This window comes from Melanostigma gelatinosum (assembly GCF_949748355.1).
Source record: "Melanostigma gelatinosum genome assembly, chromosome: 5".
Taxonomy (NCBI): domain Eukaryota; kingdom Metazoa; phylum Chordata; class Actinopteri; order Perciformes; family Zoarcidae; genus Melanostigma; species Melanostigma gelatinosum.
In genome coordinates this window covers 22,085,602-22,373,959 of record NC_136638.1, presented here as the reverse complement: position 1 = coordinate 22,373,959, position 288,358 = coordinate 22,085,602, and the positions used below count along the sequence as shown (strand labels likewise).

At 41.8% G+C, this 288,358-nt stretch overlaps 12 protein-coding genes across 20 annotated transcripts; 9 read left to right on the top strand and 3 right to left on the bottom strand.

Moving 5' to 3' along the window:
* The first annotated feature begins 48,748 nt into the window (after nt 1-48,748).
* Nucleotides 48,749-51,347, top strand: hs3st1 (heparan sulfate (glucosamine) 3-O-sulfotransferase 1). Its single transcript, XM_079269112.1, has 2 exons — nt 48,749-48,971; nt 49,708-51,347. The coding sequence occupies exon 2, from the start codon at nt 49,845-49,847 to the stop codon at nt 50,757-50,759; it is 915 nt and encodes a 304-aa protein (XP_079125238.1). The 5' UTR covers nt 48,749-48,971; nt 49,708-49,844; the 3' UTR covers nt 50,760-51,347.
* A 24,333-nt stretch (nt 51,348-75,680) lies between these two features.
* Nucleotides 75,681-85,774, top strand: clnk (cytokine dependent hematopoietic cell linker). The gene is made up of 15 exons (XM_079269213.1): nt 75,681-75,799; nt 78,201-78,254; nt 80,344-80,497; nt 81,395-81,447; nt 81,541-81,583; nt 82,896-82,930; nt 83,048-83,058; nt 83,497-83,518; nt 83,713-83,737; nt 83,821-83,905; nt 83,985-84,001; nt 84,078-84,172; nt 84,540-84,617; nt 85,094-85,249; nt 85,329-85,774. The coding sequence occupies exons 2-15, from the start codon at nt 78,252-78,254 to the stop codon at nt 85,479-85,481; spliced, it is 930 nt and encodes a 309-aa protein (XP_079125339.1). The 5' UTR covers nt 75,681-75,799; nt 78,201-78,251; the 3' UTR covers nt 85,482-85,774.
* Nucleotides 85,775-86,642: 868 nt separating this feature from the next.
* On the bottom strand, nt 86,643-93,050 carry LOC306777410 (uncharacterized protein). 2 transcript variants are annotated; one of them, XM_079268501.1, is made up of 3 exons: nt 92,930-93,050; nt 90,533-92,581; nt 86,643-86,736 (listed from the first exon to the last, which is right to left on the bottom strand). In XM_079268501.1, the coding sequence occupies exons 2-3, from the start codon at nt 92,505-92,507 to the stop codon at nt 86,726-86,728; spliced, it is 1,986 nt and encodes a 661-aa protein (XP_079124627.1). In that variant the 5' UTR covers nt 92,508-92,581; nt 92,930-93,050; the 3' UTR covers nt 86,643-86,725. The 2 variants fall into 2 exon arrangements, with proteins under 2 accessions (XP_079124627.1, XP_079124626.1); XM_079268500.1 differs by lacking the exon at nt 86,643-86,736 and having other exon boundaries at nt 87,745-92,581.
* Nucleotides 93,051-96,119: 3,069 nt separating this feature from the next.
* On the top strand, nt 96,120-103,971 carry gsr (glutathione reductase). Of its 3 annotated transcripts, none has more exons than XR_013771993.1 (14): nt 96,120-96,433; nt 96,794-96,956; nt 97,676-97,702; nt 97,809-97,897; nt 99,001-99,070; nt 99,945-100,092; nt 100,642-100,696; nt 100,781-100,880; nt 100,987-101,241; nt 101,823-101,934; nt 102,520-102,651; nt 102,784-102,917; nt 103,358-103,793; nt 103,830-103,971. XR_013771993.1 is itself a non-coding variant. In XM_079268633.1 (14 exons), exons 3-14 carry the CDS (start codon nt 96,819-96,821, stop codon nt 103,505-103,507), a joined length of 1,410 nt encoding a protein of 469 aa, XP_079124759.1. In that variant the 5' UTR covers nt 96,188-96,236; nt 96,401-96,433; nt 96,794-96,818; the 3' UTR covers nt 103,508-103,971. The 3 variants fall into 3 exon arrangements, 2 of the variants coding, with proteins under 2 accessions (XP_079124758.1, XP_079124759.1); XM_079268633.1 differs by having other exon boundaries at nt 96,188-96,236; nt 96,401-96,433; nt 103,358-103,971; XM_079268632.1 differs by having other exon boundaries at nt 103,358-103,971.
* An 864-nt stretch (nt 103,972-104,835) lies between these two features.
* Nucleotides 104,836-113,846, top strand: slc30a9 (solute carrier family 30 member 9). Its single transcript, XM_079268634.1, has 18 exons — nt 104,836-104,910; nt 105,179-105,309; nt 105,414-105,611; nt 105,819-105,866; nt 106,004-106,103; nt 106,339-106,431; nt 106,534-106,616; nt 107,218-107,276; nt 107,626-107,693; nt 108,333-108,491; nt 108,623-108,758; nt 108,889-108,928; nt 109,024-109,095; nt 109,570-109,677; nt 109,813-109,978; nt 111,883-112,012; nt 112,111-112,224; nt 112,381-113,846. Exons 2-18 carry the CDS (start codon nt 105,201-105,203, stop codon nt 112,423-112,425), a joined length of 1,728 nt encoding a protein of 575 aa, XP_079124760.1. The 5' UTR covers nt 104,836-104,910; nt 105,179-105,200; the 3' UTR covers nt 112,426-113,846.
* A 2,768-nt stretch (nt 113,847-116,614) lies between these two features.
* grxcr1a (glutaredoxin and cysteine rich domain containing 1 a) lies at nt 116,615-119,957 on the bottom strand (the record flags this gene model as incomplete). The annotated part of the gene is made up of 4 exons (XM_079268506.1): nt 116,615-116,794; nt 118,287-118,352; nt 118,448-118,687; nt 119,556-119,957. The coding sequence occupies 4 exons, from the start codon at nt 119,955-119,957 to the stop codon at nt 116,615-116,617; spliced, it is 888 nt and encodes a 295-aa protein (XP_079124632.1).
* A 7,096-nt stretch (nt 119,958-127,053) lies between these two features.
* Nucleotides 127,054-221,343, top strand: atp8a1 (ATPase phospholipid transporting 8A1). 6 transcript variants are annotated; one of them, XR_013771966.1, is made up of 38 exons: nt 127,054-127,278; nt 141,553-141,667; nt 147,488-147,587; nt 148,903-149,001; nt 152,898-152,943; nt 153,172-153,212; nt 155,138-155,211; nt 156,572-156,641; nt 156,770-156,897; nt 157,767-157,878; nt 158,126-158,297; nt 161,333-161,460; nt 162,217-162,294; nt 162,403-162,491; nt 165,393-165,437; nt 168,046-168,118; nt 172,124-172,229; nt 173,882-173,964; nt 175,296-175,345; nt 175,688-175,757; nt 176,709-176,793; nt 177,562-177,701; nt 179,606-179,744; nt 182,023-182,087; nt 185,748-185,920; nt 187,865-188,048; nt 190,151-190,261; nt 195,960-196,034; nt 197,449-197,571; nt 201,401-201,479; nt 202,725-202,786; nt 203,023-203,079; nt 203,418-203,525; nt 214,255-214,343; nt 214,687-214,779; nt 216,397-216,488; nt 218,651-220,436; nt 220,537-221,343. XR_013771966.1 is itself a non-coding variant. In XM_079268222.1 (37 exons), exons 1-37 carry the CDS (start codon nt 127,230-127,232, stop codon nt 218,746-218,748), a joined length of 3,495 nt encoding a protein of 1,164 aa, XP_079124348.1. In that variant the 5' UTR covers nt 127,054-127,229; the 3' UTR covers nt 218,749-221,343. The 6 variants fall into 6 exon arrangements, 4 of the variants coding, with proteins under 4 accessions (XP_079124348.1, XP_079124347.1, XP_079124349.1 ...); XR_013771967.1 differs by having other exon boundaries at nt 218,651-220,440; XM_079268222.1 differs by having other exon boundaries at nt 158,126-158,291; nt 218,651-221,343.
* Nucleotides 221,344-223,157: 1,814 nt separating this feature from the next.
* On the bottom strand, nt 223,158-225,677 carry shisa3 (shisa family member 3; the record flags this gene model as incomplete). The annotated part of the gene is made up of 2 exons (XM_079268692.1): nt 225,359-225,677; nt 223,158-223,723 (listed from the first exon to the last, which is right to left on the bottom strand). Exons 1-2 carry the CDS (start codon nt 225,627-225,629, stop codon nt 223,158-223,160), a joined length of 837 nt encoding a protein of 278 aa, XP_079124818.1. The 5' UTR covers nt 225,630-225,677.
* A 1,830-nt stretch (nt 225,678-227,507) lies between these two features.
* Nucleotides 227,508-236,333, top strand: bend4 (BEN domain containing 4; the record flags this gene model as incomplete). Its single annotated transcript, XM_079268219.1, has 6 exons — nt 227,508-227,970; nt 230,658-231,236; nt 232,356-232,447; nt 232,631-232,657; nt 232,956-233,196; nt 234,369-236,333. 6 exons carry the CDS (start codon nt 227,508-227,510, stop codon nt 234,599-234,601), a joined length of 1,635 nt encoding a protein of 544 aa, XP_079124345.1. The 3' UTR covers nt 234,602-236,333.
* A 2,072-nt stretch (nt 236,334-238,405) lies between these two features.
* Nucleotides 238,406-250,043, top strand: rab11fip5b (RAB11 family interacting protein 5b (class I); the record flags this gene model as incomplete). The annotated part of the gene is made up of 6 exons (XM_079268116.1): nt 238,406-238,785; nt 240,821-241,353; nt 242,329-242,920; nt 243,556-245,910; nt 247,156-247,291; nt 248,899-250,043. 6 exons carry the CDS (start codon nt 238,406-238,408, stop codon nt 249,157-249,159), a joined length of 4,257 nt encoding a protein of 1,418 aa, XP_079124242.1. The 3' UTR covers nt 249,160-250,043.
* A 1,428-nt stretch (nt 250,044-251,471) lies between these two features.
* sfxn5b (sideroflexin 5b) lies at nt 251,472-260,635 on the top strand. The gene is made up of 14 exons (XM_079269146.1): nt 251,472-251,600; nt 254,504-254,572; nt 255,055-255,132; nt 255,279-255,305; nt 255,416-255,470; nt 255,583-255,608; nt 255,750-255,803; nt 256,114-256,170; nt 256,409-256,474; nt 256,878-256,968; nt 257,277-257,392; nt 257,619-257,704; nt 258,979-259,096; nt 259,239-260,635. The coding sequence occupies exons 1-14, from the start codon at nt 251,544-251,546 to the stop codon at nt 259,314-259,316; spliced, it is 978 nt and encodes a 325-aa protein (XP_079125272.1). The 5' UTR covers nt 251,472-251,543; the 3' UTR covers nt 259,317-260,635.
* An 807-nt stretch (nt 260,636-261,442) lies between these two features.
* On the top strand, nt 261,443-270,559 carry smyd5 (SMYD family member 5). Its single transcript, XM_079269154.1, has 13 exons — nt 261,443-261,557; nt 262,330-262,438; nt 262,800-262,939; nt 264,058-264,179; nt 264,275-264,344; nt 265,264-265,368; nt 266,658-266,720; nt 267,264-267,334; nt 267,542-267,648; nt 267,812-267,868; nt 267,976-268,070; nt 268,431-268,501; nt 269,043-270,559. Exons 1-13 carry the CDS (start codon nt 261,465-261,467, stop codon nt 269,179-269,181), a joined length of 1,242 nt encoding a protein of 413 aa, XP_079125280.1. The 5' UTR covers nt 261,443-261,464; the 3' UTR covers nt 269,182-270,559.
* The last annotated feature ends 17,799 nt before the right edge of the window (nt 270,560-288,358 follow it).

Sequence of the window (288,358 nt, the reverse complement as noted above, 5' to 3'; positions counted from 1 at the left end):
TGGTGATTGTACACACTTGAGTCCCCTCAAGTAATTATATTCACACAAACCTGTTATACTCAGAGCGGTGCCTTTAAAACCTACATGTGTGTGAGATTCTTCACCTATTTTAATTAACCCTAAAGTAGTAGTAGTAGTAGTTTGAGTAGTAGCCCAATTATTTAGAAAAAGTAACTTGAACATGAAGGTTTTAGTCATAATTTAAGGTTTTTGTACCCAAAAGCCTTACAGGGCTCGTAATCCGTACAGTGTTTTCTGATGAATTATGTGTTGCTTTCTACAAAAATGCACACACAGCATATCCGTATGAACTTCATGAGCGCCCATTTTACCATGTCAGAGAGCCATAAGTTTCAGTGTCAGAGTTAAATCCCTGCAGTGAAAGTTAATTATTGCCAGAAGGACGGAGCTCGGTGCACACCCAGCATTTGTTCCGCCTCTTCATCTCTGTCCAAAGAGAGCTGTGTGCCTCATGTCCTCACCGTGCAGATTGATGTGACTAGGAAGCAGCAATTTACTTAAAGGTAATGTCATGCTGCAGCCTCAACGCAGTGGCATATTCTTAGCGTGCGACCACAGTCCAACTAATATTAAATTTGCTTTGAGTCAGAAAGAAAACAAGGGCATCAATATGTGATAATCAGTTTTAAATGCATTTGAACTAAGTCTTAGTAAATTTAAGTTGCCTTACATCGGCCCAAAAGTTTTCTGCTGCAAGTTCTGCTGATGGCTGTAGTTTTAAGTAAATGATCTTACAATGATCTTCTGGTAATAGAAAGCAAAGAGGGCAGGGAGAAGAAAAACACAAATGAGCTGGTGATTATACACACTTGAGTCCCCTCAAGTAATTATATTCACACAAACCTGTTATACTCAGAGCGGTGCCTTTAAAACCTACATGTGTGTGAGATTCTTCACCTATTTTAATTAACCCTAAATATATGAAACACAAGCTCAGGGAAATTGTTTGAGTTCAGCTATCTGCACTAAAAACACAAATTACCTCGAAGCAGAAACGAAATTAAAATGGAAAACATGTTCCTCTGGTGCTGCGAGATTCTTGACAGTATTTATCAATCTACTGTCTTCTGCAGACTGAACAATGTCTGTACCAGCAGCTGTGAGAAACCCTGGAGGCAAAACTCCATCATGACTGACTTACAGCACCTGTTCTGTTTGAGACGGACATTATTTATCGAGAGAGCAAGTTTACACTCCGCCCACTCCTTCATGCCATCACCAGTCCAAAACTGACACAACACTCCGGTCAGAGTAATCCGAGGCGCAACGAACTTCTCCCCACAAGCATGAGTCTTTGCATGAGCTCATTCGGTTTCTCATTTATTCAAGCTGCCATCTGGTAAAACAGCCACCACTTGGCCGGTGGAGAGATCACGACCTTCATCCAAGAATCCCAACTGAATTCCGCGTGCACCAAACATACAGTGTGGCTCGTCTTTGTGACCTGCTGTGGATGGATGGCATGAAGAGAGGAGTGCTCTTCGCCTCATTATAGGAATTAATTTAAATAACCTGAGAGCAGATGCTAAGGGAAGCTGATTAAATGATGGCTGATATCCTCAGCCAATGTGCCTCTCTCCAATGAGAAGGCAGCTGTGCCACTCAGAGCAATGCAAAGCAAAGCTTGTGTTTAATCCTTACTGGTTCAGTCGTCTGCGTGAGTGTGGGTCAGTTTTAGGAGCTACGCTGGAGGAATGATGCATCTTTAAGCTTCACGGTGTACTTGGATGTTGTTTTCAGGGATAGTTTTAATTAAGGTTTCTGACACTTCTTTCTTATGGTCCTTTTCAGACCAAATGTGAATACGTAATTCCGATAAAAACAAGCCAGCCAAAATAAAGACTTTTGGTCACTTTTCGATCAATAGATTTTCTCGGACTTCAGGATCGTGATCCTTTTCATAACATCAAACAACAAAAGACATTTTGATTAAATTGCTCAATTTGGTCTCGCAAAATAATCCTCTTTCACAAACACAACAGAGATTATAAAGAGAACAAACATCAAGACAACATCTGGGGAAGTGGATCAGTTGAACTTGCTTGTGATGGCGAGGTAGCCGACAAAACACACTTTGTTACGTAAAGAGAACCATACATTTCCATTAGTGTATTACTATGGACAGTGTCACGAATAACAAGTCTGTCTTCAAATAATGACTGAAAAGTTCCCATTTTCGTGTAAAATGCCCATCCATTGTAAATACATGATACTAACGACGTTCTCAGTCGAACTCTGCGTTTAGTGTCAGAACAGTGCCATAGTAGCATGCTAACAAGCTAAACTAAGATGACGAAGATTTTAAACATCATTCGGCCGGCAAACTCAAAACAGAAGCACTGATGAATACATTATTTCAATGAAAACACAAAAAATGGTTTGACTAATAAACTAATATTTCTAATTAACCCTTTCATTCTGTAAAGTGGTAAAAACAATTACTGTATATTCGGTGTCAGCAAATTGTACATATTTTACTTCCCCTAATTTAAATACATGTGGTATCTTTGGAAATTAAAACAATGTGCTAATAATGTGGGTTTGAACAGCGTTTGGATTCACAGCATTAGTGGTTGGAGGTTAAAGATAACATTGTGAAATTTAAAAAAGCGTGTAGCTGAATTAATTGTTTTAGAGCATCAACACAGCTCAGTTAGAGGCGTCTCAGTATGTGTGTAGTGTTTGGGAAAGTTATATTATTTGGAGTGAAAACTATGAAATATTCACTTACTGTTGCAAAACTATTAAACATTTAGATTTCCTGTGTGGGGAAAAAAGTATCAAAATCACTTGAGAAAAGTGTGAATCCAGTGGTTTAGCATGCATATGCAGGATGATGAGCTTCACTCCAAAGAGACACATTAATAACAAAACTACACATTGGGAATGTAAGATCTTAAAAACTTTGTGACACAAAGTGCTGTAGGAGTCACATCACAGGCGTTAACACTCGGCTTCAGTGATTAAAAAGCTGTTCCGTCGGTGCATCTCCCCAGCAACAGAACTTTCTCATGAAGGAGAATCTCATTATTGCTGCCATTATGCGACACCAAAGCAGATGCTTCTTTGAGGAAATTATTGCCATTTAGAAATCTGGTTTTAATGGACAGACTGTCATCACATCAGAGCAACTCTTCAGAGCACGAGGGGAATGAGGCGGAGTGACAAATTCAATTAATCACACTCTGGCTTGTTCACCGCAGGCTCAAGATGGTGGTTTTGTACCTGGATGCTCATTATACTGTAGCTCGCTGTGGCACACTAAATGTTTTGGGCTTTTGTTTAAGGCTCATAGGTTCAGCCATTCATCATGTAAATTGTCTCTCCCCACTTTGTTGTGCTGATTTGGTATTTTTAACATCCATTTGTCATGTCATACCTGAGTCCCTTTAACAGCATCGTCACTTGGAGTTTAACAAGGCGGAGGAACATTTTTAAAAAGAAGAGTCGGTTCACCAAATCATTAGGAACAAAACAATTACTATAAGTGCGTTTGCCGCTGATGATAATGCTGTTTTCAGATGATTAATGTAAAGCGTTGCACAATAAAACAACCTTTATTATAGCAGAAGACATGCCTTAATGGCTGTATGTATGTCTCCATTTGTAGTCCATTTCTTTTCTACTTTTCTTTGTCATTTCTTTGTTCATTACAAACCAGAGCACTGCACAAGTTAAAGGATGCAGTTGAATTATAGAGCTGCAAATGATTAAAAAATGGTTTAAAACAAGGGAATGTAGCAAATGTCAACAGTTTTTTGAAAGGCATATAGTCTGATATTTTCTCATAAGAATACACTTGATGTGAAACAAATTTGATTCAAAGAACAGCAATTCCAACGAGGGAAATTAATCAAGATACAGCAGTTAAAAGGAAATTAACTTGTTTTATAATCATGTTCTTAAAGTATTTCATACTTTTCACTTTCTGGCCCCAAAAATCCTACAAATTAGACAATTAGAGAAGGAAAGTGGATATCCATAATGAGGCTGTAACCGCTGACAATATAAGTACAAATTGATATTTTTAAAGGGTCAGGTTAAAAAAAGGTTTGCAAGACACTGATTTACAAAACTGATTTTAACGGATTATTGTTTCACTCTGCATGGTTTTTGCTACCCATCAGACGTTTCTTTTTTTCAGGCTCTCTGGTGATTCTGCACCGCTGAGTTGATGTCAGAAGCAGGCTGCTTTGCTCTCTCCCATTTGCTCCCGATGCATCCAGAGAGCCGCGGTGTGGATGTGAAACCCAGGTGTGACGGGCCCACAGCGATGCGTCTGCATCTGCTGCACAGACTCAGAGGGCGAGAGGCTGCGCTCCCCAACAGACACCGACAAACATGCTGCATTAGTGTCATCTGGCAGAGAGGAGGAAGCCTCTTCCTCCGTCTCTATTAAAAATCTACACGTGATGCACTTTATTCAATATTACAACCATAGTGCTTCCTCAGCTTAAATTCAAGACTTTCCTTTAAATCAAACAATATGTATTTTAAGTCCCCCTTCCACTCAAATAACAAAAAGGAAAAACGTGTTTTGTTCATCGTTATTTCATTTGGATGTTTGACATTCACTGTGCAGACTGATGTTTTTAAATGAATCTGCAGAGGGGAGACAATTTCACTGAGTTCACCTTAAGTCTCAGTTTAAGATCTGTACGTATACGAGCAGGATTTTGTGATATCGTAATTGAAAGGTTATTTTTCTTAGACATGCGTCCAGCAGTTAAACTTTTGAAGACAAGCATATCTGCATATTCAAGGTTGGGGAGTTGATGTCATTTAGCAATTTTTGGATGAGCTAATTTAACTTTTTTTAGTGGAAAAACCATATCCAACACAAATTATTACTCAAAGCAGATTACATTAACATGGAGTTAAACTTCACATACTTGTTCCATCACATTATTGCAGCTACAGCACTGGTATATCATACCAATACTGAATGAAAAATAAAAATACATGACACTTTTGGCTGTTTTTCGCCCTACAAAGAATATTTATAATCACGTTATTTATTAAATTTGTACATTCACATTCTTCAGACAAGAGCTGTGCTCTTTCTAAATGTTTAATGGCTGCATCATTATATCACATGCAAAACTTGCATTATATGCAGATCTCGTCTCGGGGGGGGACACCAGACGTATGGCGCAAAGATAATTTGTTGTGTATCCGCTTTATCATTGTTATTGCCATTTCGACCTCTTCATACCATCTAGATATTCTACTAGACTGTAGTCAGTGTTTTTCTGTACTGTTTCGTCTCTGGAAAGTAAAACATATCTCGGACATAGAGAGTGCAGCTTAATGTGGAGATGATATGGCCCTCTGTAAACCCGAGGCGATAAACCACAGCTACTCCTCCATGCAAAACCCTGGAGATCCCTGTCGGATTGGATTTGTGCAAGACCATCAGGCTGTAACATGAGGAGTGGAGCATCTTTCATGTGCATTATGTCCACAATGGGACTCAGACGTACCTTGTTCAAGCTATGGCGTTTGCACGGATCTCTTGCTCTGGTCCTAAATAATTAAAAGCACTTAGTGTGTCGGCGTCATTGGGGAATATGTCCACACGTTTGACCTGCCTGATGGGGTCAAAAGAAGACAATGCAAGACTCTCCAGGAATCATTGAGAAATCTTTGTAAGGCACGTCTCCCAGGGCTGTGAGGGAAAATAACTACGTTAGATTTTAGATCTTTTTCTTACTGTTTTTGGCAGGAGGAATCTGCTGAGGATTTGTTCCAACAGTGCTTCACAGTCATTCCAAACATTCATGAAAGACTTGCCTTTTGACGCAATTTTTGCCAGTGATAGTCTGCTAATCCCCGACAGACTGAATCTGTGTTTGTCCTTCACCATCTACACAGGTAAATCAAAAGGTCAGCTACAGATACAGGGTAGAATGAATAGCTATCCAAGAGAGGGGACAGAGAGCTGTGCGATATTGTGATTAAGAACAAGAATATCCCCGAGTGAATGATGAGTGGCGTTCATTCATCAGAAGGAAAAGATCATTTAGGGGCTCAAACCATGTGAAGGGCCATCCACACCACCAGGGAACAGAAGTTTCCATCCATATCAGAAGTGATTTGCTTCTAGAAGTAGCCTATTTGTGGCAGTCATGTAATGCACTATAATCATGTTCTACAGATGTCAGTTTGAACTTTTGTATTTGATGAAGTGGGGAAAAAAAGTTGATTCAATATAAAAAATACATTTAACAAACTTCTTTATTTCCTTATATGTGGAGACACTGGTGGAGTCGCAGTACAAGACGGCGTTCAGGCACCCATTCATAAACGCCAGCTTGCAACAGATTAGAACATTTACAGCATGTTCCATATGACTGATCGCGGGATGTTTTGTTTTGCAGCAGTGGCAAAGCTGTTCGAGGAAACACTGTGACTGATGGTGTAATCTCATCATTCATTCAATGACAGACTTAAGCGTTTATAGGGCTGGCTTCCACTTTGCTGCAGTCCAGCCAAAAGAAGGAGTTTCTTTTCTTCCACTTTTGACAGTTACGATACAGCACTACCACATCGGTGTAATGCTGCTGCAGCTACACAACTAAGCTAGAAAAACACCAAGTGCAAAGTCTGGCATAGCCATAACGTATCTGACCAGGGTCTGACAACTCTACGGCTCTGCTGCATGAACCCTAAAGCAATCGTTTCAGAATTTAATTTTTTGTGGATTTGTAGCTCGTCATGGTTAATCATTGTGTAATAGTGATACTTGTTACCCGAAGAGGTTGGAAGAATATATACGTATATTCTAAAATGTTACGTTTCTACATGAAAACCTGTGGCGCTAACATTAGCAGAGCACATTAGCATAACATTAACGAGCGTTAGCACTTCTATGCTACACAAGCTACTGAAGGTATACTTAATGAACACACATGCTGCTTTTGCTTTTTAAAGATTGTAACGGTGAATAAAGACCGGCTTTACAGGACCAGTGTCCCTCCTTAATTTCAGCGTGGGGCGGATTAGATCTTATAACAGGTGAGGTGTGTGTGTGTGTGTGTGCGTGTATAAAAAATTTGACAAACTGACTCCGAAACAATCCTATTAAAGAATGAATCCTGGTTTTTTTGCGCTCTGCCTACAATTGCCTTGTAAATCCAGATACATTAGAGAGATTGATAGACTGCTCCCTATATACAGGGAAGGGTCAAATGCAGTCGTCAAATTTCGTGTATGTGTAAAAAATGTATACGACAATAAAAATGCTTTCTTCGTTTCTTCTTTAAAGAACGCTACCTCAGTATATTTGGTTAACAGGTTTTTAACCATCTCAACATCTCGTTGTCATGATGGGAGAAGCTCTGAAGTACTCTGTTTCCCCATCACACTGAGTGGCATGCTGATTCAGCACTATAACGCATAGATATGCAGACAGCAATCTGACCCACTCGACCTGCTCTAATGCTGGTGCCATATCGATTCACTGAGCCGTTTTCAGACAGATTCTGTGCAATTGGCCAATCAAACCAATTTATGAACCCCACCCCTCACTGCTGGTGATAAGAGGAGGTTTTGTCTTGTTTTGCCGACTGGTTGATGGGACTGAAGATTACCTTTCTCCTCGGAGTGGAGATCAAGATTTGAGTGGCCTTTGGTAGTTCATTTTGAGGCGCAGACACGGGGCTTTAACTTGTTTTGTTTCTTGCAGCTGAAGAGGACGAAGAAAACTGTTGTTTTCCAGCACAGCTTTGTTTTCCGTGAAGTACTTTGATCTCGACCGTCACTCCGCTCACCTCTCGATAGAAGTCTGAGAAGATGAGGAGTGAGAATCGAACTCAAAAGGAAGCCTTCACTGTCTGCAGCGAGACGCGACATGACCCCATGTCTGTTCCACGCAAGCCATCTTCCTTGATGCCTTGTGAAGAAGTCGGAGCAGTTAATGTGTTGCGGCAAATGACAGACAGCAGATGTGAGAGAAATTGGCGCCTGAGAATTAGTGACATGTTTTAGGGTCAAAACATCAAACATGCTGTGTTAAAGAGGCTTCAAAGCTGCAGTTTTGTCATTAAACGAGCTATTATACATCTCCTTAGGGTACGATGCATTTTTCGTCTTAAACTGTTTAACATGGATGTAAATAACAATTTCAATCCGCATGTCCACTGTGGCGTGTTCTCGTGAATCATTTGAAACTTCTTTCACTCTTTGCTGCTGGCAAATCCTTATTTGACATTGAATTCGCCACGAATTCTCTTCCCAGAGTTAAAAACCAATTTCCCCATGCTTGTAATCCCTGCAGAATAGCCACACTACATATACTATAATCCCGGAATACAAGATGAAATATACCCATCCTCTGGTCTTTTCATTCACTGGAGCGTGTCTGAAGGAGACACACTGAACAAAATCATCAAGTTGTTTTGTGTCATGAAACATTCAAGATGCATCGTTCAGGTCAAACAGGAGTTAAACTCCACAGAAAGGTCATTTAAGCATGCGAGGGTGTTTTGCTCATCAGTCACTGGGAATTTACCCGGGGATTGAAATCAGCCTTTGAGCTTTGTGTACTTCAGGTGGATTAGGACTGCTTTTGGTCCTTATTTCTATTTTTCATTTACGCTTTTCTAACTTTGTGATTCAGATAAACAGCCACAACTGGGGGATTTTCTCTTCTGGCTTTGTTTTGTTCAGATTTCTTTTGTCTGAGGTCAAACACAGCATTTTAACAAAGAATTGCCACAGACGGAGTGAAAATAGTGCATGCCACTCAGGTCCAAAGTCCCAGCATCCCACATGTACATCTGTTCACGTCCAGCTGGGTCCGCAGATTCATTCAGGCCCAACAGCAAGTTTGTTTGTAACAGAATGTCCTCTCAATGTTAATGTGCCGTGTTTTATATAAAACTCCATGCGCCTGACATAAATTATCGACCGGTATATGTAATAATTATCTGTATCAGAGCGACGGGAGGGAGTGTAGAAAAAGCCTCAGTAAAATCTTTCAACAATAGAAAAGACGACAAGAGCACAGATGCAAAGCACCTTTGTCAGCTAAAAGTGAAACGTGTAAGAGGAAGTAAAAGGAGTTAGCGTGAAACGTGTTAGAACTGAGGCCCAGGCTGCATGAATTGAAGGCAATTTTCTACCTTATAATTAGCAACCAATTTCTTTGTCATGTCTCCTCTCCTTTGATCTCAGTGTTTCTCCGTCGTTGCACAAGAGAGATGTCATTCAAACACTTGGCAGTCTGCTAACTTGTTGCTCTTGCTACCAATATCAGCTGCTCTGTTTCAACAATGTGAGAAACATACATGTCGCCTAAAATCAAACTGTGGCGTCGGGCTGTCGGGAGATGCAGTGAATTAAACCAAGTAAGCTTAGAAGAGCTAGGAGTAAGGAAAAGTCCTCTTTTGCGCTATAAACACTATCTGTTCCCAAAATGTCCGACTGCATTTATTCATGCTGAAAAGCATAACCATCAGGGCAAATTCATGTGCAACTTTTAATCTGACAGTATGTCACATAACATTGTACTTGCTGTTACAAGACTGTCAGAGAAATGTTCTGTCGGTGAGGTGAAGAGCATTTCAACACTGAGGAATTTATTCGGTCAAATCTTTGACTTGTACTTTGACTTTTTATTTGCTATTCTACTGTAAACACATCGTTGTTGCCAATTTTATCCATAACCTCTACACCATGTTTTATTACTCCTCCAGTAAGTATTTTCCATCAAAGGCACCATCCAGGGAGCCCTTTAAAAAATGTGCTAAGTGGGATTGTTTTCCAAAATTCAGGCTTTATCTCTCGAGAATGCTCATCTAAAGTTCATCTAAGGGAAACATTTAAAAATACTCATCTGAGAAAGACTTAAAAAGTTGACAGCAAGTATTATTGCCTGACACGAGCGGATTACAAGATCCCAGGAGGCTCGGATCAAAGCGCTGGCAGATAGAGATCAAGTGAGAAGCAGTCAGAGGCTTGGATCAGCCTCCGGGACGTGCCGAGTGTTCAGCGAGTACGTTTAGGAGCGCTTAAGAAAGAGGGCTGTAACAGACGAGATTACAGTCTGAGCGGCTTCAGACTCAAATATGAACCGTATCAACAATCTGTCATTTACACAAATGTATCGACTAAGAACACCCCCCACGTCGTGGCTGATGACGGAGTGATTTTGACAACATGATTGTGATGCCTGCAGCCTTCATGAACCTGCACAAACAGGATTTGGAGGCCTGCTGAAGGATTTCAATCTCTATTAGTTAGTTTACATCTTCTTTTTGTAATGTCACAATGTCACCTTTTTATATGTCGCTCAGTGCCAAAAGTCATCAAGTCCTCCAAATTAAAGCTGGGGTACGCAGTACATTTTAGGCGTCATTCGGCAAAAATTTCATAATAACTTCTTGGCTCCGTTTACAGGCTTTAGAAAAACTAGCCCACAAAGAGAAACATTGGCAAATCACAGGGATGATGTTTGAAATGAATGACTAGTATTCATACAAGGTACTGAACGAGGTGCGTGCATATGCACACGCTCTTCTGGTGGGAATTTATGCCCAATGACGCTAAAAACATACCGCCTACCTCAGCTTTAAACGACACAATAGAAGTTGTGGTTGGGTTTAGGCAAAAGAAAATTGTTATAAAATTGTTGTTTGTTACAGTTTGGGAAAGATAGTTTGTGTTATAATAGTAATGCTGCTTTGTCACTTGATGTAAACATTTGCTTACTGACACTTTTGGAAACTTAAAAAAAAAATGGTGAAAAGACATATCAGCTATCAGTGTTTATTCACTCTTTTTTCTTGTCCCTGGTTTGCGTCACCTTCTGTGTAAAGAAGCAAACAGTTACATTTTTAATTGGCCACATCTGTGCATTAACCACTCAATGCTCTGGCAATACCTTTGCTCGTCAATTCTTTTTAAATCTGATCTGGTTTAGTTCGTGGTTTAAACTTCATTGCTGCCTGAATATCTGTAAAGCAGCGTTAAGAAACAGACTCGGGACAAGAGCAGAAGACGGTAATCGGAGAACCCAAATATTTCAGGGTCTCATTGGACCCGTTTGTGCGGGTGTGTGTCCCTGATAAGGGCCGTGTTGAAAGGTCCCCGCCGATCACTCCCACCAGCCTGCACAGCACTTCAGACACACACATGCACATTCCCACAACAAATAAACACAAGCACACACACACACACACACACGCCCATACACTCCACAGCTGTTTCGACTGATATTTCTCGTCCACATTGAACATCATTCTAATTTGAAGCTGGAGCGGTTTCACAGTAAAGTGATGATCCACAGAACATTTGCACTTCTGCTTTGAAAAAAATGAAAACATAGCCGACCAATATTCTGCAGTGCTGAGTGAGAATTTATAATGAGGCGATGCATCAAGTCTTACTGGCAGGCAGAAAGATCACGCAGCATTTACAGACATCGCACGTAGATTTGAGAATGTCACACGCGCCATTAAAAACATCAAACACATTCAGTCCAAAGCCAATGCTGGTTTAACAACATCTTAAAAGCTTAAAGAGTAACTTTAAAATTTTAATAAAAAATTTTCATACCTATTTTCTCTTGTTTGTCCACGTGACTAATGGGGACACGATTTTTCAAACTGGTCCAGTATTGAGAGAGTACGCTGCAGACTGCTGTCGCCTAACAGGATCAATCTAAACATATGGAATTTACGTAGACTAAAAGTGCTTGTTTTTGCCACTGACAGGTTCAGATTGTTATTTTAAGTGCCTGACAACATTATGGAAAGAACAGAGAAATGTTAAAAAAAAAAAAAGTGCTTTACCTTTTTCTTTCCGTTTGTTAATGGGACTTATTGGAGAGGAGTGCAACGGGACACCGGTTTCTTCAGAGTTTGTTGTGTTGGAGTACAGAAAGCGTAGCTTGGTCTTATCTAAAAAAAGATCAGTTTAAGTGAAAGAAAAAGAAAAAGGTTTGATTTCTCTGTATAGGTTCCTTTCCATAATGTTGTCAGATTGTTATTATAGTTGTCCGAGTCTGTCAGCAGCAAAAATAAGCACTTTTAGGGGACGTAAGTTGGCGGTGAGGAATTGCTCCGAGTGATTACATTGCAGTCCGTTTAGCTGCCGTCTGCAGCGTTCTCCCTCAGTAGTAGAACAATTTCAAAAATTGTTGTCCCCATTAGTCACTTACACACAAAAACATGAGAAAGAGGGTCCAGGTTGTAAAATATCAAAGTTACCCATTAAATGCTGGAATATGAAAATGTGTTACATCTCTCCTCATGAAAAAAAGTAGGAGGTATTATGTGCATTTACTCAGAAGATCTGGTTGAGCTGAGTTTTTGGCAAACGTGCCCCAGTTCCTTCCTTTGCCTTCGGGGGAGGATTAGTGCAGAACAGGATCTCAAAGCTTTCGGTCCTCCTCACACACACACAACTTAAATGATCATGATTTAAGGAAACGTTTCCATAAAGCATTGCTGTCTATGTTGCACCTATAAGGCTGCAGACGATGTAAACACAGGTTTGAGCTCGTTTCTAATGGAACAACAGTTATTAAATAGATGTACTTGCCACCACATCAGTCTTCAGCCTAAAGGTCGAGTTCAGAGTGAGTTTTTAGTCTGATCAGACAAACGGGCAGCTCGAGCATATTCTCTATATTCTGCTACATCGACTCATCACTTCATGCTAAAAGCTCTTTAAATGGTCCGCCGAGTGTGAATAATACCTTTAATGTGTGACACTGCAGATTAGACAGTCTGCTTTGTAAAATATGATCATGGAGCTAAAAGGCAGCAATGTTAACATTTTACTGGAATTAGTGCTGCAACTATGAATCATTTTGTTAATTTCATTGATTATCGATTCAGTCCGAATATCAACCAGATTAAAGTGCCGTCAAATTGCTTTTGTTGATTGACAAAAACCGAGACATTTGATTTATGACATAAAACCGAAAAACATCAAATCCGCACATTCCATCAACCAAATATTTTCCTCCCAAAACATGACATGGGTGACCAAAAGTAGCATTAGCTTTTTTCCTTCGCAATGTGTAAGACTATAAGGTTTCATCAGGAAATGATCAGTAACTTGTGTTCTAAGCTTTACTTGTGTATTCTCAATTTTCTTACATGCATTGAACTGGCAAACGTAAGCCATCTGTTTTTCCAAAGACTTCCCATCTGGTCAATAGCTAGTGAGGTAGATAAGGCGAGACAGAGACTGCTGAAACAACACTATGGGAAGCCGTTAGAGAGAAAAAACCGACAATCCACCACCGCCGATCGAAAGCGCCGTCATTACTGCTCTCTTTGGGAGAAATTATTTCCCTTCGTCTGTCAGAGCTATCTTACTTGTGTTGAAACACAAATTATGATTAAAGTGTGTTGAAATCTTACAGGAAAGCAATGTGTTCACATCTACTTCCCCCCTTTAACAAAAGGAAATGTGCTGAGTGAACTCTGGCACGACCTCATCAGTGGGACTCCAGATATTGGCTTTTAAAGAGGGTGCAGAGATATTTTTTTTTTCCATCACCTTTTTCCCCCCCACAGCACTAACTGTAGACAGATCGACTTGCTTTTTTGGCCGTAGGTGTAAATAAACTAATTCAATTAGCAGCCAAACTTACCTCCACAGGCTTTAAAGTTACTGTCTAGTGAACACGAGGTGAAGCCATTAAGGACACCTTGAAAACACTCTCCCACCCCTGCGTTTGCTCTTAGTGCTCAGAGTATAAATAACACTGAGACTGTTATTTAATGGTTTACAGTCTGCCACCATGGTGATATGAGATACACTAATGTGCCAAAGGTGTTTCCATTAGTCAAGATGCATCGGTGGTGAAAGGCTTGATACACTGAGCCCACTTTACTTCGTCTGTGCAGTACCTTGACCCTGTATCGGAGGACACTGTCTGAGATATAATGTAGTCACTCAAAAATACCGCAAACAAAAAGAGAAAGCCATCACTCCCGCAGTCCGCAGATTTTCTAAAGCTCAGCCTGCAATAATGTACCTCCTCTTTTCATTTACAGAAGCTCGGTGGATGAATGGTTTTGAGCAGAACGCCATGAACAACTTGAGGACTTTTGAAAGGTTGCAGCACTCACGAAATCTTTCATTCTAAATTGTACCCGAGGAACAACTTTGTGATTGACTTGTGTGAGGAAGCCAAGCTATGCACAGGATAGGTGTTCACTTCTATAACATCCTCCGGTGGATTCGTGCCATCAGCAGCGGACAATAACACTTTCTAGGAACAATTGAAGAACTTTTGCCAACTAGTGCCGACGGTGCATAATCACAAAGAGGCTGAGCTGGAGAGCAACAAAGTCAAATGATGTCTACTGGCTGATATGAGCAGCAGGAAATGTGAGAAATGTTAAACAAAAATGACTTGTTCTTCTAAAAAGGACTAATGTTCTCCAAAGAGTTTCATGAAGATTGATCTCAATATATATCTTAATGAGTAGAAGAGGTCACGTACCACGGCAATAATTACAGCTGGTGTTTGGTCGACCCGTTTACTATAAAAAGTTCAGAGGAGGAGATGATGAATATAATGTGAGGTCACCAAGTCGTCTCCTTCAACCACAAGAGATCTCAGAGATCTTTGAAAAACAAGGTGCTGCTTCCTAAAGATCAAATAAAGACCTTTGAATTATTACAGAAAGAGGTCTTCTTCCGGAATCTATGAAATGTCTGATAAAAAAAAAGGGTGTTTTCTAGTTTGTGTGATCTTTCTTCGAATCATTAGCAGGTATAGAACAGCACTCATGAGGTGCTTCTGTTGCTTTTAAACTCAGGAGTATAGAAGCTGTCGGGTACCACTCTCGGTAATTACAGTGGATGTTGTTTGGTTGAACTGTTTACTATAAAAAGATCAGAGAGGAGATGAATCTATTGTGAGGTCTGTTTTAGATGTAAATTACCCGATTATGGATGATATAGTCAGGTATATGCATGTATATGTGTAGTTCAGTGTGGCTTTGTAGTACAAAGGCAGTAAAACTCCCTGTGCCAAAGCACACTGTATATATTCCATCGGGCTTAATCATAATCAGGTTTATCCAAAAGGTTGACGCGCTTCTCCTCACACAGCGTTGCCAACAGCGGCCTGATCGAGAATAGTGTGCTATCTATTTTTTGGAGAGATTCGCCCAGCGGTTTTCCTGAAAATCCCCAAAAACAGAGAACATTTCTCAATTCACTTGAATGGGGTTTTGGTGTGAAGAGAGCCAAAAAAAAACCACTTAACTTTGGGCACATATTGACTCGCCATACTTTAACGTAGAAACATGATTCAAAGTTTAAAATGCAGACAAAACGCTGCACTTTATTGAGCCAAATGGACATTTTGATAGCTAGCACAGTTTTCGTGAAGTCACAGATTAAGTTTCAGGAAAATTCTGAGTCCATTTCAAATTTTATAATGGGTGTGTATTGCACGGCATGTTCAGGGCTAGAGTGAGAGCATAACCGTCAGAGTGGAGCGGAGCAGGAAAATATTCTGTGATTTTTCCAAACAAATTGCTCCAGCTCCCACAATTTTTACTCTTTATACACCGTTTTGCCCAAAAGCTTGGAAATGTTGTGCTGGTCACACAGTAAAGTGTCTATGGAATCCAACAGACTTACACATTTGGCTCAAAGAGCCACATGAACTCCAACCAACGATCCATTAGACTCCATGTTAAATCTCACCACTAATTTCTCAAAGAAAGCAGACTGTACCAGTTTTGTCTATTGCTCTGGGGCTCAAATTTTTAACCACAAACATAAAAAACACATCAGTGCGTTGGGCAGAGTCTTATCTTTCTCACGGTATCCATATTTTGGCACTCAGACTTTTTGTTAAAAGGAGGAAGGGGTTTTGTTCAAAATCACTGTTTACTGTAACATTTCTTAATCAGTCTGCCTCCAACACCAGATGCGTCCTCACCATGGCAACCAGTTACACACACACGCATGCAGGCGCTCTCTCTCTCTCTCTATGCACACACATGACTTGGAGATATTCAGTCAAAGGCATTCCTGTCTGTCTCTCTCCATCATACAGTCATTCAGGTCTTGATATTTTTAGAGTTCCAGTACAGAAATGACGGGAGCAATTTGTGGACTGTCCATCACGAATACAAGATTCAATCCAAGAGTATGAATCTGGCGCCATCTCAAGTGAACCTGAACGACACGACCGGTAACATTGGCGTGTATATATATTGCGACGTCTTCGGGCAGTAGAAGCCATACTGTTAATTTCCTGCGAAATTTTCTAGTTCTTTATGCAGTTCTGCATCATTATGCATTTAATAGTATGGACATGTTTCATTGTACCGTATTATCTGGCTCAGCATTAAGCTAATTGTGTGTAGTGTCAATGTATAAATTCAACATAAGCACATATTTGTTGATCAATACCACAGGTTTCAATTAACCATGATGTACTTTCAAATAAATGCACTTCAACACAAAAGTCAAAGCATTGAAACATCACTGAATTTCAATTGAGGTCATAAGAAAAAAAGGACACACACTTCTATTTTCCAATCGTAAGCAGCAATTTAAGTCCAAACAGCTAAGCTTTTAGTTTATTTGGCATCATGGGAAGAACCTAAAATCACTCACAACTACAAAAACATCAAGACGGATACAATAAACCCAAGAGCTTCTTCCTGCAATGTTAAATGCGTTTTTAATGGGACTTATTGACTTTTTGAAGAGCAAAGATCTGCACCAAGGCTGCATTATCAAGGCGGGCAGGTTCACTGTGTCTTAGTGTACATTATTACACTAATGTACAATATCAACTGGGCCCTACATCTTTACTGTTTCTTATGTTGCTATCTTTTAAATGTCTGCTTTCTATCCCCAGAGTCAAAACTAAACATGGAGGCGTTCAGGTTTTATGCACCACGCCATCTGGAACAAACTCCCAGAAAACTGCAGGTCAGCTGCAACCTTCAATGTGTTTAAATCAAGGCTAAAGACTTTTCTGTTTGCAGCTGCCTTTTATTAAATAATGTCTTACACTGCACTGTTGTACTCTATTTCATACCCGTCTTAATATATTGTACATTGTTGTTATATTCACTTGGCACTTAAACACATTTTAATTGTATTTATATGAATGAGTTTCTTTTGCACCCTGTCATTTTTCTTTTGATGTTTTTATGTAAACATTCTTGTTGCTCAAATGTGCTCTATAAATAAAGCTGCCTTGCCTGTGTCCTATTATTTTGGATTTTATTGTGCATTTTCCTATATTAAACACCTCCACTGTACTTGAAGAGAACCTGGAGGCAAACAATTTAATCTGGCCATGGTGCACACTTAAAAAGCTCAAACAAAGTCTCCTATAAATAATGAAATACTTTATTTGGTTAAGTAGAGATATATGAATATGCATTTTCTGACGATAGCTCAGATGTATTAGTCTACACTCACACAAAAGGTGTCATGAGCAGCAAATTGTTTAAAAAGGTCACAGACTTTTGAAATGGAAGAAACAAGTGAAGCCTAATTTTAGAAATCAGAGAAAAAGCCCACATTGGTGATAAACAGAGGAGCATTTGCCTCTCTAAGTTCATGACAGCAAATGATAGCAGGCTTTTTATAGAACTGGCAGCTTGAATAATTAGCGGGTTGCAGGTAATTATTGGGATTGTATTATAGATATTAGACTCCAGCACTCTGTAACAGGGCGAAGGCTCGACAGATAGGAGTAACAGTCACACACACACACACACACACACACACACACACACACACACACACACACACACACACACACACACACACACACACACACACACACACACACACACACACACACACACACACACACACACACACACACACTAAAAGAACACACGTCTAACTTTGAAATAAAATATCGCAAATTAAAATGCCTTTTTGGTTAAGTTCCACAAAACTTACTGAGGTTGTTTGTGTCATGAGCATCACAATTACTCTATCCGCGTGTCATTTTAGATGCTTTAATTACAGGTTTATTCACTAGTTTCAGTTAGTCATGCACCTTCTGTATGACAAACATGACTATCAGCACAAACACAAAAGATAAATGGAACTTTGTCCCAGGTGCATTGAATGAGGTCAGCTGAGCACAGCGCCAACGCTTATTAAATCCATATTTGTGTGCACAGTTGGGGTTCCAAAATTGAATCCTAATAAAACTCACCTGGTGAGTCATTTCTGCAGAGGGTGACAGCTACTGGAAAAGAAAGTTCAGTGAAATTTTCCGTTTAATGTTACTTTCAAACTTTTATTTGTTTGGGTGTTTATATAAATATAAGGATACTGATTACAACATAAAGTGGCCCCAGCTGCAGTTTGTCTTCCAACAAAGAGACACAAACAGATGGCAGCGTCCCAGGCGATGCACTGCAGAAGTACTGCAGCTTGTCTGCAACCTGTTTAGTGGCGTCTCTAGACAAATGAGCATGTGTCATGCAATAGTCTTCCTGTGGAGCAGTGACACGTGTATTGTGTTTTTTTGTAGTCTGTAACACAACCTGCACATTTAAAGTTTTAAATACAATAAATGTCCCTAATTGAATTGGCTCTATTATTGCATCTATAATCCTCAGCTTTCAATTTATACTGTGTTGCAGTGCGGCCTCATGATCCACAAATAGTTACAGAAACGTACGCCTTGTTTATGTCTTGCTTGTATTTCTATAGGTCAATGCTTGTGACAAGTTCTTAAAAATAATTTGGGTGTATGTAACAGGAGAGGGAAGCAGGGAGGAAATAAGGGGAATGGGAGGGAAGGAGAGAAAAAAAGTTAATAAAAAGATTCTTCTGCTTTAAAAAAGGTGAACCAAGGTGAAGGTAGTCGCTTGTTCTGTTTTTTTCTAACGAATCAAACGGTCTTCATCATCATCAACACCAACATGAAAGCAACTTATCGTCCAGCAACCGCTGTTTCCACAGTCTGTTGGACGCTTTGAGTCTCTGTCTGTAAGTTGTCCATGTTGCCCTTCTCAGCCTGCGCTATGGTTGTGTAGACTGCTGCTCTACATTCACTGGGACTCAAGAGTTAGTTCCTTGTTGCTAACCCTGTTGCTTGCACTGTAAATGTAAGTACAGTGTAGTTTAACTCGGTTGTAATTGTCCACATCTATTCACAAAGTACGATCTTTAAAACATCAGTCAAACAACCTTTGGAAACAACCTTATGGAAACAGCGGAATTCAACAAAAGTTATTTGTTTTCTACACCACAATGAAAAGCAATCAGTTTCTTTCAGCAGTCATAATATTTTAAGAGTTGAGAGGAAATGTGTAGTTGAAAGGTTTCAAAGATTAAAAAAAAAAAACATCCAAAGCCCAAATATTTGGCTGGTGGAAAACATTTTTCCTGTTCATAGAGACATAGTCTAAACACAGAGCAGACTGAGGATCTTAAACAAACACGCAACAACCGCCAAATGAAACAAGAGCTGGGGATTTTCAGGGTTTTATGCAATTTTTTGAGGACTAGTTTCCTTTCATCTGGGATCAGAGAGGTTGTAACTCTTGAACAATTTAACACCATTTCAGAAGATTGTTCCCTCATTACGACAACACAAGTCAAATCTTTGTCTTCGTGCCCCATAGTGCATGGATCTGTGTGATATATACACCTCTCCAACAATCCTTCTACAGGTTATACAGGTAAATGCAGAGGATTAAGAAGAACGAGTCTTTTCAAGCGTCGGCAGTTCGTCAGCAACCAGCAATTATTTTGAAAATGCTCATTAATAAGAGGTCTTTGATATCCTACGAAATACACAGCGTGTCATTAACTCTTCACCGTTCACAGGTTTTCATGCGCGATGTGATTCATGTCTGGATTTTGCAGCAAACAATCACAAAGCTTTGAGCCATGACATTGTTCATTGCAGGTGTTATAGCCTGGTCCGGTTTACTCTTTACATCCCTTTGGAGAGTTGTCATATTTCTAAAAACCGGCCGGCAATTACTCCTGCGCTGTAAAAGTTTATAGTCTCTAACACATCTTTAATCACAGAGACAAGCGGTGCAGCTCGTGAAAACAGTGTGGCCTCCTGTGCATAAAAGGTGGCAGTTTTATATCAGCATCCACAATAAACGGACATATTATCACGCCTCCACAATATCCTCAAAGTCATCCCAGACATGGCCCCATGTAAACGCAGCCGACGGTCCGACACAGATCAGCTGTTGAAGACGTATTATTCACATGGTTCCAGCTGAAGCCTCTCTGCAGGAACAGCCTCCCGCTGTGAGGAAAATGACTCCCTTGTGTTTGTGTAGCCTCATAACCGCATCTATCCCAAACAAACGGATGCTCTATCATCCCTTCATCTTCCAAGTGAGGAAATGGCTACCTCTGCAGAGGAGTCTGAATTGCTCTGTAGTTATCCGTCTGCTCCCCCCCCCCCCTCTTGCTGGGTGTTTTGTGATTTCAGATGTCTTTGTTGAACAACAGAAGACACGTTGAGCACAGAAAGCAAGTCGCTCAGGGTACTTACGCTTTTCATCTTGTTCTTTCACATGCACAAATTGTTGTGATCATTTCTGTAAGCAGGCGGATGCATCTAAGTTCTAACAATGGGAACAATGGGAAAAAATGTCTGCTTTTGTCTGTAGATAGAATTAAGGTTGTTTGTGTAAAATGCCTTCAGTTTTCAGGCCACTGTTCCTGGTATCAACTTACATCTTTGTCTTGTGAAACTATTCAAGGTTTACGCTTATTTCTAGAGCTGGAGGATGTGACTGCAAAGAGGGCTGAGCGAAATGGCCAAAATCCAATACAAGATTTACATAAAAGTTTGAAGTGAATGCCATAATAAAAAAAATATGTACAGCTATACACTGACTATGTCCACATGCATGCACACAAATACAGAATAATCTGATTAAGACAACAGTTTGATCAGATTATCTGAGATATTTTAGTTAGTAGGCGCTTCATCGCTCTCATATATATATATATATATATATATATATATATATATATATATATATATATATATATATATATATATATATATATATATATATATATATATATACATATACACACACATGAAATATTGATGAAGCGCCTACTAAAATTTGACGATTTGCGAAGATTCAGTTTTTTCTGATCCACAATCCTTTGTGCATCAGAAATATGAGGATCAAAGTTCAAGGTACTGTAGGAAATTTGAGCGTAGAACTGTGTGTTTAGTAGTTATAATAAAAGTGTTTCATGATTCATATTTAAGAATTCATAATTAGTCATAATCATAAGTGTTTTGGAAAATGCATAATTAAGATAAGCATAAAGTGTTTTAGGATTAGTAGCTAACAGTAGAATTTGAGACATGAAGCTTTTGCCAAAGTTGCAAAGTCTTATCTATTATATGGAATGTTTATCATAGAGGGATTAAACAATAACTGACAGTCATTGAATGTGTTAGTGAACTCAGCGACAGAGAGACAAACAGGAGAACACGCTCCTGGAAGTTAGCCAATAGGAATTGGAATAGACGGAAGGGGAGGAGTTTCAGACGGATATGAGGGCAGGAATAGGAAGTGTTTTTCTCTGCGTCTTTTTAGCGTGTGGTTCCCAGGGACGGCTGTGTCTCATGGGACCAGAGGAGAGTTTTTTCCAAAGTGGGTTAATATTGTAATATTTAATAGAAGTAGTGTACTTCACTGTAATCGTACTGCATCGGTGAGATTAAAATCCTTTTAATTGTAAACCAGTTTTGGTAGATTTATTATCGCAGCGTGTCCACTGAACAGCAGCGGGACATGTGCTCTGGCCTACCTCGTTGTGGAACAGACTCAAACTTCCACAGTACTATGTCGTGAAAGCTGCAGTATTTATGAATAGAAATAGTATGCGATTTGGAATGCAGCTAGTGTATGTGAATGGAAACACATCAAACATGCTAACGTACATTCAACGGCATCGCCCAGATCGGCCAATCACCAGGATCATGCATGTTTAGGTGCTTTGAATGTTTAAATATAGCCAAGTCGGAACTAATTGAAACACTGCGCCGAATGCAGGTATTGTTTGACTGGATGAGTTCGATCACACTTGGTTCTGGGTTATTTTGGTTGTTCCTTCAGTGTACCGATTCCCAGTCCAAACAGATACTGAACAACAGAGTGCGACGACGTGGATCTCTCCTGGTAGCTCTGATAGCTCTTCTCTCTGGTATGGAACACTCCCCCCTGAGCAATTATGCACCAGTTAAGCTTTGGATGAGGCTGTGTCTCAAATTAGCATGCAATGTCTTGCGGTTCTCTCCTCCAGCTTGAGATAAAATGCAAGGGCAGACAAAGGTTTGTTGTAAATGGGCAGGAAAACACCCGAGGCGAGAATAGATAGCCGATTTGTAATTTCTTGGCCATTGCCCACAGAGTGCAGCACTAAGCAAAAGCACATGCCATTTTATCCCCACTGCCAAGTGATTTCACCTCTCGTCATGATAACTGCTGGTTTGGAGGCTGTAAACAGATTCCACAGGTGCAGCACATGCTGAATGGGTAGCAGCTGAAGTGCTTGCCTGGACATGCAAAACCTGCAATTTGCCCACGGCCAGCTGTTTTGTTGTTGTTTTGCTCCGGAGTGGTGCTTAGAGATCCAGAAAACCATTTTGCCTTCCTATTTTTCGGCGTGCATTTATAAATCAGAATCTCTATATACTGTGGAAATGACGCTGACGCGCCAAGTGTCATGAAAGAAAGACGGATTGAATGGTCAAAACAGGGTTAATGATTGAAGATGATGGTGATAGCGTTGACGAGGATGACAATAATAATCGTGAGGGTGACAAAAGTAATTACCGACTGTGTTGGCAGATGAGACGAAAAGCAACGGTTGACAGTTCAGAGTGAGCCGTCAGCAAAATTGAGTAAAGCTGATGTGATGCCGTGGACAAGCAGTTAGCGGGAGCATCCATCCTGAATGCCCCGGCACTGCCGCCTCGCTAAGAATAAAACGGGAGCGAGAATAAAGGAACGATAACTCAGATGAAAAAAAACTAAAACTGAGATCACAAAGACAAACAGTTTGAAAAGGAGAAAAAAATAAAAAATATGACAAACACAGGGCGGCTGAGAAACCGAGCCACTCAGCCGAACACCACTGTGAAAGCCACCATTCGGCCCAAATTCTCCCGTTTGATCCTATTCCACATTTATCATCCATCTATGAAACGATACTCGCCAGGCGTCCGACCCCCACCCTCCTTTGACACAACTTTTCACAAATCCCTGGATGCTTGGGTGAAGGCTCGCACACCCCCCTCTGTCTGAGCTGTGATTATTTGGCTGGGGCTCTGCCACATCAAACCCCGGCTAGCTAAAGATCCCCCAAAGGAAAAAGCAGAAAGAGAGATCGGCACCACCACCCACCTATGCGGGGCCAAAGATAGGAATAAACCAAACGGCACACTACAGGATGCTGCCATCTGCTAGTAGACACCCCTCAAAGACACCGTCACAGGGTTTTTTAACTATCATTTTTTCTCTAAACGCCCGAGAGTCAACCCCAAACTGAGAAAAGTGAGGGTTATTTTTTTCCCCCTCCAAGACCAATCCTGCTTCTGTAGCCTGCTCTAATCTCTCCGATGAGCTGACCGGCCTGGCCTTATAGGGGACATATATGAGCCGTTTGAAGCAGAGCAGTTGATGAGGTCTGACCAAGGTCCTGAGGATTGCAAGATCAGGAGTTTTTACAGAATCTGGTTAAGGTGTCGAGTTTCTCTCAGGTTTACCTGCCGTCTCTCATGTCTCTAAACGCCAATACACTTTGAAAATGTGAACTTTCAGGAATGCTTGTCTAGTAAAATTCCATATTTTCCCTTTATAATAGTTAGTTTAATATTAAAGTCCTCTGCTCTAATGTGACTTTGATGAAAATACATTTTATTAATCACCAGCTCTACATTCATGCAGCAGCCTCTGTTCATTGTCGTTCATTCTGTTTGGGCTTTCATACTGAGAATATCAAAAACTCCACAAACGAGTGTCTTGCTCGAAATGAACAGCAACATTATGTCATCGTCATTTTCTTCAAACAAAGAAATCATTCTAATAAGACGCACATTACGATTTGGACCGGACAACTGATTGACTTCTCCAGTCTGGGTCCTTTGGTGTTGACATTTAAAAAGATAAAAGCCCTGCACACTGTAGGATTTTAACATTTCCAATTGTTTGCCTTCTGATCCAGTTTCAGACCTTTCTTCTCGTTACAATTATTTTGCATGTTTGACACTTTGGTCTGGAGTCCAGCGGTAGAAATAACATAAAGCCGAAGCAAACTGCAAACCACATTGTGAGAGAGAGGATTTTATAATCTCAATGTTAAATCAGATTGTTTAACACTAAATGAGCAGTGAAAAACTTGTACCGGTATTTAAATTATTTTCTTGAATCATTTTGTTTATAAGAAAATGTCAGAAATTGCCACAATTTTGTACAACTTAACATATTCATTCAACCTAAAGCAAATCAATAAATATTAACATCTGAGAGGTATGATAGAAGACCAAGAAAACAAGCATTTTAGATAAAAAAATGACTTAATGATTAACCTATTACCTAAATTACTGTCGGTTAATTGACGACCGTGACTTAATTGATAGACTAATTGTTTCAGCTCTACTCAAATTTAGAAAAGATCAGATTTCCTGCGCTCGAGATCAAACGGGAGACGCAACAACTGAAAAGATGGGTTAGTTGCACTTGCTATCTTCCGATGTTATATTAGATGTTATACTAATATTAGTTTGACGCTATATTAATGCTCTGAATATCGTAGAGAGAACTTTTAACTGAGCAATAATGAAGAAATGATTTTACGCCACTGAATATTTCCATCACAGATAAAGTTATTTGCATTTCTTTTTTAATCAAGTAACACTTGGGTGAGATTTTCTGTCACTTGTTTTCTCTTTTCACCTCGCTTACACACACAAGTGCTTAAATAAGGTCTCCGTCGATATCTCATACTGCATTCACAGATTGTCACTCGTTAATAAGGACGTGGAGTAACTTGTTAATCTCAAACAAGGGGCGAGAAACACGCGTGTGAACCATGGGTTAAACAGTGTGTGATGAATTGCACTATCGCAGCCGTTACATTTTAACTTAACTTTTCTCATATCTGCCAGTACAACCGCAAGTTTCTAGAAAATGAGAATATATCTGAGCTGCAGTTAATTATCGTCTGTAAATCCTTCTATCCAGGGGCGTCACAATAAAACTGATATGTATTTTTCTCATCGCCAGACTTTATTCTGCTGAAGTCTTGTCAAATCATAGCAGCAGTGAGATTTCTGTGTCAAAGGGTTGTCCGCCAGGCACTTGTTAAAAAAAAAAAAAAAAAAAAAAAAAAAATCAATTTTGACACGGTAAAGAAAAAAGAAAGAAAAATAGCCGACGGCATTTCTGACGGATACATCAGCGACACGTTGGCAGAAGTGGGTAAGCGTTGATTCAGCCAAGAATCACAGGCACTTATCTCATTCCTGCCTGTCATTCCTGTTGTCGGAGGCGATCCACTCTGTGGTAGCAGTCTGTCTTTAACCTCACCGGGTGATCGAACGCTTCCCATTCAGAGCACTTGAAGCGGCCTCCTGGTGCAGAGGGGGATCAATACGGGGAGCATTACATCTAATCAAGCCCTGATTGCTTTCTCGACGTTGATTGCAAATGGCTAGCATGTCATTTTGTCAAGCGCGTTTGGTTTCCATAGATTTAAATGATCACCCGACAGAAGCTGACCTCTTTCGCCCGAGAGCTCAGACAAATCACATGCAATGGCACAGCCCACTGCTACTCGCTTTGTTAAAAACAACATGATTGGTGCAGGGCTTTTGTCATCTTGTGTGCTGAACAAAAACATCATTCCTTCAAGATACAGCAATGCAATTCCACCAAGAAGGATGTAACAAGCATGTAACTATTACCACCCTAGGTCAGCATGGCGACAGACTTTTGCAGCTTTGTTTACTGACTGCAGTCAAGGAGAGTTTGAGGGCATGTCAGTACATTCATCTGTGGTGCAGTAATCACAATCTCTGCAGCTCTGAATCTCTGCACAGAGGAATGTGACATAATCATGCATGCATGACCATGAAGTATTGTGTCGTAATGTATCAGCCACTAAAGAGACGACTGACACAGGAAAGGCATTTGACTCAGTAGATACACAAATATGCAACCACTGTTTCCCTAAAACAACTGTGTTTGTGTGATCATATTGGAGATATGATCACGTAAACAATGAACCTCATGTATACCGTATATATTTCTAGCTTTCAAGCTAAAACTGTGTAGTTATGAGCGGCTGTGGCTCAGGAGATGAAACGGGCCGTCCACTAATCAGACCGGTGGCAGTTTGATCCCCGATTCCTCCTGCCCACGTCACAAAGTGTCCTTGGGCAAGACACTGAACTCCTGACGGGCAGGATCGTACCTTGCATGGCAACGCTGTCATCTCAAATTGTTAGGTGCTTTTTTCTATAAAAAAAAAGGTAGAAGGTAGTAAGTGCAGTTCATTTAGCGTTGCCCAGACATTTAACATTCTTTAACACAGCCAGAGATATTAATATTTTGGTTGTGTGGTTTTATTTAATTTCTATTATATATTATGGATATTTTAAAATATTTCCACACTCTACTTCCAAATGTCTGAATATTCTGGACGTGTATTTATATTTTCCGACGACTCAAAGCGCAGTACGCTACATGCCAGCATTCACCCAGTCTTACACTGATGGCAGAGTCTACCATGCATATCATGCCCATCCTAAACTAATTCACATTCATACGAGCCATGCTGCTTATGGTCCTCGTGTGTTTTGTACAGAACTGGTCAAACTGCAAGTACGCTGCATATTATCAAACTCTTTCATCACGCGGGTTAAGATGTAAAAGGTGACGTCGGCTAATCCTTTGTTTTCCAGAGATGTAAATGATATATTAAAATCTCATTTTTGCTGTGGAGAAGAAGAAGAATACAACACTATACAATCAGCATTTTTAGGTTGAGATCCAGGTTGCTCAGCAATACAGTTCACTCAACTCAAAACAGCCACATGACTGTTACTACTAACTCACAGAGAGACTGAGGAAGTGTCATCATAAAAAGCATAACCAAGTAGTGCTCATGTAAATACTAAATTCTTGTCTTCCATTCTACACATTAAACTACAAATATGAAAAAAAACCACAGTTTGAGCTAAACATTTCCACTCCTCTTGCCTTTTTAGAGTGTTCTTTGAGCTTCCTAAATTGTTTGAATATGCCTTTCGTCCTGAATCTGCACAGACATGACACAGACACAGACATGTCTCCCGTAATGAGTCGGCAGACGTCGGCTGTGTGAGGACGTGAAGTCATCCTGAGCTGGTGTTCTGCTGCGTCCAGACTTCACATCTCTGACCATGACCGTTTGATCTGGCATGTTTGCTCAGAGCCATCACATCTCGGCTGCGGTAGCAATTTCTGTAAATGATACAATTTCAACCTGTCACTTTGATCTTACAGAGAAGTCTGTCACTTGAGATTACGCAGTTCTCCACTGTGTGCATTTCATGTGGTAAAATACTCTTTTCCGATTAGATTGCGTTTTGTTTCTTAACCATATCATGCATTTAACCCGTCTTTTGAAATGAATTTTGCTTGCAGACGTTCACTGAATATGTGAAGTATTCCTACCAATTCAACACATGCGTTTCAGCACAAGGTGTCAATTAAATATCAAGTATTTTGGGGAATAAAAAGGGTGGAGGTAAGTGGACGGGCACTTGTGAATTAACCTTGACAAAATTCAATAAAGCAAACATTGCAATAAAAACAGCAATAACCTGTGAAAAGTTTGCCGTGAGCTTTCAAATTTATTGCGGTTCTCACTCGCCTGCGGGTCAACCTGTCACAGTAACCGTTTCATCACTTTGCAGCAAATATTTGTTCCGTTGCGATAAACTCCCGGTGCCGTGCTCTGAAGTGTAGCTGTTGGCAGTGCAGAGTGTTTGTTCTCTCGGCGTCAGACGGAGCAGAATTTAAGGAAACAACTGTTTCCTGGCATGCACAGAGCCCGACTGGGTAGAGTGGTCCAATGATTTATTACCAGCTGCCCGATCACACTACGAACATTGGCAGCCTGTAGTCGCCTCCTAAACTCCCTGATAACATTCAGTGTTCGGCAGAATGAGGCCCATGTTGCTCCACAATTGCATTTATGTTGGGTGTGATTAAAAAAAACCCAGCATTTACCTCATACTCAAGTAAGCGGTTTTGATTTTAGGGTCAAACTGAAATTTAAACATTTCTATACAGGATATACTATCTATACTATCCGTTTTGAAAGTCTGGTTATTTGTCAAAACATCTGGAAACATGAAAAAGACAGCAAACACTGAGCTGCAGTCCTCAGATCACATCTGGGCTCGTCTCTGTTCCACTAGCTTCTGTGCAACCATTTATTTCATCAGTCTTTCTAAATAAATGAATTCCCCGTCACATGCATTAGGAATGACTGCAGGTTTAGTTCATCATAACGTGGTTTCATCCTTAAACATAATATCCACAAACACTCTTAAAGTCATTTTTGGAACATTTTAGTTCAAATCTCAGTCGTTTACAAACATGTTCATTCCTCTCCGTTATGACAGACATGTTTGAATTGGTCGGCTGAAGTAGTTTTAATCCGGACGCTGGTACAACCTCTTGTTCAGTATGATTGAGTCTTCAGCTGACAGTGCTGTCAGCAGCCAGGATGTTATAACTGAACTGTGACCAGGACGGACACTGTTTATTTGTTTTTTAGTTTTCATTTCAGAGATGATAAAAGAGACAAGATCGTGCATCGACCTGAAATGCAGACCGATTTCGGGCAAAGCCCTATCGCCTAGAAATATGGAGTGAACCACATAAACTGCTGAGTAAGGAAATGGTTTCATTACGACTCTATAAAAGAAAAAAAAGAGAATTTAAATTGCTCACAGCTGAGAGTCAACGCTATGTTAAAACAGGGGATAAATGTTACGCATTAACATTCCTTGTCTACACACTATGATGTGCACCAGTCAATAGTGAACCATAGAAGTTCACAGCACATCTTGAGTTGGGTCTGAAATGTCAGTCCATGGCTTGGAAGGGTGACAACCAGTTGGAAGCAGTTTCCACATACCAATATGTCCAAAGACATTTGTCTTCTTGTTTTTTCCAAAGGCAAAATATGCACAAAAGCTGTAGTTTGATTTTTTTAGGAGTCAAGTACGAGCCCCTGTGGTGGAACAATGACACGACCAGGCCGGCATTCATTAATTGGAACCACCAGATCCCCAAGCTATCCCATTACAGCAGCCAGGTTGGGGTTGCCAGGTCAGCGTATAAGAAAACTCTCATGTGTAATTTATGGCACTCTTACCTCAAATAATCCATACATATAAACTGTGAGGTTATGAAGCTGCAGACCCCCTACCCATCTGCAGCCAATTTGGCCCTTGCACAATGCTCCTTAAATCACACAAAGCTCCCAGACGTCGCTGACTGAACTGTAGAAGAGGCAGAGGAGTCCGTTTTAATTGTAATTCCCTACGCATTTTCCTTCCTGGTAGATTTAAGGGGAAAGAAACGAACCATGAGCATTAACTACCTGAACTAGTGATCCTCCTTAAAAGCACACACCCCCCGTTTTCCTTCCACAGCAGTAAATTGCGAAGGAATGTGGCCCCAGCACCAGATCAATAAAGCTTCTTTGCAATTTAACAAGAACAGATGTTAGCAATCCTACTAGGTACATGCCCTGTTACATTTTAAGTGAGATAACCATGAATGTGTGTGCGTGAGTGTCTGTGTTTCAGGAAAGCTTCTGTATCTGCCCGTTAGCTCGGGCATCAAACGTGTGATCCCCTCTATCTGTGAGATTATAATCACTGTGAAGATAAACCTTATCAGAAATCACATTCCTTCACACAGTTTAATTTATAAGGACAAACTCTGGGAGTTGGAGTAGGGAGGCTGTGAAGATAGAAACAGAGGGTTGGTACAAGTGAACACAGATGCCTGCTGGCTGTTTTCCCGCTGTTTACATCTTATCATCTGAAAATCATCTTTAAAAAAGAGGAGCACTGCTATGTTCGGGATTGTATTTTTGTCACAGATTTGCAGTGTTACCCCATGGTTGCCATTTATATAATAATTTACAATAGTTTATACGTTTACAACTACACTGGCTGTGTATTTTTGCAAGGATGTGGCTTTGCCTTGACCAAAAGGAAAGCCATTTCTTCCCTGAGACATTTGGCAACGCTAATGCTTTGCAGTATTGTAGGGACGTCCGGATGAGCCGGTTTTACCGTTACCGCAGTTATACGAGTCACAATTATGTAAGAATTGAAGAAGCTACGATATCTAGCGGTGCCCTGTGAAAACAAGCCTTGCGTGCACCACATTGAGGGCGAGTATTCCTGTATCTTTCATATCTCAAGATATATATCGCAGAAAAAAAAATATTGCAATGTCAGTTTTTTCCCCCCAATATTGTGTAGCTCTATAGAAGTGCAGAGCTAAATTGGTAGAGTACTTATTTTAATTGTAACAACTTTGTCACCGTTAGAGCTTCGTTTACCTCACAAGGAATAAAGTCTTTCAGTGGTCTGCTTTGAGGAAGTTTATATCATTTTCACATTCCCAATCTGCATCTATTTAAATAAAGTCTCCTACATTATTGAATACTAACACAGTGAATCTAAAATCATGTTAGGAAGCTTATGTATAACATGAGCGCAGCTCTAAGGTATCTGAAGAGGCTCCAAGGGGTGGATCAGTAATTCAATTAGACACAATGAAAAGCACACGGCATCCCACGCTGGATGCCTTCCATCCATTCTTCTACGCTTTATTAGATCCAGTTGTTGTAAATTAGATTATTGCTCAGTGGATTTAAAATCATACACAATGGGAATGTTGAAATTTTCTGAAAAAAAAAGGGGGTCAGCAGCCTGCCTTTCACCGGTGACCTCACTGAGGTTTTGTTGTGAGATTGGATCAGAATTGGCATGCAGTACTGCAGAGAGCATGTTGAAGTCAGTGTGTAAACACTATCAAGTGAGGTGAGACAGAGGAATGGGCTCCCCGAGCCTCGTCTGACAGCATTATCACGGCCATTGGTAACAGTGGAGGAGACTATGTAAACAGCTTCCTCTCCCAGATGCCGATAAATCCAGAGCCATTACAGGCGGGAGTGAAGCGTCGCTCTGCATGCCAACAGCAACTTTCTATAGAGAAGCTCACGCGCACACATACACTCTCGTGTATGCGCACACCATATGCACACACACACGTACTCACTCGCATTGTGTGACAGAACAAACCAAAGTAGGGCTATCTGCTTCTGTTGCTAGGATACCAGTTCTTCTGGCGCCGAAGTAAATCAGGGCGACTGGTGGCAGAGACGGCGGTGAAAAATTAACACGAGCCGGGGTAACAAAGTCAAAGTAACGGCTAACTTAATTCAAAAGGGAAAGCACTTCCATTCAGCTGGTTTTCAGGTTTAAGTTTTTCAAGTCAGGTGCTGATATGAACATTGAAGCAGGTTTTAAGACATCAGCAACCTGAGTTGGATGAATCAAGAGGGTATCCTCTGAAGTTACAAGCCTACTTTCATGGAAACATGGTACAGGTAAACAGAGAGGACATTTAGTACTAAAAAGAGTGGATTTAGGCCCCATTACTTTGATTGGAAGTGCATTAGAAGATCTCTTAATGGCTCAAAGGACAGTGCTGGAAGAAGTATTCAAATAATTTACTTAAGTAGCAATATCATAGGATAAAAATACTCCATTACAGGTGAAATATCTGCATTCAAAAGGTATACAAGTATCAGAAGTATTGATAATGGAGTATAATGTCAGCTTCATATTATTATATTGTTGGATCGTTATCATTTATGTATTAATATGTAAGCAGCAGTGTTTTAATGTTGCAGTCGGTCAAAATGGAGCCAATTGTAACTTCTTCATATACTTAAATCTGTAACAATGGAAACACTCAAGAACCACAAATTGTTTTTTAAGTACAGTACTTGAGTAAATACTTACTTTCCACTACTGGACAATAAGGAGCGATTAAAGCAAGCAGACAAGTTTCAATGTTTATTAGAGCTGCAACGATTAATCAGTTTGATTCTTTTTTTAAGAAACAAAAAAGGGCAAAATTTGCTGTGTTTTACTCGGCTTGTAAGGTACAACAATGCAAACTTCACAGAGGAAACACACTCGGTCTCTATACTGTGTCCGCTGTGACCCGCGTGACTTCTCCTCACACCTCCATATTCGTACCGTTATTGAGCAATTATGGCCATTGATTTTATTTCTCTTCTCAACACACCGCTGTATGGCAGTGTGGATTATACATAATCCACACTGCATTAAAAACTCCTCTTTTTGCGTCTTTGCCACAAAACCCAAGTTTTCTGTTGTTTTTATTAAAATCGCTGACATCTCCACTTATCCCCAAAATTTCAACCCACCTACGTCCTATCACATCAAACGACAACAAGACATAAGTTATTCAGAGTAGCTTCACCTTCAGCTGTTCGCAGGATCCTTTTCAGTTTTCAATCAAAATGCCACACCGACTTGATGTGTTGACAGTCAAAGGCTGTAATTCATCTTTGCACAGTCTGCCATGCTTTCAGAACAGCTTTTTGTTTCGCTCTAGCATTATCTTTAGAAACTGTGAGCCGAGTCAAAACACATCACACACAAAGAGTGTGTGTTGAAGCTGGTAGCCAGAAGCTTGCTTTGTCACTCATATTATGCAAACAGTAATTAGACGTCCTTTTCTGTTGTTCTGTTCTTCTCTTCGTACGCTTTCCTCCTACATCACTGCATATCGATGCATTTCAGCACAAACTGCAACACATTGAACTGTACCTCCGGCTCCGGCAGTTCCTACCAAGTGAGCTAGTCAGCAAGAACAAACAGCAAGAATACTCATTGCAATTGACAGACTGAGACTCAAGCCATTAGCACAAAGCAGTGTGAAACAGCTTGATACCATTACTATAAAGTGGAGGAGTTTTAACAAAGCAAGCAGGACCAAAATACTGCTTCTTTCATCGTGTGAATGGTAAACTTTCAGGTCAGCACTGCGTTCATTTAGGTTCTTTGTATAAGCATAATGGTCATCACATTACTCGTCACACATAATGACTTAAGTTATTTAGCAAAAATGATCTGAATGGATGAATAGATAGATGTGAGAAAGGGCTGAAATGATAGAAATTCAAAAGATCAAATAAGTGAGAAGAGAGTTGCAGAACAGCAATCCACCTGATACGCAGCAGCAGGCAAAGGCATGACCGCAGATCATTATTGCCTTACATTATTTTTTTTTTATATTCAAAAGGAATTCAGGCACACTCTTTGTCCTGTGGAATGTTATGCAGCCTTGATATGCATCAGATAACCACCAGTACATAAATAACATGGTTCTGCAGTAAACTCAGGAGTTCAGATGTAATTATCATATGAAGAGTAGAAAAGCAAGCGGTCACGTACACACGATACCTTGAGTAGAACACTTCTACAAAGCTTAGCTGTTATTTGTGTGCTGAAAACATAAACATGGCTTTATATGTGCGCCGAAACTCATGCCGAGTTTCCCATGCATAGGGCTGCTGGGTGATATGGCTGAAATAAATACCAATATTAATACAAATATCACTGATATTTGTGAGGAGAGGTGCCTGCGAAGAGCTCAACGTATATGACAATATCCATCCCAGTCATAGCCTGTTCACCATGCTGCCGTCTGGTAAGAGGTACCGAAGTCTCTGCTATCTCACCAGACTTCAGAGCAGCTTCTTTCCTCAGGCTATAATATAGATTGGTTTCTTTTTTTGTGTGTTTTACTTATGTGGCTGAATGCATTTTGTTGCACAACACTGGGTTGTACAATGACAATAAATTAAACCTTGATTAATGCACCCCTAATATATACAGTATAATAATCAATAACAATGATCCAATATATTATGTATAACACAGACTGTTATTCTGAAATTCTGAGTACATGACTTTTACTTAAAGTGAATTATTATCACACTCAATGATTTTCACCTCTTCATATTTCCCTATATACCATGAAACTATATTATACAGGAAATGGTGAATATGAGCAAGACAACAGTCATGTTTTAGGTTGCATCAGAAGTCTGCACAGTGGCTCAGTTTAAGATATTATTCAGGCCACAACACGCACACATGAGTACTTAGCTGTATTTCACCACATTGTGGATCCAAACGCAAACAGCATGAAAGCATCATTATCCACTCAACCACAACAAGAAATGTAATCACACCCCAAACCAAAACAAACGCAGTTAACAGCTGGAAACAAACAACACGCAGCCCCTTTGCGCCAAAACAATTCACAGACAGCAGCGGTGCCCGTGGCGCGCCATATTGACAAACAAAGTAGCTCAAGGCCTACCTGTATCAGGTGAAGCCGTGGTGGCCTCAAGGTCCCAGAGAACTACAGGAAAACTCCACATTGGCGGTGAAAGAGCGCAGTTTGAGGCCAATTTAGCTGAAGTGAATGTGGTTAACAGCAGCAACTACAGCAGTGATGAGTGCACTCATGATTATTTCCTCCATAAAGGCCTGCAGAGGCAACATGAAGGGACGGGTTGGCAGGTGCCAGGTGAGCTTGATTAGGTGTAGTGAAAACTGTGGGCGGGGCCTCGGTGATTTAAATATACTCAGCCGATAACGCTACAGCCGTGCGTGTTCACAACGTGTGTGGCGCTCCTGATACGCAGGTGTCTCCTCCTGTCTGATGACCGGACGCAGAGCGACAGTAACGGTGATGAACTCAGATCTTGTAAAAGTAGTTTTCTAAAGTTTCTAGTTGTCTTTTGGACATGCACAATAGTGTGGAGAAGCAGTCGTTGGCGAAGAAGACAGGCTCCCTTCAACGATGCTCATTAAATATGTATAAAAATAATATCATGCAAGTAAAAACATAATGATCTAAGACATGAAATAGTACAAATATACAGATTAAATATTATACATGTAAAACAAATATAAAATAAAATGTATGAACTGAACGTAAACATGAAGTAAATGTAAATGCATAACGAGAAGCAATCACTATATCTCTGAAACTGGTTCTGTGGGATGCTTTTGATCATTTGTACCAATTCTGATCTGCAAAATGATGTTGGTACCAGTCAACAGATGTTTATCGTCACTGCAACTGCACGTGAATTTTTGGTCAGTAATTAGAATCGGTATTACGTTTTTAAATCCAAAAAAAAACATTTAGTATATACTGCACATTTTATTTCCTTTGACAAATCTAAAATATGTCCGAATAAAAAGAGTCAAAATTCAGTGCCATGCTCACAGCATGGAGCTGTAGGTTCAACGGGCGGACAACACGTGCAAAAACATTACAGGGTGTGACTGCTGACGGACACCGAAGCCGGTTCACAACCTTTCGTTTAACTTTGTGGTTATTTGGTTGTTTGTGCAGTTATCAAGTCGCATTAGGGTCAAACACATCAGGTCACATGACAAAAAGAACATTTTGCTCCATTTCTGTGTAAAAAAAATTCAAAGTTTAACTTTGTATAACAGTTATAACAGTTAAGCTGTGAAATTTATATCGCGCGAAAATGGGGTTAGCTTTGGGCGTTACAAATGCTTCAAACTTCACATAGTACGTTTGGAGTACCTTTCTCTCATCTGCCGTGAGGGTCCATGTATTATATACATCTCTGCCTTTTTCACCGATCCACGGGAGTAGATAGCTGCACTTTTTCCCTCCTCTTTAGCGCTTAGCGGGCCGGAGAACATTAGCTCCACATGCTGGCGACACTTTCTCCATGCGTTGGGCAGGTTAGATGAACCCCAATCTACGCGTGGCGTGGGGACGCCTGTGTGTTCTCCATATTCCGTCGTCAGGTCGAAGTGAAAACGAAGCTATTCTGACACCATGTAATATTCTGTTTCTACTGACATTTAAGTGTCTAAGTAAAACGAATGATACCAGTTTGTCTCATAGGGCGCGGTGGGCGTCCATCTTTGTTTGTATTGTATTTTACACTCACTGGCGCACATCAATGATGTCATCACAACGTGACGGTTCATTGACCCGGAAGTATCCAAGGTTTCATCCTGATTGTGGTTTGATGAGCACCCAAACCCCCTCTGAAGGAATTTCACATTAGGGTGTGAATTCCCCCCCCCCCCCCCCCCATTTTTATGTACTGAGTGAGTCAGACACGTCAATGATGTCACACGTTCTAGAACTCATTCTAGTGGTTTGATGAGCACCCAAACCCCCTCTGAAGGAATTTCACATTATGGTGCGTTCACACCGGTCGCGCTGATTTTTTGACGCGCGTCGAGATTACATACAAAGTCTATGCACAGACGCGATGAGACTGGCGCGCCTCGATTTTGCGATGGCGCCGCGCGTTGGACGCGTTATTGCAGTGCGGTGGACGCGTTGGACGCCGCAAAATCGCCAACGCGCGAGTTGAAATTTTTCAACTTCAGCGACATAATCGGGTGACGCTGTGGCGCGATAGCCTATCAGCGTTGAGTTGCTGCCCCCGTCATCAGTGCCGTAGCTCCTGCCGGTGCTGAATCGTAAACAATGGAGGACAAATTAATAGTGGCGGTTTTGTGGCTTCCCCGAGCTCTACGATACGTCGTCGTATCTCTACCGCGACCGAACTAAAAAGGATATGGCATGGAGGAAAGTAGGTGAGGACGTCGGACAACCTGGTAAGTTATTATGTCTTTGTTACTTGATTCTAGCTATCGGTTGTAATTTACTAACTAGCTATATGAACCATGTTAGCATGAAAGCTAGCCCAACCACCGGCTTTCACACTAAATACGTTATGCGTTCCTTGTCAGATGAGATTTGCCGACGGAAGTGGAAGACTCTCAGGGACACGTATTTGAGAAAGAGGAGACAGAGAGAAAGAGTGGCTCAGGAGCAGGGCCATCAAAGAAATGGAAGTACTCTGCGGTTATGTCTTTCCTCAACCCCTTCGTGACTCCCAGGGAGAGTAGCGGTAACATGGGGAGGGTCGAGGGAGACAGTACCGCAGAGTACTTCACAGATGCAGGACCAGACCAGGACGACATGTCAGAGGCAGCAACAGGGCCATCTGAGATTGACAGGAGAGGTTTGTTGAAGTGAAGACACAAAAGCACACCATAGTTAAGTCATACAGAAAATATTACTACAGCTGAAGTAGTAACGACAGGCCAAATCAGTGCAAGAGGTTTGTTTTTTTCATTTGGCAAAGCCTGGTTCTGTATAGTCTTCATACTTATTAAAAAAAATGTTTCATGAGCAAAAATAAGTTATAATAAAGGAGCTTTGAACCCTGGGCTCCGGATCTTAAACCACTATACTGTCATAGCTTTGAAGGCAAATTACTATTCAATTAAAGCAGCACTTTTGAGTCATAAAATTGTTTTATTGTTCATGTTCAAAGATGAAACAGCTTGGTCATCAGAGGACGGTGAGGAAGAACCTCAAGGTGCTGCTGCTGCTGCTCCTCCTGCTCCTGCTCCACCCATGGGTATGTACATCACAAAAGTTGGATTGCATTTTTTTGTATGAATACAATTTATGCATTCATGGTATGTTTTTCACAATTACAAATATTTACTTTACAAGCTATTGTAGTGATGGGATGCAATAGTTTCACGAAATATGTTGTTTCCATGTCATACAGGAAAAAGAAGGGCCCCAAAAAGGCCAACAGGGATCGAGAAGCAGCAGGAGATAGAGAAGCGCCTTCTGCAGGCATTGGAGAGAGACACCCCTGCTCCACCAGCTCCACCACAATCTGAGGATGAACTCTTCATGAGGAGCCTGGTTCCTTCCCTGGAAAGATTGCCACGCCAGCAAAAGGAATATATAAAATTGCAATTTCACAAATTAATTTATGATGCCAGCACTGTGGTGCTGAATTTGGAACATTTGGATTAGACATCTGGGGGACAATCTTTCCAGGGAACGAACCAGGAATTAAAAAAAAACAATTAGTTTGTATTTTGTAAAAATTAGTTTGTTTTTTGTATATGTTTTTCTATACATTTTCAATAAATCAATGCACTTCATTTCATGTTACTTTGTCCATGTTCTTTATTGTAGTTTTACAAGAAAACTTAAGGATACAACTATATATATATATATATATATATATATATATATATATATATATATATATATATATATATATATATATATATATATATATATAGTGAAGGACACACTGCTACAACATATATTAAGTAACATTGCAGGAAGTTTGCTCAGTAGTAATGTGTGGGTGGCTCTTAAAAGAGCTGTTTTGGATGTGCTTGAACACGGTGTCTTGCCATGGGAAGATCTGGAATTAGCAGGGGCTTTGAGGACAACATGCTTTCCATCCAGTGCTCCACAGCAGAGAGGAAAATTCCACCGCTCCTCAAACTGCACAGCAATTGATCTCCACTCCTCTGTGGTGAGCACAGCCATGAACTCCTCCACAAGGCAGTCCCAAATAGCTGTGGCAACATCTGGGACAATACCGGAGACAGTGGAGACCCCGACATGGAAGCTGTTTGCGATGGTCCTAAAGGAGTCACCAGTAGCAAGATATCTGCAGCACAGAAGAACATTCAATTTAACAGAGTTATTGAACATACTGTAGCTGCTAATATAAGTAGTTTTTATTGATATGACTGCACAGCTGCTGTCATGAATAATAAACATCTTAAATGCTGGTGATTTTCGTAAGATTACGTTATTTTGAGTATTGTCGGACTTCGGATCCATCATGGATCCAAACTCCATTCAGAAAAACTATGTTAAAGTGGCTTCCTTGCCCTGTTGTGGACCGACAAAGCCTGAACTTATTTCATTCTTTCATTAATTCATTTTATGGAACTGCCACTCACCGGAGACAGACGGACAGGCGCTCCGCAGCTGAGATGGAACGCCTGTAGTAGGTGTCCAGTCGACAAATCCTGGGACCGACCCGAGCCAACAGGTCATCAAACTGGCTAATGGTTAGCCGCATGTAGCGCTGGAAGCGGTAGTCATCCAGACGTAGTTCCTGGAGAAGTCTGTGAAATTCACCGAGCTGTGTTCGTCTACGGATGCTGTTATGGACCCAGAGACGACTGCGTTTGGCATTCCGACGTTTGAGGGACTTCCACAACACGTACAGAGCAGCAATTGTCCTTATTCCTGTCATGGTTGACGGCGGAAAACAATGGCGGCCAGATGGAGGCTTCCAGGACGATAAACCACGCCCCCTCTCCGGCGCTACGAGATTTTGCGGCGAGCGGTGTGAACACAACCGGCGGCGCGTTGGACGCTTTTTTGCAGTGCGTTGGACGCTTTTTTGCAGTGCGTCAAAAAATCAACGCGACCGGTGTGAACGCAGCATAATGCTGCGTTCACAGCATTCAACGCAAAAATCAACGCGACCGGTGTGAACGCAGCATAATGCTGCGTTCACACCGGTCATGTTGCCGACATGATACGAAAAAGACTGACTGTACAAGCTGTGGTGAACTTTTACTATGTCAAGCAGAGCTTTAGAATTGTGATGACGTCACAGATTCCTTTATGCGTCACAGATGGAACCCAGCTGTGATGCATGTACAATAACATTCCATCCCCATGGATACATGGGTGTGAATTCCCCCCCCCCCCCCCCCCTTATGTCACACGTTCTAGAACTCATTCTAGTGGTTTGATGAGCACCCAAACCCCCTCTGAAGGAATTTCACATTAGGGTGTGAATTCCCCCCCCCCCCCCCCCCCCCATTTTTATGTACTGAGTGAGTCAGACACGTCAATGATGTCACACGTTCTAGAACTCATACGTGTCATAAAGGCAAGGGAACTGTGATGTCACAGATCAGCATAGCTCAGCACTCACCCACATTTACATTACATTACATTACATTAGTCCTTTAGCAGACGCATTTAGCCAAAGTACAGACCAGTAGCTGAAATGGACAACGCAGGAGACGGGCCTCACAACGTCAATACAGATTTAAATGATATAAGACCTGGTTACATGGTTATCGACCTCTTCAACCCCAGATTCATCTTCCCTCCTACTCCATTAGGAGATCGAAATTATTATGGAGTCGCGGGCTTGGCGGAATTTGTCCGCAATGGTGGACTATCGCATCACCCCCGCGTCACGATAGTTTTTGACAGGGATCATGTTTCGGAGGATGAAATACTTGCGATTATTAGCGTTAGGAACTGAGTGAGTCAGACAGACAGTTTTATGTACTGAGTGAGTCAGGCAGACAGACAGTTTTATGTACTGAGTGAGTCAGGCAGACAGACAGTTTTATGTCCTGAGTGAGTCACACAGACATACAGTTTTATGTCCTGAGTGAGTCAGGCACACAGACAGTTTTATGAACTGAGTGAGTCAGGCAGACAGACAGTTTTATGAACTGAGTGAGTCGGGCACACAGACAGTTTTATGAACTGAGTGAGTCAGGCACACAGACAGTTTTACGTACTGAGTGAGTCAGGAAGACAGACAGTTTTACGTACTGAGTGAGTCAGGCAGACAGACAGTTTTACGTACTGAGTGAGTCAGGCAGACAGACAGTCATAGTGTATAAAAATATGTAAACAAGTGGTTAAAAACAGTTAGTAAAAGTATACAAAGTATATGAAGGTTAAGTGAGCAATTCCACAGTGTAGAACTACTACAATTAAAAGTCATGTATTCAAATTGTATTTCAGTAAAAGTATACATTTCCCCTGAAACCTTCGTTACTCGCTACAAAATCAAATCTATATTTAGAAAAAAATGAATCCTGAGAGCAGCGTCGGGGACTGTGGTGGAACACAGACTGCACGCAAGCAGGTTTGGTGAATCAGTGGTCCTAGCAGCAAGTTAAATCATTGGTTAATCACGTTAATGCACAATTGCAAACAAGTGCTCTCAAAGCCGCGGTGTTGTGATTCCCAGTGATGCCCAGGATGCTACACGCTATAAGCTAGCGGGCGACTACATGAGTAGAATTCCACTCTACGATGACTGATTTCATGATGGAAGCAGAAATGGAAGCACCTGCTACTCCCGAAACAAACTACGGTGGTGACGAAGACCAACACCAGTGGATCGCTAGTGAGTTAGTGAGCTGAGGAAGTGTTGACAGTCGTGCAGCACTAGTTGGCTAACGTTAGCTGTAGCTATATACACGGATTGACAGGAGCCGCGAGAGCGCAGCATTCGGGGAATTCTTCGCAGCTGTGCGCAAGCTGTCTGTGACGCTGAACACACCTCTACCTGCCTCAGCGGCCTGTGAAAGGATATTTAGCATCGCAGGACTAGTCTTCAGCCCAAGAAGAGCGAGACTGAATTCTCGCAATTTTGAAAACCAACTTCTTTTGAAGATGAACAGGACATTTTTCAGTTTCAAGTGATGACTGGGTTGTTACTTTCGGTGCTGCTTTAGTATTGATCATGTTTTGATATTTGAGTCATGTTGTGGATGATCAGATGGAGTTATGATGGTAGCAGTCGCCCAATTGCAGATTCAGCTTGAGCAAAACCTTTGTCTGTTGTGTTCAAATCAGGCCCACAGGAGTTTACAAGGCAGGCGTCCTTTCTCTAAACACTGACCTGATGCATCAAGTGGATATGTTTTGCTGAACATAATATTATGCATTGGCCCTCTACATCCTCTAGTCTAATGAGCATACTTATAAACGCACTGTTACAACTCCTTCATAGTATCATATTGCTTTTCGGAGAATTATGATGATAAGTTCATAGTAGATGCAAAAGTATACTTATGTACAATGTATTATGTTGAACATTGTTGCTCCTGGGTGGATCACAGCAACCCAATTATGTTCAACACAGCTCCATGTCCTTGGTCATGGTGCCACAGCACTTAAAAGAATAAACTTCATAATTCTCAAAATTCTGACCCTTTACTTTTTTATGAACAGCATTTACTTGTACTTTTACTTCCAATGAACAGGTTATGATGTTCATTTAATGTTCAGGTTGTGATGTACATTTAATATCAGAAAATTACTTTTGATACTTAAGTACTTTTGTACTTAAGTACAATAAATATCAGATACTTTAAGACTTTTACTCAAGTAGTATTCTAAGAGGTGACTTTTTACTTTTACTTGAGTAGTTTTCCAGTAAGATATCTTTACTTTTACTCAAGTATGGCTTTTGAGTACTTTATACACCACTGGCAATTCCACAGTGTAGAACTACTACAATTAAAAGTCATGTATTCAAATTGTATTTCAGTAAAAGTATAAAGGTATTGACATCAAAATATACTGAAAGTACCAAAAGTAAAAGCAATCATTAGGCAAAATATTGTAATTGGATTATAATGACTTTAATTTTGCAGCTGGTAAAGGTGAGGCTAATTATAACTACTTAATATACTTCATCTGCAGGGTAGCTTGTGAATTTCACCTCGGAGATCGATAAGGTTTTTATCATAATCTATATATGATATTTGAAAAAATATCATATTTGTACAATTAATCTGAACATGCAAAGTAACTAAAGTCATGTCGTGCATGTAATGGAGTAAAAAAGTATAACATTGGCTTCTAAAATGTGCTAGAAGTATAAAGCATCAGAAAATGGAAATATTCAAGTCAGCTACATACCTAAAAAATGTAGGTTTTGCAAGGTTTTTGTGTGTTTTTGTGTTTTTGTGTACCGACCGTGAACCAGTGGAGGGCCGGAGAAAAAAAATACAAGGACGACGATCGGATCTGAGTCCACAGACCATCGTTGAACAGAGTCACTGACCACTTGTTATCACGTGACGTTTCACTGAAGATCACCTGATCACGCCTGAGCCAGATCCATTTCCTCCTTACAAATACAGGTCGTAACCAAAACACCTGTGCTCTCAATTCCCGAACTGTATAACATGCCCTAATATGTAGTATATCAGTCATAGTATGCCAAAAACACCAGGATGTTCTACTACTGCCAGGATACGTTTCTACCTATTCTGACCCACAATCCTTAGCGCAGCACATATAGCAAGAGGATCAAAGTTCAAGGTGCCATGTTATGAGGAGAATGTCCCAGTTGAATACATAGTTCATGCAACCACACGTACTTTGTGAAGGCAGCTTCATGGACTAAAAGTTTTTTTTTAAAGCAATTTGGAAGGCAGCTTTTGTTTCAGAGAGATAGTGTTTTATAGAATATTTCACTCCAAAAATATGCAGTTGCATCACACAACAATAAAACAAATACACAGTAAATAGAGAAGAAAATACTACACACAGGTCAATTTATTTTGATTATAAGGGTAGACGGGGTATGTCGGCTTTGGGTACTACTTCCTGAAGTCTGTGTTTGCATGCACAGCACTGAACAGAAGGTGTTATCTTTATAGTATTATCCAACACATGGGGCTTTTATCTTCCCATTAAATGAAACAAACACAGTAAATAAATCACATAGCAGTCTGTATTCAGTTTGCTCACCATGGTGCCATATTAGATTTCAAAGGGAGCCACCTTCAAGTGTGTGTGATGATTCCTCCATGCTGCTATTTTCACTGTTTTTCAGACGGTAACTGACTGTGTTGTGGCTGCTGTTGGTCGAGCCTCTCGTGAGAGAAATAAAAAGCATGCATATAATCACACAGTGTTGATGTTTTCCACATTTCTTTTCCACACAGATGGGTTTCTTACAGCCTCCTGAACATCATGACTCTTGAGTTCAGTGTCCTTCCCAACATTTATTTACTGTAAAGCCACTGACAGTTTCAGTTTGATGATTACAATTCATGGCAAAATATTTCCAATATTGTCTTGCCAAAAATAAATAGAGGTGTTATTCTATTTGGAGTTATTTTTGTTGTGTGTACCAACGTTCATCCTGATTCTTTTAATTAAGACAGCACATTCTCACGGGTCAAAGATTTTTATTTGAATGAACACATAACATGCTCAGATATGAAATAGAAAATGCTTTCACTGCTTTCACAAATGCCCAGATGCAAGACCTGCTCTTTGAATTTCCTTTTCTTGTGATTGGGGAGACTTTTCAAATGCACTCAAGTGGATTTTCCAAAACATTTTTTCACTCCAAACAGCCGCTAATCCTTCTTTTCATATATGCTTGAAAACGTACTTTTAAATAGAAGAAGCTGGCTGATTCAGACCTCTTAGTAAACCTTGGTCTGACTTTGAGAAGAGACGGGAGGCATAAATACCAGCAAAGAATGAGAAAAAACGTGAAAAAAATAGATTTGAAAAGGCGCACACACAAGCAACACTCACATTCACAAACGCGTCCAAGCATCCTTTTTTTTAGGTGTGCTGATTGCATTGTAGTGAAATATTTCAGCTCCAGCTGTGTCAGAAGTTTCTCCACTAATCTTCTGAGTTGGGCTTCTTTGAGTGGGAAACTAAATATCTGTGTCTGAGACCTGTCACACAGCGGTGCATCACAGGATGATCAAAACCCCCTTCGGCAAGCTTTCTTGTTGTCTGAGAGATGGGGCTCTTTTGAGAAACGAGGGATGGAGGGGGAGGGGGGGGGGGCTGGTGGCGGCCGTGGAGGAAGAGGAGTAAAGAGAGTTGGGAGCAGGGTTAATCCCACACTGTCATTATCCTTCCTTCTTAGCCACAGTCTGCGAGCTTCCCCCATAATGAAGGCCATTTCCAAGGATTTGCACCTGGCACGGACGCCAAATTCTGCAGTAATTACCGACACAGAGAGATTCCTCTTGCCTTTAGCCTTTACTGAGGGCTTATCAATAGTAATCCCTCGTCGTTCTGCAGAACTGTAAACCTGCAGAAAAACACAGCATCTTCAGCACTTCAGCTCCTGACAGAAAATTATGTTTACTGTTACAGAGCAACCACCTACTCTCTCCGCCTTTATGCGTAAATGTCAACAAACAGAAGATATGTGTTTCAGCTCGTTTCATGAGCTATTTGTTTAACGGTTAATGATTTGCCTGAGGAGATGAAATAATAAATAAAGTTGAAGACACTCAGGCAAAATATCTTTGCATGAAAGCTGTGATTATGTTTTGTTCAAAATACTTGTCAACGATCACAAAGTCAATCTACAGTTAATTCGATAATATTTATGTTGATCACGTCAAAAACTTCTGTTCTCTGGGAGAAGGTTTTAAAAAGAGTTCACTGCACTTTAGCTGTTCCCTGCAGTCGCCTGCATGCGTGGGAGCCCAGATGAATCATTACCAAACACTCCCGGTTCACCACTGTTGCTTTCCCATGACTTCACGTCACTGTGCATGACCGGGCACGACGATCGAGACCCAAACCTCCTCCTCCTCCTCCTCCGCTTCATCTGACAAGAAAGCTGGGTGACACACAGACTGATGCATAACGAGAGCAGGGAAATGAAGTCATTGAACGTCACACAGCACAGTGACAATTGGTTGTGCTCACTTTTCTTTTTCTTTTGTTAGTTGCATCAGTTGAGACGTCATCTCATCAGTTAGTGAGCGTGTTCTTCAGTTTGCATGCAACTGGTTTGGCAGCTTTCTGGAGAAAGACCATGTGATCTTTGTAACTTTACCCTGCAGCTGATTTATTTCATCTGTAACTCTTATTCCTGTCAACTCCTCCCAACCGGCCAGACACTATGACTGGTGCTTCAGTTGTGGAGATAGGTCTGTGTTTCCACAGTGGACACTATCAGGCCCCTGGGAATAAGGATTATGATCATATGCAACAACACAAATGCATTTTTTTTTTAAGTTCAAGTTAAGGCCAAAGTATTTTGAAGATATGTGCAAGTTGAACACAATCCAGAAATGATTCTTGATTCTTAAACGAAGAATTAAAAGACAAAACGTTTTCTGATCACAAACCCAGAATAAAAGGGATCTCAATGGGACCTCAATGTACCTGGTTAAATGAAGGCTAATTAAACAAAGACTGTAGAACAAACACTTTCTTTTTTAACATGTTTCTGTCACAGTTGAAAACATATTAAATAAATCAATTTGAGAAACTTTCTGCAACAAAGAGATTCATTTAAATTGCAGACGTTTGTTTCTGTAGCTTTCTCTGTTTCGACCTGACAGCGAGCGACGTGTCACCAGATCATTTTGAGTTATTATCATTATTTGTGTCATTTGCCATCATCTTGTATAACCACCATACACAATTGCAGTAATGATCCATACAGTGAACCCACTGGAACAAAGTAGAGGTTTGGTTAAACAGCTGAAGCTACAGTGTGACCTGCCGTGTGACACTGGTGGGTGTGCGCTGGCCGATGATTCACAGTGCATATAATTAAGCTGCGGAAACAGGCAATAGAAAATAATAGACATTGAGTGGAGGAATAACTGTTGTTCAGGTGTTTCGCATGACAAAGAAGCATAATGTATTCATGAACAAAATAAAAAAAAGAATTTAATGAGCATCACAAGAAATTCAAATTTCCGACTCAAGAATATTAATTTGGAGAATAGAAGCTAAACAATAATACCGTTTGTAGCCTGAAGGTGTAGCTACGCTTGAATAGAAAACTAATAATAACAAATGTGATGGAAAAGCAGACTATGAAGTGGAAAAGCAGCCTAATGTTACACCACTAAAGCCTGCAGAATTGTCAAAGCTTTGCCTTTGTGTCCATCAAAACAGTGATCCTTTCCTAAATGGAAATATTTGAAGTCCTCCATGCGTGGCTCTGTTTCTGTGTAATTATGTGTCAGCAATAGATTTAGCCTAAATATGATCACAGCTCGGTTTTAATTGGAGGAAGTTGGTTATGAATAAGAGATTAACAGCTGTTAAACATGCGAGTAATGGCATCAAACATCTTATTGTGTGAGTCGGTAAAACGTACACACATTTACAGGTCTTACAGTATTTTCACAAGACAGATTAGTGTCAGAGCTACGACACACACACACACACACACACACACACACACACACACACACACACACACACACACACACACACACACACACACAGCAGGCATATCGTGTATGTACCCATAACAATCTGCGAACCCATTTAGAATCTGGTAAGCCTGCCAGAGCCAGATAAAGCCTGTTTTTAATGCCATACACAGTTTGACACAAGTGTGCTCATCACTGCAAGATGTGTCTGTTTGGGTCAGACACCTGATGCGTCTGTAAAGTCATGAAAACCTATTTACAAGTGTTGAGAACGAGTTTTTAACACGTTCAAGATGAAACATGCCGTCGATGTGACCCCCATTAACGCACGGAGAAGCTTTTTTTGTTTCCGCTCCCGTTTAGAGCTGAGGGTGAGGGAAATCGCTGAGGTGGCGCTGAGGGTATTTACGGTCTGTGAATATGTACTATTGTCATGTTAATGCTGTCAGACGCTTCTGATGATCCTCAAAGCGGGGTTATGTTGTATGAGCCGGCTCCACGACTTCGCTGAATTTGCATTTCTCCAGGAGAGACGACGGCAGAATGTGAGGATTACTAAACTGCATCTAAAAACCAATGCGGGGGTGAAACGCTCGGCCGTATCAGCAGTTATACTCTGTGAAGAGAATAAGTAAAGAACACCCGTTTGCATTCTCTCTAAAGGAAAGGATGTATTTTAAGAAGTGGGGTCGACCTTTTGCTGTGGCACCAAACCTCCTGCTTCTTGTACATGTTGAGCGTTGCTTTAATGCGAGTAGCTTCACTTAAATGACCTTCACAGCAGAATAGTTTTGCGCAAACATGGGTAAAGGCAGATAGACATCCATATTCAGTGGGAAACCCTTAAGCCTGCCAGGCTTTAAGCTTAATGGCAGCATGGGAAGCAGGCTATACTTGATTCTACAGCCGATTGCAGCTATCATTTAGGATTCACGTGAACACATCATGAATATGAACACATGTTGAGCGTCACAAGCGGCACAGACTGGTATCTGACTTTAGTGATGTTGCACTTACTCATCGACTCTGTGAAGTCACTCAAACTTTCCCACGATGACTGTACATACATAATGTGATTCAGAGGAAATTGCGAGACACGACTTTTGTGTTCGACGTCAGTAAACCTGCAGTGTGGATTGGATATGCGGGTGCTTGCTGTTGCTGGAAGCATTTGAGCATCGCCACTTTGGAAAATGTAAAAAAAAAATGCAGCTCAGCGGGTGGTGAGATTGTGCAACTTGGACTCTGCGACTACCCACAGATGCGCTTGTACTGTGGACAAAGGAGGAGAAGAATGCACGGGATGAATAACTGGTCTGTCTCTTTCATTGATTTCCCCTGAAAGCAGAGCGGAGGGAGGACTCCTGGAGGCTCCGCTGAAAAGCCTTTTTCAACCCAAATCCTGAGAAGGCGCAGACTCTCTAAGGGCTACACATTTGTACAAAGAGCAAGTCAGACTGCTTGATTTGAATATATTGGGCTTCTTGGTTCAACAGTCTCTCATCTGAGCTACAGTCACAAAAAGATCTCCCTGCAAGATTGTTTTTCTGCTGCTCTACAACCCATAATCACGCCACAGTGTTGTTCTTTTCTCCACTTTCTTTGGTCACATGTCTACATCACACACCACCTCCTCCCCTCACCCCTGCCAGCAGCGTTATCGCCCTCAAATACCACAACATTGACGTGACGACGTGAGTCACAGGAGGGGGGGGCGTGGTCCTGCAGACGTGAAGTAGGCGTAGGTCTTCAACGTCTGACAACCGAGAGAGCCGTGAGGACCCGTCTTGGCTCGGACGCACAGCACAAGAGGAGGCTACTCCGGTGAAGTTGGTGCCGCCGTTTCGGGAGGCGAGTTGTGTGCGCTCGGAAGGCGCAGCGCAGAGAGCCGGATCCCCCCCCCCCCCCCCCCGCCGCCGCCGCCGCGTCGGAGGCATCGGAGCTCAGAGCTGCACGAAATGAAATCGGTGTCGAGTCGAGAGGCTTTTAGTTTAAAACAAAGGTAAGAGGTCAGCGGCACTTGGTGGATGTCTCAGTTCAACGAGAGCGCGAGGAAGAGAAGCAGATCGACTAAGACTGATATGTTCAACATATGCTGAACTGAAACATTACAGTAGCAGAAAAAAGCATGCGCGCACATAGTTTCTGTCGTGCTTTTTTACACCTGCGTCTTTCCCGTAGCCCGTGAACATCTCCGAGCTCGGATTCAGTCTTGAACACGTAGTAACTAAAGTAAATATTTACATTATTGCATCACGTTTTTTAGATTCATGGTCGTAAAGCAGTAGTTTAGAGACTAGAACCAGATCAACTCAGTTTCTGTACATTTTTATTTAATACAAAATACACCGTTTCTCAAGGTGATCTGTGTTTTTTTATGCGATAAATGCTTTGGATATATTGTTTTGTTCTCGTTAAATAAATGACACTGAAACATTTCTGTTTTTAAGGACATGAAATAAAGATTATTGCTGTACTGAAAACATTTTATTCTTGTTTAAAACGTTCGTTATTTATTGTTTTTGCCTTGCGGATATTGCTGGGTGGAGTTTAAAGTTTAATCACCTCAATATAAATTGTTATCATGCAGATGTTGCTCCTCTTGAGTCATAAGAATGTTTACGATCAGAGATTGTTTATACGTGTGGGATGGATTGTGTGTTTTCCAGAAGTGTTTTGTCCCTCTGCCAGATGTTTGCCAGGTATATCCTAATCACAGCTGTTTTCCTCTCTTGCAGTTACTGCTGCTGGCAGAGAAGAGGCAATTTTTTGCTTTTCAATTAGACCATTGTGCTCAAGCAGCTGCTCTTTCAATGTGGGATACAGTTTTGGTGCTTTCGCCAGGCTGAAATCCTCCAGGGTCAGGACCTCCCTCATGGCAGCCATGCTCCTCGGGCTGCTGCTCTTTGCAATGCAGTCTCCCACCGTCCCCTCCAGGCCCATGGCCGACGAGGGGCCACCTCCAACTCCCACCTCGTCGCCCACCGACAACGCCATCAGCCACCCAAACGGCACCCTCCAACAGCTTCCTCAGATCCTAATTATTGGCGTGAGGAAAGGGGGGACGCGGGCGCTGATAGAGATGCTCAGTCTGCACAGCGCGGTGGCGGCGGCTCAGAACGAGGTGCACTTCTTCGACTGGGAGAGCCACTTCCAGAAGGGCTTGCCTTGGTATCTCAGCCAGATGCCCTACGCCTTCCCCGACCAGCTGACCGTAGAGAAGACGCCGGCCTACTTCACCTCCAGCAAAGTCCCCAAGCGCATCCATCAGGTGAACCCTGACATCAAGCTGCTGCTCATCCTCAGAGACCCCACGGAGCGGGTGCTGTCGGACTACACCCAGGTCTTTTACAACCGCCTCCAGAAGCACAAGCGCTACCAGCCCATCGAGTCCATTCTGGTGAAGGACGGCGAGATCAACCTGGAATACAAGGCTCTCAATCGCAGCCTGTACTATGTTCACATGCAGAACTGGCTGAAGTACTTCCCACTGGAGAGCATCCACGTGGTGGACGGGGATGAGTTGATCAGGGACCCCTTCCCGGAGATGAGGAAGGTGGAGAGGTTCTTAAAGCTGGAACCCCAGATAAACGCTTCGAATTTTTACTTCAACAAAACAAAAGGATTCTACTGTTTGAGGGACCACGGGCGAGAGCGGTGTTTACATGACTCAAAGGGCAGGGCTCACCCTCACGTGGCGCCCGCCATCCTGCAGAAACTCTACCATTTCTTTCAGGAACCCAACAAGAAGTTCTTTGAGCTGGTGGGCCGAACGTTCAACTGGAAATGAACGTCCGAGTCTCTGTAGTTTGGCGTAGAGTGGCTCTGGGATCATCTGTTTTCCTCACTGACAACGTAGATGACGAGACAAAGCTAATGTCAATTTCAACCAAGTCTATTTTTGTACTAGTACGTTTGTTACAGGAGTATGATCGAGCCAAATATCAGGGCAGACTGCAGTTCATGACACGCTCCGTTGGTGCATGTTTTTTTTATTTTCATTCAACATTTTCTCTGTGTCGTGTTATAAACAATCACTGCTATTCAAAGACGTACGATGACATTCAGACTTTGGACTGTGCCAGTTAATGTGTTGCATAAAGATAAGCACCAGGCAGTTTAATATTGTCATACCCTCACGTTTCGCTTCATATAATGTGACATTATTAACGTATAACTGCATTAAGCTCTCTGAAGGACCTTTACCTGCTGCTGCTATGATTTTCTCAGTCACTTTCAGGCACGAGCCCGTTTTTCTTTTTGTCACTCAAATGTTTCTTTCTGTAAGACTAAGAAGTAAAAAAAAAATGCTCAGCGCACATCATATATTTGCCGATCGTTGCGGTGTACTGTAAATAGTTTTTTCAAGTGAAGAATTAATACCATAATAAAGATGTATTTTATTTTTAGAATGTCTGATGTGTTTTTTTTCTTCTTCTTCTTTGTTTATCTACTTTTATTCATCCCATTATGTATCCGTCTGCTGTTGCGGTTTGTCTTCAGATCTTAACGAGCAAAGAGGATGACGTGAGTCATGATTTCCGCTCAGTTAACTGGCACGAGCATGTGTCCGAGTACAGACTGCACCCATCTCTGTGGATTACTGGATCACACTGTTTTCTGAATGCATTTACATTTATTGACACGTTGTTTTGAACTCTCTTGAATTCCCTGTTTACTCCCCCCTCTGTCAGCTTGTGTCGACCACAGTGTTATACTTGAAACAAATACTTGTGCTGCTGGGAAGCTGGCTTAACTCATCCAACCATGAATACGAAGCTTTAACTGTCGGGGTTGTGTACACATATTTAGAGTAACTTTAACCGTGATAAATTAGGATAAGAGAATCGAGAGTGGGCAGATAGGTAAAGCCAGATTCAAGCACAATCCAAACCATGAGAAATCAAAAGATGAAGTTGTTTATGCCCAAGGGTGCAGTCTTCTTACTCAGTTTTTTTTTTTTTTTTTTTTAGAGAGGCAAGGGATTATTTATTCAAATCTTATTTCTACTTTGAAAACATCAGCAGTACCGTCTCAAAGACATTAAGCTCCAAAAAAAAGCTACAGTAGCTGTTTCGTATTTGAATGTGGTCTAGATTAACTCGAGGGGCTTAGTGGGACTCTGCAGACAGGATGTTAACCTCATTGACCCTTAAATGCAGACCAAAGCAATATTTCTTTCATTCCGTCTCTCTTATTCTTTGTGCCCTCAGAGAGCAGGAATGTTTTTCCCTGATCTGCCTGCAGTTAGCATGTGTTTTTAATCGTGATAGGTGTTGATAGTCTTACTCAACACTATCGGCAGAACAGGTTTGGCTGCAGGCGTCGAGAAAGGCGGATCTCTGCTGTAAGATTATCAGCGAGCTGCTTGCATCATTTGGCATGTGCGGCGATAACGCACAACTGGCATGTTGTGCTTTTAGTGTAGCTTTGAAGGTGCCGGGTCTCCCGATTAGAGCCGTCACATCTGGAGGAACTCGCAGTAATGCAGTTTTCCTCACTTCAAATCAAGAATACAGCGGGCAGGGCGAGGTCTGGGTCGAATAAGGGCTGATGCAATTTCCAGATAAACCTGTTTTAACCTCAACACCACAAACTGCAACGTCACTTATTGACGAACAAGAGGAGGAAAAATACTTTGGAATAATGTTACGCTTTAGCACTAATGCTGGAAAGTACCTTCGTACATTTTCTTGAGTGCAGTTTTGAGGTATTTGTACTTTACATTCTGCTTCTATATTACATTACCTACCGAAACCAATTAGTAGTCGGGGCCCCTTATGTTTAAGCTTTCTATTGTCGATGAGTTGTTCGCAGATCCACCATTTACTTTTGATACTTTAAGTACATACTGCTACTACTTCACATTAAGTAGGATTTTGAAGGCACATTTACTTGTAATGAGGTATTTTTACACATATGTATTGGTGCTTTTACTTGAGTAAAGGACCCGAATACTTCTTCCACCTCTGCCAGCAAGTCACCAGCTTTTGTTTGTGTACAGTTTGTGCCGGGGCTGGACAGGTCGTGTACCGTCCGGTTTTAGAGCTTTTTTGTTTGAAATTGCTGCGAGCTGCGGGTGGAAACAACACGGATGTATGAAACAGAAACAATGCCATAAACCCAAAGAACAGGTAAGTTGAAAGAAGCTAAAAAGCTCAGAGTGGAACTGCAGAGTCGGGTTGGTTCGTTTGATCCATTGTTAATAGAAAAATGTTGATTATATATAGCTTTAAACAAAGGGGGAAAAATATGTACTTGGAAATAACATAAAGCTTAAGCTCAAGCTTGTGCAGGTTTTCCAAGATGAAGCAATAAATACTTTCTGCTGAATTTACTCTGCTCGCTCTGTTTCGGATGATGTGATCCGATGGAGCACAGCCACTTCTGCAGTCACCAGGGCTGCAGCTCGCTTTAATTGGAATAGATTGTTTGTCCACTCAATGTGTGAAGCCCGGCAGAAATAACACATGCGCCCACTCTTATTGAATTGAATTTAACTCTCTTTCTTTTGCATGCAAACACAGAAATAGGATTGCATGCATGCACACATGCAGTATTTCCTTGTTAGCCTAGCTTTTACATTTGAGTCACAGAGGTAGGCATCCATATTTCCTAAAGATATACATGCTGCTATATTTTAATGACCCCCACAGTTACTGCTGTTCTGAGGGTATTTCCAAAGTCCATCAGTTGCACGAAAAAAGACGAATTTCAACTTGCAATTTAATTACTTTTTCATGGTACGGTGAAGAAATTTCTATGTCCTTACATGTTTCCAATCAAGTGTGTCTGGTCGGCATCTGGATTATCACACCACCAATGCACTGAATGCCACTCCAGGTGTCACCCACAGCTATAAAAGACGACACAGACGAGAGAAACAGATTCACACCATTATACTGCATTTTGCAGGAAGCTTTTTATTCAGTGTTGACATGCACTCCAACCCAGAGATAACGCTGCTGCTTTACGATGCAGGTAACCTTGAAACGAAGACATACCAGGTAAATAAAAGATTCTCGGCAGCCCTGAAAGCATCTTTGATTAAACCAGACAAAGGTGAATCTATCATTTAATCAAAATGCTAGTTTCCGTCATTAAAAGGTAAACTGACCTTTTTTTGAGTCGCGGCTGGTTGAGAGTAGCTTTGGTCTCGGCTGCTTCTCGACACTAAGAGGTCTTTTCATGACAACATCTCAAGGTTTTGAATCTGAATAAAGGTATGTCTGATGATGAACAGCTGTCCAACCATTCCAACACAAAACTGGTATGATCAAGAGTCACTATGGTCCCCATACCGTGTGGGCTAAACAGATTCAAAAAGTTAGTTGTACGTTCATTTAATCATTTTACAGAGCCAAAGATAACTGTCCCCATAGTGTTTGTGTCAATGCTCTTTTTATATGAGCCGTGTAGCGGCTACAAGTAACGTCCAGCTAACTGACCGTTAGCTAGGCGTTGGTTGCTACGGCTGTCAAGTCCACCACTTGAATTCTTATTCTTTTTACACAATTGGTCCTTGATGTCAGACAGATATTGGCAGGTAAAAGTATGGTTCTCATTTATGGCCAGCGACTTGGAACTTTTGCCTGCTGAAATGGCAATTGTTGCTGCTGTCATCAGCTGTAGTTAGCTTAGCTCGTTAAGCTAACATTATAGTTTCATGAGTTGGTTAAAAAAGGTGAAGCCAGCTGACTTGTGTTATTGTATGCTATATTTTTTATATTTTCCTAATCATGTTATTATGGTGTGTTCTGTTTACATAGGAGACCTTGCTGCTATGAACCACAACATGTCCCTCTACCTCGTAACTTTGTACTTGCTCTTGTATAGTTCATATTTTTACTTCTATTTGTATGCTAGTTGGATAGCCTGAACCTATTTTATTTATTCTTTTTTTAAATTTATTTATCTGTTTATCTGTAGACTACTTATGTCCTTACGCTGCTGTATCACCTGAAGTGAATCAATTAAGGCGTATCTTATCTTATCTTTGACTTGAAAAAGAGAAGCAAGAAAGGATCTTCGAAGGCATTTTGTCCGCCATCCATACGGTCCATTCTCGTGAATGTGATATCTCAGGAACGCCTTAAGGGAATTTCTTGAAATTTGGTGCAAATGTCCACCTGGACTCAAAATTTAATTTATTGGAATTTGGTGGTCAAAAGTCACTGTGACCTCATAAAAATATGTTTTTGGCCAAAGAATTCATAACTATGACAATTTCACACAAATGTCTAATAGGATAAAATACTATGAACACACAGTTAATTCCATTCCTTACATTTCTGTTTGTGTATTTCTTGAGTTAGAAAGGCTAACAACAAAAACACACAACTCTCCAAACTCTAATACTATTTTTCACATTGCCTTCACTCAAGGTATTTCACAAATTGAATCCATGATCTGCGGCCTCTGGTTGATGCAGGTTTTAAATGACTTACTGAAAATATCTAGAGTCCTTGTTCTTGAGTATCATCTGCTAAATTAACCTCATGAGCAATTCCGATGAAAAACAAAAAAAAAAGTCAAACCTGGTCCTTCAGCTGTCAAGAAATGTGAAGGATTTCGAGACCCTGACCATTTCCCCTGCACAAACAGAAAGCGATTTTGGTAGTAGATGACAACATCACAGTGAATAAATTGGATCACCGAAATTAAACACCACAGCATATGACTCAAAGTTATGGTTCTTTCTTGGGAGAACACACAAATCATCAATTTCCCTCCATGCTTATTATATCAATGAGCCTTTTCATTTTGCAGGTTGACGTTGCAACAAATAATGTTCAAGATATTAGATCAGAAAAAATGTGGTTTTACCTCTGAGTGAGCTGCTTCCTCAATCCTGTTTACCCTTTCAGAGCTAATGGAACGTAAATGCATGTCATTAGGCGGGAGGGCCCGCGCTGTACTGTATGATGTATGCCCACATATTTCACATCATTCCTCCATCTCTGCCCAGGTCTACATGTACTGGAGCTGTGCAAGCTGTGCTCTGTTATCAGTCATTTCCTGGCATGGTCTCCCCTGGCAGAGGAGTAAGCCTCCATTGCCAATGATAACTCCCACTGCTAACAGACACCTCTGCATGGGTGAAGCATGACTGGGCCCACAGATAGCCCTCACTCCCTCTGTGAGTGTGTATGCAAACCTGTGTGTGTGTGGGGGGTTCATGACTTGCTTTGTGCTTGTGTGTGTGTGCGTGTGTGTGTGTCTGTGTGTGTGCACATGCGGAATTCTGCGTGTGTCCATGCAAGCACATGCATGTGTGTAGGATTATGTATTTCCACAGGCAGCATATGGATTTTGATACAGAGCAGGATTTTCAAAACCAGACCCAGACCCAGGATGTTTTTCTGTTTTCCCCCCAAACAGTCCCATTTGACGTCACTGATGAGCTTATTGGGTTGCTTCTAACACTCGAGTTATGTTGTAGTGTTACTCTGCTTGTAAGAGAACATTGTCTCTTTTGTCAAAAAGACATAAAAACATTGGTTCTCCAGACACGCAACAAATGTTCTTTGTGTACAATCTGCGTATGGTTCAAATGAAAGCTAAACGTCATGAGATCACTCGAGTATCACATTACAACATAACGGAATCTTGTGTGTGTTGTTTTGATTGAACCGATTAGAGCTGCAGCATATTGAAACCATGTGTTGGCCCCTCTGCTGGTATAGTGGTGTCATGCTGCTGAACACTCTTGTTCCAAGTCAATGGAAAACACATATTAATGATATTAAGTGGTGGGTCCTTCTTAAGGGATCATGACAAAGGAAGGCTGGGACCAGGGATGGGAAAGGCCCTCCCCCCCTGGTGCACCCCCCTAACCATTGTAACAATATGTGATATAATATTTGGCTTGTTGGTATCAGAGCCTCTGTATGAGATCACTGTTAGCATTTCTTGTTGGAAAGCCGATCACAGAGAGAAAAATCAACCACATAGTGATGCAAAACAATCACAAAATGACACAAACAACTACAAAGACACACATAATTACCACAATGTATAGCAAAAAGAATACAAAAGGACCACAAAGAGACGCAAAACATCCACAAAGAGACAAAAGACTAAACTAAATGCCAGACTGAGGGTCTTGCTCTTACAGTAGTTGGGGGGACTTTAGGCTGTAGGCTATTTAGAGTTACAAATATCAGCTATTTATTGCGAGGATTTCATATTAGGATATTTAAAGGTGTTTATTTGGCATTCATTTATTGCTCTGAACAAATATTGTAATTAGCAATATTGTGTCGCTTATTATTGCCAAGCCAGGGCTTGAAATGTGAGTCTTATTGTGTGAATCTCATGTTGTAAATGTGCCCCTCACTCAAACCCTGGATGGAATTTCAGTGCTTACAGAAACACAGTCGAATGCATTGAAGAAAAGGCTTTTTTGATTTGACATTCAATCTCCTCACATTCCAGCAACAGTTATCACAGGAGACGCACTCCTCCAAGTCAAACCACATTGTTTTCTACACTGTTTGTTTGCATTTCTTGAAGCATTTCACAAACATGTTTCATATCCCCAAATGTCAACCCAAAGAAAATGGAAAACAGGTGGTGAGCTTGCTGCATAAAGACAGAATTTCATTGAATCAGTGTGCCCAGAGAGGGAAATTTCCCTCTGCCTTTTGCCAAGTGCTGCAAATAAAGAGAGGAAAATCAATCGGCTGTTCCATGATTGACCAAATCCCCTCACCCGTGAGTCTTAAAGTCCAATGACCTGCACGACTGATATATTGCTTCTCACCTGGAGAATGATAATACGATCTTTCCACTCATTGAAACATGGCCATTTAAAGTCCCTTCTCATTCTCTATTGTTCTCTTGTGTTTTGTTAACAGCTAAGAAGTCACAGCCACGAATTCATATCATGTTGTTTTAGTTTTTCTGACGTGTTGTTGGTTTTATACTGAAGAGGCAAACACAACTGTATTTTCTTTCCCGGGAAATAAATGTGAAGCTCGTAAACTTGAGCTCTTCAGTCATTGTCAGCATGGATCTGCTTGCATATTCCTGGTTAGAAAGTAAAATATATTCAAGGGAACATTCAAAGTATTTCTCTTTTTTTAATGGAGCTGAAATATTTCTGCAACTATTGAATGAATTGCTATGAACATTTGCACAGCCATGTAGGATCCCCAGAGGATGAACCTTAATGACTTTCGTGATCCCCCAGGTCAAAATTTCAACTTGTCCAATTGTTTTGTTCATGACAAAATACCTGCAAAATAAATCACCTTTCTACCTCAGCTGTAGTCAGCACATCAACACCTTATAACTAAGATTTAAAAGAGCACAGATACATTTCACATCCTCACAGAGCCGCTAGCGGGGCTGTAGACTCTCAGTCTTGTTTTAGGACAAGACTGCAGACTGTGCACATCTAAAAAAAAAAACCTTCCAGGCTCCCAGTCAAGTATTGAATAACTTCTGAAGATTTATTTCAGATCAAAACATCGCTCCGTTAAATTAAATTGTCGCAGTTGATACAGAAGGTTTCATTTTTCCAGATGACCCACGTGGATGACGCTGTAATTACAAAAAAATAAGCAATTACCTGTATTCAAGTTAAATAAGATTATACTAACCATAATAATATGATTGTAAGAGTGTATTGATCAACAAACTCCTCCGTGGCTCTTGGCTTCAGGCCTGACAACCTTTCTCACCACAGCAGACATGAAACACTGACATTATCTTTGCTGTGCCTGTTGTAAGTCTGAGATTTTGACCTGGCACACTTTTCCTTCTGGAAATTCAGAATGACAAATCAACCAGAAAGATTCAATCAGATATTTTCAACCGCTGACCTTGGTTCACAGAACATAATGGCAGCATGTTGACGGCATGAATACAAAATGTCTCTCAGAGCGAGAGAAACGTAATGCTGCATCGGTGCAGGATCTTCCCCACAACAGAATCTCCCTATTACTAACACCCCCTCTAATGTCGGAGGAGGAATATACAACATCAGCCCAAAACTTGGTTCGCCATCCTAGAATCTCGCGGATCAAACGCTTTCCCCAACAATCCTGAGGAGCCTCACAGAACACTTTCTCCCACATCTGTTGACGTTTTCAGGTGCTCCCCCGCAAGAACAAATTTGAGCATTAAAAGTCCCCCAGAGAGGGGTGAAGGGAGAAAAGAGGGAGCGAGGACATTGATCTGGTTGAGTTACACGGTGCAGTTTGCCATAGGTCAATGAAATCCCATCAGTTTTTTCCCCTTTTGGTCAATACCTATTTGAAGAGGCTGTGCAGACATTGTCTTCCCTTAGCTCTCAGCCACTTGCATTCATCTTCAGCCAGATGCTCTCAGTGAGTGGACTGAATCTGATTGCATCAGGACGGGTGAAGGAAAGAAAACAAACTTGATGAGCATGGCATCTTCTGGTTTATAATCATTTTAGTGTTGGAATCTGAATTCTGAAATACCAGCATCTTAAAGAATAAGTAACAAAACCTTTTGCCCATGTTGAGGCTGTAAACTGCACAGAGACGCTCCTCACTACTTTGCATTTGTTTATGTATTGTTGCTCCCTCTAGTGGTTTCTCGAGTCCCCTTGGACTTGAAGTTTAAAATATGTCAATGATAATAGAATTTATACCTTCTTCTAAATGGTTATATCCAAGTCTTCAGATCATTTACTTTTTCAAAGAATCAAAAACACTCAATTAAAAGTTAAAGTCCTGCATTTAGCGACAACTAGTTTCAGAAGTTAAAGTAATCGTGATGCAACTAAATGCTTAGTGTTAAGTTACTGTACATCGTAGTGGAGTATTATTACTGATGCACAGCGTTCAAGCGGACACTATGTCCAAAGTATTTGTACATTGAATATATTTGGTTGCATTGTTGCAAATTACTACATGAAAAGGATTTTTCATCTATGTGATGACATACATGTATTTATTTCATTAGATTAGCAAAAAAGTGGCGCTGATCTACTTACGGTTTCCTAAATCTTAAATGAACTGCATTGCAATATATATAGATCAGTATATTCAATTAAATTGAAAGATCATTTTATCCTTTTTATCCTCCCACAACTCTGATGCATAAATGTTTAAAAAGCATTTTTGTGTTATATCCGGTCGGGGTGACGTTCATTTTAATAAATTTAAAGGCATCATGCTTTATACTGAAATGTGATTTTCTCTGCAAAATGTTAATTTTCAAAGTAAATCCAACTGTAGCTATAGTTGAAGTGAAAAGTACAACATTTCCCTCTAAAATGTAGAACTATAAAACTAAAGAAGTACCTCAAAATTGTACAGAGGTCTTGAGTAAATACTTTCCACCACTGGTTATTTGAAATTAGTTTGGTAGCTTCCTGTCAATCTGTCAAACTGAGAGCTATATATCAAACATATTCAGCGTTTTTTTGATTGGACAATGAATATATACTATCAAACAAAGTGAAGTAGCAAAGTTTATTTCATTCATCAGCATACGGTTCGATTCTCCAGCCTCCCTTTTGACGGTTCTCATCGTTCAACTCAGAGTCAATGAGACTGTTTTGCATATTACCTTGGCAACTGAAGTTTTTATCATTAGGCCGTTGCTCCGAATTTCCTTAATAGCAGTTTCATTCCAATCCAGGCATTTGGTATGGAGATGTGACTCCTCCCTGCATTGACAAAATGAGGCTCTCAGCAGAAAGGATTTTGTTTCTGACTGAAAAACAAGAACCTGCATTAACATATCAAGGAGCTGGAAAAAAGATATTCAAAACATATTCCCGGTAGACGTCTGACAATAGATGGCTGGTTTTATTGGGAGTTGTAATCGTAACATGATGTATTGCTGTGATTTTTTTGTGCTTTTTGTGTGTCGTAAATTCAGCTTCTTATGTTTGTGGCACAAAGTGTATATTTGTCTTCATCCTCTCCATATGTACAGAAAAGAACCACCACTCAAACAAAGCCCCATCTTGCAGAAAGCAGATTGGAGCTCTCTGACATTTGGCTGCATGCAAAAGATGTTTACACTTCCATCTGCAGGTTGAATTAAACCTGAAACTCGCAGAAACAGACGTTCAGAAAACTCAGTGTCGTATTTACGTTCAAGCTGCCGAAGAAGGTCACTGTGTGTCTTTTTTCTTTTCTTTTTTTTTGAGGCGCAGACGACAAGAAGTGGGGCTGTGGTGCTGCTGGTGTGTGATAGCAGTGTGTGGGGGCTCCAGGGGGTGCATTAGCCGCTGTCTGGCGTCTGAGAGGATGAAGGGGAAGTGGGAGAGAGGCTTAATGTCTGTCTACTTCTATTTCCCTCTTAATTTCACACACTGTTGAGTCAGCCTATTGACTGACTGCTTATGGTGATGCTGGCGGTCCACCAACACTGCAGAGGAGGCAGTGCATAAAACTCCTCACTGCTCCATTTCACCATGTAGGCCCTCCTCTTATTTAACAAGGCCCTTTCTCATCCATCCGTGTGTGTAACCTGCCTCCTACATGGGAGTGTGTGATGCACTTATAAGGATGTAGCTGTGGGCATCCCCGCAAGACTGCGTGCAACAACTTCGTGGAAGAGACGAGAAGAGAGTGATCCTACATGCACTCTGAAGGCTCTTAGCACCTTTGTGTCCCATGTGTCATTGAAATCAATTCTCTTTTTGCCTCAAGTTCCCAAAACTTTTTTAGATCTCACAAGGAAAGTGACCAGTGGAGAGAAACCTGAACACAGAAGGATTATAGGTTCAGCGAAGGCTGCTGTGCATCATTATTCAAAGGGAAAATACTTGTTCTTATGATTGTGCCCATTCTGGTTCAAGCTTACTTTGCACTTATCACCTTCATTGTAAAGTTAAGGGAAACACAACTCCAGCAAAATAACTCTCCAAATGACAAACTCTTGTTTCTGTGTCCAGCTACACAAATTCAGAAAGCGTCCCTCTTGATTCGCTAACTGTATAGTGACCCAACACCTGTTTACTTAGGTGCATTAAATGTGGCCATCAAAGTGAAATGACCAATTCATATTTCATTTATTATTTCGGAAAAAGCAATTGTGCTTTGTTTGATTTACTCAGATGATGTTTCTGCACGTCAATCAAGTCGTATTTTACCAGAAGAGAAAGATCCCGATACGAAACACACAGCTTCATCGAAAGACGTCACTTATGCCACTTTTGGGTGTGTAATATTTCTATTAACGTAGTAGATCCCTAAGCAGCGAGCTACAACAGCTATTCCAGGGGGCTAATTTATGTATTTACTTTGTGTCTGACTCAGAGAAAAGCATTTGAAATGATTCATGTGAAACTGAAGTTTATAATGGAAAGCTTTAGGGGGCTTGAGTTGATTCCGCAGATAAACGATGTTTTGCCAGACTTGCTTTCCCGAATCTCTACATTATGACAATAAGACCTGGGGTGAAGCGTAGTCTCCGCAGATGTCAACAAAACAGAAATGACATGCAATCCAGGTCAGCACAGAGCCACCATGTTGTAAAAAATGAGTTCCTTCGAATGCTGTAAATCTTATCTCCTTCAATCTGCAAGCTAATCTTTTCTCAAATCACAGGAAAGTTGCTTGAACAATTCTTGGGGAGAAGATTCAATAAAACACGCCAGACAGCAAATCAGGTCTGTCTGCAGTGGAGCAGCGACGTATCCTGAAAGTGGTCTTCTTTTCTAGGTCACAGGAATGAATAAAGTAAATCACCAGCTTGTAATCTGGCTGCTGTCACCTTCTTCCACGACTAAAGGCTTCTTATCGGCGGCGACAGTGCCAGAGCCATTTTATTTGCAGGGTGTAAATAACGTTACATTGGTCATGAAGCGAGATACGGTGTTTCGTGAAATGTGAGCCACCTTAACACATTTTGACAGGTAGCTGATATTCCTCGGAGTTAATTTGGTTCGAGAGGAGGAGAACATAGGAAATGAGATACGGGAATATGTGCAGAAGCTGTGAGATATCAGAGCAAAAATGGGGCTGTGCATTTTCCCTGATGATGCCGAGGGTGTGTTGCGTGGATGTGCGAACAGCGGGGCATCATTACTGGTAATATGTGTAATTTACCAAGACTATTATCAGCGGAGAATTGAAGAAAGGAGAAGCGAGTGGGTTCCCCGTGTTTGGAGGCACAGTTCCCTTCATTCCCAGTGTTTGTCCTCTCCCTTCTCTTCACAATAAACCCCTGGTGTTACAGTCTCTGTGAAGGAAGCTTCTAGCAATAGGCTTCTTGAACAGGAGAGAGAGCCACGTCTGCCACCGTGATTTGTTATTCAGTGAACCGCATCTCTGGAGAAATGGATTTGCTGGTGTGCCCTCTGCAGAGGAATAAAGGTCGGCCCCATACCTCGGAGATGCCATTTGCCGCGCGATGCAATTGCTAATACGCAGCTTTGAGAAAAGCGGGCAGGAAAAACATTCATGCCCATTTGGAATTCCAGTGATGAAGAGAGATGAAAAGAGAGAGGTGGAGGGATTAGGAAGGCAGAGGCAGAGCTGGTTTTGTGGTTTGCTTCTCTCCGAGCAGGCGCTCCACTGTTTCTTACAGTTGCTGCTACAACCTTCTGCTGTTTACGGGAGAAATGTCACAGCTGCAGTCTACCTGCACACATTCCTGTTAGCTCGCATAGCTTGGAGGAGAATTTCACCTTTGACCCTGAGAATGTGTGAGATCTCACAGTAAGTGCGAAGGCGTGTTTGGTTGTACACCTGGCTGTGCTCGAACTGTATCTGCATGGACAGTACATATGGCGTGCTGCATGTTGTTGAACAGCTCAATGGACTGAGATATTACTCAGGCTTTAGTTACACGTTTTGGAAATAATTTGCTTTCCTGACGAGTGTTTGATGAGAAGGTTCGATACCACTCTCAAGTCTGTACGATATGTATGAAGCCACAGCCAGCAGCCAGTTAGCTTATCTTAACATGAAGACCGGCAAAAGGGGGAAACAGCGAGCGAGCCTGGCTCATCCAAACATTCAAATAAATCCACATAGTAGCACTTCTAAAGCTCAATAATTGCGACTGCAGGAAATAACATCTCCTGGTCAAGTAGTCCAGTGCATAAGACGCAGGATTACACTTTGATTTTGTGCAGATTAAAGAAACAAGAAGCACATGTTAATTAGTTATCATACACAAACACTGACACAACCACACATGTGAACATTTATCAAAACTGAACTGCATGCACCAAATGTACACTGAACAAACCAACCTCTTACACGCTATGAAAATAATGTGGGGGAAAAAAACAAAGAGACTAATCACTGACGACTTTCTCAAACTAAAACCAAAACAATAAGGCAAGTTTATTTGTATAGCACATTTCAACAACAAGGCAATTCAAAGTGCTTCACATAAAACCATTAAAAGCATCAAAACATAAGGCAAAAGAAAAGGAGATTTAAAAACAATTAAGAACATTCATTGAAACATTAAAACCCGTCATTAAAACACAAGAAAGCAGTGGAGGAAATTAAAGACAGTTCAATTAAAGGCAGCAGCAAACAGAAAAGTCTTCAATCTTGATTTAAATGAGCTGAGGGTCTCAGCAGACCTGCAGCTTTCTGGGACTTTGTTCCAGATATGTGGAGCAGAGAAACTGAACGCTGCTTCTCCGTGTTTAGTTCTGAATGTACAATAAGATATGTAATGTAGGATATGGAATAAAGTGCACACAAAAACATAACAGGACTGTAAGAGCTCCCTGATGTCTCAGTTTGATGTAATCATTTCATCACCTTGCTCACAGCTGCTTCGAATATGTAGAACAGAGTTTCGCATGGAAAACTTCACGATGCCGTCAGCTTCAAAAAACGTGTTCTTCTTCAGCTTGTCATGTGCAGATGAAGCCGTTGCAGCACTGCCAATGCTTTTTTTTATACCATTGCCGCACTGTTGCTGCTCTTTTCCTTCAGTCCCAAGCGGGACAGTTTGGGAACTCGTGAGGTATTAATCCAGGAGCGGTGGAAGGTGCAGGAACGTCATGTTTCTCAAATCGCATTACAGAAAAACATAAATTTAATTTGAGCACGTTGAAATATACAAAATCTGTGGTGCACATTAAGCATCTCCTCACCCTCCTTTTCTGCTTTGGTCCATTTTCCCTCCCACTCCTCCTCTCTTCACTGAAGTACTTCCCTCGTAGTGCCATATCACATGATCCATCAGTTTATTTTATTTGAACATCATAAATGAAAGGAATAGTTCAGGATTTTGGCTTGTATCCTTTGACATTATAAACATGTAGATGGATAACTGAGCTTAGCATAAAGACTGTAAACAGAAGGAAACTAGCCTGGCTGAGTGCAGAGGTAAAAAACAATACCGGTTACAAGGAAACCACAACTTTCAGTAATTGTTACACTCTAAACAAATGAACAACATATAATGTGTTTAATCAGTGAGCTTTAGAAGTGTTGGCAGATGGATTTGCTGATTCGCTGTTTACCCCGTTTCGATTTTGTATTTGCTAAACTAAGCTAAGCTAACCTGTTTGCTGGCTGAGTTAACAATATTCCTTGTATTTTCCTTGTCCTTTATTACTGGGAATCACGCAATTAGTATGAAACAGCAATTACTCATTCACTTGGAACTTTTCAGGAAACACTTTAGGCTTGTAGAATTGATTTTCTTTCTGCTACTTGGGCACCATTTATCATATAATTTGCATATAAACAATTCTTATTTCAAAGTATGCAGAAACACATGTCATAATTGATATTTCTCTTTGGTGTTTTCCTCGGGTTATTTATCTCAAATATCTTTGTTATATTTTTATGCTTGTATTGTGTCTTTGAGTGTGTTCAGGTAAGCCACTTTTCACTCATGTTGCCAAAAAAATGTCATGTCTAAAATTCCTCTGGGAGGAAGATGTCTTTGAGTCACTGAAACGTTTGTTTCCACATAGACTTCTCCAGCATAAAAGAAAATACTTTCACAGACTCCTTTCAGTAAAATGCCCACAGCGACAGTTTGAATTAAGACTTGTGATCAGTGACCTGGTAATATAATCAGACAGGTCAGTCACGCCATTTTTATATCCTCAGCTTGTAAATTGAACCATAAGAGGCTTCGGTGAACAAAGTAACTGAAACACTGCAACCTTTCCAGTTTAGAAGCACTAGACCTGAAATACCAAACCTGCCTCAAAGTCAGTCTTTTGTGTGTGTGTGTGTGTGTGTGTGTGTGTGTGTGTGTGTGTGTGTGTGTGTGTGTGTGTGTGTGTGTGTGTGTGTGTGTGTGTGTGTGTGTGTGTGTGTGTGTGTGTGTGTGTGTGTGTGTGCGTGTGTGTTACTCGGGGGAAGGAAAGCCTCATCTGGCCACAGCACACAAGTTCAAAGATGTTCTCTCTACTTAAAAGGTGAAGGAGTTTCACAGCTGCTCCTCTTCAACGACGATAAACACAAAGTTTGTGGACTAAAACTCTCTTAATAAAACATTTTATTTTTTGACACCTGGGACCAGTTGTTTTCTGAGACAGCAATTAAAGAACAGAAAAGGTTTTACTTTTACTTTAGACATGGTGCACTTTCTTAGTCTTCTTGCATCTATGTGTATTTTCACAAAATGTCCGGAGATCTTTCAGTTGTTCAAAGATAAAAACACACTTTAGTTATTTTCCTACCTTGCCATCCCACATACCTTATAATAAAATGCTGTTGAATCCATTTATTGAGTAAACCAGAGAAATTAATGATCTGTGATTGCTGGCACCACCAAGTGGTGACTGCAAAAAAACAAACATTTAATTTACTACACAAGGGGAATAAGTAAACACAACTCAAGTATAAATGCAAGACTGTGAGTTAAAGAAGCCGACAGCCACAATTATATGAGCCAAACATACTGATCCAGAACTCGGAGTTTGTGAATGATTTTGATCGACTTCATGAGAAGTTGTCTGCTGTATGCACGGTTTTACATTTCCTCTGAGACTTCCTCTGTAAACTACAACAGCCCACAATCAACCTCACGGCATGCAACATGAAAAGCACGAAGAGACGTAGATAAACAAGCAGGATGAGAGCGTGTTTGATCACGGCACTGTTCACGGCATCGACCTCCACCACATGTTACAAAAGAAACACACAGCTCATATGTGCAACCCCTTTCATAATGTTGCTGCACTTTTATGAAAATGTTAATTTTAATTAAATAAAGCAGAGTTTAATAAAACATACGGTAGCACTTTATAATAACTACACACTATTAGTTAAGTGTGAGTAAACACTTAATTCATCATTTATAAAGCATTGTTCCTACATTCATAATTCATTAGTCTGCAGTTCATAACAACAGTTATAAAGGTTTCATTCTTGATTAATAAGCCCGTCTATTATATGTTTCATTATTGTGTTTTCATACTTTATAAATGATGGATTCCCCATTTGTAAATGTATTATATATTTTACAAACCAATTATTAAGGAGTTGTAGATGACTAATAAGATAATTTATAAAGTGTTAGTAAATGATTAATAACTTATTTAGATGTACATTATTCATGCATTTATATATATAATGGTTAGGGACTATGTTAATATATGCTTTATAAATGCATATTAATACTGCAATTCATGATTAATTCATGATTTATTAAGGTAGTTACTACTCGTTAGTAAAGTGTTTTATGTGAGCTCATCTAAAGTGAGGACTATTTATGCCTTACAAAGCATTTATAAATGACATTGAAAGGCCAGCAGTGCCTCAAACCACATCGTTTTTGAACAGAACAGGCAAATAGACACAACACAAAGTGATCAAAAACATATTAATATTTATTGCAAGATGCAAACAATATACTGTTAAATACAAACCTATGACCCATGACTTTTTTCCTCTTAAAGGGTCTTTTTGGGAGTTTTTCTTCATCTGAATCAATTGTCTAAGGACGAAGGGTATGACCACCTTCATCCTGCGACAATTGATTGGATTAAGGGTGTCATATGTTGAACAGATTGTGACTTTAGATTGTGATACTGGATTATATGAACAAAAGTAACTTTACTTGATTGGACATGTGGTCCCTCTAAGGTTAAAAAGGTCAGGCAGGGTTTAGGAATAGGTTTTAAAAAAAAGCCTCAACAGGAGCTGCTAGTTCTATTATTGTATCGTCATATCACCAGCATTTCAAGCGTGTGAGCATTCTCAATATATTGTCATACATTATTTGCATGGACGGCACATCTCCACTGAGCAGCAGTGTTAAATATCATTCCCTAATTGCAGCCGCGGATCTCACAGTCTGCAGAGGATCTCATGATGGTTTTCACACTCGCACCGGGATCAAGTCATTAAAGCCATCGCACAGTCAATTAACTTCCATTCTCTGCCCCGTCGTGTCCTTTAAACCACTTGAACCCGGGCAGAACACATTGAGATCCGTGGATTATGTGAATGGAGTGGCTGTCTGGCTCAGACACTGTAAGCAATGAGGATGAAATAGGCTGCACCTGCTTGAAGTTAATGGGGATGGATTGTGTCGGGGGGGTGATGGAGAGCCACATTTACTGGAGGCTGCAGCCGGAGCGGGGAACTGAACTGTGAGCCTGCTGAACTACGTCAGCAACGGGGAGACGGATGCCTGCTCTCCCAACAGGCTATTACACATGTGACCGGACCAGAGGTGGCCGGAGAGTAAGGACCAGGATTCAACGGTCGTGAGATGTTGCAGTAATTAGACTTGACCTCATCCATTATTCCTGGTCCCAGTGTTGCTCATTTGGAATTGCCAGAGAAATGCCTGGCTCCTACTTAGTATGGTATGTGTGTGTGTGTGTGTGTGTGTGTGTGTGTGTGTGTGTGTGTGTGTGTGTGTATGTGTGTGTGTGTGTGCACCTACCTGCATGCATCCAATATTTGAGTAGCTCTTTTTTAAAGTCAAGACAAGAGCACACAGAGTTTTAGCCCTTTAACTAACTGATTGTCCAGAGGGTAAAAGTAATGTGACCGCTCTAGTTTCTGCAAAGTTTTCTGAAGTTGTAACTCATCTTGGCTTTTATGTGTCCGAGTCAGCCACTTCTCGTTCCCAGGGCATTCAATGCCGTCGCTTTATCGGGCCCCTTGGCGTCAGATATTGACACACAAGGCAGTCTGTATGAGACACATCAGGCTTTTAAGTAACTACAATGTAAACCCATTGTACTGCAATGTGACAAGCCTGACCTTCCAAAGCAATTGGTGTTGTCTCTCTCTCTCTCTCTCTCTCTCTCTCTCTCTCTCTCTCTCTCTCTCTCTCTTTGTGTTTAGTTTTGTCTGTGTGTGCTGGTGTGGTCTCCCTTCCTCATTCTCTAGGCTCCCAACTCTGCTCATAAAGCTCACCTGTCTGCAATCAGCTCATCAAGCACACCTGCCTCTCATCAGCTCAGCCGCGCTGTATATCTACTCTGGCTTTCCAACCACACCAGAGTCTGGAGACACCAGATTGTTGTCTCGACAAAACTCAGTGTCGTTAATTCTTCGTGTTTGCTTCCTTGTGTTGTAACCTGTTTTTCTTGAGCCTTCGGATCACCATTAGCCTGCACACCAGCTTCTCCTTGCTGCTTTCCACGCTCCCCCTCATTATCTGCCCACTCCAGCTTCATCTCTGCCGTCCCCGATCCTCTTTTATTCATCGGTTTCATGTCCTCATCCTTTGTGGCAATAAGACTCTTTTTACACCAACAACCTGTTATTAACTAATTTACTTGCATATAATTGTAAATAACTACAAGAATTCATTAGGAACAGACTTAATGTGTTGCTTTTGATGAAACAACAGAAAAGACCGCGGACAACTTGGAAGCAAAGCAAGCGTCCTGTAAATGCAAAATCTACAGTATAGCTTTTATTAAAAGAACAGAAGATGCAGAGAAATGTCATTTCTCATTTTATGGCTCTCGCCTATTCAATAAACAGCAGGTGCTTTTGCAATTTTCTGTGAGTTTGAATGTGTGTTTACTTGTTTTATTTGAACAGAAAACACACGCTGATGGTATCTGTGTTCCTCACCACAGGCAGATGGAGCATCGATGAGAGCTGTACTTCGGCGATGCACCACATTAAAAGGAAATGAATGCACGAGGAAATTTTAATCAAATGGACTTTTTGTTGCCTCGATGTTCAGGAAATGATATGAAGATGTTTCTTGTGAACATGTGGATGATTCTGTGTCTTGAATTTGATCTATTACATCTGAAAAACATAAAATCCTGAACTACCTGCGACTAATTATTTGGATTGTTTATATCTTTGTAACCTTACAACCAACTTTACATATAACACATGATGTTGTGCCTCTGAGTGGCATCATTCAAATATTTTTTTAAATGTGATTCCATTAAACCTTTCATTGACTGTACATCATGATGAGAGAAGCGATGACCAGCTGCTGAGACGTGCTGCAGGTAACTCATACATGTATTGTTTTTATAAATGAACAGTGACCTCAAACATCAGAAGTTATTTAAACCTGGCAATGCTTTCAAATTAAGAAACTCTTGCTTAAGTTTAATACTTTTTAGAGTCAATGCTGAAAATGTCCCCATTACACAAAAACTTAAGATCAAATAAATGTTACTTCACAGTCATGTCTGTAAGTCTTTTATTATTGTTGTCAAATGTTTCATTTTTTTCAATACTTTGTGACCAAATACCTGCAGCAACAATGACATTCCCATCAGCCTCAGCAGTGTGTTCAGTGCTAATGTTAGCATGCTAACACGTTAAACCTTAGAGGCCAATGTAGATGTATTTGTCACGTAACTTGCGTCTTGTAACGGCCATTCTGCAGTTATTTGAACCCAAACGACGACCTAAACCTCACCAAGTAGTTGCTGTCCAAACCTTTATTTTCAAGTTCATTTTCAAAAGACCGTAGGCATGTAACAAGTGGAGATTGACACTTGTTGCTGGACTTTCGTAGAAAAAAACGCACGAAAAATGAGGAGTAACTTTTGGTAAAATAGCGTATGAATCGTTGTGTGAGGATACGTATTCCTTCGTAAAAACAGCAGGTTAGCTTTGTCAATGTGAGCATGTTGTGAGCAAAGCCTGTCAGAAGCTCGTGGCTGCAGACTTCGTCTTCTTGCATATGTAGATGGCATTCATTGAAAACTGATGTGCTGCACTGCAAGCAAACACACATTTTTGCTCCCCACATTTTGAATCTCATCTCCCTCGGCCTTTTAGTGGCTGCACAGTGGGCGATTATAATAATGTAAACAACCCAGTAAACTCCTCCACATTAGCTTTACTTGCTTGCATTAGTGGCTTGAATAAGATGTTGAGCTGCCCATGATTTGAATGTGTCTTCTGAGTGGGGTGAAGCGCAGCTCCTCGCCTGCTAACGATGCGCTCTCAGCTCATCATTAGCCCTGGCTCCTCTCACCCAGGCACACATCTTCCTGAGACTTCACGCCACAGCAGGGGGAATGACTGGGATAAATAAGGAATAATCAAGGAATCGTTTCTGGCTGCGAGTTGACCTGAATATGGGGCTCCTTGCCGTCATGGAGGCTCTGTCGACACACTGCTGCCATTATAATGAACGGACTAAGAGAGCGAGAGAGAGCGAGCTACAGTACCATCACACTGATGCTCGGGGAAGAGGAGGACGCTCTTTTGTGGTTCAGTTCATGCGGAGGCTTGTTTCAGTGCAACTTTCTGTATGCTGTGATGGCTACCCGCGGCCTATATTTGGAGCAGCATCATTTGCGAGACTAACAAATGTCAAATTTTTGTTTTTATAAAACCCATGAATAAAACGGCCAGCAAGGAGGCAGCTGTGGTTGTTTGCATATCACTGGTTCTCGAAAATATCACATCCTCTTCTGTACACTCACGGTCACAGCTGACTGAGTCTCTATGCGGCCGACATGAGAGACATCTGGTTCAGAGAAACAAAGAACAATGTAGGGGAGATAAAAGGAACATTGTTAGTGTGAGGCTTTGAACTGCAGCACACAGACAGAGACACAGGTGTAATTATAAGGAATAAAGCATAATTTCAAGCAGGGGGACCTCAGCCCTTCACGGACTTCACAGGGCCAAGACACACCGCTGCAGTATCAGATCAGGTATCTTCCTCCATGCGGATACTATTTCATGTACAGGACATTCGTTTTCTAGTCAACTTTAGCGGTGAGCCACCGCCAGTCTCTGTGTCCATCCATCATCACCTGGCTGACCTTCAGCTCTGTGCCCTGGCGGCTGCCCGGGGCACGGGGAGAGTGACTAATGTCGTCTCGGCCGCCACCTCCCCGCACCAAAGGCCCCCGATATCCGTCCAGTATTATTCGACCCCGGCGTCTACAGATTTCTATCACCGCTCCCTGCTTTAATTATTCACGCTGCTGAATCACACTCTCACCAGAGATAGCCACACTGGCCAGACTGCTTGCCCTCTCCCTCGCTCTGATCTTATCTATCTGGCTGTATGACACTGTCTCATCTTTCTCTTTTATGCTGGAGATTAGGAAAGACAACTGCTGGGCTCGCCGGTGACCAAGTATACCGTCTATAATTAAGCCAAGACAAAGAGTGACTGTGTAAGTTTGGGTTCAGAAGTGGAGAGCACGCAATGAAGTCGGGCTAAAAGAAAAACGACAACCTAAACTGATCAGTCCTGCCATAACAAAGATTTTAGTCAAACAAAACAGAACGTTTTTGTAAATGTCTTTGTTTTATTAAGGGTGTCAGTGCACTTTAACCGAAGTGCTTAGAGGGTCGAACAGCGTCTGAATCTCTTTCCCTGTATCTCTTTTTTTAATTCTTAATTCTTTTTTAATGTTACTGCCATCACTTTTCATATGTTAAAAGGATTATGAAGGCCTTTTGATGACAATTATTTGTCAGTTATGGTCATATTTGAACAATTATCAAGCCCCGACCCCCTCTATGCCGCTTTTGCTCCTTATAAACTGCTCGAATCACTTTTCGTTTCATTGATATGAATGAGCATCTTAAGCAAAAAGAAAAGAAAACTGTTCTTTACAGTTGCCTCTAATTCTGTTGTCTATACGATTACAGCACAGTTTCAGCCCTGAGTGTCCATTAACTGTCCTCTTCGGGACATCTTGCTTGTATCTTGATTGAAGAGATATGCTGGCATTTGCTGAGTTTGGTCATATTTGGTCAATTAAACTATTGGGCAGATTAAAATGTTGACCTGATGGTGGCGTTTAGTGAAATGTCAGCAAATGACAAAGTTATTACAATTCATCCTGAGGGGGACTTGAATGTCTTTATAAAATATCATGGCGATCCAGCCAATAGTTGGTGAGATATTTCACATAAAACCACAAAAGTCAACACGCTCGTGGCGCTTAAGGAAAAGTCAAGAGATCTCAGAAGTCGATCAGATTCATCTTCTGGGGTATACGGTCTTTTTCAAAATAAACTTGATTCTGAACCTGATTCTGACTTCCTCTGCAGTTGTTCTTGATCTTGTTTTTCATGTGGTTGATCATTTATGCATCCTTCCTGTGGAATTCAACATCACGACTTTAACTGCAGTGAGATGCCCGTGAATGCATGAAGGACTTGGGTTGTATTAACCAATGAAACACACCCTCACATGCACACACCTCACCCATATTCAACCTCTGTGTCCCCCCCCCCGGACTGGGACCACAGATCTTATTTCGTAGTGACAGGTCCAGGACAGAGGAGGGGAGGTCGGTTTATTTTTTTTTGGCTGCTAGGAGGAGGACGAGGGGGGGTTGCGGACACAGGATGAGCTGCCAGATTGTCAGGCCGATGGGGCTGTCGCTGGGGGCCAAGGTGTAGAGATGTTCGGGGAGTTGGCGTTTGCGGCTCAAAAGATAAGCATCAGTGAGAATATGAGAGGCTAGATGGTAATCTTTCACAGGAAGTCAGGCTATACCGTTGCAGAAGAAACCACAGGAGAGAGGCTGACCTTGTGCGCCTGTGCTCAGCTGCATCGCTTTTTGGAGGAGGCCGGGCCTCCAACCCGCTTCTGACAGGAAGAGTTTCTGTGTTGATCAAAGAGAAGTCGCCCTCAACTCGTGTATGATCGCTGCACCATGGCAGCATGCATAACCAAAATGTAAAGTAGTTTGAGAGCTGTTGCACAACTTTATCGCCAACATCTTCGATGTTTTAATGAGACTTTCAACTGCTTTAAAATAATGATCTTCACTCGATCTGACATTCTGTAGAGCTGAATTGATCATTCTCTTTAGATTTGACTTCATTAAACATAATCATTTGACCCATCGTTATAATATATTAAAATGCATTGGGGTCCACAAATATCCCTGTAAAACATACTTTTGCCTCCATAACAATTTTTAAGGAAAAACTAAACTTGTGTTTTGTAGCTCTGCCATCGGTTCTATTGTTTAAAACAATATTAATAACACTCACCTCGTTAATTGTGGCATTCTTGGAATGTGGAGACATTGTTATGCAGGTCAGATTGGTCATAGGCAGATAAGAAAACTGTATTCGGAGGGAAACAAGCACAAAAAATGAATACCTAAAATCGGTTTAACCACAGTTCACTGACATTGACTGAGAGTACAGTTGTGGGTCCACGATGAGGGACCCACAGCAACACTACAGAATAGGCCCTAATCTCAGCTGTGAGGCTGCACGTTCTGAATATTCAACGTTATACAGTCGACCACAATGTTACCACCACAAATGTAGACAGCGGCTGACGCTAAATACAAACCATGTCACAACTGACGGGAGATTTCCGTAATCTTTGGCCTGAGCGACCAAAAACTTTATTGTCTTCCCTTAGGGTTAGGAAGTGACCGTGGTGAGTGTTACACATAATGGTTGCAGAATGACGATTTTAAGCAGAATATCATGTCATTTCCTGGACAAGCACTCAGGATTTAAATAAGTTTGAGTAATGCTTACCCCTAAATATATCTCTCACTACTGTCAGTGTGCCGTGTTCACGGGCCAATAAAACCCGGCTTCACCACCGGTGTTAATATTCTCAGCATGATTCAGCAGATTTTTCTGCCTCATTTCAGCTGTTATATGACAACTATTAATAGTTAAATGCCGTTTGGTTGTTGTGTTAACCTGCCTGCTAAAACAAATCCATGTTGTAACTGGACATTTATTTAAAGTGTTTAAAGTATAACTTACGTGGCAGTAGACTCTCCATTAAGTGTTTATGCTATTAACTGAAAATAAAGGGAGATATCGCTTTGAAAGGGCATGAATAAAATACTGTAATCTGGGTTCACCTTCTTGTTTGCGATAGAAATGAAGCCAGATGATGATCTGATGGAAAGAGTAAATGTCACCCTGCGTCCTTTTGCACTTGGCAGAGCAAATGTTGAAATGTCACCATGTTCCTGCTCAAATTAAAAGAAATACCTGTCGCACTGGAAGATTCATTTGACCCCGATGCACTGAACAAATATTCTGGACCTGGTTTTCAGATGTATGTTGCATGAAAACTAGCTCACACTGCACAACAAAATCTGACCAAGGCTGAGGCTCTTCATCAAAGGCAAAAAAAAAAAGTTCATGCTAAAAATTGAATGTAAAGAAACATTTAAAAAATAATAATAACCATATCAGAACACAGATGCATCAGAAGAAGCCCTCCACAAAGAAGCCTTTTACTGTCTCAAACAACAGCGAAGACCTCGGGTTATAGGCCAGTTATTCACCACACAGGAAGTCATTTCGGCTTACTGCAGTGGGCGGCTTAACTCCGGCAGTCAGAGTTGAAGCAGCCCAGGTGTTTTCTGTGGGTCTGTGCGAGAGAAAAGAAAACTGCAGACTCTTTCTGTCACCAAATACATTTGACCCAATAGGCAGAGACTAGCTGGATACGCACTGAGGCCGGTCTGCTTGTTGGACAAGTCTTCCAAAAGAGGTAAGTAACTGCTGTATTTGTGAGTGTGTAGAAAATCAGTTAAAAGTCGATCTGTAAAAATAGATGAAAATAAAAAGTAATGAACTTCAAAGACGAGACAAATGCGGTATTTCCTGCTCGAACTGCAAATCCTGCTTTGTTTAAAATTCAAGAACAAGACTTCATTTGCTCTTAGATTTTATGTAATTTATGAACGTCATCTCAATGTATAAGGAATTGGGGGGGGGGGGTTTAATCACGTTGTTTTTACAAAAAAAAGGTCCGAACTCATCGTTTTATTCACTCATTTTCATTCATTTTAAAACTCAAATCTGGTCCTGGCTTTTTAAAAACAACTGTATAAATACATATTTACTGCCACAAAACACCTAAATATGTACGTCAACAGCAACGAGAACGTTAGTGAGTAACATTCTATGACAGACGATCCACGTTTTGTCCTAGTTTGGTCCCTGTCGACATTGTTTCCCTCCTCAGACTGAGCTCTTTCTCGCTCTCTGCAGTTGATACTTTCTTGACTCCCGTAGAAAAGCCAGGTCACAAATCCTTAAGTCGTCTGGTGGTTTGAGTTGCCACAAATCCTCTGCACCCAATTTCCATGGGGCAGAAGTTTATTCTCCAGACTAACTGCTCAACCTCATACGCTGACTGCAAGTATCTAATCTCCTCTCCTTTTCATACGTCTCATCCAACACCACTTCCCATGGCCCAGTAAGCTCTGCAAAGTAGACAGACTGCCCCGCTGAGTGTTGGACCACACTGCCAAATCCAATACTGAGTTTGATTCTCCCTTGTGGGACTGTGAGCTGGTAGCCTGTAATGTCTCCTGGCATTGTCGCAATCCCTGAGCCTCGCTTAGATGTCCTCACTTCTATTTCGGTATAGGTTTCCTTCCTGCTTCCTGCTTTGTTTTCCTTCACAGCCAAAAAGGATTCAAAGATAAAAACCTGTCAATCAAAGAGTGATTGATTGGCGCTCACCCTGTGTTTCTCTTCCTCTTCTTGCCTATCACCCTGGAAACACGATTTTAAAATTGATAGTATGTCTTAAAAAGACCCACGTGTCAGTTTCAGTCCTCTTCTCGTCATCCAGATTGAGATCACAACAATGTCACTCTTTCTCGCTCTGTGGTATTCACGGCACTGTGGAGCACAGAAAGTCTGGAACTTTGTTTGCACTGTCCAAAAATAACATGAATATTTCTGTGATTTGTCACAACCATGGAAGCTGCTTTCACAGTTTTGCAGACCATTTGCACGCGTTAATGAAAAATTGGCAATTGTTTGGATCTGCAGGTGTCGATAATTGAACAGTCTGAAGAGACAAAACTGTTTTTCTTTTCTTTTCGAATGATATTCGGTTGGTTTAAGATCAATATTTTGAAGAGAAAGTGGTGAAACCAACACTGCTGATTAATACTGAGACACTTCTAATGAATGCCAAGGTGGTACCTTCTTAAAATAACATTTAATATTGATGTTCTGTATGCATCTTAGCACTGTCATTTTTATTTACAAATACCAATGGTAATAGTGATGGCTTTAACTGAATGTGTAATATGTTACATAATTAGCTGGCACTTGTTTTCTACACTATGCTGATGATACCAGACTTTATCTCTTGGCAAAGCAATATAAAATGATTGTGTTAATATTAATTTTCATATTATTTTGTGTTATTAATTGGCCGCTCTGATCTGTGCATGTAAAACTATGTATCTTTTGCTGAACAGCAGCTACTGTGACCACAAGTGACACACGAGATAGTGGTGCTCAGTCACGCTCGTCACACTGCTGCAGCTCTCCAAACGTCAGCTAACATTAGCAACCTTTAGCTACTTTTCAAACCCTCCGACTTTACTGGACTGTTTTACTGTTTATTAAACAACGTTTTACTTTGAAAGGGGAACCCTGTTATTTTTTCTTTCAATTGTCTTTCTTAGTTTCTTTCTTTCTTTCTGTCACAAAGTCTCACTTTAAATACTGAGTGATGAATATGAATACAAACAATACAATTTGAATTCAGGTAAATAAGGATTTTTTTTGGTGTTTACCTAAATTCAGATTTTACTGCAGTTCCATTTAATATAGAGAAATACATGATGTTGCAAAAAATAATCAAATATATTAGATTTTGTAATATTTCCATGTTCAAGCAGCATCTGTCCTTTCCTCTTTGTGGTCAAATAAAATTGTGAATCGATCAATATTTTCAACATAGTTTATTGCCAGTGAATGTTAGAACTGTAACTCAGATGAACAAACAGTGAGGGGCCACAGCAGCTCTGTTTAGTTATATATAGAGACCTCGTTCTTCTGCACGTGTAACTGTTGAGGAGGAAAAGTCCAAGGACACATTCTTTAGCAGAACACCAAACTAATGTTTTTCATTTTTGTTTCAGCCCCTCGTTAGCTGCAGAGAGAGCGGGAACAGCCATGCGGCTGCTGTGATAATGGTGAGTTATGGCGCCCGACCCGTATCCTCGATGGTTCCACATGAACGTTCCCAGGGGACGCTTTGAGAGTCTGCAGCCCCCTTGTGTTAATTACCTTTTAGCACAAAAACGAGGAACGAGTGAGATTCTGCTCCGTCATTGTTAGTGTACAGAGAAAACAACACCGATGTGGATGAGGATTAATATCTTTAGTGTTGCATTATTCTTCCTTTTGAAGCAAAATTATGAACAAATATTTCAATTTATTTAGTCTCCCTGGTTTATACAATAATCATCTCTCAAATGAGTGAAAGCTCAAAAGATTAATAATATTTCACTGTCATTTGAGGGAGTTATTTGAAAACATTTTTTTAAAAGAGGAAATATTAATATGCTTTAGGATTAAATTAAAGTTCTCACTCCACATAACTGTTTTATTGTGGTTATGAATGCTTTTCATGCATATTTATGGTAAACAGTAAAATAGCATTGATAACATTAATGAAACACTGTAACTGTGTTACCTGTTATATCTTTTCGAGAAACCTGCCATCATGTTTTTGGTGTTTTTTATGATGTACTTTCTACACGTCGTTGGCTCGTGATACTTTCTCAGAAATGCAGCACAGCGAAACGGCACAAGGTGTAAAACGCTTTCCTTGATATCGAGTTTCTGGCTTTAGGCTTCCTTTTAAATAATCGACTTTCGAAAATCACATGAACTCTTCTCAGGTTGTGCACTTTCCCTCTCTCTGTCTTTAACGAGGATCATGCTAATCACAAACGGAAATTTGAAGAAATAAATTCAGTAATGCTAATACCACAAGAGTCTGTACTGGGTTTAAAGAGAAGAATGTTCCCCACCAGTAACTGTCATCCGCTTGCAGGATGATGACAGCTGATTCGATCCCTGTAGCCACCTGAAGACTGCAAGTGTGCCTTCTCCATCTGCAGCCTCTAGACAGAGCGATGAGTTAGACGTGTTCAGCACACTGGCCAAGAATGTGCTCAATGACAGTAGACAAGGGCTGAGGAATATTTGTATTAAATTGTTAAAAATATGGACCTGTGTGGCAAAGTATATGTTGCCTTTGCTGGAATTTAAACACTATAATATTAGAGCATAATAAATTCACCTAAAATAGAGGTCAATATGCTTTTAATGCAGATCTGAGAGCAGTCAAATTAATAATAAAAATGCAGGTACAGAGTATGTTTATTTCTAATAATGCATTAATGTGCCTTTTTATGATACGCTTTTCAGCCAATTAGGGACAGTTGTTTTAAACATTGCAATTTTTCATCGTTAAAATCATGACATTGTTCAGCTACAACAAGAAGCTTGAGTCAATCTTGTCCAACCACCTCTTGCAATATAAGAACCGGAACTTGTGTTTTATTTAGAAAAGACGTTTGTGCACCTACACAGCCAAACATGTGGTTGTTGTATGAATCATTGGATTTCAAAATCCTCTTCATTACAACAGAAAAAAGAACCGGTTCTGATGTGAAACACATTGTTTTTAAATTGAATGAGAGCAGCTGGTTTGATTGGCGGTAATTGATGCACCCTCTCATAATGTATTCATCCTGATCTCACCCTTTATTCCAGCTTTGCCACAGCTGCACAAAAGTGCAGTCACAGTGCATCCATTAATGAACAGAAATAGACATTGTTATTAATTAACACTGTGTCACAGACTGGCAGTGAATGTGTGCACGTCAGTCTCTGGCTGTAAAGTGTGAAGCTGTAAAATGGAAATCCCTCGTGGGTTCTGTTACAACACCTTATAGCTTCCTGTGCTTATCAGCGCTGCATACGCGTAAAGCATCTAACACTGTCGACTCAGAATATATGGTTGATGGAATGAGCAAGACACAAATGTGATCAGGTTTACTGATTTCATTTGTTTTTAAACCAGATTACACTTGTTTCCAATAAATCAATGGACGCATGCGGAGATTGTTGTCAAAGGCAGTCTTTCTTGTATTAAATCTTGGCGACACGCTCACAATGTCTAAGAGCTCCGTGTTACAAGACGGAGATAAAGCTCGTCTATCGCACACTTAGTATCTCCAATTTCAAGAAACTGCAATTTCCTCTCCACAGAATCGCAACAGGACAGGCAGGAACAGAGATGACAGATGCGGCAAATTTAACAACACGGAGGAGCCCGAGTACGACGTGGTGGATGACCAGGAGGAAGTGGTTCATGTGTGCATACTTCCTGCGAGGGCCTTAAATGATGAGACAGAGTATGCAGGTAGAGAGGAAAACAATGACTGATCATCCACATTCACATTCACGCTGCTCTCAGGTGTTGTTTTTAGTTCTGGTTAAGGGTTACGTCTTCGTGGCTCAGTGGGTAATTCTGCCCGTCTGTAGGAGTGAATCTGACCTTTAATATTTGTCACCACACAGCTTATTCTCATGAGAATATATAAAATGATGGCACATAAATAGCTCATGAACCCATATCCAAAAAAACCTAAGAATGAACTCGAAGTCTAAGTGTTTGCATTGCGACACAATGAGAGTGAGTTTATTTCACTTTCCTACAGAGAAAAGCTCTGGTGAACATAACTAGAATGAAGCTGAATGAAGTGCATGGCACAAAATAACGGCTCCACCACAGTGGTGAGAATGAAAGCAGTGTGTTTCTGAGAGAGAGAGAGAGAGAGAGAGAGAGAGAGAGAGAGAGAGAGAGAGAGAGAGAGAGAGAGAGAGAGAGAGAGAGAGAGAGAGAGAGAGAGTAAGAGAGGGAGGGAACTTCAAGCTGAGTGATCATGATCTGCCAGTGGGTCTCCAGGGCCATCTGTTGGCTGAGGCCGACTGCGGGAGATTACAATTATCCAGCAGCCGAAGGGGGGAGATGGGGGAAGCATGTCGTGTGAATAGACTCCCTTTACTCTGCTGCATGGATGTGGCCCACAGCCAGGGGCCTCACAGCTGCATGTCGACAACTTCACACTGAACGTGGCTTTTAAATTTGTTCACACTCGAGTGTTCTCCCTCTGTAATCAACACAGTCTGCTGCACCGAGTTATAACAATGATACAAACTCATTTGAACTGTCAGCTATAACGCTGGAACGACTGAAACTACTGTCATTACTGTCGCCGATAAGAGTGAGGGCATCTCAACTTCTTTTGCTTTCAAGACAGGGATCTCCCGAGGTCATCATCGGCTCAGAGCCTCTCATCACTCTGCACTGTAAGTTTTCTGTTTTTCTTCCGATGAATTCCCCATTACAACTGTGCCGCTGTAAATGTCTGCTTCTTCTGTATGTGCTCTCCTCTTCGTCAGGGTAACTCCAACATCCTCCCAGGAGAAATACCACTTACTTCAGGTAAAGTGACATTAAAAGCTCCATCATCTGAATTTTGATGCGATGCAGACATTCTGGAGAAGCTTAACTTGGCCTGGTTCCAGTGCGGTGTTGCTTAGTGCAGCTATTAGCTGATGTTGGCAACTTTATGACTTTTCGCTACTTGGCGACTGGCTGCTGCTCAGCAAAAGCTACACAGGGTCACTTAACCTGCATTATTTAAGATTAAATGTGAAATGGCTCTCGAGGATGTGAAAGGGCCACTCATAATACTGAAAACAGACACGAAACCACCTCTGCAGAGCTTTTCAGTCTCTTTTAGCTCATTGTAATGTTTGTAATGTATTGTTACTGCATGGCTCCAACTGTTTTCAAGAAAATAGCTCTGATAAAACCCCCCGTACACTACAAGAGGCAGACAGTTAAGTTGGCAACTAGGGAACCCAGTCAACCATTCATCAGTTAAAAAAACTGATATTTCTCAGTTCAAGGTACCTGCACACTTTTTGAAATCACATTAAACATTTCTAATACCTTTTTTAATGAGTGTTTATCATGAAAATCACCAAAATGGAAAATGTAACAGTTTTTTTGTGCTAAATTTGATATTCAGAACATTAATATAGCAGAAAACAACTACTTGCCATGCAAACTAATCAAAGTAACTGAAGTCTACCTGAGCCACGCATGCTTTCAGTGCATGTGAGCGCACGTGCGAGCGCGCTCCACTGGTTAGCCAACGGCCGCTGCTCTGCACTGCTCTCATATGTTACACGGTTACAGATGATAACATCGTCCAAACCGAAAGCGTCGTCGCAGAAGCGTAGCACCCACCCTCCAATGAACACTGTTAGCTCTGTCAGCACTTTTAGCTGGCTCGCCGTCGATATGTTGAGAGCCGTTGACAAGCAATAGAAAATGCACCCAATCCCAAAATATAGCACCTATAACCAACAGTGTTTCAGATCATGACCATGATGGATTTATGAGCATGTAATACTTCAGCTGATGGCTTTCAAGTCAGTTGTGGCATTACATGTTTCAGTTTAATGTAAACTGTAGACCTTGCAGTTTACTTAAAAGTGTCAAATTCCCCTCTGAGTTTGAGTACCAGAACCTCAAAATTGTACTTATGAGCACTACTTTAAGTACTTGTACACTATACATTATTTCTTTCTGCGTTGCATGTTTTTTAGTCCCCGGACCTGCAATAAACAGAGACCTGAAGCCAGGCAGAAGAAAGATCAGATTGGGTAAGACAATTGAATGAACTTCTCTTTCACCGTCCTCTGGCCTCAGAAGCATCTCACACACTCTCATGTTGCTCTTTCAGATAAGAGGTGCTCACCTGTGCTGCCAGCAGAGCAGGTAAACACCTCACCATACATACAGGACTTACCGTTGACTCTGTTTCTGTGTCAGTAAACCGTGTTGATTGCGACTCGTAAAATAGGTGACGATTTCTCTCTCTTTCTAATATCACAGCGCTCACACAGGTAATTTGCTCAACTACTATTCAAGTCATTCATTGTTGGGTTTACATGAGCTGTGAATGGTCTCGCAGCTAAAGTCTGTGTACTTCCAGGCGATGGCCATCACCTCCAACAGAGATAGTGAACCACTTGCCCGGGCTGACCATAGGCGAATCCTGCAGGAGAGAGTGAGAACTGTTTTCACTGTGTGGACAGACCACCACTTGTTTTGTTTTGCTGTGGCTGACTGTGACCCCGTGTGACCTCTTTCCTTCTGTGTGAATGGCGGAAAGTGAAAATAAGCCGTCTGAGTTCACAGTTTGAACCGTGTGGCAGTGACGCCATCTGCTGGTTAACATCACGATAACAGAAAAAGCTTGTGGCTTTCGTTGATCAAGCACATTGTGATGTCATATTTAATAATAATCAATTGATTCATAATAAACTTCTTCTTCATTTCAGTGGACAGAGAGCAACTAAAAAAGTAAGTCGTCAAACATGCAGCATTGTTACAAGTAAAGTGTCAGATTTCAGTGCTTCCAGCTATAACTTTACAATTAATTCATAATTTATGAATTTTATGAATTGTATTTTATTCTACACAATTAAACTTGTAACCTGACTTTTTTATTGTATTTTAATTTTTTTATCTAATTGTCTTTTTAATACTTCTAATAGGCTGAATTCAGTTCACATACCAAAGGTAAGAGCTAAATAAATGTGAATGCAATATTTCTTTGGTTTAAAAGGTCTTGACAGCGGTTGAAATGTTGAATGTGTTTTTAGGTCTGCAGCGTGCTGACAGTGTTTCATCCCTTCATGCCAATCCAAGACATTCTCTAGATCTGGAAACTCATAATATAGAAACAAGGTGCGTCATCTCTCTGGCATTTCAAGACAAGTATGTCGTGTGACGTCATGTTTGATTTGTTCTTTCTTATGTTACGTAGGTCACACCAAAGTCTAGGTAAGTAATGCTGTGAATCATCAGTATCATTCTACAGTTGTGGATGAAATGAGTCAACACTAACGTATGCTTAAAGAAAGGGTGCGATCAAAACTTCATCACCACGAGTGGCCTCAAACTAAAGAAGACTTTGACCAACATGACTTTGTTCCAAAGGGAAAACCTCAACAGGTATACTCACTTAATAATACAGATTTCGATTATTTATACAAAATATGAGTCAACTGTTCAAATGATGATGTGTTGTTGTCGGTTAAACTACCCATACATATAAAAAGTAATCATTCTTTAGCAGCTGCAACATGAAAGCAGTATTAATGCATTACTAATTACAATCCGGTGATATCATATATTCTATATTTTTATTCTGCATTCTTTTACTTTTGGTGCTTTAAGTATATTTGCTAATATTTTTCTCGAGATTGAGTGCGATTATAAAATGCAGGACTTCTACTTGTAACAGTGTATTTTTAAACTTGCTACTTTTACCTGAGTAAAAGATCGGAGTACTTCTTCCGCCATTGCTAATGTTTGGCAGACCTACAACGAAGAAGACTGGTATGTCGGGGCTTGTTCCCGAGCAGACGCTGAGCACGCCTTACACCTGGTGAACAAGGTACTGGATCTTCTCTTTGTTTCAACAAGACACACAAGAACGACAAGAATCAAACACACATTAAATCAACAGTAACAGACACAAACTAAACACAAAACAAACACTGGCCAGGTCGACAAACATAGACAGGTTACAAGAGCTCATGTTCCGGAGACTCCTTGTAAAAATAATGGAAGAACAATCAGGTCCAAGCAAATTCAGATAGGGCAGCCAGACTTTGTAGAACTGATCTGCTTTGGTATAGAATATCTGTGAAATACTCCAAAGAAACCAGCTCAAATACAACTTGACACCAACTCGTTGCCATTATCTCTGATATACTTCAATAAATTGGTTTTGTACAACTCATTAAATGATGCGATGACAAAAATGACCGAAAAAGACACAGCACCTCCTCTAATATGAAATGAAACAAAAAAAGATCTGAACATATCTGAAGCTGAACCTCTTTTTGTTTCTCACACTAACCACTTTAGGACGGAGCCTTTTTGGTACGAGACTGCTCCATTAACACCAACAGGGAGCCGTTGGTGTTGGCCGTGTATCACAACAAGAAGGTTTACAATATAAAACTCCGCTTCATCGAGAGCTCCGGCAAGTACGCCCTGGGAACGGGACAACGGTCGAATGATGTGAGTGGACAAAGGTCTCAAAAAGAGAGTTCAACAAGCGCTTATGTTTACCCAAAGCTCTCATCTTATTTCTCCTCAGATGTTCGACTCTGTGGCAGACATCATCAAGATTCACTCCATATTCCCAATAACACTCGTCAGCGGGAGAAGCGTGCCCGGAAGCAAATGCCCAGAAAAGTGTGTGCTGACGTGTCCCATAACAACAAAGGATGTCGTCCAACTGCTGCAATAACACGTGAATCACTCCAGCAAAGATAATCTGCCACCAATCTTCCCACCAATATTTACAAGCCATCGAGTAAACACGCTCCTTTTTCTACGTCATGAGCCCATTTTTCTGTTAATATATTCCACTATTATTTCTAGAGTTTCCCTAAATGTCTATTTAGACTACATTTAGGCTCAGGTGGCCTTGCTCTTTATTTTGACCTGTTTCAGACCCCGATAACAACGATGAGCTCATACCTGCTGCTCGCGGCTACAATGGTTGGCTGGTTCTGCTGTCAAGCTTCACTGAACACAACACTCCCAACCTCCTTTTCTTGTTAGTGTTTAGCTCTTTGTACCTTAGTTGTACGGTTATGAGTTTCAGATCGAATAATCGTCAGAAATGTTCACCACAAATGCCATCTGGTTGGAAAACGAAACATCTGCTTGAGTTCATGAAGAGCGTTCTGGGAAAAAGATGACTGATGACACAAATTGTGAAAGTGTTTGCCTGTGTCAAATAAAAACAGTGTCTGTACCCTTACAATTATTTACATGATCAACTCGAAAATACATTCCCTGCAGAGAGAGAGACACACAAACAGAGAGAGAGAGAGAGAGAGAGATAATGACAGACAGGAGCTCTAACAATGCCTTTGCCTGAATATCATTAGTAAATGGCATTAGTGTATATGTGTGCGTGTGTATCAAACTGCACGAATTAGCTCATATCAACCACCTGTGTACCTGCCAGCATCAAAGGTTGTCATAGCGATGTAACTTCAAAGAGACACACATAGGCTTCACATGGAGTTAAAGCCGAGGCACATCTGTCAAAGTGGTCTCAAAAGTCACATAACCGTAGCTTCTACTGCTTCCAGATTAGAACTGGAGAGGAAGGATGACTTGATGACCAGATGAAGTGAGAATTGTGTCTGTCGTGTAAAAAATGTGGCTTCAGTGGCGATCGAGCAATGTTGTCTGTGCACGATGTTCTTGGAGTCAGAATTAACATTGGTCTCTGTGGAGCAGATAGTTGGACTTTCTCTCACTTTCAGGCTGCTGTGACCAAATGTGTAAATCTGTTGGATTCCACAGTCACATGTCTACGACCAGGACAAGATTAGCTACACTTTGACCAAAAGTGATGCATGAAGAGGGAAAATTGTGGGAATGGTGACAATATATATATAAATGTTTTCTTCACAAGATTCTGAAGCTCCTCTCCACTCTAGTGGTGACATCACGCACTCTGAACCCATTATGAAGTCAGAAAAGGTCTGAAAAAAAAGCATAAAACATAAGCTGTGATTATTCAAAAAGTGTAAAAGACTTCACAAAAGCTGAATCATACAGTCATAGCCCAATGAGAAGCTGGAAGCAGAAAGTATTTGCCATCTTTGATTGATAACGTTTAAAGAATTGATCAATTAACAATATGGCTGACAATTTTCTCTAATCGTGTCAAATGTGAGATTTAGGTTTCTACTTTAAAATGATGACACAGTCAATATTACAAGACAGTAAATCAACAGCGGTGGAAAGTTGAGGTGCATTTTCTCAGGTACTGTACTGAAGTCGACTACAGTTTTGAGGTACTTGAGCATTTCCATTTTATGTTATTAATACCTCTAATCTACCACGTTGTAGTCGTGGTTTACTCCAAAATAAATATAAATAACTTAATATAAGCCCCACCTTTCCAAGCTACAACATTAAACTGATTTATACATCAATCAGGATTCCTACACATTTTCTATTTCTAAATGACATCTCTCACCATATTTGACATCAGAGTACAAATAGCTCGATGGTTATTATGTATTTAAATGTTTGGTAGAGTGCTCTTCCCCCTGCATAGGGTTTGTAAATAGGCAAATACTATTAGCACCCAGGTTTCTGTAGCCAACAATGCTATTTGCACCGGACCCAGGCCAACATTAGATATCATACTGTATGTGTGTGTGTAGCATACTGTAGGTTATGTTTAATTACCTCATAGAGCTGCTCGTTTTTGGTCGTTACTGCAAAACTCAACTAACCTGACACGCCGTACGGATTGTTACACAGAACCATCTGAGAGGCCGTCTTTGGAAACTTACAGGAACGTAACAGAGTATTTTCACACCGTGGTGTTGCTACTTTAACCAATAAAAGGCCTGAATCTTTGCTCCGCCACTGCTCGTTTTCTAACCAACAGCTCTGAGAGTCTCACAGTCGGGTAATGACGAGCGCTTTATGTGACACAATTCTGTTGAACAAAAGGGAGTAGACCATACAAATTATGATCATGTTTTAATAGAAAAAAAGAGGAGTTACATAATTGTTATTATAAAAGCATGGAACACGATAATAAAAAAGAATAAACCAAAAACAGCTTAAACAGGGACATGAGTAACACAAATGAGAAGTCAATGGAAGGCAAAGTAAAACATTCAGAGGGAACTGTCGCGCCCTTCAACACCTTTGAAATAATAATATATTTATGTAACAAAGAAACAAGTACGTCAGCTTCTGAATCTGCAGTGCTAGGAAAGTAAAGGACAACATAACTGCATTCGCTGAAGAGGCTGCGGAATGTTAACCACTCCCTACAGAGAATATGAACAGCTATCACATTTTTATATTTATAGGTATGTACACAATAAAATCTGTGAGTGATCAAAACGTATATACACAATAAAAAATGGGCAACCAAAACCTATCAATTGATAAGTCTAGCACCTCATACGTCATGGTTACTGATTATAAACACACACACATGTTGTAATGCCGTCGCAAGAACGGAAACAGTTCTGCAAAGCATCGGGAAAGAAGATTGTTTGTGTCCGTTTGATGGCATCAACAGGTTCTCAGCATCACCACAGTCACTTAGTATGTACATAAGATGAAATACAAGCATGTGGCTTTCTGCAACAGTAACGAACCAGTACGGGAAGCTTTCATCTGCTCCGATGTGCACCACTGTTTAAGGAGCTGCAAAGAGGCGTCCCGTGGACGTCGTGACATTAGAGAGAACCGTATGGCACAAGGAGTAAATATGATCCAAGATGGCATTAACACTCGTTTCCGGGACTGTTGCCTCAAATAAGTTAATCAAAAAGTCAAAAACAAAAAACGTACAAATGTGATAAGTATGACGACAAACAGAGACTTGATGAATCTTGGAGAGTTCACTTTTCTTATCCCTCCGGATTTTTAGGAGTAGTCAAAATTATAGTGGTTAGCTCTGGCCTCACAGACGCCAAGACTCACGGTGCATTCAGGCACTCATCGTCAACTGGTAAAGTCAAAAAACTCTTATTTAAGGTTCATCACCGAGAATGGCCAGCGAAGTGGTAAATACTGGTGAGGAACTGGGGCACATTCCAAGCTTACAGTACATCTGAGACAGCTCACTTTCACACAACACCTGGAGGACAACTGGCAAACATAAGGTCCATTTCTCTGCAATACCCAGTGATTTAAAATACAAACTGATAACAAGAACAAACAGCAGTGTGTGTATGCCCAGCTTCCACTATTTACACCTTGTGGTTTATTTTTTCAACTGTCCAGTTCACTTGATTTTAACAGTGACTGTTGACCAAATAAATAGGCAATATTTCCCAAATTTCAGAGTTCGCAAAGAGTCCCTGAATGCACCACTACACTACTGACCCACACTGAGTGCTGCTGTTGTCTCAAAGGGAGCTGGATTTCTTTGGCCAAATATGGAAAAGCTTCTTTTTTTTTCTTTTTTTAAACGGGACGTGCCTTATTGATCAGGTTGAAGGCAATCGTGTTAAAATGACTTTTCGAATGCAACATAAGTGTCGACACGACTTCCTCACAGGAAACAAAGGAAGAGGCTCTACACGACTTCCTCACAGGAAACAAAGGAAGAGGCTCTCTGTCCATATACAATGACTGGAAACATTTGTTTTCTTTGCCTCGGACTGTTAAAAATGAGCATTAAAAATGGGGAATCATACCTGAAGACGACATTTTTTCATCGTATGTTATTAGTGTTAAATGTTGCGCGAGGCTTCTCCCACAATAAATCTCACAAAGCAAACATTTCACCATTACTTACTATCTATTTTTTTCCATCGCTCACGATCTGCATGTTCACGACAGTGTTTGAAATGTGAGTTAGCACTCAAAGATCTGATACTCTCAGGTGCACTGCACCCAATTCAGGTTGTATTTTAGAGGAGCCAGATTAACGGCAAAACATTACGGATGACAACAAAAAAATGAATACAGTATGTATATTATCCTTTTTCAGTAAACAGCATGCATTTATGCCTCCACTCTGACAGACCTACTGGATTCCCAAATGTCTGTAACATTATTTAACATCTGTGTATTGGTGACTGCAATCTACTGTACAGACTCCAGACTTCCATGACTCAAAGCAGTCAAGCTGCATTGCACATTCCATGCCTATACAAACAACATACGTGTAACACATTGACAATCAGATGTCCATTGTTTTTAAATGTTACGCGCCCTCATATTTTGTCTATCCTTCTCAACATCTCATCGTAATACTAGTTATTTTCTCATAAGCGTACACATCGTCGGATAAAATTCATGGAAAGACGCCGACAGTGCACCCCATCACCTCGTACTTCTGCCCCATCACTTTGCTCAGCCTCATTTTTAAGATTTGGCACTTGGGAGCCACCTCGGTCTCTCCCGTGTTGTCCGCTACAGTGTCTGGCCTCACACCCTGCACGGCGGAGGCCCGTGGCTTCGGGTGATTGAGGACCACCACGGGCTGGTAGGGGCTCGGCCGCTTCACCAGCTGGTCCAACTTCAGCGGCATCGGGTAAATGACGGTGCAGCCGGCGAGACCGCCCATCGGTACCTGAGTCTTGTATTTGGATATTGTGAGCTTCAGCCCCTTCTTGTTTGTTTTCCACAGGCCTACTTGTACACGTTTCAGCGAGACAGTCAGGAACTTTGAGATGTCGTGCTCACTTTTTGCCATTTGCTGCTGGGGCTCCGCAGGCACATGTGCGGTGATTTTGGAAACAGATTCCTCATCTGTAGGAGATTTTGAAACAGGGGTGTGACTGCGTTTCTTACTGTCTATTGTCGACAGCTTGCTTTTTGTTTCCTCCTTGATGTAGTTGTGGGTCAGTGCAGAAGGGGGCTGACTACATTTATCCTCTACTTTGATAGTGTCGCTGGTCCGCTCCGTCAATAACAGCTTGTGGATGATGGACCCGTCTTTAGTGTCCACCTGAACACAGGACGTCAGCGCCTCCGTCGCCCGCTCTGTGATGTTTGTCACTGTGACGTGATCTTGAGTTGTGCAACCAGTACGGTTACTTTTATCCATCACGATGCCCCGCAGCGCCATCACCAGCGGTTGCATGGAGCCTTGGACGTCGCCTGGTTGTTGGCTTAGTGAGAACACAGAGGAGATGATGGGGAAACCCTCGGGCTCTAGCGCGTCTCGTTCTCCGGCCCTCTCGCCGGATCTCACTTCCTGCGTCCAGGCCGATATCTTCGGACCTTTGCGGTTGGAGAGTGTCGGCGTTCTGACTGATGAGGACTCATTTAGGCTTCTGGGGATTGAAAAAGACGGATTTGAAACTTTATCCGTACAAAGTGGAATCGCTGGAGGTCTCACTTGGGCAGACGCAGCCAAGAGGACACTCAAGCAGGGAGAAGAGGAATTCTGCTGGTTCGAGCACTCTGCCTCTGTCTTTATTTTTGAAGAGGTGTTGTTCTTGAGGCATATCTCGCCTGGTTCCAGCTTTACAGCCACCGAAACATCTCGCGGAGGGATTGTTATGTCACTTGCCCTCCTGGGTGGGTTACTCTTGGAATGCTCAGGAATTAAATTCTTCCTGTCGTCCACGGCTCTCTGAGGAACACACGCTCCCATGTTCTCTGGATGCAGGGCGCCGGTCAACCTTTGGCCGAGCCTGTTGCAGATAACGGAGGACAGAGCCGCGCTGTGGCTCAGCGGTTCGCTCTGTGTCACTCTGATCCCACCATTTCCTTCCCTTACAGGATTGAGGATGCTTTTGGGAACCTTGTTTGGAACGACTGTGTGACTTTCCAAGTTGATTATTTCTTGTGACGCTCTTTTAAATCCAGCTTTTTCTTTGTTGACGTGATTTGGGAGGTTTCTGGAAATGGCGGGACGCTCCAAATTCACAGTCTTTGCTTCACACTGCTTCCTGTTGACCGTGCACATCCCCATGCTCATGGACTTCACGGCGTTCGGGTGGTGTAATGAGGATAAGAATGGCTTTCCCAGCGCAGTGTTTTGCGAGACCGTGGTCCTCGTCTCTTTTATCACAGACTCGTTTTCTTGTTGAGAGACGAGCCTCAGCTTCAGCTCCTTCGTCCCGTTGACGGTTTTCACCTCAACAAGCTCGACCAAGCAGCCAGCGGGGATCGTCACTTCCTCTGGAAGAGAAACCGTCAGAGCCCTGTGGTGCTGGATGAGTCCATTCAAAGGGGTCAAAAGAACGGCGCTGCCATTCGTGGCATTCGATATGTTCGTGTCCAGTGTTTTCCCTCTCAGTTCATCTCTACCCTGCCTGACTGCAGGTGCACTCGCGATGGGTACCGTCACCTGGACGGCCGGTCGGAGTGATGCCGGATTAGCGGTGGGCACACTTGATAAGGCACTGGGGACAGGAGCATGTGTGCCGGGCTTAGCAGGTCCTTGACTGATGCTTTTACTGTGCAAACGATCAATGTGCTTGACAAGGCACAGCCTCCGCATGTAGCCCTGTCCACAGTGAGGACATTTAAATGGGTACTTTGAACTGTGCTGCTTCAGGTGAGCGTTTAACTCCGCCTCGCTGAACGACACCTTGTTGCAGTAGAAGCAGTAGAACCTCGTCCCTCTGTGCTCCAGCATGTGCCTCTTCAACTCTGCAGCATCCGTGGAAGCAAATCCACACTTCTGACAGCACTTCACGTTGGAGGTGCTCAACACACGATCCAAGACCAAATTAGGGTGTCCACCGTTCACAGACGACAACATGCTATGGTAGCTGACAGGATTCATGTTGAGACTGTGAGGGCCGCCGGTCATCTGGCCGCGGGTCCTGCGGTCATACGGTGGAGTCAGAGGAGCAGCACCCTCTGACAAGCGAGACGTGTTCCCCACTGTGGGAATCAGAAAGAAAAATGAGACAGAACCTCACAGTGACATTAATACAATGCCCGTACACATATAGCCCATACACACATATAGCCCATCCCCCCTCATGTCAACCGTTTTATTTAACGCCCGCAGCCATCTGATCATCAAGTAACGGATTGCAAGCAAAAGATACAAAGCGGTTCACGACAAAATGTTTTTGCAATTTTTTCACCCCCGCTGCAGTCCGGTGCTGTGTTCCTTTGAACACAAGGAAAAGGCCCCATCTGACCACAACAAGGGGGGATCGCAAAGACGACGGGCCGCTTTTCAACTGTTTATGTTCGCAGCAGAGTCAACGCCCACGTACGTACCTTTATAGGAGTGTTGTGTTTTGATCTGTTGGGTGTTTTGAATTCAGTAAATCCTTTCTGTGGACGTAATATTAACGCTTGTTGTCAACGAGAGCAACCGAGCCGCTTTGCATTAGCTCTCCATTAGCTATCTGTAGCTAGCTGACACAATTCCGGAAAAAGGTTGTTATCGCCTTCAAAGTAAGAGTGTGTCATAAAAACGGGGTTTCTTTTCGATAATACTCCCTATGTGTTGTATTTGAGTTTGTTTGGGCATATTACATGTTACAAAACAATATTTGGTGCATGCTGTTATACAGTGGTTGAAAATGATATCCTCAGGGAAAATAAAACAGATTTTAATAATGTTTATTGCATTTTACATTTACATTTGTTACATTTATTTACTTTACCTGTTTTTTTATTTACATTGCATGCATTTATAGTGATATATTATCACATATCACATATGTTTGTTATTACATGTGTTTCTATCCTGTCTTGTATCTTGTTATGTGTACGTTGTTGTACCTTGTTAATTGTTTGTTTATGTAAATTCGTTCATTCTTCTGTTTGCAGTGGGACCAGGGAGACACAATTTGGTTGCTCTACGTACTGGTTTGCGCTGCATATATTATGGATGACAATAAATCTCTTATATCTCATCTCTCTTTCTTATGTATGTTTGTATGTATGTATGTTATGTATCTACACCTCAGTGGAAATTTGTCTTTGACTTTTGCCAAGTAAAGAACATTCACTACACAGCACATCGTTAAAACCATATACAGTATAGTGCAAATGGGCTAGTAGCAGCAAATAAGTAAAAGAGAGCACTTGCAAATGTAAATATGTTTACTCAAGTTGTACATTGTGATGGAGAATTTTCCCTGTGCTAGTACTTTTCTACTGTGACTTAGTTTATGTGCCTTACCCAATAACAAAACTATGTGACATATGAGTATGTGCTTAGCTGAATGGTAACAAGACAATGTGGGGTAGTTCTGCCTTTGCTTCCATGAGAGGAAGTAATTCAATGGGGGTGCAGTTAACGAGAGAATACGGTTAGGAAAAGAAACAGATGTCCTTTGTGACAAGGCTGAGATAAGAGGAAAGGGCTGAATGGAGATGTCAATGGACAGTTAAAACCGTTGACCAGATGTTTAGGTGTGAACTCCTGGTTCACACCCTGTCCTGAGGACCTTTATAAGTTATACAGACGCACCACTCTTGGCTCGTCCTCATGAGACTACACTGTAATTCCATTGACACTGTTGTTGCATTGTTTTTTAAGATTTTATTTGTACAGGGACAGTTCACATTAATCGACAGCACACACTAATAAAAACATGACTGTAAATGTGACAGTGTTAGCTAAAAAAGCTAATTTTCAACCGTTGTCCCTGGGCACGGTGTTAGAAGCCGCTAAAAACATTTAAACATTTAAAAACTGTTTAAAAAGACAACAACACAAAAACAAGCAAACAGAGCTGTGCAATACAATCCTGCAGACACAGGATCAAACATGACAGACAAGCAGGCAGGCAGGCAGACAGACAGACAGGCAGACAGACAGACAGGCAGGCTACATACGGACATGGCAGGCATGAGACTGTTAGTGCTGACACACCTGGTTGTTAATGAGCCAGGCTTTGAGGTTGTGTGTGAAGAACCTGTATGTGGTGCTCTGTCTTATGTGTGATGGGAGAGTGTTCCAGGTGACGGAAGCTGTGACAGAGTATGATAGCTGGCTAAACTTGCTTCTCTTGCCTGGGACCACTAGGTCCCCGCGAGCTGTTGCTCTGGTTAGTCTGCTATTGGTCTTTTGTGTTATGAAAGTGCTCAACGGGGGAGGTGCAAGGCCATTAAGAATTTTAAAGGTTAAGCAGCTGTTATGGAATTTGACAAGACTATCCCAACACAGAAGATGGTATTTGGGCAAGATGTTGCAAATGTGGTAGTGTCTGGGCTTGATGTCAAGTACCTTGATAGCCTGCTTATAGATGGACTGTAGGGGCTTCAGGGTTGTGTTGTGAGTGTGTGACCAGGTGGTTAGACAGTAAGTGATATGAGGGAGGATCATTGCATGAAAGTACAGTTTAGCAGCTTCAGTTGTGAGGTTGTTGCGTATGTATCTGAAATTATGTAGACTAAACTTGACCTTTGCCATTACATGCTTCACTTGTTTTTTGTATGTGAGTGTGGAGTCAAGAATGATCCCCAGATATTTGTAGTTAGGGACCACCTGAAGCTGTTCACCAGATATGTACACAGGATGCTCTGTTGTAATATTATTCACCCTCTTTGAGAAAAACATGCAGACTGTTTTTTTCACATTGAGATGTAAGCAAGAGTCTGACAGCCACTTAGTGACATGGACCATTTCTTCAGTGAGTTTGTCTGCTGCCTGTTTGATGTTGGGTGCATGTACAAAAATGACTGTGTCGTCAGCGTACATCTGTATATCCACCCGTGCACATACTGATAGCAGATCATTAATGTACATGCTGAAAAGAAGAGGACCCAGCACAGAGCCCTGTGGAACACCGACACTGTAATTGAGGATGGGGGATGAAACACCGTTGATCTGTACACACTGCGTTCTATTGTCCAGGTAGGATTTGAACCAGCATAGGGTGTCAGGAGAAAAATTAAATTTGGCCAATTTTGTAATTAATATGGAATGATTTACTGTATCGAAGGCTTTCTTTAGGTCTAGAAACACTCTAACACTGCTCCCACCACTCCCCCTTGTTGTATCGGGTTATGTTCATATATACAGTATATACACACACTTTTTACATAAACATCTGTCTGTGTTGCCAAACGCACATCTTTGGAACTACATCTCTGTACATTACATTGTCATGCTTCGTACACAATTTTGCACAGTTCTGCATAAAACTACCACTTCTGCACAGCTCTTTTATTTAAAATTCAGATGTATTGTAGTTTATCTTATTCACCAACACACAAAAGCAAATTCCTTGTATGTGAAAACCTACTTGGTAATAAACCGGATTCTGTGACGAGTGAAGTTTTATTTTGAAAGATGTGGCCGGAAGTTCACGTTTTTCTTTTTCTTTACAGCTGGCGTGTTGAGTGCAGCGTAGGTCTGCGCTATTCTGGAAGAAATACTACGCACATCTCCTTTATACTCTGGGATTTTTTACGCTTGTTTTTAAATATTCTGCTACAAAAATAACGTATGCTAACGCTCGAGACGTCGCCGTTATTCACACCCTCAAATATGACCAACATCTCATCTGTGTAGTTTTATTTTTATAAAAACCGCTAAAAGGCAACATTTCGACGTGTTCTTTCAGAGGTCAGTTCACCCAGTGACACAGGAAGTGTTCAAAGCTTTTGTATTTTACGATATAATGAAGTCAAACTACCAGCTATACAGATATAACTGCACGCGGCAGATGTATATAGCGTAATTAAAACGACCGTAAACGAATAAATGATGCTGTTTATGCGAATCAACAGGCTGTTTCCTACTGTGTCACTGGCGTTACCGAGGTGAGTCTCTGCGACACATTAACTGAACAGTTAAAAACTATTGACTGCAGTTGTATATCGTTTTAAATGTATATTACGGTATTGGTGTTGCAGAATTAGCTCTGTTATTGTAGCCCCATGTACTGTAGTTTATGTGAGGATCACCATGACTATTGTGGAAACAGTTTCTGGGATTTACACACCATGTAACGTTAAGTGCCACCAGTCAGTGACTTTCACTTGACCCACACACACGTGCGCACGCACGCACGTACACACACGCGCCGTTGTGAGCTTCCTGGTTATGGCAACATTAACCCGGACGCGAGCTGCCTCCTGGTTCAGCCTCAGAAAGCAACTTTTCTCCTCGTCCTCTCGCAGACACGGAGCTCTTATCCGCCGCAGCATGGCCTCAGAAGAAACGACCCGGTTCGACTTTCTGGTGATCGGTGGCGGGTCCGGAGGTCTGGCCGGTGCCCGGAGGGCGTCGGAACTCGGAGCAGCCAGCGCCGTGATCGAGAGTGACAAACTCGGAGGTACCTGCGTGAGTAAAACAACAACTAAAATCACTGCTATCCATCCTGAGTTGCTGTGCTGTGTCGCCTCTGCAGCTTTCACACACACGCGCTGGTTGCCAGGTTCACTGCGAAGCCTCCGGACTCCTTTTGTGGAAGTGTTTTGTGTTTCCAACAAACGTTGTAGCCACGAAATACTGAAGCTGTAAGCTTTGAGTCAGGTGTTTATACTCAAGGGCTTCATACAACTTTTAGTTTTATATTATTACGAGGCTATTGTAAAGGAAGGCATTACACACAGGTGTTCGCATTATTGTGTTCACCCACTACTTTGACTTTTTATTTGATGAGAAGTTGATGATAAAATACATTGCTGCAGGTGTTTCCTAAACCGCTAAAACCACATTATGATTGCACAAAGGCGACACAGTTAGTCTGATTGGTTTCCAAATGTTGGCAACAAATCAGGAAATAATCTCATATAACATAATTCAGTCCACACAAACTAAATAACAAGGGATTGTAGGATGGTTAAATCCAGCCAAATGAAAGTTCGGAACCTTTTTAACTGTAGAATATGTTGTTTTTTTGCCTGACAAAGAACCTCATTTGTTATCGTTCATTGATTTCCAGTGGCGCTGTGTGATTGTTTGAATAAATATATTAAGCATTTTCTGTAAGTATCATGTTTGCAGGTGGTTTCATCGAGCTGACGTTGAACTAATTTGAATGCTTTTTTTTTTTTTAGGTGAATGTTGGCTGTGTCCCAAAGAAGGTACACTGTTCTTTCTATTGTTGTTGCAACAGGCCGAGTTTTATCTCGGAGACATAATCATTTTCAAACAAAAAACCACCAGATGTCTAACCCAGTGCCTTCACAGGTTATGTGGAATGCAGCAGTTCATGCCGAGTATCTCCACGATCACAGCGACTACGGCTTTGACGTTGGAAATGTCCGTTTCAGTTGGGAGTAAGTTACAGCGTCCCGTTTAATTTCACCTCGTTCTGTGCAACTACAATGAGCTCTTGAAATCCACAACGGTTGTTCCTCGAACGAAGAGGTGTCCGTTTCACAGCAGGACTTCCCCATCTGTCGCTGTCTTTTGTTGCTTCACTTCAGCCCCTTTCTGTGTTCTTTGTGAACCACGAAGTCAAGTCAGGGTGACAGTCAAAGATAAGTTTCTGGAAGAAGTGGCTGCAGGAAACAAAACACTGGCGTGCATCAGAGCTGGGAGGCCGGTGAAGGTTTGCCTGCATGGGTTTATCTTAAAGTGGGTCCAACAGTCAAGACGTCATTGAAAGAAGTGCGTATTAAAATACAGGAAACACGTTCAATCGAATGGAATCTTTGCACACAGCACGTCTTTAATGTTTTACCTTTTTTGAAACTGTGTCAGAATGTTTTAACTCCATAGTAGGCTGTAGTTTGTGTTGTGGTGTTCCTGTTATTTTGTCCACCCCATGTATGTTGCAGCAACAGGATCCATTTTTAAAAGTTTTCATAAAATGTCTTCATACTGCTCAAAATATAAATGTTTTGTAAGTTATATTTTTGTCTTTTTTAGACTACAATAGAGATTGTTGGGAAGTTTTAATGTCAGACTTTCATCTGACCTCACCACTGAATTCATTTTTACTCTCGTGATCTACAATAGTTTAATGCCAGTGTTTGTACCTGAGCATGTTTGTTGGTTTTTCCAATCTGGCATCACATTTGTACATTTCTCACGTATGAATATCCCAGAACGTAGTTTTTGTTTTTTCTCTCCTCAGCGTTGCAGCTTCCTCATAACTTAAGTGAACCGTCTGTGTCTGTGTCCTGGTTAAACACTGCTCACTTAATACATCTGATGGGATGAACGTGTATTTTGGAGCGTATCCAATCGTGTGACGGGCTTGTGAAAGGCTGTCTTTCTAAACATTTGTTGAAGTGTATGCTGTATTTATTTCGATTTTATGATTTTTAAGAAGTGTTTGAGTTGCGTTTATCATGTGAACGCGAGTGTTCCTTGAATGAATGTTGGTTCAACAAACAAACAACCTCTTATTTTTGATTATTTCCTGTGTTTGCAGAGCTCTCAAGGCCAAAAGGGACGCTTATGTTAGTGACTTAAATCGCATTTATCGCAACAACCTTGACAAAGTAAGTTCCCATTCATATCCTCTTTGTTATTTCAGTGTGTCTGTTGTAACCATATATATATATATATATATATATATATATATATATATATATATATATATATATATATATATATATATATATATATATATATATATATACAGCAATATTAACCATTAAAATATTTAATCGCATGGATGTTTTGCGATTAATCGCATTGTTATGGCAAAGTTCAATGATGAATTCAAAAGTAGTGTATTGCGCACTTTTATTTTAAAAGTACTGCTATATGAACAAAAGTGCAATAACATTTGGTTCACGAGATGCAGGCAGCATGTTTCATACTTAATGTGAATATGATTCATACTTTGTTGGCATATTATTCTGAAAACCGGATGTCCGTCTGAAGAAACCGGATGTTGTCTCACGTTAATGTTTCCGCTGACTTTCAAAGTCCTTCTGTGCCATTTAAATGCGTTTACCGTGAATTTCAGCACATAGGTGCACGAACATGTAAGTGTCTGCTGACTTTACCGCAGCGATGTCCAACTGACTATCGGATGTTTGCTGGCTTTTATCCCACTGTTCTTGTCATCCTCTTGTTGTTATGTCTATGTATTGTCTCTTGTCTTTCAATAAAATAATAAAAAAAAATAGAATAATACATTTTAAAAATGCGTTAACACGCGATAAAATAATTGTCGGCGTTAATTAATGAATGCGTTAACCCTGAATTAACGCGTTAACTTGCCCAGCACGAATATTTACTTTAGGTTAACACACCGACTAACATGTTTGCACTGGATCAACAATTATTTGACTTGTTCCGTTTGTTTATTTGAATCTAAAGAAGAAAGTTATTGCAGAAGAAATAATGACATCTGATCCATTTCAGGCCAAAGTCCAAACTATCCAAGGCCACGCCCGGTTTACAGATGATCCTGAGCCGACTGTGGAGGTCAATGGAAGAAAATATACAGCGCCTCACATCCTCATCGCCACCGGAGGACAGCCTACTGTTCTGAGTGATGCTGACATTCCAGGTGAGACGTAATGTGCTCAGGTGCCATTTTGAGATTTTCTTGTTATTCAGTGTTTCAACATTACGTTTAAGTAGTTTAAGTTCAGGTCACACATTTGATTTCATTCATATAGGCATCATGCATATCAACATTATACCAAAACCATTTTACTTCCATAATCAGGAGAGTAGAAGGCCTCCATCCGTACGAAAACATCCACATCTGAGTTAAAATCATTGATCCTACCAACCTTCATCAGCAATAAACTTTACAAATATTGTGAAGAAGGTGACAAGTACCAGCCAATCAGAGGCAGAGTACGGCAGGTCTTTGTGCAATGCGATTGGAGAACAAAATCAATTCAAAACGACTGTATAACTGCCAATAGGGCACGTCAACATTTAAAAGAACTTTCCTGCACACTTATTGCTAGTATGCCATCGGTTAAGTTACCATGTGACTATGGCGTACGTAAGGTTGCCTACCCCTGGTTTAATGTATCCAGCAAAAAGATGACTTTCATAAAAAGTTAAAAATATAAACGCGTATTGTGTGTATTGATCATTTCAGGGGGAAGTCTGGGCATTACCAGTGATGGATTTTTTGAACTTGAATCTCTGCCAAAGTAAGCTTCTCGTATGATCGCGTTAGTGTTTATACCATCTGTAAAGTTTGTTCCGATAATGAAAGGTTTGGTTTTCCCCAACAGGCGCACCGTCATTGTAGGTGCGGGTTATATTGCAGTGGAGATGGCCGGCATCCTTTCCACCCTGGGGTCCAAAACATCCCTTATTATTCGACAGACGGGAGTAAGAAACCCACAGAATCGCATCTAAATATGAAAATTATGACTTTCAAAAGTGTGCAGTAATGCAAATAATCGTAACTCCATATGCTCTCAAACTCTCTCTGTAGGTTTTGAGGAACTTTGACAGCTTCATAAGCACAAACTGCACCAAAGAGCTGACCAACTCTGGTGTGGATCTGTGGAAGAACTCTCAGGTGAAGTCTGTGTGTAAGACGGAAAGAGGACTGGAGGTGACGCTCGTCACCAAAGACCCAGAGAAGAAGAACGACGAGGAGAAGATCAGCACCATCCAGGAGGTGGACTGCCTTCTCTGGGCCATCGGCAGGCAGCCCAACACTTCAGGACTGAACATGGGCGGCATGGTAGGCGTCTGCTTGTGATGTTAGTGTAAACTAGATGCTGAAATGTGCCGAAGGAAACAACATCTTAGCTCAGTGGGGAAATCGCCAGATGTTCCTGGACAGACAAAACATCTTCATCCTCCTTATTGAGGCAATTTATTTTTTGCAGCTGGAAACAATGCAAAACACATTCAACACCCATCAATAAAATGGTAATGGTGCATTTAAAACAGATGACTAATCAGTCTTTGGCTCAGTTTTCCTTGTGTCACCCTCATTTTAGCAGTTTAAATGCCCTATTAGATTATAGTTTAGTCTCTTAATGTCACACCTTTTTATAAAATAGGAGCCCCAAATAAACCAGGCATTGGATCCCCTTAAATCAACGAGTAGGGATAATCTGGGATCAAGACTAGACAACAGTCACTGAGCAGTCTTTGTTCTGGATGTTAGACGTGAAGAGTGAAAGTCTTGTTATCTTGGGATTAACAGACAAATTAATAACAGATTAAACTACAGTCAGTCAGTAAAAAAGCAGTGCTAAAATGTGATATTTTAGCTCATTTATACTCATGGTATAACAATATTCTCTCTGTTTGTAGGGTATGGATATGGATGAAAGAGGCCACATCGTGGTGGATGAGTTTCAGAACACCAGCAGACCCGGGATCTACGCTGTCGGGGACGTTTGTGGCAAAGCTCTTCTCACACCTGGTAGGAAGTTGCACTAATAATTTGAATAATTTTAGCGGAAGTTGAAAAATACACAGCCGTGTTTACTGAAGGCTGATAGACTAAAGGCTTCAGTAGTGTTTGGTGTCCATGTTGAATATCTTTACACGCTTTTGTCTGTCAACTCTGTTCATTAAATGAGTCACTTTGGAGTCCACGTCTTCCCTGTTTGCAAGCTTTGGGTGCGACTCGTTATTAGAAGAAGAAAAAAAAAAGCTTTTCAGCTGCAGCTCAGGTCCAACGAACGTGGTGGTTTGGTTGAATTTCCAAAAAGAAATCCAGACCATGATTTGTCCCCTAAAAACTAAACCTTTTATACAAGGCATCACTTAGCAGAAGGAACTGCTGAGCCGTTGACAGAAATGTGTAAACTTCCTGCCCTCATGTAGAGACAGACATCCATTATACATGATCGTATCTCGTTACTGTTTGCTTTTCCCTGCTCCATGCACCGTTGAAGTGGGTGCAGTGCTGCCCCGTACTTGTTTTTCTGGTTTGGGAATAAAGCGGTTTACCTGAAATATTTAGTTCTGAAATGTGCTGATGTTATGTTGTATGTCGGGGCAGTTGCCATCGCTGCAGGCAGAAAGCTGGCCCACAGACTGTTTGAGGGCAAGAAGGACTCCAAGCTGGACTACTCGAGTATCCCCACCGTGGTGTTCAGCCACCCACCCATCGGAACGGTGGGGCTCACAGAAGGTGAGCGGCAGTTTCACAAGCAAACTTCAACTTTCCAATGATTGTAAATGCCTGTATGTCCAGTGTTTTTCACCCTTTGTCGTACTCATGAGGACAAGAATTCAAACCGCTTCATTTGTGTTCCTGTCCCAGAGGAGGCCATTAAATCTAGAGGAAAGGAGAATGTGAAGATCTACAAGACTGCTTTCACTCCGATGTATCACGCCATCACGAGCAGGAAGAGTCAGTGCATCATGAAGCTGGTGTGTGAGGGCAAGGAGGAGAAGGTAGGAGTCCTCTGTCATTTACAGGTGGTGAAAAAATATACTTTTAGAGACAAGGAGTTATTTATTTAAGTCATTCAAGTTATTGTAACTGTTAGAATTGTCTTGCCTAACCCTAACCAGAATTATCTCTCCTGCTCGGACCATGTTGAAATCACAATGGTTTTCTCCACCTTCACATGCTGGTTAAGCCACAGCTGACGTCAACATGTTCACACCCAATCTCTGCAGATTCTTCATTTCATTCATTCAAGTCATTTTGGTAATTGTAGGAAGTCTGATTTCTTAAGTAGAAGTCGATCAAGCAGGTTTAGTAAAATTCTTAAAACTTAATTCCAATGCATAACCTTTATGTGTGTGTGACTGTGTCCTTTTATTTTTGTCTCTTGTGAACACCAACGACTGCAGTGATCTTCAAAGGCTGACGTGTCTCTTTTCCTCAGGTGGTGGGCCTGCACATGCAGGGTCTAGGCTGTGATGAGATGCTGCAGGGCTTCGCTGTGGCCATCAAAATGGGCGCTACCAAAGCCGACTTCGACAAGACTGTCGCCATTCACCCCACCTCGTCTGAGGAGTTTGTCACAATGCGTTAATCCCTCTATACAAACAGCAACCCAGACAAGCATACCGGGGCAGAGTCGCTCCTCTGAACCACTCTCGCGTCAGCTTGACCACTTTCTAAATTAGTTTTCTAAATCGACATGGTTATATTTTCTCTCATTTAAGTGACATTATTCGTGCGCAGTGTTTCATCTTTTCTAACTTCTTCCTAAATGGACCAAGACTGAGTTATGGCCTTCTTAAACTGTACTGTGGGTCTTGATTATTGATTGAATATTCTGGATTCCATTTGAATGCATCTGCAGCTATTGTTGTCAAGTGATTGCATTTGGTAATCAAAAAGAGCTCTCCTAGTGTATGTGTTTGATTTGTTCGTCACTTGTCAGATGAATATTACAAACACTGCTACGCACATATTTACTACTAATGCAAGGCCATAGCATATCTACTGTACTGTTCCAACGATTCAATAAACACACAGGGTTTGTTTTCTTAACTGTTGTGATTTTTTTGTTTAGTTGCTGAGTTTCATCTATCTTCCCCAGTAGTGCCCTTCCCTGTCTGTGTTTACAGTTGCCGTGGGTACAGCAATGAATGAATGCAGTTCTGTTCGTGTTTGAGAGAGAGGGAGCTGCATTCCTTCTCATACCTAAGAGACTCTCGCTCTAAATGTCTGATAATGTTGTATTCAAGAACAAACAAAAATGCAGAATAATTACCCTGCTATGAATTTCCCAGATGTTATGTGTAGTGACACAAACTGTACATGCTTACTGTCCAGATGCAATAGTGTGGTGGATCTATTTCCATTATCTGACTATATAGTGTACTCACAAACGGTTCAAGCCAAAGTTATTAGATGCTTTACAGTTGAGAGTGATTTTTACATACAAACATATGATGTACATATAACTAAGATTAAACTTCCTAACATGATATAAAGTAATTTAAATGTAGTCCATGTCAACCATTTACACAAGTCTAAAATTGTGTTTGGATGTTAATAAATCAATATGTGATAGATTTAAAATTTCCCTGACAGTCCATTCTGCTGCATAACGATTAGTATTTTTACTTGTGGTACTTATTGTGGATTTTGCTGACATTTGCGTACTTTTACTACAATAAGATTTATAGTGCAGGACTCATGTAATCATTCCTTGTATTGTATTTTAAAAATGTTTAAAATCCAATTAACTTTTAACTTTTTTTCTGAACAGAATATGATGTAGTTTGATCACTGTGTCAAAAATGTGAAATAAAATAAATTACCTTGTTTGGTTTACAAAATATCGCGATACTAGTCGACGTGACAGACCCGACTAAACTCTCGCGAGAAGAGCGCCGACGTCACTCGTGTGTCACGTCCAGTCAGTTTGACCATAGATTCTCAAAATGGACACAGATTATGCAGCACAAACCTCACAATAGAAAGGTATTGATTTTTTTTTATTGACTTTATCTCAAATGTACGCGACATTCAGTTGCTTCGTGTAAACATGTTACACAGAACGTGTTACTTTACGGCCGCTGACGATTTATGTAGCTAGCTAGCTAGCTAGCTAAGTTAGCCAACTGAGTGGCTCCGTAGTGGTGTTAGCCGGCCGGCACGTAGGTTGAGAGGCGATGTCTTGGCGCTAATCTGTCTGAAGTGGGTTAAGTTGACAAGCTAACATAACCGGTGTGCCATTTGTGTCGCAAAGGTCCTTTACTCCGGTACCGAGCATGTTCCCCAGCCTCGCCCACATACCGTGGCACGTCTTCTGCAGGGTATCCTTGCAGCACCGGGCGCCTCTCTCTCAGCTGTCTCCGAGGTTCAACCAGCTGTGCTACGGTGAGGACTCTTAATATCGACGTGATGTACCGGGACGTGTTACACATTTAGGCTTCTTCTACTCTGCTCTCTCAAACCCTATTGTCCTACATTCTGTTGCACAGGTTGGCAGAGTGGAGGCATACACAACCTGTGGTTCAGCCTTCCAGACTGCCGGGTTGCTTCTCTAGGGCTGGGAAAGGTGCAGTACTACTCTACCTCTGGCAGCAGTGACGATGGACCCCCAAAATCAGCATCCGGTGATGCTCCATCAGCGGAAAACGTTCTGTCTGCTGCTGTAAAAGCCACCCCAGCTTCAATAGGTGACTTTAAAATGTCAAAATACTGCAGAAGTTATCGTTTGATGTGCCATTGTCTTGTGTACATTCATTTTTTTTTTTTTACAATTTTCCCCTGTTAAAACTGCTAAAACGGTCGTCGCCCTCACACCCTAAGCACCAGGAAATATTTCCGGTAAATTGAGATGTTTCGGAAAATTCAATAGTCTGTTTAAATCTTGGCTGTCACAGGTCCAACTTCTCAGGGGCTGACGAAGACTGAGACAATTCAAGTGAAAGGTACTGATCAACATTTGTGCATGCTTCACCTGAAACAGACTCTGTGCCTCTCTTTTGATTCACTTGCACTATAATGAGGACGAATGAATGCGGATGAAAAACTGTATTTCATAGTTTCCCTCTGTTGTAATATGCAGTTCGGGCCGTCCTGAAGAAAAGGGAATATGGAGCCAAGTACACTAAGAACAACTTCATCACGGCAGTCAGAGCCCTGAATGAGTTCTGCCTCAAACCAAGGTACCTCCTGATCCCCAAACTCACTGTTTCATTGGCTATATGCATCATTAAACTATATCTCCCCATACTGAATGATTAGTACTGAATGCTCCTCTGTTCACTGTAACCACGTTCAGTGTTAGCTCAATTTCCTTCTAGTTAATAAGTGAACATGCCGTTGTAATCAGCTGGTATAAGATTGGCTAACGCTGTTTAACTCGGGTCTTCCTCAAATCTTCTCATTCTACGTTCACAGTGATCTGGAACAGCTTCGAAAGATCAGGAGACGCAGCCCTCACGACGACACAGAGGCGTTCACGGTCTTCCTGCGGTCAGACGTGGAAACCAAGTTAGTCATACATCCTTTAAACAAATTATTGCGTAAATCACCAATTTTGTATTGATAGATTCTTCATTGTTTATTGACTGTTTATTTATCTCTGACAATTAGAGCGCTGGAGGTATGGGGAAGCCAAGAGGCTCTAGCCCGAGAGAGAAATCTCAGGAAAGAAGTGGAGCGAGAGTACATCGAGAGTAGGTTTTTATTGTGAATCTGTGTGAACAACATGCAATAATACGGAATATCTTGTCTTCTCGCTTTCTGCCACAGAGTTTGATGAGAGGATTAAAACCACGTTGATATTATACAACAGCAGGTTTGCTTAACTTAGCAGAAATTCTGGGAACAGCTGGCCTGAGTTCAGAACACAAATGTAAAATAAATAGTATTTTTTTGTGCCGGACTATTTCTTGGCTCTGAGTAGCTGCTGAGTGAAGTCACAGCTCGCAGCCAAAAAGTAGTCCCACACTTCTACTTTGACTTTTGTACAGATTAAACAAACACAATATAAAAGGATGTGACAGAGCTATCGAGGTGCTGGGAGGCAGATTTTGTCATTTTGAACTGAACCAGGCTATCTATATCTATCTATATCTGTCTATATCGATAGCTAAGAGTGTTAATCTTCTCATCCAACTCTCGAATCAGTGTGTTTCCTTCAATGTGAAAACTGAGCCCAACTAGAAACGTTTTGAATATTTGTACAACTTACCTGATTTGTTTCTCAGCTGTTATTAATTATTTGGTCTGTTTGACACACTGTTTTATTTGCATCTCTTGTTTGTTGACCTCCAGATATTTTTCGGAATCAACAGTTGTTGAAGGAATACAAAGACTTTTGGGGAAACACGAAGGTGAGCACTTTTATTTTTGCCTGTCCTTTTGTTTGATTATACGATCAATACGACCACGTCATGTGTTAAATGAGTAACGTGGACATAAAAGCTGTATTTGTGTGTCATGGAGTCCTCTTTAGTGTACAGTGATGTTATTTTAATACGACACTATACTGTGTTACACCTCTCTGGTATGTCACCGTATATTCTGTACTCTGGTTTGTTTTTGGGTATTGTCCATGAGATAACATCAACTCTTATCATTTTGTCATGTAAGCAACAGAGCTGTAAATTCCCAATCATGTGTGTTTGATAAATCAACGGCCGGTTGTGGAACTTCACTTTGCTTTTTCTTTGTTCCACGAAGCCTCGATCAGTCCAGAGGGCGACTTTCTCACAAGGGCCGGGGAAGGTGGTCATGGTCGCTATTTGCATGTAAGTTTTGATTCTCTCGCCCTTGTTCCTGACTGCTGATTGGTTTTGTTGTAATGTCGTTCTTCACTTGGTAGAGATGCCGTGGTGAGGACATTTTCCCACCGATTAATCAACGAAAACATCCCCTGCACTGTCTAGTTTTTATTAGTAAAGATGTGAAAATGTGAATTGGGAGCTGCGTGGGACCTCGCATGTCCTGTAGCCTATTAGATTAGAGTGATTGTGTTACAGAACATGTGCAGTCACATGAAGTCTTTACTTCACTTAGTTTGGACTCACGAGATTCAAAAGTGATGTCCCAAGTAGAGGAGAGGTCCAGCTGAAGTGATAATGCAGTGATTCAGGAGCATCAACACAGAACAGCTCAAATACTTTGCAATAAACAGAAAAAATTGAGTTATTTATTTAGTTTGTTGTATCGATCGGTTTTATTATTTCATCGATTGTGCTGTTTTATCAGTGTTTGAATTTGACCTTGGTTTGTCTTGCTTTTGTTCGGCTTTATGTTTGTTTATTTGTCCGTCAAAGTACTTTGTAAACTCTGCTTTTTAAAGGTGCTTTAAAATTAAAGTTAATATTGTTGTTAACCTTTTTATTGCCGTTTGAGTGCTTGATCGACTAGTTTTTCTGTTTCCTCAGCAATGGGCTGAATTTCTTCTTCAAGCTCCTGGCTTGGTTCTACACTGGATCAGCTAGCATGTTCTCAGAGGCCATCCACTCTCTGGCCGACACCTGCAACCAGGCTCTGCTCGCTCTGGGAATCAGCCAGTCTGTCCGAAACCCGGATGCCGGCCACCCGTAAGCACCAGCATCACATTATAACACCAACAAAACAACGGTGACCTTAAATGTTGTTGAAGGGTGAAAGCTAGTCGTTGGTTTTGTTAAAATGGCCGTCGGCTGTAACGGAGACCGTTTGTCGTGTCCAGGTACGGCTTCACCAACATGCGCTACATCGCCTCCCTCATCAGTGGAGTGGGTATCTTTATGATGGGAGCTGGCCTCTCCTGGTACCATGGCATCATGGGATTGCTGCACCCAGCACCCATTGAGTCTTTGCTTTGGGTGAGTGTCTGTTTGGTATATATGTGTGTATGTATATGTATATATGTATATATATATATATATATATTATATATATATATAAAAATGAATGAAGGATGATGATCCAACACGTCACGTTTCTGTGTTTCAGGCCTACTGTATTCTGGCGGGCTCTCTGGTGTCTGAAGGAGGTAGTTCACAAACATGAAGCTCCAGATCTTTGAGGACATTTTGACTTTACGTCGCGTTTTGTACTGAAGCATCTCTTTGTATTTGTGTTTCTCAGCAACGTTACTAGTAGCTGTCAATGAGATAAAGAGGAGCGCCCAGCTGCATGGAGTGTCTTTTCATGAATATGGTATGTACAACTGAAATATGCATGTTATTAATTGATGATGCACCTGGCATTACAGTGAATCTGCAGCGCTCAGATAGCAGTTTACGTAACGGTTATCTCCATAAATCCTGAAGAAAAAAAAATGGAAGAAACTCTCCTTGGATGAACAGACATGCAATAGATGTCTTGTGCACAGAATAACCAAACGTAATAACGTTGCTGTTTAGACAATCGGGATCAGTTTGATATGGACCCATTGGTACCTCCGTAGTTAAATTAAACCAGGTGTTTTCTGTCATTGCACACAGACGGTGTTATTCATGCCAAGTTTATTTGCATATTGTGAAGGAAATAAGGAAGTCAAATCAGCCATCATGCTACCAAAGAGCATATCTAACAACAAATGTAAATGGCATGTCGATAAATCACAAATTAGTGTCCTGCTGCTTGAAGGTTCCGGTGTAAATGTGGTGTTGTGGTGTTTTTTGTGTGCAGTAATGCAGAGTCGAGACCCCAGTACTAACGTCGTGCTGCTGGAGGATACTGCTGCTGTGTTAGGAGTCATCATGGCTGCCAGCTGCATGGGGCTAACCTCACTCACAGGTAAACACAGAGGCCTGGAGACATTGCTGGATTATTGGAGTCATTCAGTTTTATTCTATTATCTTAAGCCTCTGCTGTCAATGTGGGCAATGATCCAGATTCTTTTCCTTTGTCCCTCGGCCCGTGTGCTCCCAGGTAACCCTCAATTCGACAGCCTGGGCTGTCTAGGCGTGGGCACGTTGCTGGGCAGCGTCTCGGCCTTCCTCATCTACACCAACACCGCGGCTCTGCTGGGTCGCTCCATACAGCCCGAGCGCGTGCAGAAGCTTACCGAGTTCCTGGAGAACGACCCCGCAGTGAGGTCAGCTCATGAACAGACACACACACTCTGGTGCACACACACACACCTCCACGGCTGTGAATGGATAACATACTGATGTTGATGGACAACATTCTGCCTTTAAATAGACCATCTGGTATTTACTAGTCCAGGGGTCGGCAACCCGCGGCTCGCGACCCTCATGCGGCTCGCGAGCCTCATGCGGCTCGCGAGCCCCTCTGTTGCGGCTCCCTGAGTCCTTGTGCAAAAATAAATAAATAAATAATAATAATTTTATTTTAATGTTTTTTGTCAGTGGACAATCTTTCAAAGGGAACACCTCATATCTTGGAGTTTGAGGTGATACTGTGTCACGGAAAATAAAAAACCTTTTAATATTTAGTCAACTAAAATGTGCATCACATCCTATTACGTCGCCGTCAAGCGCCTTCCCCTGCAGGTGGCTCGTCGTGATTGCAGACTCTGTAAGGTTATCAATGGATAAATCCAAAAAAAGAAAACTCCTGGAAGAAAATAGAGAATTTAATTCTGCGTGGACGTATTTATTTGCGTTCACTGCCAACAACGCTGGCCTACCTGTATGCTTAATATGTGGGTAGAAATTTGCAAACAACAAAAAATCGAATGTTGAAAGACACTTTCAGACCAAACACACAACATTCGCTGAAAAATATCAAGCTGGAGATGCGCTAAATATCGCTCCCGCCTCACAGATGACAGCCTGCAGTCCTGTTTGAAGCTCAAAGTCACATCTTACAGCCCTGACACAGAGAAACTCTGCAGCGATGTTCAGAAACAAAAGTCACATTAAACAGGTGAGAACACTATCATTTAATAGGCTATTATCTTGGAGAAAAATATTTATTTTAGATTCTGAACTGATGTAGTTGTGTTTTTATGTTCAGGCGCGACGGTTGATGGCTGTACGTGTCTGAGGAAAGAAGAAGAGGATGACAGTGCACTGAAATGAACTTTAGTCTTACTTAAACTGCCTATTTTTTTATCTTCACTCATTTTAAGATATTAGGCTGCAGTTATATGTTATATTTATTTCAAAGTAAGCTACTGTTTATTTAATATTTTTTCCACAAACATGGGCAGAGGACCCAAATAGACTTGACTTGTTCTGTGTTTGATTCACTTCTGCAGCTATATGTTATATTTACTTCAAAGTTATTTTATTTATTTTCCACAAACATGAGGACCCAAATAGACTTGACTTGTTCTGTGTTTGATTCACTTCTGCAGCTATATGTTATATTTATTTCTAAGTTATTTTATTTATTTTCCACAAACATGAGGACCCAAATAGACTTGAATTGTTCCGTGTTTGATTCACTTCTGCAGCTATATGTTATATTTATTTCCCACAACTATGGGGAGGACTCAAGGCCTGCATAGCTGTGTTTAGTTCTGTGACCTGAATGTAGGCCTACACATGCCAGTGTATTTTTTTTTTTCTCCTCTTCATGAAAGTTAAAACAGCAATAAAATGTCAATAATTGTCTTTATTCTTGTTCTATTATTTCATAAATACAACAAACTATAGTTTTTGTATATATAATATAACTATATATAAAACGTATATAAGCTGTGATATCGAATAGCTTTTGCGGCTCCAGACACATTTTATTTGGTGGAAAATAGAGCAAAATGGCTCTTTGGACAGTAAAGGTTACTAGTCCTTACATGCAACCGTCTTCAGGGCCGGCTGTACACTGTGATCTAGTTTAAAGCCTCGGTCACAACATGAACAGTCACACACTTTACTTTAAGATATAAACGTTGTGGTCTTTGAACCGGTTAGTACATCATTCACATGACTTTATAAACACATCGTGTTGAAGCGGGAATCCACTGAAGTATCAAGTAACGATGTTTTGTTCTCTGACCAAGTTAAAGTATGATTATTTCATTTTGAGCAGAGCCATCCACGATGTGAAGGCCACCGATCTGGGATTGAGCAAAGTGCGCTTCAAGGCTGAGGTTGACTTTGATGGCCGAGTGGTGACACGGTCTTATCTGGAAAAACAAGACATTGACCAAATCCTCAATGTAAGTTCATGTGGTCTTTAAAAAAAAAAAATGCATCTGCATTGCTTACCTGTATCTGCACTTACTTAAGTTAAGTGTGTGCTTTTGTGTGTCTGCAGGAGATTCAGCAGGTGAAGACCCCCGAGGAACTGGAGAACTTCATGCTGAAGCACGGGGAGAACATCATCGACACTCTGGGGGCCGAGGTGGACCGCTTGGAGAAAGAACTCAAGGTTCTTGAACGTTGTACTTGTCCCAGTTGTTGTGTACAAAATACCTAGAAACTGCAGTTTTTACTGTTTCAGGATGGTGGTGTTATATCTGTTTACTGGGATTTATTTGCACAATAAAGACAGATGTGTATGTAACCGTGTTTTGTTCCTCTGCAGCAACGTAACCCGGAGGTTCGTCATGTAGACTTGGAGATACTATAATGACGAGCTGAGGGAACATCCTGCTATGAAAAGAAGAGGGAAAGATGGAAGGAGGGCCAAGCCTGCCTCCGCTATCTGCCGCCCACCCTGACCACCACAAAACAAACCTCCGTCTCTGCACAACTCATCAAGTCTTACAGTAGATTAGTCCACAACCGTAGTGGAGGACAGTGTTTGGGCGATGGTCAATGATCTTTCGCTGAGAGTTTTTGACCTGCCAGAGAACCACTTTCACATTCAAGTGCGAGTGTTTCTGGCTGAAGACTAAAGAACTGTCATTAGTCGCCTGAAATTGTAAGATAAATTAAAACCTCTGGTCACAAACGTACGTGACCGCTTATTCTCTGGGTCGTTTTGAACTCGCATTCCTGCATCAATGTGTTTGTGTTCGGTTGAAAACGAGACTGCTTCAGAAACACAATCTCCAAACAGGACCAGTATCATTTACTAGACGTGTACTTTACTTTAATGTGATGCTTGAACCCCAGTGACGGTGTTTCCTCCGTTAGTACGAAGAAGACCTGAGAGCTACATGTTCAAACCAGGTTTAACTGCTAGACAAAGGAGATGTTTCTTTTCTTTTAAAGTTATAACGGAGGAACTGAAGACGGCGTGAGGCTGCTGCAGGTCCTCTTATAACACAGTCTGTGATGAATAGATTTTATTTCTATTACAGGGTTTAAAAAAAACGAATGCAACGGTGTTAAGACTTTTCATTTGATTGTATGCTGGAGTTGAAGAGTGAACGAATGCAGAAGCGCTAATGAGCATCCGTTTGTGCAAAAACTAGATATTAGGAAACAGGGTGTTGTCCTGAAAAGTTGATACACAGACAAGTTGAAAGTCTAACTAACAAATGTATTAATTTACCATTTATTGGACATGTTGCTCTTTATACAAAGTGGCACCCCTCTCTTTCACGTCACAGCTCTCTCTCTGCCAGCTTCACACTCCAAATGTAGTAACTTTGTCTTGTGAGGTCTGGCAGCTGATCAGCAGGTGACTGATTGTACTGATCCAAAGATGACGATGCAAGCGCCCGGGTGTAAATATGTGGTCCATGATGACGTTTGGACCACCCGCCCCCCCCCCCCCCCCCCCAGGTTTTTAATCAGTCAGGATGTCGGCCTGTACAGTATGTGTATCAAATTATCAAGTGAATTATCTCCTATTCTGTGTTTCTGCTCAATGATCATTGTCAAACTGCGCTTTTGGGTTTTCATTCTGCAGTTACTTTAGTCAGCCACAGCTGGAGCACACCTGCCTGTTAAACATGTTACTCTGCTTCATGAGGAGGGGGGGGCGGAGGAGACATTTGGGAGGTTGGATATATATTTTGAAGGTGTTAATAGTGTAATAATATTTTCCCCCGTCGGTTGTAACAATGTTGCCGCTGCTGAAGGAGTTGGAATAAATTTGAAATAATTTATTAAATAATTTTGCTTTCCTTTTCTGTCTTGTGTGTCGGATTTCATGTCAGAACTGCTTCATTACGGAGCACAACACTTCTCAACAGGTCTTGTATGTGGATTGTTACCCCAAAACAATGACTCTTGGGGCATTAAAGAACACCTGAACGCATCTGGAACCCTAAAGAGGAACATTGTTCGTTTCTTCTTTGATTGAAGGCTTTCCTGTTTAAAGCGCAGATGGTTGACTGGGATTTAAACCCAAGTCCATTAGATGGTGCAGTTGTGTGGATGAGAGAGAAAGGAGGGGGGGGGGGGGATAGCCTGCACGCTGACGTCAATAAAAACATAATTTCCAACCAGTCTGCGCATTGACCGACCGTTCAAAACATTACGCACAGCATCGCGGCTGGACCCACGCTAGACTACTCGACTGAAATAATATCTCGCCGAGCCCGGAGAGCGGAGACAATGCGGACAAACGCCATTGCAGGTTTTTAGACCGTTGAATGTTGTCTTCACATTTTTGGGTGTTGCGCGCATATTGGTGTCATGTCTCATCATACCATTCCCAAGATCACTTGTGCCAGAGCCGCTGCCCATCGTGTTTCCTTTCATGTCTCCCCTCCGCAGAAACGGTCGCTTGTGCACGTTGATTTAAAAAGAAAGAAAGAAGAAGAAGCAGATCCTCCGGCTGATTAGGCTCATTATCATATAAAAAACATGCTTCGAGACGCGCCTGTCACGTCTGGAGATCACCACACGCATCTTCAATCCTTCCGCACATCACATCAGTTTCAGTATTGTTCATTGGTTTGTTTTGGCAGCGGATGGGAAGCAGATGTGGTTGTTTTTGTGATAATATTCGATGCATCCTCTCTAATATGTCTCGTCTCCGGCAGCCCACAGAAGGGGGCGCAGTAAACCAGCACAGTTGGGCTCTCAGCTTTTCATGCAGCCTCCCCCTTCATCACCACAAGCCTGTGGTTACAAAAACCCAAACCCCATTACTACTCGGTGCGGAATTGAATTAAAGAAATGAGATTTTGTGCAGGGATGTAATCATCACCCATTTGCAATGCAGAAAACCCTCAACCTTCTTTTTTTTTGTTGCTTTACGCACCGTTTGTTTCCTATTTTTTCTCCTAAATAATCGATTTTGTTGCTGTTTCAATCACAGGTGCAGGAGCATCTAGAACGAGCCAGGTAGTGTTTGATGGCAGCAAAGGTCTTCATGGCGGATGATCACCATCACACTGCTCTACGCTTTTAGCCTCTTTACAGTGCTGCCTTGTCTAATCATGTTCAAGCAGCATTGTACAGGGCTATGACAGCATAGAGAGCTGAGCTGCTCGGGCGCTGCGTTTCTCTGACCCTTTGGATGGCAGCCAACAAATGACATCATGTGTGAAAAACAGCGAGCATTGCGTGTGAGGATCGTTGTTGATTTGAGTGATTTGTCTTGATTCTCATGCTGATATCGTCAAAAACATGAAATGCATTGCTCTTTTTGTGTGAGGCTGAAGAAAACTGGAGCACATGGAGGTCTCTTTGGGTTGAATTATTCAATGCAAACCTCAATCCCTGTGCAGCCAATACATTATTGAACCAATTAGTCACATCGCATGCTGCTTCTGGATGAACCCATCTGTGCTCTGAGCTAAGCGTCTCCATTTTCCTATTCAAATCTTTGAAAACCTACTGCTGTTCTGAAGCTATTTCCACAATCGTTTGAGAATCATCTTGATGGAAAAAAAAGTTTAAATTTTCTGCAGGATGACAAAGATTGTTTTTAAAAGGAGAGGCAGAAACTCTGGTTTCTTCTGAAGAGGTTATTGTTTGGGGAACATGAGTGTAGTGATCTACTGCAACCGACGATGATTTTCATTGTCGATTAATCGCTTGGTCGATAAAATCTCAGAAAAAAACAATCATCAAATTCCGTGCCCCAAATGTGACATCTTCAAATGTCTTTTTCTTTTGTCCAACCATCATTTGGAGATATTCAGTTTACATCACGAACAAGAGACAAAGAAAATCAGCAAATCCTCACAGTTGAGAAGCGGAAACTGGGTTATTTTTGCTGGAAAAATGACTTCAACGATGAATCGATTCTCAAAATCGCTGCCTTTTTCTTTTTTCAATCAACTTATCGTTTCAGATCTATGTAGCAGAAATATATTACTCGCTATTAAAAGGTTTGAATGTGTTTGATTCCCTTGATTTATTTGTATTTCAGTTTGTCTTCTTCATTCTGTCCTATAAACACTCAGTTGCCAGTTTATTACACCTCGTACACCTAAAACCAATCTTGCATTTTGAAAGTTTTATGTGAGGCTTGAATGATGTTTGGTGCTCAATCGTGAACAAAGGTCTGAGGCCTTTTACTTTCCCTCTCTGTCCTTTGTCTCCGTCATCCTTAACTCTCTCTGATATGGGATCGGTAATGCCAGCATTGTCACTTCATGAATAACAAGCTTAAGTTGACCTCGGGTGAAACTAGTTCACGGCTCCTTAGGCAGACGTGTTTACAGAAACCTATCAATGAGAATTTTGCAATAAGCCCATCAAATATGAACACATTCTTGTCATGAATTATAGAGATTTACCAGACCAGCAACACCAGATCCACAAAGTCACAGATTTTTATTACAAATGTATTTTTTCTTCGCTAACAATGGCCATGGAGGAAGAGTCCTGCTGTGTTTCATTTCACTGCCTGTGTTACAGTCCAGCTGAAGGTCCTGCGTAAAGGATGTTGGGTCAGGCACGTAACATCCTCAGTGGCTGCAGCTCACACAGGGCTGCAGGCCGTTCTCGTTGCAGGAAGTGCACTTGAGGGCTTTGAAGGAATCCGTGAAGCAGTTGCGAAACACGGACATCTTGCTGCCATGGCACATTGGGCACGGGATGAAGGCAAAGCCCCCACAGGTCTGGCACGTCTGGGGCTGCTGTACCCTCTAGATACATGGATAGATACATTCCAGATAAGATAGCCAACATGTATTACTGACACCTTAAATGACTACATTCTCTGGTTGGCTGGTTTCTTTGTCTTCCTAAAGCCGCTTTTTTGGAGATACAACATATTAGCTGAGCTTAATTTGGCAGAAATGACTGATTTACAACTTTGAAGAATAATCTGATGTTTTGGGAAATACTCTTTTTTTGTTTAGACTTAGCCTACATGAGGAGATCAATACCACTCGCTACGTTAGCTTAGCATAAAGACTGGAAACGGGAAAACACTGAGTCTGACTCTGTCCAAAGTTCGAAAAATCCACTTACCAACACCTCCAAAGCTCACTCATCAACACGTCATATATACTTTGTTTTACCCGTGAAAAAAAAAGAACCTTAAAAACAACAAGTGGTGGTTTTACGGGGAGTATTGTGCAAGAATATTTCTTGGCCCGGGTGCAGCAGAGACTCCAGAAAGTCACTGCCCCAAACGAAAGTCTGGCACATATGATTTACTTCTGATCATTGAGACAATAATTCGGAGCAACTTAGTCGGTATAACTGTTCACGTCATCCTCCGGGTCGACAATATTGGGAATTTCAGACAGTGATGATATCTCCAACTTGGCTAAAAAATAAGTACAACAAACTGTCTGCAGATGGCTGCAAAGGCACCATTGCTGCTATTTAAAATAAATCCACATCAGTCAACATCAATACAATTGATTCAGCTATTTTAAAAAGATCAATCTTCTCATCCAACCATTGACAATAAAGTCTATTTCCCAAAATGTGTAACAAAAACCTCTCATCACAAATTTCAACTCTGCAGATGTAAACACACACACTAAAGCCACGTTGCAGGCCAGTTCTGCACTGATGACCTTTCAGCGCTGCATGTTTTTTTGTTTTTTTTTAATAGCCTGCAGACACTGGAATGCATGACTTAAATGTCATAACACTGCTTTGTATTCACTTATGGCGACTCTTGTTGGGTCTAAATTAGAACCAAGGCCCGAAAGAAAAGGCCAACGCTGGTGTGACAGACGGGGCTGCAGCCCAGTGAGAAACAGAAATCATTTACAGAACCTCGGTTTGTACCACCGAGCGATGAGCCAAAGCGTTGGTGTGTTTGGACAAATGTGTTGGAGGCAGAATTAATAACACGCCTTCCATTATTGATGGCCGCTTACTGATGTGCATGCATCCTTTACATTGCAGTTTGCTCGTGTTTTATTGATGACACGACTGGTGAGGGGAAATGACTGCTCCTGTTTGCACAGTGGTCCTCCCAGGGACCACAACACGTTAATTCATCATGAATTTATGAAGTTATCTTATGCTTTAACATATGTGCTACAAGTGAAACATGCAATCAATTAAAGACCTCATGTCAAATCAAGCAGTTGACTTAACCTGAATCACAGGAAAATCCTCTGTTTTTACTGCCATCAATTGTTCATTTTCAATACAAACACTGTGAAAACAAACCTCGATTTTCATCAGAAGATCTTGAAGCTCCCCTGATTCATTCATACCTAGAATTTTCTCAGCACCCTGAAAAACATAATTCAACAGTCAGTGAGCTCAGTGTGTGAATGTGCAAGATGTTAACCTCAGATGTCATCAGACAGGAGTGAAGAATTCCTGACCCCGAGGTAGTGGCCGTCAATGAACACCACAGGTAACGAGGGAGGTTCTCCCACTCGTTTGCACCGCTCCTCCAACTCCTTCCCGTACTCGATGTCCAGGGCGATGTTCTTCTCCACAAACTTCACAATGTGGTTCTGGAAGATCTTCCGGACCAGCTCGCAGCGCTCAAATGTTGTCCTCACCACACGGAAACTCGTAGTGTAGATCACTATTCGCCCAAATTCAAGCGCTAACTCCAACTAAGAGGAAGCAAAAACAAATCCTTAACCATTTATGTATTTTTCGCATCACCTTTTAAGATTTTTATACTTTTAAATGTGCTCATCCTCCCTTCCAGACAGCCTCTGGTTACTATTTATTTCAACAGTTTGGAAATCAATTTACTGTAAAGAAACATAAAAAATGTATCAACATATCAACGTTTTTAATGAAAGCTATTGCAGGTAAAAGTAAAGCCGTTGTTGCAAAGTCTGCATAGCAATGACACACAATGCTGACTATATTATCGAAATAAATAAAGCTTCATTCTGACGGAACAGCCACATCCAACAAGTGAGTCAAAGTCAATCAAACATTTAAGAAGTTACGACATCATTGGTGATAACGTAATGGGTGCGTGATTTTTGTACGTTGATGAAACGTGCAAAAACACACCAGAATGTTCCTTTTGGATAAAATCTGACTGTGACAAGCATCTAAACTTCCCCTTCAAAAAGCGATGAGGAGCTTTAATGAGTCTACGGCACCAAACACCACCAAGCAGAGAAACGGCCTCATCAATGTGACCCTCGACATCACCTTTGCATCAGCACAGGAGCCAAAGAGTTACCTCAGAATACAAAAACACGTCTCCGGCAGGGATACTAGAAAGTGGCTGGAATTCATTAACCTGATTAGTTTCTCTTGAAACACTTAACGAAATGCATCATTAATCTTTCATTGGTCTGTGAGCTTGTCCTCTATTGTGAGCTTTTATTCCAGTCTTACGCCTTTGAGTTTCTCCTGTAACTAGACTTGAGGACGGACACGACACTGATGGGAACTAGTGTTATATTTCAGATTGTATCAAACAAAAAGATGAAACTAGGCTCTGTCAGATGTACTTACACTGTTGGAATTGGGAAGGTTTTCAAACAGGGTCTGACCTGCGCTGACTTTGTGCTTGACCCCTCTCACGGTGCCATTTTTACTGAGTATGTTGACCCTCTTGGTGGTGAACATCCAGTCCTTGGTGGCCCCCGCGGCGTACGTGAGCAGGTTGTCCGGCTCGCACTCGCTGTCGTCCAGCTCAGAGCCCAGGTATCCATACAGGTGTCCTTCTCCACTCGTAGAGGGGGTGCTGGCCCGCTCTGCATCAGAGCTGCTGGTGCAGTCCGAATCCAGGGAGTCTGAAGGCCCCTCATCCTTGAACATCTCCTTCAGCACCCGGCCGCTGTTCCCCGAAGCCACGCGGAACCTCACCCGCTTCTGTGGCTTCTCCTGTCCAGCCACCAGCATCGTCCCCTCCATGGCAAACCCTCTGCCACATTACATGGTCCACAACACCGCTGTGTAGCTCCTCTCTTTTCATTCGGAGGCAGACGAGCAGCTAAGGCACACTGGTTTGTCCCCCGTGGATTTCCACGTTTAATCCTCGCTGTTTGAACAGGTCTAAAAACGACTGAGAGCCTGTAAGCTGCCTTACAGTCGGACTCACACTGCCAGTAAATAATACATGCATCTCTGCCATGGCAACCGAGCAAGCTTATCTCCAGTAAAGTGATAGTTGTCTATTAATTATTCATTCAAGTTTACACAGTTTTCACCAAAGCTTTGACAGAAGACTTTTAATGGCCTGACTTTGTGTGCTTTAATCAAACAAACAGACATTTCTTCCTCTTGGGATCAGATGACAGCCGACACCAAGAGGCAACAACTGCTTCTGCTTTAGTTACATGATTCACAGTTCTACTGTTTTTACAACATGATAGTAATTCATTTAAAACATAGATAACGCTTATAGAGCCAGACAGGCTGAAAAAAATACACCTTAGTCAACACAAACAATGTTGGTCAGTTGATCCGCCATTTTTTGTTTTGACTGACCAATGTCAACAGTTTGATAATAACTTGATTTGGTTATTATAGAAGCTATGAGTCTGTCATTTAGTTTAGTTGAGTTAGCATTAGGATTACAGCAATTATTTACGTACAAAGACCAGATGTGACGTGTTTCGTGTTTTTAGTGAAATGCTCATTTGCAACGCCTCTCCACTATTTGGCATTGCATGCGATAAAGCTGTTAGCAATCATAATTACTTCAACAGCAAAACAGCTGTGTCCGATTTCAGACAACACTACCCTGTCTAAATTCATGCACTATGCAAGTAAGTACATCGTGTACACAATGTGCTAAAATAGTGTACTACATGGACGTGTACTAACGGAAGTATCCAAATGGAAACACAGCATGTTTGAAGTTCTTCCACACAACTTTGTGTATACGTTTTTAAATAAATGATATTGTGTTTTTTGTTCTTTTATTCCATATGCATTTTCTTCAATATACTTTTTTTCCGCACCCATACATTTGACATTTTTACGATTTTGACTTGATGCGTCTATGTTTTCTTACATTTTTGACAATTTTAGACGTTTTAACTGAATTTGTCACAAATAAATTTGATAATAAATAACAATTAGCATGTTTAGACTTAAATGTGATCGTACACATTACCAGTACAACGTAGGCTAATGGATCTAGTATTTATCCAAATAGGACAAAAGCAGCAAAAGTGCGAGGTCCTCATTTGTTCTCCAATTTAGCAACAAAGTAGAATCCTTTTTCATTGTGACATCTTAACTGTGTTTATTGTCATTCACTATGTAATGTGATAAAGTAAAGTCCAATTTACTGGGACATCTTTCAAACACATGAATGCATGACGTAAGTGGATATTCCTCGACTGCCTACTGCCCTACACCCAAAGTGGGAGTGCAGGTGTTCACTGGGCGTCGTCATGGAGCAGAACATATGACATGTCACTGTGACACAATATGGCAGTGTGTCCATAGGGACGCCTCACCCAGTTTTTTTTGTGTCACAGGTGATGAAGCAGCTCCCTGGAGATGTGACACAACAGCTTACAGCAGCACTCTGTTTGAGTGCTGCAGTTTGGCCCCTGAGCTGAGTGACTTACACGTCATGAACAGGTCTACCACGGAGGTTTCGGGTTCAGAGGCTGCAAAAGAGGTACTTGAGAGCAGTAGATGTCAGTTACAATTTATACTCACAATATCATCAAGAAAATTGTTGAACTGAATTCAGATCCAGATCCAGATTCAGAAATGCAAGAGATAGCTTAGCTTATATGACTCAGCCTGCCAGTTGAACATACTGTCCTTATAATTGGAATAAATCAGTCATGGTGTTAACATATCATTTTCATTTGAATTAGTTGTTTACATCATGGAGGAGCAGTTTCTCAATCATCCCTCCCCCCCGTACAGTTTCAGTTAAAAGCTCTTCAGCTGTTCTATTCCAGAATACGACATTCCAGTAGATGAATTAAGATAAGATATGTGAAAACAAGTTGTTTAGACCTCCTGTAAAGACAGGACGGGACATGCTTATCAAGAGTTCAGTGAAACACACCCACGCCATGTTGGGTCAAGCAGCCATGTTTTATCTCATTTTAGCACATTTAGACACGCGACCACTGAGATGGTGATAGTCTATTCAACCTGAAGAGCTTATGTCTCAGCCCCCCTCATCAGTAGCACTAATGTAGCCTCGCCAGCCACCTCGACTGCTGTTAAAAAAGCAATTTCAAAAGATTAATACTTTAAAGCTCCCTAATTTCACTGCTGTCCGCTGGCTCGGCTGTGACTGAGTGGAAGAAGTCAAACGGTGCAGAGTGATAAATGGTTTTAATTTTCTGCAGATTGAATAAACAGATGTATTCATAGATTTTATGTGAACTTCATAACATGACTGATTTTCAGTACATATTTTGAGTTGCTGTCATAAAGCAGAATAAGACTGATCTCCACATCTAGAGAACACGGTATTTAATGCAACTCTTTGCACTTATGGACCATGAAATGTGTGTCTGTGCAGGTTTGACAAGATCTGCACACGTTAATCAACTAGTGTGAACAGGGTTCACAGGGCAATGAATCTGCAGGGACTCGCCATTTGTGATTGGTCGGCCATCAAACCACCTCTCCGTCCCTGACTACGGATCTGCGTCCACCAGGGGGCAGAGTGCAATTCAATCAGAAAAATGTCGAGCTACCCAATCGTTCCCTCGAGAGCTGTGGGCGAGGAATGAAGGATGCAGCTGCAGGCCTGATGGCTGCATCCGTCAGCCTGGTTTGGTCCAGTCTTAAGAGAAGGAGCGATGATTAATGATAAAATCAATAACACAAGTGAGAAGGCGCAGGATAAATGTGTCCTGAAGAGATTGAGACACAATTTTCAGGGTAAGGATTTAGAAACTGAACTTCAAAGCGTTTGCAGCCACGGGTGAACGAACACATTTGTGTTTTTTTGAGAATATCAAAGACATTCTTGAGTCTAAAAGCACGAAAAAGGAGAAATGGTCTCATTCCATCCTCATTTTTTTTTTTTTTTTTGCTTAAGTGCTGTTTCAATGCTGTGGTGATCATAAAAAGCCAGATGTATATGAATGTATTAATCAAGCCGTTTTAGTAGTGCTTTTAATTTGAAAAATACCAAAATACTAAAAAAAAACAATTCAAACGAAAGCACTAAGGTTGCATTCAGGAGCAGTTTAACAATAGCAGTTTCCAGGATGGGATAGATATCAGGAAGGGAAATAGCCGGTTCTTAATCCTCTATCGTCAACTGGATACCCTTTTAAAAGCATCTGGGATAGGATCCAGTAAACTGGTGCAGGATTTAAGCTGCATTACTTCTTTCCTGAGTATTTCCTCTCTCAACAGCAGCAAAGTGGCTCAAAGTATTTTCCTGCAGAGGCTTACAAACATCATTTATTATTCTGCCAGACTTTTCTCTGAAGGACACTGCAAACTCACCATAGTTGGATGTAGAGAAGGTGACCGTGAGGATTTTAAAGGCCGGTGGATGAGGCTGTTTGCAGCTCAGAAGAGGTTCAAGGGTCATGCTCATTATCGTTTTTTCGAGCTGTTTTGATTGATTGAAGTTATGAGCCAGACTTTACTCCACTGAGCCCTTTCGAACAAGAAGTTACAAACCCACTGCCAAATTACTGATTTATCACAATGTATACATTTACATGACTGTCAGTACAACATTTCACGTCAATCCATCCAATAGTTGTTGAGATATTTCACAAAAAAAAGAGGAATCAAGTAACAAGAAGTAAATCGAGGAAATACAATATTTATCGATACATGAAAAAAGAGGCAAGACGAAAGCTGAGTTAAAACATTGGACTGATGGTTGCAGGTAATGGGAATTTTGTACTGACCTAAACAAGTATCTGCATTTCTGGGACTGCTCTCAATCAGTTATTCCAGTTATTAATAATTATTTCGAGCTGTGGACACAAATAAAAGTAAAAAGACTTGATTGTAAACTCGTGTCAGTGTTGTATTTTGTGCCGGATCGTTTATTTGTATTACAATCACAGCCTGCCAACATGTATATTTACTCTGCAATAGCGTATAAAAGAACAAAGGTGATCTCTGGTATCAATGAAATCTTTTTAGGTCACTCTGATAAGGATAAAAAAGATACAAAATAAACTGATAAAAACACTGTTTGTAATTGACACAGATTTTGACAGTGGTAGAAATTGTTACGGCTGGTTGAATGAGTCATTGTTTGGACTGGATCTGCTGTAAAACACTAAAACCAGCACACACACACATTATCGAAGAGGCAGGCTTCTCGTCGCTGTTGCTTAGCAACCGTGGGAGCTGTACCAGCCAAATCCCCGTGGTGGAAAGCTGATGTTGAATTAGGTGGAGTGGGAGAAAGAAAGGGAATGTTTTTGTGAGAGATGTGTCTCTAGCAGGCACAGCAGGAGGCGTAGAGATGTTTCGGTGTTAATGTCTTATTTTGGGATGTGGTGAATCCTGAGTTACACAATCTCTCTGGGTTTTTGTTAAAATAACATATTTTTTATTATTATTATGGACGTACCTAAATCTTAAGATATTGAATCTTATTGTTGGAAGAGGTGGGAACTCTCATTTGCCTCCCAGAAACTACACATAATCTCATTTCCCTCTCATCCCCACAACAGTAAATACATTTTAATTTTACAGGAAATATGGATCCACAAAGTCGCCTTAATCACTCCCAACGAACGTTCATATTATATGAAAATATGCAAGGAGTTTGGCAGCAATAACAACAACAAAAAAACATACATATAAGCAGGACACTTATAAACACACTGCCAGTGTAATCGACACTCAGCATTATAAACATACCGCTTGTAATACAGTCTGTAACACTGCAGTTCTCTCAGGCAACTGCAGTGGTGCTGCTACTGTACAAATGCTGTCTCCGGTGTGGTTTGCATTTCAACTGCAGTGAGAATGAGAACACACTTTGATTTACTGTACAGCCAGGCAGACGCAGCAGAGACGGCGTTGCTGCTGCTTTGTTCTTTGTATTTGCATTTGTATTGTTTTTTTTTAATGTGTCCTAGTTTTGGTAACTGAGGGTCCGTGTTGGAACAGATTTGTGACAGGAGAGTAACACACTGATGGGAGAAGCTGTGAAATGTCTCTCTAGAGAGCTTGTCTCTGGACAATGATCACATAAAAACATGGTGACTGATACTAGTGTTTGTTTACAACAGCTTGATTCCATTGTTGTGGTCAGTAGCTGAACAGGATTTTACTTTTGGTTTGTTTACGGGTTTAGTTTTCCCTGTTTATGGACAGGAAGAACAATTTGATTAATTTGTCTTATGTGCGAAATTGATGTGCAATGTTTTAGTTTTTGCCTCTGCAACAGATGTTGTTGGAGTCTACGGTCACATGGTCTGTCAAAGTGTCCATCCAGATGAAATTGAACAGCAAATTGAACATTTTTGTGGTTCCACCATGAACAAAAGTCAGGTGATTCTTGAATGTATTGATGACAGGCTGGTTGGTTGGTGAACTATTTTTCCATTTTTGGTTGCTACTGCAGTCCAACTGTGTCCAGCCTTTGTGCTATGCAGTTGATGAAACATGTCCATTCTCCTCACTCCTCGCATACAGATGAAGTATGACTATTGATATCAATCTTCTCGCCTTAGTCTTTGCTCTTTAATTATGAAGTTAATCAAGGTGCCTCTCCAATATCCTTAAAGATGATTGGCTATCTGCTATTTTCTTTTGTACGGAGGTACAATATCATTTTGAGGACTTTAAGAATAAAGAATGGAAGCCTTATATTACATGTGTATGGTGCCATTCTGTGGGTTGTGATGGGTCTATTTATCTTTAAAATGAAAAACATTAAATACATGAATATAAGAAACTAAGACACTCTAGTGACTAAATTATATATGAGAAGTTGAGAAATAAATAGTAAATAAACGCCATTTCAACAAATGTAAATGATATTCTGAGATCATGTTCAGTTTAGTTGTGTCTATATTCTGTTTCGATATCTTTTGTGTCACTGATGGCTCTGTTTATTTAGGAATATTACATTTAATACACCAATAATTGGTGTATTAGAACATACAATAATAATAAGACAACAACAATGTATTAGCAAAAGTAATCAGTAGTTTTATTGGTTAACATAAAGGTATGAGACAACGTTCTGAAAATGTATATACTGTACATATATTTATATATTCAGCATAATGGTAACATCAAAAAGTATTTACAAAGTATGATTTTAGTATCAATCTGTGTAAATGTAATTTAGCAATATTGTTCAAGGATTCAAGGTGTTCAAGTGTGTTATGGAATACATCTTTATATTGCAAAACGCATCACCATATAAAGAAAGCAATGAAAGTGAATACAGTCAGCATAGTGCCATATATTGCAAAATACAGTATTCATGTGCATATCTCTAATATATTACATTTTAATGTTTGAGCATATATTAATGTTTGTTAGTTTGTTCAGGATTGGAGGGGGGGGTGTCATTTGCTAACATTGCAATTACTATTAATAGATGAATAAATATATTTTAAATAAAAACAAGACACATTTGTGATAAGCCAACTCCCACCCAGTGTACTATTGTTATGTCTTCAAGCTGTGAACAACATCTACTGCAGAGGGGGGAGGCGTCCACACCAACGAACAATCTGTGGGCCAATTGTAAATACGTATCCGTGTCATAATCATTATCTACCCTGCTGATTACAATCCAGCACTTTGTCCTTTGCTACATCCTCGTAAAAATACGTTTTTTACGACATATATTTCCTAGCCGCAGTGAAATGAGCGTTATAATGTTCACGCACACCCCTCCCACTGCGGGTGAAGATGGTACGGTCCATAATGTGAAGCGGCACCGTCCCCCTCGCGTCAGTTTATGGTAAATCCATGTCCACTCCTGCGATACCGAAGACGTCTATCGGCTTTATAATCCGACGTGTAAACTGGGATGCTGGGGGATCCGTGTAGCCGGGGGCTCCTGGGCATGGTTCTGTCCCCAACCAGGCAATGCATGTTGTAACTCGTCTGCATTGTTCATGAACAGTACACACGCAGCAGTTTTAAATTCTTTGACGTTTGAGAAGCAGCAGCAGCAGCAGCCACAGGGAGCAGAACTAACCAGCCGCGGCCGCTTGACAGGTGCCGTCGCCCGGCTCTGTGTGTGGCGAGATGCCGCCCGTTCGGAGAACGATGTCTGATCTTCGTAGCCGCACAGAGGGTACGTAAAGACAATCTCACTTCCTTTTTGTGTGTTGCAGTCATGTTTAGTAAATCATGTCCACGGCTGTGTATCGTTTTTACCGAAAGCAGGCCGACCGGTAACGGTTAACGTCAGCTCTCTGGATAAGAACGCCCCAACAGGGGTCAAAGGAAACCCCGGGGGCCTTGAGAGTTTCCTGAAGGAGTCTGCAGAAAAATAACTCCCAAGAATATAACTTTTACCAATAAAGAGAGCCTGCTGTCATCTCTATTTCTGCAGATAGAACACGGGGAAGCAGGAGAAGTGACCACCAGGAGTACTGCAGTACTCCAGTAGCCACAAGTCTTGCAGCACAACAATAAGTTTCCAGTGAATGTGCGTGTACTGTCGCGTGTGGGTTCTAATAATACAGCCATTGTAACTCAACTGGGACCCTCACTGCACCAGTAGCTTTCCGCTGCATCTCAGGGAAGGATGATACGGATACATACGCATGACTAAAGTCATTTCGAGGCTCATAAGGGGAGTTGTTTATGATAAGGCTTTAATGGCTGCTGATCATCTTTGTGTGTTAAGGTGTGTTTGTTTTTCCTATTTGACTGGGCACATACAGGCCTATTACTGGCTGCAGATGCACAGCCCTCTGGGGTTTCCTCCTTTTTTTAAATTCCTCCCATCACTTAGTTGTGTGGCTCACCCTGACCTCTGACCTCTCTGGACTTATGGTCTGAAGTCATCTGCATGTGTCAATAACATACTGCATTGTTATCATTGACACATGCAGATGACTTCAGACCCCACTGCAGTTTGTGTTTCTCTCAGAGTGGCACTTTGGGATTGCTTTGGTTTGATTTATAACTGAGGCTAATATCTCAATCTGAGTTATTGCTGTTGAGTGTAGTTATTGTGGCTGCTAAAGCAAGCAGTCTGGCCTCTTAAAGTGAATTAAAAATGAACTTTTGCACATTAGTATTTTCGATACTTCTAGATAAGTTGTTCCATAACTCAAAATGTATTTGCAAAGGGCACATTTGCATACCTAATAATGTGCTTCTGCAGTTGATAAATGCCTATTATAATGCTGTGTGCCATCTTATTTACCTCTAGTAGTGCAGTTTCCCTTTGTGAGTCTGTGTGGGTCATCATGCCGAATGAGATCCTGGAGACGCCTACTGTAGCAGGTACCACGACAGCGGTTATGAGTACTTTGCTGGCTGTGTCCCTCTGTCTGTCTGTCTGTCTGTGGAAAGATGTAGCAATAGCACCAGAAACTGTCCAAGATGTGGTCTCAAAACTTTACAGGTTTGTAATTGAGATAAAAAGATGGGTGGGGTCCGAGCAAGGGTGCCAGAAGTCTGGGGACAGTAAGTGTGGAAGGGACCATGAGCATTTATGTTTGCCTTTGTTCAGCTTGGTTGTCCCTGTTTTGGAGTCAAATTCTTTGTTCACACTTACTTGGCCGTTAAAGTTGATTGTGATTCTGACTTGGCGTCGTGGCTGGTGTGATATCATCGCAAGATGGTCTCTATCTGAGTATGTGTTTATACAGGAAGTATTTCCTTCATCCAAGTAGCTAACACTGTGGAAAATGCGTTTTTTTTTTAAATATTAGAAATATTTAAAAACTACATGTGGAAAGTAGACTGGTCATCATATTGGTGCAGAAAGAACAATATTGGTAGAAATATTGTCCTAAATGACCATTATTGCTTATCAGAGTTCTAAATATTTCCATACTGAGCACCTCTACGATACAAAGATCGTTCAAACTAATAAATTAGATATTTCCAATACAAACTAAAAATCTTGCCTGCAAGTGAATATTAGTCATACCTGCATATTCATAAACAGATAGCCTTGATATCACCATTTTTATTTCTTCCAATCATTCAAAATACAGCTGTGTATTTTAAGGACAGAACAAATTACATGGTGGTAATATGCGGTTTTGAAAGAGCTTGTAGTTCCAAAACAATTTGTCATGATGTGCACCCACAACAAAAAATATAGTGATATGCCACTGAAGGCCTCGTGCATCCTACTGGAAGAAATGTAAATGATGAAACACTGGTATATATTCCATAGAAAACTGTTGACCAATGTGGCTGCTGCAGTCACAAGAGCAAACTGATGAATTATGCAGCAGCTATCACTGTCAACCCCCAACTACCAAACACACTACCTTTAGGTTACAAAGAGCAAACGATTTTGCAGTTTCTCACTTGACTCCCCGTAGCACGAAGCGCACACTATCACCAGTGAAAACACTGTCGTGTTTCTTTTGCAGGCCTCTTCCTGAACGTAGGATCTGATCACCTCCTGAACCCTATTGTGCTGCTCCAACACCAACATTTCCAGCTCTCGTGGCTCCATATCAAGTGAAGTCTTTTTGCTCAATCACGCGTCTGTTCCGCAACATTTCTTTTTAGGCTGCTTTTATGGGAGCCTAAGCACACTCCCCCCCCCCCCCCCCCCACCCTTCAGTTCTTTTTTTTTTTTAATCACCACACTGCATCAGGCAGACTTCCATCGAGAAAGGGCAGCCCTCTGCCAGGCTTACCACCTAATCCATCAGCGGCCTGTCCGTCGGCTCTCTCCGTGCCGCACACTCCCCGGTCTTGCCCACCACGTGCCGCTCCTCTCCTTGTCGCTCCTCTCCGCTGTGCTGTGGAAACATCCGGCATCACTGCCAGCCTGTGCCTGGATGTGGTGCCAAAATAATCTTATCTAGGACACTTTGGGTGTACAGGTGACGTCAGCGTATTTAATGTGTGATCCTGCCTTGACAGACGGGCACCTTTTTCAGACGTTGATCTTTCCCAATACAAATTTCCATGATGGGCGGAAAGGCGCTTGATACCTGCTTCCTCAATTTAAGGCTTGACGAATGGCAAGAAGCATCCTGTTTGCCTTAGCTTGCATAACAGACAGACCAAATCCGCTCTCACAATTGACACTTACGGTGGCGATAGGCAGGTAAGCCTGTCCTGTGACAATTAATCTTATCAAAAGAACAAATGCTTGCCTTTTTTCACGTCAGCTGATTCACATGATAGAAGGTGCTCTTCAGCATCCGGTTGCCCAAATACTAGTTTGTAAAGACACAAAGTAGTCTGCTTCGTCTTTAAGCATTATATCGCTACCTTTCTGTCATTCTCAGGATTTTTTTTCTTCATGTGTAAGGGAAGCAGGATGTTCCTCCGTAGCATTTCAATAACACCGGCTAAGCCCCGGTCAGTCTGAATAGTGGGAACAGCATGGGGAGGGGGATAGACTTCTGAAGGGATTGAGAGCTGCCCATGTGCCGGGCGGATCACTGGCTGATAATAATGTGCCACAAAAGCCCAACACGCCATTAAATCCCCTGTCTTGGGCCTCTGGTGTGTCATATCAAGTCCCCTCAGGCTTCTCTACTCCGTCTATGAGTCGGCATGGGACATCTCCTCTGCTCTAGATATCACTTAATGTCCGGCCTCCATCACTAACCTGCAGGCAGTCTAATATGCGTTTTATTCGTTGACTCTCCTCTTTCTGCAAAGCAAGTAGATGTGGCATGTGATGAGGGGGGAGATGTGAAAATGCTCCACACGGCTGTTGAGACGCAGAACTTGCTGTAATGTTTGCACCTGTGAGATCTTTACAGTGTCGAGAGGATTGTCCGTTCAGAAATGGCATTGTCCTATTTAGGGGTGCAACTAACGATTATCCTTATTTTTAATGAATCTGTTGATTATTTGATTGAGTGAATGAATAATTGTGGAGCTGGTGGCCTTGGAGGTTTTGGGGGTACAGACATGAATGCAGCATCCCTCGTTTGCGTTGGTTAGGGACCTTTGTCGCATACCATTCCCCATCTCTCTCTCTATCCTTATTTTATTTCTGTTGACTAGCCAATAAAGTGCCCCCCTAAATAATATTGACCAAAATAAAAACACAACAATAATTGAAAAAATATGAGACATGCCCATTACTTGTCTGATATTGTATGTGACAAAGGTGGCCCAACCAACGGTCCAAAACCCAAGAATATTTAATTTACAGTAATATTAAATTCTCACCTCCTGTTTCCAAACACCAAATTATTCTTGAAAGCAGCATCAGACACTGAATAAGACGCCCTAAACTGTATCCGCTATCGTATATATGTTTTTGCCTGTGGCTTTGTTTTAATCCTGGCTTTGTTTGTCTGTGATGCGCACGCACACACACACACACACACACACACACACACACACACACACACACACACACACACACACACACACACACACACACACATGAACAGCTGGAAAATGCAGCAAGCCTTCGCTTTCAGGAGTTAGTCGATATGATCCTGTCACAGCGGGATGACAAGGTCGGAGGGAAAGGTGTCGGCAGGCCCTCCACAGGAGAGCAACACCGTCAATGGCTGGAGATAAAACTCTTGCTGCCCTTCACCCCAAGAGCTCAAGCTTTTTATGACCTCGTTCCTGTCTAGGCCGCTAAAAATACACATTAAGGACTTCCACATTTCACAGCAGTATTTACTGTGTCGAGTTTACTGTCTGTAGGTGATACTTGTGAGTTTAGTGGACATTAGTGATCCGGGACTAAAGTAACAAAAGTTGTCTCTTAATCTCCATTTCTTTACATCTCACCGACTCAGTAAGCCGATACTGTTTGACTTTTACGGGTCATATTCTTTAGATGATTGTGCAAAAACAATAACGTTTCCATCTCTCTAATTAATGCATGCGCTCCTGCAGTAAAAGCAGTAGTGTATTGATCCTGTTATAAATAGATACAGTCTGAATACATTAATGCAGTTTGTAGACAGACGCCTGAATCAATGGTGGACCAGATTGGCGTCCAGTTAGTTATTTCCTCTATAGAGCTGAGAAAGGGTATATTTGTGTTGTGCACATTTGTTACTTCCTCTGTTGTTCTGGATGATGGAGGTGCAACTTTTTTCTTATTAAGAGAGTCAACTACCACCGGAGTTAAGTTATGTTCAAGTACTTGGTTAGGGCTCGATAGCTCTCATGGTTAAAGAATACCATTGTTGACTGATGGCAGAGGGAAATAAGGTGATCTCCACATCCTTATTTTTCCTTTCACAATAAGATTATCACCTGATGTTCTGCTCTGCCAGTTAAAATAAACACAATTAAGCAGTGTGAATTAACAGCCTGCCACATCATCTTCAGGAGAGTCCTGGTGAACCTGTCAGACAGGACACCACATCCCTGTTATCTCAACCAACCCATCTGGCCTGATAGCAAAGACAACAAATTCTCACACACCACCGTGGCCTGTTGTTGCTTGTTACCTTTTAGTGGTACAATTGAGAAGCTGTGCCACATGAAGCAGCTGATAGCAATGTTGATTTACTCAGTGTATGTATGCTAATCCTCTAAATCACATGTGTCAAACTCAAGGCCCGCGGCCCGACTCCGGCCCGCCACGTCATTTTATGTGGGCCGCGAATCCGCCAGCAAAAAATAAATACATTTTTTTATTTTTTATTTTTTTATTTTTGGAACAACAAGGTTCTCGTACTCGTATTTTTAATTATCTGTTGATGAAAGCACAGACAACACGGATACATCATCTATCCATGTTCATCAGACCTGACTCTCAGTGAGGAGCTCTTGGATGTAGCTGCATGCACAGGACGACGACAGGGAGGAACATTAGTGATGCAGAGAGGTGACACAAACAGCTTTGAACAAAGTTAATGTCATAACCTGTGTTTGATATTTGTCTTTGCTATTTTCTTTAATAGTTTGATCTTTGATAGAGTCATGTGGGTTTCTTAACCCTCAATTAAAATGATTTATGTCATAATAACAGAAATGTGTTTAAATATCATTTTTCATTTATATAACTGCATGTACAATATTTTTACACTTAAATAAACAATAATCAAATGCAGAGAGTTATTTAACAATATGTTAGGAGAAGTTAGTTATACAGTCTTACAGTTACAACCGGCCCTTTAAGGGCGACCGTGATGCTGATGTGGCCCAGAGTAGAGATGAGTTTGACACCCCTGCTCTAAATGCTCAAAATTTGTGTTCTTAAAAGTTCTGAAAATGAATATCATTGGGGCTATAAAGTGAGTTCACCGCTGTGTAGTGCAGAATGTATAGTGAGAATTATTATACCCTATGTTGTGGACTCAAAGTATCCCACAATGCATTGTGAAAAGTTGTATAGAACTATGGTTACATGAGCTGAAGGAATAATGGCAGACGGACGAGTGGAGAGCGATGTTGATCTGGTACGTTTTAACTGTGCGACAGCAATGAATGACATACTTATCGGCGCGGAGAAAGTGACCTGAGCAATGTCCGAAAGTGCTTTTTCATTTTACAGGTGAGCTCAATATATAGTCCTCTACATCGTCCTCTACAATGAACTCCCTGGACAGTGAGTATGGAGTAGTGAATGAGAGAATTATTGACACAGTGTGGGTTTTAGAGTCTCAGTGGTTACAGTACATCTGTACCCTGTGAATTCAGGAACAAGAAGGGCCCATTGAAGTCAGGTACACCCGGTCAAAACAGATTTTAGCCCTCAAACTTAGTCAGGATGCTTAAGGATACCTGACTAACTATTAGAGCCACTGCCATGAAAGGTTCTACAGATATTCCTCAGAGGATGAATGCCTCTTACTTTGATGACACTGTTTCTTTTAGCTTTTAAAGACGTATCTTAACAATTATTGACTAGATTGCTTTTAAATTTGCTGCAGACATTCATATTTCCCTCAGGAGGATTTCTAATGATGTTGGTGATCCTTTGAACGTTTAGCTCAAGTACCGCTTCACAGAGCCGCTAGCATTATTATGGTTATTCATCAAACAGCAAGACTAAGAGTCCACAGCTATGTGCTGCATAGCTGTGGACTCTTAGTCTTGCTGTTTGATGAATAACCGTAATTATTGTTGTTCATTCATTTTCGGTCAGTTGATTTATAGATTAATTTACATTTCTTTCTCAGCACTACTGAGGTTGTCTCTCCAACAGCTGTGGAGGAACCTCAAGCAAAAGTCTAAGAGGTTAGCCAGCACACTGACGCAACAAGATGACTGGTATTCACGAGGTCTATTTCCTGTTTCAGATCTGTGACTTGCACTCTATAAGCCCTTCCCTTTCACCATTCATTAAGTTGCACGCAGTGGAAAGGTTTCCACCCCTGGAGATCCCTCGCTAAACTAATCCAGGCCATCCCTGTGATGTCACAGACCCAGCTGCCTATGTTGTCCCTGGACAGTCAGTCCCACTGTAGACCGCCTGAGCCTATGAGGACCCCAGACGGTGCCGGAGGGGGATTAATTCTGCAGCTGCCCTGTTGTTGTTGTTGTTGAGTGACGGTTACAGCATTGTGATCTGATAAGCGACTTATGGATGTTACTGTTGCTTAGATTGAGGCAGTATCTTTACGCCCCTCCAGCTCTTTCCCCCCCCCCCCAATTCCCTAATGGTTTCGTCTCTGGGACTTTTGATTCCCATGTATAGCCGTTGACTGCTCTGTCGACTGGAATTTTGATCTGGCATAAATGAATCATGAACACATCTTTCTTTGGTGATGAGCAGATATGAATGGCACGTTAGGCTCGGTGAGCCCAGGGATTTGGAACGAATTTGACCCTAATAACAATGGTAGATAGCCTCAGGTTAAGGTGACCAATCTGCAGACTGTGTCCATATTACGCCTCACCTTTCTGTCTTCCTTCTTTTTATTACTTGTTACATGGTGGTCTGTGTAAAACATTTCTGCAGGAGCCAAGTAGCTTGTCATTCCTCTGGATTGTCTGTCGGATGCATTTTTTCTTCACAGAGCCTCTTGACTGTGGCTTGGCTGCCATTCATTTGTTCTTGTTAGATCAATGTCAGTAGCCCCGAGCTGCCTGCCCCCTCCCACCCTGGTATTATTGAATGGATCGCGTGGGAGCTTAGTTGTGGCCAGATCACGTGCCTCCTCATCTACTCTTTATTGACCAGCCCACAACTCTCCCAGGCTCATTAGTGCTTGTTCGGTATCTCAGCAGTGAGGTTGGACTCTGCCGGGACCTATTTCTGGAAGAACAAAAAGGCTTTTTTTTCTCTTTTTTTTTTACAATTTGATTTGCCTCCAGATGGACGTTAAAGCCCCGGTGATTCACTCTTGGGCCTCTGAAGAATCTCAAGGCTTAGTCATGGAGCCCACTGACTCATCACTGTGTAATCATAGACATAGTAGGTGACCAAGGAAGTTGTAAAATGCTGCCAGCCTGTGACATGATATCCCTTAAGATTTGTTTTAAAGGCTTTATTTGAGGTCAGACGTAAATAGCCAGAATAAGATACGGTTGCTAAAAATATCTCGACTTTAACGACTATTTGTAGTTGATCCTCTTACTTTGAGTGTTGTTACTCTGACAGTATTACGTCAGATTCAAGAGTAATTCAAGTGTGTTAAATGTTTGTTGAACTACATTATAACCATGATTTTCATCAGTTATTAAGACACTGAGCTGACCACGCGCAGAGATGCATAAATGAAGAAATATAGTTCTAGTCTGATTGACATTTTTTCCCCGTGCCCGATGGTTGCAGAGAGTGTCTGTAACCTGCACCACTCGGCGAGGAATAACAAAGACAGACCGGGGAAGACCAGCACGCCTTGGCCAATGCCAATCATGCTGGGCCCAGTTTTTCCCCATTGGGCTCCAAAATACGTGCCCCCTTGTGACTATTGTTCCACCCGTCTGTCTGTTGGCTGACACAAGCAATATTCCCGACATCTGGCCTGCATCCAGACTCATTGCGACACTTGATGGCATTGATCCTTCGACTGGAGGCTTCCCCTCCAGAGCTGCGTGCTTCTGCTCTCTACTTCTACTGCGCTCTTGTTAACTCTTTCTCTCTCTCTTCTCCTTCCATACCTCTTACGTTGTTTCTTTACAGCCAGCTAGCATGGGTAATGTGCTGGCCCCATTAATAGATGAAAGGTGTTGTCATGAGGCTTAATATAACCCAGATTAAAGAATCGTGTTCGCAGTGAGTGTCCGCCCAGTGTCTCATTCTTGCTCTCTTTATTGATGTCAGGGTAGTTGAGCCGTGACGCGCCCGCAGTTAATGTAATTAGTGCTGAGAAAATGCAGTGTCCACCAGGGAATATTCAGAGCAGTTCCCACCGGGACGTCTGTGGTAGTGGCTGAGTACATTATCCACACAGTGTGCTATAAACTAGGGAAATGAGCTGGACAGAGGTAGAGGGCAGGTAGATCCTGTTAATGCGTGTAGAGGGGAAGCTGCTGAACGGCTATTTTTATTATGGAAACCTTCACCTCTCACCTCCAGACTCTTGGACTGTGGTGTTGGCTTAAAATTGGTGAAGGCCACAGTTACAGTCAGGGTGCACATGAAGTGGAATGAAACCACTACACCTTCCGGTATGTTTCTCTGGCAACTCCTCACGCCCAGCTGACCACTTTGTGGCTTTAGCTTTACTTTTGCTCTCCTAATCCAATTAAAGTGTTCAGTATGTAGCCTTTAATTGGATCCGGTGTGCGAGAATAACAGCTGTAGAAGAAACCTGCAGATCAAGTAGCTTTTGGAGGGCTGAGAGGCAAAACTCCTGCTGGTCAAAGGACTTCTAATTCTCCTACAGACTATAGTTGTGGTCAGATTTTTAAAACAAATTTGACATGAAAATATGTGTTTTATAAGGAATACTCAACAGAAAGAAGTGATGAAAACAAGTGGGACAAATAATACTAATAATGTATACACCGTGTAACTGATCTTTTCTGTGATGGTTATCGTACCATGAAAATCTTACACCGCTACAACCCTACGATGTATTAACACCTTTTGTTCCTAGCCATGCCAGCATACTATACAAATACTAAATATTTATATGTTGAACATAATCCAACAGTTTGTGTTGCGTGCATTTTTTAAATTTAAACTTTGCGTCGAAGGCCTCGTGTCAGAGCTGCTGAGAGGAGAGAGCAGAAGTCAGTTAAGCAGCAGCAGCACCGGGTGCAACTGGTGCATTGCAGCACCTGGCCGACCAGAGCACACAGGCTCCTGTTGCGAGCGCTCATTCACAGCACAGAGACCCGACATCAATCACTGCTGCTCAGCCAGCTCCTCTGGCCTCGTGGTGCAGTCACCAGCTATGCCAGCCCCATGTTTTCATTTGTCATGGGATACAGTAATTCCTTGATCACCCAAGCTTCTGAAGATTTAGTTTCCGAGCTCACTTTGTTTGCCGGCTTTGTCCCTTGATGTGCAGGCTGCGGTCGTGCTTTGACATTTAATTATTATTATCATTTGAGTAGCCCATCAGTTAAACACTGGCCTTATATTACTGCTGCAAAAAAAACAACGAGAGTCTCACTCAAAATTGAGATTGTGAGTTCCTCTAATAGTTAGACCGTGTACAGGAGATGATCGTTGGACAGTGAGAGGGATGGGAAGTGGTAACTCAGCTCCACAAGCCTGCCATGTTATGATTCATGGCGGTTTTCTGTGTGACATTGATACTATATTTGTGGTGACATTACAGACGGTCTCATAACTCACTTAACACACATAACTCACTCATAACTCATTATTGTTGTAGCCACAACCATGTAGCGCTGTCCTCGTCCAGTCCAGACTCTCTGAGGTAGCATGCCTGTTGAGTAATGTCCTTTCACTCACCTTTACTCAGCGCTGTCACTCATTCCCAACCACCTGTCTTCCACTGTCACCAGGTGAGCTCTTGGGGGCAAATCCTGTTTTTATTTCAGATGAAAGAGTCCAGGCCTGCAGACAAGAGTAGGGAAGTTGCCTCCTCTCAATGAGGGACCTCCTACCAACATGCTGCTGTAGGATCAGTGGACTTCATTTTAGTGTCTCATTATCTTATTATCATATTCTCCAAATTTGTCTTGACACTTGTTTTCCCACTGTACACAACAAACAGAACCGTTATTTACTGCTAGTTGACCACATCATAATGTGGACTCCATGCTTTGAGCCTATATTGGTCCTTTAAACAGTGATACTCACAGGCCTCACGGCAGGAAGTTTCCCTACTTAAGCAGTAGGCACCCCTCTTTAATCTACTGCCTGGATCCACACGCCCTTTTGCCACCACGCTAATCCAATAAGCCACCGATGCTGATCTGACATCTTGCGTAACTGGACTGGGATAACCTACCGATGTTTCCCTCAGTGACCACATGAGGGGACGGTTATTTTTAGCCCTGGAGGCGCATGCTAAGTAGAGAAACTATCAGTAGATGATTGGGGGGGGGGGGGGAAGCAGGAGGTTTTGGCAGTCACTCCTCTGGTAATCTTTCCATGTGAAGCCGAGTGGATCATTAAAATGACAAGATCTGTAATTTAAGAAACGGGTTTTGTGTAACATGAGAGAGAAAGTGCCAAGAGTTTGGTAAGAAAGAGAAAAGGGCAGAGAAAGTGTCACGTTTGACTTTGAAGACTGTGTCAGCCTTTTGTTTCCTCTTGACATGACTTGGAAAAAAATACTGTAGGCAGAGGCAGGTTGCAACCGTGGCATTTCCGGTATGAGGATCCGGTTACTGGACCTCATGACTCTGCGTTTTGTTGTCGTTGTTGATGTTTTCAGCAGCCAGCTTTGCTCACTTGTGTCGTCCTCCCGCCGTTTCTCAGAATGGCCCTTCTTTCCATTTTTTAACTTCAGGGTTTGTCTGTAGTTCAGGAAGATGCTATTCCTGCCCTTACCTCATAACTCTTGACACCACTACAACTGCATGCTAGGGAGGGAAGGCCATGCAGCAGCCACCGGATCACATACATGCAACTTGAGTCTGAGGACTGTTGACTTAAGAGGTTTACTGTCGTGCTCGATTGGCAGTGCTGATGCCACTAATCTAGACGTATAAATTAAAACACCAAGGGAAGCGAAATGTGAACCTCAGGAATCTTGATTTGATTTCTATTTCTCAGCTTACAGTTAAAGTGATCCATGTCAAATCTGCCTCTGTACATGTGTTCGTTATTGCAGCTTCAAGTGGTACATCAGTTTGGCCGAACATTTTTCCGATATGAAATGAAGGAGAAATGCAGTCTTAAACATGTGCTGCAGTAACTACAAAATGCCTGGAGTGTGAATCCTCATCATTGTTTGATTGTTAAATCTTTGTATATACTGGAAGAAAATGGCTAAGAACAATTTCGCAAAGCCTGTCTCAAGTGTCTAAAACCCAAACGCATTGAGTATACTATTATTTATTTATTTATATATATATATATATATATATATATATATTTATTTAAATAAAATAAATTGAAGCACTAAATCATTCCATTTCAGTAGCTGGAAGGTGAACATTTAAAGCATCTTTTCATTATTTTTGCTTGAAATCCTTTCGTTATTGGTAATGACAAACTAGCAAAGTCACTTCCTGAACAGTAAGTCCAAAGACTAAACCTTTACTTGAAAATAGTAATCATAAAAAAGACCCTTGTTACATTTACCAGGTTCTTATTTTCTTTGCTGGCACTTGTTATCAGCATTTTTTGAAAAGGTTTTTCAAATGAGAGAATCAAGATATCATTTTACTGCTGAAGTGTTTCCTTGTTTCCTTCCATTCCAGCTGGACTGTCCGTCTGTCCAATGCTATTGTTTTATGAATGTCTGAAATTATATTTATTAAAGTTGTGAAGGTTTTTGAGGAATGATAGAGGACAGCCTTACCAGGGCAAAAGGAGGGAGTCATGCATTTGTATAAATGAGTTAAACTGGATGTCCTTGTACATATGAGTGAGTCACTCCGTGTCCAACAGAGATTCTTTTGTGTGTTTACTATTTGCTGTCCTGCACTGCAGTAAAAGCAGCTTCAAGCTAGAGGCTTGAGATATTCAAGCAAAATCCCCAGACATCCTTTTTTTCATGACGCAGCACCCGTCTCCAGCATGGAAAGCATGCACGTTAACTGTCCAGTGATGCTGTTCTAGACCGTCCCTACTGAGGCAAAGAAATAAACAGAAATGCCTCTTGCCAATCCAAAAGTAAAAACATTTGTGTGTGTGGTTTAAAATACATAAGCATCTCTGTGACCCACGTACAGCCCTCATTTGATGTGTTTGATCGAGCCTACTTTGCTCCATCCCACTTTGTTGAACCTAGTGGGAGCAGAGCAGTGCTGACTCTTCCAAAGATGTAGTGAAAAAGAGAGTTAACCACCCAAAGAGAGGGTTTGTTGATTTTCTTTCCGCAGTGAATAGCGGCCTCTGGCAGTTGAACATTTGTTGTTTTAATTTAACGGTCAAGAAGGCAGAATATTTGATTGAGGAATGAATGCGGTTCTATCAGCTGTACTTTTATGCATTTAGAGCCGTTGGCTCAACGCCTTGCATTTGCGGTACCTCGAGTATATTGTAGCTATACGACACAACGTTTCTGTAGCTGATCCGCACAGATATCTGCTGTTGTCAGCAGGATGTCAGTCTTGACAGGAAATTCCCAACTCTAAAAGTTTTCAGAATCACTTGCTGAAATGCCTCTCACGTAATTGGACTATGGCCATTTCCTCAATGCTTTGGGCATGTCACAAAAGCATTTAGCTTTGGCCGGGGTTTTAACATACACATTTACACTGAGGAAGATGCTGATCTCCTAAAACAAGACAGAATGTGAGAATATCACAATTGTTGCTTTAGCCAGGCTCTTTAACATAAAGCAGGTCTTTCTCTGCGTTACTATCCAACAGGGTTTCTCTCCAAGCTGTCATTTTACTGTGGCGGTGGTAATGAGAGATGTATTGTCAGTGACAAGTCATTTGTCAATGCCACTGCTATATTTTCTAAAGCTCACTCCATTAGGATAATCATTTGAGCATTACACTGCTATTAGATTTAGATTATTGCTCCTGATCCGTGTATCATACAGAGAATTACAAATGTCTCCTTAGTGTATTGTGTAGGCTGCAGTGATTGTAGGCTACTGCAATGATATAATAAGACATTCGAGTGTACTCGTATGTGCATCATATCCACAAAATAATAGAGATGTTGGAATGTAGTTTGATGCTGTTTTCAAAAGTATTACAATGAGACATTTTCCAAGGCCAACACCCATCACAGCACCATTAAAGTATTCCTCTAAAGCTCCAAGGTGAACTGCAGTCTCTAGCTTTCACTCTGCGGTGAAGTCACTGACTTACCTTTTACAGACTCCAAAGACTTCCTTTGAGGACTTTCTTCGACACTTCAAAACGTACTTACTTTTGTTTGTGCTAAAGGCAGATTTTGTTTCTTTCTCTCTCTCTCTCTCTCACGCTGCAGGATATGAAAAGACGGAGGACACGACGGAGAGGACGTCCTTAGCTGATCAAGAAGATGCACGACTGATATACCTCAACCAGCCGCAGTTCACTAAGTTTTGCAACAACCGAGTCAGGTAAGGAGATGTTGCACTTATGGAAATGCTTTGAATATGATGAGAAATATGTTATGCCCTGTATGAAGCAAGGGGCAATGTGTTTAAGGGCAATAGTATGTGCTTATAGGCAATCATTTATCGAAAGATAGTTTTAATATTAGTGTAGCAGCGCTGTGCTTTGGTTGACTTCCATCACTTATCCAGCATTTACAGTGTAAGGTGCTTTAGAGACGCTTTCCCCATGTCACTTAAAATGAAATTGTATCCTAGCCGCTTTAAAAATTCACACTCAAAGTTGTATTCTCTCAGGGATTTTGCCGTTTGTGCTATTTCTGACTTTGTAATGGCAACCCAGAGGCCGTCAGCACTTCAGTTTTCATGGTGACCTGCAGCATAACTTGCCACTTTGCCTGTAACCCCACATTAACCTTCAGAGTCACAAGTAAAACAGTTGAATTCAAGCATGCCCAGACTGTGTGGCTGCGACTTAAATGTCAGCCTGGGGAGAATCTCCTGATAGCGAGCGATCTTGACAATTCAGAAACTGTTTTAAGGGCTCGTTTGAGCATATGTTGTAGAAATTTGTCACGAAGAGAAAAGATGTATGATACTTTGTAAACTCCACTCTGCCCTTCTCTGGTGTGACTGCGAATCAGCCAGTAAATAGCAGACTGATAAAAGAATATCTTTTACCTTAAAAACGTTGTATTCAACCTTCTTAAGATGACGTTTGAACACCAGAGCCAGAGTTAAAACAGTGGTTGTGATGTGAGGAGCCACTACTGAAGTGAAAGAGAAAGCGCTGTTCTACAGGTACCATGAAAGCACCATCAGCCACATGATATCTGATTAGTACCTCCAAGATTTGTATGACCAGTGGTGCCATAAACAACAAGGTCAGGCTTGTTGGTTAAGGCCGCCCTCTGTCATGGAATATTACTGTTAGCATTCCTGCTGCATGAGTAACTTGAGATGCGACCAGCTGACAGAATTATGTCACCGTGTCAAGAGTTCATGTATGTTTCCCACAGATGGTTGAATGATATTGCATCCGAGAAGCTTAAGTAATATGACCTTTTCTGTGAAAGAGCACTTCTACATATTTTGAAAACAATAAGTATATTGCATTTTTGTGACCTTACCGGAGGCGGTCATTAATTCAGCGCGCGGCCTGTGTCACTGAAAAATAAAGGGAAATATCACATCCTTCCCCTTTCCGGCTGAAGCTCATGCTGTTAACACACAAACACCGCGGTCGACATCAGGCAGATACAATGATCACGGTTAAATCATTATTATAGAATAACTTGGCTTAGATATGACTGACATGCAATCCAGCACTGATACCGTACATTAAATAGCAGTTTTAGTCATGAACAGAGGTAATGCATGTGTAAAGATACGAGTGTTTTCAGCACAGTTTTTAGAGATAAAAATGTCAACGGCCTTCTCTCTGAGCACAAAAGGGAACTGGATGACAGCTTGCATGTTAATGCCAATTCAAGCCGCATTTGTTTCAGACCCACCTCTTTTGGATCTGACTGTAATGCATCCAAGTTGTGTTCTGTCCAATGATTTATGAGCTTTAAGTGCTGCTGCGTTATTTGAACAGTGAAGTACATCGCTCGCAGACGGCTTTTGTTGAAATGTTCTTTGTCCTTGTGTTTTTTTTTTTAAATTACAAATGTTCCCAGAAATTCACCTCAAGTCCTCGAGACCCATCGGACTTTAACCTGTTTTTAAGGATCACATTTATTATAAAGGTTTGGTTGCTGTCTCAAAGTGAGCTGTGGAGACACTTACAGGAGCAGCATCTGTGACAAATGGTGAAACGAATCGTACAAGCAGCTCTCACGGGTTTCTTGTTTTCACTCCCTCTGCAGCGTCACTGCCTGCAGAATATGTCACAGCTCACCATCACACAGATGTACACGTATGACTCCTGCCTCACAGCAGAAAGGAGACTCTGTTCTCTCTCATATGCATGAGGATTGTTGTGGATTGTTGATTCAGCTGAACTAGCTACTGGCAGGTCTGGTTGTCATGTGGAGGTGATTAATTGCTGAGATGTTGACAACTCATCCTATAGCAAACAGGAGTGGCTGTACAAACCATTTATCCATGAACTGCTAAAATTGCATGTGTTGTGTGGAGAACAAGGGACAATTGTGACACGCATAGACACAGACGGACATGGACACAAGCACACAATGCCCACACTGACTGCACATACACTGTTGTATGGTTGTCTGAGTAGTAGAGCACCTAATTTGCCTTACTCACCCAACCACATGACCTACGCATTTCGGCATGTGGTTTACATCTTCATTAACTTGGGTGGCTTTTTATTATGTTATGACTAGATTTGAGCTTCTCATTTCAACAGCATATCATTATTAAATATTATACTGTGCACATGACAACATCACATTTAACTGGTGAGTTGCAATACTACGAGCGGCACATCTTAAAAGATATTAAAGAAGAGTTCATTTATCCATTTAGGATTCTGGCCCAACCAGTTGTTTGACTTCATGCAAGTTCTGTGTGCAGATGTTGTTTGATAAGGAGAGACCTATACCATCATACTTTACGCCAAGTGAGACATTATAACCAGACAAACACCATATATATATATATATAAAAGTCAGTTATTGTTTTGTACATTTTGATGCATGCAAAGTCGATAATAAACTAAATTCTGAGTCATAAAAGGCTTCTGCAAATGAACAGTCTGCATTGATTGTGTGAGCGTCAGTGGTTCGCTGACGGCCTTGGTTGATTTGATTATCTCGTCTGTGGTTGAATCTATGCCGGTAAATCCCGCTGTCCTTCGACTGGCAGAGATTTTCTACCCAAGCAGTGCACTGTGTAACAAGTGTGCTACAAGTCATTCGTTTTTTTTCGTGTTGGCACATTATTTAATCAATTTTTGTGGACATGAAATTTTAATTTGGGAAGTTTTTGATGATGAGGAAAAAAGTGTGGTTAGACGGATCTTATCAACGGAGAAATCTTAAGTCATGTTTTCTTTTGCTGCTAAACAGCCAGCTGCCAGACGGCGAACAAGATGTTTTGGCTTCACTTCTGGCGAGCTGTAATGCCGCTGTGCACGCGTTACAGCTCCCACAGCGGCATAACGGGTAGTCTGTGAAAGTTCTCTGAACATTACGGCTGGAGTTCAGAGTAGAAGAGAAACATACTGTTTAGAAAAATAACCTTATTTTGATTGATTTACAAAGATGTGTTGTTTAGCAGAAATGGAGCACACTGTGGAAGTGAAAGCAGTGCTCTGGTTATTTAAATGTGAAAGTGAAATGAAAATATTTTGTCCCCATGAATAATATTAAGTATTATTATTATTATTATTATTATTATTATTATTATTATTATTATTATTATTATTATTATTATTATTATTATTATATGTGGTCAGATAAGCCTCTAAATATATGGAAACTCCAACCCTTATGGCAAGTGCTAATGCATTCATTGTTTTTATTGTGAAAAGCGCATATACGCTGCCTAAAATTTCCAAATGTCAAACTAAATTCTGATTCGTATCAGACTGTATTGCAGCAGTGAAACAACTTTAACTAAACTGCATGACATTTATTTTTGTAACCCTACATTTGAGCTGAATGAAAGAATAAAAAATCTTTACGTGAAAGTAAACACAGATCTGTGCAGGGAGTTTCAAGCTTATTTAATGTGATAATCTTTAACTGGCAACAGCTGGTTAACATGTGTAGCAACAGCTGGTTAACATGTGTTTCTATTCGTGGCCCCTGGGTCATTTAAACGTCATCCTCTGTGATTACCAATCACGATGCAGAACATCCTCATCGCCTGTTTGCTCTCCTGCAGGTGTCTTTTGTTTCCACCTGTAAATGTTTAAATCTCATACTTGACTGAACTATCTAGTTTTAACTTGAAAAAACAAAGACATTCATGAATCATTCCTGTAATGTTAAAGCTGTGGTGATGGATTGCATTTAAAGTGCTTCTGATTGGTGCTGCGTGGCCTGTAATCTGGATCTCTGTCAGCTAGTGGTGTGGACGAGGTGATTCTCTCATGTTGTCTTGATCCTCAGGCCACTGCCAGGAAACAAAACGTAAGATCCATAATCATCCATTAAGCGGAGTGTTAAAGGAGCTCTTCATCTTGCCCTGCCTCAGTGGAGGAAGTAACACGGTGTACAGGAGTAACGGGAGAATAGAGTACTACCCCATGAGATCAGAAGGATGGAAGTGAAGGAAATAAGGCGATAAGCAGAAAGATGATCCCAGAGACGAGATGACGGATGCATTTAAAGAGAGAAATGATCAGGCCTGAACCTGTACTAAATATTATTGAACTCATGGTCTTGTTGTGGGCTTTTGATGATGTTTGGCAGGTTTAAAGGCTACCGTACTTAAACTGTGACTTTACTGAACATTCTAATGATACTGCTCATATTTACATCAGAATTAATAGAGAGAAGAAAACCGGATCACCGACTTGGTTTTCCTGAAATTTGTTTTGCAAGTTATAGAAATACTGCAAATGATAATAATAGCCTTAGAAGAGTGTGCATTCTGTCTCACACACAAACAGACAGACACTCTCTCACTGACGCACAAACAGACACACGTACTGTATCTTTTAAGAACCAGCTCAAAACCCACCTTTTTAGGCTGGCGTTTGAGTAAAAAGTAAACCCATGTCCTAGACCTGCTCTTAAAATATGTTTTACATTTTTATTTTATTTCTTATTATTTTTTATTTTATTTTTTATTTTTAATTTTTCTCTGTGTATATAATTTATTGACTCTAGGGTCACATTGTGTTTTTTATGCTTTTAAATGTCTGCTCTGTTAAGCACTTTGTGATATTATGGCTGTGAAAAGCGCTCTATAAATAAAATTCATTCATTCATTTGTGTGCGTCAACATATTCCACTTCCTCATATTTGTATATCTCACTGAACTTCTCCATTGGCTTTCCAGTTTATGATGATAAACTGATAAACACATTTTATGATGTACAGTAGTCCAGTTACAATACTGCTTCTATATAATGTGATCGCTGCCTGTTTAGATTTGTTAGTAAAGGACATAACCGAGCATTTATTTTGTTTTTGTTTCTCGTGTTACAAGGAACTGTGATTGTGCTATTTATCTTTAAACTCACTTGTAAAATGCTCGTATGGGCTGTAGAAACACCCAAATAGGTTAAAATCATGTGCATGTGTTGTCTTTTGAAAGTTACTAGACATACCATTACATATTTTACGACTGAATTTCAAGAATTTAAATGTTTTACTTTGAAAACCATCCATCGGAATTGATTTGGTTTGTGCAATTTCAAAATCAAATGTCTCAAATTGGATTGTGGAAATTCGGACAACAAATTTGATGAAGATGAAAAATGTAAACTTTACCATCGAGGATAAGCAATCAAGCCTGAAGGGAATCGATCAGACCTCGTCTATAGTGTCATATCGTTTAAGAACGACGAGCTCAGATGACTGTACTCTGTACACTTCTTTGAAAATTTGAAAGGGGAGATGAGGGAATATGACCTGGTATTGCCGCCATATTGTTCTACTATGTCAGCATTGGGGAAAATTAGAATATTTTTTTGTTAACACGGCTCAGTACATCGTTATGAAGCTTTACAGGTGACCCAGAGATCTTTTCACAGAGAGGACTTCTTGATCGGGTGCGGCAAGGTATTAGTTATTTGAGGTATACATTTTTTCTTTACATCTAACCCTTTGTCTCTCTTTCTCATGTCTCTCTCTCTCGCTCCGTCCTCCAACCACGGCCGTGTTCGCTGCCCGGTGCCGTCTTCAGCACAGCCAAATACAATGTCCTCACCTTCCTTCCCCGGTTCCTCTACTCACAGTTCAGGAGGGCAGCCAATGCCTTCTTCCTCTTCATCGCACTGTTGCAGGTAAGGTGTGACGTAGATCTAAAGACAAAATAAATCACTGTTAAACCACCAAATAATGTTGAATCACAGCTCATCTCATCAGTGGGCGAGTTGTCTTTTTTTCTTTTTTTACTGTTTGTAGATTGTGTCTAGGTCATAGCAAAGGTCCTGTCTGTAATTCCATACACACGCACACACACACACACACACACACAGTACTTATTATATCTTGATGATGAATAATACATGTAATATGTGTTACTCCTTTAAAGGGAAACTAGATTTGCTTGCAGGCTGAACACTGTAATATATTTTACATGCGTTGGAAATGCACGAGGTGCCATGGACTATATCTCGTTCCTTCACTGTACCCGTACTACTACACTGCAGTGAAGGAGCGGCACTGTGCTTTACGTGGTGTGACATGGGATGTGGGCAACACACTCAACTAGTCCAACTGATGCGGCGCCACAATTAGAAAATCAGGGCTGATGTGAAAACCGTTAGCATTAGATTTGTTGAAGAAATAAGAGAGCAGAGACTATCTGATTATTGGCTCTGTGTTTTTGATTACTGCCCAACAACAGCCACATATCTCAGCAGTTCTGGTGCTGTTTTGATGTAGCTACTAGACGGAACAAAGACTTTCTAGCCTTGAGGAGGTTTGCGGTGGTTTGCCTCCATACTGTAGGTCAACATGAATCCCTTTTTTAAGAACACTTAAAAGCCTCAACCAACAACATGACTACATGATTTAAAGGAGAGAAAATTCAAGTCTCAGTTGTTGTAAGATTAAATAAAGCGAGAGGGAAGACTTTCATAGAACTGAGATCCTGTCTTTACCTATAGCCATACATTACAGAGAGCTTTGAGGACAGGAAAGGGCTCTATCCAGTGAGCTGCTCTGAATAACAGCCAGTGTGAGTCTTCATTACCTGCCCTGTCCATGTTGTGAACTTGAATAAAACATCTATGCACATGAGGGAGACGGGAGATCCATTTCGCTCAAGTTTCCTTCGAGCTGTATGACATTGACGATCTCCTGTGGCCCTTGCTTGGCTTTAATTATGCTGCTGTTTGACTGTTAATTTTGAAAGGCTTAAAATAGCCGAATCGTTAAACAGTCAGTGGTGAGGAGGGCATTATAATTATACAAGGAAAGTTGTTTGTGCTGCATATACCTCCTTGACAATTGGGAGTTTGCATTTATTTTGGATATGTAGCTGTCAAATTCTGGTTACGAAATGTGTGATGGTGACGTTTTCAGCCATGAAAGTACTCTGAACTTGTCGTCTGCCTTTGCAAGATTGTAATTTTTAAAAACTGTCTCTTTTAGCAAATCCCAGACGTGTCTCCCACGGGTCGCTGGACCACGCTGGTGCCGCTGCTTTTCATCCTGGTGGTGGCTGCTGTCAAGGAGTTCATTGAGGATCTGGTGAGACAAACCTCAGATATTATTCTGTACTAGTTTTGTTGTCGAAAGGTCTCTCTTTCTGTGAGAAAGTTGGACTTGTATTGTTCTTTTAAAACGATACAGAGCATGTTCAGATTAGTTTTCCAGCTTGAATTGGTACAGTGTCATAGGATGTTGTCTTAAACGTGATATTACCTGAGAGCCATTATCTGGTCGAGAAACACTTAATTACTGCAGGAATTAAGACACGTACACATCAGTTTGATCCCTCAGTCCGCCGCTATAAAAAGGCAGTCAAAAAACATCATAATCCCTCATGAATGCACAATATGGAGACAAACATATGGCCATATGTAGGCCATATATTGTCTGTGCAATATAAATCATTTTATCCATATATTCCTTTAATATACTAAACAGCAAAATGCAACAATACTGATCAAAAGACTATACTTGGTTACTTGCACAAACAAACTCAAACCAAATTCTTATGGTAAAGCAGGTCAATAGTTCTCTTAACTTGAAGAGACTCCTCCTGTGTTGGCTTTCCTTCAATCAGAGGATCGGCGGTTCGAGCCCCGGCTCCGCTTTGGATAAAAGCGTCTGCTAAATGACTGTAATGTAATGTATACGACCACAGCAGGATACGCCTCAACGTATAGACTCACCGTCGGACGTAGACATGCATACGGACACACTCATGTCAGAGCTCACAGCTGTGCCTCCTCTCACCCACAGTACTCATTCAGTCAATTAACCTAGATACTGAATGCTCTCGCACAAAGACAGTTAGTACAAACAAAACAACTGTCTGCCCTCGAGCAACTCTGAACTGTTGAACAGATGCTTGAGAAAAGGTCATGCAATCTATTTGATATAAAAGGTTGGTTTTTGGTTTTTGGTTTCATCTTTTTGTTGTATGAATTCTTGTTTGCTGGGAAGTTAAAGGCTTCAGAATATGTTTGTGTTGGCACAAACTTCCTCTCTCTTGGCCTGTTGTGAAAAACATGGGTGATGCCTCCGTCTTTATTGGTGAAGGTCACCTGCACACACACACGCCAGGGCAACATCGACCCCCTAACTTCATGAATCATGCACTATGGACACACACTGTACCGCACATATCTTACCTTGTTGCTGTCTTCAATGCAGCAGACTCAGGCTGTTGGTTCTGAGTAGTTCAACTGCCTTTCAGCTTCAAATGTTACTGTAAACACTGTAACTCACAATGGTGTTCGGTGCACTTTCACACAGTAACATTTATATCACTCTGTTAAATTTCCAGCCAAACTGAAAGACCATTTTTTTTTTTTTTGTAGTTCTAGTTTTGTAGTTTTTTGCAGTGTATATAAGAATAGTAGCATTTCTATCGCTTCACAACGGCTCTTAACATGATGATGGCTGGGCCTAACCCTACCTGGTAGGGAATTACTCCACTAACTCTTTACATAGCAAATTGTTGTTTGCTGCTATTAATGCTCTGAGCCGTGTATTTTGCACCTTTAGACCCCCTTCACTCCTGCGTCACATTGATTGAAGCTGTATTAGCAGGTTAATGAAGGTAACATTGCAGATGCGCTAGCTTTTCATCTTTTGCTGCTTTCAGATTTCCCCCTCTACAGCTGCAGTCTACAGAGGCCTGATACTGCATATTTATGCATAACCTCTGCATGCTACACGCCTTCCACTGCACTGTGATTACACACATCATCTAAAAACAGCAGATCCCCTTCTCTCTTGGGACAAGAAGGAGTGAGAGAGGATTAGGCAGCGAGAGTATGAGAGGTGGGGAAATGCAGGAAATGTTGTGGAGTAACGTATATAAATACAGGTTCACTCCGACTACACTTTGATGAATTGAGGTGAGTCTGTACCATAGACTGTAGCTGCATCATAAGGAATGTAAACGGCAGCAACAAATACAATTCTCTGGGAAGATGAAATGGCCGACATCTTCAACATGGCATCAGATGGCCAGCAGTAGGCTGGGCAGTGGAGCAGCTTGAGGTCCCAGCTGGGTTAGCTTAGCTCCCATCTCGGCTCTCCTCCCTCTCCTCTCCGGTGGTCCGGCAGGTCGGTCAGCCGCGGGCGGTGATTTGTCTCAAAGTCTGCTGCACTTCATCCAAATCCCCACGCCGCCTTTTCAGATGTTAATGTATGCGGCCTTTCATATGCCATTCGGGATGAACAAATGAAGTTGAAATTCATGTGAGCTGCCGGTTGCAGCACGCACATGCTGTAGTGAAGACTTGAAACTGGTGTTTGTAAACATGACTTTATTGTATCAATCTTTACTGAGCAACTGAGGTAATAAATCAAGTGAGAAGTAGGATCATTTCCTCATCGACTTCCCTTCAATCTGACTGATTTTTGCAACCGGAGGAGTCGCCCCCTGCTGGTCAGCAGAGAGAATGCACGTTTTAAGACACTTCGGCATCGGCTTCACTCGGCAGAACCGGCGGTTGCGGCCTGATCTGTACAGCAGGAACAGATAGGGTGGATGAATGAAACTAGCCGATACCTTTTGCACCGGTGTTGTTGAACAAGCTTTGTGACGATCTCTACGAGCAAAGAGTGGATGGAACAGAAGTGCACGAGAGCAGATTCAGTTTATTTGAAGCTTTAAAGTGGTTGTTCAGACTGACGATATATAATATAGGTTTCGATATGACCGGGTAATAGCAGCTGGAGCATTCGACGGATGCTTTTGTGACTATAAGGTTGCTGGCTTTAGTCCACAGGTCATTGGAGGAATCTGGCTCAGGGGCGTGAATACCTCTCCTCCGTAAGCAGCTGTGTATTGATGCAACCAAACTTCCGCTGCTCTTGTGTCTCAGTCAGCAGCAAGACGTCTTTTTTTTCCCCCCTCCTGATATGTACAGTGAGCCAAATTACCCAAATTAGCTTTAAATTGAATTGGAATTGGCCTTAATTAGAATGGATCTTCAAAGTAAACAGATTATGAGCGGGGACATGAGTGGATTTGTCCTCTCCTCACTAATCAAGTGCAGCACATGTTGCTTTTAGGAGCCACATTGTAAAACACAGTAATTATTTCTATGAGACGGACTCGGCGACACATTAGTCAGCGTGATGCTAGTTGACAAGCTGTCCCTTGGAATCAGCTGTTGAAGTCAGTTGACTGTTCAGCAGACAAGATGGACACGACGGGAAGTAATCCTGCTGATTGGTATTTTGATGCGGCCACAGACGGCACATATAGGAAGTTTCTATGTAGATGCTACTTCAATTACACTACTGCAATCACAGGATTCACCACAAGGTCCATTTAGTAGCTGTTCTGAGGCTTTTGATATTATCATATAATCTTCAGCAGAAGATGGGGTTTGACCCTTTTGTCGTGGAATTGTTGATGTTCAAATTTCTTTTTTTTTTGGAGCACTTAAAGGTGTTCACGTTGGCACTTAATGAAGTGTCGTGGCACAAAGCAGAATGTGCACACTGTTCTTTGCACCTTGTATTTACTGCTGCTGTGCAAAGTTTCAACTAAACAGGTCTTTTTCTGACACAAACAGCATAAACAAACAGCATAAACAAATATCACACTATGCAAACAAAAATGTCAAAATGATGAACAGGTGACCAAACTGAAAGTGTCGTCGTAGTGAGAATACAGGCGTAAACTCCACCGTCAGTGCAAAGGTGTGATCTTTCTTCAGCTCGTAAACGCCGACTTTGATAAATCCATCTCCCTCTCTCTCACTGGAGCTAGTGAGTGGTGCTTTACAGCGTCAGCCTCTTCGGGCCACTTCCTCCTATAAAATCACAGAATGTGAGGCTTTTGTAATCTAGCATAGTTTATCTAACAATAACTTTCTTTTCTTCCTTATTTGTTTGTCGTTACTTAATTAACGTATATTCAGAGGATAATAGATTTTGTTTTTTCTGCCCGACAGAAACGCCACAATGCTGACGGTGTTGTCAACAAAAAGGAATGTCAAGGTACAGAAAATCATTTCTTCTTCAGGTTTTTGAATAGGAAAGCCAATGTGTTGACAGTTTGACTAGCAAACAAACTATTTTGTGTACTTTGTGTAGAAGTATTTGCATCGCAAATGAGCTTTAAAAAGCTGATGGCTGCATTGTAATATGGCTCCTATTTGCTTTGTCTTTTTTACTTCCTCTTTCTCTCTCGCTGTAACTATTTCCATCACTCATTTCTCGCCACAGTACTGAGGAACGGTGCCTGGGAGATTGTTCACTGGGAGAAGGTATGTCACTAATGGTCATTTCCACCAGCTCACATTTTATTCAACTTGAGCAGATTTCACCATCGTTGGTGCTGTTGTAAATTGGAGAAATCTCTCACATTCTGCACACACACACACACACGCACGCCCGCACGCGTACACCCCCTGACCCCTCGAGTATCCGGTCGCTAATTAATCCAGCGTTTCCATGCGGACGGCCATTAGAAGGCAAAGCTGGAGGACAAAGAGAGGCAAAGAGAGCAGGAAAATCAATTACATCACATATTTAAGACGCAATACATGCCACAACAAGATGCTGAAATAAAACAATATATGTGGCAGTGCATGATGTATGTAGAAGGGAGGGGATTAGGAAGTACGCAAGATTAGATTAAATTCAGATGAACTGATATTAAATCGATATTCTCTGCATCAAAGTGATGTGATGAGTTTCTGTGACTAAGATGTTTAACAAGGTATTTGATTCACACATTGACTTGGTTCATGCAGAGAGGAACTCACTGTGTTTCTTGCTGGTATGTGTATGTCCCGCCCCTTCATACACAGAAATCCTCTCTAAAAAGGCCGTCTTTAAATAATTGATGCGTTTTACATCTTCATCATGCATATTGTAAAAGCGGCTTCTCTCAAGCATTTCTACTTGGTCTGCAAACTCTTTTAACTCTAAACTCTTTCAGGGCCGCTTGAGTGAGGCCAACATGATCACTTGTTTTTTTTTGCCAAATATACCGAGATCACTATTATTAATATCAGTATGTCATCAATGTCAGTATCCATGGTTTTGGCAGCAGAATTGTTTTGTTGTGGTTCATGCATTTTATGTAATCCTTATTTCTTCAGCTGTAATGGATTTTGTTTATACTACAGAAGACAAAACATTTGATGATTGTTAATTTATCCTTGTTTTCTCATAATTAGATGTGTTTTTTTTCCTTTCTTCTGAAGCTGCTGAATGCAAAGTTTAGTCGTAACAGAAGGAAGACTCCAGCTGTTTCTGCACTGTGTTTATTGCTTTAATGTCCTTTTTCCTTTTTCCTCACCGGCTGTGCGTCTTTGCTCCTGATGTAGAACTCGTGTTTTGTGCTGTTTTACAGGCGGTGCACAGCAGTAACCAGTTTATTTTCACAGATTGAAGTGGGCGATATTATTAGAGTAAAAGGCAGTGATTTTGTTCCTGCGGATGCTGTTATTTTGTCATCCAGGTACAGGAGTCCACCCTGCTGCCTGACTCTGTGGACTTTTCTCTCTTCGTTCTTCTTGCCCTCCTTAAAGAAGTGATGGTTAGATAATAAATAGAGCCAATGTTAAGGTGGCTATGGACATTTAATTGGGATGTACATTTTGTTTGGTAATGCATAACTTAAAGAGTGAGAAGAGATGTGAGACCTTTCCAGTGTCCAGTTGTGACAACCATCATTTCTCTAGGTGAGACAGTGGTAATGTGATAATGGATTAGGATTGATGAGTCATGTCAACATAACTACCTCCTTCACCTTTTCACACAGTTGGACCTGCTGTAGAGCTCGTATTGATTCTGAAGATTTTTTTAAATACAAATGATCAAATTGTATTTATATTTTTCCAGCCTTAATGTCTTCTACGGGCAAGATTTCAATCACAACTTCCCACATTTTTGTTCTGAATATAAATTCTCCGAGTCATTTTATCATGTTTTTCTAACTGTTTTTGTGAAAAGCGGAACAGATGACCACACAGGACTGATCATTTTGCTCTTCTTCTCTCTCCCCTTATGTGTTTGCTGTTTGTCTGTCCGTCTGTCTATTTGTTATCCCCTCCATCCCTTCCTCTTTTTTTTTTTTTTAATCTTGTCTCCTCTGATCCTGCCCCCCCCCCCCCCCCCCCTGTGCAATCAACTGCCACACCTCCGCTCTCGCCCCCTGCTGGTGTGTGGTTGGTAACATCAGGTGGCTGTTGGGGAAGTAGTCAGAGCTGCTAATGGGGACCACCTCCCGGCTGACCTCGTCATACTGTCGTCCAGGTCAGGAAACAAGCAACACTACCAAACAAACAGCGACGGGAGAGATGGGGGCTGTGTTTGTACCAACTGGGACGAGACATTTTAGCTCTTCTCTCACTCCTGTCACAAATAATAAATAGTTTATTTTACAGTCTTAATGAAGGAAGGGGCCTGTGATTACTGGCAACAACCAGATATTGTCACAGTGCCGCAGTCAATGAAACCAGGTCCCTTTCTTTTCTTCCTACATTCCGGTTTGGCAGCCATAATAGTGGTCATTGTATTATGTGGTATTCTGTCTTACACCATAACTTGTCCAATAGTTTTTCAATGTTTGACTGAAACATCTCACGCTGCTCAGAGTGGATGGAGACATCATGTATTACATACAGCACAGGAGCACACGCTCCTTCTTTGAGATATCTTGTTATTGGGTGTGAATTTATTCCCAACATTTCTGCCCTCTGCATGGCTCGTTTGGCACCCTGAATGCAACAATTTCATTAAATATGTGTCTGTTTGCATGCAGTCACATTCCAAGATGTCAAGTTGAAAAGCATCTTGGAATTATAGTTTGTCTAACATTGGATCAAACTTAAGTGTTTAGCTCTTTTATGAATCACAACAAGTTTAAGTATTCACTTCCTGGCAGCTGATTCCAAACCTCTCATTAGTTGTAGTTGGGCTTCAGTGCCCAGATACCCTTTTTGATTTTTCCCTTCTGCCCCGTGTGAGTGTTTGGACCAGCCTTCAGTGTGAGTACATCACTCCATGAAAAGAGTAGCTAACCAGCGACCCGGCTCACCTCAAGCAGCGGCATGCTCTCACTCTCTGTCCCCGTGCCCAGAGTCTGTCAGAGGCCCGTTTGTCTGCTCTGTTTGTTGTGCTCTGCATGCCGGCTCGCTCAGACATCCCTGTTCTCTGTGTGGTGTCTCGCTCTCCACCCCCCCCCCTGTCCCTTTGCTCCGTATTTTAGACGGTTAAACTCTGTTACGTCTGTCTCAGGGACATTAACTGTACGTTAAGTGGGTAACTTCCACTCAGTAAATGGTTTTATTCTGTTTCTGATTGGCCTTTAGGCCGACGTGCAGCATCGTCGTTTGCAGAGATCTAGTCGCACATAATTGTTTTGTTGAGGAACCTTATTTAATAATAATATTTAGTTTTAGACCCAACATTTACATTAAAAGTGATATTTTATTGTTGTTAAATTATCAGTACCCCTTTGCTTCTTGGTATATTATTTCAAATTATAATATATATAAAAAATACATATAAAATAATGAACAGTTGAGGTAATAGACTGTAATATATGAATGCATAGCAGTTGTCATATTATTTTACTGCTTCCAAGTCTCTAAATCCTCTCCCTCCACTACAGTGAACCGCAGGGTATGTGCTACATCGAAACATCTAACTTGGATGGAGAAACAAACCTGAAAATCAGACAGGTGATTGTCTTTAGTTACCGTCTATACAATGTGACCGAAGAGAAATCTTCTGCAAGTCTTCAACACTAATTGATAAAAACGACAACAATGGAATCACTGCTCTAATGTTGCTGCAATGACATCAACAGGGTCTCCAGATCACCGCCGACATAAAGGACATCGACAGCCTGGTGCGGCTCTCCGGGCGGATGGAGTGCGAGAGCCCAAACCGCCATCTGTACGAGTTTGTTGGGAACATCCGCCTGGATGGACACAGGTGGGCTCAGTCGCGGAGCTCCACGCCTGGCTCTCTGCCCCTCCTTTACAGACTCGATAGCCCATTAGCCAGGAGCAGAGCCAGTATCAGTGCATTATGAGGTTTTAGGGATTATTTAGTCTTTCTCCTGAATAAATGGAAGCACCTGCCTCAGTTAAATTGAATTAGAGATTTGTTTGGAAGCTTTGCCATTGTAGAGAAAATGCATTATAGGCTGTATGCCTGCTTTTATGATATCATGGCTTGATTCTCTGAGTTTGGGATGATACAGCTCTCCTGAATAAGGAGAGCTTAGCTTTTGGTGGGTGTGTAGTTTGATGGGCTGTATTTACAAGTAAAGACTTTTATCCATTATTCAGTTTCATCAGCACACAACTTAAGACATCACATCCTTAAGGCTTGGATGCATGTCAGTTTAAACACCACTGTTACAACTGGTTTCAGGACCAATCTGTTCACTATTAAAAAGTGCATGCACATGTATTATCTGATTTATAACAGAGTTTATTCAGCTGTACATAGGGGCCAATTTAATACTGGCCGTGTTTTTATAGATACTTATGTGAAAAGGTCTTTCATAACATCACAAAATACGAATATTCTAGTTGTTGTTATGTAATGTCTGTCAGGAAAGCTTATTTAGTGTTGTAATATTGAATCATGGTTAGTATTGACATGTTTATCAATAAGGAATCGAACAGGTTAATGTAAAATCAGTGATCGATTGTAAGGTCGACCCTCATTGAGTCAGTTATTTCTATCAAACAAAGGCTTCGTTAACAAAAACCTATTTGACCAACTTGTGAGACGCCATGTTCGCCTCTTCTGTATGAAGAACGTTCTCATGGCAGTGATGTTTCTCACTACAGTACAGCACCACTGGGTCCAGACCAGATCCTTCTGAGAGGAGCCCAGCTGAGGAACACTCAGTGGGTGCATGGTGTGGTGGTCTACACTGGACATGACACAAAGCTCATGCAGGTAAAGCATATTTCCATCATATTGGGAGGGTTTCATTTACTGTTAAGCTCAGTCTATTGAACAGGTAAGTAAACAAATATACCACATTTAAGACATTTCATGCTCTTAAGCAGCTTGTTACAAAAGTTGAGTTACCCTGATCATGCTTCATCTTGCTGTTGTTAAGAGCACAGATGGAGAGCATCACCTTTCGGCATACTTCTTAATTTTCCGGTTTACCACAACTATCGTGTCCTCTGTTACCCAGAATTCCACTCGGCCTCCTCTGAAGCTGTCCAACGTGGAGCGTATCACCAACTTCCAGATCCTCGTGCTGTTTGGCTGCCTGCTGGCCATCTCTCTGGTCTGCTCCATTGGCCAAACCATCTGGAAGTACCAGTACGGCAATGATGCCTGGTACATGGATCTCAACTGTAAGAGTCTCAACAGCCCACGCTGCACCTCTTATTCCACATATTTTGTCTCACTTGTCCATATCAGCTTATTTCTTTGTCATTTTAAGTTCCTAAATGCTGGTATGTGTCGTGTCGTTTTTATGTTGCCTCAGTTAAACTATGTTTCGCATTACAAGTGAAATATGTGGCAATGTGGGAATAAGTGAATTCCCTGTTAACTGAGAAAAGACAGCTGTGACATGCATAGATGTGTTGTGAATGAGTTTGAGTGAAAAAAAGAGAAATGGTTGAATATCACTGCGCTGCTGTACTTTTTTGTTCCTTTCTAATGTTCTGTTTGATTTTGTTGTTTTCTTTGTTGTCGTTTTTTTAACAGCTCCAGGTAACAACCATTTAAAAGCCTTGGCCATCCGTGAATGACCTTCCCTTACTAACCCTTTACTGAAGCTCTGCCTTTGCTAAGCAAATGAAGCCCCCTACCCTCGCCCCCTATATGGTTGCCCTACTTTGTATGGGCCCATGCCATGGACAAGCACATACCAGGGATCCAACAATAGGTTTTTCCCCCTCCAGCTCTCTTATACGTTCGTCTAGTTATTTTCAGTGCCTGATGCACAGTGTCTCACTTTTACACCATTTTTTTTTTGTGCCACGTTAAACACTTTGCAGTTCCCACGCTTCAGAACCTCATCTTATTTATTTTTTTGTCCTCTCAATTCTTTACAATAAATGAAGAGCAGCATTTGCTTCGACTGCCGGGGAGACGAGGTTGCACTCGGGAAGCTTTTCATAGCAGGAAGCTTGTACGTGTTCATTGCTCGAACACATGTGGCGCAACCCGAGGGGCAAGAGCTGACATTTTCTAAATGCCTCTGCCGCCGCCTTTTCTTGTGTGGATTTTTTCAAAGGACAGACAGAGAGGGAAGGGGAGGGAGGGGGAAAAGGTGAAAACCCATTTAGTTATTTACATGTGTTCTCAAGCCCGTATAGAAAATGTTTAGGTACAATTACAGACATTAACGCGACACAAAAAAATATGGTCTGCTCTTTTGCTGTGGCTGTTGGTCTGTTGTGATGAAGCTCTGAAGCTGGTGTGCAAAGTGATTAACGTGACACGCCGGCCATTACTCTGTACCCTGATAGGCTTTGTAGGAGAGGTTGTGCCCTGGTCAAACTAAGCTTGCACTACGACTTACACTGTCCCTTTTTAGGAAATGTTGCATTGGCTTCGATTGGTTTTAAAAGGGTTTCAACGTTGCCGTCAGTGGCATTAAACCCCACATCTAAAAGACCCCATAACACACCGATAAGGGGAGTGTAAGTCATAAGGCAGACGTCCATCTTGAGACTGATTGTACTTCCATAAGGAGTTGTTGAGACTCTGTCCAGTGCATATTATCCAACCAGTGACAAAAGAGAGAGGTGGGGAGATTGTCAAATCTTAAACATTCTGTTTACTTACACGACTATATTTTCCGAAATTATTGTAATTTCACTCACTTACCAACATTCGGAAGTTAAATGCAGAAAGGAACAGACGAGTCAATGTTAGCGCGCTCCGCTTCACGCAGGGCGTACGTCACAGAGGCCTGCCATTATGCATGCCTGCTGAGTAATTCGTTTGACTTTGACCCGCTGCAGAGTGCTGACACAGGGCATCCCCGGCATTAAGCCTGTACATTCTGACAACTTCACTTAATGCAGATTGAGCGCAAAAATTGTCATTTGTTACGCATTCATGCCACCTGCTACTGTTTACTCAGTCAGTTTCTGTGGGTAGCTGTGCATTTATCACCGTATCATTGACTTTCTGCTGACTACCTCTGTTAGTAAACTGCTGATGTGTTATCTGACGGCATGACAATGTTTTGTTTTTTTCTTTGGTCCCTCTTCTGCTTTTGAGCATAATGTCGAGGAGGTGTGGTCTTCTCACTGTAATGTACATGTGCCACACCAAACTACATATAATTGTTAAACCCCAACAATTTACAGTCCAACAACTTGCTTTGGATTAATCATAAAAGATACTTTTATGATGCTCGGTTCGAACATCTTGTATTCATATTGCTCCTACATTACAGTGATGCATATTTAAGAGAAGGCATCTGGTGTACTACTCTTGCACTCGTGTGACTGGTGCATGTCCTGGTTTGCTATGGTTTGATTTGTATTTTTTTAGTGACTCTCCACTGATCCATCACAGTAGCCCTGTCTCATCTGATAGCAGGGAACTTGCTTAACATCACATAACAAGCTGGCTACTAGAAATGAGGTGACGTAGTGATCATTAATACCCAAACTTTTTCGCTGGCATAATCCACCCCCTCTTTTCCACTCCTTGTTGGTTGAGAATGTGCTATGGACTGAATCTCCCTCCTTTGTCTTGAGAGCATCCAATATGTTTGTCTTCCCCCCCCACTTCTGAAAAAATCTATTCCCTCCTGTTTGTGTTGTTGTAGCAGTAGCTTCCATTCTTCCATCCAGTTTTTGTTTTTGCAATCGCTCTGTCATGGGGAAGGGCTGTCCCTCTCAACCGCAATGCTAAGATCAAGGCTTGGGTTCAGGAAGGTAACATTTGCACCTCCTGCAAGCTGAGGAAAGGTAAATCACATCCCTCCTGTTTTCATGTTTGATGTCAGTGGGGTTACATGTTGATCCTTGCAATTGTTTGGGGCTTCGGGGGGGGGGGGGGACCAGCACCATTTTGCATAGTGCTTTGTGGAATTCATTGTCTGGATCATGCTGGATGCCAAGGCTGCTGCTGTGACACTAATGACATTCAAGATACTTCAGTCGTTGTTCGCTACTTTGAATCTTTGGGACATTAAATTGGACTGTTAATCGGTTGAGTCGTAAGAGGATGAGGTTTGGTGGAAGAAATGGTTAATTCCAGCTAATGCGCGACGTTAGCCCAAAACATTCTCTGGATTGGGATAAAGTTGATCATTGGCTGGAAGTAGCTTTGGGCATTTTCATTTAACAAATGGATATTTATGAACCAGCACTGATGAGTCTCCTTTGTATCACTTCCTTCTGTCCAAAACTCGTCCCCTGATTAGATGGAGGAGCGGCTAACTTTGGCCTCAACTTCCTCACCTTCATCATCCTGTTCAACAACCTGATCCCCATCAGCCTCCTGGTCACCCTGGAGGTTATCAAGTTCATCCAAGCCTTTTTCATCAACTGGGTGAGTTGAAGCAATTTACTGAACTCAGCTAACGGATAGATGCAGTATTTCCAAAACAGGTGGGACTTCAGAGAGGAAATTCACTTTTAAATGCATGTCTCCGTGTTTGCATGCAAAAGCAGACATACTGTAGTTCCGTCAGGAGCGAGACCAAAACAGAGTGAATATTGAACTTAGGTGATCAGGTTTGCAGAAACATGACTCCAAATCAATGCTAATGTTGCTCTGTGTCTGCTCGATGTGTAAAGAAGCCACTGTTTGCTAACACAGTCGCCATATCACCTTTCTAAGGTGTTTGTAGCTTCTTTTTTTTATGAAAACACAACACATTGAAATGTGTAAAAACCACCGCGAAGCCGAAACACTCGTGCACACACCTGACTGACGTGCAATATCTGAGTGAGCACCTACAATATTTTATTCTTATATGTTTCGCAACTAGGTCAACCCCACCAACTATCTCAGCTTACGAAACGTACTGATTTTTATTTATTTTTTTGCCTGAAGTTATTCTGAGCCCCCTTTTTGTTCATGAAATTTTAAATGAAAATCCTAGCAAGGAATATTGCGCAACATTTCGGGCAGCTCTCAGCTGACTTCTCTTTCAGCAGCCCCAGTTGGTTCAGTGCTTTCCAGAGAGGAAAAAAAGAGTGGATTTTTAATTTCACTGCTGCTATAAAGTTGAATTGGTTTTGTTACCAAAGATGTTGTGTCTTTAATGAATTTACGCTTCCAGTTCTCCGTTATTGGTTTCAGGACACTGATATGCTCTATGAGCCCACAAACACACCTGCCATGGCTCGCACCTCCAACCTGAATGAAGAACTCGGCCAGGTAAACTATGCTGCTCAAATACTACCTTACATTCTGCTCATGCTTACTTAAAGCGTATATTGCTGCTTGAGAATTACATGTTTACTCATCCTGACTCTACCCATACAGGTGAAATACATTTTCTCTGATAAGACGGGGACCCTGACCTGCAACGTGATGCAGTTCAAGAAGTGCACCGTCGCTGGTGTGGCCTATGGGTAACGTTCTGCTTCCCTCACACTTTTTGATTTTCCCTCCTTTGCATCCTCTACCGTTGCTTCCCCCATCACCTTCATTAAATGCAGAGTGTGCATCACAGTACAGCTGGCGTCTCTCTCTCTCCTCCCTCACCTTCTCATTAGCAGCTGCATCGGTGCTCCTCTCAACATAAACTATAAATAAAAGGCGGACAGACATTTGCAAGCAAAGGCACTTTACTCTCTACTGCGTAGGCTTATGTCCATCGTTTGTCATGTTGGAGGTCATGTGTTTTGGTAAACTGGAAATAAATGTAACGATTTTCCCTACAAGGTCCAAAACTTGATGCAAGTCAGACACAAGAATATTTGCAGCTTACAGTATCTTCTTGTAAATGTCGGGGTTTAGTCAGAATTCGCCGTCCACATGAATTAACTTTGTCCCTCGGCTCCACTGACATAAAAGCATATTCTATTATATTTTAACATTTCATTAAATCAGCACTTAATGTTATTTCCCCTGAACATACTCTCATTTCATTTTAGTGCATAGATAATTAGCCTCAGTGGATGCAAAACAAGTGGGAGAGCAGATCTTCACAGAACCAAAGCAAGTGCCGGCGTGACAGTACATGATTAATCCCATTAGGATTCAATTGTAAAAGCTTGATTGATGAAGTGCAGACTGAAGGACAAAAGAGAGTATTTTATCTGGAGTTTTCTGCACCAAAGCTCTCATTATGATATCGCCCCGACGTCTCATTGTGATGATGTGAGACCAACAGGATCATTGCATGCGCATATATATATATATATATATATATATATATATATATATATATATATTTTTTTTTTTTTTAAACGTTGTCATTTTTGGGGTGTTTTGGGTCTCCAGAATGTCCTTTTCTTTTTCTGTCTTTTTTCTGGTTATCTAATTGGATCAAGCCTGCTGGTCATCAGGGACAGACACTCCTCCCTGCAAAGGCTGAAGTTTGGCAGCAGTCTCTCTCCTTCATCCCAAGTAGAGATGTTTTCCTTTGATTCTCTGAAACGAGGACTCCCTCTTATGCAACTGATAAATATGGATGAGTGTTTCATAGCAGGAGAGAATAAAAAGGCAGGTTCTAATGCGGCTATGCTGTTCTGACGATGCTATCATTTGGCCTGCTCCTCTGCCTCTTCTTCTGGGTTACCAAAATAAGAGTTGGGAGGCTTAGAATCTAAAACTGTTCACAGTGCAGGTCATTGTTTGGTATTTTAATTCACTAGACAATAACAATGTTGACTATAGCAATAATGTGCTATAACTATGGATCCATTTTATGTACCCCTCCTTCATAAAGTATGCAATCAAATCATTTTTTTTTCAACTTTATTCTTTCTACATCGAAGACACTAATTCTAAACATGAGTGTTGAATTTAATCAGTTTTTATTGAGTTCATGGCACGTCACACATTTATGGCAATTACTGTTTTCAAGGCTAAAATGATTGAAACAGTGCTGTTCCAATTTTATAGTCCATACTCTTATTTATCATGCTGGGCAACAGGTGTTGATGTTACTACATCTGTACAAGTTATTAATTAAGTTTAAGTGCTTACAGTTCATACGCAATATATATTTAATGGTATAAACACATAGTTAATGAACGATTGTTGTGTTTTCCCCAACAGTGAAACAGCTTGGATCTGTTTGCACATTGTTATAAACCGTGAGTTTGATGACTGGTACTTCCTTCCTGTCCTTGCAGTAGATGTCTGATTTGACTGCATCCAGTCTGATGTCTCATGTTTATCATGGATGTAGTCGTATGTTCTTGTGCAAAAAACCGAAATAATTTGAGTAAAAATGAGGATTTAACATTTCATATTTGAATGCACACAAATAGCACTTTCTCTGTGGCGTGACTTGTAATTTGGTGCCAGCACACACACATACAAAGTCCCCCCTGAGACTGCATGTGTTCCTCACCATAAATGAAGTGTTGCTGTAATTAATAAAGCCGACCCCAAGGGTGTAGACATTCATTAATTCCACGGGATTGGAGTCCAAATCTTAAGGGGAGATGTTGTTTAGGCTAGAAAGGCTCCCAGAATCCACCTGGGCTGTTATTAGTTTGGAGTTGAGTGAAAGCATGTTTGTTTTAAATGTACTTAACTGACAAAAATAACAGAAAAATATGTTTTGACTTTCTTTTGAAGAAGCGATTTGTGATTGTAAAGTGTAACCCCGTCGACATGTACACTGGATACAGTTGTTACGTTCGTCAAATACTGTACATCAGCCCGTATGCAGACGGATTGGTTTGTTGTTCATGCAGATAACCAAAATGTTGCCCCACTGAAGGTGCAAGAGTGAACCGGCTCACAGCATGAATCATACTGAGTTTGAATCAAAAACGGAGAGCTGTGGTGTTCAGTGGAGCACGTCGTCTGGTCGGCTCCACTCCGGCTCCACAGTTAACAAAACGCTGCACTGCAGTTAGTCTGCCAGAGCAGAGATGTCAAAATAATTTGTTGCCTCATTTTAGAGCAGTGTGCACTCTGACCACATTTAGTTTCAAACATTGTTGTCTTCATTGCAGCGTTCTTTGGTGGCCTTGAAAATATACGCAGAATGCTCACATTTAGCTGTTCAGCTGCACATTCGGTTGCAGCTGTAGTTTCCCCCTCTTTGTGCTAAGCTAACCGGCTCCTAGCATACAGACATGAGAGTTTCATTTCCAAATGAATAGAGGACCTGCTCTGATCACTGCTCACCACCTAACTACAACAGCTACCGTCCTTCCCGGCATCTGACCTATCATACTCCAACACCTGCCAACCCATAAACAAACCCATCTTTAATCCAATCCTGGCGTCTGTACATTCACAGAACATGTTAACAGACTATGTCAACAAGGTAATCTTTTCTCCAACAGCCACGTCCCTGCGGCTGAGGAGGGTAGTTTTGCAGAGGACGACTGGTAAGATGACTCGGTGTGAAATGGCGATCGTTTTTGTTCCCGCTCCTCGCTTCTGTGATGTAGTAGTGCTGCCTTGCCTTGTGGGAAACCTTGCCGTTGAACAATACCTTAATGTGCGTGTTGCTGTTGTTGTTCTCTGTGCGTTGAGTACACTTTGGACGTGTTGTATGTGATTGTGGCTCTTGATTCACTTTGCATATCCGTTGATGTGAAACAACGGCCTTTCAACAAATGTGCTATTGTGTGTTGACAGTACAAGAATTCTTCTTGAATTCTGAGTGGTGATGTTTTGTGGCTTCGCAACAGCCACTTGTACATTCAGCAAGTTTGAAAAGACCAAACCGTTAGTGTCTGTTGTGTTGAGGCTGAAGCTGTGCAGCACATTCTCCTTTTCCCCGGTTAACAGCGACCTCAATTTGGAGGTGGTAGACACACTCCTACTTATTCGCTCTCGCTCTCTCGCCTACACACACTCACAGTCCTTCTGAGATCCATCTGCTAGTGTTGAGATCTGCAGTAACAGCATGGGTGTGTCTCATCCATTTTGCATGGGGGATTGGGGCCTGTTTGTTAATGCCTATTATGCCGAATTATTGAATCTTGCTGCTTTAAAGGAAGTTGCCATCTTCCATGAGGGCATGACTCTTTTTGCTGCTTATTTTTCTCACTCAAACAACTGAGTGAGACTTTATTTGTACACAAAATAGGTTAAGGATGCAGGGACAAGGAAGAATTAATGCCTGTTGATAGATATAAAACAAACAAAACCAAGGCAGACCTGGATATGTCTTCATCCCGAGGTTCATTTAAATCTGAGCCTACACTGTCATCCTGACGCAGGTCAGTTGTGAAATTGTTATTTCCAGGAGAGCGTGTGTGTCAAAGGTTTAAACAGGAATCGGTCTCCGGCTATTGACTGTGAACAGCCGGCACCGTTGTTCCCATAGTGACAGGAACTCTGTGTGCTGGCAGATAATCAATAGCTGACCGTCCTCGACACCGAGCCCCGTGCCTCAGACATTTCATCAAGACGATCGGCGTGGCGGACTACGCCGCTGCTGCTGCAGTAGAGAAAAGCTTAGGGCTTCCTCCAAGGGTTAGAAACAGTAATAATGACTCCATCGATTTTCTTTCAACGGTACAGTCGTTTTTCAGTCTCTGCAGAATATTTTTCTATTTCACATAATTGCACAAGGCTCTTGAAATATATAAATATATCTCGAACATGTATCTTAATAAAGCCTGCAGGTGTGATACATTTCTCCAGTGCATCTACGTAGGTCTAACGCAATATTGACTCCAGCCCTGCTGTTCGATGGCTTCGCTGTGTTTTCCCCATACTTCTTTCCTCCAAAACCTCAATTTGCGGCGCAGTGGATGCGAGTATTGCTGTTTGGCTCTTAGGAACCCCAACAGTGTTTCCTGTGGGATTAGAAAGACTTATGGTTGCTAATGGCAGCCTCAGTAACATTTCTATCAAGCCCCTGTGCCACGGACAAAGCTGCTGTCTACCTGATCTATCGGGCTCTATTCATCACAGAATATTTAATCGATCCCTGCTGGACAGCCAGAGAGCTACATACAGAACCACCATTGAAGGGATAAAACACATCTTTACCTTTTTATCAATGAAAATGTCTTCTCTGCAATCCGAACTCTTGTTTTTTGCAGCGCAGCATGTTTTTCTGTTGATGATGAAAGATTGTATTATTTCTATTTCTTTTGCTGTATTCCTAATGGAATGAAATATATTGAATTATTCTGCATCTTGCCAGCAACGAAATGCATTTGTGGTACAAGTATGGGAGACTAATTGTGTTTCCAGTCATTTCTTCGGGTTTTGCTTTGATTAGTGTGTGAGTAATAGGTTTTCTTTTTGCTGCTTCTGAGAGCATGGACTGAATCCCAAACAGCATTTGCATTCTGTCGGCATTGCGGTTGAGACTTTTGTTAACGAATGTCAATACTGTTACACAACACTGGCTGTGTCAGCACCAGTTTGAGATCTGTTTTGTGCTGCCACTCTCAGCAAATATTAGTTTTATATGGAGCTGAAAAGATCCGTTGATGAATTGGTTGTTTGATCAACAGATAATCGATAAAGCGTTTCCATCATGCTAAACATCCACTGGTTCCAGCTTTAGATTTGATACTTTCCTTGTCATATATTTTAGTTTGGGTTTTCTGTTGGTCAGATAAAACAAACAGTTTGAGTACATCTCATACAGCTTGAGAGAAAAGTCAGCGGACTGATCGACAGTGATTATAGTCGTTAGTTTTTCTTTCGGTTGTGGCAAGAATACTGTGTTTGTGCTCATCAGGCTGCAGAGTGGTAGACAATCGTAGTGTATTCTATGCAGGCTAACTGTTGCTGTTGGTTCATAAGAAAGACTTTTGTCATGCTTATCATTGTCATGAGACGTAAGTAGAAAGCTGTACTTTAATGTGAACACCTTTTGTCAAAAGCGTTGTCAGAATATGCTCTGATGATGCAAATTGATGATCTGTCGTTTACTAATCAATGACGACATGTTGCAGTTGGGCTGTCAGTGGTATCAAGTGTTCAAGTGCGTTCTGGCTTTCTGACTTCTCCCTCTCTTCTTTCCAGCCACAGCACACACTCATCGGAAGAGGAGGGATTTAATGACTCGAGCTTACTGGAAAACCTCCAAAGTAATCACGTAAGTAATGTCAGGGTTCCCCGCCACTTGCCTACAGTGAAGGCTGCTGATTAGGACACGACTGAGAGGAATTCTGAATCCATTTGTCTCTGGTTGTTTGAGCTTTTCTTGCCGTTGTAAGTGGACCTTGGTGATGTGGTAGACTTGTCATTGTGTGTCCTAAAACTGGTGAAAACGACGTGATATTTCATCACATGATTTTTTGTTTTGTGTGGATCAAAATCAAATGTTTTGACTTTCTAAAATGTTTCAAATTTACTGAATTAACTTTAATAACTTTAATACAGTTTGATTAAAATCGTGCTGAGGGATGGATAGCTATTGAGGCAGGCAAACAACCTGATTCGCTCATTCTGACAGGATGAAGACCTGCTTATTTGCTTTTTCACTGTAGGAAACTGAACTGCCGTAGAGGGATTTTATTAGTGTGAACTTATGGATGTGAAGATTGCCCCAAAAAGCACTTAAGAAAATCTAATATTTAGTAGTTGTGCCTTTGTCTCAGAATATGGACTTTTACATGCGTTTGGGGAGCAGTAAAGGCCACCTGTGGTCATGAAATGGGTGAAAACTGTGATTGATTGGCTGGTTGAGTCACTCAGCTGCAGAACAGCGTGGGGGAGGCAGAATGTCACATCTAATTACGTAGAGCAGCACCGCCCAGGGAAAGTAGTAATCCCTCTGTGATGTTTGCTTTGTTATGACAGCAGAATCTCTCCACACATTGAGTTTGTCCAGGATCTGCTTTAGTTTCTTATTGATAGCCCCGCGCCCGCTGCTAATTATAGTGCATAACCAAGCGCTGTTCCAAAAACACCGTCTATCTGGTAATGATGTCGCATTAAAATGCAATGTCATGTTTTTAAATGTATTGGAGGTTAACTCTCAACAATGGAGCTGCTACTAAAGGGATATTTTGTGAAACGCAGTAACTTCCTGAAGTCTCTGCAGTCTTGCAGTGACGACAAGACTCCAGGAAGTCACTAGCTATCTGTTTCCCCCGGTTTTCAGTCTTTGTGCTAAGCTAACCTAGCTGGCTGCTGGCTGTAACGTCATATTTACTGCACAGACGCGAGGGAGGTTTTGATCTCCTCAGAGAGTGCTTTCAAAAATGTTGAACTGTCTTTTGAAGATACAAGGTAAACGTTAACCTTCAAGCCATCAGTGCTTCCCCTCACTCTTGTATGACACACAGATGTTAAATGATTCATTTCATTTAACATCTTGTGTTCTCACAGTTCAAACACTTTGTCCTCATGGCCGTCAGGATGCGTCTTACTTAAACATTGCTAATCCTTATCATTAACACTTTTGCGTCGCTGCAGGCTATACAGAAGTAGTGTTGATACAGTGTTGAGGGGGATGGCAGTGCTGACAAAAATAAACATCCCCTCTGGTGTTTTTCATGTTCTCTTGAGTCACTGGACATGTTCTCCGCCTGCAGAGCCTCAGCGTCCTTCGTGGGTGTTTGTTTGCTCGCTCGTCCGTCCGTCTGCTTCATTTTCTCTTGACCCTTCAACTCTTTTACACACTGGCCATGTCTGAAGTGATGAGTGTCCGTCACTGTTGTCGTGACACAGATTACCCAGGAGTCAGTGGGGGCGAGAGCTGGCAGCACAGTATTAGCTGTCACTTCTAATTGTGCCATCAGAGCAAAGCTCACATTGTGCCCTGTACTCTCCACCCCCCTGGATAGCAAACACACGTTTATACGTCTATGCTTGCGAGGACCCTCATCGACATAGTACGTCCCTTATTTTAGACTATGAACCTAACCTCAAAGGAATCATTTCACACATTTGGAAATACAGTAAGTTAACTTGTATTCTTGCCGATGGAGAGACCAGAGATGCCACTCTCATATTTGTCCATTACATCTGAAGCTGGAGCCAGCAAATGGTTAGTTTAGCTTAGCATAAAGGGAGCAGCAAACCTGGCTTTGTCCATGAGTAAAAAAGAAAATCTGCCTACCAGCACCTCCAAAGCTATAAAAGCACTGGACGATTCCTTGGCTCAGTGACTCCGAGGAGTCTCGTCTTAACCGTTAAGTTGCCAATCAAACAACAAAGATTCCCAAAAACTATATGCCCAACCCCATCACAACCAAATGTTGCCAAAATGTCAAAAATGTCCTTACTCAGTGACACTCCACTGGCTCCTCACAAAGATGGAGATATAAGAGCCACACACACACACACACTCTGACATGTCCTTCAGAGGATACCTGTCAACCCAGACCAGATTAGCATTCTGCTAGGAGGCAGAGGGGCTCTCACAGCCACCTGGACTGTAATAGACTCTGTGTACTTTCATTTACAAGAAGCCCTTTGATTTGCCCCCCCCCCCTCCATTCATTTTCTCCTTTGTTCCCTGCTAGACATCTCTCATCAGAGTCTCAACAGAAAGAGCACATTTAACAATGCCGTGTGTGTGTGCGCACAGAGCTTTTTGTTGAGAAGGGAAGAGCAGATGTATTTGTGTAATAAGCAGTCAACAACGTACAGCATGTATTGTTACATCTGCTGTAGAGGATCTGTGTCACTGTAGGTTCATTGGTTCGTAACGTTGGTAGATAATACCGTGATCTTATTCTGCTGTTGAACTAATTTTGAACAACAATCAGCCACTTGATTGCTGTTTGCTGTATGATTCAGGCCCGGCGTGGCCCTGAAGGTAGCGGATATCTCTGCCTCACTGACTAGAAGCTGGTGGTCCTGCAGCCTTAGACAGGAGCCTCTGCAGATGCCTGTCCGAGTGTAGCCCTCGGCTAGTTAGTCATACGTTTCCCCTCATTAATATAAAATGCCCTCAGTTTATAGGCTAGGCCTTTTTTTTGTTTTTATGAACTGGAGCAAGTTTGTATTCCATGCATGAGTACATGACTCTCTGTGGGATCCCACCAGCAGTCGTTAGTGCGACCGGACCTGACTGGAGAATACTGGAGCCACATCTGTTTCAGACAAACCCAAAGTTGTTGTTTTTTCCACTTCTGAATGTCACAACAACATATTTAAATGAGATTTAAATGAGCTGAGGGTCTCAGCAGACCTGCAGCTTTCTGGGACTTTGTTCCAGATATGTGGAGCAGAAAAACTGAACGCTGCTTCTCCATGTTTAGTTCTGACTCTGGGAACAGAAAGTAGACCGGTCCCAGACGACCTGAGGGGTCGGGATGGTTCATAAGGTAGCAGCAGATCAGAGATGTATTTTGGTCCCAAACCATTCAGTGCTTTGTAAACCAACAGCAGGATTTTAAAGTCAATTCTTTGTTGGACAGGAAGCCAGTGCAAAGACATCAGAACTGGAGTGATGTGATCCACCCTCCTGGTCTTAGTGAGGACTCGAGCTGCAGCGTTCTGAATCAGCTGCAGCTTTCTGACGGACTTTTTACAGAGACCTGTAAACACACCGTTACAGTAGTCCAGTCTGCTGAAGATAAATGAGTGGACAAGTTTTTCCAAATCCTGTTGAGACATAAGTCCTCTAATCCTTGATATATTCTTCAGGTGATAGGAGGCTGATTTTGTAATGGTCTTGATATGGCTGTTCAGGTTGAGGTCTGAATCCATAACTACACCTAGATTTCTGGCTTGGTTTGTGGGTTTTAACATCAGTGACTGAAGCTGAGCGGTGATTTTCAATAGACTGTAGAGCAAGTCAAACAGTATTTAGAAATGTTCCCAAACAGTTATTGTTTAATTTGTTGCCTACTTGCTGGACTGGATTGGTTGAACTGAACCGTCCTGATGTAGCAAACCTCATGCCATATAAACACAGTGCAAATGTTGTCTGTAAATATGGCTGCACACTCAACACACGCAGTAACTGTCTGTCGTAGCAGGCTGTGTTTGTCATCTCTGAGTCAGTCAAACTGTGCACTCTCCGTCTTTGCTCTTCTCTTCCTTCAGTATCATCGATGTCTTTCTAGTTGTTTTGTTTCTGTTTCGTTGTCTGTTTTATTGAAGAACATGAGAAATCAAAAGTGCCCTTTTCTACTTTCTGTAGCCTACAGCTGCTGTCATCCTGGACTTCATGACCATGATGGCCATCTGTCACACTGCAGTCCCTGAGCGCATAGACGGAGAAATAACCTACCAGGCTGCATCTCCAGGTAAATTACACCTTCATCAACACAGCGAGTGGAATACCGATTCTGCATTTACAGTATGCTGCCCTGGTATTATTCCATCGTATATGATGTGTGTGCACGCAGTATAATTTGCGACCTTTTTTATTGCGCAGACTTTGTCTAACTGGGCTCAAAAGAGAAAAACAAAAAACATTAATGAAATCAGGATGGCAAACAAGTCATCCGTCGTGAATCTTTAGGAGCTCATGATCAAGACTAGATATTTTGGAAGCACATCAGCAAAAGGGCTTGTCGCTTACACTTGCAACGCTCATTGCCTTCAAGGTGGCACAAGTATCAACTCTGCAGAATCGGTTGCTTTCCTTGCCTGTAGATGGTTTATCTGCAATTCCAAACTGCTGTGTTTTTTTTGCTGCTCGGTGGCACAAGTTGAGCTGAAAATGAATTTGCAAGTGCTGCAGCTGCGGGTGACACTGCCTGGACCTGGTCCCAGGTGCTTTCGATCAGCGAGGTTGTGCCCTTAGATATTTAATCTTCCATCTAGTTTACCTCTGTGTCTTTGCAGCTGGAACACATCCCTACAGCCTCCAGGTAGCAGTATTTCATAAAGACATTTATATAATCATCAGTGCAGGAAAGAGCCAGGAATTATATTCGAAAATGAAACATCCTGTTTGCAGAATGCGGGGCGTATGCCACTTTGATATTTTGAGCCTCACTATGATCCCTGATGAGGCACCCACCAATCAACAAATCAGTGCCATTAGATGAAAAGAAAAATGAACTCCTGAAACTCCCAAAATTTGGTGCCTTTTTGTATTTTACAAGAATGACTGCAGCTTAAGGCATTTGCACAATGGCCTACCCCCTTAGACACTGCGGTTGCCCCAGCAGCACTGTGTACATTTCCTGAAAATAAGGAACCATCCTAATGAACCCTGAAAATGTCACGAAGCTTAAAGGCTCAACGCTGTGATTCAAATGTAAACTAATAAGTAGCACTCATGGGGAAAAAATGAATAACGCACACGCTTATGTTGTTGCCAAATTGATTGACAAGCCGTTCAGTATATTAACAAATACTAAGCTGAGTAAATGAGGTGTGCCCTGATGTTTCAGGACTCGGTTATGTATGTTTGTAAGCGCAGAAGTAAAACAGGCTAACTCCCTATATTCAGTTCAATACAGAAACAATAAATGCACTCATGATGAACACATATTGATTTGCTAAAAGTGTTTTTATAATAACTGTACAGGGCAATACTGCTGCTTTTCAGCTCACATTTTGCTCTTGATAAGAGAGATGACCTTTTTTTTTTTTTTTGCCTGATTGCTTAAAAGCAATCATGGTCCTTTGGCGCTTTGGGGTTTGAAGCAAAGCGGGGAACAGCTGCAAAGAGAAGGGTAGTTAAGTGAACTGTAAAAAAACAAGCTGAGAGCTTTTTCTCGCCCTGCAGCATCCTCATACAAGCTGTAGCATCAGCTACCTGATCCATAGCGCTCAGTCACTGCCCGCATTGTGAAAATGTGTCGATGAACTCGTTTCATGCACATAATGTGAACATGATTTCTTATCACGGATGTCAGGTTCGAGTTCCAGGTGTTGTTGAGACGGCACTGTTTTGTATCAGTGTGTATCTGTAACACTTTGTTGTTGTTTTCTTGCTGTCCAGATGAAGGAGCTCTGGTGAGAGCAGCACAGACTCTTGGCTTTGTGTTTTCTGGTAGAACCCCAGACAGCGTCATTGTGCAAATGGTAAGCTGGACAAGACGTTTCACGAAAGGCATGCAAGCTATTGTACTGATTAATTAGATTCACTACACAACTACACATTACTGGTACGCTGCAAGAGTTTTGACCTTTTTTATGTTTATTCATCAAAGGAATGGTTGAAAAGTTTGGAAATACGCTTATTTTCTCTCTTGCCGAGAGTTAGATGATCAGATCGATGCCACTCTCACGTCTGTACAAAAACTATGAAGCTACAGCCGGCAGCTGCTTCCCTCAGTTAGACCAAGAACAACACTGAATTGTTGTTTTTACACTTACACTTTAGAACGGATTGAACCAAGTCATAAAGTTTTAATTATTTTGCTTTGAGGTTGTGGCAGTTTGTTACTTTAGGACAGACCCAGGCTATAGCTGTTTCTTTATGTGAAGCCATGCTAACAGACTCCTGGCTCCATCGACATGACATAAGATAAGATAAACCTTTATTGATCCCCACAGGGGGAATACATTTGTTGAAGCAGTATAAATAGTTCAGATTTATTATATTTGTTTTGAGGATTGTACCATTATAAAATAATAAGATCTCAAGAGAGATGAAGAAATAAATAATAAGAGGTCAATAGAGAAATAAGAATAAGAAAACTATACATAAGCATTTTTAATGTTAAGTGACCGGGCATGCGCAGAGTCATGCATGTATACTGTAGAGAAAAGAGAGTGATGTCGAGCTTGTCCTTTAACCACGCTGCACATCCTGATTCATTTTGCGATGAAGTTGTGGTGTCTCCACAATCTGTAGAATATCTTTCGCAGTGACTGAAGTAAATAATTGACTATTTGTCTGTATTTGGCAGTCCTTGGATTAAAAGTGATATGCATAATGGCAAAGAGAGCTCAGCCTTTACATCCAGAGCTGATGCAGTGTATCCTCTCTAAGCTCAGGTCACTCATCCCGTTGTCCCTTTAATTGGCTAACCTGATGATTGCACTCAAGGAGGCGGCGGCAGAAAGGCCAAAACCATTTTCAAATTATGTTTTCCTCTGCCGGGAACATCTTGTCTCCAAAACGTTTGTCTTAACCTTTGTTAGATGCCGAGAGCTTTAGAAGGCCTATTTAATCACTCTGTCTTGTACCTCGCGGTCTCAACCATTAAGGAAGTTCATTTAATTTTGCCTTGTACTTCTCCCTCCACCAGCTCAATGCTGGCAACTGATCAACACATTTAAAGTGAAATGAAGGCTGATTTGAGTCGGGTGGCTTGTGCTGCTCAAGTTAAGTTGTCTCTCCGAAGACGACTGGTCTCCACCATGTCTCCTTTTGGAGTAAGTTAACGTGTCTGTCTCTTTGGTTTCAGCCTGGAACAGAGGAGAGATACGAACTACTTCATGTGCTGGAGTTTACAAGGTAAACTGCTGATAACAGCATTATTCTTTTCATTAGTTATTATGTGTAAAAGTGTCGTAGTTTGTTGGCAATAGGTGTCCATGAAATATGGTATTTACTCTGTGACCCTCAAAAGAATTGTATGATATCAGAGTTCATCATCTTCCTGTGTCCCGAATGAAGTGTACTCATAATTGTGTAACCGAGGTGTGATGTCTTGTTAGCCACCACTGTGATTTCTACTTTTAGCCCAAACAGTATGTGATCATTTGGCTGTACTACCACCTTGTAATTGGATTCCTCTGACTTGCTTTCTCTCCTGATTCCACCTTCCTCTCTCTTTCGTTCCCTTTTCTCTCACAGCACGAGGAAGAGGATGTCGGTCATCATGCGCACCCCATCTGGGAAGATCCGCCTCTACTGCAAAGGAGCGGTGAGTGTCTGTCTCTCTCCATGGCAACGCATGACAGCTCATCGCCACACACACACAAGTGTTGAACACTCTCCTCCCTTTATTGCCTCTCGCTCTTGTCGGGAATTGTTTTCAATGAGCAGCAGTGTAAAGCGAGATCGCCATAATTCACACATGTATCTCCGCAAAATAAAGGTTAGACAAAGATTATATTTCACAGGAAGGCAGTCGGCTACCAAACCAGCCTCATTCCACAGTTACATAAGTACATTCAGTAGAAAATGATCATTTTTGTTGCAATTTTAGTGATTGGGGAACATGTTGCTCTAGATTCTGCTATGAGTTAGCCTAGTAGGGCTTTTCAAAGCCGAAGGCTATAATATTTTTACACAATGAGTCACTCAGAATGTTTTTGTTGGATACACTTGATGGATTGTTTTATTTATATCGCACTTTAAAACCAAAGAGGTTTTGCACCAAAGTGCTTCACAAAGACCTCAAAAACAAGATGAATACCAAACGAATGCTGTCGTTTTCCGAATTTTCTCGATGCAGTTTTTGTGCTTATGGTTGATTTTTAAGTTTTAAGTTGAGATTTCAACAAGAACATTTGTTAAATGCACAAAAAGTAATCAGTAGGATTTGCACTAATGTTCGATTTTAGTTTGATGCTAAACTCTTAAATGATTGGGCTTTTTAATGTTATTAAAACACATTAATCGCAGAATAATTTATCCGTTACCGGATCCAGATACAATTGTAGTGGATTTATTAATTCCCCTGTAAGTAACTGCTTTTTAAGCGTATGATTATGTCAGTATAAACAGTTATGTACTGAAACACAAACAACAGAAAACCGAAAGGGCTGGATCTGACCTGAGAACACCCATTTGTGCAGTAGCTCAAGTCCAGGAGGTTCCTTATTTTTCCACTCTGGGTATCAATAACCAATGCGTGTTTGTCTCCCTTCAGGACACGGTGATCTATGACCGCTTGGCGGACAGCTCGAGGTACAAAGAGATCACATTGAAGCACCTGGAACAGTTTGCTACTGAGGGTGAGTGGACAAACATCGCCCCCTGTCTGCCAACAGAAAAACCTCTCTTAGGATGCTTCAAATTTAAGGGCTTGCAGCATTTCTGTCTGGTCATTATCACCACTTGATCATCATAAGCTGCAGCAGAAGAAGTAGTTTTCTTTCCCTTAGGGCTTAACCTCATGCGTCACTACTTGAAGAACATTAAATCCGAATAAGAGTATGTTGAAGTATTTTTAATCGAATGCAGTGGAGCTAAAAGAAGCTGCACCAGAGACTCTCCTCTAAGTTCATACTGCCCCCTTGTGAGACACCAGCAAAATGATGTCATTTGGAATATTTGATGTCGGCTAAATATAGCATTAGGGACAGATTGTGAAGGTCTTTGGAGAGGCGTGAGAGAAATATAACATCCTTGATCCTTCAGACAGGAATAATGAACTATTAATAACAACGTATTTGATCTTTCTTGAATATCATTTGCATTGAACATATAACGCCGATAAGTCTAAGTAATTCTATTCAGATCTTTGGAGTTCCAACTAAAAACACAATTACTGATAAAATCCACGTATTTATCTGGCTTAGAATAAAAGGCATATATATATATATATATATATATATATATATATATATTTTTTTTTTTGTGGGGTCTTATGAGGTACTTATCCATAGTCAGTGTGTCCTTTGCTAGTCCTGTCTGCCTCTCCAAACTTGGAGAAAATCTGAACTACCCCTTTAAAATGTCAATGTTTTGACCCAGGTGTTGATGCTGTTTTCCTCTTCCAGGCCTTCGCACCCTGTGCTTTGCAGTGACAGACGTCAGTGAGTCGTCCTATCAGCAGTGGCTGGAGATCCACCACAGAGCCTCCACTTCCCTGCAGAACAGATCCCTGAAACTGGAGGAGAGCTATGAACTGATAGAGAAGGTTTGTCTTTGTGTGTTTTCAGTTCCTGATGCCATGACTTCCTGTTATGTTCCCTAAACTAGTCCTGCCATCACATATTTCATTGTGAAATGCAAGTGAGAGGCAATCTTTCTTTATCCGTTTTTTTTTGATAGGCGTCGATTCTTTGCAGAAAAATCTGCCTGGGCATAAACTCAAGGCCTCCTGTGTAACTAATGGGGTCATTGTGATTACACCTGGGAAAGTAAAAAAAAAAAAAGTGTTTGTGTGAGAGATTTGAGGTTTCACGAGCAGGTATAATTGGTTTTCTGTGAGGTTGGTCTATGTGGAAACGTTAGTCAAACACAGGAAGCCACAGTCGTAAATCAACCACTTGGCGTGTTCTTCATGGCTGCCCAAAACAAATGGAGGCAATAAATCATGAAATAAACATAAAAGCTTTCAGAGGGGAAAAAACGTAATGTGCATTGCTTAATGGGCAGAGTGTGGCACCGACGCTGTCAAGGTTTTGGGCTTCGTTGCTGCTCAGGGCCACCCATGTTAAGAAATGCTCACCGTAACGCCACACGGGGGCACAACGGAGTTGCAGGGAAACTTCAAAGACGGAGGCATTCCAACACTGTGTGAAGTCAGTCATCTGAAGTTACTCCTTCATCACCTCACAAACAAAATGCTCCAGTGTGTGATTATTGTGGAAGAACATGTTAAGATGTGATAAACATATTATTCAGCCTTGATAGGAGCTAGATAGTGATAAAAAAACATTAATTCCTTTCTTATTGCGTTCTGAATTGAGAAGCTATTGTACTTCTTTGATACCTAATCCTTCCATTGCTTGCTACTCTGAATGATAATTGATGGTTTCCATTCATTGGTGAGATTATGATATTCCCTGAATCATCCTTTAACAGAGTTTCCTACTCTCATATTACTACAGTATGTTCCAGAGTGCGTACATGTGAAGTAAAATGTTCCAGTTGTTGACGGAAACGTTTTTTTATGAACTTTACTGATTGGTTTAAGCTTGGATCCATTATTTCTGTTCTATTTGCACTTCAGCTCAACCGACTACTACTAAAGACCATCGGGAGGCCAGTGTTAAATGCAACAGATGTAAACTGCTAGTCTCCTCATTTGGCAAAGTCATAACTTCTCCTTAACATCAGGGGCAGAGTAGGAAAGTACTGACTCTCCACAGCGTCTGGTGATTTCAGAGGTGAACAGACCCTCTACCGGCGTTTGGCTATCCACTGGTGTTATGGTCCCACCCTGGCTTAGGGGTTGAAACCCTGATCCAAGAGGTTCTTGTATCATAATCCACAAAGAGTGTCTTTAACAACAGGAACAACAAAACAATTCCACATGAAACCGGCAAATGAGGACTCATCAGCTGTACTCATGTTCTTCCCCAGGCAGTTTCCCGTGCTGTGTGGTAAAAAAGATGATTAGAGGACGGAGCTACAGATGTATAGGCAGCAAGGCTCAGGTCACAACTTAAAGAGCTTCCCCTGCCTTTCCTCTGCTGCTGCCTCCTGTCGCCAATCAACCCTGGGTCTTGTCAAATCGTTGGCCCTGTGACGGTACCATATGAGTTCACAACCAGCCCCAAACAACCACCAAGGTTCCTGGGAACAACACCCGCAGTAGTCTGGGTGATTTCTCACACACACACACAGACACACACACAGTGACGAGTCCAAAACCTCTCAAGCCTGCTGTGGTTTTTCTGGGTGATAAACGAGAGCAGCTGATGAAGGGAAAAACACGTCTGAGTGAGTGACACAATCCCGGCCCACATGTTTCTCTGACACATGACGCTTTAAAGGCCTTCCTCTGTTGCGACCACCACTTGCTGACTGTTTTTTTTTATTTTTTATATATATACATAGAAATAGTTTTCTGTCTTTTCCTCTTGTCTGGTGTAGAACCTGCAGCTGCTCGGGGCCACAGCGATAGAGGACAAGCTCCAGGATAAGGTGCCTGAGACCATTGAGACTTTGATGAAAGCGGACATCAAGATCTGGATCCTGACGGGGGACAAACAGGAAACCGCCATTAACATTGGTAAGAGTCAGACGTGCAAAGTTAGGAGACTCACAAGGGGCCAAGATATCTGGATCTTTTTCAGTCTCTAGTATGCTCCAAAAACACTGGAGCCTACATGTCCCATAATACAACTCAATTGCATGATCATTAGACCCCTCCTGCCTCCTAAATGCCCACTTTTGTCAAACTCCACACCTCCTGCCGGTAAAACAGTCTCAAAGGCAAACAAAGATGTAGTCCTTGTGATCAGTAAACTACTTCATGTGTAAAATTGGTGGTGTGCCCCTTTAATGTAAAAGTATTAGCATTAAAGACTGCCTGCATCCACATACTCCCATTAATATTTGTGCACCCAGACAAGCCCTGCTTGAGCTCTCGGTATCAAACCAAGTGGAAAGTCACTGGTGAACCTGATCTGCGTTGTGATAAATTGCACGCCAGCCTCTTACAGGTGCCCCAGTCAGTCCTGTGGTCGTTCTTCACCAAAGCAAGACAAACAACTGACAAGCTGAATGCTTCTCTGTCACACGTATCTAGCGAAAGCATCTGTCGCAGAATGCCAGATGATGTATGAGCACACTGCGCTGACGTGAAATAAATAACATTGCATATGTACACAAGGAGGCAGCTCTCAGGTATCTGGTTCCCCCAGAGGTTTTAGCCTCGCAGATGTGAGCAGAGAGGTGAATGAGTGAAAATGTCTGGTCCACTAGATCCAGTTCAGTTTCCTTAATTGTACATAATACTACAAGCGGATCTACCTTGAATACAGCCTACATTTAAACACGGAACCCAGAAAAATAGATATGAAAAGTACCTCCGTTTGTGGCTCTACCTACCACTGTGGCCTGACTGAATCAGCCCTTTGTGCCCACCGGGCCCAGATGTGAGGGAGCTCCGCAGAAGCACACGCTCACTAGAAGTATTTTTACAGGACCGCCGTTTAACTATGTTGCTCTGTAAAATCTCTGCTCAATATTGACTTTGTTTTTTTTTTACTGTTTTCCTCTCTGAAAGACGATCCCCATTGCCAGAGTTAATTGTGCAAGTTGTGCCACATTTGACTGATTAATTTGGCCCGTCACATTTGGGCGTTTCAAGGTGGCCTGAACCACCCAAAAAGTATTGCAGATGAGAAGCACATAAACAAGGAGCAGAGAGACACACAACCCTTTATCTGTCCACAGAAAGTATACCTTCCCAACTTCACCTTTTACAGTCAGTATTATCATGTCCCCATTCTTTCTTCCTCCCAAAATCTAGAGTTCCCTCTGGAGCCAAACATTGTGTCTTTCCTTTAATTGTTGCTCCTGTTGCAACAATTGAGATAACCGTGACTCCAGTGTCCCGGTTACACATTCCTCGAGTCCTGTGGGAGCAGTGTTTAGTTCCGCCTGAGATGGAGAAAGGCCAGGAATCCAACTTTCTCTGGTGAAATAAAAAAAGGGCAGTTTGGCCGCAGCCAAATGAGCTGAAGGTAAACACATTAAGCGGAAGGGCTGTGGCAGGAACTGACAAGGGGGAAGGGAGTAGGGACAGTGTTGAGATGGGGAGACATTCTCCTCACATTGGCAAATTTTTGGACCTTTGCACTTAAGAGAACAATCTGCCAGACCCAGACCCCAACCGTGTTTGGTTTTGACTCGGGAGGTGAAACCCTCTCATTTCCTCATGCAAGGCCCCTTGCATGAGGCAAAGTGTTGAAGCCCACAAATATCCATGTGGTTATGCCACAGATGGCAGCCTTTTCATACAGCCACGGTTTTCAACATTTCTGTTTTCCCCAACGGGACGCTCCCTCTACCACCTTGCTGGTGACCCAGAGCATCTGTCCCAGCCAAGAGCTGCGGGGAACGCTCCCCAGAGAACCATGTTTGGTAACTCAGAGTTGTAACTGCCTGTTAAAACAGGAAACTGACAAACTCTTGTAAACCAAACTCATTAGTCATGTCCCGAGACACAGGCTCTGAGCTGTAACATTTTAATTGGTGTCCCTTAGAATGTTGCCACATATTGTACTGTGTGCCCCTTGTTTGTTTTCTTCTTTTCTTAAAATGTTTTGTTTTAATCTGTGTGTGTGTGTGTGTGTGTGTTTGTTATTGTGTGTTTGAGCCCTAAGCACATAAATTGTCAAGCTAAAGGGGGTTATTGAATCTAAAGTAAACTACAGTTTGATGTTGTATTAGAATTCATTTAAGTATTTCCTTCCTACCGACGTGCTTACTTTCCAGTCTTTTCAAGTCAAATTTCTAAATTTGCATCAAATGTATCATTTCGTTTTTTGTTTTTTTTGTAGGACATTCCTGCAAACTACTGACCAAGAACATGGGTCTGCTCGTGATCAATGAAGACACTCTTGATGTGAGTATTGTGCATTTTGCTTCTCCACAAATTAACTTCCTTGCATACAGAATTCAAAAAACTCACCAAAGAACATGCAGCTCAAAATGTTGTACTCGGACTGTTTGTTTTTCTAATAGACACGCAACTCTTTTTTTTTTTGGGTCGTCGTTCAATCAATTTCCAATCCACATGTCCTTGTAAAGACGTGCATGCATGCATCTTCCAGTATTTTCAGAACATCTGATTATCATACAAACACACTTCATTGATACAGTATGTATCGACAGTAATTCCCATGTCCCCTTTGTACATTCTCTGCAAATCATAGAAGATCAAAGATGCATTCGAGGTCAAGACTAATAAATCGATACAAATAATAAATGTAATCTATCATTTATTAATGTTGAATTAGAATTTACTTTTAGTAGTTCTGTTGTTTTGATTTTGAGGGTAAATATATGACATCATGATGACATCCTTGAGTATAACAATCCCATGATGTCATCACCCAATCCCTGTGAAGAATACTCTTGAAGCTGAAAGGTTGAAGCCACAGGGAGCCTTCCAACACTCAGAGCCACCACACGTCACAAATCTGCCTTGAACATCTTTAAGACACCCTGCAGAGAAGTCTGTTGACCCCCCCGGCAGGAGAGCCTTGTCTGTTGTTTCTGAGATTGAAAAGGGCAAGTCCCTGCACTTCCTGCAGGAGAAAGCTAAGCAGAGGAGGCCAGAGATGGAGGAGAAACCCGACTGGGTTTTAGTCTGTCGGACAGGAATGAAGGAATGGTGAGAGGAGGTGGGTGAGGGAGGGGGTGTGGGGGGTGGTGACGGACGGCCTTCACTCTGTCAGCCGGTCGTTAAGCGTGATAAATGAAGTCGAGGTAGAAATTTGGGGTCGGTGCATTCATAAAGCACGCGGACCGGCGCTTTGAAATGTCAGCTCTCATTCCCCTGTGGTTGAACAGATGCTTACATAAGGCAGTTTGTTAAAACGCAAAGGGAGAAACCTCTCCACCAAAGAAAGAGGAGGCCCAGTGAGCGGAGGACCAGGCGGCAGGGCTGGTAGCTCTGAGCGCTCTTGTGCTGCGAAAGAGAGTAATTGGAGCATGTCTCATCAAAGTGAGGACAAAGTTTTCGACATCCTCTGTACTAAATCTTACTAGAAGTAAAATTCCTGAAGTGAAACTTGGTCTCAAAGGTAGGATTAGGTCATTTTGAGCAGCTTTGTCTTCCAGTCGTGTGTTTAATCATGTGAAGAGCTAACCGCGCTGATTGAGCATCAGTATATTCATCTTTATTAAGCACAGTCACAGATAGAAGAGGTTTATTATTTTCATTTTTGTATAGAAAAGGTTATTCGTCTGTATTTTTGACAAAAAACGCTGAAAAAACAGATCAGAAAATCAACAATATATAAGTCCAAGGGAAAGTTGGATGGGAAAGTCATGATTTATAACGCAAACACACTCTTAGGTGTCCTCTCAGTCAGCTGCCGGTCATTAAAGTGACAGAAAAGCATGAGTCCACACACTTCTAACTGAGCTGTAAGGTCCCCTTTGTGGGTGGGTCCAGGTCTATAAGACAAATGATGACATTACATCCATACAAACGTCCAGATTCCACATCACGAGTGTCACGTCCTGTTGGCTGTATCACTCAAGGGTCTATATCAACAATACAGCTCAGTCTTTATGGGAAGCTCTTGTGGATTTGTGAATGGACCGCACATACCAATTCCAAAGCCAAACACTAGCTCGTCACATAGGCTAAACTGGTCATTATAGCCATAACAAAGAGGCTTTAGGAGGAGACATGTGGCATTAGCGCTAAAATTCCTCAGTGGAAATCAGGGGGGAAATGGTCAACTTTGCTTATGTGATGAAGAGGTTCTGCCCCAAACAGAGTGAATTCTTTCTCCCACACTGTATACTGGCTTATACAAAGTGAAATACAGAAATCACGACCTGACCTGTGTCTCTCACACACACACACACACACACGCCTGCCCACTGCTCACCACCTCATGCTGTTTTACAGACCCCCATCAGAGATGGTTAAGTCCTCGCAGCTGCTTTCTGCTTGTATCCTCTTGCTCAGTTTCTCTCCTCTGTTAATCCATCATCTCTTTCTCTGCGTGTCTCTCACTCTCCTCCTCTCGCGTTGTGAAACGTAAAGCCCCTTTCTCCAAATATTTCCTTTAAGCTGGGGTTTCAGAGTTTTGTTATGCCAAGCGAACGCTGCCTGGTCCCCCTGGTACAATCTGACTGCTGAGACATATCTGACCTCAACACCGGGCCGGACCCCTCCCTCCGTCAGCACCGCTTACGGCCACCATTTTATAACGATTACAGCTGTTTGAGCATCTGCATGACACATTATGTTTCATACCTTGCATTATGTCATTGCATTGTATCCGCCAAGTTAGGTCTGTCTTCCATTTAACCGTTTGCACCTGTACAACTCTACCGCACCACCATTAAGGATATTATTTTATTGCAAGAATTTCTATGCCAAGTTTTTTTTGTAGTAATACCATCTTTTTTTTACTTTTTAAAAAAAATTGAAAATATACATGTATTACATACCTCAGAAAATGGTTACACACAGAAATTGGTGTTATTTCCTAATGGCTTCACCATATGTGGGGAAGATGATTGATTGATGAACACAATGATGATCTCACCACTCCATCCGTCCAGTCCACATGTCCTTGTACCAGGACAGTAAATCCTCTCGTCAGTCTCATATTTAAGGCTTTTCATCGTCACTCATCATCATAGCTGTATAAGCAAACAGGATCCATTCTCAGAACCCGTCTGTGTTATCACCTAATAGCCGTGGTCTGGGTTTTATAAGCATGAGAAACATAATAAATGTAGTGACACAAGTAGTGAATTCAATTGAATGCACAAATGGTGTTTCATTGTTGGACTTCAAAAATGCATCATACAAACGGAGGAAGACTTTTCTTGAATGTCCCGACTACAGTAGATGAAACATTAAATCTTATAGAAGATTACAGGAGGGGGATCTTACTGTGGTTCTATATCCATCACGCTTGTTCTCCATGCATCTCATCCTTTAGATTAGTAAGTCCTCATGTGCAAATGAAAAAGTGTTACAACTAAAAAACATTCAAGGACAGTTTATTTTTATTCATAAAACATATCATAGCAACTTTTAAACTCAGAAATTTCTTTGGAAAATTTTCGAAAAAAAGATGTGATGAAGTAAAATAACATCTGCAATTATTTCTGTGTGAAAGCACCGAAGTTTTATACATATTTGTTTTCTTATACTCAATCATTATAGTGTTCTGTCATCTGTAAAATATCTGAATTTACTTTACATACATTATAAATCTGTTTTTCATAGATTTTTGTGTGCACTTAATTAATTTAGCCTGCATAACAGATGTTATTATTACAATAATTGTATGAGATTTTAAAAATTGACAAATGCCTTTAAGATATAATAATAATATATCAATTAATTAATCATAATTAGCTTGCACAGTAGATTCTTGAAAACCAATCCACCAGGACAAAAATAGCTTAACATTATTTAATAACGATACATATCTCCTCTAGCAACTACAACACCATCGGCCTGAGATTATAGTGACTAATTACACCAATTAAACTGACGTTCATGATGTGTTCTTCCATCACACAGAGAACAAGGGAAACGCTCAGCCACCACTGTGGAATGCTGGGAGATGCCCTCTACAAGGAGAACGACTTTGCTCTCATCATTGACGGGAAGACTCTGAAATACGCCCTCACATTCGGAGTGCGACAGTACTTCCTGGACCTCGCCCTGTCCTGTAAAGCTGTCATATGCTGCCGGTAAGATTTACTCCTGAAACAATAAAATGAACCAGGGACAATAAATTCCACGGAGCAAAATGACAGACGATGTTCTTTACTGCCAAGACTTTATGTACCGAATCTGTTTCTGCACTTGGAAAGAAACTACACAAAATAGTGTGTTTGAATACTATACAGTACTTTTTCAAGTATCCACTTTAATGCAACAGATCAAAAAAGTGTTTCGAGATGGAAAATCCTTCAAACCAATAGCCCCAAACTCAAAGAGGATTTTACAATGATGTAAAACAGAAATAAAGCAAATCCTCACAAATGAGAAGCTAAAATTGAGAAATGTTTTTACGTTTAAAATTAAGTATTATGTCTTTGCCAAAAAGGTCATTGGGTATTTTATGGCAGCAGTTCAAAAAGAGTGAGAGCTGTAAATATAAATGGCAACTGTCAACATTATGCAGGTACACCGTTGACCTGCCCGGGCCACATAAATAATAGGAAGTACTTAAGTACTCAAGCAGCCATGACGGGGTCTGGGGCCAGAAATCAGCACCATGTTTTCAGAACAGCAAACCTTATAACTCTGCGCATTACGGCTACCTGCCTTTGCCTTGTGCAAACTCTTTGGGCACTAAGAGACACCAGGAGATGAATGTGGCCCCTTAAACCACGGAGAACATAAACATTAACAATTTCACAGCTTAGGACAGACATGCAGTTTACGACATCATCTCTGGAGACCCCCAAACCGCTGGTACACTAAGAAGAAGCTCCTGTGTGGGAGGCTACAGGCTTTGCTGTCTGTAAGGGCATGAAGTTAAGTTTGAAGTCTTGTAAAGGAAGAGTTACAAGATGTGTTACAAGATGTGTCACAACCATCACCTAGTGATTGGCTTCACTTAAGGACCCGGTAAGAAAGCTGTTACAGGGTCTCTTCTAGAGGAGGGGGGAATGCATCAACCAGAATACAACAAGTAGTTATTATAGTGGTAGGGCCCAGTTCCCCATGCTGTCCTCGTCACTGCCAACTTACCTGTTGGTGCATCGCCTTAAAGTTTTCATTTTGTATTGTAGTACAACAGTACAAAGTAGATGCAATCAGCAGAAAAAGGCACTTTAAAAAGTGAAAACAGATCTCTCAACAAAGTATTTTATAAAATGCATAAATCTGTACTCTGAATATCCTTTCGAGTACAGTTGAATCAGAGAAAGGCACAGCTGTCAATCCGCGTAGAGCAGGCTGTCTCCAGAAAGAGAGTAGCAGACTAGTGATGGAGGCCACCTTGACTTATGACAACTCTGACGGAGTTAGAAGCTTCAGAGGCTGAGATTGGAGACGGTGCACACAGCAACAGCTGCTTGGTTGCTTCGCTTGTTCTCTTTTGACTCGTCCAACCAGCAGGAGTTAGTGCAGCAACAGTGACACAATCCCTCACTGGCTGCCCACCGTCAAACCATGCTTATTATGTGACACCCAGTCAAGTCGGAGACACACTGCAGCTGGGCATTTCTTCCCTTTGTCACCAAGGCACCTGCTCTTTTGTAATATTCTGCACAAAATGCCCCTATGTTTATTTTGAGAGTGTTCACACAGTTTGGCAGCACTGTCTGCATGCCTCAACCTACAATTCTACAAAGTTAAGGAAGAGCATTGGGTTTGTGCTGATCTCAAGAATAGATATTATTTTATGCACGCCCCAAATTATACTGCCAAAATAGGAAATAGAATTTCCTGGACAAGACGTTCTTGAGGGTTATGTTATAATCCAGCATCAACTCTCCATTGTAGTTCATAGGTGACGCTTTGTCCTTTGCACTGCATACTGTGCAGCACCAATTTGACCATGACTGGCACATTAATTGCACTTTATGATGAACACAAACCAATTAGTAGTTTCATTTCATTGGCTATTTCATTTCATTTCATAGCCATTGTGTAACATTCCCTGTGCTACGTTTTCGTTTTAGAGTATCTCCTCTTCAGAAGTCCGAGGTGGTGGAAATGGTAAAGAAACAAGTGAAGGTGATCACGCTGGCCATTGGTGACGGTGCTAACGACGTGGCAATGATCCAGACCGCTCATGTCGGTGTGGGAATCTCAGGCAACGAGGGTCTGCAAGCGGCAAACTCCTCCGACTACTCTATTGCCCAGGTGAGCACAGGGGCGCACACCAAGAAAGGAAAACGCTTAAATCAGGATTTAAGTTTAGATTACATTCAACTTTATCGTCATGTTGCAGAGAGTACAAGGAAATGGAGATGGAAGACATGAGGATGTGTATATTTATAACACAAGTGGGACCTTTTTCTGTTATTCATCATTTAATATGCATAAATTAGCATTTACTGTATGAAGTAGTATCTAGCTTTGACCTGATGCCGGCCCTTCGTCGTCAGAGAGAAATATGCCGAAGCACTTCAGTAGCACAGTTTGATTAAATATGCTGCTTAACTGCTAATCATATTCAGACAAGATTTGAGACAATCTTCAAGACGTTATAACGTGTAAAATCAAAAACCTTAGGAAAGTTATTTCTGTTGGAACAAAATATATTCACGCACGTGCACTCTCATGCCTAAGCTTAAGTGTGTACATACAATGAAAACCATAAGATGAGAAGACCAGATTCGACACTTTTGTCGTGTTAAAACGTGATTTGAACTTCATTACAAAATGATTTGCTTTTAAGCTGCAGGCGCATGTCATTAATTTGGCAGCAATGCACTGAAATTCATGCCCCATCCTCTAAAAGTCAGATTCCACAAATTGTCTGTCCTGTCGGTGTCATCACAAGTGTTGTATGCGTTAGCGATAGCTTGGCACATTGTTCCCAACAACAATAGGTCATACGTCTGCTAGGGCATTAGCTTATACAGTGGAGTCGTAACACCTGTTAAACAGGCACCTGATGACACTCAACACCCAACTTAACACAGAAACGTATCCAGGCAAAATGCTACTCCAATACATTCTTAATTCCCGAGTAACCAGTTTATCTGAAACTCTGCATCGATATCAGATACCCAGAAGCAACAAAAGCCATGGCGTCCCTGTGTCATGGCTCTGTTTCTACACAGCACACCACTCAGTACATGGTGTTTCTATTCCAGCCACGGGGCTGCAGAGTATGGGAAACCAGGAGTTGACTAAAACACAGTACGCTCTCTGTGCTGCAGTATGCAATTACCATTCAAGACACTTGGGTTGGTTTTAAGTGCCCCCTTCAATCTGCATGACACGCAAAAGTGTATGTCTTTCAAAGACAGGTGGCCTCCTGTAATCCATTTAGGTTGTGTCCCAGCATCAAATTAAATTACACCTCCAGACTGGTGTTTTCCATATATCGGTGTAACGGAACATTAACCGTCATTTGCAAACTGAAATCAATCCTGGGAAGTTGTGTAACTTGTTTTTCTATTCATATACTATATTAATGTTCTGGAGTATCGGATGAGCTCCTCGCTGCTGTTGATTATTAGTGAGTTTCTAAGATTTAATACTTGAAAGCTTATCTTCAGTTATCCGTTGAAGAGGCTTCGGGCCGAGGCTCCTCTGCTCTCCATCTGTCATCAGCTCATGTTTGATCCGACCATCTGAGGGGTCAGACAAACTGTGCTGTCGTTTAACCAAAGAATACTGCGGTGATGCTGAAAGACCAGAAGGCCTTCAAATAAACAGAATTGTCTTTGCTCAAAAGGGTGTCTTTAATTCTATTCATCCAACCTCCTACTCTGGTTTTAGAGACATTCAAATAACTTTTCCAATTGTTCCATGGCAATAGGACGCAGTGTAGGTTGTGCGATTTGTATTAGTCATTCACTGGCAACTAAGATGAAACACTCAAAGTTCTGCTCCAATATAAGCACACTTATCAGCCAAAAATTGCACTGAAATTGCAAGTTGACCACGGCCCCTAAATGGTCGTGTAATTATAAAGCCATTTTACTATTACGCTGAGCCCTTGGAGACCAATTCCACCATATGAACTGCTGCATTTTCAGCAACTCAAAGCGTGATCTTACAATCTTTTACTAGACATTTCTGGAACGTGTCAGTGAGAGTCTTTGGCCACAATGTCTCATCAGTCCTGTGCTGGGGGATGAGACAACCCTGCTGCTGTCTTTAATCTTGAAGTTTTGCTGTAAGTGCGTCAGTGTTCTCAGCACTGATCTCTGATTATGAGGAACCATGAGACAGTGTACTGTACACAGCCTTTTGCTTTTCATTCATCTTGTCGTTTTCCTCCCACACAGTTCAAATACTTGAAGAATCTGCTGCTCGTCCATGGAGCCTGGAATTACAACCGCGTAGCCAAGTGTATCCTGTACTGCTTCTACAAGAACATTGTCCTGTACATCATTGAGGTAAGGAGCTCTCAAGGCTGAGAGTCGTGCAAAGGCTCTGATCTGAATGCAGAGCATTGAGATTTTTCCACATGGCATGATTCGGTGAAAAGGCAAAGATTCCTTGTTAGAGTTTCCATGTTTGTATTGCTGTTGACTGGACCTTCACATTACCTGCCAGTTGGTGCTGCTCCTGGGCGAATAGTTTGAGTTTTGACGTACCTAGACACGAACAAACTGCAGACTCTCTCTCTCACACACACACACACACACACACTCTGTTATGAAGGGAAACTGCACCTCGTCGTAGTCTGCCTTTCAGAAACTAATGCCGGTGTTTGGATCCTGCTCCACTCTTCTTTTATATCAATGATGGTTAGGAAGGTTCGCACACATGTTGCTCCCAACATCGGCCTGCTGGTGTGCGGTAGGTTTGATGGCATTTGACACGTACCAGACCCAGTACTGATTGCAAGTTCAGAGCTATAACCAAGAATGACCAGACAGGTTAAGTGCTTCCTATCAGCTGCAGCTTTATCATGAGGAGTGCTCCGATGTTTTGATCTACCGGCCCTGCACTTGTCTGACAGAAGCAGCAACTTTGGCTCCACATCTTTGCGTCAAAAAGTCGAAATCAGAAGTCACTACTGGCTTTGACCCACACGACACATCAGGAAGTTTTAATGATGAGATACACTGCTGTACTGTATTTTATATACCACTCTTGTGGTATATACTCTTGTGTGCTTGTAGGAATAGAATATGCTTAAATCACAAGTTAAATGCCAGTTTCTCTAGTACGGTACTTGGTACGGTACTTAGTTTGTTAATTACGTAGGAACTTTATGAATGAATGAATTTTATTTATATAGCGCTTTTCACAAAGTGCTTAACAGAGCAGACATTTAAAAGCATAAAAAACACAATGTGACCCTAGGGTCAATAAATTACAAACACAGAGAAAAATTTAAAATTAAATAATAAAAAATCAAATAAAAATGTAAAACATATTTTAAGAGCAGGTCTAGGACATGGGTTTACTTTTTACTCAAACGCCAGCCTAAAAAGGTGGGTTTTGAGCTGGTTGTTAAAAGTATTCACGGTATCTGCGAGGCGCAGAGTTGCAGGCAGAGCATTCCAGAGCCATCAGCCACAACGTAGAGAATGTACAAATGTAAAATAAAAACAAGACAAGTAAGGACATACATAAAGAACAGACCATGAGAGAGACCAGAACAAAAGAAAAAGAAGTTACTCAGGCATTTGAAGAATTGCCCCCCCCCCCCCCCCCCCCTTTATGTGGCTTGAGGGGGCCCAGTCGCCATAGAAAGCAAGTGATTTACACACTTCCTCTGCATTTGTGCTGTGAAAAGGGGACAATTCACTGAGTGCTCCCCGGTCCTGCTGTGCACTGGTAAAAAAGGATCAGACACGTTTTTAAAATATCATCACCACATAACTTGTCACGGAAATATGAGCACTTTAAAGTTCTCTTCTGTTCATCCTCTTTCTGTGACACTTGACCTCTGATCTCATTTTAGTTTATATACCATGGAGAATCCGTAGACTACCTTTTACATTCCAGCGTGTCTGCTTCTGGCTTATTGTGACCTGGAGTGAAAGAGGGCAGTGGGTCTCTATCCAGGTTAGAACTGCAGTTACAGGAACTGAAACTCTTTGATCATGCTACCCTATTCCAGAAAAGGTATTAAAAAAAACAGCTGCGAAAGCAGATCCAAAATGAAATTCAATTTGCAGCTAATTTCATTTTCTGTCTGCAAAAACATGACATCAGACTCAGATTTTGACATTTTTTCATTTTTCATCCCTGTTTTTAACCATGTTAAAGTGATTTACTGTTGAAGTCTAAAAGAGGTGGCACAACTTCTGATGTATAACTTCAACATAATCTCAAGACTGTCCAGACGCCTCTTTTATTCTCATTTTCAGTCTTTACCCTTCATTTGAATCGTAACAGTCACATACTTGTTCAGAATGCCTCAACATTGTTTGTCCTGTTGTTTTGTGTGCGTGTCCAACCACATCTGCTCTTTGAAACATACCAGGTTCCCTTTTCAAAGCACTTTTTTTTTCCTGCAATTGTAACATAACTTCTATAGTTCTGTATGTAGGGCGAGCTTCTTTCTAGCTCACCTTTTGTTGCTCTCTGAAAACATACCCCCCCCCCCCCCCCCCCCCCCCTGTGCTACGCTCCTTCAGGGGATCCAAGTAGATAATAGGACATTTCTTCACTTTTAGGCTGCTTCAATATTTCAAATGTCCCTGTTTTGTAAGACCCTGACATCTAACACACCAGCAGCCAAAGCTGCATTTGTTGCACTAATAGGTTTACTTTTGAGCTTGCATGTTTTTCTCGTCGACTCACAGGCTACCTTGCAAGGAGAGAATCGAGGCTGTTGACAGGAATTTTTTACTTTTTTGTTCGGAGCACCATTGTCTGGTACAGTGTGTGTTACTATTTGAATACCAGGACTGTGAGTCTCTGTGTTGAAGCCTCTTTTCGTCTCCCTCTCTCTCTCCACTGGGTCTTTGGATCTTTTTAAGAGACATAGAGTAGCAGGGTGAAGGATTCTACCGCTATTGTGGAAGACTTTAATGTGAGCGCAACTTAGGCTGAGGCTCTCGGAACAGTTGTATGATCATTCAGGGTTTTCTGTGACTGCCTGAGGGTTAATTGTGAGTCAGAAAGTAAGGCAGACTCTCCAGTGAATGATTGACTGACAGCTGGAACTGCTTCACAGTGTTTCTTCTGGCTTTCCTCATCAGTTAGAGAACAGTCTAACCTTTGATCACGCTTGAAACATGACTATCTAATCGTAAAAGTTGGTTATAATTACTCAAAACATTTATTAAACAATGCTGCACAGTGCATGATGGACTTTAAGCAGAAGTCATATCTCCTACTTTGCTACAAATTACACCATTAACTGGAGAACGGGAGTGAAAAGAATTGAACTCCGCCTCATCCAAGCTAAGAGACCTTTCCAAAGGAAGCCATAGCAACTTCATTCAAATGACCCATCCAGCTGGCCACTCGTGTTTGATTGACACACTGCCAGGGTGCTACAGAGGGGGCCTGATGGACAAGTGGCATTTATGAGGCAATTACATGAAAGCTCATTCAGTGCGGCCCAGTGAAGTTCGAGACGGCTCAGAGTTGCAGAGCAAAGCTTGCCGACCATTGCGCGCTGAATGAAAGCACAAAGGACGTGCCTGGCATTGTAAGGCTGCTTGTGTTTGTAGCTCCACATATTTCCAGCATATTTATCAGCTCCTTCTTTATGTCCCGCTTCATTCTTTGCTTGCTTTGTGTATGAATTCTATTAGCAGTTCTGCAGTGCTAAGCTTAAGAGTATCAGGACTCACATTGTTGAGGACAAATGTCACGCTCCCCCCGCCACTTCTAGAGCCCGCAGGGCTCTGGAGCTGCCTTGGAATCAGTGATTTTTGATTTGCTGATGAATATGCAAGAAGTCCTCTTATCGGCTAGCCGCTGCCCAATCCCCCTTTTCTTAACCGCCGCTTCCTTCCATTACTGTTTTTCATGATGTGCAGTCGGAGAGAGAGGCCAGCCACACCCCTCCGCTGAGTGGCACTCAATGAGGAGAAGAAAAATCCTGCCCGGTACTTCCCCTAATGAGCAAATCAATGCATCTGTCCCTCAAGAGATGGGAGCGGGAGAAAAAGAGAGAAGCTATTGGGACCCCAAGGACCAGGCCAAAACACTCACACAGAGGCAGTTACCACATGCTATGAATAGGAGCCTTTTTAACTTAGCACAACAATATATCGGCCCAGAGCCTCTCATTGGGCAGAGCTGTAATTAATTCAGCAGTTTGACCTACTCGCTAGCTTCTCGTTACCGTCGCATGAGCCACGCCAACGGTTGAACCTGCCTCATGGCTTCATCGACACATGAACCATAGCGGCGGCATCTCAAAGTGTTTTCAGCAAGCCAAGACCCAAAATCACCTAAAACTATTCTTGCCACTGCCAACAGATGTACCGTATACCTGCTGATTCTCAGGGTTACAGGGCCACATGGTCCCAGATTTGAGAGAACATCCCATGTGAATTTGAAATGAGGCCCCCGGCATATAAAGGAAACAACATCATGGTAGAGTGCACCTGATGGAGAGGAAGGCTGGATCTGTGATGGGTGGGTGTGTCAGAGAGGGGCAGGGTCTAGGGGCACAGTCATAAACACAGCCCTCGTCTATAGGCAGCCGCCCCCGCCACCTCACCAGGGGAATGAGGGCTGTGTGAGGGGGGGGTGGGGGGGGGGTGGTAAGGGACAGACATTTGTTTTCATGCATATGCTTCCACGATTAAATGGGAAGGGCCAGTGGCAGATTGATAGTGGTCGTGTAGAGAGTGGCAGCGGACTGTTGGGGGCCCTCGAACAGGCTTTGTCCCAATCTGAGTATTTGTAGCAGTTCATGCCTTCATAATGAAGTTAAATGAAGCGAGGAAATGGTTGCTTGGCCATGGCCAAAACAGAGCACCCCTGATGTTATCGAGACAGATCTGGCATGAGCAAGAGCTGGTTCTGGACCACGAAGTGTCAAACTCTGATTCACTGTCGGTAGACACGCAGTTTTTAGATTGCGCGTGCAGTTTTTCTCCAGAATGTGTCAGGCAAATCTGCTCTACAAAAATAAAGAAATCAATGCCTTCTCGATTCTGTATTTCAAACTTCTCTACTCGCACGCTGATATAGTTCATTAACTATACCTGGCTCCTGTCCTGGTCTGAGAGGCATTGTTTTGTTTATACAAGTATGACCAGTCAAGATACGTGATAAGCTTCATCTCCACCCAGCATATGTCTTACATTACCTCTGTCTCCCTTTCCTGACGCAATATATCAAAGTCTCCATCGTTCACAGCCCTGACTCTGCCCCTATAACTAACCTCCTCTGTCACCCACTTGTCTTCAGATAGATCAAGGGGGGAAATAGTGGGCTTGATATATGTTTGTAGGTAATCCCGTGATGAATCCAGTCTGCAATTTGCATCATGGAGGTGGCATCTGGTGGTCTAGGCTTTCCCACTGTCACTCATTTAGTTTTCTGATTTGTTCTGTTTTGGCCTCTTTCTGCCTTTCCGTTTCAAACCTGTACGCACTTTTAGACTAATGTTGATCAAGGGCAGCGCTTCAAACAAAGCCACATTTGTTCTACGATCATTTTAGTTACATTTACTTTTTTATTTTCCTTACTCCCATAACAAACAGTTTTGCAAGACTGCAGCACTCATGCAATGATTTCAAAGATATTTCAGCAGAAGCTTTTCGCTCTTTGACGTTTTTCACATTATAAGACCCTGCAGTCTCCTTCTGAAGTCTCTGTTGTGATAAGAGAGTGAAGAATGTAGTGTGACGGAAAAATGGATTGTAAGTCTGTAGACACAGCGAGCCCGTCTCAATTAGAGATGGTACAATGGTAACCACTCACCCTCACTATCACTAATGGAAAGCATATACCGAAAGGGCAATTAGAAGGACAACAGTGATTTAGTGTTTTCCTCATCTAGCTTGCGTGAAGCCTACAGTGTCAAATTCATGACAAAGTGACTTACTGATTACAACGACAGAAATGAGAGCGTGAGATGTGAGTAAACCAGATCCGTGATCATTGCTTTCTGTTCTTATTTTCACTGCTCTAACTCTTTCTTTATGTGATTTTTGTCTCCCTTAGATCTGGTTCGCGTTCGTCAATGGCTTCTCAGGCCAAATCCTATTTGAACGCTGGTGCATCGGCTTGTACAACGTGGTGAGTGTTGATGAAGTTGACCTTCTAAAGAGCCCACTTTGACTCCTTTACCCCGCCGCACTCTGACTCTGACCCAAAACTGATCCCTTTATTGCGTGACTATGTCATCAACGTCTTTAAAATATTCTTCATTATTTATGACCTGTTGTCAAGACCATATTCCCTCTGTGCTCTTAACTATGTACTGAATGAGAAAGAACAACAGCTTTGCTTGCCCCGAAGAGTGTAGTTAGCAAGGGCAGCACGTTTTGAATGATAAAAAGAATATGAGGAATGGAGCCGCAACTGAGCAGGCTGCTGATGTAGGGGGTCCCTCAGGGCTTTGTAATGGAACCGCTCCTAATGAACTCGTATTTCATATCTGTCATGAATTAAGTAGAAGTAAAACATGTGCATCTGCAAGTCTGATCTTTAATACCATGCTGCAAAGCCCACAAGAAGTTGATATGTAACTTTAAACTGTTTACTAAAATCAACTCAATTCAATAAACAGAAATTAATGAGGGAAGTGTTAAGTTGATTTTTCTGCACATTCGCTTTTTTTGGAGGGCCAAACTGTCAAGTGAGAAGGATATTTCGACAGCCCTGCCTCTTTCATTCATTCCATAATAAACCACCTCCAGTACTGTAGGGGTGGGAAGTTCAGTTCAGTCTTTTACTTTATCCAAAAAACGGAGGGAATTCCTACGGCTCGGTGGGAGTTGTCGGAAGCAGTGGGCTGAATCCGCCCCTCAATGGAGATCTTCCTGGGCCTGGCTCAGAATAAGAAAGGAGCCCATTGGAGCATGTCCTGTGGCCTGCTGCTCCTGCAGACTCCCATTCCAGATGGGGTTTCAGGGAACTCACACCAACTGACCCCCCCCCCCCCCCCCCCCGCGCCAGCCACACAATACCATCATCGCTCCTCTCTCAGCAGCTCCTACGCTGAGCAACATTACAGCACCGCTAAGAAACCACACATTAGCCAGGCTTAAATACCTGCTGCTTAGTCGAGAGCATCGCAGATGTTTATTGGAGATGGGTTTTGCATATGAACAGACTTGAGGCATGACGAATCCAAATAAGAAACCCTGAAGGGTTTTAAGGTCAATGGTTTTCAGTGATGTAAAATAAAGAAAGGGGAAAGTGGAGAACAAAGTGAAGCAGACTCTTCTTTAAATGCAATATATTGAGATGATGGCAGAGATGAAGACAAATCTGCCATAATTAGACATTAGATCCAACAATTTTGTCGCACACAAAGATTAAGATTGAATTTTGAGACGAGAGGAATTTGAATGTCATCACTTCTGATTTCAGAACAATAAAGGAAGTGATGGTTTGTGCGAGTTTCATTTCTTTGAAATTTAAAATCTGTGGAAAACAATAATTTACCTCTGATGTTGATGTTTCTCTGTGTGTTTCTCTTCTGCAGATCTTCACTGCTCTGCCTCCTCTCACTCTGGGAATATTTGAGCGCTCCTGCAGGAAAGAGAATATGCTGAAATACCCAGAACTCTACAAAACCTCCCAGAATGCTATGGGCTTCAACACAAAGGTAGCACTAGTTTCTATCACATGTTCTTTATTTGCACATGACCAGATTTAAATACTATCGGAGGACTTTTTATGTTCACTTTGGTGTTTTTGTTGTGTTATGACTATTGTAAGCAAATATTTGTCAAATATGTTGCCGTGGTCTAATTTCCTACTTCGATGCTGAATCACCTCTGGAAGATGATTTTATGTTCGACTTCTAAAAGGGGAGGATCGTGACCCACCGTTTTGATCATTCTATGCAGCTCAGCTGGTATTAACTGTCACCAAACACATCTGGGAATTTCATCTCTTGCAACCAATTACCATCAAATTAATGAGCGAGATGTTGTTGTTCAGGACTGATGCATCTGCCGCCACAGTGACCTGGCAGCTGTAGACTGTAGACGGGTTTGGCCTGGCTTGACCTATTCTGTCTGGTTATATGGGCTGTCCGTTAGCTTTCCCCCGCTGGTAATAAAGATGTCTCCTCCTTTCTCCATGCTGAGCCAGAGCCCTGGACCCTCCTCACAGGCGTGGTGACCTGGTTAGCGCGGCGTGGAGGTGGATTAAAGACGGATTGGCCATGGCGGTCAGGGTCAGGGGAGGTCAGATAGGTCGGGGAGACGCAGCAGGAAGTATTGTGGAAAGGAGGGAATGGAGAGAGAGTGTGCTGTCATTGTGTGACGCCGTTCGTTGCGGAAAATTATGCAATTTGTTTAAGTGAGGGAGTTGTTTGTTCTGAGAGCAAAGCTGTCAGATTGAGTTTAACCCATCCAGGACCACACTGACTGTGTCATGAATGCATCTTCAGAGCGAGAGAGAGAGAAATAACTTTTAACTGGTTATGAAACTTAATACCATCAGCTAGAATATTGGCTTCATGTACTCTATACAGTTATTCTTATTTACCTGCAAAATCACAGGAAACGATTTATGCCACGCAGGTTCAAACTCCTTCAGCTTATTCTCAGTGACCAGCCCACTGCAGATAGACCCAGATCCGGCTTTGTTGCCACCTTGGACCTGCAGTCGTAGCTCTGGCGGGAGTTGGAGAGCTCTGCGCCCGGCAGCAGCAACTCCTCCTCCGGCCGGGTACAAGGCTTTGTCTCCCTGCACTGCCAGGCCCCGCTGGGAGCCAAAGCCAATACCACACTGCTGGAGGCCCAGGCCGTAGTGCTGGGCCCGCTGGAGGGGAAAGAGGCACGGCAAAACCAGAACAAGGAATGCACGGGCCAGACTGTCGGGCCCTGCTGCAGTAAAATGAGAGGTTTTTCTGAAGGGATTCTGGTGCCCAGACAGAATGTAGTTGTTCGTCTCATTTGGTTTGACATACTGTACTCAAAATGGGTGGTTGTTGTCAGTAGATGTATTGTCAGATCAAAGAGATATCTGTCCTCACAACTGCTGATTTAATCGTAGAAAATTTGGTTTATAGGGTGGATTTCCCTCCATTAACTTTATTGAAGACTGCCAAAAAAGGGTCACAAAAGTATGTGTCTGATAGTTGGAAGCAAATTAACCTCAATTTAGTTTGGGCCACATTTTCCAAGACCCGTAAATGATGACTCGGCCAGGTCAGCAGGTTGTTTTTGCTGGCTTGTCCTCTCTTTTCCCGAGATATTTTCCTTGCAGCTGGCCCGAGGCGAGGCGAGAAAATCCAGCAGGAATTTGGCCCCTCGAAGCCTGTCTTTCTGCACGCATGGCTCTTTTGTACACAACAGATACTGTCTTTGTGAATTAAAGATGTTTGTTTTGAGGTGAAAGACGAGAGCGACTGAGGTCGTCAGAAACTCGAGGCGGGGCTTCAACTTGTGCTGCCTGTTCACTTTTAATTACATATACCTGACACTTGAGTCACTCTAATAAACCAGGCTCCCCTCCGTGGGGTCGTCATTACGGTAGTTTACCAGCAACTATCACCTCTTAAACAGCACTTCCCTCTTTCTCTTCTTACCTCACTGGTTCAAAAGAAACGGGAAGGGGCTGGCAGTTCTGGAAATATTTGGCTCAATATTAATTACCAGCATTCAGGTTTTGTGTTTTTTGGCAATTAGGACTCCCACAAAGGGCAGAATCTTTACAGGACAGACCGGGCATTCATTCATGGGCGATCCAGAGCAACTTGCTGGGATACAAGGGAAAGAAAGAGAGCAGGGTGGCTGGAGGGGTGGAAGTGAGGATCCCACCGTGACCAATGATTATGAACATTTATTGATACCATTAGCATTCATTACTGTGGAGGGGAAACACGGGCTTGTTTGCACCCCACAGTGTTCGGGAAAGGTAAAGTCGAGGAGGAGGCTGGAAGAGAGCTGTGCTTGTCAATTGGAGGCTAATTGGCATAAACTTGATGTGATTGTAACATTAGTGATCATTTAGCCCACATTTGACCACAGAGGTAGATGGGTGGGGGTTGTTTCAGCCAGCCCCCGCTCAGTGTATTGGGTTTTGTGTACACAGTGAGAGGGTGAGGTAATCCTGGGGGGGGGGCTGCTATTGGAATTAGTTTGGTCGATAGGAAAGGTGAGGAGGTCGTGCCACAGAGGCCGAGGTGTATGACAAAGACTCATAGTCGAGAACAAGACTTTTTCTTTCACCCTGTCTGGCTTTACTCCTCTCCTCCTTCTCTTCCACCATTTTGGAATAACCCTGCGCTGTAAAGCAGTACGAGTAGTTATTCTAAAATGACTCAAACCTGCGGAAATCCCAAGAAATTTCCATTGTGTCTCGAATAAGCCGTGTTTTGCGTTCGACTGACAGATTTGCTGAAGTTGTTGAAAAGAGCTTTTGAGAAAGCGAGCCTCTAACTTGTCGTCTGCCAAGAACCGATGATTAAAAAGAGGCCAACGATTAAAATGTGCTGTTTTTATTTTTCCTCCGTCAGCCGTTCACTCTCTGGGTTTGATGAATTTTTCAGCTCTCACAAGTAACGCCGCCGTCTGGGTCAGCACAGGGAGGAAAAGGGGGCACAAATGTGGAGCTTTTTTTTGGCAGAATAGATTTCACGGCTGTTTCATGCTACATCGCCCATTAGTGTTTCGTTTGGCTCTGGCGTTGCGTAATGTAAATTTGAAACAAGGTGGTTTTGGAGTGGGAGTATTGATTTAAAGAACTCATCCAAAGTCTGCATGCTTGCATACACAGACACACAGATTGTGGTCCACACCACGATTTTCCAGGCCCTTAATAATTGCCATGAAAACAGTTCCATCTCTGTCAGGTCTGTCACTCTCCCTGCGTGTGCTTCTAGACTGATTTGTGCTTGTTTAAACTCTCCCGTCATTTATTTCTACACCAGTTCAAGTTCTCACATGAAACGGCCAAAGCCTACTGAAATGTTATGAGAGGAAACCGTCACACTCGTGGCACAAATATTAATGTTGTATAATGTTCTTATTGTCGAGGCGAGGACCGATATTTCACCGTTTCTTATGCTCCTTGTTTTTTGTGATTTCTGTCTAATATGATGAAAAGAATTAGAAGTTAAAACCCGCACACTGACGTTGTCTACTTGCCTTTCACTGCTCGTACACACACTCGGCAGCCTCTCTCTTCCCCCATAACACACACGGAGAATATACAACGTGTCTGTCAGCGGGGTGGCCATTCAGCAAGGAGGCCCCGACAAAACCGCCACTTAGCCTAGCGCTGGGCTGGCACAAAGGGCCCAGGTCAGGGGTCACTTGGAAGGCTGGAGCTCCCCACACCCTTTTCTCATGCTTTTTTTTTTTTCTCTCCGTCTCCCTCTCTCTTCTTTGAATCTCCTGCCGCCTCCGACCCCCCCACCCCTCTCTTCCTCCTCCTCCCTGCCTCTGTCCCCTCCATCCTTCTGCCCTCTTTTTTTGCAGGTCTTCTGGGCCCATTGTCTGAACGGCCTCTTCCACTCCGTCATCCTCTTCTGGTTCCCCCTTAAAGCCTTCCAGCATGGTAAGTAGCTCCCAGAGAGTCGGCCGCGGCCCTCGGTGGACCCGGTGTATGAAGAGGGAGGACAGTCAAACACACATACTTTGTCTTGATTAGTTCTCTCTTCAACCGCCCAGTCATGAATTACAAACATGTGTGCGCTCGGGCAAGAGCGACACACACTAACAAGCGTGCGTTCATGTTTGCACCAGTTCATGTGTGCACAGCATGACCTGCTGAAATGCTTTTGCACACAGTTATTCACACTTACTTCATTTCTATAAACACACCGCTCGGATTCAAACTTTCCAGGTGATTGTTCAGTGCAGACAATGATGGTTTTCATCCAAATAGACAATGATCAGTCTTTTTCCGTGCGCAATTCATTTCGAATTTGACTCACGACCACTTTATTTATCCAGATAAGGTCACTTGTGCATGTTTGTGCACATTAAGATGCAAGGGTTCTATGTGCGAGCGCAGAGAGAATGGGGATCTTGTGGCTTAAGTCTTTGCTGGCCAGAGCAGAGGACCACACAAGCTTGTGCCTGCTCTCCACACAAAGGCGCCAAGCCCCTTCACTCTGACTGACAGGCTGTCAGCAAAGCCTCAGCCCTCACAAGACATGTGACCAGCCGGAAGTAAAAGGAAAGGGAGCGCCGCTCTTTCTTTCTTTCCTGGCAGCAGTCGCACACTGCAGATATTTTAGCCTCGGCCCAAACGCACGCGGGCAGTTTGAAGCAACGTGTCTGTTTAATTTGCAGTTCATTTCTGTTTTCTTCATTTAGGAAACACTTCTAACTTCTGTTTTAGGAAAGTCTTCTCATCGGATTGGATTCCAATTTAATGGCAGAATAAATAAACACTTTCTATTTCAGCAGTGAATTAGCCAGAACTTTTAATTTCTGACCATGATTAATGCACACCAGTTCAGCTTCTCGGTGTAACTGACGGCTCCTTATAGAAACACTCTGTCCTTATAGTTGCGAAAGACAGAATTAACATTCTAGCCTCTCTCAAAGGGCAGTAATGGAAGCAGCATTGTTAGACTGTGGTTTTCACTTCACTTTCCCATGTCCCCTTTTATATACGAGTCTCTAAAAGAGCATTTTGCATCAAAGTTCACACTCGCATGTACCAAAAGTAAAATCCTTCATGCTGTCTGGTTGTTTACTCTTTGGACCACCTAATGGACCTCTGTGTGAAACCCAGCGGCTGGAAAGAGACAGCTTTGGCCCTAAAAGCTTCTGTTGTTGATTACCTTCACAGATACAGTTTTTGGCAACGGAAGAACTCCAGACTATCTCCTCTTAGGCAACATGGTTTACACAGTAAGTGCACCAATCTTCTTGACAGCCAGTGTTTCTGCTGTGTTAAACGCTTTAGGTGTCTGAGCCAAGTGTTATCCAATTTCTGTGAATACACATCACATGTTTCTTTTCTTCTGTCTGCTGATATTTTCCATTTTTTTTTAAAACAAAAAATATGTTTGATGCACTTCCTGTGACCGATCTGAGGTATTGAATAGGGATTTGGTTAAACGTCAGTTTGATTTATGTCTCCACAGTTTGTGGTCATCACAGTTTGTCTTAAAGCCGGCCTTGAGACGTCCTCCTGGACCATGGTAGGTTGACGGCGCCGTCCTCTCTCCCTTAGGTTCTATCTCTTTCCAGTTCCTGCATTTTATGAGTCCAATGATACTTGTGACATATTTTACATCCTCCTCTTATCTTCAAGTCTCTATGGTTTGTTTCCCTCTGAGCTTGTAACTGTACGCCCAGTGAAATGACATGTGCCGTATGGTAACTCCTTCAAGTTGCTCGAAGCCACTCAATGTGAACGTTTATGCCCAAATTGTAAAAAAAATAGCAAAGAACAAGAACGTATAATGTATAAAACGTATGTATGGCCTTTTCCAGAAAATTAAAAGTCTAAACAAGTTTCCTTGCTGTCCACCGACAGTTCAGTCACATCGCTATTTGGGGAAGCATCGGCCTGTGGGTGGTGTTTTTCATCATCTACTCCTCCCTGTGGCCCCTCATCCCGCTGGCTCCCGACATGTCAGGACAGGTAAGCACACACATGCTAGCATGTACTCATACACATGCTTACACATCTACACTGGAGGCTGATCTTTTTTGGGGGGATTCCCGCTCCTCTTGCTTCCTGTGCAGTCAGTAGGGGTGGAGCAGGCAGGAGCACGCTGCTCGCCACAGGAGTGGGAGTTCATAGAATACATACACACCTTTACATTCTTGTAAATAGATACTGATTCATAAAACGTTTTGTATAAAATACATAGTTTGAATATACAAAGTCACAAAAATGTGTGTGTGTGTACTGTCCATTGTAGTTCTTAGAAAGAGAGGAAATCGGAATCGGCCAAGAAAATTGCGGTGCAGCTCTAGTTTTTGTATGTAAATATGCAGTTCTAATATGCAGACCCACAGGAACGGATTGGGAAGTGACAGGAGTTTTCTTTTTTTGTGGGAGTGGGATGGGACAAGAATGAAAACACTCTCTGTCTCACATCAACCACTTCCTCTGGTACTAAAGGAACTGCTGATGGAGTCGTCTATCACTGACAGACCTGCAGTGCCTCATAACTCATTCTGCTACAGACGCATGCTGGTGGGAAATTTCCGAGTTCAACTTGACACAGGTCTTTGTAAGGAGAGCCTGAGGGGCGTAAACTGTCAAATCTCTGGCTTGTGTTGCATAATGACTTAATTGGGCCAATTAGCACAATGTTTGTGTTACTTTGCCCTCTCTCAACTCTGAGTATCCACAAGTGACAGTGCAGCAGTGTGGAGGCAAAGAGAGGTGAGGATGTACTTGGTATACACACTGATGTCTTACAAATCTTCCCATCAAAATTTCACTTCAATGTCCTTTAAACGTCAACAGATTCAATAAAAAAAGGCCCCTGTTTTTTTTACACTGTTTACTTGTTTGAGTTGTTGTTCACATGTGAAAGAGGCTCCTGTCTCGCTGGGTCACCACAGGTGGTTAATGAGAGCCTATTAACCACAGGTGACATTTCCCAGTGCATTCTGGGGTGGAGAATGAGGCATCTTTTCATGAGGGAACAAGAACACAGTAGGAGGCTATTCAAAGAAAAAGGCTGGCACCACACAGCATGCAGTAGAAGAATATCTGTGGAACTGGGATGCTGTTTGTGTGTGTCCTGTTTGAGTTAATGCTTCTGGCATTTGGGGACTCGGTGAATGTGTAGATTGTAACACAGTTCGTTTCAGAGCTATTCCGTCATTTCCTGGAGTTCATAACTTTACACCGGTTTTGGACCGCCACTGGTCATATTGGATGGGAAACCCAAAATGTCGGACATAATCGTGGGATGATTTAGAACGGACTTGTGAATGCGCCTGAACGGCAGCTCACTGGAAAGATCTTTCACTGCGTGCGTTGTTGAGGTGAAACACGGGTTACAGAGGAATCACAATGCTAAATGCTAATTGATCCTTATGTAAAAGGTCTGTTGATCTTTGATGCAAACCTGATTTAGGAACATGTTGTCTCATGATGAATAACAGTGTAAAGCTTAATGCAAAGCAGAATTTAACTGAAGTAAACGATATCCGTGTGCACAGTGATGATCAGGTACATTACCTTTAGCTACAGGAACAGGTGCTCACATGGTTATTTAAAGCAAAAGATTGACGTTTTGGGAAGTACACTTAGTTTTTTGTTGGTGAAGAATGACATGAGAAGATTGTTCAGACCCTTCTATCTGTCTGATAAAAATAAGGATGCAGCAGCAGCAGCACTTAAAATCGGAGCTTATTTGATGGTAGCTGTAGTGAAGCCGGTGCAAGGCGCGTGCCATAAAATGACGTAATCACAGCCTGCGCGCTGTGCACTAAGGGTGGTCGTGGTGCTTGACGCTACTGTCACAATTGGTTTACTGATTAAAGCATAACTTACAGGTCTGGGGATTATACAAAGAATTTGTTTTTAGATGCTTTAGAAGGTTTTAAAAATCTTCATTTGAGGAGATATTCTGCAGCCAAATCTGTAGCTTCAGATTTACTAAACAGACATGAGAGTGGTGTCAATCTTCTCAACCAACTCTCTGCTTGAAAGTTGAATTCCCCATGATGTTGAACTATTCCTTTGGAGTAAATGGCCTTACTTTTGTGCAGATCTGCCGGTTGAATGATTAGAAACTTTTTTTTTTTACAGCAGATTTGAGCAAAAAGAGGTTCATGACAAAATGTATACATTTCTATTTTATCAACATTTTGAGTTCGTGCTCCACAGTATTTAGTAGCGTTTTAAATCCATGACAGCGCGTGTATGTGCGTGATGCAATAAATTGATCAAACTAACTGCGCACACACACACACACACACACACACACACACACACGACGATCGGTATTTTCGCTTCACTCTATCCCCCTGTTCATGAAGCCCGGTGCTTTCATCCGCGCCCTGCAGCACTTGACTGGAGACAGTAATGGTGTCCTGTGGGTAGTTGGTAACCCTACGCCCCTGCCCCCAACTCGAGGATGCCAGTACTTCATCAAACAGGGACACATCTCTCCGCAACCCGAGAAGGCATCAGAGACCCTGCAGCCTCTGAAGATTATTCTCAACCTTGATGCAGCCTCGCACCTTTTCACCTCCTCGGATCTTACTTGAATCTTCAAATATTTTTCATGCTTTCTGACGAATTAGTATGCGTTTAAATGATTAAAGAATGTTATACATTTAACAGAAGCTCATCTCCTCTGTAGTATTTAAGGCCTGTGTCCTTGTGCGAACTTTCCCTGACACTAGCTCTTCAGCAAATGTTTAATCTATTAAGAAGCAGTTGATTGCCGAAAGAACACTTCAGCTGTTAGTCCTGAATAAGAATGATAACGAACGTGTAGAAAGCGTCAATCCTTACGCAGGGCTGATTTGCGATCATGACTTGCGATAGAAAGTGACCTTCATACAAGAACGAATAGTTAAAGTGTCCAGATACGTAGACGCCTGTGTGCAACGCGAAATGTGTGTGCGTGTTACCCTGTGCCAGCCCACTGCAGGTTGTTTACGGAGTATAAATACCAGAGACTCGGAGACAGATCTGCGAGCGGTCTTGATGTACATTCTGTATGTGAATCAACCCTGTCTCCTTCTTTGCAAAGAATAAATGTCCATTGATGAATGATTTTTACACCAGTCTCGAGTGAATTTTTCTTTTACTTTTCTTTTACTTTTCGCATCAGCTTTTTCCTCTTTGTTCTCTTTTTGTTCACCCCCTCTGTCACCCTGCCAGTCGAAAAAACCGCCCGAGGGCCAACCACATAACAGACACCAGAACTCCTTTCTCCTCCTGCTTCTGCTCTCACTCACTACCCAGCTCACCGCCTTCAACAAGAGACGCTAAGCAGCGCTCGGCCGCATGTGAACGCATTCATCAATGTCGGGCTGAATTTTCTTTGGACGATTGACAAGACAGGTGCAGGAACCCGCCACTAAACACACTGAAATAGCTAGTGTGCTTTTAACAGGCACTCACAAAATTGGCTCATCCCGTTTGCACCTCGTAAAAGTCTCGACACAGATATCAAAAGAAAATGTGAGATTATTCTGTTGAAGCCGTGTAATCTGCCACACTAAGCCGCTTAGCTTCGCCTCAGGCTCTGTCACACTGACCTGCTGTCCGCTGACTTGCATCTGCCATCAACACAGCTGTCTTCTGTGCGCTTATATTTTCTCTGGCATCGCTTCTCACACACACCTTTTTGCTATTTTCCCAATTTCTGAATCAAGCTGCAGTGGAGCAGATCTCACACAGACTCGAGTGCTTGTCATCGGCACATGGATCTTAAACTCGGCAAGGTTTCTGCTCCGTGATAAGAAACATTTCCTCAGGAAGGAATCATATTTACTAAGAAGTTTGATGATTTGTAGCGTGGCAGGAATACACTCAGGACTACCTGTTACAGTCTGTGAGTTATTGAAGAGATTAAGAGCAGGAATACCAACTTTGGTTATTTTGGAGCTTTATCTAGCTACGTGTTCAGTTTGGTTAATTTGGTCAGTAAAAGTGGAAACACAGACTTCACTTATCTGAATAATGCGCTGCAGGAAATGTGGATGTGCGGGTTGAGTTGCAAAATGATTAGATCCTCAGGTTCTGTGATTCTTGTCATGAAGCCACAAATTTAAAAAGCGTCACACATTCTTTTACTGCTTTGGTAGTGCACTCGATTAGGAATCGTAGCAGTGTTTTGCACATTTCAGTCCATTGCTTTTTTTGTGTGTGTATTTATTACCCTCCAGGCAGTTACTGGAACTCAAAGAGAAACTTGAAACTTGCTCAAGGCAAGTAATCCATCAAAGTTCACATTAAGACATCTTGAGTTTTCAGGTATTTCAAGTATGACTATTGTTGTTTTCAACGTACCTGAGAGGGCAGGTTGATCTTTAAAGCAGGTGATGAATTCACGTGCTCAAACATGCAAGATTTGAGAGTTTCCTGCCAAAATTTTCCAATACAGCAAAAACCCTGCTAGTGATGGATGCTCTTCTCTTAATGTAGTCTTTTAAATAAATGGTATAAAAACGGGGGCCTTTTTTATGAAATGTTAGCGGCCTTTGCAGGCAGAACTCTTCTTCTTCTCGGGATCAAACATGAGTGATTTTTTATTTTTTACTTTTGAAAGACCCAGCGATGTTATTACTGAGCCCTGTTTATCACGGCTGTTGACTTAGTCCCTCAGTGGTACTTGTGGAATCCTGTTGGTCCTTCTTTAAGACTCACGAGCGTGTCGTCTGTGAGGCTTTGTTAAACTCTTCCCAGATCTGTTCGTCCTCCCTCAGCTAATGATTGATAAACACCACAACACATGTAATACCTGACCATGGTGCAGTGTTGGAGAGAAGAACACACACTGTAAATCATGTGTGTGTAGTCGTGGCTGTGAGTCTGCTGACTTACAAGTGTTTATGTAAGGAATTTCTTTTCTCTGTTTTTCTAGTCGATGTCTTGCTGTCTTTGTGAGGCGACACGCAGAGAGCATAGAGTGGATGAAGGACCCAGCTGAGAAAGTCCTTGTTTGTTTTACACATTGACCTCTTTTCGGGGTGGTTATTGGCTGGTTGATCTCTGCTGATGACATTTGGGGGATTTGTGGGTTTGCCTTGTCCCAGAAAGGCTGAATTTTTTCCTCTCTTTATTTGCTTTCTTGGTCTTTTTTTTGCTTTTAATGCTCTTTCTTTGACTGAGCATGCTTCTTTCTGCCATCATCGGTCATATGGTCCTTCTACACTGGGCTGTGTTGGATACCTATTTATTCATGAGAATAAATACCATTACAATGGCAGCATTAACATAACTCAAACGGCTGAGACTACAGGCCTTCTTTAACATGATCATCCAGGTGGCAGAGTCCGCTGATCAAGTCCTCCTGTAAAAGGTAGCCTAAAACACATGGTCTGGTTTTCTTGATGTCATTCTACATATTTTCCCAAATGTAAGGATCTTGATCATATTGTAATCCCTCCAGAAACGCATCTCTCTCACCTCTTGACCGCCACCTCATCCCTAAATACACTGTCTTCTGTTTGGAACGGAGTAGAAATACTAAGAAATATACATCTTATAGCCGTTTACTAGGTCATTTGCATTTTGCATGTGCACGTTTACACACGTTTATCTCATGTCGAGTCCGTCTGTCTGCGCGTGTGTGTGTGGCCGTGAGGGCGTCAGTGGCCTGTCAAAACACAGCGCTCCATGCCAGCGGACACTACTGTCTGTCCAGCCAGACAAGTTTATTAGTTTGTCCTAAAAATACAGCCCCACTCTTCAGACCTCTCTCACCCCGTCCAGCTCCCAGGGGCCCCCTGGTATGAGGCGTCGCTTAGCATCCGCCAACTCTGTTGGCCCCCCGCTTGTAGTCGCAGAGCCTGTCCAGATGCCTGAAGACAAACATTTGTTGATTGTAATTGGTCAGATTTGTTTTGATTTAGAAAACGGGGGAAAATGATTTCGGTCTAGTTTTTACTTTATTGCTGTCTCACGGTTTGTGTAGGTTCCACAGTTGTTATAATGAGTTATTATACCACATGTAATTATCAGCGTTATATGATAAACTTGATATTTGAAGTATCAGTCTTTTATATACTACATGTGAGAGTAAAAGGCTGCAGGCAAAGCTAGTGACTGGGCCTGAGACTCTGATTGTTGGTGACTATGCTGTAAAAGATGTCAGAAAACTGTGCAGCAAGAATACCAAAATACTCTGCTTTCCGAAAGATATGGTCTCTGACATGAGAGACAAAATCCTGGACATCGTGGCTGACTATCCCACAGCGGAAAACATCATCGTGCATACAGGAAGCTGTGATATTGTGAAACAACAGTCTGAAGTTCTGAAGGGAGACTTTATTGATCTGTTAAACACAGTCAGCTCTGTCAAGGCTGAGGTGTTCATCAGTGGCCCTCTCCCACCAGTCAGAGGAGGAGATGAAGGATTCAGCAGGCTGTTTGCACTGAACAAATGGCTGTCATGACCCAAATTCCATCCAGGTCCCTTTCCTCTCTCACACTCTCCCCATCCTCCCCCCTCCTGGAGTTCACTGACCACATGAAAGAGCTGGTCATTGCTGGAACCAAACACACTCCTCGACGGTTCCACAACCATCCTCTGTCTCCCCTACCTGACAAAGGAAATAATTGATATCTTGTGGGTCCAGGCTACAAGGCTAATGACACCAATGACTCTCTCCAGGAAAAGTCGGGGCCCTGTATGCAGCTAGCCGTCCCAATTCCTGTCCTGCAAGTTTATAGAAAAGAAAGGTGAGGCTGCGAAGAAACAATAGTAAACCTGCAAACTTATCAAACTTAGCATACATTCCTCGTCAGCCTGTCCAAATAAATTGGGCAAAGAAAGCTTTAACCACATTAAACTTAGCTTTATTAAATGTCAGGTCTCTGTCAGGAAAAACATTTTTAATCAATGATTTTATTGTTAGGCACAAACTGGACATTTTGTTTTTAACTGTAACTTGGTTAAATCAAGATAACAGCGCAGCTGTTCTTATTGAATCAACACCTCACAACTTCAGTTTCATGAGTGAAACAACAGCGCATAAGAAAGGAGGTGGAGTTTCTGTTTTATTTAATGATTCTCTTCAATGCAAGCAGATGTCCTTTGGTCATTTTGGTTCTTTTGAATATGTGGCTCTGAATTCCACTCAAGCTTTATTCCTAAACATTTACAGACCGCCTAAATACTGTGCAACCGTCTTTGATGAGTTTACTGAACTGCTGTCTGTAATCTGTGTTGATTTTGACTGTGTTGTTATTGTTGGTGATTTTAATATCCATGTTGATAATCCCCAGAACAGAGAGTCTATAGAACTATGTGGTGTGCTTGATAACTATGATCTGACTCAGCATGTGACAGGACCCACCCATAACATCCACACACTCTGGACCTAATCATCACCAAAGGTGTAAACATTTCCAAGGTTGCTGTGACTGATGTTGCACTGTCTGATCATTTCTGTGTTTCCTTTGAGAGTGCAATCTCCTTGCACACAAATGTCCAAACCAAGGTTGTGACAAAGCGCTACATCTCTGAAAACACCAGTGAACTATTTATTCAGAAGTTCTCCTCCACACCAGCCCTCTCTTGCCTCTCAGTCAATGAGCTTGTAGATGGCTTCAATTTTAAAATTAAAAATATTATTGATGCCATTGCACCCACTAAAGTGAAGGTTGTCTCGGGTAAGCAAAGATCTCCTTGGAGAAATGCTACGCTGGTCAAAATAGAGAAACGAGAGTGTCGGAAAGCTGAGCGCAGGTGGCGAAAAACTAATCTCCAGGTTCACTGTGACATCTATAAAGAGAGACTTCGCAATTATAATTTGGAACTTAGAAATGCAAGGCAGTCATTCTTCTCTGACATCATAAGCAAAAACAAGAACAATACACGCGCCTTATTTGCTACCGTCGACAGGCTAACAAACCCTCCAGTGTCGGTAGCTGGAGGGTTTACAAAATCAGCCTACTATCACCTGAAGAATATATCAAGGATTAGAGGACTTATGTCTCAACAGGATTTGGAAAAACTTGTCCACGCATTTATCTTCAGCAGACTGGACTACTGTAACGGTGTGTTTACAGGTCTCTGTAAAAAGTCCGTCAGAAAGCTGCAGCTGATTCAGAACGCTGCAGCTCGAGTCCTCACTAAGACCAGGAGGGTGGATCACATCACTCCAGTTCTGATGTCTTTGCACTGGCTTCCTGTCCAACAAAGAATTGACTTTAAAATCCTGCTGTTGGTTTACAAAGCACTGAATGGTTTCGGGCCAAAATACATCTCTGATCTGCTGCTACCTTATGAACCATCCCGACCCCTCAGGTCGTCTGGTACCGGTCTACTTTCTGTTCCCAGAGTCAGAACTAAACATGGAGAAGCAGCGTTCAGTTTTTCTGCTCCACATATCTGGAACAAAGTCCCAGAAAGCTGCAGGTCTGCTGAGACCCTCAGCTCATTTAAATCAAGATTGAAGACTTTTCTGTTTGCTGCTGCCTTTAATTGAACCACATTCAATTGATATATTAATCAATTTCCTGCATTTCTGCATTTTACTGCTGCATTTTATTTCTTACACTGTTTTTTAATGTTTTAATGAATGTTCTTAATTGTTTTTAAATCTCCTTTTCTTTTGCCTTATGTTTTGATGCTTTTAATGGTTTTATGTGAAGCACTTTGAATTACCTTGTTGTTGAAATGTGCGATACAAATAAACTTGCCTTGCCTTACATTTGTGGCCCCAGGGTATGTACAGCGATATAAATATGGTTTATAGATTGAACTTGTTAAAGACTAAGATGGTTTATTTTTCGAGCTAAAATGCTGCGTATGCATCCCTGGTTTATTTTCTAAAGGCTCTCAAGACAGCTTAAATGCTCTCATTAAAATGCATGATACGCTGGATGAAAACGAAAATAATTAAACTGACTTGCGTAAAAAAAACTAAAACCAGTAAATGTTTCCACCAGGGCTGCACAATTTCCAAAATTGACATGAAAATATCCTGCGCTTCAATGCAATTTTCCCTCATCTCGTACATTTCCAGCCTCCCGGGTGACACAGAAAAGCTCTATTCATCAGAGTCCCATCTCAAACTGTAGGAAAAAGACATTTTTGATTTCCTGTCATTTGGGATTTCCTCTTCCCCGGTGTTTTGTCAGACATCAAAGTCAATTTGCAGGTAATGGCGAACAGATTAGCTAATTTGAGCAAACCCGAGCGCTTTGATAGTTTTGACGTTTGTGTGCGTGCGTGCGTGTGTGTGTGTGTGTGCACGAAGGGCCCTGCCTGTGTCACATTACAGGAAGGACGCTGTTGAGGGGCCCCAGCAGTTTAAACAAGTGGCACATTACAATGCAAGGAGCGCGAGTTTGCGAGTTTTGCACTTCGACGTGTAATGACAGATAGTTTCAGTGCAGCGGGCCAAAGACAACATTGTTTCACCCTCGAAAGACGATCCACGTCTCCGCTCCGTTTTGGACCCAAAACAACCTCCCGACACGGCCACCGCTTTGTGATTTTTAATTTAAATCATCACAGGCGACTGTCTGCTACTAATGAAGCATATTGTTTTCGTACGGCGGAGAAGCATTTTCTTCAAAAGCCTGACTTGTTTTCGATCACGATCAAATGTGTTTTTCTTTCAGCAGGATGAATGAGTCCGTGAGGATCACGGCTGTCTCATTTGTCGATTTATTGTGCTCATGAGCTCGGTGTGAACATTGGTTAAAAATAAAAACATCAGCACGTTGTTTGTAATTCAGAAGTTACGTGACTGCAGAGAAACTCATCTTGTCTGTGAACTTTTATTCAACTTGTCTGACAACAATGAGATGTAGTCGACAAGAAAAATGTTTTGTTTTTGGGGGCTGAGGTTGTCAGTCGGCCTCCGACCTAACATAACGATTACACAATGGTAAAGTTGGCCACGTCTTTGGTCACAGGTTTGTTTTTTTAAAGGTAAACCGGTAAAGAGTTCGTGTGAATGGATTGGCCGAAATATAATCTTGGAACCCACCATCTATTGTCTGACGATGATTTCGACTTTTATTGGTTTAAAACGAGCTTGTAAACTGACTACTTGTAAAACAATCCGTTCTTACGCGTCGTCTCTCGACTCATGTTGCTAACCGGACCGTAAACAAGGAGCAGCGCACGAGAACGAAGTCTTGGCCCGGAATACGCCGGCTACACCGGAACCCCAGACGTATAGACCCCTCGCTCCCAGAGTCTTAAACTCCGATAATTAACAGCTCTGCAGCGTCATCGACACCCTCGTGCACAGTGCGACCGTTGTACTGAATGTATCGTTATAAGACCTCCGATGACGGTGCTGTGTCTCCTGTGACACATTGACGGCAGCTCTCGACGCAGCAAGCAGTTTTCCTGTGAAAGAGATACCGCTGTCAAAATACTTCACAGGCACTTCCTCCGCCCCGAAGGGCTGAGAGGTGAAGGAGATCCACACAAAAACATGCTATCACTTAGTCACAGAGGATTAACTCACTTTGAGCAAGTCCTTTGGAGTCATCTCCTCTTTATTTCCACAATATTAGTGTTTGTTCTGGGCTGCCTTTGTCATGTATGTTTTTCATTATGTGCCATTGCGGAGGATGATAATGGCTGCTCTTTATCAGGTGTTTTTGCTTTTAAAAAGCTCTTCTTTTCATCTGATCAAGTGTTGAACTCTGCATTGTCTACAGTGACCCGAGAGTATATGTGTGTGTGTGTGTGTGACAGGCGGAGCTGATGTTCTCGTCGGGGGTCTTCTGGATGGGCCTGGTCTTCATCCCAATCACCTCGCTGGTCTTTGACGTGGCCTACAAAGTGTAAGTCTCCTCTGCGCTTTCCTCGCTCATCACTCCAATACACATCCGATACAGGACATTCCTCCGGAATCTCTCCTATCTCCTCAACACATTCCTGCCCCAAAATTGTTATATGCCCATACCATGCTCCATGGGAAATGTTTGTATGTGCCCCGGGTCTGGTTGACGTCTGCCCACAGCAGATTCAAGGTGTCGGGAGCAATTTGCAAAGCTAGACGTTTTATTAGCTGATGTATTCGAAGCAGTTTGAATCAACCAATGGGTTATTTTAATGTCAATCTATGAAAGTTCTATCATGTTAAACGTCTGTCACATTATGATTTTGTCTTAAATATTGCGACAGGGTGAAGAAGGTGTGTTTCAAGACCCTGGTGGATGAGGTGCAGGAGCTCGAGGCTGTATCCAAAGACCCTGGGGCAGTGGTGCATGGAAAGAGGTACAGTTGCACATCACTTTACTGTTCGTATCTTTGTTTTAAGGTTTTAGATTTTACATTTATTGATGTGAGACAAATTCACTTTCCTTGTGAAAATGACCCTTTAAGGTAAAGTAATGAGACTGGTTGCTGTAATCGACAGCGATTTATTCTTTGAGGCATGGGACACACACACAAGGATCACAGAAACTATAATATTCATCTTCTCCTCCACAGACATTTAGAACACACTTATGTCAGAGTTATTGAAATTACGAGTTTGCGACTTGTAAATAGCGTTTTGACTTTTCCTGAACCTCTTGACAAATTCTATTAGGCGCGACTAACTCTGTAATCCTACTGTATTGAGTGGTCCGATGTTGTGAACGCTCTCAAGTTGTTAATATGTAAATCTGTCCCATCTCATCCTCTGCGGCTTGACTGCAACATTTTCCTCACCTGCTCAAGGCCCAACTTTCTGTCCCACCACTGTGTTACTTGGCAAATTTTAGGTTCAAATCTTTCCACTTTTGGTCCCTCTCTTTACTTAGCGTAGCTTGTTGATGTAGCAACACATATTACACAAAACCTTGTGAGGCATTCCACCAGTTTCAGTGAGTATGCCACATGACGTACAGTAATACAGTTCTTCTCATTGATATGCAGCATTGCCCACAACGGCCCGAGAATTACAAAGAGGGAGCTTCTGAGTTATGAATGGCGTAATAAATGGCAAATGTATACCATCTCACTGTATATATCGTCATATGGCCCAACCCTATCAGGGCTACACAGTCAATGCCTTGGACATCATTCTTTTTGTACAAAAAATATAAAGCATTTTGAGAAAGTCTTGGTCGAGCTTGGCGGAAGAATCATCTGCGTGTGACCTCGCAAATCCCTCAAAATTTCATGAATTCTCACGGCTCCGCTGCCAACAATATTCCTATGTGGAGGAGAGAAATCCTCAAATTGCTGCTAAATTGCAGGAGTTTGACTGTAATGTCTGTAATCAAGAGTAGATATTTTTTTGTCTCCCCAAAATGAAATGTCTCATTTTAGAGCTCTTATATTAAAGCCATACATTGTAAAAGGGTATTAGTCGGGTCTGCTCTGCTCTCTGGGGCCTGAGGCCTGCAGCAGGAACCAACATGGAGCAGATCAGTGTGAGATCTCCTGCTGGCTGAAAATGATCCCCGAGTCTGGCCACTGTCCCGGACCCAGCGGGCTGCACGCACGCACGCACGCACACACACACACACACACACACACACACACACACACACACACACACACACACACACACACACACACACCCTTACAGAAACAAACATCTAGCGATACAAACACACACAGATGCATGGATTATTTAGCTTATATGCACATAGGTGGGACACGTATAGTTACATTTACACACATGATGGTTTTAAATATTTCACCCACACATACACACTTTGTTGTTCGCCGTGCGTCTGCAGAGTTTGGTCTCTTACATGGTGGTTTGTAACAGCAGGTTGGCAGGTCCATCCACTCTGGAGGACACAAGCTTGATATATGGCTCATTAAATCTGCCCGTGGTGCTCAGCATGCTGCTAACACCGTGCCTGTGTGTGTGTGTGTGTGTGTGTGCGTGTCTAGTTTGACGGAGAGGGCCCAGCTCCTGAAGAACGTCTTCAAGAAGAGCACAGTCAGTTTGTACCGGTCTGAGTCCATGCAGCAGAACCTGCTCCGTAAGTTACACAATATTTGTCTGTTTTCTTTCTTTCTCTCTTAATTCCTTTCTTGCTAAACGTCCCTTAAGATGGAGGCGTGAGGCTGTCAAAGTTTACCCCAAAGAACACTTCAGTGTATCCACGTTAGATTTATCTGCTTCCAAATATGTTCCCTCGTCAGGGGAGCAGATCGAGCATCATTATTCTTCTTCTGATGACGCGTACTGTATCTCTAAAACCTTCGTCTGCGGGAGGCAGTAACGCTCGTCCCACCTCGCGTCATGAATGCTCTGCGTTCACCAGATGCAGGAAACACACGTCAGTAACTGTGTCTGCAGCAGCGCCACAGCTCACAAACTGCTCATATCAACGATTAAATGAGTTGTTTTCATGGCGGGTTGGAGACATGAATACATACAGTTTGGAAAGAACTGTATATCACATCTCACTACTTCTTTTCAATCAGCTGAAAAGTACAAAAAAAAAAAAAAACACTGTCGAGTGTTGGAACTTGGCAGTTAAGAATTTGTTAGAATGTTGTTTTCTTTTTCTTTTATTTCATTTTGTCTCATTTAAATTGTGTCAATGTTCCTTTGTATATTTTTAGACATGCGTCTGTTTAATTTTCTGTTGTATGTTTTTTGAGGATAAGATATCAAACACTGAAGTAGCTGATCAGTTGACAAGGTATCCATGATACACAATTAAGCATTGATTACTTAGACGCTTACATTAAGAAAAACTTACTTTTTACGACTAAGTGTAGAGCTTTCGTATCAGCAGCAAAACTCAGGCGTTGCACGTTTCGGGATACTTTAAGCATGGGTTTGGTGTTCTGTTTCTTTTTCTCTTTTTGTTTGTGTCCTGTGTCTGATCAGTTTGTTTTTGGTTTGTCTCATAGGTGGGGGTGAGACCGTTGTAGTGTGATACCTTTTTTTTTTTTAATGTCCTTATTCAAACCTCACCCCGTTTAATACTCCAGCCTCCTCTAGCTCCCTGATAGACGCCTCTCTCCCTCTTTTTGTTTTGTTTGTTGACTTCCTGTCCTCCCCCTCGTGTGCTTCGTGTGTCCTGAGTTGAGTAGAGCGAGATCACGATGAAATGATGAAATGCTGCGCTGTTATTCCCCCACAATGCACTCACCTCAGCGGGGTCCTTTGAACTTCCCCGCTGGCCTCCAGGTAGTGACCGAGTCATTTGACACCTGAAGGTGAGTGAGGAGTCACAGGTCATAAAGGAACCCTGTAGGAGAGTTTAGGTGGTAGATCACAAAGCTGCTGTTGTACTGTCGATACCGTTTTGGAGGTGCTTTGATTATTTGTTATTTTCATCAGATGATTTGTTTTAAAGAATAGTCTGACATTTTGGGGATATTCTCATTTGATTTCTTGCTGATAATAAGAAGATCGATACTATTCTCATGTCTGTGCACGAAATATGAAACGACAGTTTGTGCCACTTATGTTTTAACGTTCGCGTGACGTTACATAAGCCTCCATTTCTCTGGGAAAATAAATTCTGTGCGCTGAACATTAAAAGCAATTTTTAACTTGTTTCGCTAGCTGTGACTCAGGAAACTGTTGAAACTTTGGAAGCGGGTAAAAAACATTTTTGGTCGTGAGGCAGATACAACACGAATACCTGAGAAGCACAAGCTGGCGTTAGCTACAGCTACGTAGCTTAGCATAAAGACTGGAAACAGGTGACAACTGGTAGCCTGGTTCTGGCTCTTGTTCCCAGCAAATAATGAGTCTCACATACATATATAAGACCGACATTGTTGTTTTACACTTCCTTTTTTTGTGCAACAACCAAACAAGATTTAACGTGTTAAATATTGAGCCTTATAGGCGGCGATGGGCAGACTTTGTTACCTTTAGACAAAGCCAGCCCATCTGGTTCCTTCTGTTTCCAGTCTTTGTGCTCCGCTAAGCTGAACGACTTCTGGCTGTGGCCTTCAGGCTTGAGAGCAGTATTGGTTTTCTTTGCAAAAACAGCTAAAAAAAAAACACATTACCCAAAATGCTGAACTATTGCTTTGAATTTTTATGTTTTTTTTTTAATGGTTCATTCTGTTTATTCAGTTGTTTTCAGTGTGTTTTTCATTTTTCTATGATTACTTTTTATTACATAAACCACTGATGTTCATAGTTTTAACGGCTTCGAACCCTTTTTTTCAGATGGCTACGCCTTCTCTCAAGACGAGAACGGAGTGGTGTCTCAGTCTGATGTCATCAGAGCGTACGACACCACCAAAGAGAGGACCAACGAGTGGTGAGCCGCCGGTCCTCTGGTCGGCCAATCCGGAGCCACAACAGCCGATCCTACTGGCGAGATTTGAAGCTTAGCGGGAGGAAAGAAGAGGTGCGAACGTGTGCCTCCAGCACTGAAGGGATATTTGGACATGAATAAGAGAGTGTCTTTGAAAAAGGGAAGAAAAAAAAAAACAAGCAACAGTACAAATTGTGTTCACTTATCAGCTGTCGTCGTGTGTCCAGCAGACATAATGAGCACTGTGCTTTCTTAGCAGTCTGTGGTCTGAAGTTCTTCACTGTTCTCGCTCAGTTTGTTGGAGTCTCTCCTCTCTGTTGAAAATCATTTCATTCTATTAAAATCATAGTCCTAAACACTGTTGTTATAGAATTTAAAACACTGGACGATGATTAGTTTTAGGGGAATTGAACTTGTGAAAGATTGCCAAAGAGCAGTCGTGTATACAATCTTCCAAGTACTGGTGAATTCGGAAAACCTTAAACCAAATGTAATCGCACTCCTGACTGTATTCCAGCACGAACCGGACCACTTCAGAGCAGACATTGTAATATTTATATTTTCTTTTTGCACTTAAGGAAGCATCTATTGTGTAAAGCCTTACATTTACGCATGCCTTCATCCTTGTTTCTTTTAAAACACATTTGTTTCTTTTTTTGTTTTTTTCATTTTCTAAAAGTATGTACCGGTAGATATCGTGCCTGGTTTTCTTTGTTTATTTTCCTTCTTAATTCTTTAAGAAGTTGCCTCCTGCAACTCACCGTAGTCCTGTTTCCACCGGTTTTTACAGCAGAAGCATTGCTTGCGACAAATAATTGCATTCCACACATCACTCCTGTCTCAACAATCACGACGGTGCCTACATAGAACCTTTCCCTCATAGAAGAAGAAGAAGATAGCCAAGAATAGTTCAGCCAGCTAGCTTAGACCAGTGCTCCACACACACACCAACTGAATACTAAATCACTGTCTCCCCACCACAGTCTTGCACTCGTACAATGTGAAAACTACAGAGTGCCTTGTGGCACGTGTATGAACTAAGAGTTGTTCCTGCAGCGGTGAACGGGAGGCTCTCTGATGGTCTTGTTTGAGCTCACAGTGGTGACGGTGTTTCCCTTCAAATGGAGATTTTATCCTTCTAACATAAGTGCCATTAGCTTAAGGGGGAGAGAAATATTAGCCAGGAAAACTCCACGACAATATCAAAACTACTTTGTCTCTATAGTTATTTTGTGGATTTGTATTTTTATATTGGAGATGTATGAATTTTGCATTGACTGGCTTTGTAATGAACTGTCTAACTTTTTTTTTTTTTTTTTCTTCCTCTGATAAACTGGCAGAATAGAATAGATCGAATGAGGAAACTGAGCTTTCTTAAATGTCTTGTTATTACTATTACTGTTGTTACAGCTTGATTTATTTATAATTGACTACTTAATGTCTGTGTGATTGCTTTCTTCTCCCTATGGGAGATCAGATCTCTGACTGTGTGTGTGTGTGTCAGTTTCTTGCCTGCATGTGCATGTGCTGTGTGTATGTATGTGTGTGTGTTTGCGTCACCTCTACTGTGGATAACTTCTATGTATGCATTGCATGTCTGTGTCCTCTATGTGAGATTTGGAGTTTCTGGCGTCTCCCGGTTTGTTTCTTTTGTCGTGTGTGTGTGTGTGTGTGTGTGTGTGTGTGTGTGTGTGTGTGTGTGTGTGTGTGTGTGTGTGTGTGTGTGTGTGTGTGTGTGTGTGTGTGTGTGTGTGTGTGTGTGTGTGTGTGTGTGTGTGTGTGTGAGAGAGTGAAGGTGTGTGTGAATGTGTGCGTGTGACTTGCTCCAGTTGTCTTTCTGCACGACTCCAGGTATAGCTATGTTGTCCTGCTGTGTGCTGATGCATGGCCCGTATGGGAGAGTGTGTGTGTGTTAGTGTTAGTGTGCAGAATGACTGTGTGTATGTGATCAAACTCTCGACCTCGACTGTGAGAGTTTCTGACGCTCTGCTCGCTTCGACAGGAGATGTTGCACAATGCACTCGATGTACCTTTCCAGTGGTGGATATCTGGTATTATCTGGTTTCAGTATATCATTTATCTTGAGTGTAAATGTTTGTAACTTGTTTTCTTCATGCAGTGTACCTCTGCTTTACAGGAAAGCTCTTTACTGAGGGTTAATGATTCTTTTTCTCTGCCGGTCTTTTAGTGCAGAAAGTTAATTGGACGTCATCTTGTCAAAAGTTTCCAAGCCGCTGGATGTAGACTGTTGCTTTCTTTTTTCAGAAAACATAAAGCACTCGTCTGTGAAAGTCGTGGGCTGCATGAATGGATAAAACAAACTGTTCTCTGAAATGTTTAACTGTACTACTTTGATTCTCCCGCAAGTGTTGATCACTGAACAAAAGAGGAAAAAAAGCGCACCTTTAACTTTACTTTAGTATTTGGTTCTTTTCCGTCGTTTTGTTCGATGATTGTTCTGCATGTTGGGACTGCAAACTTATAAGTGTTGTCTTTTACTGCCATGAAGGACTACTGAAATAAACTTTACAATCCTGGAGGATCAATGTAAACGGTTGCTTATTGTCCCGTGTGTTTGGAGGTTTGTTATCAGAACATAATCAGTAAAGGGCGGGGAGAACAAGCCTGCCTGGTGGGCATACATTTTAAAGACCAAACAATAAATCAATAATAAGCACAATGAGTAGGTGTTTTCCTAAAAACAATTATTTATAGATTGTACAAAAATAATCTCACTCATAACGTCTGTATTAGAAGTGTGATGGTGTCTGTACCTGCAGAGACCCTTCCCTCGGCCTGTATTGTTTCTTTTTATTTTGCTGTGTTTGAGAAGTTTGTGGGCGTCTATCTCTATAAAAGCGTAGCAACCATGGTGACTCATCGTAAGCAAAAATGGCAAACGCAGCACTGAACATCCACCGACAAATAAAGCGTGGTGAAACACAGAGCAAAAAATATGGTTTGATTCCACGACTTTAATGAGGTCTTGATCTCATTATCACAGTTTTAATGTATGATGGATTTTGTTACGAGAGAATTGTTTTCAGAGGTTTTGGACCCAGAAAACAGTTTTAATTTCGATTAAAATCTGTGAGACACAACAAGGTAAAAGCTTTCTGTGTGAGCAGTAATAATCAGAACTCTAAAGAAACTGGAAACTTTTTTGAAGCCTGGCTAAGACATGAAAGTATTAGTATGAAAGATTTAGGAAGTGTCAGCAAATCGTGTTCATAACTTGTATTTTTCTTATTATTAGCAGAGTGTGGAACAGGAGAACTTAAGTCTGAACCGACAGCTGTGAGTATAAACGAGCCCCGAAGAAGTTAATGGTGGAATCTGTCAAGTGAGTTGTGTTTTGTGATTGACCCGTCTGTTGATAACAGCGCAGCAGCAAACATCGTGAGACGGAACCGTTTGCAGGTTTCATGAGCCGCTGATTGCCAAGTCTATTTCACAGTCGGATAACTGGAGAACAGAAAAGTCTTTGTCAAGGTTTTGCGATACCTGTTGGTGCAACCTAAACCTCTATTTCTGGGGCGAGTTGTTTTTGACACTGTGACCATGCCATGCTCATTGAGCACTGACAATGACTGATCTCAGCGCTGCATTCCTGCTGTGAAGTCTGGCGCAAGAATGAGCGACAGGTAGTGAGCTGCTCTGCAGGACCGACCGCTCCGGTTTCCCTTTTTCGTCTGATTGATGATGCGGCTTCTTTCACAGCAGAAAACTGTAATTTAACAAGCATCACATTAGTGCACAGAAGGTACGGAGAGGCAACATTTTATTCGCTGTACGGTAGGGAATCAATATGACAACCCTGCTCTGGGTACAATGCCTGTACAACATCTTATAAAAGTCCACATTTCCTCCTGAATATACTGTCCTTTGTATATCAGGTCCACTCCTCGTTCAGAGGTCCTTGCGATTGTCAAAAAAACACAATATTTCCCTGGTTTCCAACATCTATTTCTAATAATGTAACAATGCTCAGAGTGACAGTGTTGGTGCCGTTTGCCTGTGCAGTTTGTTTTCAGAGGAAGGTTTGTGATGAAGAGTTCAGTTTGTATTGTGAGCTGTCTGCTTAGAAAACAACCTGTATAAAAATAAAATGTAAAGCCAGTGAGGACCGTCTACAATTTCAGCTAAAAGTGCACAAATTTCAACACTGTTGCTGCCGCCAACAGGTTTGTTGAACTCCGATGTGTCCTGTGATGCAGAAAGGGGAAACGCCTCAGGCCGTGCAGCTTTGTCGTACTTTATCCCTCGTCCTCCTGCCGCTCGCTCTGTGTCCGTTCAGACGGCCTGGGCCTTCCACCCAAACACCACCAGCTGCGTTTGCCGGCTCACATCCAACCATCTAAAAAAAAAAAAAAAATCTTGTAATCCCTCTATATTTCCCCCCCGCTGGGAGACGTGTCAGCTCTGTCCGAAGTCGGCGAAGCCCTTGGCCGCTGAGAAGGCGTCTGGCTGCAGGGGGAAGAAGTACTGCTGTGGCAGGAGGAAGGTCTGAGAGGGCTGGTGGAGCTGCAGCTGGGTGTGGGTGGAGGCCAGTTGGTGCTGCATGCCTCCTGCCATGGGTGCTGGTGGCGATGTGTAGGGCGGAGGCGGAGGCAGAGTCTGAGGGGTCTGAGTTGGGGTGGAGGCTGACGAGGAGACGGTGGCAGACACCAGGCAGCCGTGCTGCTGCTGCTGCCCCTGACCTCCGAGAGAAAACCTCCGCACGGAGCTGCCCCCTCCGGCCGAGCTGGAGCTGGTGGTGGCCGTGCTGGACTGTCGCGACGGGGCACGGAGGCTCGGGGGAGCGGAGGTGAGGATCATGGGGATGGTTTCGCCCTGGCAGCTACGCAGGGAGAAGCGAATGGGCTGCTGGGTCGGCTGCTTGGGCCGCAGGCAGGTGCAGCAGTAGACGGCCACCAGGGAGCCGACCACGACGAAGGCGACGAAGATGCTCCCTACCATTAGGAAAGGCACGTAGATGGGCTCTGAGGGGGGAGGAGACACGAGCAGGTTAGGATCAATAATGAGGAAGCAGCTTCATGTGATAGAAGGCTGCAGGTTATTAATATGTATCTACATGTAGGAAAACATTGACCACCGTTAGGGTTCTGCTCTTCTATTTTCACTGCCCTGGAGACCAGGAAATAACTAATTTCACTTAAATAAATCAAAGATATTACACAGTATTTTACATTTTACTTTGACTCCACTATTTAACCTTTACAAGCACTATATGAACATTTAGTCAATTATGTTTATACACCACTTGTGGATGCTTACAGGAGGAGTTATAGTTAAGAAATACAATAATGAACACATCTGCTTACACCTACATTATAGTGCGTAATAAAACATGAATGTTTATGTCGTGCTTCTAAACCCTAAATAGGAGTTAAAGTTCAGTTTGACCTTGTTGGTGACTAAAACCTGCAGCCTGCACGGATGTTTCTGGTGACTAAAATTGTGAAACTGAACATTATTTAATGAAGATATTTCTTTAAAGTCCTTTATACTTAACGGACACATTCCTTCTGGACAATACAAACAGCGGAGGTCACGCTCTGTGAAGCCCATTTGCACTTTGGGAGGAAATCAGCGAATGTTTATTTATTTTGATCGGAAGAAATTAGGAAATTGTGAGAACACAGTCCATTCAGTTAAGGCCCCATAGCTTATCAGTTCGGGAAATTTAAAGAAAACTTTGAAGATAAATAAAACCTTGAGGGTTAAAGTGACCTTTTATTTCAGATTGCACAACTCAGAGGGTTAGCGTAACATTTGAGCCTGTTAAAGGTTTAAAGAAGTTAAATTCAGTTGTGCTTACTTTGGTTGGCAAAATCCAAAGTAAGCGTGATTTTTTTTGTTTGGCAGCGGCTTGTGTAAGAGTTTTGAATACATTCCTGCATTCTGATCCAGCTTATCTTTTGTTTTGTGAGTTTTGTGCTTATTTCTGCTCGAGGATTTGTAAAGAGTTAGTTTGAAGAACATTTGTCGAGTGACTGACAGGCTGCGTCCCCATAGTTCTTCTCTACACACCGATAGTGATCTGTAGTGAGTTCAGGTCAAATGAAGCCACAGGAGCTGAGATAACAAGGTGCTGGAAACTGGACACTTTGCTTGATTAATGCTGGAAATACATGAAAGCCTTAAAACACAGTAAGTGGAAATACAAAAGTTTTGTAAAACACATCACAACGTCTGAGAAAGGTGTCTTTAGTTTTTTCTTTCCTATTTTACAATTCAACACACTTCAACATGTTGTCCTTGTTTTCCCAAAGAACACATGTATCGGTGTCTTGTTTGAGTAGATGAACCAAATATTTAGCATAATGTGCTTTTCTCATCATTTCATATGACAGCAGTCCGTCTGCTCTGGTGGTTGGACACTAAAGTGTCCTTGGACAAGGCACTGAAACATGTCTTATTTCGTGTTTATTGATTCAGCTGACCTCTGTAGAAACCTGTACTTTATTTTATATTACATTTAGGTTGAGACTGAACTTCTGTAGCTGTTTGCACCCAACCGAATTCAACTCTGAACGAATTGGAGAAGTTTTCCTGAACACTAAACTTTCGGGAATGCACATTTAAGTCGTTAAGCTTCAAACCACTACACTTACGCGCTGCGAACTCGGTGTTGTCCACCTCTCTGTCGTTGGTGCAGCCGCCCTGGTCCAGCCGCGCGTCCGCGGCCGCGCAGCAGTAGCGCAGCGAGCAGGAGCCGCAGCACACGGTGGCGTCCATGGTGTCAAAGTTCTCAGGACACTGGAAGCCATCGTGATAATTCCCATTAGCGTCCAACCAGCCGTGACAGTACTCCCCCTGTGCGTCCGATATCCGCAGATTCCAGGTCAGATATCCCAGCAGCAGGCAGTTGAGCAGGCACACCATCCCGGCACGCCGCTGGGGTTCACGGTTCCCTGCGTCCGGTGGGCTTCAGCTCCGGGCCACCGAGTGTGTCGGGTCCGGGTTAGAGGCTCTTCATTGAGATGAATTCGCTGAAAGAGAAACGCGGCGATCCAGAGACGTAAACTTATGTCACCGTCATAATTCCCACCATCCAAACCGTTCTGAGCCAAAAGTTCCCAAATTGCAATGCGAGCAGATCCTTGATTGAACCTCCTCTTCAAGAAACGTCTTAAAATGTCATCAGTGAACTTTCGTCTCATCCAAACAAACTGCTCCGGGCTCCTCGGGTTGTTTGTTGATGTCGGTGCAGAAGTTGTGCGTCCACCTCACTGGAGAGTTGCTGCTTTTGTGACTCTAGCTGTGCACGCGCGGACGTAACTCCCATTGACCGGACGTGCGCGTCCGCGTGGTGGTGGTGGTGGTGGTGGTGGTCGCAGCGGTGCCGATTACCACGAAAGTGCCCAAATAACGCGCATAAATTACCTTCACGAGGTTATTGCGTGAGTGGAAACCCAGAGTGCTGCAGCTGTACTGAATTAAGATCGACCTGCAGTTTCTATTCATCATCATGTTTGACATTTAAGACTGAACAAAGTAAATGTCTTTAATGTGAAAACTTTTAAAGTGAGACAATATACTCTGGTCTGTTGTTTGTACTGTTGTTGTTGCACACCGTTTTAAAACCATGTATTTTTTAGCATTCATGATGTTTATAGTTTTATTTATGGAGTGTGTTTATAATACTTGATAATACGGGCACTACAGGTTGTGGTTGATCAAGTATGTTCAGCAAAAACAAGCACAGCCTCACTTTAATGCATATTAGTAATAGATTTGTGGCTACTTCAAGGAGAAGAATAAACCTGAGGAAGTTAAAACTTCTAATTAAAATTCTTGTCTGACACTGCATTCAGATAGACCTTTACATCTTTCATCATTACCAATACAGACATGTTGTTGACTAAGCACTTGTATGTGTTTTTATATTACGCAGAAGCAAAGACCACCGACCTGTCTGGCCTGTTGAAAATGAGAGTAAAACATGTATGTTAATTAGCAGCAGGTCTTTTCATCCCTCCATTGAGTACATCTTTGTGTACTCTACTGATGTGGCGCCCCCATGTGTTGCTGCAAACTTCTCGGCCTGCAGGCTACCAGACGGAGCTACGCTACAATGATTTCAAACATGAGGTCAATTCTGATTTGACCGGTAAGACAGCTGGCCTTTTCACCACTTTAAAGACAAATAAACTTAAATAAGGATCCGAAGAATTCAAGACAAAAATGTATAAAATCATATTTTTTACAATATATCTTTTTTAGCAATGTCTTTTATTCAGTTGTATTGTTCCAATTATAGCTACAGTTCAAATAGTTACAAAAAGCAATAAAAAAAGAAGCAAGGATGATCTCAGTTTTCTTTATTTGATTATTTGCTCATTTTAAGATGTCTGGGTGTGGATGGCCTTTTCTTTCATTTGCGCTCATGTTGCTCTTTTTATGCTCTGAGCTCAGTAGCAAAATGGCCTCTGTCTTTTCAATTGTAGGATTTTTTTTTTTTTTTCATTTCCAGATTGTACAAATGCCATAACGCCCCGTTGTTCTCTGTTGGCGGCTACAAAGGAGGCAGGCAGCGGCGCACAAGTCCCGCCTGCATTTCCCTCTGGGGGAGTCTCAGTGTCGGCGCTCCCGACTGGGGATTGGAGCGGCGGCTTGTCAGTAAATGAGCCCACCCTTCACACGGTGTGTACGAGGGAAGCAGAGCCAGACAGTGACGGATCTGATCCGCCAGCCTGTCACATCAGCGCGCCGCGACACCGATCCCGGAGCCCGTCCGCCGCGCTGTGACACCTGGCTGGGATGGAGGGAGAGATGCAGCCCGCAGATGAAGGGCCATGCGCCCCGAAGATGTGCCGACAACAACGGGGTCCGTACAGCACCCTGAAAACCTTCCAGAGCAAGCGCTCGGCGGGCAAGTCGCGCTTTGACAGGTCCGCTGTGGCCGAGGTGCCTCTGTTTGGCGACGGACATCACTTCACTTTCCATCCCGAGCAGCCTCATCGTTTCCAGCCCCACCACCATCACTACAACCAGCGTCTGCAGCAGCCCCACCAAACCAGCGCCGCTATCAGCAGCAGTCAGCAGCATCACCCGGCGCCTCAGCAGCAGCAGGATCGTTTCCCATGTGAGAGCAGGCCCAGCAGCAGGGTCCCGACATCCACCTCGGCGGCGGCAGCATCTCCTGGTACCCAGCAGCGGCGCGCCAGAAGCGGCACAGCGGAGCCCAGATTCTCCCCAGACTGCACCTACAGCATCAGCTCAGGTGGGTTTCAAACTTGTTCAGAGTGATGAGAGTGACTCCTGGTCATGTGTGCGGGTCTGCTCCATGTCTAAAGCTACTTTTAGTCATTTGGATTTGGGATGGTGATACTTTTTCTGAGCTACACGTCCTCAGATTTTCCGGATTCTGGTGTATAGTTTTTGCTGCCCAGATATCTGAGCATTAAGCCTCTACAGAGTCAATCAACTTGAATGTAACACAACAAATTATGTCATTAATAGCAAGCATCTCCTTTGTTCACGTGAGCGTCATGTTTTTGTTCCCGTTTCTTCCTCTTTTTTTCTTCCTGTCAGCAGTGATTGATTTGCTGCTGTAATGAGAGCAGTCATGATTGAATCTCCAGTGTGCATGTGCTAAAAATGAAATTGTGTGTGTGTGTGTGTGTGTGTGTGTTGACTTGTGAGTGTTTATGTATATGTCTGTGTGCAAGAAAGGCCCTCTGGTTGAAACGCATTGTTCCATGCTAATGTTTCTCCTCAGCTGCGGTTCATTAGTGGACTGTGTGCCGGCTCAGAAAGAAATGTGTTCGCTGTGTGGAGGGCGGGTCCATAGGAACCAGCATGAAGATGAAAGCAATGAACCTAATCCTGACAGTTACGAAATTAAACATTACATCTCCTCCTCCCAATCAGATATTCATCTCTTTGTCACTGCTGGAAGCAGAGGCTCAATTTGCTGCTGGTTATTGTTGCTTTACAGCAAATCCAGTGTTCAGTCCGAGCTCAGGTTGCACTGTATTAACTCGCCTGCATGAGAATTGGCAAATGTAATCTAAAATCAGGCATCTTTAACCCACTTCAATCTGTGAGTGAGCAGGATTACAGATTCTCTGTAAGTATAAAGCCCTGATTTCAGTCATGGCCCATAGTTTGCATCCCTTATGGCATCATCCTGATTTCACTCATGAAATAACCACTAAACCATATTTTCTCTGCTCATATTACACAAGATGCACCGTCCAATCCCAGCTAAACTAGTCGTGCTTTCTTACTGATGATGACACATCAAAGTGCCCTCTGTCTGCACGATGGGAGGAATTGAACGTCCCTCTCATGGCTGAAAAGAAAATAACAAAAACTTGATGCCCTTCTCGAGGAGACAGGCTGCGGAGACCCCTGGACTCAGCAATCGGTTCAACACACAATAACACAAATTGCATTGAAAAGCCGTTCCCAAAGAGTTGTGATTAAAATAAATGGGGCTCATCAATTTGCCTCTTCCGAGCGTGTTGTTTTTAATGAAATTTTATGAGGCTCTCTGCTCACACTGCCACAGAACTGGTGAGAGAAGAGGGTGGTGGTGGTGGTGGGGGGGGGGGGGGGGGGTGAAGGCGAATGATATCAGATTCTTCTCGAAGGGTAAACAGAGACAGCACGCATATTAATAAATGTGACACATCTGCGCCAGGCTGATAGATACGTCTGAGCGAGTGGTAACGCAGCAGTGGCAGCCTAGAACTCATTTTGTCTGTGTGTGTGTGTGTGTGTGTGTGTGAGGACACTGGACTCATAATCATTACATGGAGGTATGTGTGAGATCATCTCATTGAGACGTGCCCAGACTACCAGGGAAACTGTACACTGAGGCTCCGTGCCGATTTTCTTTGCTCGGCTGGGTTTGGTCACAGCAGATACTGTGACTCCAGAGTTTATTGACATCTGAATAAATCAGCATAATCAAGTTGACATTTCTATGAGCAGAGAGGCCGACTGCATGTGGAAAGATTTGCCGAGAAAAGGCAGGCATAAAATAAGCAGAACCAGAGAAAGACCAAACACAGAATCACTCACTTTGTTTCCACATCTGCTGCTTTCCTGTTTCAGCAGTACTACACTAAAGTACTTCACTTTTGAGGTACTGCTTCTTTCTGCTTCTACTCCACTTCAGAGGTAAATTAAACCACAACACCTTTTTGACAGCTGGACTTACTGGATACTTTCCAGATTTTGATTTAGCACAAAAAAAACAAACACAGTTTAAGCTTAACAAATAGAATGCTTTGTTTGAAATAAAACCAGTGCTTCCCAAACTTTTCGGCTCCTGACCCCTTGCAATCAACACATATCTGGTTCGGGCCCCTTGTCGCATTTCAGATGTCTTGATCCACAAAAGAAACATTTCCCCTCTAAAGTTCTTAAAAAAAGGCCCAAAGATGTCAGATTATCCAGGATTTCACAATAACAGCGAATATTTAAAATCAGTCCAAAATAGGAATGTAGATTTGGGAAGTAAAAACTATCTTCACCTAAATCCCAGTACAACAGTAAAATGCTGCTCATCTATAATAATGTAACAGTCATAGAGGACGAATGATAGCCAGCAAAGAAAAGGTCCATTTAGTAGCTGTTCTGGAGCTTTTGCCTTCATCACATGGTCTTCATCAGCAGGTTGAGTTTGTTGATCGTCATGGAGCTGTAGATGTTGACTTCTCGCCCATGTTGACCCAAAAGTTGGTTCTATGGCAACGACTCAAACTCGGTCTGCTGATGAAGATCATGTGATGCAGTCAAAAGTTTCAGAACAGCTGCTAAATGGACAGTGGTGAGATTATTTTGTCAACTGCTGTTTCCGAGGTCAAACGTGAAGCGTTACCCGTCTGAAGACAACAGACCCCGTGATTGTAGAGCGACGGCTGCCTCTGACCTCTTGATGTTCCCTCTCTGCCACAGAGAATCGTCTCATCCTGGATGCCTTCGCCCAGCAGTGTAGCCGAGTCCTCAGCCTCCTCAACAACGGCCGCCTCCTGGAGCCCTCCTCCTCATCCTCCTCCTTCACGTCCAACATCAAGCTGGAAGGCGGGCCAGGGGAGGTACAGGGGATTCACTCCTCCTCGCTGGTGAAGTCCAAACCTGAAGAGAGCTCTTCCACCACAGACCCAGAAGAGGAGGCCCAACAAAGCCATTTGAACCAACAACAGACCTCTGCCGTTCTCCGCATCTTCACAGACTCCCTACAGAACTATCTGCTCTCAGGGCCTCAGCAGCAGCAGCAGCAGCAGCAGCAGCAACATCTGGCTGCCGGTCTGGACAATGAGCAGTGCCCGTCGGGGGTGTCTCCTCCGAGACACAACCTGGGCGGCTGGGGCTCGCCGACTCCGTCAGAGTCGTACGGCCACCCGTCGTCCACGCTGCCCGAGGAGGAAGAGGAGGAGGAGAGCTGCTGTCCACGCTGCCTGGAGTTGGAGCAGGAGGTGCTGTCTCTGCAGCAGGAGAACGAGGAGCTCCGCAACAAGCTGGAGAACGTCCCAGGTGCAGTAATGAAAGCTTGGACTTCACAAGGTTTGAGTCTTATTCTTTGGGATGGCTCAACGGTACAGTGATACATATTGGTGACAAATTAAAGGAAAGGTTTAACTCAGTTCTTCGAAAATATGTCTGGTCAGATTTTGTGATTTGGGAGCTTCAAACTCGTGGGTTCTCCGTTGTACCTTATTTTTACTCCTTCTCTTCGTGAAAATGTTGGTATTGGCAGTGGTAAAGGAAGCACACTTTTTAAGACGTAAAATACCACAGCGTTAAAAGTAAGAGTCCTGCTGGACAGCTGAATCAAGGGCTTGAGACTTGAATGCCTGAAGACTCGACGTGAGGCTTGATGGAAGAAGCGGAGGAGACTTGACTTGGTGACCTATGAATATTGTAAAATGCAGCATTGCGTGTCGTTTCTATTTTGGAGCATTCATGGAGCAAACATCATGAATAATGAACAAGATATTGAGAATGCATGTTGCGTCTCCGTTACCTGACGCACACTTTCAGTTGCAGCAGCTGGCACCACAAAACAAACTCAGAAAAAGTTACTTTGTGTTGTGACTCTGACTTTAAAACAGCTCTGGTTTTATCGAGAACAATGCATCATAGTTTATTTTTTGTTTTCAAATAATTCAACAGTCGTTCAGATATTTCAGTCTCGACCAACATTACCAACCCCAGACCCACACAAAGCTAGAATTTATGATAAAATTATGATACATTTGAATATCAAAGCAGTGAATTGATTTTGTGTAGATCGATTATTTAACTCATTGTTTCATTTCTACTCATTTATTGAAGCTCTTTCTCAATCTGTGTCCTGTCTGTATAAACCAGTAAAAATAGTTTTACCAAATCCATGCATCTATGTATTTCATCATCATTTGACCTCAATCACTGAAGTGTTTCAGAAAGCCACTTCTCACTCTCTAAATGCAGCACAGACTTTTAATAGCATCTATTTGTATTCAGTTGTCTGCTCCCCAGTGTCACCGTAACCTAATTTGCACTAAAACAGCTCATTTTATCTGCACATTGCTGGATTATTGTTGTTAAATGAATCACCAGATGGGTCGTAATTTTGTCTTTTTATTTCCGGTCACATGTGTTGTCATGCAGTTCCCTGTCAAAATGTCCTCGACTACTTCAAGACTGTTCTTGAGGTTCACAACCAGCTGGTCCAGCCGATGCCGGAGGAGCAGCTCACCGAGGTGAGGATTCACGCCGCTGCACGTTATTCACAGCTATTTAAAGAACGTGTGATCGTATGTTAAAGTGTGGAAATATCAGATCACAGCCATCCCAAAGTAAGTAACTCCATCATTGTGTTAATTGTGCCGTTAAGTTGTGTGAACATTTTGTAATTGAAGAAAACTCTCTCTCTCTCTCTGCAGGAAGAAGAACGGCAAACAGTCTTTGAGGTCTGTTTTTTAATTCATAAAATCTGTGTTTTTTAAGATGATAAAGAATAAAAACTTCAGTTTATATTTGTGCATTTTTTTGTCTGTGAAAACAGAACGTGGTGGCTAATTAGTTACATTGATGTAAAATGATAGTGTACACCCGAAAAGGAGGTTAAAAGTCCATTTCAAAGTCGACAAAACTTCAGACTATGTTGTCAAATTTGGTAAAAAAAAGTAAAATGACCACGTGAGGCTGGATGAGGCGTTAAACCTGAACTCCTTCTGACTGTTGAATCTATTCTCCTCTTCCCTGCAGGGCAGCAAACAGCTGCTGGAGAACTATCCTCTCTTCATCTCTAATAAGCAGTGGGACGAAGCCGTCAACTCCTCCAAGAAAGATGGCAGGCGGCTGCTGCGCTACCTGATTCGCTTCGTCTTCACCACAGACGAGCTCAAGTTCTCCTGCGGTTTGGGCAAAAGGAAGCGTTCGGTCCACTCGGGAGATCCGGGCCTGGAGAGACGACCGCTCAACCCCGTCAAAGTCAGCTGCCTCAGAGGTACACGGCCTGGAAAAGAAGTCTCGGCGAGTTAGAAGAGTGTTTGCATTACGCTTCAGTCTGCTCAATTTAAATGATGCATTATTGTTGCAAAACCCTGGGAATTGAAACACGAGTAGAGCTCCTGCGGTTGTCCAACAGCCAGAAGCTCTGGCAAATGTCTCCTTATAAAATGTTCGTGTTGTTTGAATGATGTCGTGCCATGCTTTTTAGAGTACTCAATATTTTACAGCATATGTTTCAGAATTGAAAAGCAGCAGCAGCTTTCAAGTGAGATCATTATTTATGGGCTCATAACAACATGAAACTGAGGGTTCGCATGCTGTGGTTGAACATATAATTGTAGTCGGTCTACGATCTGATACATTTGTGGTAACAATTATTTCACTTATTACCGATCAGATTTCCACTATAAACTGTCTCGCGAGTTATGATTTTAATCTTGCAATAACTGTCTTTTTCAGCCACTTCGGGGCAGCAGAAACAAGTTGTGAACAACATTTACGTGTCGTCAATTTTTAAGTTGATATGTTGAATTTGTTATCAAGCAGTCGCTTACTTACACATCCAGAAGTTACAGAGACGCATAATCATTTATTCAGAGTCGTGTTTGTGTTCTTCTTTTTGCTCTGTTTTTGGTCTCCACCACCTCCTGAGGGCAACGTCTGGCTCTTTAGTTCCTAAATGCTCTCCTATGTTCACCAGCTAACTGTGTCTGTCGGCTGTTTGGTGCTTGTCAGTTTTTAGGGCTTGTGTTCATTACAGCAGCTTGTAAAGTTGAGGGCCAGACAGCTCAACAATAAGCTGAAGCTCACTATGAAGCTCATTGAAAAGGAGATACTGCAGATTCTCTCGACGTTACACAATCTCACGTTGTCATTTCATATATGGTTAATATAAAAATATACATTATCACCATTTGAAGGGCACATCAGATGTGTTTTCACCACACAAAGATCAGGTCTGTGTAAAAGATAAGATGCAGTCCCACGATCATGGTTTGTGTACAGAAAAGGTCCAAAATATTAGGACAGTGATGTTTTTTCATGACATTACAAATATAAAACAAAACACACCCTGGAAACCTCCATCCTGTTGGGCAGTGGTACAAGTTAAAGTTTGCTTTCACATTTTTTTTTAAATCTTGTTTTGATTGAAAATCTTCTTGCCAGACTTCATCCGGATGCACTGTGCCTCGAACCCAGACTGGTGGATGCCTTCAGAGGAGCAGATCAACAAGGTGTTCAGCGATGCCGTCGGTCACGCTCGTCAGGGCCGGGCGGTCGGTACGTTCCTGGGCAGCAGCGGCAGCAGCACCAGCAGCCTCTACATGGACGGCTTTGATGGACATCTGTCGCAGGACGAACTGTATCCGAAAGGCTGCCAGAACGGCCAGTCGGACTGAAGTCAAAGGAGAAATTGGAGACAAATGCCGGAAATGTAGCTGTACAACGACATATCCCAAACCGCTGACCTGAACCTGTCACTTTACAGAGTGGAGAAAACATTCCAGATGACGTTATTCATTCACAATATAACTGCAGTCCCTATCAATAGTTTCTAGCTCTTTCGCCATTTTTATACCTAAACTTTTGCTTCGTCAAAATGTTTATCTTACGGTATCTTTCGTTTTTTTTATTTATTCGAGTCTTCCATTTGCTACTTTTTTCGATGGTTTGATGTTTTCAGCAGTTTTGTCACTATCTCTGGAATATTTCTGTTCCTTTTGTTTTGTGTTTCTGGGGATGGAGTCCCAGTGATTTCTTTCACAATGTACATGCATACGTTCAGGTAATCAGGAACCTATTTGTGTTAATGTTACCCAAGTTAGAGACTTATCATCTCCATCACTGACACTGTGCCCTTCATCACGTCACAGAAAGTAGCATTTCATATTTTTCCACCACATTCTGCGTCATTGGCGAAGTGCCTTTGATTGCAACCCTTCAACAGGAGTGCCTCTGAGAAAGTCGTGTTTTGTTACCTGTAGTCTTGCACTTTTCATCCTCATTTGTTTTGTTTTGATTAGAATCAGTTCTGATGTGTCGCGTTTTAAAAAGAGAAGTGCATTCATAAAAGTCTCTCCGATGAGCTTAAAAAGGTTTCGGTCAAGGCTGATTTCAGGATAATGCAGCTGAAATATTAGTCTTTGATATTATCACAGAATTATTTACATCTGCAAAGGTCACAAGGAGTCTCCTAAATTAGTTTGAAATGCTGTATATGTCAGCGATGTAACGCTGGGGAAGGTATGCTAATGGTTCAAATGCAGATTTGCAGTAAAAAAAAAACACTGAGAAATAACAAGAAGGCGGTTTCTATTTAATGCTAATTGATGCACTTTCTTTGCTCTGTCAGATTATTTTATTCATCTTGATGCGAAAAATCTTCAACTGCAAGGTAAATGTATTGCATTCAACCTACTTTCATTTTGTATCATCAGTGAGAAGACTTTTTGCCTCTGGATGAATGATTGTTGCCATATAATATTGCCTTAAACTTGATTCAAGACCTCCACAGTATAAAGTGTTGATGCTTTGTGTGTTGTATATCGGTGATGTCATCACAATGTGGGTTGTCGTCGCTGTCTTCTTCATAATGACAGAGAATAATCACCTCTAAATAAGTATCTGTTGACCCAAGTGGAAGACAAATCGAGCACTTCTTTCTTATTTGCACTTTTACGCGTGTCGCTGTGGCTGAAGCTGCCCGACTTGAACCACTTTTATTCTTTGACTTTGTATTTATTATATTTGGTACTCGGTCACTTCCCTTCATGACACCGTTTTCTACGTTTTGAATGTAGCAGATTTATTAGGTCAGTTTGCCACGTCGACAGTGCTGTGTACATGTGTAATATAAAGTACTGTATCGTGTGAGGTGTTCTTGGAATGCCCCGTCTCTCTCTCTTAAAAAGCCAAGTAGGAAAGTGCCACAGAAACCTTAAGCAGTTGGATTCTGTCGTTGTGTTGCTGTTCTGAATGTGAGCGTTTATTTGTATTTACTCCCTCAAAGTGGCTGTTATCAACACTGTGAAACATCGGTAGGATTTCTACAAATCGAATAGCTTCTGTTGTTTTTTTATTCATAATAAATAAAACAAGCACTGAAGCTGAAAGCTTACATTGATGATGATCGACATATCTGCTGTTATAATTGTTGTGCAAATTATTCTAGAAATTGTATTTTGAATTCTTAAAGATATAAAAATCTGTTTAAAAGGAGCGCTGTTTTTATTTAGAGTACAGTTTTATTGCTTTCATTTAAGAGCATAACATCTATGATTCCAGATTGTGATGCATTGGACAATTAAATTATATTTTCACTACTTCTAGATTACTAGATCTAATTATTGTAAATATGGCATTACTGTGCCTATTTTAAATCAATGTTTTCATTTCCATCTGATATAAAGTAACAATTCGAGGATTGTGATCTGATCCATGAACAATAATCAGTTTTTTTCTGATGTAGTATAGAGATTAACAGTAAATATATATCTGTTTATATAAAGGAATATTATTACTGAACGTTGTGACTGATTTATTCATATTTCAATGTTATATCAGGTGGAGATGGAGCGCATTTCAGTTCACTATATTTCGGCCCTGCATCATATTTTATAAGTTGATAATATTTAGTTCGTAAAATCTTAATCTTCAAAGGAGCGAGTAAGTGAAGCTGTCAGATAAATGTTGTGGAGTAGCATGAAATGAAAATACTCGAAGTACAAGTGCGTCAAGACTGTACTTAACAGTACTTGAGTAAATGTTTATAAGACAGCATCTGCTGGTGATTCTACAGAAATACAGAAATTCATCAAATCACACAAAACAGGTGGAATTAACAAATAGCAAATTTAAAGCAAACTAAACATGATGCATTATGTTTAAAAAATATAGAAATATATATTCTTCCGTTTTGAACCTGTAAGTGAAGGTGGGAGCTGCTGTAGATGAAGACAAAAGACACTCTTCAATCACTAATGACCCCCAACTGTCTTAAAAAATGTAGTCGGCTCTCCCTTCAGCAAAAAAACCAAAACTATTTCACAAAGCTTCGTCGATGAATGCAATTAGACAAAATGCCAGTGAATTAAAAGTTGCAGCTCTCTCAGTGTTACAGCAGACAGTTATTTGGATCAGATGGAGGCTGATGTGTTTAATTCGTTTAGAAAGAAATAACAGGATGTGACTGTGTCTTTAATATGTTTTTTTAGTTTATGCTCTCTTTTGTGCTGTTTCTTCTCATCCTGAACTGTCACTGATCTCCACCAGGTGGCGGCGTGTAGCTACAAGAATGACAGTAACCTAATGAAGTCCATCAGTAAAAACTGTTCTCCAAACAACATCGATAAAGGGCCGTACTGTAATTTAAGTCAATATACAGGTCTGTCCACAAGGGGCAGTGCACCTAAATGTGCATAAACAAAAATAAATAGTGATCAGCCTTAATGTATTAATATTTGAATAACATATTTCAATCATCAGTTATTACATTTTCAATCAATTTAATAATTAAATGAATTTGTCTTTCTATGCCTTTTCATTTTGTCTCTCTCTTTTTGCTCGCACCAGTCTTGCACGTGCACGACGCGTTGATCCAGAGGTTTGGTTGAGAAGACAATAACAAAGAATCAAAAGGTTTTTCACGGATGTTTCCGGTCAGAATCTTCACGGACTTCATGTCCTGCTGGCCTGACACGAGGACGAGCTGCTGAATGCGCGTCCTCTCCGCGTGTCCCCTCTCATGACAGCAGCGTGCGACCTGGTACAGCTCTGGGTGTTTCTCTTTAATTCTGCGGCATCTCTCTCACTGTATGCGGGCCTGCTGCTCTGGAGGAGGGCGGGCCGTGAGCACAACGAGCAGACCTCGGTGACAGTAAACTAACTGATGCGACATGTAGCACGAGCTTTTTGGGATGATTCCAGCACGCAGCTCTCCCAACTTCGTTTGCATTGATTGGATTTGGGAATGGCACGCGGAGCTTCCAGTTGATCACAGGCCCGGGCGGCTGCTGTCTGGACACTGACCTCGCGTAAACCCCGTGAGGCTCCGCGGACTTTGGATATATTCTGCAGAGGTGGTTGTTGTTTTTTTGCGCAGCACGGAAACTGGCGCAACACAAAGAGGGGGATGATCTCCAGATGACCTGACAACACGAAGTGAAACTACGCTTAATAAAGGACACAAAGACTCGTTGTGCAAGATGATGTCACTGATTGATCTGGACGATGATCAGCGATGGGTGCCCACTCACGTGAACATCACCGTCCTCCGCGCGAGAGGACTGCGAACCAAGGGCAAGCATGGCAGCCGCTACCTCTACACCATCATCCAGGTGGCGAAGGAGAAGTACACCACCGGGCTGGTGGAGAAGGCGGAGGTGCCCGAGTGGAACGAGGAGTGCTGCTTCGAGCTGCTCCCCGGGATCCTGGAGGACGGCGGCCGGGGCGCCCACCCCCATGGGAGCGGGGACCTGGTCCTCACGGTCATGCACCGGGTGCTGATCGGACTTGACGTGTTTCTCGGTCAAACCATCATTCCTCTGGATAGGATATTTCAGGAGGGGATGTGTCCTCGAGATGAGTATGTTGTGATTTGTAATGAAGGCTGCATGACGAACCATGTGAGTTTACTGCTCACACAGAAGACAGAAGTGATGTGTCATGTTTCTCTGAATCAGACAGAGATAGAGAAAGTACTCATAGAGCTTTTACTGAAGTAAAAGTATCACAATACGACAGTGTAGAAATACTCTGTTGCAAGTAAAAGTCTTGCATTCAAGATCTTTCTCAAGTATTAGCTTATACTCAAAAGTAAAAGTACTCTTTATCCAGAATCATGTTCCTGGATAATAATTAGTTATGCATTAATGTGTAAACATCACTAATGTTGCACACGGTAAAAGGTTCATTTCAACTACTTTAGTACTTTAATCTGTATAATACATCGTGTGGTACATCATACCACACAAATGTACTTAAATACAGTACTTGAGTAAATGCACTTGCATACATTCCACTACTGGATATTGTTAGGTTATTTAGTCAAATGTACAGGTGAATGACGAGCAGCTTTAGTTCTTCATTTAAATGATATTTTGACGATGCATCATTATTCCAGTATCTTATTTTGGGAGTATAGTTTTCTCTTCATTGTGATTATCAACCGCGTGCTTTTACAACCCAAAAAACACAGCAGCTGATAAAAGAGAGGATGAGAGTTAAACTATTTAATCAAACTTGTTTTTTGCAAAGATAACACAGAAAACTGCTAAAGCTTGAACCCTGAATGCATACAGGCTCATTAAATGCGGGTCCTCTAGTATCAAGTGGTTCCCACAATGCACTGCAAGTCAACAAGATGAGATGCAGTTTCCACTGTGGAACAAGTGATTCCAGCCAGAAAGCCCCGAACTTTAAGCACAATGCACGTCCTCCATTTACTTTTAAACAGCACGAGTTTGCTGTTCACACAGAAGATACAAGTGATGTGTCATGTTTTTGTGTCGGACTGGGACAGACAGGGGTGGAAAAAGTACTCGGATATCTTTTATTTAAATAAAAGTATCAATACCACATTGTAGAAAAATGATGATACAAATAAAAGTTGTGCATAAGAGTAAGCATTAAATAAACCTAAAGTACCAAAAGTAGAAGCGCTCATTCTGCAGATAGTCATAGAATCATATATGTTATATAACTTTATAATAAGTGATGCAAGAATGTGTGCATCACTTTAATGTTGGAGCTGATGAAGGTGGGGATAATTTCGACATGTTTTGGAAATCTGTCAAAGTGGATTGGTGAACTTGGTATCAATGCACTGATATAAATAGTACAAGGATGTGAGGAGGAGTGACACATTCTTCATCACATTCAATTTTGAAAACTGCAGGGAAGTGGAAATATTTAAAAAAAAATTACGTTTTCTTTGGGACATGCAAGGCGTGCCAATTAACCATGATTGAACATGTGTAGTTTTGTGTAGTTTTGGTTTCCAAAGTGAGTTAGAATGTGAATTCAGTTTACATACTGTAGTTATTTTATTGTAAGTTATTGTCATCTTGGAAATAGCGCAGAGTCTTTTCTAATTTTCCTGATTGTGAATATTTGACAGGTGACGCAACAGGACTCACCCCTAAAGCAATACAGCACATCTGGCTTTAATCGTGGGCTCTCCACCCTCTCTACGCTCAGTGAAACTCACTGAATTCCTGCTGTTAGTTTTGGCTCCCCAACCCTTTCTCTGGTCCACTCAAAGGAATTAGGAGGCAGGAACAGAGGGAGGATTTGATTGGTTGACTCTTGATACAGTGTTGTCTCGTACCTCGAGGAATTTAGGTTTCGATTTCCTTCTCTGAGGCTTGTAAAAACAGTTTGTTGTCAAAGATTATGAGTGCAGACCCCCGAGCAGTATTTCCAGATTATGTAATATGTGGAAAGTTTTGCGAAAAGGAAATCAATGTTTTTTGTTGATGCTTGTTTTGTCCCGGGGCATGGCCAGATAACACATTCAACCTCTGACTTGTGCTTTAAAACAGATCGCGTCACACTTCAGTCACGTGTTTATTTGAAGCACTGATGTAAGATTGACTGTCCCTTTTCCTTCGTGGCTTCAGATGGTTCAAGCTCAACTCTAAGGCGGGCAGAAAGGAGAAGGACCGTGGTGAACTGCAGGTTACAGTCCAGTTCACTCGCAACAACATGACAGCCAGCATGTTCGACCTCACCATAAAGGACAAACCTCGCTCTGCTTTTGGCAAGCTCAAGGATCGCGTCGCGGGGAGGAAGAGGGGGGACATGGAGTCCTCCTCGGCCATCGTGCCAGGCCGCTTCGCCATCCTGTCAGGATCCGTGGGGCATCCGTTTGGAGAGGAGGGGGGCGGAGGCTCGGCGGAGCAACGAGACGTGGAGATAGCAGAGGAGAAGAGGAGCAAGATGAAAGATTTCTTCAAAGGGAGGCTGCGCAAGTCATCTGACACCAGGTCATGCTCGTCCCTGGCTTCAGAGAGCAGCATGTCCTCCATGGTCAGTGATAACCCCGGCCCTCCGCCCAGCCTGGATCTGATGTCAGACCCTCCCAGCTCCCCCATCTACACTAGCAAAGTGCGGGTGGACACCCACTACGGAGAGACAGATTTAGCTAAACAAGGTAGGCCTTGACGTTATTTGCATGTGCGTGACATGACGGCTGGTGACTGTTTTCATCGAGGCCTGGTGGTGAATCACATTCCCACAGTGTTTTAAGGCAAAGGGTGGGCCACCCCTCTGGAAAGTAGGACGACCTTTACAAACATCATGAAATCACTAGAGATAAAGCATTAAGCTTCAGGGATGAATAGCAGGCAGACTATTCCACATGTATTTAATGAGCATGGCAAGTATTTTAGGCCCTTATATATATATATATATAATTATGAGGGTCAGGATCTGGGAGGGGGAAGCTTACCACCGCCTCTGCTGAGAAATGTCCGAGGGAAACCCCAATAGATCGGTATCACTCCCTCTGTACCAACAAATTACAGTTCCAGTTCAATTAAAACTTGATTTTGAGGCCGATACCAACTATCAGTGTTTAAGATTAAAAGCATTCTAACTATATGTCTGCTCGTATTATGTTTTTTTTTTATCACAACCACATATACGCATTACATAAACAAACATTGTTTGGATCCCATAGAATTGTGACCAAGATATGTACTGTGTGGGACATTTTACAGCAGAAAAATGATGATGTCCTACGCTCATTTGCATATTGGTGATGTCATAGTGCATCCTTTAAAGCAATATTGTACATTTCTAGATTTTTCCCTGGTGGTCTGAATAAGTTGCTAAATGTGTCGCTAGTCGCTTTTTAGAAATAAAAACGCGAACAGGGTCTGTAAAGTTCTTAAATCTAGCAAGAGAGTCGCTAAGTCGGCAACACTGGCTGCATGTGTGAATAAGCAAACAACCTCAAACTTAGATGATACGGTCATGTTGTGTTTAAAGCTTGTTGCACAAGCGGTGTGGTTACAGTTGTTACGGCTTTAAGGCAAATAGTAGGAAATATGACATCGGATTTACATCTGATTGCATAAAAATAGACCTGAAATTTCGTAACGCAGTTCTTCTTTCCCTCCATCAGTGCTTACCAGCCAGCACACCACAAAGGTTCTCACACACAAGCGAGCCTTCAGCGATGAAGCCAGTAAGATCACGACAGCCTTCCCTCGATCGAATCTGGCAGTGGAGTCTCTGAAAGGTCAAACCATGACTCAGTCCAAGTCTTCCTTGTGTATAAATGGCAGCCACGTCTACGACTCCGAGCCGTCGGCTCCAAAGAGCTCAGGAGCCCACCAGTCCAAGCTGGTCCTGCTGGAGAAGTGCTCCCCGCTCTCTCGATCCCTGCAGAACCTCACCAAGGACAGAGGCTCCTCCGCCGAGGGCCGACGCTGGTCCTTTGACAAGATGAAGAAAGAGGAAAAGGAGGAAGAAAAGGAAGCTCGGGCATCGTCTCCTCCCAATCAGCAAGGGGGTCGCCCTGTGCAGGCGGAGATGCCGGTCGTCTCATCTGCTGCTGTTTCGCCCGACAAAGGGAGGAAGCTGAGAAAGACGTTGTTCTCTGGAGGGAGGAGTGATTCTCTGCCAGCTAAGTCAGACCTGAACCAGGCTGGTTCGACATCTGAGGGGAGGCTCAGAGGCTGGTTTGGCTCCGGGGAAGCCCACAGCAAGCCGAGGTGAGTCGCTTACAGACTTTCCTTTGGGCTCCGCAGTGTTTAAATGCATTTTCTATCCGGGCACAGCATCAGGCAACATGGGAGGCCTGAGCTCAGCGTTTGCTCTGCTCCATGCTCATCCGAAAATGTGATCGATTTAATTCATAGCACACTCCATTTTTACGACCATGCTGTGTCATCATCTCATCCTATATTTTCCACAAATGGCACTCAAGCGTTTCCATTGTCTTTGTCAACATGTGTCAGCGTTTCTCCCGATCAAAGATGCAACATCACGGTGGTTTGGAAAAACTGCTTTCGCAGAAGGATGTGAAGAAAATCATTCCACGTATGAGCTCACCCAGCTGATTAGCTGCCAGCGCAGATGGTCTTGAATGGCTACAATGCATTTTATTTATTTTTGCTTGATTGTTTTGCAAATGTGCTCTGCTTTTTTCAATTATGTTACTGTTTTTCATAATTCTTTTCATTTGGCCAGTTTGATATCTACTGATGTTCGCAGAGGTTTAAAGGTAACAGAAATGTCACCTAATATTTTGCTTGTCTTCTCTGTTTGTGTAAGAAAGATGTTCCCCATTTGGTAACGTGGCGCATCATTAACTAAGAGGACCATTGTGCCCTATTTTCCTCTACAGGCTGGAAGTTTCTCCTAAGGTAGACAGCAGCTCAGATGTACCCCCTCCCCTCCCTCCTCGTTCCCCCGTATCATCTCAGTGCTCCCCTCCCTCTGCCTCCCCCTCCGGTCATGTCTCACCTGACGACTGCAATCACACCAATCCTTTCACCCCCTTCTCCTCTTCCGCCTCGACCCTAATCTCACCCTCCAACCCTTTTCCCTCGTATATGCAGCGCAACCCCTTTTTCGAGGATCTCATAGCAGAAGAGTCACAGAGGTCCCCTCCTTTCGACTCGTCCCCATTTCATTACACCACTCTGCCTTCCCAGCCCTGCACATCCAGCCCTGCTCACGATGTTACAAATATGGCGTATATAAAGCGGGAGCGCCCCAGGCCGGTAGCCAGGCAGATATCTCTGCCTGCATTATTACCCAAAGCAGCCACACCGAACCCCTCCGCCCCTCGCTCCATGTCGGAGAGTGCAGGAGAATCGGACGACTCGTTTGATGCCTTCGCCTCCAGCAGGCTCAACTCACCGAAAGAGAGTCTTCCTCAGAAACAGCTGAGAACCAGTCCAACTTCATCTCATAGACATAGTTATCTTCCAGTTAATAATAGCACCAACAATCACGCACAAGAGCTGCAAACATGCGAGGAGGAGCCTCCACCTTTGCCTCCTCGGAAACCTTTACGAACTTCAGTGAGCGAGAGTTACTCTGATGGCTGGCTGCACAGAGGTCAAGAGCTGGCTGTCCATAAAGAAGCCTACCTGCTCTCACAGACCGGCGTGGCCTCGCTGCAACGTGGAAGAGAGGGAGAAAGCAAGAGAAACAGTGTATCTCCAGACCCTCACGCCAGCAGCGAGACCTCCGACTGCCTCAGCGTTCCCTCTCAGCCGCACACAAACGTTACTTCGCCGGGATTCATGTCCGAAGAGAAGCTCAAAAAGTTCAAATATGAACCTTTGGAGGATGAAAACGACCGCTGGGGAGGGATGTTGTTTGAGCAAGACTTGTACGGACGCATGTGCAGAGGGAACTACGGACAACCCAAAGTAAATCGTTTATCTTTGAGCGCTGAAGAAACTGCAGGAAATAAGATCACATCTATGAACTTAGGACCGAACATACTTCTTAACAGTGAGACATTTGTAGCAGATATTTTAAACACGCCATCTACTGCTTCCTCACAGCCAGATGCAAAAGCTCTTGGTAGTACAACCGCTGCAGTGGAGAAGATGGAGTCTTATCCACCCGAAACCACATGCGTCAACAATAATGTGTCTTTCTCATTAACCTCAGGAGATCTGAACATGAATGTGAATAACTCCGATTTTGGTTTCATTGATTCAGACGGCTCTTCTCAGTCAGAGGTAGTTGACGCTCTCAAAGGCATCATGAGTCTTGGCGGGACTTTTCCACAACCGTCAGGATCTTCACAGACGGCTGCTTACCATGTCGAGACGGCGACCGCACCTGAGGATGTGTTCACTTTGAAGGACACTTACATACCTGGCATGAACTCTTCCTTTGAAATAACCGCTTCATCCAACAAACTGTACAAAGTCTCTCCGGTTTGCAAAGACAATTGCGAACCGAATAACTTGGCACCACACGGTAACTCCGGGGCGAACGGCAGAGAGGTCGCTTCTTTCCCGTCACAAAATCAGGCGTCCGATGCAGCCGATTGTGAAACTGAAACCAGTGAAGTTTCATCAAGAAGTGTCGGGGATTTTAAAAAGACACAAAATGAGTCTGATGGTAATGGGAACCCGCCAGCTAACATAGGCACACTAAACCAGCAGGAGACATTTCCTGGTGTGGTGAGTGCACGTTTCAGACCCAAAGGAGTGTCTCGACAGAACAGCAGCGGCAGCCCAAGCAACCAAAGCAAAGGTGGAGACACAGAGTTCGAACAATTCTTGGCCCTCGTTCAAAACATTTCAGAAGTCCGGGAAGGACCGTCGTCGTACCAGCCCTCTAAATCAGCTCTTTCTTCCTTCGTGGCACGAGTAGATCATCACGATGATCCCAATACAGCATCAGTAACATCTTCAGAAGACAACACAACAGGGACAGGAAAACCCTCTGATATCGCGTTTGAAGACCTTCACGCTCAGGTAGCACCAAACTCCAGAACCCCGTCAAAGTCAAAGATCGGGCAATCTTTGCAGGAACCCTCCTTTTCCTCCATCCAGGCTGCGCTCCACCCTACCCCTGTCTGTTGCCCCTCCATACACCCCTCGAGCACGGGGCCCAGCACCACTCTGGCTGTGACCACCTCCACCACCAACCAGCCCCTGGTCGATGCACGGCACTCACTTTTGCCTGAGGAGACTCAGCCAGCTAGCAGCCTGCCCCGTCAGGAGAGCAGGTGAGAATCCTCACACCAGGGTATGACATGTGTAGCTTTTTTAACGAGCTGTAGATCTCCACATTCACTACGAAAAACACGTCATGGTTTTTCATTTTGTTGCTTTGTTTCCTGTTGGCGCGGCTTGATGTTGAATGCATTTTATAAGTTTGTTACATCCAACGTGGTTGGATGATACCTGCTGCTTTCTTCTTGGCTTTGCTTCACATTTATGTTGTTCATCTCATTATTCAGCTTCTTGTTGGCTATTGTACGTGTGCTGTTTTTCTTACACTTTGTTCTGCCCTCAATTTAGCTACTTTTGCGGCTACTTCGACCACCTGATACAGCATGTCCAGATATCTAGGAGCACTAAATGAAAGCTGGCTCTTTATCCTGTATGAATGTGCGTACATGAGATCACTAGAATATTTCATCTTGTTTAGAGGTTATGTCGAAGAATTGTATTTTCAGACGTTTTGGCTCAGTGGCAATAAAGGGCAGCACTTGTACATAAGATGTATTCTTAGGCAGTCAGAAGAGCCACTTTGCGGTCGAGAGGATGAAATATTTCAGGGCACCCAGAGTTAGACATGCCAGGATTCAGTCCCAGGAAACACATCTTTGCTGTTCCTTGTGAGATACTGCATGCACAGTGCTTTTGTTTTTACTATATTTACAGCAGATACAGGGGAGGGAACTTCATATTTAGAATATTTGTGCTTTTATCATCTTTGTTGGCTTCGAAACAAATGGACAAATGACCATTAGTCACTTAATTATGGCTTTGATTTAACAATGAATCACTTTAATTATCCCCTTTTAGAGTGTATCAACAATAAAAGCACCAAGACAAGCTCTTCTTTCTGCTGCGATCACAAAGTGGCTTGAATTCTAGTTTTTATTCTAATTTCAGTTTCTAAACATTCCCTTGCTGTTGTTGTTGTATAAGTCAACCCTGTGCCCCCCCCCACAAGATGATTTCATCCCGCAGTAGCGAGCGAACTCACTGCACTTTTAGTACATTTCCTGTTTGAACTCGACAGATATGGCTGCAGTTTTTAATGCTCAAAGAGGTTTTTTGCTGTGTTTGCTCACTGCTCTTTTCACAGATTCCTTTAGATTTTCTGATCTGCTTTGAAGTGTGTGCGACGTTCAGTAAAAACTGCAGACTGAACTGATATACAGTAACTTGACCATACAACATTGGTCATGTCATGCACTTAATAGCGTTGAAATACGAGTGCTAACCTCTTTACTTTGCAGAACTCATCCAGTGAAGCCGTTGACCTCCAGTCAATCGGAGAAGAAGGACGGTCGTTCGGTTCTTGAGAAGCTGAAGTCGACCATCAACCCTGGACGCAGCGCCCACCAGGTCGCAGCCGAACCTGAGAGGAGTCCGGTACGGTGACACAAGAACACAACTTTTTGTGATATTTCTGTAAAAACACCACATCTCACACAGATACATGTATTGCACATATTCTGAGTAGTTTACCATGCAGCTTTCACACCTTGTGATTGAGTGTTATTACTGCCATGAAGTAAATAAGTCTCACATGAGTCGACAGTGTGCAGCTGCAACCTACCGGCTCCATTTTAACACTGGAGAGAAAAATGCTGATCCCATGAATTCTTTGGCCCAGTTACGAGATTTCAGGTCGTAAAAACGTACATTTCCAGCCTTCCCCAGTAACACTTTGGTCTGTTTCTGTAACAGTACGTCAAACAATGAGGGGGTTCTGATGCTGTTAAGGAAAGATTTATAGCAGGTCCTGCCACCATCAGTTTAACCTACATATGAACAGAAGTATAGACCTGATTATCACCTGTCAATATTGTACTTCTTAAGATATGAACTGTTTTTGCTTTTGAGGGAATCTCTATCACACATTTCTGTAATTGTGTCTGATGGGGTTTAAACTGCAGTGGAAAATTACAAAGCGCAGCCCTCAGTTGTATAGGATACAACCAAAAAACTGTGTTCCTGCAGTAATTTGTGGATTTGAGCTGGTGTGCAGACTACCATTACCATTCATTATGTCACCAATCAAGAACTGGCAAACAGGCTCCAAAAAATTACATTTTCAAAATGTACCCATAACACAGTTTGAGTGTCATTATGTGCAAACAGCGGAAGAATGAAGTTATTAAATCGTCAAACTAAATCACAGAAAGCGATTCGGTCCACAGACGATGAAATGCTTTCATGAGCATTTATGAACAGCAGCGGTGCACTCGGTGTTCATGAACTGGGACTGGAGCGTGCAGTTTTCTGTGACTTACTTCTTTTTTTTTACCATTGTCATTTAATGCCAAAATAAGTAATTTAAAATCCATTTAATATCGTAATAAGCCAGTTATTTTAATCACAATTTTTCGTTTAAAGGAATAGTTTGACATTTTGAGAATTAAGCTTTTTTGCTTTCTTGCAGAGTTAGAAGACAAAATTGATACGATAGTGTACCTTTGGATGTAGATCAGGTGTCCTCCAGCCTCCATCTTTATGCTAAGATAACTGTCTCTTGGCTGTAGCCTCATATTGAATGGACAGATATGAGACTGGTATTATTCTTCTCCTCTAACTCTTGGCAAGATGGTGGATAATTGTATTTCCATAAATGACGAACTATTCCTTTAACTGTGACATTTACCAGCCAGGTTCACACACACACATAAGATAAGGCTCACAGAATCCGAAATCTCTTCCAACACTTCTTAAAACTCATTTTACAGGCTGGCTTTTATGTGATGTTGTATTTTTACTGCTTTTATTGTTTTATTTTATTTTGTTTTTTCTTATTGTACTGATTAGTTTTGTTGTTTCATTTGTCGTTGACACTGTTTCATCAGTGTTTAAATTTGTCTTTGCTTTGTCTGTCAAAGCACTTTGTAAACTCTGCTGTTAAAGGTGCTGTATAAATAAAAGTCATTGTTATATTAATTATAATAATTACACATACATGCATCTATAATACATCCACACTGTTCCGGTTCCCTCTCCCGCAGGAGGTGCCAGTGGACAACTCGGCCCAGTACCAGCACCTGACCAACATGGAGCTGATCTCGCTGCTGCTGCAGCAGGAGATGGACATGCAGAAGCAGGAGGCGGCCTCCCAGCGGCAGGCGGCGCAGCTGCGCAAATGTGAGGCGGATCTGAAAAAGGTCAAGTTACAGGTTCGAGACATGGAGGACTACATAGATAATCTTTTACTGCGGATCATGGAGCAGACACCAACGCTGCTTCAAGTTCGCAACAGACACAAGTGACGACAGAGCGAGTGCGCGTGTGCTGCACGCGACTAAGACCCTCGAGAAAAAGGGTTTCCTCCAGTGAAAAACACGGTTATTATTTAAGATTGGGAATCACCATTCTAGAGTGATCAAGTTAATGCTCCACGAAATCTGATCTCACAATCATCCAAGTCTTCTCACTGCTAATACCGCCTTGTTGATGTAGACACGATATTACCCAACATGCATGCTGGTTACTATCCCAACAGAAAACAGAATAAGAGCTTCTATCAAAGCCAAATGATTATTTTACTCATGCTTTGTAGAGTAATTAAAGATAGTCAGCTGTTGTCAAGTCAAACTTTAAACTCACTGCTTTCACACATGCATAAAATACGATACAGGCTTAAGAAAAGATTGTTTCACTTTGGGGTTTTAAGTAGTTCCTCTGTCAGAATATGCTGTTAGCTCAAGGAATCTTGAAATTACAGCTGTAGAAGTGCAAAAAATGTCTGTTTTATTAAATGCCGCGGTTAACTTGAGGGAATTGCATATTTTCAAATAGAATTTAAGAAATGCTACAAAGAATAGCAACACGTCATAATACGCTGTGCTGCAATGTGAAGACTATAAAAGAGACCTTTCTGCATTAATGTTCTATGATAAGTGCAAAACATTAATCACGTTTGAGCCCGAAAAGACTGAAGAAGATGGAAGTCTCATTCTTTCTATTTTGTTTCTTTGTTTTCATTTGTACAAAATATTGTGTTTTATTTTTGTTTCCATTTTTTGCATTTTTTTGTTGTTGAAATAGTAGCATTTTACTGTACAAATAACAGCATCAATGCAATAGATAATATAATTATTATAAGTTATTTCTATAAAATACTTTTGTCATGATGATATATTCTTTAATGCCACTCTAGTACCACTGTAGCTACTTGCAATGCTTTACATGACCGCAGTACTGTAAGAAAATAAACACACATGAGCCAAAGTTTGTGAGGTCCTTGTGTTGTCGGTTTGTCACCGATCAGACAGAAACTACACATCCTGCACAGAGATGAGTATTGGTATAGATGCTGCAGCACTGCTCATGTCCCTCCACTAGAGGGCGCTCCTAACTGCACAGTTTGAGCGGAAACCTCCTGGATCAGCGGGGACCTTGGCTTTCTCAGAGAGATTTTAATCTATCTGATTTATTAGAGATACTGTTGTTGCAGATTGAGTCTATTGAATTTATAACAAATGCTGACAGGCTGTCCTGTTGGCTACTTTACGTCACTGCTCTCCCTCTCAGCTTTGATTTCAGTGAAATGCTGGTTTACAATCATTTCTACTCTAAAGCAAAATATAACAGCATAGGCTGTGTTTTCTTTGCCCAAAGAGATTTAGTACGTTACCTGTTTAGACTGAGCAGTCTACTCAGTATCTCAGAACAAAGGTTGAGCTGCATATTCACATTGAAATAAAAAAACAAGATGTAAAAATTGAAAAGTGGCCTCCTTTATAACAGCAATACCACTGTAGAATGTTGCGTTCAAAATCTTACTTCAGTAAAAGTACATAGCGTCAATTGCCGTCAAAGTACTTAAAGTACAACAAATAAAAGTATTTATATATATATATATATATATATATATATATATATATATATATATATATATATATATATATATATATATATATATTATGCAGAATGACCGATTTTGAAATTAAATATATACAACATTACTGGATTATAATTATTGATGCATTAGTGTGTATCAATTTAATGGTGCAGCTGGTAAAAGTGGAGCTAATTTCAATTACCTTATATATAAAACTGGGTAGATGAACCTAAAGTAATATATCCTCATGTATTGTTGATTTATATGTTGCATTGATAATCTTACAGTGTGAACTCAAGTAATGTACAAGTACCTCAAAATTGTTCTTGATTACTTGAGTAAATGTAACACTGAAACATTTATAAAGGGATGAGGTTATGAATGTGTTCAGCCACACAGACAGCGAGCTTCCATGTCATTTTCTAAGTTGTCTTTAGTGGGATAGATGCCATATTTGCCATATTTTTGCACACCTGACAGCAGCCTGATCGATACTCCGCACACACGCGCTGCTCTCCTCAGGCCACGCCTCTTCACAAACATGATTTATTGGGTCAATCTTGACACCTATGGGGCGCGTGAACTGTTATCTCGCTCAAGATCAATCCGAACGGTTATGCAATAGCTTTCACCTTATCGATTATTTGGGATGCGTAGTCATGCGGCGCAACTTTGCCAGTGTGAACGCAAACGAGAAGACTACACATCCCGACAGACAGAGCGGCTCAACGGTTACACACCGAATGTAGTTCCCTCCACTTGGAGATCCGTTCATGATTCACTTCATTAATAAATAAATAGTTCGGTGTCATGGCGGAATCTGCAGCATGTCCAGCCTTCCAGCTCGGGAGACCCCGATACGAGCAGGTAAGACTTCTCTATCTTCAAGTTAAAACGTGCATTTATGACATTTTGTTTTTTCCTGGCTCGCGGGTGAAAAACAGCCCCTCCATCCTCCTCGCGCAGCTGCGCTCCGGATGCTCACACTTTGTAGCGAAAGTTGGCTTTGATCTGCGGTCCGGTTCTTTGTTATGAAAACGCAACAACTTTGAGCTGATAATGAACTTCTGAGCTCGATTGGGATCAGTTTGGAGTTTATTATTGTAGATGCACTCGTGGAGATAATCGTTTCGTCGGCAGGTTCACGTCGCTGTTTATCATCACTGACAGATTTCACACCCTTTGGCTTCGCTGCTGCTCCGTGAGAGATTATATCACTGTTAAAGTCTGAAGACGGGCACTGGGACCCTGAGCGGCATTTAAAGGCAGTTTACTCCAATTATTATGGACACGAGTTTTTTTCTATTTCCTTATTTATTATAGGCTTTAATATGGAGATTTCTTATACAATCTCCAGATCTGCGCATCATTGTTTTCCCACATAAATCTGATACAAATCACACTTCAACACCCTCAAGTTCTTTTTCTTCTTCAGGATGCTCTCTGCAGAGTGATTGTGGACTCGCATGTGATCGAGATTAATGGACTGTCCGTCCTTATCTGGAGCCCATTACTCAAATCTCCTCACTCAGAAATGAATTTGCGTTGGTCAGCCCTGAGAGATAATGTGACCTTCACGTTGCAGGGAGCTGGTTACATTTACATTTCCAAGGCTTCTTTATTCAGAGCCGTTTAATAAACAGCACCTCAAAGAAAATGATCCACACGATGCTATTGCAGAGGTCCGTAAACAGATTGTGGAAATAAGTCTCTAAACTTTTTGATCTGTTGTTTTAACTGATATTAACGCAACTCTTATGTATAAGTCTAAAATGCAGGATGTCAACATGGAAAAAAATACAAGTGAAAGGCACAAGAGACAGCTTCTCTTAAATGTTGAGCCGAGGCACAGGTCCAGGGGGGGTCGATGGCCTTTTGTGCCTTAGTTTGAAGTGACTGTTGACATTTATTGCTGAAAAGTCAATCCAATAACTACAAAGAGACACAAAACAACTGCAAAACAGTCAGAAAGCGACGCAAAAAGGCCACACGAGATGCAAAACGACCACGAATAATGACTTCAAATTGACACGTGGGATGACGTTGTTGTGTGTCTCTTTCAGTCTGGGAGTCTTGTTCTTATGTAGGAGGCTTGAGGGACAGTATAACACAGGATATGGCATGGTTCACAAACATTATACTTCATTTACACCCTTTGTCTCATGTGAATTACTTTTATTTTTAATTTTTTTTTGCTGCACTTAGAATGAGACCAGTGTTTGAATCAGCATCGCTCAGTTTGTCTGTGCTTTCCCGCCGCGCTCCGTCTCTGCGAGCCTTGTTGTGTACTCTCCGGGGAGCTGAAGCTCACGCATAATTAAAGCGGGCTCCTCACATGGATCCTCAGTCTACCCCACTCTTACAAAACAGCACTGCGGCACATATGGCCTGTCAGAGGCGGATACGTGTGAATGTCGGGGTTACATTACAGCAGAGATGCTTTATTTACAGTCTTCAGGGGGACTGCGTTTGGTTTCCAGTCATTTCAATTCGGACTCGATGCCGAACAGATAATTAAAATCCAGAAGGGTTTGTTCCTCTGTCTTTCCACTGTGTTTTATGCCCTTCATAACTGATTAAGGTCTCCGAGGGAATCTGATTGAAGCTGCCATGTTTTCGCCCAGCTGGTTTGCCAAAGAGGCTCTTGGCATAAATTGCTGTTGGGCCTTTTCAGACTGTTGGCACTCGTAGTTGGCGATTGGCATGCTGATGAAGACAGTGAAGGGAACAGAAAACAGGGCACTTGACCAGCAGCTCCAAGCCTCACTTGGAAGAATGTGTTTTTTGGTAAATGTAGACTTACTCAGATTGTTAGTACATGCATTTAAAAAGTTAATCTCAAAAGGCACATTTTACTTTAGCATCTCGGTTGTATTTAGTTTGATTGTTCTGTTGTGATAGCAGAGACTTTGTCACTTATTTTATTGCTTTTGATAATTAGTCGTGTTCTGTTTTGACATTTTAACAGTTCAGTTTTCCTGATGGCAGCATTTCAAAGTATCTGCTTAATAATTTCTCATTGACATTCATTAGCAGTCATGAGCAAAGATTTACCTTTGGGAGGTGTTTTTACTGATGAGTCAAAGCTCTCAACTGCATCTCATGGTCTTCATCTAGTGAACAGAGAAAGCTCGGATTCATAGTCCGCCATGGAAATCTAAACATACAGCAACAGTTTTGGGAAATGCACTTATTGACTTTCGGTCAAATGGGATTGTTTTGTGTTTGTTGCCGAACATATAAATGAAGGTATGACCAGCTGCAGGTTAGCTTAGCTTAGGACAATGAACGGGGAAACAGCTAGCATGGCTCCGTCTCAAGAAAACAAAATTCACCTCAGTATTTTGATAAAAGTTGCTGCTTTAAATTAATTAATGTATTAAGATATAAAGTAAGTATACCTTTAGCTGTATTTTTTTTTGGTTTGTACTGCCTATTTCAACATTTCGTAGGGTTGAACCTGAGAAATTAGAATACATTACATCATTTTCTATTATTCTGCCTCCTGCCCTGTTTATATATAAAACAATAAACTGTGTGACATTATACATTCATAAGTGTCATTGTCAAATCAGCAGAGTGCAACAGACAAAGCACCGTTTCTGCATGTTTAAATGAGCATGAATGAAAGCAAAGTGAGCAGCGATAAATCCTCTCAGACTGCAGAGGGCGAGTGAAATGATCCATTGACAGAGCGGAGGACGATCAGCTGTTGTGTCTGTACGTTGTGCTTTCATTAAGAGTGAACTTTGTCATCGTGTCTTCTCAAGGGTTCATTCCTCGGTCGACTGAGACACTTCATAGACATCATTGACCCCAGCACCCTGTTTGTGTCCGAGGTAACAAAAACAACCTGTTAAACTGTTGATGTGATGTACAAAGCTTCATAAACTGTCACGGAACAAAAGATTTCGAATACAGCTGCTCTTGTTCAGACAACATTACACATTTGTAAAGCTGAATTCATTTCTATTCTTGATTACCGGTCGTTGTTATTTTTTGAGAGAGAGAAAGAGGGTTTGCTGCTTCCAGCCGCTCAAATGTCACTGTTTCCTGATTTTGAAACATTTTGGGGGTTTTGATCAAGATGCCATGTTGGGCTTTTTTCTGACATTTAAAAAACAAATACTGAAATGATCAATTAAAGCATTTGACACATTAAAAGATATTGTGAATAACTGATTGTTGCCCTAAATATTTGAGAACTTTGTCTTCTTTTTCGGGTTTTGCAGATAAACATATAATATTTCTCATTACGTTCCAAAACACGTCAAAACATTAACGCCGTCCCAGTCTCATACAGCCTCATGTTTTTCTTTAGAAACGATTGAAAGAATGCGAGAAACTACTTGATGACTACAAACATGGCGAGCTTCCACCTGGAGTGTCTGATCATCAGGTGAGTATTTATCCACGCAACTCAGAGTGTGTTTCAGTACAGAGTCTTCCTAAAGACCAAACACGCAATCGTCACAACAAAAACTAAACGTGTCCGAACCAGATGTGGAAAAAGCCAAAAGAATACTTCTGTGTTTACCTGTGCAGCTGTGGGAAGCCCAGAAGATCAAGCAGGTAAGTGATTCCTCTGGATACTTGTATTGCTCAGGTTGTCTGCACCTCCATACATTCAAGCCTCTGGGCTCCTGGCAGCATGAGCATGATGCCATGCTCTCTGCATGCAGGCCATCATTCATCCTGACACAGGAGAGAAGATCTTCATGCCATTTCGAATGTCAGGTACGACCTCAGATGAAGATCTTTTGCTTAAGTTGTCCAACTTAAGTCCTCCATTCTGTCCTCATTTTTTATTTCATTTTTTTACACTGAACATCATTTCTTCGCTGTGCAGGTTATGTACCATTTGGAACACCGATTGTAAGTCATATACAATATCATACATTTAAAATCATGGCTGTGCAGATGTCCATTTACATGCTCGTGTTTGGGGGGAGAGGAAATGAGACTTTGGACTTATTTTGCCCCAAAAAGAAGCTGTTATTCCCTGGTCTCATCTAGGTCATTGGCCTTCTTCTTCCAAATCAGACTGTGGTGTCTACCATTATATGGCAGGTACTGTAAAAACATTAAATCATTGCATTTATTGTACATTTTGAACATCTGGTAAGCGCAGTTTTGTTGTGTACATGCAGTGCTTTCCCACCTGTTATACACTGGAATAAGAACATGGTCGTGTTTGCTTCTTTCTGTAAGCTGTTGCTTTATAAAGCAACATGTAAGCTTGTAAATATCTATCGGTCTATTCATCCTTCCTGTCCTTTCTTTCCCTTCCTTTCTCTTTTTTTGTCCTTTCCTTCTGTCCTTCATTCCCTCCCTCCCTCCTCCTCCTTTCTTTCCTTTGTTCATCCCTTCTTTCCTACAGTGGCTGAACCAGAGTCACAACGCCTGTGTGAATTTCGCAAACCGCAACGCCACAAAGGTGGGAACTATTACCTCTGGATATTTAGATATTCAGTCTCTCAAATACTTCTAAAAATATACAATATATATATATTCATTCTGGCTGCTCTAGATTATTTTATATGGTAGAATATCACGTGTAGTGTTTTTTAAAGACCATCTTAAGACATTAAATGCCAATATAAAACACAAAATGCCACTATAGAGAGTAAACATGTATAAAGCTGTGACACAATATCTCTTCTCTCCTTCTGCAGCCAACGCCAACATCCAAGTTTCTTCAAGGCTATGGAGGAGCTGTGACCAGCGCTGTTTCTATTGCAGTGAGAGGGTTTCTGGTTCAATGACTTCATCCTCTTTCAGGATACTATACTTTTTTTTCTGAGCTGCTTTGTTTCCTCAGCGTACAGAAGAAGTTGTAGTGATGTTCTATATGCAGTATCATTAGCGATGATGGTAATACTGGTAATATTTATCTTTTAAAAGAGTTTAAGCTGTAGTGTTTATGTCAATGTTTTAGCTACAGTAACACTACTAGTAATACAAATAGTACTGCTGCAAATACAAGTAATATTTCCGCTGTACAGCAGTATTTAAAGCATGTAGAGTTTTGACCAAAAGCTAAATTGACTGAAGTTGGTTTTGATAGAAGATTTCTTGAGGATGAACCTGATGCATCTTATCGGATGTTGCTTTTCTTTTTCAAAGTGTTTGTGTGTTTACTAGGTGGGGCTGAATATGCTGATTCAGAAGGCCAACAAGCTGAGTCCTGCCACCAGAATGATAATTCAGAGGCTGGTCCCCTTCCCAGCTATAGGTATGTCGGCACCAGTGAGCATCGTGTGGCCCTCTGGCGGTCGGAGTCAAAACATCTGACTGACGTTGCACTCTTCATTTTCTTCTGTTGACAAAAGAGACAATGACGTACATACATCTAACATTTCGGAGCTTGTAAATTGCACCAATGTCATTTCTGTTATTAGAATATTTATTTTACTGAGGTTTTTCAGTGTTTTTAGAGGATTCCTACAAATATTTCTAAAGGAATTTCTTCTTTCTCGTCTTCAGCACGTGTTCATGTGGAAACGTATGAAATCATAAAATTCTTTCCCTCCCCGTCCTCAGCCTGTGCAAACATCTGTAACGTGGGCCTGATGAGACACAATGAGCTATCTGAAGGAATCGATGTGCTGGACAACAACGGGAACGTGGTGGGATCCTCCAAAATTGCTGCAACACATGTGAGTGTTTTTTTTGCTTTTGCATACTCAGCTAATTGTTACCCGACTGCACTGAATATGTTCATACACTGACTGTGATGGTGGCTGATGATGGGAATATGCATCATTTCCTGCTCGGCTCCTGTCACTCAGCACACATCTGATCCCATAAAAGAGAAAATGAAATCCAACTCATTGCAGTATTTGAAATGAAGCATGTGCACAATGTTCTCATCGGACTCCCCAGGCGATCAGGGAGACCGCCTTCACACGTGTGGTCCTCCCGATGCCCATCTTTGTCCTGCCCCCCATCATCATGTCCTACCTCGAGAGGTTTGTGTAGAAATAAATAGGTGGCATTTACTTCTAAGATCACTCTGGCTGCTGGTAACATTTACTTTCATCGACAGATTATTTTCACAAGTAATCGATTGGTCTGTAAAATGTCAAAAATATGAAAAATGTGCATCACACGTTCAGTCTTTTTTCATTTTTTAATGTCTTGTTTTGTACCAAATCCAAACAAAGTACTTTCTACTGTCATAAAAGATGAAGACAATTGAAAAACAATTTGAACATGTTATTTTTATTTTCCATTTTTGCTTCAAATATTACTTAAAAAACTTAACAACGTACCTAGAAAAGATTCTAAGTTACTGTTAGTATTCAGGTATACTCAGAGAAAAACAGCAACTTATTATGCTGCATTAATGAGAGATTAGTCAGAATCAGTGATCGAAACATTATTTTTAGAGGCCTGAGCAGTAGCAGTAAATTATTCATGAAGAGGAGAAATAGAAGCTTAAAAGCAAAGCAAGCATCATTATTTTATTTCTCTGGTTCTTACCTCATCTTACGACCCCTCAGATCTATCTTGCGACACCTTGTGGGGGTCCCGGTCCCCAGTTTGGGAACTAGCGGCCAACATGATTAAACATTCTTTAAAAACAGGGTCAGAGGAACTCATGCAAATATCCCAAAATATAATAACTCAGAATGCCATTCTGCCTTTTAGCATATTTGTTGTTTTTTAAAGGCAGCTGTGGACAATGAAGCATTTTATTTGACTCTTCCCTAAAAAGGCAAAACACAGAACATCGTGAGTTAAGACTAAACTAAACCCATGATGTTAAATTAAATTAATTTCTCTGTTGTTCGTTATTGCGCTGTCTTCAGAGGGCCGATTGTCGGTTTGATTCTGCTCTAAGAACAATCTGCATGTTTCTCTGTTTACTGAGCCAGAGTTGACATATGTTGTGCCCCAAAGTGCTTCTCATGTATTCATTCAGAAAGTAGGCCACAGCCAGAGACAATGGAAAGAGAAATGAACAAGATGTAATGACACAGAAGCGTTTTCAAATGCAAAAAGTGACTTTCTGTCTCTATTAAATAAATCAATGAGGAAAAATAAAATGTCTGACTCATTAAACCCAGAACTGTAACTTTCACACAGACGGATTAATCTCACACTCACTAATTGTGAAATAATCGCTCCCTCCCTAATGCTGCACGTGTCTTTTCTCCGGATCCAAAAATAACTCCTGCTGTTGCAGTAGTCATCTGGGGATCGATGCACACGTTTCCTTTCTTTCTCTATCTTGACTTAGGCTGCAATTCCTGCAGAGCAACCGCCGGTTATTGTTGCCCATCCACAGCCTCGTGTGCCTGGTTACCTTCGGCCTCTCCCTGCCCGTGGCCATCAGCCTGTTCCCTCAGATGTCTCAGGTACGGCGGAAAAACGTCGCTTCAGTCGCCCCTACTGCTAACTGTGTACTTAAAAGTCGAAATGATCTCCAAAGCTTTAACGTCAGAGCGATGTAGAGCTAAAATGTTGACTTTCAGTCTTTGTGCTTTTTTGTTTTTGCAGATTGAGGTGTCTTGCCTGGAGCCGGAGATAGCCATGGCAACAGATTGCAAGGTGTTGACCTACAACAAGGGTTTATGATGGATGAGGGAGCGAGAAGAGCACGAGGATGGGAATGAGGCTGCATTGTGAGCTGTCAGGGAGAAAGTCTTTCTGCTGCAGCATCACAGCTGAGCCTGTAGATCACCGGTACTAACAGGGTTGTTTTTTATTTCACGGTTCTCAAGATCGCAGCAATTAATGAGTCAAGGTTTAAAAAGAAGAAGCTCTGTTTATAGAAATGATGATATATTTACTGTGAAATCAGTTTTTTAGTGTTAATGAAATGATTTTAATGTGTACAAAACAGTGTTTCCCACACATGGCTGCTTTTCACAGAATGACGAGGGTTTGAATACAGATTGAACCGGCAATAACTGACCTTTTCTGGCTCTTCAGCTGCCTCAGTGTTTTTGTTAACGAGCCTTTTGACTGGAAACTGGAGCCTGTTTGGCTGACGGGAGCAGTGGCAGTGAACGGAAACGATAAAGTTGAAAACACAGTGAGGCGTGAGGAAGTGAAGGGTGACAGTATCGTCAACTAGATAGCTCGTTTGTCCACAGGTTAGCCACCGTAGGTTTATCAGCTAACATTAGATTTATCTTTATTTGAAGCCCAAATCTCCTGAATCTTGTGATCCATAAAGAAATCAAAGTTATATCTGCCTGTAACTACGGTAGTATAATGTTTAGAGACTGGAAGAGGTAAACTATTCTAGTGTTTCACAAAAAAATGAAAAAGCAAAGATTAGGGATGAGTCTAAAAAGAAAAAAACTAAATAATATGATTTTATGCCTCTGAAATGTTAATTCCAAGATGAGGACTAAATCTACAATTCTGCATCTCTTTGTGAGTTTGATTCAGAGGCATCTGTTAGAGCAGGATGACCAATACTGGATTTCTGAGGCTGATTACAGATAACAATATACAAGACAACATTAACTTCCTTCAGTAAAAACATTAAATACATCAGGATTTCTGACAAGGATCCGTACAATGAGGTAATTAAAGTATGTTAACCATGAATATACTCATCACTGCTCTCTGCTGGACAAAAGACAGCAAACATATGGGAAAGTGTCTTTGGACTTCCTGTCCAGTTTCTTATTTATATATCAGGTCAGGACTCTAGTCTAGCTATTTTAACCTCAATAATGTGAAACAACATACAGTACAAGTGATACTCTCTAGACATTGTGTTTCCTGCAATAAGCAAACACTGAACACTAACTTTCTTTCCTAACTTGTTGGAAGGACGTTTGACTCTATTACTGTTTCTATAACCACTACTGTATTCCTAATGCTTTACTTTGTACAATATTTTAAATATAAAAGTATAACTTATTATACTGCTTATTATGAACTGGTATTTTTTATTTTTTGTATAATACTTCTACTTCAAGTTTATTAAATGTTTGCTAGACAAACAATGTAAAACATTTATCTATATTGTCTAAAAATATATATATATATATAATAAATACCATCTCCCCATCTACTGGTTTTTGGTTGAAAACTTAATTTCCAGACATTTCCGTGTACGTGAGCTGCACACTTTGCTTCAGTTGTTTAGTGTTGTTATATTGCATTAGGGCTTTCAACAAGGACCATCGTGGTTTACTGTTTTCACAGATTGACATTCGTTTATTTTTTACCTTTTATTATTATAATTATTATTACATTGCTGTTTTGCACCTTATTGGACAATGTGCTTTGTTCTGATTGAAAATAAATCTCAAACTATTAAAATAATAGATAAATTGTAAAAGTCTTCAGAAAATGTTCAACATTTTCTAAAAAAATGTATGAAGCAGTTAATCAAGAAAGTGACCAGTGAAGGCAAAAGTAATGATTAGTTTGTATGCATGTAATAATAACGGAGTTACTCAATTCTAGATAGTTCTCTGCCAAATTATCATTTATGAATGTTTATTTGATATCTTGAATATATATCTGACAGTTCTGGAGCTAGTGATTGTATATATATGTACTCTGGTATTTGTATTTCAGCTCATAAAATAGTTTTACTGAAGCTTACTCGTAGCCTAATTCACCTCCAATAAATCAATGATCAGTGTTGAGCTGTGAGAGGCCTGCAGTCCACGTGTTGACCACCAGATGGCGCTGCTGCAGCGCTGCCTCGATGACACGTCAGAGTCGGAGTTGAAAGGGAAAAGGTCGACAGAAAACATGGCTGCTCCCGTGGATGACATGTTTTCCTTCTGCGTGGACCCCGGCAAAGTCTCCACCGGCGTGGATGTTAGATTTATAAACCATGTAAAGGTAAGGCGGTTCAGAGTTGGTCGGACTAAAGACATTTAGGCACATCTGGAGCTTAAATTAGCTCCGTAGCAGCGATGTGGAGGACGCATGTCGGCTGTCAGCGTGGATCACAGCCGGGGCAGAGCAGAGCCTGATGGGCGCACAGAGCACTGGAGGAGCTGGACTGGTTCACGAAAGTCTTGCTGAGCGGATCTGACGATAATAGATCTGGTGGTGTCCGAAACTACCAGTTAGTACGTCTACTGTGGCCCTTTTAACCAGACGTGTGCAAGCTAAGGAGCAACACTCACCATTGTACTCCATTCAACTTATTGTGGGGTGGTGTGCATGGAGCATTATGCAACTTTATTGTGTCGTGGCACCCTGACTTGAAGGATGAAGGGGTTAAGTTTTAGTTTTAATATGAGGTTTTTGTTGGAGGCCAGTGGTGAACCTAACTCAGGAGACAAAATCACATTATTTCACTCTGTGCTGTTTACTGTCATTTCTGCTGATAAATGCATTCGACCATCATGCATACAAAATGTATTTCTTCTTTACAGGGCTGCAGGAATCCTCCACTTAAAAACCCCTTAAACGTGTAATAGTGTGAGGATAAGGGCAAAGCAAACACAATATGTTGTAAGGAAATGCTTAGGTGCGTGTGTTAGTCCATTTCTATCTCTGACACCTCAGTGGAAGAGACTCTGCTGCATGCAGGTTTAAATGAGCAAAGACTGTTTTCAAAGATCGGTGCACAATAGTTTTGTTTGTTTGTTTGTTCATGTTTCAGGGCAAGGGTCTCTTTGCCAAAAAGAGCATCAAGAAGGGGGACGCCATTTTTCTCGAGCGGCCTCTGGTCTCGGCCCAGTTCCTGTGGAATGCTTTGTATAAATACAGAGGTGAGCTGTCGACTGCATTTTAACACGCAGCTACTTTTTTAGCAGAGTAACAAAGAAAGCAGAAACGGGTTTAGTGACAGGTAGGTTTTCCACACACAAGGAATTTTCCTTGGTGCATATTATGAACAGAGATAAAATAGAAGATTTAACTAAGTGACTGCGAGTGTAATGAACATGTGCAATTATGGATGGAGATTACGACCCAAAAGATGTGGAGACTTTACGTGAATGTAGCGGCTCGTGAGGTTTCGGTCCTGCCTGGACTTTGATCTTGGATGAAACTTTAGCATCTTAAACCAACAGCGTCTGCAGTAATGCTTTACCTCATCTGCTCCACTCTTGCGCCGTTGTCCTTTCGTAGCCTGTGAGTACTGCTTACGTGCTCTGGAGACTGCGGAGGAGAATGCGAGGAGACTCAGCGGCATCCCTGGACTCGGCCTTCCTCATCCTGAGCTCTGCCACGTTCGACCAGAGCTGCACCAAGCCTGCCCTCACTGCCAGGTGAGTCCAAACTGGATCTGTTGATGTCCGGATTTGACTGACGGTGGCTTTTGAAAGCCTAAAAGTTGTCATTTGTATCTCACAGAAGGAAAATAAAGTGTTCAGATCAATTGAAGACAAACATATTGATTTTAAGACAGCTGACTTGACTAGCTGATTGGTTTTTAGAGGCCGGTGTCGGTTCAGTAAGCCACTGTATTTATTTTTTATTGACCAAAGTGAAATCTGAGACAAGTGTTTCGGCCACATATAAACAGACAAGTTTTAACTGCAGCGACGCATTTTTAGTTTAAGTGAGTGGTTTTCATATTGTATTAATAACTTAAGTATTCGCTACAGTTACAAAGTACAATAAACCCAAATAACTAAGATTAGAACAACAAACACTTAAATATATTAAATGAAAAAGAACAAATGCAGTAAAAGCACAGAATTAAACTGAACCAACATGTTTTTAGGAGAAATTTAAACATGTAAAATTGATCTTCCTCATTCCTTCTTAAGTATGAAACTCAATGAACTCTATTTTTCAAACTGCATTAAGATGTTTTTTAGTGGAAATGCAATACTTACTATACTTACCAAAAATTTAAATTCAAATCAGCTTTCTTGGCACGACAGATCAGAAACATGTATTGCCGAAGAAGTACAGACAATTCTGAGCATTGACAGATGTTATAATAACCAATAAATATACAAGAATATGCAAAGCCATGGTACAGTTACGTTGCTGTTGAGACTGCGTTGAGCGGAGATGCTCTCACACATTTGTCCTTGGACTCTTTGAAAACCATTGATTTGAAAAAATGCACTCTCTGTATAGAAAAATAGAAATTCAAAATGTGTGGAGGTTTGTCCCGTCACCTCTATCGTAGCTACCAATCACAATCCCCTTCTGAAGTGTTCAATAAACTGTGCAACTCATTTCCTGATTACAGTGACCTCACACACTATATCTGCTGCTGGTCGATGAAGACCTGGGGGTCCAGTTCGTGCTTAAAGAAACTGGGCTGTATGGCGGGGAAAACATCCAACGTTTAAAGTGCTGAATACACTTCTTAAATATTTTCAGTGTTTGTTTTTTTTTTGATCGGTAAAAAAACAGTCTTCCTCTGTAGGTGATGTACTGCAGCAGCGAGTGTCGACAAGCCGCAGCAGATGAGTACCATCGAGTCCTGTGTTTGGGTTCCTCCCAGGACGATCCGGACCATCCCATCAACAAGCTTAAAGACGCATGGAGGTGAGAGGGCATGTTATGCATGCTTTCCATTGCAAACCGCTGATTTTTCCGTTGATGAATGTAATTCGCTCAATGACGACGTGTCCTCTCCTCAGGAGTATGCATTATCCCCCAGAGACCTCCAGCATCATGCTTATGGCCAGAATGGTAGCTGCTGTCAAACAAGTGAGTCTCTGATCACTTTGGTCTCCTAAATCATTGGGTACAATGAATCACATTACAAACACCTTGCCGGAAAAGGGACACAACATGCTGCATTCAATATAGATCATCGCCCGCGCGCCATCATTTTTTTGATGGTTGTAGCTTGAAATGGACTTTGCCATGACTAACACAGATGTCCTCGTAAAGAAAGCTGGATGTGAACATAGTTTTTGGAAGGTGACAACATGGTGTGAGGATGATTTTAATAGAGTTTGCTGTAATGTGATGCACATGTTCATTAGAAAACGTTGAAGCTGCTCTGATCAATATTTTTGTGTATGAGCAATAGATGAATATGCACAATATGAAAGGTGTTGCTGATAGTGATGAACCCAAAAAGCTCCGCAGTTCCCCGTTGTTTTTCTTACCATCTTGAAGATCATTGCTTTGGTTTTATGGGCCGTAACTTTATTGTTATGGTTCTCACTCTCACTACTTTCGGCAACCTTGCCTCCAGCAGCAGGCAGCTGTTTTCGTAAAAAAAAACAAAAAAGGATGCTACCTGCTCAGCACCTTACAGCAGACAGACGGTTAGCAACTAGTAAACGAGTAAATAGGCTGCAGATTGCTAACAAGCGTCCCATAACAACTTTACGAGGTGGTGGTTTGACAGTGTCGTTTGCAGCCAAAACGTCACCAAAAAGATGTTATTTCAGGTTTAATTTTCACTGTGAATTAAGAAAGAAGAATAAGATTAGGCCAAAGCTAGAATTTATATGGTGCAAAGTTAAAAGCTACAAATGGCTTTCTTGGCGTAGACGCCACCAGGAGTTTGATTGTCCTTTTTAATCGACGAGAGGCATTGAAACATTATGCATGTGCCACAAAGATATACTGAATATTAAAGATGAAATGCATATGTATTGGTTATGTCATACAGGCCAAAGACAAAGCCCACTGGCAGAAGCTGTTTTCCCACTTCTGCAGCCGGACAGGTAATGAGGAAGAGCAGATCGCCCATAAGCTCCTGGGAGACAAGTTCAGAGTAAGTTACCATCACCTGTCTCAAAAAGTCACACAAAATGTCATCGTATAGTACGCCATAAAAAAACTTTAGTGTAGTATGCCATGAAATAGTCCTAGTTAAAGTATGTCATAGAAAATATGATAGTATCGTGTCTCATGTAAAAAGTTACAGTATAGCATGTCATAAAAGATCACCGTATAAGACTGTCATAGCATAGTTTGTCTTAGTTAGTCATAAAAAAGTTGTAGTAAAAATGCAATAAATATGTAATAAAAATCAAAGTATAATATGGCATACATTGTTCTATAAAGTTCAAGTATAATATGTCACAAAATGTTATAGTATATCATAGAAAGTTGTAAAAATGCCCTACTATAGTATGTCATAGAAAGATGAAGTAAATTATAAGATACTATTTTTATTGAATGTAAAATAAAAAGCAAGTTTTGTAAATTTTCTAAAAAAGTCAGTTTGTCATTAAAAAGTCAGAGTATAGTATGTATGTTAATAGAAATATTGTATGTCATACAAATTCTCATGAAAAATGTCATCGCAAAGTATTTCATAGCATGTCTTAAAAAGCAAATATATAAACTCATAAAAAAGTCAAAGTAAAGTATCTTGGGGAAAAAATCACAACATTTCTCTGCATTTTATGTCCCAAAAAGTCATATTGTAGTATGTTGAAAAAAGTCAGAGTATAGTTTTGAAGCACAACAAACACAAGGAAGCAGTCGTTTGCAACAATAATCTTGTATCTCGGGCTCTCTCGATGTAGAAAAGAAGAAAGTAAAAAAAGGAATCAAAGACATAAACTTGTGCAAAGTAAAATATAGGGAGGAAATATAACTCGTATAAGATGAAAAACCTGTAACATAACAAAAATGTAGCAAATAATTCAGTTTGCAAATGTTTGATTTGTGATTTTGGGCTGTACAAAATACATAGACTTGAATTGTAGAAGTCCTCCATGTAGTCCAGCTCGGTGATGTGCTGAGCAGCTTTCACCACCTTCTGTAATGTCTCTGCAACTAGCGTACCGGGTGGTGCCGGCCCGGACGCTCTCAATAGTGCACCTGTAGAAGCTGCAGAGAGTCCAGGTTGAGCCTCCTCAGCCTGCAGCTGCTGACTCAGTCCACCGTAGTTCTGTTGATGAAAATGTTACAAACAGGCCATAAGCTCAATAAGCACAGCGTGGCAGTGTCACTCCCTCCTGAAAGAGGTTTAATTCCCGCTGTCTATGCTGATGATGTGTGTTTTCTGTTCTGTAAAATGTCGTTTCCCTCCGCCTGACATTGTTTCTGTAGGGGCAGCTGGTTTTGCTTCAGAGCTTTTTTAAAGCAGCGCTTCATGACGATCATCTTAGTCGGGTAAGAAAGAATATTTCAAATGCATCCATGTGTCCCCGTACGTCTGACCAAATGCTGAACAGCTCCAGTGTCTTAACAATTCATTCTGTTGTGCAAGTTGACGAATTTAAACCGCTTGTTTTGACCCGACTAATGTTCCAAACTAAAGATGTATCGAGCGTACTGTCGCAGTATGAAGAAAACCTTAAAATGCTCCTATTTCACAATGTTGCTCAAGTTAATTTGAAGAGAGTCGAACAGTTTAACGACAGACCAATTATCAGAACTGTTGCAGACTCATTTTGTGTTCTAATGCAGCTGCACAGTAAATGTTGTCGGGCAGCTGATTACAGCAGTTCACACTGATGGCATCATAGGAAACCTCCACCTGATGTTTGAGATGCGTTCTTGATCTCGCTGTGACATCCAGAACCGCGTTTCTATGCCGATTTAACTGGAAAGTGAATGCACACGAAGTTAAGTTCTGCCGGCTCAAGATGCTGAAGCTGACCGCTGATATTAAAAGTGTCAAATGCTGTTCGTGACTTTCTGACGTTGTTGCAGTGGTTTGTCCCCGAGGGGTTCCGCTCTCTGTTTGCTCTCGTGGGAACCAACGGACAAGGCATCGGCACGAGGTAAACGTTCGCCGCTCTTCCCTCTTTCGACTCTGGATCTTAGTTCGGCTCAAGTAATTCTCTCTCTCTCTCTCTCTCTCGCTCTCTCTCGCTGTCTCTCTCTCTTTCTCTCTCTGTCTCTGTCTCTCTCTCTCTCTCTCTCTCTCTGTCTCTGTCTCTCTCTCTCTCTCTCTCTCTCTCTCTCTCTCTCTCTGTGTTTCTGCTCAGCTCTCTGAGTCGGTGGGTCCATGCCTGTGATGCACTTCAGCTTCCTGCCCAGCAGAAGGAGCAATTGGACTCTTTTATCGACCAGCTGTACAAGGACATCGAGAAAGGTCAGTTTTATCTCAGTCTTGGAGTTAATTATTTTTGTATAATTGTGTGATTTTAAGTGTTCATCATCTGTGTTGTCCCGATGCCATTGTTGGGATTATTATGTAGTCCGTGTTCACATCTCAACAAAGGCCAGAAACACTGACTTGTCTGTTTTCTCTGTAGAAACGGGAGACTTCCTAAACTGTGAGGGCTCTGGACTGTTCCTGCTTCAAAGCTCATGTAAGTGCAGCTGATCTCCATGTTAAGAGCGCTGTCACTTCAGTTCAAAGACACTGTTGTTCTGGCCGATGACCGCCCCTTTCCACTGTCTTCTTTGACCCCCGCAGGTAACCACAGCTGCATACCCAACGCGGAGGCGTCCTTCCCCGACAACAATTTCCTGCTTCAGCTCAGTGCCCTCAGTGACATCAACCCAGGAGAGGTCAGCTGACACGTCTGGGTTTGGAGTGATAAATCCTGGCCCGGGATAGACGGCACAGCCCTCTCTAGCTTTGTGTGCTCCCGTGTCAGCTGGCATTAGAAGGCTGAGACTTTGAGGGTTGGGGGTTTGGTTTGTCAAGCTGTCAGAAAGATTGAGAAGCCTTACATCTGCATGTCACAGCCAGCCGCGCTACTCTCGCAGCGGAGCGCTTTGTGTAGTATTGCACCAGTAGAAAGATGGAAGGACACAGCGACTTCCTGCATGAGGGGGGGGGGGGGAAACACGACAAAGACCTGTAGTGTGTTTGTAGGATTTAACTGGAATTGCTAACTGCTCAACTGTGTTTTCTTCAATTCTCAGGAGATCTGCATCAGTTATTTGGACTGCTGTCAGCGGGACCGAAGCCGCCATAGCAGACACAAAGTTCTGAGGTAAGAATCTGTAACCCCTCAGACTTGAGGCAGGGTGAAACTGTTGCGAAGTCCCACCTGGATCAATAAAAAGCCTTCCAAAAACAAAACAAATTATCTTAAAATCAATTCTGTATTTCGCTGCTCGTGAAAAGAGGCCGGTACATGGAAGACATGGTCTCTCCTCCTGGTACCAGTGAGGAGTCTTGCTGCCGGCTAACTGACTCATTCCTGCGTAGAGAGAGAGTTGCGGTGGGAAATATAAACATGATGTCAATCCATTTTTGGATTACACCCAAACACTGAGTGGGGCAAGTTTGTTTTTAAAATGTTTGCGAAGGTGTGCGTTTCTCTAACATTCTCAGCCTTGAGACGGTGTAGCTGCAATCCAGGTTGTTGGTGTAAATGAATGCCAATCTTTATAAGCCCCCATATCACACCCACTGAAGGAAAAGCATTAAACACTTTGTTCTGGTGTGAAGCAGCAGAGTGTCAAATGTTGATTCATTTCTGCTCTTGTTAGAGGTGCAACAATGTGACTGGCGGGATATTCTCTTCCCAGGGAGAACTACCTGTTTGTCTGCTCGTGTCCAAAGTGCACCTCCCAGGTGGATGAGCCGGACGTGACATCGGACGAGGACGAGGAAGAAGAAGGCGAGGCGGAGAGGGACGAGATGGAAGATGAGATGACGGATGTCTGACGAAAGACTTGCCCGTATTGTTCTCGGCCGTTCCCTTTCCCGCCACCACGCTAGGCGTCCATGAAGCCCTGAGGAATAAAGACCGGTTCAAACCACCATCTGCATTTCACCAAAACTGGACAAATGTGTGGAAAAATTTATTAACAAATGCCGACACATTTCGCTCATTCGTCGTCTTGTTTTGGAGATCGGCCACAGAACAATGCATGTCGGTATTGGGACAGTTTTTGCTGTACTCCAGCACACTGGCTGGTTTGAAATAAAACAGACTTTCAAGGTTTGTGAACAGTCAAGGACTGACATCTCTAAAACGTTCACTAAATCTGGATTAAAACGTTCTGCCGACTTGGTGGCAGTTACAATATGACGTATTTCCTTATTAAATAGTTACCAAACGGCACTTGAAAATCTCCTGCTCTACAGCGGTTACATTCCTCACCTTGATGTTCAAGTGTACTCCAGTACGCCGTGACATCGCCGGGTTTAGTTCCCGATGCATCGGAGCATAGTTCTGACTACACTTTGCACTCAAAGGTGAAACGAAAAACAAAATTCAAACTGGAGAGGGCAAGTAGACGTCACTCATAAGAACGGTGAGAATGAGTCACGACGAGTTGAAAGGCTCCAAAGACTGAGGGCAGATTGCAGAGGATGGTGATTCTTCTCTATAGGTTCACTTTGAGTGTTACGCAGTCCGTTCATCCATTGTGATATGATTAGAGCTGCTTTATATTACAGCTGGTAGTCGGTACTTTATCCTCAGTGATTGTGTTACTTGTTCAAATGTTCCACATCACTCAATGTGCTGGAGAACAGAGTCGTAACTAATACTTATTGCACTGCGTCGGACCTCCCGCTCCACTAAATCAAACTCAGAAGAACTGTCATGTCTCGCTCCTCACATCTCTCAGACGAGGCGGTTACGCCGAGGTCAGCTGATTCTCAGGTGTTTTTCTCCACTTCAGAAGTTTCTTACAGGACTATGCATTATTGTATTGAAGAGGCTTTTTATTTACAGTCCGTTGTAATTACAGTCTTGTATGGGAGACATGCAGGCGGTGATCTATGGGGTTAAGTTAAACCGCTTGGAAATTGCTTTGTCAGTAACTTCCCTTTTGTTGACTGTATTTCAAACCGCAGTTCCACACGAGTGAAAGAGCTGCTGCCCACACATGAATCAATATTACAACAATGACTGCAGTCGCAATATTTCTAGTTTCTCAACAAAGACTGGAAACATGGAAGGAGTAATCATGTTTTTTTATTTTCCCCCGCAGGAGAATGTGCAAGGCACACATGTATGATTTAAATATTACCGCAGCAATCAGGAGCCTAGCAGTTGTCATTTTTACTACTGTGGCATAAACCATTGAAATTGGATGTCTGTTGAGTCATTTATCTGGTTTACACACATCCTGCCTTTGCTACAGGAGACCGTACTAGAATAATATTTGTTCGTCTTTGCATATTAACCACAAATCGTTTCTCAAATTGTCTTCCTCAAGGGGGTTTGGGTTTCACCATTTTATGACTCCAGACAGCCTTTTGCTTTCGGCACTTTTACCAAACCACATAAGGATGGACACATCTCATTTCATATCATTCATTAGTAAATGGATTAAATGAAGTATTCTACTGCTGATGCCTGCCAATCAATCACTGTGCACACTGACAATAAGAGGGGGGGGGGGGGGAGAGAGGACACATTATGTCCATGAAAGTATGCACACCTGGGACCCAGCATGGCGGGAGGCTGGACTTCTGGACACATCCTCCACTTGAAGCTCCCCCACCGTCGCCTGTCATCCGTCATCCTCTGAAGCCGTGCCAGAATCGCTGCAGGAGCTCTGCAACTTTGGAACTGTGGATTTTGGTGCGGCAGCACGCTCCAGGGGTCTGGCTCGGCCGGCCACACGCACATAGGCCTCCTCATCACGCCGCACGGCCCGCTTCAAGTCCGGAAAACGGAGAGGTCAAAGAGTCTGCCTTGAGAGAAGGGGACTCAAGAGAGGCTCGTTTGAGGACTGAGGGGGCGGGAAGTGAGGCAAGTGTTTGAGGAAAGGAAAAGGGAAGTGAGGGGGTGGGGTGGGGTGGCATTAATTACTATGCAGAGAAAGAGTCCTTTATTCTGACAAACCAAGTTCAAAACACTTAATACACATTTCAAAGACCACAATGATCTAAAAGTGGCATATTACTGTCATTGTCATATTATGCAGATGTGGAGGGAGAGCACTTGACTAGATAAAAGGTTTTTCCAATATGTTAATGTCAACTGTAGGAAGTATGCAGACGTCTTATTACTTGTAAGACACATTGCTGTATCAACTTTTTTTAGTTTTTTTTAAAAACCTCTCAGCTTGATGCTGTGTTCACACCAAACGCAAACAAAATTATTTATATACAAAATGAAGGCTCAGGGCGGCGCGAATACACAGAATTCACCCAAAGTGCTACGATAGGAACTCATATTTGAACAGAGACCGGACGAAACTATGTGTATCATGTGTTTATATAAACTATAGACTTTATATAAAAATCGGTACCACTGTAGCAAATCAGTAGCTGCTGTGCTTACTAGTTACAGTAAATGCAGCTCAGTGGTATTCACCAAGCGCCTGTATGATGTTATGAACCCGGACATGTGGAAGTTTGAGTCTGTTCCACAGCGAGGAGGCCAGAGCACGTGTCCGGCTGCTTTGTACAGTCGACACACTGCAACAATAAATCTACCAAAACTGGTTTACAATTAAAAGGAATTTAATCCCACTGATGCAAGTACAGTATTTACAGTGAAGTACACTATTTCCATGAAATATTAAATCAATATCAATCTCCTCAGGTATAAAACCCGGCCGTCCTCTGAGAGCCATCACGTGAGAGAGAAAAAGACTTGAAATTAAAACACCCACATCCGTTCCAAACACCTCCTCTTCCGTCTATCCCAATTCCTATTGGCTAACTTCCAGGAGTGTATTCTGTCTGTCTGGCTTTCTGTCCCTGAGTTTACTAACACATTCAATGACTGTCAGTTACGGTTTAATCCTTCTATGATAATCCTTCAGTATAAACGTTAAACTTCTGCAACTTTGGCAAAAGCTTCATGTCTCAAATTCTACTTCTAGCTCCTAATCCTAAAACACTTTCTGCTTATCTTAATTATGCATTTCCAAAACCCTTATGTTTATGACTAATTATGAATTCTTAAATATGAATCATTGAACACTTTTATTATAGCTACTAAACACAGTTCTTTGCTCAAATTTCTTACAGACACGAGGGCAGCAAAAGTGATTATTCCAGCCACTAATAATTATAGATTGATTGTTGTATCGCTTTGTCCATAACATATCAGAAAATAGTCAAACATACCTGTAACAATCTCCCAGAGCGAGATGATGCTTTCAAATGTCTTGTGTTGTCCGACCAACACTCCTTAACCTGTTTTTACATGAAACAAAGGAAAAGAGCATTAGAGAAGCTAGAACCAGAGTGCAGTTCATTTTTAATTAATACTTCACTTTCATTTTCTTTCAACAGACAACTCGATTAACTGTTTCAGCTCTAAACATTTCAACCACATCTTCATCCATTAGATGTTATTAGATTACTTTTCCAATTTAAATGTCACCGTTTCCTTGAATTTTGTAGGTTGCGTTCTGAAACTTCTATTGTATTTGAAAAGCTGTCCTCAAATGAATAGGCTTCGTATTTCAGCATCATTTATTCTAAATGATTGTAATCGTAGTTTAGGTAGTTTCATCCCAACGTAGTGAACTGTTGAGCTGAAATAGATTTATCTGCCAAGGAGAAAGGTGGGCTGTGTTGTTGTGACTGCTAGTGTGAAACTTGTCAAACTATTTCACATTGCATGTTCAAAGTGGGCAAACTATGAAATGAAAGCTGGTTTTTAGACCCAAGCAAACTGTGTCCTTGAAACCAGGTCCCATATGGAAACAATCTCCAACCTACATCAGCGCTGTCCACATCAGTTACCACAACGCATACCACTGCTACCTCGGGATCTACTCCAGAACTACAATGACGAACGACCGCTTCACGTGAAATCAGCCGACCTGAAGTAAGGTTAATGCACTTTAGCTCACCCTGCATATAAATAAACACCAGCAAGAAATACAGTCTGAGAACACAAACATGGCTGCTGAGTGACCTGCTGGTTTTGATCAATGTTCTGCTGAAAATCATTTCCTCTGGAAAAAAAAATCATCAAATCGGTCCAAATTGTCAACAGTACCGCACAGAAACACTGTGAGCCGCCCAGTAACGTCACATTCATGTTCAGGAAGAAATGTTTAAGACCTCAATGGCGTCATATAAATCTTGTAGCGTGACCTGAGCCAGTGGAATGGAACATGAAGAATTGAGCTGTGAATCATCCAAACAGAGGCTTTAGAATCACAAACGTTACAACAGGATCTACAGCAGCACCGTGTTTGTGACGGAGGACTCAAGAGTTTGATAGTGTTTTTGTGGACATATTATCTCTTTTGTATTAACACAGCCTTTAAAAAGAAAGAAATCGAATGCCTAATGAGTTCGGTAAATATGACTTTTTGCCTCGTGCCACCAGCAGGTCAAAAGCTTTTATCCTCTTAAATATCTACACGATAGATGTAAACTAAATTGTGAACACACATCTATGTTCCCCTGAGGATAAATCCTACTGAATTGGTTGATCCCCTCTTTTCCTTAAACACCACCATGAGGTTGAGGTTTAATCGTGAATGGATTGCCATAACATTTGGTACACACATTCATGTCCCTCTCTTCTGTGATCTTCTTACTTTTCCTCCCACATTTTCACTTGTCCTACTTTATGACCAAATACATGCTAAACTAATAACATTTACATCTGCCTCAGTTGTACTTTGAGTTTAGCACTTACTAGCAAATGTGAACATGTTGGGGAACATAGACAACGCCACCATGTTTCCATGCTAACGTTAGCATATAGCTCAAATATTCAGCACATGGAACAATGAATCTCTACAAATCCTTTAAACTGAACTGACGACACTGTTCATCATTGTTGACTCTGGAGATACTGAGCTGATTAGTTCGAACATTATGTGTCCGATTTCTTTTTTGAACGTTTTTCAGAGCACAACTAAGCAGCTGTGGGTTTTCCATTTTTGCACGGCCAGTTACAATTTGGTTCTTTTCTTTCCCTCCCTCAGCGGTGGTTCGAGACCTCCAGGACGTGTACATTTAATCTATGCTAACGTCTCAGTTTGAAGCTTGGACAATTAAAACTAGACCATTGTGCTATATGCGAACGAGGTCAACTGTGATCAACTGTGATCAACTGCAAATGCCTCGATGAATTCTTTCTCTAAGGTCAAGCCAGACATTCCCACTGAGACCAAACACGGTCTGACTCATGTAGTGCAAATGAGGCATTTGAAACACTTTGGCTATTCAGCTTTATCTCTCGCGATCTCATTTTCACATCTCTTGTAGGACATTCAACACATCCTTGCAGGATGAGACTAATGCTTTCTTTTGGCTGTGGCATTTCAAAGTCCGGGCCGCGAAAGAAGCAACTGTATCCAATTATGTGAAGCTTCGTCTTGCTTAGTCGGAATCACAAGCCTGCTAGCAAGATAGCGTTGCTAAATAAGACACGTTTCAGCATCGAGAGCAGCTCTCACACCCTGTGGGCAGCTGGTTGATGAACTGTACAACAGAAATCTTTTCATTACCAAAACAAAAAGCAGGAATGAGTAGAGACTATTCTGTTGTTAAGCCAGTTTTGAAATGTCAGAAATCAATCTCTGATGAGAATGCCTGCAGGTGGCAGGAGCCTACTTTCAAGATGTATGGTCTCTCCATACTTAAATTCAAAAGGAAATGATCCTTCATCTGCAAATTCCACCGCTCTGTCCCAAATGAATTGGCCTGCGTGTGAAAGTGAGCCTCCCCCTCCCCCCCATCACCATATACCCTCAGGACACACTTTGACCAGCATGGGGAGAGGAAGTCCATGCATAATGCTTTGTGTGGTTATTTGAATTCCTAACAATTTCCATTGATTACACATAAAAAGACCACATTGGAGCCCCTTCATCATGCTTTCAGCGGGAGATAACCCAGTGAGCATTTTCTTCATACATGTAGTGTTACATCCACACAAAGACATAAACAACATTGAATATGCAAAGGCTGACCTTTTCATTGCCTTCAGTGTAGTTTTGTTGTCAAATATTATGGATGAATAAATAATTATCTGACTTTGTTGCACATCTTAAACCATGAGCTACGGCATCAATATCACCTCAGGACATGGTCTAATCACTAAGCGACCTCTTGGCTGGAACAAACAATGAGCATATTATGTAGCTCTGGCTTCCAATTACATCCAACGTCTGTTCATGAAATGAACACATAAAACATTTAAATGGAACCGTTTTCACAGCACACAACGAGATCATCCAAGTGCAACTACCCAGAATTTCCCAGACGACTGCGTATTTAATTTCATACACCCAGTCCTCCACAGAGACGTCTGGCCCAGCGCTGTGTGACGCAGTGAATGCCTTGCTCCCCAGTTTGACGCACCTCTGAAGGCCCCAGTTGTCTTAGAGCGAAACCGCTTAAAAAGGTTTCACGATTGAGCTTCGAGGTGCAAAATCCATCAAGACAGAAAGTTGGATGCAAGCACAAGCTGGAAATGCGATTAAGGCCTGAGCCTCTGTGGTCGGGGATCCACCCAACAAATCCCGTACCCAACACCGTCATTCTGCCGAGGTTCCCCAGGAGACGTTTAGCGTTTTGTTAACATAAACCTGTTTAGTGTGACATGGAATGAAGGCCCCTGAAGTGGCAGATGTTTCTCTTTAATGTGATAGAAAGAAAGTATTTTTTATTTATTTTGTCTTGGGGAGGGAGGGGCAATACTTTGTGGGGTTGAGTGAGAGACGCTCAGGTTGCTTCGGGCAGTTTGAAGTCCTGGGCTGATCCAGTCTCTCTCTCTCTTTCTCCGTGAAAGTTTTGCATGTTGAAACACCTTCTCTGTTTCAGAGAGCAAATCAACGGCTCAGGCTCTTCTTCCCTCTCCTCCTTCAGCACGACAGAGTAATGAAAACTAGTTATGAAAATGGTGAGTTGAGTTTTTTTTCAAATACTTGGGAGTCAAGGGTCATTGTAGCCTCAAGCAAGGTGCTCTCAAAATGAAATTGTTTCACATACTAAGTAAAAGAGGGACCACTTTACTTCTTTGCAAAAAAATAACTCTAATATGCACTCTGAAATGGGTTTCGGGTTCATACGAGTAATTTCTGCAAAACTTAATTGCTTCTGGGATTTGTGAAAACACTTTCTCGCTATTAAAGTGCCTTGAATGAAAATAGCCACGCTCCGTGTCTCAGGTTATTGTCCATCTTCATCTTCGAACTGCAAGAATTGAATAACAGACCCTGCAACACTGCAGTGTTTGTTCAATTGTAGTGGCAAGGCTCGAGCATTGTGGTGGAAGAGAACAAAAACAAAGGCCTCTCTCATGGAGCTGGCAGACTGTTTGTGTGGCTGGTTGAAGAGTCTTCAGACACCAGAGGGAAATCCAGCAGACCTTCAAAGGGACAGCGCAGCGGGCGTGTTGGCAGACTGCTGGTTTGGACAGCTTGCATACCTTAACACAGCCCCAGTTAACAGACCAGCACACATAAACACAGCATCACCCACTATCGTGGATGAGCAAGCAATGTACAGGCCAACACACCTATATTTACAACCGTGAGCTCCAACCAGGGGAAAAAATAAATAGAAAGATGAAAGATGTTAAACTTCATGTAAAAACTAGTTAGCAAGCAAGCAGAGATGTCAAAAAAGTGAGTTATAATAAGTCATAGATAAATGGTTGAAATGGTTTGCGAAATAAAATAGTTAAAAACAGATGAAAAAGCTAAAAGTAGTGGACATGGTTAAAATAGTCAGCATGGTAAATGGTTGAAATAGTTATCGAGAACTATTGTATACAGGGTGAAAAAGATTATAGCAGCTAATAAATAGTTGAAATGCTTAAATAAAACATAATGAAACACTTCAAACAGTAAGCTAAAAGTATTGTGTAGTCGGTGAAAAGGCTAAAAGTAGTGCATGAATTATTAAATCAGACAGCTAAAAATAATGAAACAGTTCAAATAGTTAGGGAGCAAGATGTTACAGATAAAAAGTTTAAATGAAAAGCTTTTGCTGCTCCAAAAGTTGTTTGAATGCAACTAAACTCAACAGTGATATCTTAAATGTATAAAAACATATTATAACAATATCCAGATAATCAGTGAAGTTAAATAACATCCAGTTGAAAGCAAATATACTGTAGCGTATAATTCAGATATCTATACCAGGCACGTGAATTAATAAATGAGTATACCGCATTACTTTTCCATACAAGGACACACTCTGACACACACAGGAAGCCACTGAATTATAGATGCAGAAACAGGAAATTCCTCCCTTTACCCTCTGTCATTCAGACTCCGACCTTGCACTAAATCAATTAGTAGTGCTGCAGGCAATCAGTGGACCTCCTCGGAGACGCTATGAATGTTCCCTTAATTCACGAGGGCCTCTTGGACCCCTGTCCACGGACACTACCTGATGGGTGGCCACCGCTCCCGTTGGTACAAACAGGACAGTCATTTCACGCTGCGCAAATCAGGGAGCAGTAGGGGTGAGATCATTCTGCTTCCTCCGCTGTGCTGCATCCTGTCTTGTCCATAAAGGGTCCTTCTCCTGTGTGGTCAGGAGGGTCTTGTTCCACTCAGTGAACACGGTGAAGGTCCCTTACTGTGTCCTTTAGGTGGCTTTTGTCTTTTATGGTGCTGCTCCAAGGCAAGCGCCGATATAAAAAACAATTTATGGTGTGATTAACCTTGCTGAAATGACCAGGATATATAATGTTGGTCATTATTAAAGCCTAGATAGAATATAAAAGGTCAAATCTCCGTTAATTAATTTGTGCTGAGACAATTAAATCGATTAATTGATAGGCATCAACAACTAATTAACCATTTGTTAGTTATTTATTTAGGACGAATGCCAATGTGTGCTGGTTCCAGCTTAACACATGAGAGGATATGCTGCTTTTTATAAATGGAGACTAAAGTGTTCAATAATATATAAATAAATAAGTACCTCTTCTTAGTGCCTTGTGGCGGGTAAGGCCTTCAAAAGGGCGTTTCCAACGCAATGGTCCGCACCACGTTCCATGAATTCCAGTCTTTTCTTTCTTTCTCAACTGAGCGCCTCCAGGAAGTCTTTGGTCTTCCTCTTCTTCTTTTCCCATCTGGTACCCAGGTCATTGCTATGCTGGAGGTGTTGTTCTGGTCTTGTCTTATTATGTGTCTGATCATCTTGCATCTCCGCCACTTCACGTCCTCGCTCAGCGGCTTCATTTCAGCTCTTTCCAGTAGCTCTTCAGTACTGACCTGTCCTTGCCTTTTAAATCGGATGAGTCTTCGTAGACACTTGTAATGGAACACATACACTGTTTCGTTCCATGACTCACACCCAAATAGTAAGACTTGCACCACCAATGTTTTACACAGCATCAGCTTTGTTCCTCTTGAGATGTTGTTGGAGCTGCAGGTCTTTCTTAGTCTGCCAAATGCACCCCTGGCTTCTGAGAGTCTCTTCTTCAGCCACTGTAAAAACTATACCCCCCCCCCGCCATATACTGTAATACTGCCAATCAAATAAAGGTTATCAAAATGTTTTCACTAAAAATAAATTATTTTACAGACACTCATGATGACTATAGGTTCCACGAGATAACAAACTGCACAGGGAATTATCTAGGTCCGACTCTTACTTACATATTTAAATCAATTACATTGCAACAGGAAAATTATGTACATTTTTGGCAAATAGCACACATAAGTTCTGCTCCATTCCCTTATTGTGTGATTGCAAGTCTTCCCATACACTGCTCTAAACTTCATTCTGGGCTGTCTTGGCGTTTCCGTTTGGTAACCTGACACTTACTCGAGCTTACAGCCATTCAGTGTTTATCAGCAGGATCAATGCAGCATCTGTGTCTTTCTCCCGAAAGACTCCGTGGGTTTGTAATCCCTCTTCAGCCAAGCGGATCCTGAATCTTCCCATTCACTCTCGCTCCCCTGAGAACACGGAGGCACATTTCCCATGGACCTGAATAACTGCGTTCTATGTGCGCAATGTATCGCAGGACGATTGGACCACAGTAATGCATGTGGATCAGATTACCTTGCCTCATCCTTAAGAGTGGATGCATTTTCTTGGGAAAGTGATGCCAAAGTATTCACATTTTATGACCCTCAGGGAAAAAAACAGATCTCGACAGTAAAGCCTGTCCCTTCATTCCCATGTAGCTTATCATACTTGTACCTCACACAGTAGGGAAATAGATCTGAGCTCAGAAAGAATGAAATGCTGTTTTCTGGTACATGGCACTGATTTCCCTTGGTCATATTTCTCTGAGACATCAACGTGTGTTTGAGATGAGCAAACCACCAGGGAATCACACACCGTACGGGGAAATAGACAAAGTGGCGTTCTGGGAAATCAACCCAATTACAACATGAGACTTAATAAAGCTAATACGCCATTTTCAAATCAATCAATTTAATACGTCAAACGAGCTAGATAGCAAGCGTATCTCGCGTTAGCTGATTGCTGGACATGCCTCTTTGCTATGTGGGTTTTGCTTCATGCTTTGTGTTTGTCTGAACATTAACTCTGTGTAGCATGTGTTAAGCTTTGGTAGCTGTTAGCTATGTTAGCTCTATTAGCCTTGTTAGCTGTTTTAGCCAAACAAGCTGCTGCCCAGTAGGGTTGGACGTGTGCGTCTGTGTGTACTTTCAGCTGTATCAGTGGCGAGTTTGCTACATTCCACAAGCTCCCTTAGCTGTTTTTAGTCTAACAAATAAACCAACGATACACCTTTTGGATGCAAGTTTCTCTCTTTCTCATTATCTGATTGTAAAACATGCTTCTTTTAAACTCGACAGAAACAAAAAACAAACTCTAAATTAAAAATCTCTAGGTTAGTCTTTGCTCCAACAATCACCAACTCTGGTTCTTCAGAAGCAGACCATCACTCTCTCTCTCTCTCTCTCTCTCTCACACACACACACACACACACACACACACACACACACACACACACACACACACGACAATGTACTCAGCCAATCGTGTTGTCACATTAAAATGTAATTTCCCTCTGTAATGATTAATGTTGACTTAGTAACGCTTCCTATGAACAGAAACTGTCAGTCCATTAGCCAAAGACATTGTCGGGAAAACTGGAGTCCAAACGGACGCAGATGTCGATTACTTCTTGTCCCAACTGGCCGGTTAAAAGTCGGGATGAGAGACTTGGCTGCGGTTTCATGTTAATAAAAAAAGTGCAGTGATGTTCTCAGGAGCATTTATTTTTGCCCAGTACAGTCACCAACCTTCTTTCAAATCTCAACAGCATAATGAGACCACTTTCCACCTCAGCTAATGGCTATTACACAATTATCTCAATCAGCGTTGATTGTACCGCCACTTTATCAGCACTTTTATCAATCATCTCAGGGGAAGGTGAAAAGAATCCCTGAAAGTGTTGTGAATTTCTTCTTTTACTGGTTTAAAAATATCAAGATTTCTTAAAAGTATACTACATAGCCAAATTGGCGGTTGCTGTTTGTAAACACGGTAATCAAAATTAGACTATGGCAAAAAAAAAGGTTGCAAAAACAACAACAACATGGCGACAGTCACCAACACAGTCAGATATAACACCCAAGGACTGTACCGCACAGCTGAGAGACTGAGAGTGGAAACACATACGGTACACACAATGATGTAACACCCTGTTTACGACCGCTTTGTATCAGAGCAGCCACATACCTTGAGCCTCCGTACGTCGCAGTGGGCAGCGGGCAGCACACCCGGCTTATTGGCTGAGGCTTACACCCCCAAGTGGGGTCCAAATAACTCTTTGCTGACTTCCAGAATTGTATGGGGTCAGATCAGTCTCAATATTAATGAATGCACACGGAAGGATTCACAAATGTAATCTCGCCACAAGCATATTTTTCAATCTCTTTTTGCATCAGTCTTTACATGTTTTTTTTAGGAAATTGTTGCATATTATACCTTTAAATAACTGTATGAAACTACTGAGTGGTCAAATCCTGTCCTGTAGGGCATCAAAGAAAGTTAAATATTAAAATAAACATGAGCTCAGCCAAGCACTGAAGCTATATCTGCTATGACACCTTGTCCAATCCACTATTTATCTTTGCTGGACAATTATTATTACTCATTACATTCAAATATCCACATTATAATTTCCCCATGGGTACTCCTTTAGTGCCTTAAACATGAACATAATTGTGTGTGTGCCAAACAGAAATATGTAGTTGACATTAAGTAGTCCAGTAAGAATGTGCTCCTGCATGCATTTCCTTTTCCAATGCAGCGCCTCACTAGACCGACACTTTTGGATTATTCATTCTCTACGAAGGAGTAGACGGTGGATTTGTGAAAGATACAAGCATGTCGATTTTTTGGGTGAACAGTTCTCATTAATGTAGAAGCAGTGGTCTGTCTCTGCAGCTTTCACCGTGTCTGGACTTGACATGATATACAATAATCAAAATGGCAAAAAAAATCAATACTTTGAATAGGCTGTGTAATACAAGACTATTATGCATGTGGCCTTTTTAGTATGTCGATATAATTCAGCCCACATGTACACTCAGCTGATTATATATATCATGGGCCAGATGCATAAAACTGTCGATTCACAACCAAAACTGTGTGTATGCACTAAATAGAAATATTAATTAGCACAGTGTGCGCATGGTTGTTTTATATATCCTGTTGGAAAGGTTCCAAAATGTCCTCTTTGTGAAAAAACAAACAGTCATGCGTGTTGTATTGGAGTGATTTCTATGAGATCTGGGGCTCAGTAGTTGGAGCAGTTAATTATTAAAGCAAGGCAAGGCAAGGCAAGTTTATTTGTATAGCACATTTCAACAACAAGGTAATTCAAAGTGCTTCACATAAAACCATTAAAAGCATCAAAACACAAGGCAAAAGAAAAGGAGATTTAAAAAACAATTTGAAAAAAGCAGGAAGGGATGACACCTCCAGCAGATTGCCTTATTATTTATAATGCTCGTTGTACATTATGTGATGGTTTTACAACGACAGCACCACAGTGAGGTGTGTACAGTTAAATTTACGACTCACCTTCCATTGACTGGTCATTTATTTAGAGGCTGTATTAGCTTAGCGTATTCAGGATGATGTGTGCAAGTTATACTGTATGTGCAGTAAAGATATTGCTGCTGGTTAATTTACATGCGGACCTTTTACTTGACTGCAATAAACTAAATCTAGAGCTGTTGGCTGAATAACATGCAAAGTTATATCCAGAAAGATATAACTTATGTTTAATGCAATATCCTGTGTACTTTTATGAGATGAAAATGTCATGAGACAAAACACATGCAAACATAACAGTAAATTAACAAATGTTAGTTTATATAGTAATATGTATACACACACTTATACATATACACACATATAAAGTAGACACTGATTCTTTATTGATCTCATATCATTTTGGACAATGATACAATATTTGCTGATATCACCGCAATATATTTTAGATTTGATTTAATTCAGGGGCCGGCGATCGATACGAGACAATATTACATCAGCAAAAAAGAGACCAAAATATGATTATTTTGAATGAAAAACAACTATTTTTTTTTATGAATAAAAATAATATAAATGGACCTGTTTTTCTGTCTGGTTGCTGGTCAAAGCTCGTGAGCAGCTCGTCACTAAATGAGAATAGCTGGTCTACCTTAAGTGAGCCTGGTTGTGGCTAACTTTGGAGCTAATTCGCCCATCACTTTAATCAGCAGATAGCCAGCAAGACATGGGATCTTAACATAATGTTACTCACAGTCACTCGCTATATTTCTCTCTCAGCTATCTGAATGTCGAGAAGGGAGGTGCGCTTGGATGGAAATGGTATAATAGAAATCTGAAAATGAAAGACGAAAGACAAAGAAATTACGATATGTCAATGTTTTCACATTGCATCGATGATATTGGATCGTTGATCATTGAATGGATATATATCGATCCAGATAGATCCTTAGTACTGTATCTGATGGATGCTCGGTATTTAGCGATACACAAAGTTTACCCAGAATAAGTATCAGAGAGACGAAATAGATCTGAACCACATTCACTGTTAGGTATCCCCCTGCCATAACCTTCATCCCTAATTCATGAAGTAATGTGATAGACATACACCAAACATGCATCATTCATATGGTTTAAACTACAGGAAACATGTGGAGACTATCAAATAATCAGCCCCTCTGTACTTCTAACTAATAATGCATTCATGAGTTAAACATGAAACTTCACAGCTCCTTCTCAACTAAGAACAAGCAGCTGCTCAATTCCCTGTTAACAGGAATAGACAAGTAGCATTAATTTCATGAATAAGTACTTGGATGGAAGCGGGACTCATTACACATTGCAAATTCATTTTCTTGCTGAAGACAGGCAGCCCGACTTCAACCGCTCACTCTGTAGCCTATTAAATAAAGACGCAAGGTAAATTGCTACTTCAGCTACTTCGAGGATAAATGAAAGTGATGATGACTTCAAAGAGTCTGAGATTGACTACATTAAGGAAACTGTGTGAAATGCCCCATGGAAACTACAATAAACTGTGTAAAGCAAACAAACATGCCCTTTCGTACCCTTGCATATTTTGCATGTATGTTTTGTAGGTCTTCGACAAGCAATAGATAAAGTGAAAACAATATCAATACATATCTGTGAGAAAGCTTACAGAAAAAGTAATAGGCATCCACTTAAGCCTCCTAGAAATAACACTGCAGCTGAGCTGTTTGCTTTACAACCAACATGGAAAACAGCAGTGACTCCCCTTTTGGCCTTTGCCCTCACCAGATTCTGCCTTCTAATTTGGCAAATTGTTTCTTTTCCCCATGGGGATGCGCACACACAACTGGCATGGGCAACATCAATGTACCGGTGTCGGGGTCAGGTCAGTCTTTTGAACACGGTTCATGGCAAACACATGCGGCTAAAATGAGCTCTATCTTTCACTGTCATACCAGCAATGCGTTATTGAGGCTGCACGTCGACTGCTCCTTGTAGAGCGCTCATAACAACACAGACCTCTGAACGGAGAAGGGGGCTGTCTACATGTCACTCAGGTTTTCAAGCTGTCCATCTCCCACAACGAAAACACTTTATTTTCACTGCTGCCAACACAGTTCTGTGGGCTTTCACTCCAGCTCCTTTACTTTCATGCAAATTCCTGTTTGTGTAATAATTTACAAGACGACATTTTTAAGCTTACACACATATACGATACATGCTGCTTGAGCGGTGAAGTGTAGACTTTGGTAAATAACAGTAAGCTGATCAGTGACCACTTTGGTCTGGTTGGGTGTAATTATCAGCCTGGTCTCTGGGGCTGCTAGCTGCGTTAACCAATCTGCTGTAATTTCCTAAACATGATTACTTCATTAACCCGAAGGCCAAGATGTTCAGCCGACTTGAGCCCCGCGTGGAAAATAAGGCAGCCCTCTCATTCATTTGCATGGAGCCAGTAGTATCATATTTCATCGTATCATATTTCATAGTATCATAGCCCGCTGTGCAGCATCTGATAGACCTTAAAATGCAATAATCTGTTAATCCAACTGGATTTACTGGATTGTATTTGTCTTGTTTCTACCCGATTGACGAGCTGCAGCCACAGACTGTAAATGAGAAGTGGACGAAGTCACCGTGACTTGGTAACCAAAATGTTACGATAAATTTCATGAACTGAAAACACACTGTGAAAGGGTTAAAGTTGTAAATCGAAAACACGGACAACTTAGATGCAGTCTAACCGGGTCCAATAATGCCACAGGTCTTGATCTTTGTGTCACATGTAACACCCGAGTGGGTCAGCGCTGATAATTCTGTGCATCGTAATGACTGAAGCAAGACGGAGCATTTTATAGCAATGTACAAAAGTAGTCTGTGTGTCAGACATTGTGCTCATTTCACAAACTTTTATAGAATAATTCTATTTGACTCATCAAAGTATTTTGCTGGAGAGCATTCCAACAGTGAAACAAATGGTCACGATTTTAAGCATTCAGAGTCCCATGTTCTAAAAGTAAAAAAAAGTACTTGGAGCAGAATGCACTTCAATTTGTTTTTTCCAATTGTAGCACGAACATCTGCTCGGTGCTTCTAGCTTAAAAAGACGTGTGCGGTACAGAGCATAAATTATCATCTAAGTGTCAGAGAAAAAAAGACCAAGCAGCCATTTGTAAACACACAAAACAATCTGCACACATACTTGCACGCACTCACACATATTTTGGTTTGTGCATTCACATTCACAAATACCAGGAGGATGAGTTATGGATCTTAATACATAGAGCTGTTGATCCAGGTGCCATCTGATTATTTTTGCCCACCAGGAGTGTCTAACCTTACCACCCCCTTAAACCTACCACAGAGATAGATGGCCCCTGCTGGAAGAAAAAGAAGTGTCATGAATTTAACATCTGGCACAGCCAGGGTAACCTGATCCTTTTACTCTTTCTCTAAGTCTCTAATCCTTAATTACATGAGTGATAATAGCTGAACCCTGAGGTGAAAGAAAGGGGAAGCTGTTTTAAAAAAAGGCAGAATACACTGCAGTGAAGCTGGAAGTCAGGGGCATGTGTCCTATATTCAGGTGTTAAAGAAAGGAGGGTTGGGGGGGGGTCTTTGTGACTGCATCGGTATCTTCACTGTGCTTGTTAGAAAACTATTCGATCATTTCTTTAACAGTTGCTTAATTAATTCAGCAGCGTCCTCTCTTTTCCTCTCCGTGTGTGCGTCTGTTGTTTGCGTCTGCGACTGTGTGGTCCAAATTAGGTTTAAGACACAACTAGGCATCCGCAGAGCAGTAACATAACCTTCCGCACAGTATGCATGAGACACACCATCTGTTGTAGCGAGAGGTAACGGAGTCACCGTCTGTGCAAATGCCCGCCGTGCAATCTGGCGCCGCTTGAGCACTGCTCTATTTGGCACTGGCACTGGCTGTGAAACACCCTTCTCAGTACGCTTGCATGCACACAAACCTCTGTGCATGTTCAACAAATACTGGAGTTCCTCTTCGTCAAACACTGGAGATGAGTTTGTCGAGTCTGTCCTATATTGGTCTACTGAATGGGAAGAAAGAGAGAGAGTGAGTGTCCCAGAAGAACAGGAACCACTCTGTTCACACTCAAGTACAGACATGACGTCACTGTCCTGGGAGCAGTATGTATGACCTGCTTCTTCGTCGACAGTGTGAATGTTTGAAGGTGTAGAATGAAGTCCGGAAACACGTGACAACAACCATTACTGCTCACTGCGACACAAACCCTCGTCTCCACTTCTCCCCCACCAAGGAGAGTTTTTTTACTTGTGTTTGTTTGTCCGGGCCAACACAGACGTCTCAAATATGATGCCGCGAATAAGAGAATAAAATATATATGTGAGCTTTTGCAGGGATTATTTCTTGCTGCAGACTTTTCATTTGTTTCAGATGATTGACAGCAGTTAGAGTGTAACACAATACACAGCCTGAAACACGATTTCTCAACTTGTGCAGTGAAGTAACAACATTAAAATGATGAAGGCTTTATGTTTACTGTGATGGATTATCCAGCCTGGGGAAATGTTGAAAGTCTGTGAAACTTGTTTACCATGCTGCGCACGAATGAATGGCAGTTTACATATTTTTGAGAGAAGGACAGCAAAGCTCTTGATTTCTCAAATTATGGTCATAAGTAAAGAGAAACAAATTAAGACAACGAATTAAAACTAAAATGAGCGCCACATGGTTGTATGCCTCCGCCAACCCATCAAGTTGCAGTTAACTTTCATTGTCTGTCCAAAATGTCACCACGTCCTCATTCTTACCTCGATTAGACATTTGTGTGAAATTGAATGAATTAACATATGAATTATTGAGTTATGACCAAAAACGTAATTTGTGGGTTCACAGCGACCTTTGACCACCAGAATCGAATCAGTTCCTTCTTGAGTCCAAGTGCATGTTTGTGCCAAATTTGAAGAAATGTAATAACAGTTAAATAATTAATGAATTAATGGCTGAATTCCATTTAGCTGTGTGAGGTCAGAGCTCTGATATATGTGAGTTCACTGGCATGGCTGACTGAGACACGTTATTGGAACAGAGCTTTTGTTCGTGTTATAAGTTGAAACGGCACCTTTCCTACGATACCAAGTCAAAATGTCTGACTCAAGGTTACTGAATTTTAGCCTCGCTCCGCCCAACTTCAAACTGAATAAGGTTTTAAATCAGCCAAATGAAATGGAAACACCTGAGATGTGGCGTGTAACAGCTCTAAAACCTCCCCGGACAAAATCCCCTAAACTAACAAAAGACAGGCATGCATCATGTGGGACGCTCTGCTTTGAAGCAAAGGGGAATGAGGCCAGCACTGTGCTCTTTGGTTTGTCATGCAGAAGGTAGAAGTCTCCATTTGGCGGAGAGCAAAACTGCTAAATGCATCCAACAAAACATTTACAAAGCCCCTCTTCCTCACCCAGTTCTGGCACTTTGACACAGCGATGATTACAATAACTAATCCTTCATTACGTTCGTGTCCACGTGCTGCGCCTCACTAAGATAGGAAATCAATGTAACTTTGCCTGAAGGAAGAACTGAGCGCTGTCCATCCCCCATGCCTAAACAGTGCATACTCTCCAGCTTCAAAGATTGTTAGAGAAGTAAGAGATCCTGAACCTATTGACAGTAACTCAATACCCCCAGGGCAAAAATAACTATGATATGTGAGCAGGGCCTTTGGTTTAAGAGATTGATCTGTGCCACATCTCTGCTGGAGGAAATCACAGCTCAGGTGATGCAGATCACGTAAGGTTGGTTTGTTAATTTGAGGATAAGAAAGTCAAACCCCTCTGCATTCCCAATCCACTGGGAGGGAGCCAAAGACTTAAATGGTTCAGAAGAAAATAAACAGTTTCTCTCTAATTCTCCCTAAACCGTTGACCGGGCTTTTTCATTCTTGCAACATTTAATGTTGATTTGAATTACAAATGC

Excerpts from the sequence above, each read along its gene's own strand:
- LOC306777410 (XM_079268500.1), bottom strand. The coding sequence starts at position 92,507 with ATGACCGGCGGCCCTCACAGTCTCAACATGAATCCTGTCAGCTACCAT.
- gsr (XM_079268632.1), top strand. The coding sequence starts at position 96,375 with ATGATGCTGTTTATGCGAATCAACAGGCTGTTTCCTACTGTGTCACTG. Across the intron at positions 96,957-97,675 it reads ACAAACTCGGAGGTACCTGC|GTGAATGTTGGCTGTGTCCC; the intron begins GTGAGTAAAACA and ends TTTTTTTTTTAG. Across the intron at positions 101,935-102,519 it reads CAAAGCTCTTCTCACACCTG|TTGCCATCGCTGCAGGCAGA; the intron begins GTAGGAAGTTGC and ends ATGTCGGGGCAG.
- atp8a1 (XM_079268221.1), top strand. The coding sequence starts at position 127,230 with ATGCCGCCCGTTCGGAGAACGATGTCTGATCTTCGTAGCCGCACAGAG. Across the intron at positions 127,279-141,552 it reads TCTTCGTAGCCGCACAGAGG|GATATGAAAAGACGGAGGAC; the intron begins GTACGTAAAGAC and ends CTCACGCTGCAG. Across the intron at positions 165,438-168,045 it reads AGTTTTGCAGAGGACGACTG|CCACAGCACACACTCATCGG; the intron begins GTAAGATGACTC and ends TCTTCTTTCCAG.
- slc30a9 (XM_079268634.1), top strand. The coding sequence starts at position 105,201 with ATGTTCCCCAGCCTCGCCCACATACCGTGGCACGTCTTCTGCAGGGTA. Across the intron at positions 106,617-107,217 it reads GGAGCGAGAGTACATCGAGA|ATATTTTTCGGAATCAACAG; the intron begins GTAGGTTTTTAT and ends GTTGACCTCCAG. Across the intron at positions 109,979-111,882 it reads GAGAACGACCCCGCAGTGAG|AGCCATCCACGATGTGAAGG; the intron begins GTCAGCTCATGA and ends CATTTTGAGCAG.
- smyd5 (XM_079269154.1), top strand. The coding sequence starts at position 261,465 with ATGGCTGCTCCCGTGGATGACATGTTTTCCTTCTGCGTGGACCCCGGC. Across the intron at positions 264,180-264,274 it reads AAGCTTAAAGACGCATGGAG|GAGTATGCATTATCCCCCAG; the intron begins GTGAGAGGGCAT and ends TCCTCTCCTCAG. Across the intron at positions 265,369-266,657 it reads TCCTGGGAGACAAGTTCAGA|GGGCAGCTGGTTTTGCTTCA; the intron begins GTAAGTTACCAT and ends TTGTTTCTGTAG.
- sfxn5b (XM_079269146.1), top strand. The coding sequence starts at position 251,544 with ATGGCGGAATCTGCAGCATGTCCAGCCTTCCAGCTCGGGAGACCCCGA. Across the intron at positions 255,133-255,278 it reads CTGGAGTGTCTGATCATCAG|CTGTGGGAAGCCCAGAAGAT; the intron begins GTGAGTATTTAT and ends TTACCTGTGCAG. Across the intron at positions 259,097-259,238 it reads TGTTCCCTCAGATGTCTCAG|ATTGAGGTGTCTTGCCTGGA; the intron begins GTACGGCGGAAA and ends TTGTTTTTGCAG.
- hs3st1 (XM_079269112.1), top strand. The coding sequence starts at position 49,845 with ATGGCAGCCATGCTCCTCGGGCTGCTGCTCTTTGCAATGCAGTCTCCC.
- clnk (XM_079269213.1), top strand. Across the intron at positions 83,738-83,820 it reads ATTCAGTTCACATACCAAAG|GTCTGCAGCGTGCTGACAGT; the intron begins GTAAGAGCTAAA and ends ATGTGTTTTTAG. Across the intron at positions 84,618-85,093 it reads CCTTACACCTGGTGAACAAG|GACGGAGCCTTTTTGGTACG; the intron begins GTACTGGATCTT and ends TAACCACTTTAG.